General features: G+C 37.8%; 3 protein-coding genes and 2 long non-coding RNA genes across 9 annotated transcripts in view; 3 read left to right on the top strand and 2 right to left on the bottom strand.

Moving 5' to 3' along the window:
* Prcp (prolylcarboxypeptidase) overlaps positions 1 to 76,389 on the bottom strand; it is an 81,113-nt gene extending 4,724 nt beyond the window's left edge. Inside the window, exons 1-8 of one of the 2 annotated variants that reach the window (XM_046439363.2) lie at positions 76,144 to 76,389; positions 32,000 to 32,140; positions 29,352 to 29,453; positions 25,876 to 26,057; positions 25,452 to 25,609; positions 24,334 to 24,503; positions 15,530 to 15,694; positions 7,538 to 7,725 (exon numbers count right to left, since the gene is read on the bottom strand). In XM_046439363.2, coding sequence (XP_046295319.1) covers positions 7,538 to 7,725; positions 15,530 to 15,694; positions 24,334 to 24,503; positions 25,452 to 25,609; positions 25,876 to 26,057; positions 29,352 to 29,453; positions 32,000 to 32,140; positions 76,144 to 76,149 — 1,112 coding nt within the window. In that variant the 5' untranslated portion in view covers positions 76,150 to 76,389. Of the gene's footprint in view, positions 1 to 7,537; positions 7,726 to 15,529; positions 15,695 to 24,333; positions 24,504 to 25,451; positions 25,610 to 25,875; positions 26,058 to 29,351; positions 29,454 to 31,999; positions 32,141 to 75,331; positions 75,561 to 76,143 lie in introns of those variants that run through there. The other variant, XM_046439362.2, reaches the window with a different exon arrangement.
* Positions 76,390 to 76,604: 215 nt separating this feature from the next.
* Positions 76,605 to 94,100, top strand: Ddias (DNA damage induced apoptosis suppressor). 3 transcript variants are annotated; one of them, XM_046439396.2, is made up of 8 exons: positions 76,605 to 76,808; positions 76,922 to 77,047; positions 78,148 to 78,204; positions 81,970 to 82,071; positions 82,233 to 82,361; positions 88,870 to 89,031; positions 90,156 to 90,273; positions 91,201 to 94,100. In XM_046439396.2, the coding sequence occupies exons 5-8, from the start codon at positions 82,249 to 82,251 to the stop codon at positions 93,724 to 93,726; spliced, it is 2,919 nt and encodes a 972-aa protein (XP_046295352.1). In that variant the 5' UTR covers positions 76,605 to 76,808; positions 76,922 to 77,047; positions 78,148 to 78,204; positions 81,970 to 82,071; positions 82,233 to 82,248; the 3' UTR covers positions 93,727 to 94,100. The 3 variants fall into 3 exon arrangements, with proteins under 3 accessions (XP_046295352.1, XP_046295353.1, XP_046295354.1); XM_046439397.2 differs by lacking the exon at positions 78,148 to 78,204; XM_046439398.2 differs by lacking the exons at positions 76,922 to 77,047; positions 78,148 to 78,204.
* A 35,398-nt stretch (positions 94,101 to 129,498) lies between these two features.
* Rab30 (RAB30, member RAS oncogene family) lies at positions 129,499 to 215,848 on the bottom strand. 2 transcript variants are annotated; one of them, XM_058577348.1, is made up of 6 exons: positions 215,644 to 215,848; positions 173,710 to 173,809; positions 152,530 to 152,630; positions 149,183 to 149,266; positions 143,296 to 143,479; positions 129,499 to 138,940 (listed from the first exon to the last, which is right to left on the bottom strand). In XM_058577348.1, exons 3-6 carry the CDS (start codon positions 152,620 to 152,622, stop codon positions 138,690 to 138,692), a joined length of 612 nt encoding a protein of 203 aa, XP_058433331.1. In that variant the 5' UTR covers positions 152,623 to 152,630; positions 173,710 to 173,809; positions 215,644 to 215,848; the 3' UTR covers positions 129,499 to 138,689. The 2 variants fall into 2 exon arrangements, with proteins under 2 accessions (XP_058433331.1, XP_046295339.1); XM_046439383.2 differs by lacking the exon at positions 173,710 to 173,809 and having other exon boundaries at positions 215,644 to 215,847.
* A 159-nt stretch (positions 215,849 to 216,007) lies between these two features.
* Positions 216,008 to 223,657, top strand: LOC131423972 (uncharacterized). Its single transcript, XR_009226255.1, has 3 exons — positions 216,008 to 216,134; positions 216,507 to 216,576; positions 216,955 to 223,657. It is a non-coding gene; the product is annotated as an uncharacterized LOC131423972 (long non-coding RNA).
* A 10,272-nt stretch (positions 223,658 to 233,929) lies between these two features.
* On the top strand, positions 233,930 to 237,353 carry LOC131423973 (uncharacterized). The gene is made up of 2 exons (XR_009226256.1): positions 233,930 to 235,057; positions 235,983 to 237,353. It is a non-coding gene; the product is annotated as an uncharacterized LOC131423973 (long non-coding RNA).
* The last annotated feature ends 51,005 nt before the right edge of the window (positions 237,354 to 288,358 follow it).

Raw genomic sequence — 288,358 nt, 5'->3', positions numbered from 1 at the left:
TGCCCCGAGAGGTTAAAAGCCTTGTCCAAATCATTCAGCTTGTTAAATTAGAGACTCAAAATTCAGATCTTATAACCCTAGTCCATTGCTCAGTTTTATATTATGCTACATTTCATAGACATATGATTGATTCTGGAAGTAGCACCCATCCTCTTAACTTGTATGGTCAGAGCAAAAAGAACTTGAGCTTTGGGGTCACACCACCTAGGTTCCTGTCCCAGGTCTTCCTCTCACTTACCTAATTTCATTGAAACTCAGATTCCTTAGGATAAAACTGGCACTAAAATACCTAGATCTAAGTACCCAGTCCATGGCAAGTTCCCTTTTCATGGCACCTCTTGGCATACCTTCACATATCACTTGAGATCACCTAAACAACATTTTGTGTGTGTGTTTTGATATCTGTTTAATACATGCTCTTCTTTTCTTGTATTATTTACAAAGCCTGAAATTTTAAAAAAAATTGTCATGGCCACATTATCAAATGTATTAAATTATTCCCATAATGTACATAATCATTAAAAAAAAACCTCTTGTAAAAAGAAACACTTTTATACTGTTGGTGGGACTATAAATTAATATAACCACTATGGAAATCAATATGGAGGCTCCTCAAAAGACGAGGCATAGAACCACCCTAAAAACCAGCTGTACCAACTCCTCTGCAGAATTAAAGTCATCAAACTACAGTGATATATATACACCCATGTTTAGGTATAGAAGCGCAATTCATTATAGCAGAACTGTGGAACCACCCTAGGTGTTCATCAACAAATGAATGGATAAAGAAAATGTGGGGGGCTGGGGATGTGGCTCAAGCGGCAACGCACTCGCCTGGCATGCATGGGGCACTGGGTTCGATCCTCAGCACCACATACAAATAAAATAAAAATGTTGTGTCCACCGAAAACTGAAAAAGAAATATTAAAAAAAAAAAAGTTAAAAGAAAATGTGGAATATATACACAATGGAGTTTTATTCAGCCATAATCAAAAATAAAATTATGTCATTTGCAGGAAAATGGATGGAACCAGAAACCATTATGTTAAGTGAAATAAGCCAAATCAGAAGGTCAAGGTTCACACATTTTCTCTCAGATGTGGAAGCCAGAGAGCAAAAAGGAAAAGAAAGGTGGTGCGGGGAGGGACAGGGAATCTCATGAAAATCAAAGGAAGATCAGTAGAGGAAAGGGGCCAAGGGTTAGGAGGTGAGGAGGGATGGGGAAATTGCTGGGGGTGATATTGGTAAAATTTTTTTTTTAATATTTATTTTTTAGTTTTCGGCGGACACAACATCTTTGTACATGGTGCTAAGGATCGAACCCGGGCCGCACGCATGCCAGGTGAGCGTACTACCGCTTGAGCCACATCCCCAGCCCCAATATTGGTCAAATTTTATTGTTATATTGTGTGCAAGTATGAATATAATGCACCAATAAAAAAAGTCGAATGCCCCCACCCCCAGGACAAAACTCTTGGCTGTAAGTACAACCTATACACAAATGACAACTGCTATAGCATAGATCTTAAAAGTCCCTCAAAGGCCTATGTGTTAGGTTCCCAGCTTGACACTATTGGGAGGTGGAGGAAACCTAAAAGGTAGGGTACAGTGAGGCTTTAGGCCTCAGGGTGTGTCCTCAGAGGGGATTATGGAACCTGGCCACTTCCTCTTTCATTTCACTTCTCAGCCACCATTCAATGAGCAGCTTGCTCAGCCATATGCTCCTGTTATGATATACTGTCTTGCTACAGGCCCCAAAACAATGGGACCAACTGAACATGGACTAAGGTTTCCAAAACTATGAGTCAAAATAAATCTTCCTTTTTTTCAGTTGACTATCTCAGTTATTTTGTTATAATAATGGAAAGCTGATTGACACAATTACGAAATATTATCTCTACCCAAGACCATTCCTGTACACTTCAGAAACCAAAATTGCCAACTTGACACTTTTACTTGGAAATCTAAGCAGAATCTCAAATATACCAAGTCCAAAAGTGAGCTCCTGATGCTCCCCAACTCTCAACCATCTTCCTAATCTGTTAGTGGCAACTCTATCCTTTTAGTTGCTCAGTTCAAAACATTCATTTAATCTAATCTTTAACTACCAATCTGTCAATAAATCCTGTCAGCTACATCTTCAAATATATATACCACCTCCACTGTCACCATCCTGATCCCAGTCACTAATTATCTCTAGCCTGAATTACTTAAAGAGCCTTTTAACTGGCCTTCCTGCTTCCACTTAGGTCCCCCTACAATCTAATATCAATAATACAGCAAACTTGAAACTATAAATCGGAATCAGATTGTGTGACTCCTCTGCTCAAAAGAGTCAGCTTTCCTATCTCATTCAGCATAAAAAACAAAGTTCATACTAGAACTTGCAAGTCTCTATGTGATCTGGGTCCTCTTGTGCCTCTGATTTCATCTACTATTCATCTACTCCCTCCCTCACCTGACTTCACTTCAGCCACACTGACCTCCTTACTCCCCCTGAAGAAGAATATGCAGGGACGGTCACCTCTCAAGGGTTCTGCTAATTCTCCTACCCCAAAAATCTCATGGCTAGCTCCTGCACTTCCTCCAGATTGTTTTTGCAAAAGCCATCCCTTGGTGAGGTCTTCCTAGTAACTCTCATAAAAATTTCAACACTTTTTACCTCTTTCTGACATTTTATTGCTCTTCCCTGACTTATTTTTCTCCTTAGCACTTACATCCTTCTAGCATGTTTATAGATGCTACCTTGTTTCATTATCTGCAAAACTACAACTCTCCTAGGTCAGGGATTTCAGTCTGTTTTGTTTATTACTGTATTGTCAATTCCTAGGATTGGCCCACAGTAGGAGCCAAGCAAATATTTATTGAATGAACAAGAAAAGAATTTAAATGTCTAATTACTTGTGGCCTACATATAGAGTTATAAATACATGTGTGTAAGTTCATGAGCATATAAGTCTCTTCAGTACTTTCTAAGTTAGCAGATCAAAGGTTTATATCCTGCCTGGCTTTGGATAAGTTACCTCACTTCTGTGAACCTCAATTCCCATATGCACTAGAGAAAAGAAAAATTTTTAAAGAAACATAGTGCCCCTCTCTTACAGAATCATCATGAGGCCCAAATTAAACAATATATGTGGAAATAAGGTATAAGCTATAAAATGTTATGCAAATAAACAATAATATAATTATTGCCATATTATATAGCATGAGAAGTGTTAACACCCCGAGAAATAAAATGAATCATGAAAGTTGTATGTGAGTGTTTCTCATAAAAATTTAATAAAAATAGTCAGAATACTAAATCAACCTTTTTTAAGTAAATATGCAAATTAAATAAGCAAATAAGCATTTTAGATACATTAAGAATATGTGTTTGAAATACAATTTTAAAATCCTTATTCCATTTTCACATACTTCTCTTTTTAAAATAATAATAATTGTAACTTAGTAGTACCAATTTTGAAAAAAAAAATACTCCAAAAATACCCTTTTTTGTTCTATTAAAAACAAAAGGGAAACCCCTATGCAAAACAGAAGTCATAGTTTTCAACTATCAGATAAATATTTAAAATAAACTAAACAGAGGTTGAATTCTCTTAAATGAGCAAATAGCCTTCATCATTATTCCAATTGACAGGCCCAACCCAGATAGGAAACACTCCATTATTTGCAAAACAAAAAAGCCATCCCAACAGCTGCATAATAGGCAAACTGCATTTGATTTAAAAGGTCATCTGAAACAGCCTAGCGGCTTAGCAACAGTGTTTGGAGTTGCTGAGAGACCTAAGATGCACATGGACTTGAATTTCTTGGTCTTAGACATGTGAAAGCTAAACTAATCATTGGGAAATCTACCAAAAAGAAAAAAAAAAAAAAAATGGCTTTGGCTTTCAAGAGAGAATCTAGATGCCCAAGGAAAATTCCCAAAGAGTGGTCTCATTTGATCACTGACAACATTGCCTGAGAAAAGAAGCTAAACTAACCAACTTCTCAAGGACTCCCATCTTAACATATATTTAAATAACTGAGAATGAGCATTGATAAAACAACCTACCAATTTTGAAGGAAAAAATAAATCCTAACAAAACCACTGTGCAATTTCAAAAATGCTGAAATGAGACTATTAACGGGCACTATTTATTAAGGCCTCATTCATCTAACAAATGTTTCTTAAGTGCCTAGTATGTGTTGGGCACTCACTGGGCATGAGTTCACCAGAGAACATAACAGACAAAAGCTCTGCCTTCATGGTATTTACTTCTATGACAATCCATTTATTCCTTAAATGACTCTATTAGGTAGACTTTATTATTTCTAAATTATATAAATTGGCAATTTGCCCAAGGCCATGCAGCTAATTCAGGAAAGAAACAGAAAGACACTAAGGTCTACATGACTTTAAAGCCTCAATTGGCAAATCTCCAATCCAATAATTACAGATTGAACTTTCCAATCAAAATAGTAGTCATACTTGGATTTGTCTGAGGCAAGTTGAGAAGAGACATCTGAATACAAAGATAACTTTCCATATGGTTCCTTGGACATTTTCTTACTCAAAGTACACAGCACACAGACACTTGAGACTGATCTTTTACTTAAGAGAATGTATTTTCTTCAGAATAGCAGGGGAAAAAATTTAATTTTTTAATCTTATTATAATTATAATGCACCACTAAAAATATGGGGGAAATATCTTTAAATTTTTACATTGGATTTTTCATATCTAGCAGCTGGTTGTAAACAATTTCTTTGAAAAAGCAGACTTGCTACTGCAGAAAGATAAGCTAGCATCTTCACCCAGCCTGACTTTAAACTTTTACACACTTCCAAAGACTTCCCACATTGTGCTATTGCATTCCTTGTTCAGTTTGTAGCAACACACATTTACTGGCCATCCAGTGTATGCTAGTCAGGTGGGAGGTTCCAAAAGCACAGAGATGATTAAGATGAAGTTCCTGCCTCTGAGAAGTTCACAATCTGGGACAGATAGCTACACAAGCAGATAATCTCCACACCAAATGGTAGGAGGTATTCACAGGTCCTAAAGGAGCTATGGGGTGACGGAAACCTACTCTTCTTGGAGAGGCTGAAAATATTTCTTGGAGAAGGTCTGAATCTTAAGAAAAAGGGTGGGGGGAAGGAATAAAAAGAACAAAGACAAATATTTTGTTTTCTGTGGCTAAAAGATAAAGTGCAAGAAAGAAATTGTACTTCCGTTTATTCATTTGTTCAACAAATGTTTTGAGTATATATATTTGCCAGGTCTGAGCCAAGTGCTTTGCTGAGCTAACTCATTAAAGCATTCCAACAATACTATGAGTGATATTACAATTCTCATTTTACAGAAGATGAAAGTATAGCTCAAAGAACATCACTGTTTTTAAGACAGCTCATTCTACCTTTGTCCAATCCTCTTAGAAAAAAGTCCATTCTTACACTGTGCTATAACTTCCACCTGCTGATCTCTGTTCTATTCCCAAGACTTTTCTCACAAAATCAGACCTTTTCTCCAGTGAAGATTATGATAACAATCATGATGATAATTTGACAACCTAAGTAAAAACACTATAAAAGGCAAAAGGATAAGTACTTATCTGAAATGGTTGAATCAATATAAAAGGAGATTGTATTAGATTAAAAGACCCTACTTGAAAAGCAGCTGAACTCAAAAGTTCAGAATGTTAGAAAAATCCAAATAAGTGTTCCATGGAGACAAGTTCCTAAAGAAAAACAACAAATAGCAAAGTACTTCCTCCTCTAATAGAACAAAGATAACTGCTGTGGTCTGTACCCTCAAGTTCATGTTGAAACTTGAATCCCTTATTACTGTGAAGTAATAAGAAGTGGCCTTTGGACAGTGACTAACTTAAGAGGGCTCCACCTAATGAAAGGATTAGTGCCTTGTGAAAGTGCTAGAAGAAACTAGCTTAGGCCCTTCTTTGCTCTTTGACCTTCTGCTAAATAAGGATGCCAACTTCAAGGTGCCATCCTTGAAGCAAGACCATGCTCTCCAAGCCACAGACCCCGCCAGCATTTGATCCCACCTACACAACTATGACAAGTACAAATTACTCAGTCTCAGGTTTTTGTGATAATAGCACTAACAGATCCAGGGCTTACATATAAACCTTTTTCATTTTCTTAGTCCTTAAAGTTTTCCTGACTTCAAACACCATTGAATTGGCACAGTTTCCTAACACACCCTAAATAGATTTCTTTGCTCAACTGTCACTTTGTGAATGATCTGAAAAGTATACTTTGGAAGAATCCTATTGAGGATTTAAGGAAATTAAACAAAGAAAAACTCACTTTCCCAAAGGTGTCTCACCTTCTATTTGGAAACAAGTATCTGCCAGGTTTGAAAATAGAATGAGTCCAGTAAGTCAGAGGGTTTTTGCAAAGTGGGTAACCACCAGCCTATACTCAGTCAACTTCCAGGCAAAACAATCCTCACTCCAAAAGCTATTGAACATATACAAAAGGCCAAATTTGACTTTTGTTTAATCGAACGTGAAAGAATGACATTTACAATTTAACAATGTTTCTGGTTAAGAGGTACCTACTTGTATCTATCATATTTGTATCCATCCTATTTCCATATATATAATAAATATGTATATATTTATACATATAAATATACTTATATATGCATATAAATATATTTTTATATGCATATATAATACATTTGTATATAATGTATATATGCATATGTGTATATAACGTATATATGTATATAATATATGTATATGTATAAATATGTATATAAACATAATAATAAAAAATTAGGGAAATTTTTTATTAACTGATTGCCATTAGCTGACAACATAATTTTTATGCCAAAACACAAAAAATTTAAATCTCAGACACCTCCAGAATCAATACTATTAACTCTAACATGAACTAATATTATGTACGTCACTTCTTAAAGGAGTCATGTGATGCAGAGCAAACATGGCTTTTCTAATTAGGTCAAGGTAGAAAGGTCAAAGTCTAGTTAGACAGGTCAAGGTCTAGTTAGACAGGTCAAGATATCTGTGTTTATCACCTACCTGGCTGGGCTTTGGTAAAGTGACTGAATGTGTGACCTTCAGTTTCCTCTTCAGTAAAATAAATGAGGGGGAACTATAACAACTACTCCATAGGGCAGCTATGAGAATTTATCTAAAGTGCCTCATACAATACTTGAAACAGAACAGAGTTTTGAGTTAAAAGATTTGAGTAAAATACTGAATTTTTTTTCCTTATCAGCAATAATAGTAACAAAAATAACATAAACTGAGAATAACAGACAATGCTTCATTTGGGCTATAGAGTTTTTCCCCCCAGTGTTTTGATTTTGCTGCTGTTGTGCACATTAATAATACAAAACTATCTCTTCTAGCCTCCTCTGTCTTTCAAGGAGTAGAAGAACCTGATGGTTATTGCTGTTATATTCTGCATTGTTTTATTGTCCAGCATTTTCTGTTCTATTTTCTCAGCTATCCTCCAAGTGTCTTAACCAACTAAATTTCCTCTCTGAATTATCAAAGCTCACCTGAAAATGATGTTCGAGTGTGATTTGATGTTTTCCCCTCCATACATGGTAATGATCCAGGAGGGCCTTGGTCTCACACCCCATTGTTTAAAACATTCATCAGAATATTTCTTCAAGTTCCATTGGTGAGGTTCAAACATGTCATCAATACCACTGGTACAAAAGGGCATGACCATTTCCGTGCAAGCCTAAAGGCAAACCAGGAGAGGATCCAAAGAGAAAATGAGGAAAAAAAAAAAAGATAAAATAAATTTCCCAAGGTCATTCAACTAGAAAGCAGCAAAGCCAGGGCATGAGCTCAAGAAATCAGCTTCAGGGCTAGTGCTCTTTATTTTTATATCAAAGATATCAAAGATTGCTCCAACCCTGGGATCACAGATTCCTAGTTGCTGTTTCTGAAAGATTAAGGCATTTTGCCTGGCCTGAATAATTATAATATACATTCAGTGATAAATGGGCAGTACTTATGAACAACCTCTTACTATTCTGGTAAGGCTTGGCTGAGAAGCCACAGGGGTTAGGACTATGTGCTCCTTCTTTGCAAACTGCCTTTTTCATATCTATTGTTATATTTAACCTTCAAGACAGCTCTGGAAAGAAAACATTATTATCACTATTGGTCTTCATATGAAGAGAAGGGATGGAGACTCAGAGTCAAATTAGACTCCCCTTCTTTTATGCATCCATTAAATGCTTGCTCTATAGGATGTATTGAGATCTATGACTGCTGGGAGCCATTAGCCAAGTAGGTATGACAATTTCCTTGCCAGCGTACCCCATGTTGCAGTGACATTGAATGTACGTGACCTTGCTCAAGGACCAAGGCAGATTAGGGTGTTCCCGGTTTTAAGATAATCTTGTTTAGGGCGTTCCCAGTTTAGGTTCCAGGTTTAAGGTTTAAGATTATTCCTGCTGGGAATAGGGCGTATCCTGCTGCCTGAGTTCCCCTTGAGTTCTCACGGGATTCAGACAGTATATTTTGGAGATAGAAGCCCAGTGGAGGGGATTTGGGCAGAGAAGGTGGATTTGGGAGAGAACATGGATTTCCCCAGAACGTGATTGTAGACGGCTGGTGTGAGTTTGGGAATAAAGAGTTGCTGTTTGAATCTACAAGCTGTGTGGTGGCTCGTGATTGTGTGCCCAGCCATACTGCGGCATTTGGTGGCCCGTGCGGGGAACTTCTGAAGCTTGGAGGTAAGTGAAATTGCTTGCCCCTGAGGAAGAGCGAAAGAATGGGTGACCAATTCAAAAAACAATGTGTTATTGTTTTGATTTATCTTGTTTTTGTTTCAAGCTGCCTATCCCTAGAAATTTCTCAGGCAAACTGGAAAAAATGGTTGACTAAAGGTTTGAAGTTTGTCGGCCCTGAGGAAGAGAAAATTGATACAACGATTTTTTATTCCGTTTTTGTTTCATTCAGTTTCGGCTTTGTTTTGTGCTATCTTATTGGGTTGCGTTATCTTTATAGTAGATTAGAAATTAGTAAAAAACAAACCGAAAAGATGTTAAGTAAATTGTTAGAGGTTCAGACCATGGAGAAAGACATTTTAGATCAAGCAAAAGAGAAGGTCTCTCGAGCTAGTCAGACAGAGGAAGAAAATTTAAAGGAAAAGGGGTTGTTAGGAAAAAGGCCACAACAGGAGGCTTTTAGTAACTCCGTTTTATCACAAGAGGGCGTAATTCAACCAACAGCCCCACCGATGGAGACAGCTGAGTGGCCCTCAAACCCCGTAGTTGATAAATGGGATCCTGAGACAGGACCTCAAAGATTAGCATGCCCTGTACTTGAACAGGCAGGAGGGCAGCGAATTCACCGTGCTTTAGATTTTAAAACAGTGAAGCAGTTGAAGGAGGCTGTAACAACCTACGGGCCACAAGCTCCCTTCACGGTAAGCATGGTTGAGTCCATTACTAACTTGGACATGACGCCAGCAGATTGGGCTAGCATGTGTAAATCTGTACTAAATGGAGGACAATATTTGTTATGGAAGGTTGCCAATGAGGAATTTTGCACGGAGACAGCTAGGCGAAATGCAGCAGCCGGTTACCCTCAAAGAAATCTAGATATGTTGTTAGGAAAAGGACCTTATGAGGGTCAACGGCAACAAATTGAATATGATCCTGCTATATATGCACAAATTGCTGCAGACGCAGTTAGGGCATGGAAGACTTTACAAGGACATGGAGATTTACAAGGTCAGCTATCTAAGGTAATACAGAGAGTTAATGAACCTTACGCTGACTTTGTAGATAGGCTAATTCAAACGGCTGCCAAAATTTTTGGGGATACAGAACAAGCAATGCCATTAATAAAACAACTGGCTTATGACCAAGCAAATCGTTGCTGCAGAGAGGTTATTAGACCATGGAGACATGAAGATTTAAACACATATATTAAATTATGTAGAGATATTAATGAACAAGGGCAAGTCTTGGCAGCTGCAGTACAACAGGCTTTAGATGCCAGGCCAAAAACATGCTATGATTGTGAACAAACAGGACATTTTAAAAGGAATTGCCCCATAGGAGGAGGGTTTAACAAAAGTAGGTATCAAAGGAATAGAATACCAGGTATTTGCCCACGATGCCGTAGAGGGAGACATTGGGCTAATGAATGCCGTTCTCAAACCACCATAGAAGGTACTCCCTTATCAAAAAACGGACAAAGACCAGGTATTTATCCAAGATATCGTGGAGAAAGGCATCAGGCTCCATTGCCAAAAAACGGACAGGGGGGCCCAATGCTCCGGGGCCCACAACCACAAATATACGGGGCAGTGGAGGATCCCAGCAACACCATCAGGGTAGTGCCCAGGACACATTGTCCATTAAATCCCTCATCAGACAAACCCGAGGGAGCGCAGGGTTGGACATCTGTGCCTCTGCCAGAGCAGTATTAACTCCAGAGATGGGAGTTCAAATCATTCCCACAGGAGTAAAAGGACCTCTTCCCCAAGGAACAGTAGGCTTATTATTGGGACGTAGTTCATCTACATTAAAAGGACTTATGATAAGTCCTGGGGTAATTGATCCTGATTATGTAGGTGAAATAAAAATTATAGCTAGTTCTCCAAGAGGTATATCAGTAATTTCACCTGGAGATAGAATAGCACAGTTGTTAATAATACCCAGCCTACATAATAAATTTCCTAGTCATAGTGTAGAAAGAGGTTCCAGGGGATTAGGCTCCACAGGTGTAGATTGGGCTATGTTGTCTTTAAATTTAGATTCTCGCCCAATGCTAAAACTAAATATTCAAGGTCATGAGTTCAATGGGCTACTGGACACAGGAGCTGACCTTAGCATCATATCTCGTCAAGAATGGCCAAAACATTGGCCATTACAACAAGCCACTCAAACGCTTCGAGGCCTAGGAGTGGCGACTAATCCCCATAGAAGTGCAATGGTATTAGATTGGAAGGATCCTGAAGGATGTGAAGGAACTATACAGCCATATGTATTGGATCATCTTCCTATAAATTTGTGGGGACGAGATGTCCTAGATCAATTAGGTTTGACGTTAACAAATAATATCAATCCTAATGTGCCCACTACTAGAGCTAGACAAGGCTTTAGGAAAGAAAAAAGATTAGGAAAACAAGGGCAAGGTATAGCAGCACCAGTACAAATAGATCAAGGAACAGACAGACATGGGTTGGATTTTCAGAAAGGGCCACTGAGACAATCAAAATTACTTGGAAATCAGAAAGACCAGTGTGGGTTCCTCAGTGGCCCCTGACTAAAGAAAAGATACAAGTAGCCCATGATCTGGTCAAACAACAATTAACGGAAGGACATATACAACCTTCCATATCTCCCCATAATACTCCCATTTTTGTCATCAAAAAGAAATCTGGTAAATGGAGATTATTGCAAGATTTAAGAGCCATTAATAATGAGATGGTTGTTATGGGACCTGCTCAATCAGGGATTCCTCAATTGTCTGCTTTGCCAAAAACCTGGCATGTTTTAGCTATAGATATTAAAGATTGTTTTTTTTCAATTCCAATTCATCCCGAGGATAGTCCACGTTTTGCATTTACTATCCCTGCATTAAATCATGAAGGTCCTGATCAGAGATATGAATGGAAAGTACTCCCTCAAGGGATGGCTAACAGTCCAACTATGTGTCAAATATATGTTAACAAAGCAATCCAGCCACTTAGAAATCAAAATCCTGAACTACAAATATTTCACTATATGGATGATGTATTATTGGCACATAAAGATAAAAACATATTGCTGGAATGTTATGCCACACTTACAAACTTATTAAAAAATTATAATCTAGAGATAGCAATAGATAAAGTACAATTAAATTTTCCAATTAATTATTTAGGAGTTCTACTATCCTCAACCATGGTCCGTCCACCAAAAATTCAAATACGAGTAGATCAACTCAAATCACTTAACGACTTTCAAAAGTTATTGGGAGACATAAATTGGATAAGGCCTTATCTAGGTATACCAACAGGAGAATTGGGACCTTTATTTGATATTCTAAAAGGTCCATCAGATCCAAATTCACCCCGCATGTTAACTCCTAAAGCGAGAAAGGCATTAAAAATTATTGAAACATATATGGAAAACATACATTTGGATAGAATTGATATAAGTTTGCCTTTATTATTTATTGTACTACCAACAAAAAATATTCCTACAGGAGTATTTTGGCAAGAAGGTCCATTATTGTGGATACATTTATCTTATTCTCCTAACACTATTCTTACTAGGTATCCTGAGGCTGTAGGACAATTAATACTCAAAGGAATAAAAGCAGCGAAGGCAGTGTTTGGAATTTCTCCCAATAAAATTATTACTCCATATACTATGGATCAAATTGATGAGTTAGCTAATGAGTTAAATACTTGGGCAATAATCATGTGTAAATCTAATGTTTCATTTGATAATCATTTACCATCTAATCCTTTGTTGTCTTTTTGGTCTAAGCATCCTGTAGTTTTTCCTAAAATGACAAGAAAAACACCTATCATGAATGCTCCAAATATATTCACTGATGGGTCAAATAATGGTACAGCAGCAGTAGTTACCCCTGATCAAACTTTTACATTTTTAGTACCCAAACAATCAGCTCAAAAGGTAGAGCTTAATGCAGTTTTACAAGCTTTTGTGATGTTTAAAGTTTCTGTATTTAATTTATTTTCTGATAGTCAGTATGTAGTTAATGCTATAGTATCTCTTGAAGATGCTGGTAGAATTTCCCCTTCTTCTACTGTTTTCTCTTTGTTTTCCACTATACAAAGTCTAATCTGGGACAGAAAAGATCCATTCTTTATAGGACATATTAGGGCACATACAGGATTGCCTGGAGCCCTTAGTTTAGGCAATGATTTAGCAGATAAAACTACACATGACATACATATTTTCTCTACATTTGAAGAAGCTACAAATTTTCATAAAAGGTTTCATGTTAATGCTAATACTTTACAAAAGCGTTTTAAAATAACTAAGGAACAAGCCAGACATATAATAAAACAATGTCAAAATTGTGTGACATTTTTACCACAAGTTAATCTTGGAGTCAATCCTAGAGGACTGATACCTAACCATATTTGGCAGATGGACGTCACACACTTGCCAGAATTTGGAAAATTAAAATATTTACATGTTACAGTCGATACTTCTTCTGGATTTTTGATGGGCTCCCTTCATGCCGGAGAAAAAACTAAAGATGTTATAGCTCATTGCTTACAAAATTTTACCACTGTGGGCGTTCCTAAACAGTTAAAAACCGATAATGGTCCTGGCTATACCTCTACCTCTTTTAAACAATTTTGCTCATCATTTGGTATTACTCATATAACAGGAATCCCATACAATCCACAGGGACAAGGCATAGTTGAAAGAGCTCATCAAACTATTAAAACATACTTATTAAAGCAAAAAGAGGGAATTGGAAGGGGGTATATATCCCCCAAAGATAAACTTAAAATAACGCTTTTTACTCTAAACTTTTTAAATTTGGATTCATCAGGACTTAGTGCTGCGGAAAGGCATATGTATCCAAAAAATGTACATAAGCCTAAAGTACTTTGGAAAGATATTCTAACAGGACAATGGAAAGGTCCTGACCCAGTGATTGTCTGGAGTCGGGGGTCTGTTTGTGTTTTTCCACAGGGAGAACAGCAGCCCATTTGGATTCCAGAGAGATTAACTAAAACAGTTTCTACAGATCGAAAAGAAGATGATTTGACTCAAATCCATAACAGTTGATATCCAGAACTCCAGCTTGGCCATTCTTACATCTGCGACAGTGATTAACCAGGATGCTTTTTTCAATAGCTATTTTATTATTGCATTTTTCCACATCATAAGGTTCTATTTTTATTTTTTGAGCTCATACAAACCTAGGTTAATGTTTTTCTGATCAGTTTTATTTTTTGACTGTGGAGTTTTTAAACATTGCAATGGAGATTTCACCCAGGATAATGTCTCTTTAGCATCATTGCCAGAATTCCTATCTCCATCCCAGTGCCAGTGAAGAACTCAACAAGTAATGCTCAATCAAAGAGTCAACTTACTTTGGGAGGAAACGGATTTTGGGAGGAAATGGACATATTGATAGATTCCTCTGCTTTGAACTGCTTGCAGAACTTGCCTGGACTATGTAACTATCGTTTGGTGCAGCGAATTGTGGTAATGGTGGCATATCTTTGCTGATGGTGTCACCAGTGATGCAATTTTTCCCAAGGAGCCGTCAATTGGCTTGGTGTCGTGGCATTTCTGTATCCTCCTCCCTTCTGCTAGTGATGGTCTAAAATTTGGGGGCCAATGGCTTATGCTGGACCGGTAGTCAGTGACGGGTGTGATCCAATTGCAGTGGTATCAACCTAAGACAGGAGGCTGACGCCTAAAGGTCAGTTTTCCGATGACGGGTAAGAACCATATGTTGAATTGGACAACCTACCAGGCACGGTCCATAAGCCACATTAACCTCACTCCCCCACTGGCACCAAGGCCAAATTTGGGGGCCAACAGAGGTGAGGCAAAGAACCTCACCCCCCCACTGGTGCATAGACCTATCCACAAGTATGGCTGTATGCTGGACCGGTAGTCAGTGACGGGTATGATTCAATTGCAGTGGTATCAACCTAAGACAGGAGGCTGACGCCTAAAGGTCAGTTTTCCGATGACGGGTAAGAACCATATGTTGAATTGGACAACCTACCAGGCACGGTCCTTAAGCCACATTGCTTGTTGTTTAATTAATCAGAAGGGGGGAGATGCTGGGAGCCATTAGCCAAGTAGGTATGACAATTTCCTTGCCAGCGTACCCCATGTTGCAGTGACATTGAATGTACGTGACCTTGCTCAAGGACCAAGGCAGATTAGGGTGTTCCCGGTTTTAAGATAATCTTGTTTAGGGCGTTCCCAGTTTAGGTTCCAGGTTTAAGGTTTAAGATTATTCCTGCTGGGAATAGGGCGTATCCTGCTGCCTGAGTTCCCCTTGAGTTCTCACGGGATTCAGACAGTATATTTTGGAGATAGAAGCCCAGTGGAGGGGATTTGGGCAGAGAAGGTGGATTTGGGAGAGAACATGGATTTCCCCAGAACGTGATTGTAGACGGCTGGTGTGAGTTTGGGAATAAAGAGTTGCTGTTTGAATCTACAAGCTGTGTGGTGGCTCGTGATTGTGTGCCCAGCCAGACTGCGGCATATGACAATATTAATTTAGATTACCTGTCTTTCTCACAAGGCTATATTTGATGGTGAGATTATGTGTTATTTATCTTTATATCTTTGCAGACTAGGCAGTGCCTGACACATGGTAAGCACTCACTATGTATTTGGTAATGATTAAGTACATGAATGAATGCATGAATGAGTGAATAAGGAAACTGGTCTCACAGTGTAAAGTAACAGAGTCCAGATTTGGATTCAGGTTGAGTGAAAAAATCTTGTATAGTCTTTATTACAGTACTACTATATCAATGAAAGGTAAATATGCTTGGGGATATCACATAAACTTACCTGATAGCTCCAACCCAGGGATCCCAAATTCTTAGTTGCTGTTTCTGAAATATTTAGGCATTTTGCCTGGCCTGAATAATTATAATATACATTCAGAGCTTGGAAAATATTCTGTATCAACATTGAATCCGGTACACTAGGATTTATCAAATACTGGCACACCACCTGTCATTGTAGATAAATAATAAAGAAGAATCAGAATATGAATATAAAACTACAATTTGTTTTGTTTTGTTTTTGTTTTTTGGTACCAGGGATTGAACCCAGGGATGCTTAAACACTGAACCACATTCTCACCCCTTTTTATTTTTTATTTAGAGACAGGGTCTCACTAAGTTGCTTAGGGCCTCACCAAGTTGCTGAGGCTGGCTTTAAATTTGTGATCCTCCTGCCTCAGCCTGCTGAGCCACTGAGATTGCAGTGTACCACCATGCCCAGCTAAAACTACAGTTTGATAATACAAAGAAGAAATAAATATTGATTTGATCATAAAGTATTCTTAAATATCAAACTGTATTGCTTGAAAATTTCTATCTCTTGAGTATAATCCCTTCAAAAAATAATTAACCTTTTAAAATTTCCCATGGGGAGTGATACTGACCAAATTACATTGTTATAACTTATGCATGTACAAATATGTAATAATGAATCCCACTATTATGTATAATTATAGTAAACCAATAAAATATGGAAAAATAAGCTTTTCCAAGACTACAGAAATAAAACAGTTATTTGTACAGTATGCAAAGTCCTCTGCACCTGCCTCTAGTTTCAACTTTGCAGCCTTTGCTCCAGCCTAATAAAACCATTCTCCCCTCCAACAAGCTTTTTCCTTCCTCTTTGCCCTTGCTCATCCTGAAACCCTCTTCCCCTCTCACTCCACTAATGCCTGGTCAGCTCATGTTTTACAATACTCAGCTCAAATATCACTGCTTTTCTGAGGCCATCCTTACCTCTGTTTCCAAGTCAAGAAGAAATCAACTATTCCCTTCTTGGTGCTTCCACTACCCCCTATACTTATTTCTATCAGAGCCTCTGTAATGCTCAACATTCCCTCGTTTAGTTCCAGAATATCTCCCTCAGCACTTAGAAAGGTCTCTGTTATCTAAATATTTGCTGAAGAAGTGAGTATATTTTTACATAAATGCAAAATTCATAATTTTTTTCACGGAAAAACTATACTAAGCTCCAACATTCATGTTATGATAAGAAGCATATTCTGCAACTCCCCAACTCCCAAATGTTCCTGTCACTGGTCTGTGCCTAAAATTCTAGCTCTATAAACACAGGCAATTCTCAGGAGTGTGGAGACTAACTAGAAAAGGCCTGGGAAGCTTTCTGGGGTACAGAAACATTTTGTATATTCATAGGGGTCTGGGTTACACAACAAATGGTACACATAACTTATGCATTTCACTGTATGTAGATTTTATTTCCCCCCCAAAAAAGAAAAATTATAAACAAATATTGAATTCTAGTTAATGATATTAAAACTTAATTATTTAGGGGGAAGATATCAATAGCTTACTTGGAAATGCATTAAAAATAAGATGGAAAAAGAGATAGATGAATAGGTAAATATTTATATGTGATAAATAAAATATAGCAAAAAATTATTCATAGAATTTAGGTGGTACATGTATGGGTGTTCACTGTTCAATTAGTTCCTTTTTTCTGGATGTTAGAAATGTTTCATAATAAACTGTTAGGGAAAAAATTACAAGCAATAGAATCATGGCTAAAAAAATAACGATAATAGTCACTGATTATTAAGCCCTGAGCTTACAACCATTACATCATTTAATCCTCAGAAAGACCTATCAGATGGATGATTGTCCAGTATTATAAGAAGAAACTGATTCTTAGGTTCAATCACTTTTTTTTTAAGAGAGAGAGAATTTTTTTAGATATTTCTTTTTCAGTTTTCGGTGGACACAACATCTTTATTTTATTTTTGGGGGGTGCTGAGGATCTAACCCAGCGCCACTTGCATGCCAGGCGAGCGCGTTACTGCTTGAGCCACATCCCCAGCCCCAGGTTCAATCACTTTAATAAAGGCTACCAAAGTAGTAAATGGTAGGAAATAGATATTTCCCAGGTGTCTCTGCTTATGAAATCCATATCTTATCTTTTAGTTTAGAAAGTCAACCTTTGTAAACCGGGGGCGGTGGCACACGTCTTTAATTCCAGCACCTCAGGAGGCTGCGGCAGGAGGATCCCGAGTTCAAAGCCAGCCTCAGCAATAGCGAGGCGCTAAGCAACTCAGTGAGACCCTTTATCTAAATAAAATACAAAATAAGGCTAGGGACGTGGCTCAGTGGTTGAGTGCCCCTGAGTTCAATGCCCGTTACCACCCATCCCCCAAAAGTTGATCTTTGTAAAACTGCAAACAGCACAATGGCAAAGAAAACACATAAAGTTTGCATTTTGTAATCAAAACTTTAACATGAATTCAGTGATCTGGTCTTTTCCAATTTCATATGGAAAAAATATAATACATAGGCAGTTTCTGGCAAAAAGGAAACAAGTCCAGAGAAAGAAACAGAGAGAGAGGAGTCCATCTCACAAATTGAGAGAGCAGCAGGAGCAAGGTCTGGGCTGGGTACATATCCCCAGTCAGGGAAGGAGGGCATAGAGAAAGGAAGTAGAAATAACAAGCCACAAGCAAACCCAGCCCCTCATCACAATTCTGTTTAGGACCAGCTCCCAGAAACACTCCCATTAAAAAAAAAAAAAAACTTAAAAAGACTGAGAAAATGAGTTGTACACAATCATATTCTATGAATTGTTAACTGGTACTTTGTGGGGAAAAAAACTTCTTAGTCAAATAATTTTAAGGAATATTGTATTAGAAGGAATATTGTATTAGCAAATGTGAACAGCTTTCTTGAATGTAGGATTCAGAGAATTTAATATGTTCAACTGCAATATGAATTTCCAAAATGAAGATAGTATGCATCAATAAGTTTTTGGAAATGCCAAGTGTGAGAAAAGCCAGGAAATAAGATGCCCAAACAAAGGATATACTTTTTAAGAGTAATATGACGTCAAAAGCATAAGGTACACCAGTATGCAGGATGCACATGAAGAAACAGAATCGAGCTAAACTGAGAGCTTCATAAACCTAGAGTAATAAGGAAATGCCAGTTGAAGAATACTTAAAGTCAAAACAGTGTTTTCCTATGTTGACAGCTCTTAATTTTTTTGTGGCAAGATGATCATTATTATCCAAAGTACATGTATGAAGACAAGAATTGGTGTGAATATACAACCAGAGATATGAAAAACTGTGCTGTATATATGTAATAAGAATTGTAATGCATTCCACTGTTAGATATAAATTTTAAAAAATTATCCAACATTTGTATGGCAATTGTCAGAAAATGTTCATAAATATGGCAATATATCTCAGTATTCAAGACAGAAATACTCAAGACGATATAGATATTAAGTAAAGAACCAAACACAGCTATTGCCAATAGTTGATCAGTATTCCTTCCTATATCTTGATACCAGCAGCAGACTGCTTTTTCAAAATGCAGCACAATACTACAGAGGAGCTACGTGGAATGGGGAGAAGATCATTATGTTCAAGCACATCGTGGTAGATAAGACAGGGTGATGGTGCAAGCTGGACAGAGGGAAAAAGGTACTGGTGTACAAGAACTGGCCTAAAACTCTGCAAAGACCAGGAGCAAGTGAGTGTGACTCACATGCTGGCATTAGAGTCCTACTTAGAGCTAGAACACTGGGCCTCTGTTGGGCAAAGAAAAGGAGTTCCCATGAATAGCCATATTTGCAAAGAACAGTTACTGTCACTCCTTAAAAGACACAAGCGTGGCTGGAGACCAGCATCAGCTGACAATACTTGTGTTTTGTCAGCCCCAGAACATCATGGTCAGAAACTTGGCCTCTGCTGATAGAAATTCTATGCCCAGATTCAGGGCAATCCTGGGCCCACTTTCCTCTGTGAAGTCAGAGGACAACTGAGTCCAGTTCTGGGCACTACACCTTAAGGAGGACACCAACCAAACATGAGAAAATCCAGAGGGGAACTGGTGAGATGGGGAATTGAAGAATAGTTGAAGCAACCCTAAAATTGGTCATGTGAATCATTCCCAACCTTTCATTAATACAAATAAAGCTTAAAAAATATACCTATGACTAAATTTATTTTTAGTTTTCTTGAGACAAATTCTTAAAGGAATTACTCATTCAAAAAACTAAACATTTTTAAGGCCTTAGGTATATTCCATCATATCTATTCACTTCCATAACAATTTTGGTAGTAAAGTAAATGAAGTTTCAAAAAGTACCAAAGTAATACCAATAAGACCTTAGCATTATTCCCATGCTTATTCAAAGACTATGATAGTTAAAAAACAGAGATTCACATACTTTTTTCAGATTTGTAGGATGCATATAACATGTAAATATTAAGTTGAACCATATAAAATTGCCACATTTATAGGTGAAACATAGTCAAATACTGGCAAGTTTGGTACAATCTTGTATAAAATTCAGCTTAATCCTGACAATTTACATATATTACCCACTTAATAAGAGCAAGTCCTTGACTTGTTGGTTGTTTGCTGAAGGACTACAATCTAATCAGGTTAGACAACCACCTCTGTCCACACACTTAACACCCATCTGTAGCTCCTGTAATATATTATATATTTTGTGTTTCTTGTGAACAATCTCAAAGCCATAAATGTACTAAAACAGGGCCAGGTAAAGCTGGGGTTGCTGGTATAACTACTTAAGTTCCTTAAGGCCAGGCACTTTCCCGACAATGACCTAGGAAGCAACAGATAATGACCACCCGCATTTCACAGAGGAAAAAACAAGCTCACAGAGGTTTGGCTCCAGACACACAATTGAGAAACTGTGAGTATACAGGTTCTGAACTCAGACTGCAGCAATGAACTACTTGCATAATAATACTCTCTTCCTGATATTATATAACTAATTATTAACTAGCATCAATTTAGTGCTTACTACACAACAGATCCTATGAAATACAACAACCCACATAAGTATGGCAATTGTAATTATCCCCATTTGCAAGTGATGAAACTAAAGCACAGAGAGGTTATAAAAGTTGTTTAAAGCTACACAGGAAGGAAGTACCAGAGTTGAGATTCAAACACAGACTTACTCTGGAGCTTCCATTTGTCATCATTAACCACACATACTCACTGTAAGAGAAATCACAACACAGTGCCTAAATATACCTATAGTATCATGGTGACTTTTTTGTAACATTTTTTTTTTAAATTCTTAGATTGTTTTTATATGTTTCTATGATTATTAGTTTTAAGTAAAACCTTAGGAGGGGTTTTGTGGCACTATAAAATCACAAAATTTTAAAAATATGCAAGAGTAAAAAGGAACTGCAAAATAGCAGAGCAATAGGAAGCTCAAGAACCAACACTTGAAATAGACTTAATTCACTTTCTATTTCCTCGTGTAAAAGTGTGCATTTGTGGAAACACTTAAAAAAATTTAAAGGTCCACTTTCCTAATTCTAGCTTTAAGTACAGAAATAGTATAAGAAATAGAACATTCATGAAAACATTGGAACCAAGCTGTTCAGATATGCACCCAAATATTTAGGTTCTGCCCTTTGACCTCCCCCATATACCAGAAAAAGGAAAGATAATGATTTGTTTAAAAGCTCTACGTGTCCCTACCTATGAGAATAAGCATTTGAATAAAAGAAAGAAAAGGGAAGCAAAGAGAATTTTTTTAAGAGGAAGGAAAGAAGATAGGTTAAAAAAAAAAAAAAAAAAAAAAAGACCAATCTCCTCTCAGAGAGCATGGTCCATCCACATTATAAAAAGGATTAAGCAGATACATTCAGCTTTTCTAACAGATTTTCTTTCTCTAAGGCTTCAATACCCCTCTCACACTCACTCGGATAATCACATTAGTTTTGTCATTAAAAGCTCCCTTTTCAGAGAATGCACCTAAACCGCTTAAACCACCCAGAGAGGTCGCATACATTATCAAACACCAAGACAAACGGAAGAGGTTTTCCATCTTATGTCTTATTACTTCACTCTATCCTTTTGCATGCTCAGGAGTCTAATTAGTTACCAGGTAAAAAATGATTCCAAAATTAACAAACTATACAGTATCCTTTAAAACTGCTCTTCAAGTTAAAAGACCTAGTAGTCTTTATGTGGACAGAACAGTCAAATGACAGAGGGGTTTTCTATTTCCCTTTTCTCTTCTTCCTTGTGTTCCACTGGCCAAGTCTGTGATTATCTCTGCATGAATGTTGCAGCTTCTGTTAACAGTAAACAAAAGTAAATGGAGCCTGAGCCTGCAGAGCCCAAAGACAAATTAAAAAGAATGATCCTTGAATTGACACGGAAAATGGCCTTTAGTTGCTGCCCATGGATCCTTCAGAACTGTACAAGGTTTAGCCTGAATTGGAAATCACCTGCTTTTCTCCATAACCCAATTGCTGCATATTATCTCACCATCCTAAGCCTGAGTCACAGACTCAGAGAAGGACCGCTGTTTGTCAGCCCTTTAAAAAGGAGGAAGTGTATCAGAGGGAGGAGGAGTTCTGGCTAAATGGAACTATCCAAGTGAAAGAGCGGTCCCCAACTGGGTAGTGTTCAGGGATTAGTGGGTTGGGAGAACAGAGAGGGGTCAAGAAAGGAGAAATAGAATGGGCAGTGAAAGAAAGTGACCTGAAGCTAAAAGTTTGGGAGGAAGAAAAATTCTGAAAATCAGACGGGTAACTAACTATAGGAGGAAAAGGAAATAGAGGCAATGCAAGTTTCTCAAGGAAAAGGCAACAGATTATTTTTGATGGGTTATAGGCAGGAAATGGAATCATAAATGTATTTATTGTAAGCAATCAAGAATTCCATAATACCAGGTTGGGGGCACAGCTGGGTGGTATAGTGCTGGGTTCCACTCTCCAAAATAATATGTCCTTAATATGTCAAAGGAAAGAATAACATTGGTAAGATAACTGAAGAAAAGGACAAGAACTAATCCTGCATAAAAGAAGCTAAGGTTATTATGGGGGAAGGACATAAAGTTATCTTGCCAAACAAACAAACAAAAAAGCTTCTATAATGTATATAAACAAAAAGATAAAAGGACTGCACTAAATAGCAATAATAATAAAAGACAACAAAATATTTTAAGTAGACCCTACTGGTTTCAAGTAATTATTAAGAATAGTGAAGGAAAAAAATATTTATTTACATTGAAGACTCAACAGGAAAATGTCTGAAGGAACATTAAAGAAGTGGAGAAAACACCATGTTAGACTGCTCACCATCCCAAATCATGATGAACAACTAATACTAAAGCTGTATTCCTCTGGCTCTTTTCAGATTAAGGGTCAGCAAATTACAACCTCCAGGCCAAATGCAGCCCAACTGCCTGTTTTTTAAAAAATATTATTGGCAATCCTTCTTCATTTACGGATTACCTATGGCTACTTTCATGCTATACCTGCAGAGCTGAGTAACTGTGACAGAAATCACGTGGCCCACAAAGCCTAAGTATAACCCTTTATGGATAAAGTTTGCCTATCCCTGTTCCATCAATAAGGGAATTCCCTGTTGTTTTTATCATCTGACAATTCATTTGTTCTCCAAGAAAGGGTTAAGATGGAAATGTAATTCTCTCTTTGTATACTGAAAGAGTTAAATTTGATGTTTGAATCCAGATTTTATTAACATGAAAGAGATCTCTTTCTAATAAGTTTTTACTGAATTTAATTAAATGCACACAGGTGCAAAACACTTTGTTCATGAAAAAAGAAAAAAAATAACTAATTGCAGATGAATTTGTTTCATTTTAGTTGCAAAGTTTTAAGCAAGATGTATGTTTACTGATTCAAAGGCACAGTAAATTACAAGTGATTTTGAAATCTGGCTCTCATATTACCAATTCCATTTTTATTTCCAGCACCAATTCTAGCTGTAGAGTCAATTATATTCTCAAAACTTAACTATAGAGTTGGCCAGCCTTTATTTTTAAAACTAAAAGGAAAAGTTCCTAACAAACAATATGCTTAAAAAAGAGCATACACAATAAATAATTTGACATGAATAAAAACTTAAAAATCTAAAAGAACCTAAAATTGGTGTAATGTGTCTTTATACTTCTCAAAGTGTTTTCACATCCAATATTTTATTTGGTCCTAAACACAACCCTATGTAACTATTGTCATCCTTTTTTATAGAGGTAGACATGGAAACTCAGGGGGGAAGAACACCTTGGCCAAGATCATGCAGCTGGAAAGCATCAGTTTCTGGCCAGACCTTCATCTTCAGGGACCCAAGTCAGTGTTTTTTCCATTCTGCCATGCTGCATGGGAATCACCCTTCACACATGTGTAGCACTTAGAAAACTTTAGCAGCCGACTGAATCATAATACTATGATAACAACTGCAATTTATTAAGCATCATTAGATCTAGGCATTATACATACACCACAAAAATCAAATATATTATATATTCAAAGGGCATTAGACATGGCACATAGTAAATATTCAAATGACTGCAAATGTTGTTCTTATTTCTACTTCATACAGCTTTACAATTGATGTATTTTGCCCCTATTTTTCATGGGAAAACTGAAATTATGCAACATGTCCAAAGTCACATAATCAAAAAGTGGCTGAACCCAGGATTCCCACCCAGATTTGAGTAACTCCACAGAGCCCTAGATGTCACTGGGATTTCCTCTGATGATGAAAGTCAGAAAATGTATGTGAAAATTAAAGTATGTCATTAAAAAAAATGAGAGGAAATTTTCCTATTACCTTGATAGGCCAAGCAGGCAAAGGCTGCAAAAAGTTAGATGCATAAGGGTAGTTCACCATTGCCAGATTCACCCAAGTTTCCATAATCCATTCTTTCAAATTTGGGATGTCCTCGAATGTCAATGGGCTACATAAGTGAAGGGTTTGAGCAAGCCACTGTAGACCACTGCCTGAGAATAGAATCACAATGCTGGAGTCTAAAAAGTACAAGTCAACACAAGTCTTTACAGAGCATTCATTCTTCACTTAGTATTACAGAAAACTCAATTTTCTATACCAATTTTCCAGAATTTTTTCAACATTCAGTAAAATACTTGTAAAGTTACTAGATACTCCCATGATAGAAGAGCTGCCTATCTTTATGGGGATTACTAGAATTAGTGGTCTGAATTATTTCCCCCTTTTAAGATACTATTGAAACAAATAAATAGAAATACTATACAGGATGGATAATGTATAAATTACAACTAATAAAACAAATTGATACATATAACAAATATACTATTGAACAAAGACAGCAGGCAAAAAAACATATAATATACAATTGCAATTATTTAAAGTTCAAGAACAAGCAAAATTAATCTATGGTTCAAGGAGGGAGGATAGTAATTAGCTGGGTAGGGATGGAGATAATGATTGAGAACGGCACCACGGAATTTCTGAGATGCTGATAATGTTCTTGATCTGGATGCTACTTATTTATACCAAGTACTCAGTTTGTGAAAAATTCATCAAGCTATGCATTTTGATTGTGTAGTTTTATGTACATATATTTTACTTTAATAATCGTTTGCTTAAAATTGGAAGAATCGTTAAACATAGTGATGCATGCATATAGCCCCCACTACCTGGGAGGCTAAGACAGGATGATCATTTAAGCCCATGAGTTTGAGACCAGCCTGGTAACACAGTGAGATCCTGTCTCAAAAAAAAAAAAAAGAAAAAAGAAAGAAAAGAAGTAGGAGGAAGAGGAAGAGAAGGAGGAAGGGGAAAAGGGGAAAGGGAAGAGGAGGAGGAAGAGGAAGAAAAAGAAGAGAGAGAAAGGCAAAAGAAGGAAGAAAGAGGGGAAGTATTGATTTAACCAAAATCTCAAATCCATTCACTTGAATAAAACTTACCTGTACTTGAGAGTCTGTTAATGGCATCCCAGGACCTGAGGATAGTCACTGAACAATTTGAACCACTTTTCTTAAAATCTGTAGTTACAATCTTCATAAACATATCACAAGGAACAAAGTCCTCAAACTGCCAGATAGGGGCAGAAGCTGCAAGGGCTCTAAATGGTAAGCGAAACAAGGGAGGAGAAAACAAATATGAACTCACTTAACTCAAGTTTTAAAATTAAAATTGAGACTGAACAAAATCAATGAGGAAAAATGACACAGTTTTAAAGACACAGAACTAGAAATCTCAAAAATTAAAAAAAAAAAAAAAGAACTAGAAATCTCAGTAATAGAATGGGTCATGTTTTACCCAAAACAGATCTCTAAGTTTGCCTTGACAATTACTAAGAAGTTCTCATGCCAACATAAATGCACTTACCCAACTACTATGTGAGGATATTTCATTCTGAACCAGGCTGCAAGCATACCACCATAAGAGCCCCCTATTGCAATGACAGGCTGATCTTCAGCTCCTGGGATTGTTCTTTTCAAATGTTTGATTAACTCAGCAAAATCAGCTAGAGCTTGTTCTGATGTCAGAAAATTCAAGTGTCTGCCATCCTAAAGAAAAATAATAAAGAACATGGGTATAAATGTGCATGTAATAGCAGTTTAGGTGTTGCCCAGATCCAGAAAAAAAAAAAAAAAAACAAGGCAGAGAAGCTTTTCTCCAAATACAATTTCTAGTCAATTGAGCTAAAATGCCCAGTCAAAGCAATAGCTGTGCTGATTTAAACAACTCATGAAATATGTTTTTAAGTTTGTGGAAGAACACAATGTACTTTGCATTTAGTTATAATTTCTACTAAATGCTAGTGACTGTTGAGGTATAGAAATAACAACAACAAACTCTAAGTAACATTTAAGAACAAATGTGATGAAATATAAAAATTAAGCCTAATAGACAATTGCTATAACTTGTATTTCTAATATTGACATATTAAAAATGTCCACAATGTAGGAAATTAAAAAATAAATCCTGTGGACAAATGAGGTAAAGATCACCAATAAAAACAAAACTCATTCTTCCTCATCAAAAAGATTATATATTATGAGTAAACTAGGCTGCTTATCATAAACAACTGCAAAATTAAAAGAGAAAAATATATTTTCAGGCACCAGAAATATAAGACATCAATCCTAGAGAGGAGGGAATCTCATAAAGTACATCCCATGATTGTCTATATCTCTGCATAGAGACAATTTCCCTCTTCAGTATAGGAAGTTGAGGCACAAATGGAGTCTGGCTGAACTGAGGAGGCTAACAGGATGTTTTAAAACATCAATAATTCCTGACATCCCTTACTTTAAAAGCTGAAGCCTAATCTCCTTTGAACATGGGCTGGACTTAGCTTCTTGGTTTTAATGAATAAAATGTGGCAGAAGTGATAATACATGACTACCAAGGATATATTAAAAAAAAAAAAAAAAAAAGCATGTTAGCTTCTTCCTTGCTCTCTTGTTTGGCCAACTTTGAGGGCAGTTAGCTGCAATGTCATGAATCTACTCAAGTAGGCCCTTCAGGAAGCCTAGAAGGAGAGGAACCAATCTCCAGAGCCAGTTTATCACTCATGTGATAACCTCTGTACTACTGGAAAGAGTCTCCCATGTCTGGTTAAGCCTTTATCTGTCTCAAGCAGTAGCTGACCTCTTGGCTTGAAATAAACTCACCCAGATAAACCACTCCCAATTCCTTACCTAAAACTGTGAGATAATAAAGGCTTATTGCTGTTTTAAGCCATAAAGGTTTAAAACTATAGCAACAGATAACAAACAGCTATAGGGCCTATCCAGCTATCTTGTTTGATCTTTTTGCATGTGTCTCACCACTCTGTTGACTCCTATTATTCGACACATTACTTAGCTACAGAGCTCCCAACTCTCCTCTTTCTATAGATGCCACCTACTCCTTTAGCCTTCCCCCTCATCCAAGATATATGCTTTCTGACTTCTTACCTCCTATCTGTCACTATTCTTTACTTCCAGTTTTTATGGCACTATGTATAGTATAGTTCAATGCAATTCTTTTCCAATCCTTTAATAATATGTGTAACATCCATCATTCTACTGACAAATTCTGTGAGCACAGAAAGGGAAAGAAGCATATGAAAAAAAGAGCCCTTGGCTCCATTTTGTTGACAGAGCATCAATTATAGTGACCTTGGCAAGGGAATTATGTTTCTATCTGCAACAAGCTGATTGCTTCCCAGTGGTATCAGGACCTGTCAACTTTTCGAATCAATTATGTGTGAAAAACACTAAGTTAAAGAATAGATGAGGGCTCAGACAGTGGTTCAATGGTAGAGTGTTTGCCTAGCATGTGTGAGGTACTGGGTTTAATTCTTAGCACCACATATAAATAAATGAATAAAATAAAGGTCCATCAACATAAAAAATATATTTAAAAAAAGAATAGATGGGGCTGCAGTTGTGGCTCAGTGATAGAGTGCTTGCCTACCATGTGTAGGCACTGGGTTTGATCCTTGGCACCACATAAAAATAAATAAACAAAATAAAGGTATGTCCATCTACAACCAAAAATTTTTTTTAAAAAAAATAGAGCATCTCATACAGCCCAACAACTATCTTTCTATTTATAACACAAAAACATTTTACTTATTTTTATTTATTTTATTTATGATACAAAATAATAAAACCTAAGGATAAAAATTAAAAATTCCTTTCAAAACAGACAGCCTAAAAACTATTGACCCCAAGTTCTTCTAGCTGAAATCTCCTCAAAATCATGGTATACGTATACTGATGGTATGCAAAATGATCTTAGGTAGTGCATAGTGTTTTTTAATTTAAGATTGATTATCTTACTGTAACTTGGAAAAAATAACTAGTACATAAAGCCCTTGATTAAGATAATGCTAACATAAAGACTGAGTTCCTTAAAGAAAAATATTAAGAAAATGATATAATTTTTTAAATATATTAATTAATATATTAAGAAAATTAATATAAGCAGAATCACAAAGGTAGAACATAGTGACTCAATTGAGAAAAAAATCATCCAGGTTGATTAGGTGCAGAGCCTGTGGTCAAGACCATAGTCTTTTGTACAAAGAGGAAGGGCTGAGGGAATCCCAGGGACAGTTAGTCTCACTGAATCATACAGCTTATTTTTCTTATTTTATTGACTATCTTGTATTTAAAACACCTTATTAGACAAATGCTTATGTGCTCATTAATGTTTCCAGAGACAGGATTGATAATTAAAGCATATAATTTATAAAGCAGAATTGTTGACCTATACTTTTGAAATAATGAAAAGTCCCCTGCACTGTCTCTGCAGCCATAGAGTAAGATTGAGCGGATTGAAGCTGGCCTGGCACACTGAACTAAACTGGCTAACATCAGAAAGATAATAATATGGCTTTAAAAGCCTCAATCCCAGAGCTGGGGTTGTAGCTCAGTGGTAGAGAACTTGCCTAGCATGTGTGAGGCACTGGGTTCTCAGCACCACATGTAAATAAATAAACTAAAGGTCCATCAACAACTAAAAAAAAAAATTTTTTTAAAGCCACAATCCATTCAAATCGTACTGAAAAAGAAAAGATTAAGCACAAATTCTTTTTTTTTTTTTTTTTTATTTATTTTAGTTTTCGGCGGACACAACATCTTTGTTTGTATGTGGTGCTGAGGATCGAACCCGGGCCGCACGCATGCCAGGCGAGCACGCTACCGCTTGAGCCACATCCCCAGCCCATAAGCACAAATTCTTAAGATTTCAGGCAGCTCAAGTCAAAACCACCTTATTATTATATTAACATATAATGAGCACATAAGTAGGACTTGTAAGTAAAAAATGTTCCCAACTTTAAACTTCAAAGCAAAACATATATTTACCTGGAATGAGTTGTTGCCAAAGGGCAAGGACTCTCCATAATATCGATGTTCAGCAAACACTAACATAGCTTTCATTTCCTCAGCCACATCCCACATGAACCCCTAAGAAAAGTTTACAAATCACAAGATAAAATCAGGACTCACTGAAACTTTTACAAACCCTATGAAATAGATGTTAAACCAGACCAGAAGGAGCTCTCTAAAAAGTTTCATAATTTATGTTTCTTCTACACATAAATGACATAATTGCTGTTTCACTATTGAATGCTATGTTAGAGTGAAACAATTAAAACCAACCCCAGGTTGGTCACCTACTAGTCATTCCAACTTTCCTTATCCTGAACCTCTCATCCTAGAATCAATATTAGGTCTCAAATAATCTTCAAATTGCAGTAGGCACCATATATTCTGGGAAAGAACTCATGGTATCAAAGTCAGACACTAATCACAGTCATTTATACCATATAAGAGAAAATAGGACAAATAAGCATACTAATCCCCTAGGGAGTATTATATTAATTTGATTTATTGGAAAATAAATACTAGATAACAATAGCTGATATTAACTGAGTAAGTTTATATTTCAGGCCCTGTTCTAAACATTTTCTATGTATTCACTTAATTGTCAAAATGAACAAGAAACAGACACTTTGATTTTACAGACAATACAGAGATACAAGACTAGAAATAAGCCTTGATATTGACACAGCTAGTAAGTGTCAGAAACCAGATTCAAATATAGGCTGCCTGGCTGCAGAACATCATAATTAGGTGCTGTTAGACATCCTGCCTCAGCGTCTATGGCTACTCATTTATCCCTCACTGCCTTTTTTCACTAGCCTCAGTGGTAGCCTCAGAATCCTTCTCAACAAAGCATTCCAGGCAGGCATAGATGGACTCCATTAAACATGATTAAAATGAATTGTCATCCCTAATGCACAGTGTTACTTTTTAATGAGTTGCCACTCCCTAATAAGAACTAAGAACTTCGTCTTCGGTTGTTTTGATCAATAAGCAAACAATTAAAAGAGCTGCATGTATGTGAGTATGGAGAACTTAATGAAACACCTGGGATGGTGTCAGTAGCCCCACCACTCTCTTTGAAGGACCCACTCATTCCATGCCTTATGTCTATAGATCCTGCCCACATACAACTTGTGCATACTCCCCCGCTGCCTGTCCCAACTTGTCAATACTCTCCTTCCACACTGCTGGGCTAGGCCTAGATCTCTATTACTGTGCTGCAAGATTTGCTTATGTGAGTCTTACTCTCAAGACTGTGTCTTAAGAGTAAGAACCAGAGATGGGGTTATGGCTCAGTGGTAGAGCGCTTACCTAGCATGTGTAAGGTGCTGGGTTCGATCCCCGGCACCACATAAAAAATAAAATAAAGGTATTAAAAAAAAAAGAGTAAGAACCATCTATCAGAATACCCAGATTTCTGTGGAGTTGACCTTGGGCTTCAAGAGGAAACAATTTACTTGAACTGATTCACAATGTAATAAGCATTTCTCTGCATCTGCATCAGAGGTATATTTTTCAAATGAGGTGCATATACTTTATTAACATTATGTGCCTACAAATTTTATCTTATTTAGTCTTCATAACTCTATGCCCTAGATATTTTTATTGTACCCATTTAATAGATGAAAAAAATTGAAGCACAAAATAAGAAACTTTCCCAAAAAAAAATAGTAAAGTGACAAAATCAGAATTCAAATCTTGTCAATCTGGTTGAAGGTTTCACTCTCTATCACTATACTATACTGCCTATTGAAAAAGGAACATCTAAAAGTGAGGAAGATGTCTGGGACTAGGAAATTTAGGGTATGCCCTTCCAAGAGCTGCCTCTAGTCAGTTCTCCAGAACTGTTCTTGGCACTTCTGAGGATAGGAATCCCCAAGCAAACCTCAGGTTCTGCTCTAGTTTCTAACAAGCAGTAGAGTCTGGTGGAGGAAGCAATAGCTACCTGCCTACAATACAGGAGAACAGGAGCTAGGAAAATCTGAATGAAAGTTGCCCTGTGGCCTTGGCACAAAAAGGGCAGTCACAGATAAGAAAAAGAGACAAGGCAGCAGCCACTGTTCCACAGAATCTGATGGAAAGGAAGTCCTGCTCTCATTGATCATTCGTCTGAAAAAAAAAAAAAAAGTCATTCCAGGATCTCATTTCTCAGGGAATTATTTCATTTTAAACTAACATATTTAGATTCTTATTCCTAAGGAAATAGTCATCAATGAGGAATGCAGTAGCAGTATAATTGGTTCTATATCTTTACTTTAAATTCAATGCAATTTATTTCAACGAACATTTACTGGGATCTTCTGAGTACCAGGAACCATGCCAAATACTGGAATTGGAAACGATAAGGATTATTACACTACTTTGTAATAAAAAAAGTATTTCATTGTTTTCATTTGTAATTCTTTAAACCTAAGCATGAAGCCTTCTTGGATATCTATAGTTATTTTTTTGTGAACTGCCTGTCCATGTATTTTTGCTATTTTTCCATTATGTTATTGTTAAAAAGAACTTTACAGTTAAGAAAGGTAGTCCTTGGTCATCTATACTGCAAAACAATTTTTTGTAGTTTATCATAATAAAAGGCAAATTGTTTGAGCAGAGGAATTTTACAAATCTGCACATACCGTGTTATTACAAAACCAAACAATGTCCCCTTCGTTACCAGTGTAGAAAAGTATCGATCCACCATCTTTATCCCAGTGTTTGTCAGCTAGCAGGTACCGCTGTTTAAAAGTTTTCATGTTACTGAATCCAAAATGATCAACCTATGATAAAAACAAAGCAGACACAGACATATTTCAAAGGAAAGTAATTAAATATCGATATAACAGTAATTAATTTTTCCATTTAAATAAAACTAGACTACAAAAATAATAAAACCTTAAACTTACTTGGTTTATTATTAATGGTAATATTGATGTTGCTATTTTGAGATTCTTTTCTCAAAACAAAACAATATTTATTATTGGTGGTCATGATTTTCAGTGTAAAAGAAAAGATAAAATTATAAAATCAAGTAGTTACTTTAAAAAACAAAATAATGTTGAGCTGGAGCTGGAGTTCAGTAGCAAAACACTTGCATGCACAAGGTCCTGAGTTCAGTCCCCAGCACCACAAAATAATAATATTAAAATTGAAATAGAAACATAAGCCCACTATTTTTCTTTTACTGAATTTTTAATTGACAAAACATATTTATAGTGTACAACATGATGTTTTGAAATATGTGTACATTGTAGAATGGCTAGACTGAGATAATTAACATAAGCATTATGTTACATACTTATTTTCTGTGGTGAGAATACTTAAAATCTACTCTCTGAACATTTTCAAGCATACAATATATACCATTATTTTTCAAAATACACATATTCCTTACTATCTGAATTTTCATTATCCAAACTTTCAATATCAAAATTCAAGCACTACATAGACCATTGAAAAGGTCTATAAATACTATCACTCTAGTATTAATAGACATTCCAAGTGCCAGGACTTTGGTGTCTAATACCATTCTCAGTAAAAGGAACTAGAGCTTATTAGTACTGTGACTGATTGACATCTGGAAAAGGAATTTACAAGATAAGCCTACACATCTTGCTGGGCAAATAAACAAAGAAGTGCTCAAAAATTAATAGAGTTGCATTAACAGACATAGGAGCTAATTATAAGAGACTATCACCGGATAACATTTTAATAAATTGAACATAAAACAAACTGAACATTAAAAAAAAAGTTGATTGAAACATTCAATTCAAGAAAATCCATTAGTAGTGCATACCAATATTAAAAAAAGAATCAAGGAAAAAATTCATTTGCCACCATTTAAAGTAAAGTGTTCAGTAAATCAATCCTTTACTTTTAAATAGGGAATTAATAAAGAAAATATTCAACATTTAATCTTCCTTTGTAAAATAATTATATTTCAGGGTACCAAAAAGTCCCAGTTGGTGGAGAAGAGCTGTTTAATCAAATTTCACTTAGTGTAGAAGGAATGACAAAATTCGAAAAATGACACTTCTGCAAAGTTACTGATTCAGGTAAGAATTATCAATTGGTGTTAAAAGCATTAGGAGAATGAGTAATAGGAAAATGAATATTCATACAGTGTCAAAGTACTACCACCTTGTTACGAGGGGAAAATGTAACTTTACAAGGATCAGGCTGTCAACCTTAATCTGGAAATGGATGTTAGCAGCACTAATGTTGGGCAGGCAAGAGTTAAGTAACTCCTCATGTACACAACAGGAAACACATATCAACCATGATATACATTCTTGCCAAAAATATTCAGTTTGTTTTTTAATCTAAACTTGGGATCTAATGACCAGGTTCCAGGAAATGTAGAGGGTAGAAGAGTTAAAATCTGAAATCTGACAAATCCCAAAGTGGAACATTTTACAGGACAATGGCAAGGCAATATGGAAAAGAAACAGTTTTAGATTAAGTGAATTTTTAGGAGCATAATAACCAGATGCAATGCACTATCCTTGATTGGATACTAATTTGAACAAATAAGATATAAATGATAATGTAAAGAAAATTGTGTTGATTTATATATGTACAACGTATTAGATCATTCTAAAGACTTTTTAGGAGTGATCATATTATTTTGGTTACATAAGAAAATGTTTTTATTTTTTACAGTTGTACACTGATAGATTTAAAGGTAGAATGTCAAACTCTGTTTACTGGAAAATATTTCAACATAAAAAAGTAAAGTGAACTTAAAGGAATTAAAGTTTATTCCAAAAGAGGAAAAAAAAAACATACAGGATACTGAGACTTTATAGGACACATAATACAAAATGTGTTGAAAAGATAAAATAATTATAAACTTAAGTTGAACTGCAGATATATTTTGTGAAATTTTTCTTACCTTTTGAGATTTTTATTAACTGGCTATTTTATATCTAATTATCAAATCCTATAACATGCTAAGACTGGTGGTGCAGCTATTTGAATTTATGGAATTACCCTGAGCCACTGAGCCTTAGCATCTTGGAGGCTGAACTCCTCAGTGCTATGAAGGGGCCTCAGTGAGAATGCAAGCCCTTGTCTGGAGCTCGTGAAGGCTGCTGTTGCAGCACTGCTCCAGCCTTCCTGGAGCAAGGACTGGTTCTGACCTACACTAGACCCTGCAAGACATCTCTAGATCATTCTAAAACAGATGAGGCTCCCTGCACACACACACACACACACACACACTTCACATATCACAGGTCCCAAAATATAAATATCTCAAATCTACACCAAACTCTGCTTACTTACTGATCTCTATGATCTGATCACCATACATTGTCCTAAGGTACAAGTTATTCTAATCTCAAGATGCCTACTTCTTAAGATCTAAAATCAATAAATGGGATGGTATCAAACTAAAAAGCTGCTTCACAGCAAAGGAAACAATCAAGAACATGAAGACAGAGCATTTAATATGGGAGAAAATCTTCACCACCTGCACCTTAGATAGTGCATTAATGTACATTAATCTCCAGGATATATAAAAAAACTTAACACCAAATAAATAAATAAATAACCGAATCAATAAATAAGCAAAGAAATTCAACAGACACTTCACAGAGGAAATATGAATGATCAACAAATATATGAAAAAATGTTCAACATTTCTAGCGATTAGAGAAATGCAAATTAAAACTACACTGAGATTTCATCCTACTCCAGTCAGAATGGCAATTATCGAGAACACAAGTACAATAAATATTGGCGAGGATATGGGGGGGAAAGGTACACTCATATATTGCTGGTGGAATTGCAAATTGGTGCAATCGTTTTAGAAAGCAGAATGGAGATTCCTCAGAAAATTTAGAATGGAACCACCAATTAACCCAGTCATCCCATTCATGAGCATATACATGAAGGACTTAAAATCAGCATACTATAGTGACACAGCCACATAAAAATCTTCATAGCAGCTCAATTCACAATAGCTAAAATACATAACCAAGCTAGGTGCCATTCAAAAGATGAATGGAATGGATAAAGAAAATGTAGTATATATACACAATGGAACTATTACTCAGCCACAAAGAAGAATGGCATTTGCCAGTAAATGGATGGAATTGGAGACTATCATGCTAAATGAAATAAGCCAATCCCCCCCAAAAAACAAAGGCCAAATGTTCTCTCTGATATGCAGATGCAAACACACAATAAGGAGTTGGGGAAGAATAGAAGTTCATTGGATTAGACAAAAGGAAATGAAGGGAAGGGAGAGAAAATGGGAATAGGAAGGACAGAATGAATAGGACTTTCCTATGTTCATATATAAATATACAATCAGTGTAACTCCACATCATGTATGGCCACAAGAATGGGAAGTTATACTCCATGTATGTATAATATGTCATAAGATACTCTGCTGTCATATATATCTAAAAAGAACAAATAAAAAATTTTTGAAAGATGACTACTTCTCAGGAAAATAAGCAATTCATATGGACTAGGTATATAATAATGATGCCCATGTCCTATATATCCCCCCCATTACATCCTTTAATTTACTTAATCACTCATTCAACCAGCATGTATTAACCTTCTTTCTGGGACAAGGGATGGGATAAAGAATGAGACAAACAGGTTGAACCATAATCCCTGCATTTCACTTAAACTAATTCAACTACACCCTCTCAAAAATAAAAGAGAACAAAAGAACCAGTGAAGGGAAAGGCATACAAGTGATTCCACAGGCTTCCACTAAAGTAGTGTAGTGGTTCTCATCTGAGGTTCTAGGGCAGGCAGCATCTGAATCACCTGGGAACTTGCTAGAACTGCAATGTCTATGGCTGAATCTCAGACCTACTGAATCTGAAACTGTGAGGGTAGAACCCAGTGAGCTGTGCTTTAACAAGCTCTGCAAATGTTTCTGATAATACAGGTGAAATTTAGAAAATCACCAGATTAGAATAAGCACCAAAATAAGACATGAATTTGCTATCCCTTTCCTGGATCTAGATTCTAGTTATCAGAATAACTGTAATGCTGGAAGCATTTCGCTGTGCTGAATGAGTCTCTGATGCTTAAAGATTTCAATTACCCCTCCAAATACCTCCAATACAAGCCAACCGCATCATATGAACCTCAACAACAACAAAACACAAACACAAACACACACACACACAATCTATTTCAATAAGGAAGAAAAGATGGGCTATGTTAGATGTAAAGAAAAGAGGTATGTACAAGGCTCTCTAACAAGAGGCCTTCCCTTGGGATAGCCAAAAGTAATTTTGCCATAGTGACTTTCAAACCTAGCCTCCTCATAAAATAAGATATTGTTATAACCTTTAAAACCAGCCTACAAAGAATAACATTTGAATAATCCAGTCTAAAGATTTAGAATTTGAAAATGTGGTATGTATTTGTATATGTCATGTTTAATATAAATAGTAGAAAGTTCCTGCCAGAGAAAAATCTTCCACCTAGAATTACAGGGACCACAGGAACTTCAGAACCAGTAAGCCAAGTTCCTTTGTATGATCATAACTAAGGCACTCCTGCTCCTAGGAATCAGTCTTAATCTTTAAGACTGGGAAAAAGAGGGAGGAATCTTCTTATGCTAGAAAGAAAGCAAGTTTGGGAGTTAACAGACCCAACCCCGAATCTCTATCAGCTATAAGGCCAGGCAAACCACTTAACCCTCCAAGCCCTGATGTCCTCCTAGATAAAATAAAGATAATAACCTAATTGAAAGAATTGCTGTGATAGAGAAAATGTACCTAAAATACCAAGTATAATTCTTGACATATAATAATTTCTCAATAAATGTTTGTTCTCCTTTCCAATGCATTTGTACACTAATCCTAAAATGAATTACTTAGACAGTAAAGGGTAGTGATATTCTCTAGAGAATTACAGATGGTATTCTTAGAATGTCAAAATCTCCTATTTTCTGAGTGTTTCACCTAAATATTAAACAACTGGAAATATACAGTGAAATGTCCTTTACACAACATGAATTTATGGAATTTTCTTGGCTCCCTCCCACCTTCGGGGCTACCAACTTCCAGCTATATTAACTCTAGTTTTCAATACCTAATGGTCAGGCACACAAGGGGCAGTGTGCCCTCTGCTGTTCAGAACTGAGACCCACATGACACTTACAGTTCTGGGCTCCTGAATAGAGACTGTATAAATCACAACAGGACAGAGTTTTAGAAACTGTTTGGTCTGTGTTGCTCAACTGAGGAAACTGGGCTCAAAGCAATCATGACTTGCCAAGGTCAAAGCAGAGCAGGAATTTTAAATTACTTTTGTAATTGTGTTTATTGAAATAATCAAAATATATAATAGAGCTACAAAAGCAATATAAACATGACCTCAGAAAGGAAGTACACCTCTAGTTATGCACAGCTGTTTTTTCTAGAATATGGTCTAAGAAATTTTAAATTTTAAAAGATGCTTCCCTCATTCACCATATGTAGGAGAAATGGATCTGTGAAATTGGGTAGGCAAGAAGGAAAAAAGAGAACATCTCTTAAATAAAATGTAGCATGGCAAAAATAATTTGGATTTTTAAACTGCAAAAGAATAAAGATCACACCCAGAAAAGCTATCAGCCTATCAGCCAGTCTGGGTGAAAATTTGGGGGCAGTGAGGGTAAGAGAGAATAACACAGAATACCCACTACATGCTGGCACTGCTTGATGCAGATTACTTGGCCAGCCCATCACTGAGGGACATTTTCATAACATCAGTGTTAAAATAAGGATGTTGACAACAGAGAGGTCAGATAATTTGTTTAAAGTAACATAACTAATAATAACATGCTCTTCACATCAACCCAATCCTGCTTCTGACAAAACTCAAATCTGAAGCCAGGCACAATGGTGCATGCCTATAATCCCAGCTCTTGGAGACTGAGGCAGAAAGATCACAAGTGCAAGGCCAACCTGGGCACCTAGTGAGACCCTGACTCAAAATAAAATAAGAAGGACTGAGGATGTAGCTCAGTGGTAGAGCTTCCCTGGGTTCAATCCCAGTATGGTGAAAAAGAGAAAAAAAAATACTGCTCTTCACTACAACATGCTGTTGCAGATCAGGCTGACAACCAACTTCAGCCTTCAGCAGGAGACATGAGAGTATCTTTCTCCTAAATTTGCAATATGATGGTCACAACCATCAGCCACTTACTAACAGTTACACTACAAAATAACGTGGCATACTGGTGTTTTCACTGACCTGGCTCAATAATCACTACTATACTACTATTTTTAACTCATTTAATTAGACCACTGATAAAAACCAAGCCACACTGAGATAGTGCATGCCTGTAATCCCAGCGGCTTGATAGCTGAGGCAGGAGGATCACAAGTTCAAGGCCAGCCTCAGCAATTTAGTGAGGCTCTAAGCAACTTAGTGAGACCCTGTCTTAAATAGAAAATAAAAGGGCTAGAGATATGAACCTCAGTGGTTAAGCACCCCTGGGGTTCAATACCTGGTACAAAAAAAAAAATACCCTCACTCTACAGTTGGTTATTTAGGCACCCAGATAAATAATAACAGAATAATAATTAGCTAAGAGAAATTTTACTATATATATGAAAAGTATACTCAAAAGATATGGAGGACAAAAACCTGCAACCATCATCCTGAGATGCTGAAATGAAACAAGAGCATCTCACATCCATTTGATGTGTATTCCCAAATATAGAGCAATAATGTTTCTGGACAAGTTCCATCTCCCCTGAAGGTGAGGACACATTATGTTGGAAGGATACAAGTTCTCAAAGAAGGAATCAAAACCTAGAAGGATAAGGAGGATGGACAGGCTTTAGGGTCATACATGGAGAATGGTGGGAGTGGAGAAGTGGATCTTGCTAAGTTCTCCCTTACACAAAGACAGCATCCTAGCTAAAACAAGATCAGAGAGAAATACCATATCTTATGAGTCAAATCCTTGGCTGCTTGGGTGACCCCCTGTTATTTTCAATTTATTATATCAAAAACCTGCCCAAATGTTTTACCTTTATTCATCTGTACAATGAGGATACAGGAAGTTTTGGAGACTAAACTTGAATTACAGAGGAAACTGTATCCCTTGATGATAATCTGGTGGTGGCAAGGATAGTGATTACAAGTCTCTCTAAGAGGAAGATGAGTCCAAAAAACAGGAATTGTCCTTCCCTTTTCTTCATTGCCAGCCCTACAAGTTTAATTCTTGTTTGTTTGTTTTGGTGCTAGAGATTGAACCCAAGGCCTCATGCATACTAAGCACATGCTCTACCACTGAGCTACACCCCCAGCCCTATTTTCTACTTTAAAAGTAAGGCAGAAGTTTCCTCAGAAATGCTCTTCCAATGAAACCATTTTTCTATGTAATGAGACATATTCTTGTATTTCTGTGGGAGACCAACCTTACACGTGACTGAGTCACACTCCCCGGCTGGGTGCTGAGGCGCTCAGTCACAGAAATGTGGCAGAGCTTTCCCCACCCTCGTGCATGGGTGTGTCTTGCTACAGCCCCATGGGTGAAGCTATGCTCACCTGTTCCTTTGTAATATAACCCCTTGCCCTGTGTAAGATAGAATCTTCCATGGAAGTGCCTTGTATGTGTCCCCTTCTCTTACTGTGCCCTTGGGTGTGGCCTACCCAGGTGTCAGTCAATCTGCTGACAGTGGACATCATAAAGATGGACTCAGCCCCCTTAAACCTGACCCCTTGCCTCATTTGAATAACTTCTCCTCAATAAAAGGGGTCAGCACATGTGCTCTCTCTCTCTCTCTCTCTCTCTCTCTCTCTCTCTGGACTCTTAAGGTCAGAGAAGCCACCACAGCGATCCCAAAGAAAAAGGTATTTGTGTCTCTTCTGTGGTTATTTTGTGCAGCCCAGTCAGCCCAGTTTTACTGGAGTGACCCCTGAGCCTTTTAGTCACGAGAACAGAAACCTGACATATTCCCTTTCTCCTATACCATATTCTAGTAACATGCCCAAATCTTAAAAAGGAGACAAATAGAAATAAAATATTTGTTGAGAATGGAAATGGCAAAAGTGGGGGGCAGGGGTATTGAGGGAGAGTCCATCATGGAAAATTTAGCAATCCAGCCTCCTATACTTGTAAATGGATAAAAGCCAAGATGACAATAGTTACCACAGTGCCCTTGTACATGACAGATATGTCATAAATGATTATTGAAAAACTAAAGTTCTAAATCAATGGTATGAGGTCCCCTTTTTAATGTTAAAATTTCATAGGCATGTTATATTTTAGAAGCTTGTGCTTGATAAAATATGAGAAGCCATTATAAATTCTACAGTGGTATAAATAGCATCTAATTACATTTTTAAAACAGTATCTTACTTGGTAGGAAAATGGATTCAAACATCATCTCCAATAACTGCAGTGCTCAGTAACCTCCCTTTGATCAGTTACTGTGGGACCCAGATGGGGAATCACTTCTAAATTTCCAAAATGCTATGAGATCAAAATACCCTCTGTTCTACTGCTAAAACAGAGATTCCCTTGGAAATGACTAAAACATTCCAGTAAGGTAAGAAATAACAAGTTTCATCAAACATCAGTTAGGAGTTTCATCAGAAGATTCTGACATCATCTGGTAGCTGAACACCACGTGGTCAAAAACAGCCCACAGTTCAGGAAGCTTTGCCCCACTAGAATTACCTGACCACAGCTTACCATAAGCTCTGGCCTTGAAGTTCTGCCGTGATGATAAAATACATCAATTTTAGGAAATATGATGCCATCAGAGGGCGCTCTTGTATAAATAAGTAGTGAAGTGGGTGGGCCCGTTAAGTTTTAAATTAGATCACAAAATTTAGGACAGCATGGAAATGTAGATGACAGAGTCAAACTCTTGAATAAAAGAAAGGAACGCAGAAATGCCAGTTATTTTAAACATTTCCTAAATATACATTCCCATCACTGAAATATGGCAGTCATTTCCCTTCTTTTTAAATTAAGGGTTCAAGATGTATGTGAACGTTAGAAGTCAGAACAATGGTTACCAGTGCAGCAGGAAAGTGATTCTAAAGAGAAGGAGAGGATTCGGGAGTTAGGATGGAACATTTCCCTATATTACAATAAAATAGTTCATAAAGAGATTTATAGACATTCAAAATTTCAATTAAGAGACTTTTATAACATACATGTTTACATTCTATTTAACTATACAATCACACATAAATTATATTGTACTGAAACATGCCAGTATTATTTTTTTATTTAAAAATATTTATTCAGCACTCACTAAATGGTGGGCAACTTAGTAAGAAACAGTTCCATCAAGTTCTGAACAAAAATCACATAAGGGTTCAGGAGGTATATAGTTTAGCAGGGAAAGAGATGGGAGATAAAATTATTCATCAGGCTTCCAACAGACTTAAATGAATTTTTTTCTGTAAAGAGAAACCTAACTGAAACTGAAACTGTTTCTCTAAACCAATAGTGAATGCAACAGGATGACCAGAAACAGACTTAACAAGGAAAGGACTTCTGTCCGTCTGTCCACTGCTAAGTCATCAATGCCAGAAATATAGAAGACTAATGAACAAGTAGAGAATGAATGCATGCACGCATTCTGGCTCTGCAACTGACAAAGAGACCCAACACAACTTCAGAGCCCACCATGAGCCGAAACAATGAGAACAGAGAGCAAAATTCCCAGGATCAAGTTTGTGCAGGTTGGTTTATTCTGTGGGTCTGTTACTGGCTTTGGAAGAGTTGCAGAATAGTAACTGGATGTGGCTTTTGCAAACTAGTAGATCACATGCCTTAAGGAAAAACCAAACCTAAAATCTAAGGCCAACCCATAATTGTCAGTGTTCCCAGACTGCTGAAGAAGTAGGAACTGCATGCTCTGTGCTACAGGTAGAAACAGGGAAATGAATAAATAACTACAAATAATACACACAGAATGCCAGCTTGTGGGCAGGGAAGAGGACCAATCCAAACTTTAGTAAAGTATGTTACCCAAAAATATACTTGACCTTGTGACAGGATTAAAGTCAAAGATTTTAAGGCTGGAAATTATTTAAATTCTAGCTCTCAGTCACAGCAGAGTAATTTTACCTGAAGAACAGTGTCCTTTAATATGTACATCATATCATAATGGTTCATTAGCAGCTTAATAGTGCTTAGTGAACCCAAATATGCTGTAAAATATTGATATGACATATATATATTTTATATTCTCCTATTTTATTAAATATGAATGTTTCTGATGATTTTATGATCAATTGCTCTGAATTTTTTTTTAATTTTTTTAGGTGTAGTTGGACACAATACCTTTATTTTATCTATTTATTTTTATGTGGTGCTGAGGATCGAACTCAGTGCCTCGCACGTGCTAGGCGAGCACTCTACTGCTGAGCCACAACCCCCAACCCCCTGAATGTTTCTATACATGCAAAATATTCTCCATATACCACATCTTCTGAGAGATGAAGGCTGGTACGTGTCAGAATGAAAAAAGATAAAGACACCTCCATACACACCCCAAAGCCCACAGCAGATTTCTCATATATAGGAGCTCAGACCTGTGATACATGTAACTTTCAATCCAAACTTGCATACATATCTTCCTTCTCCTGCAGAGAGCTATGATAACTTCCCCAAACTTCTCCTTTCCATCTGAGCAATCCCATCTAATACTATGTTTCCTATTTAACACTATTTCTAAGATCCTCATATCCCTGCATATGCCCTGATTCAATCCCCTCTTATGGATGGTGTGTTCAGAATTGAGAACAATATATAACATATGGTCTGATGAAATGTCTTGTTCACTATTTACCAGGAATAAAAAGGTAGTAAATATGTTTATAGACAAAGTTCCACAACAGCAATTCCTTTATATTGAGTCAGGGAAAGTGGAAAGGGTTGAAGAACATTCCCCCCAAAATTTGTATCTTTCATGGACTGCCAAATGGAACCTTATTTAGAAATAGAGTTACTGCAGATATAATTAGTTAAGATGAGGTCATGCTAAAGTAGGGCCCTTAATCCAATATGACTGGTGTTCTTATAAAAAAAAAAAAAAGAGAGAGAGAGAGAGAGAGAGAAGAGACATAGAGACAAGCATAGAAAGGAAAATGTCATATGAAGACATAATGTGCAAAAGGAAGATGTTTGCGTGACAATGGAAGGAAAGGCTGGAGTCATGTGATACAAGTCAAGAAATGCCAAGAACTACCAGTGGCCACCAGAAGCTTCAAGAGAAACACGAAACAGATTCTCCCTCCAAATTCCCAAGAAGGAAACAATCCTGCTGACACCTTGATTTTGGGCTTGTGGCCCCCCCAAACTGAAAGAATAAATTTGTTGTTTTAAATGACATAGCTTGTAGTTCTTTGTTACAGAGCCCTAAGAAACTAATAAAGAAGTTATCTCCACGGAGGTAGCATTGGAGCTAAAGCCTGAAGGAGCCAGCCAAGGAAAGAAGACTAAAATGAAGAAACTGAAACATAAAAGCCCATGCCAAGCATGGTGGTGCATATCTGTAATCCCAGAGCCTTGGGAAGCTGAAGCAGGAGGATGGCAAGTTTGAAGCCAACCTCAGCAACTTAGCAAGATTCTGTCTCAAAATAAAAAGAGCTGAGGATACAGTTCAGTGGTAGAGTGCCCCCCATGTTCAATCCCCATTACTGAAGGAATAAAGAAAGGGAGAAGGGCAGGACAGGGAAGGGAAGGGGAGGGAAGGGGAGGAAGGGGTTGGGAAAGGATGTGCCCAGATGCTAGAAAGGGTTTGACATGTTTTAGAAACAGAAATGAGACCAAAGTGTCTAGAATGTGATAAACAAAAAGACTGATATGGAATGAGGTTGAGAGCTAAGCAATATATAATAGGGAATTTGAATTTAATCTTAATGACAATGGGAATGAGTTTTAAGACTTATTCTGATCAGTTTCAAGAAGATACCTTTCGCAATTTCTGTGGAAGATGACTTGTAGGAATTTTAAAAACAGAGAGAAAAAAAGAGAAAGAAAGGAAAAGAGGAAAAGAAAGGGAGAAGAATAAATGCAATATTATAGAAAGGCCCAGGAGGAAGATAATTAAAAGAATAATAAGCCAGCTAGGTGCGATGGTGCACACCTGTAATCCCAGCAGCTCAGGAGGCTGAGGCAGGAATCTCACAAGTTCAAAGCCAGCCTCAGCAACTTAGGCCCTAAGCAACTTAGCAAGATATTTCCACTAAATAAAAATATAAAAAAGGGCTGGGGATGTGGCTTGGTGGTAAAGTATCTCTGGGTTTAATCCCAGGTACCAAAAAAGAAGAAGCAACAGCCAGTTTCAAATAAAGGCTTCCTCAATTTCTATATAGAAAGCAATGTTTATTATCCAAAATCAAAATACACCCAATAAATAACACAATGAAAAAGGACCCAGTGTATGACATCACCAGTATTCATTTAACAGCAATCAACAGAAGGATGTCTTTTGAGCAGTGGTAGCCAACACTATCACCCATTCATAAGTGATCATACAAGGCCCTGACTGTGGGCATTCTAAACAGAAAAGGCCAAGGCCTTCAGGCCTTCAGGCTCCCCCTAACATTTCACAGAAGTTTTGTTTTTGTTTGGTTTTGGCAGTACTGGTGATTGAAACCAGGGGTGCTCTATCACTGAGCTACATCCCCAACCCTTTTTACTTTCTGTTTTGAGACAGGTTCTTGCTAAATTTCCTAGGCTGGCTTCAAATGTGCGATTCCCTTCTCTCAGCCTCTAGAGATTACAGGCATGCTCCATGTATCCAGCTTGATAGAAGTTAATAAAGTATATTCTTCTTTCATTCTTCTCCAAAACTGTTTTAAAAAATTGATAGAAAGTGATAACCTAATTGTTCTCAAACTTTTTGGTTCCTGTTCCATTCTGGTGAGACAAAAGACACAGGGGTCACAGTCTTCACCTGGTTACTCTAATGAATTAATAAACTACTTTAAAAGAGAGAGTAGCATATCTGTTTTAGTCAGATCTTTCACCATTTTGACCAAGAGACATGACAAGAACAATTTTAGAGGATAGGAAGTTCATTTGGGGCTCACGGTTTTAGAGGTCTCAGTCCATAGACAACCAGCTCCATTGTTCCGTGCCTGATGTACAGAACATCATGGCAGATGGGTGTGGTGGAGGAAAACTATTCAGGACATGGCACCAGGAAGCAGAAAGAGACTTCTGCACTCAGCAACGATAAAATATAAGTTTCCAAGACATACACAATGACCCACTTCCTCCAGCCACAACCAACCTGCTTACAGTTACCATCCAGTTAATCTCTATCACAGGATTAATATACTGATCAGGTTAAGACTTTCATAAACCAATCATTTCATCTCTAAACTTTCTTGCATTGTCTCACATATGAGCTTTTGGGGGACACTTCACATCTAAACCATAACAACATCCAAGCATAATACTAAATCATAATGCTAAACACAAATCAGCCTCCTCCAGAGAGGACCTTCTGTCAGTCACGCCACAAAAACCACTGAAACAGAAAACCTACAATGTTCTCTTTTTAGAGACTACTTTAAGATGAATGGTTTTTATTAGTTGAAAAATACATGATTTTAAAGTACTCTGAAAAAGTAAACTTTACAAAATCCACACATGAATAGCATCCACAAAAGGAAGCAACTGAAGAAAGTAATGCCTAAGCTTTTTCCTCCTGGGAAACTCCAGCATGAAATTTTCAATTCTGATTTCACTATTTAAAATGGCCTCTAGGGATTTTTTATCATCATCTTAAAAACACAAACTACTCATTGTTTTGAGCACTGTAAAAAAGATAAAGGAAGGGAAAAGGATATCCTCAGCTGAAACCAAAAAGCTCAGAACAATAACAGCAAGTTCAAAGGAGACCAAGTTGCTTCCTTTGATTACTTTCAGGTGCTGTTGCCTCTGCATTGCTGTAACTCACCAGAGCTAATGGGATGTGCAAAGAAATGAGTCAGTGGTTACATGCACTCAATGAAGGAGTATTGCTTGAGTACCCACCATGGCTGCAGTGCTAGAGATATGGCAGTGAGCAAGCCCTCGCAGTGCACACAGTGAAGGAACACAAGGAGTAGACAACAATTAGCAAACACACAAATACTTAAGAAATACAATTGGGTACATTTTATTCTGATAAAAAAATAATAGAGGCAGACCTAATTTTAACAGGGTGGTAAGAGAAAGGATTTTAGAAAAAGCAATAGTTATTTAAGTTTTTAATCCTTCCAGCTCTCTCTCAGTGTAAAAAGCCCCCAGGAAGATTCTATTCAATGTCACTTCCTACTGAAGCATCCCTGACTTTTTTGTGCCCCCAAGGTAATTTGAGCTTTTCAAATGTAGCCTTGCACTGTAGTTATTTACATATGCATGTCTTGTATCTGCTACACTGTCACAAGATTCAAGACAGAAAGAGCCTTGTAAAAAATAAATTAGATTCTACAGATCACACCATGTGCATTATTCCTGCCTGCCCCTGGGTTTAGTGTAAGGACTACACTAGGGCCTATGCATATTACCTCATCTATTCTTCACAGGAACTCTCTGAAGCGCACAGGCTGTTTTTGCTCACCATGCCATACTGCCTCCCCCTTTCTTGTTCATCTCTGTACCCCACAACACAAAACACCATGTACCCAGACCTTGCTCCAAAACCAGTGACTATTGATCTATACTGAGGAAAAATGATAAGTCTATGTGATACCAGAAGACCAAGCAACCTCGGCTGGATGTAAGCTACACAGGCTAAGTCTGCTCCAGGACCCTGAGGCCACCAGAGAGACACTGTCACTTCAGGATGTATGAACAGATCCTGAAATTATCAAGTTAAAATTCAACTCAACTTTGAAAGGGCAGAAGAGCAGTAAACACTCTGACTAAAACTGGTCTTCCTCAGCAAGGACAGGGCCCTTTCCTCCTCCCAGCATGTCCCAAGTGCCTATTCTGTGTGCCTGGCTATGTTAGAAAAAAAGGATTAAAGGCACGTTCTTTTTTTTCTTTTCCCCAAGACACTTTGTTATTCTTAGATATACGTGTAGAATATATTTTGACATATTTATACAAATATGGAGTATATCTTATTCTAATTGGTATCCCTGTCTTGTGGTTGTACATGATGTGGAGGCTCACTGTGACATATTCACATATGTACATAGGAAAGTTGTGTCAGATTCATCCCACTGTCTTTCCTAATCCAGGGTTGTTTTTTTTTAATATTTATTTTTTAGTTCTTGGCGGACACAACATCTTTGCTTGTATGTGGTGCTGAGGACCGAACCCGGGCCGCACGCATGCCAGGGGAGCGCGCTACCGCTTGAGCCACATCCCCGGCCCTTTCCTAATCCTATCCTCCCTCCCTTCCCTTCATTCCGCTTTGTCTAAAGCCACATTTTTAGTCTCAAGGAAACCATGGTCTTGTGGAGGAGACAAGTAAGCAAAGAAATTCCTCTGTACAAGGAATACATATTATGAATGAAAGAACAAGGTATTTGTTAGGGCAGCATTTGTTAGGAGACATGACCCAAGCATCTGGTGGTACAGGAGGCTGTAATGCCTGTCCTAGGATCCAACCCATGTCCTCCCCAACCTTATCTTCTATATAACTCGCCCCTCTCCCACTTTGTATTTCAGAAATCCTCTGCAATAATGTGCTTTCTCAAGTCTCCAGCCTTCCTTTCATGAATTTCCTCCTGCATCATCCTCCAGAAGTTTGCTCAAGTGTTGACCCCGCTAGAAAAACTTCCTAAACACCCCAAGCCCACAGTAGATTGCTCCTTCTCTCATCCCATCACAGCTCCCGTCACATATTCATCACACTGTGTTACCATTAGTTTTAAAATTGGCTCAGTATACAGGAAAAAGCCCAGCTTTGTAGCCTGAAAGTCCTATGTCAAAATGCTAATTGTGCCATTTTTCCTACTAGATCACTTCCAGAAGCTTTCTCACATCCCTCAACTGCACACCCTTAATTCAGAAACCAGTGAGGAGCAGTGGGAGGTTAGAAAAGACAAACTGACACATAGAGAAAGCCAAGACCACGTTTATTATATAAGTTTTAACATAAAAAGGATTTTTTGTAAGAAAGTTTCTTCAAAGCATGCAGGCTGAAGAACAAAGATCTGGGCAGCCCAATTATAATCATCAATTTGCACTCATGATTCTTTACACCCAGCAGCTGTTGTCTGAACACAGGGTTCAGACTGATAGTCCAGAGGCATGCACAGACCCTCCTTTGAGCAGGGTGTCACCATAGCAACTGGGCAGTCTCAATGCAGGCCTTTGCCCCAAGGAGTTCCCAGCGCAGGCGCCTCCGGTCGCCTGACAGTCAGAGACCTTGATTCAAATCACCACTCCTGACACTCAACCTCAGTCTCCTCATCTACAAAAGGGGTTATGAATGCCTTCCTTACCAGGTTGCAAAAATTTGTTGAATTATAAACAATAACCTAATGATTGATAGCAACCAATAATTTTATATCTTGGTATTAATAAAACACACACACAAAAGTATATTACAATCATGTTTATTTTCACATTTGGCATGTGATCCTGGAGAATCTAAAAAGCACTTTGATGATACATTTTCCCCAGGTACAATTTTGTCCTCATTAAGACAATAAAAATAATGTAACATAACCTTTAACAACAGGAGAAAAGCATTGCCACAAAGAATATAACCAAGCCAAACATGATGGTGCACTCCTGTAATCCCAGCCAAATCCTAGCAATTTGGGGGACTGAGGCAAGAGGATTGAAAGTCCAATGTAACTTGGCATCCTGAGTAACTTAGAAAGATCCTGAACAACTTAGTGGGACCCTGTCTCAAAATTAAAAAATAAAGGGTCAGGGATGTAGCTCAATGGTAAAACACCCCTGGGTTCAAACCCCACTACCAAAAAAATAAAAATACAACCAAGAAAATATTCACCACAAAAGCTTATTTCACTAAAAAAAAAAAAAAAAAAAAATCAACGGACAACAAAACAGCACATTCTGAGGCAAAATGACTCAGGGACAATACTTAAAGTTTGCTGCCATTACTTCCTACAGGACATTCCCTTTCTTTAAAGCTAATTCTACCAGCCAACAATGAGACAATAATTATAATCACTTGCAACTGGTGGTGTTTTCATCCCAAAAGGCTCAGACATCAGTTTTCGTATTTAAAGTGGTTCTTCTAGTCATCCACAAAATAGATGAGTATTAAACAAGAGGTAAACTTTCCTGTGGCATCCTGCTTTGCTCTTAGAAACACAGCTGGGCACAGTGGTGCACACCTGTAATCTCAGTGACAGGGGGCTGAAACAGGAGGATTGCAAATTCAAGGCCAGCCTCAGAAACTTAGCATTTTCACTGTACCTTCTCAAAATAAACAATAAAAAGGGCTAGAGAGGTGGCTCAGTGGTAGACCATGCCTGGGTTCAATTCCTAGTACTTGGGGAGGAGGAGACAAATCAGAAAACTTTAACAAGCCCTGCAATTGTATAAGCACATAAAAACTAGAAGGGAAAACAAAATGGTGAAGAGATAAAAAGCCTATGGGAAACTACAGAGGAAGAAATCAATATGTATTACACCCATCTGCCCTTTCGAGTAGGGGGACCTTTCAGGGAATGATTTAATAATCAAGGGAAAATCTGTGAACTGCTAGGATACACTCGGGTTCTTTCTCCCCAAACAAAATCATCTTCTACAATAGGAAGTCATCTTCACCATGCCATTTTCTCTCCTCTGAACTCTTGCTATGAACTTCTTTGCAATACTATATACTCATCCTATAGTAAATACTTACTTCCAGGCCTGACCTTTCCATTATGAGAAAAACACTCATTTTGTAAGGCCTGTATAATCTAGATTGGTGTTTCATAAAATGAAGATTGTGATCCAAAGTGAGTCATAATATTTTTTTACAAAATTGCACACTACTGAGCAATCAAGTTATAGAATGTGAAATTATTCCTACCCCCCCCCTCAAATCTAAGTAGCCTGAACCCCCTGTGATTGTAAATAATTCTACTTGAAGAACTACTACCTGTGAAGTCACATTTCAAGATGTCATGTCATTACAGTTGAAGTACTCTTACAGAGTAAAGCATCATTGACAACTAAATGAATGCTACAGACAGTAAATACTGGGAAAGCCAGCAGAAGGACAGTTCATAACAGGCTGGAGCAGTTGGAGGTTTCCCTGAATAACTGGGTTTTAAGAATAGTCCAGTAAGGCTGGATTGGAAAAGAGAAGAGGCAAAAACTACAATTCCAGCTGGCATAGACAGAAGCTAAAAGAACAGAGAGTGAAGAGGCTATGGTAACAATGTAGCCCCTAGCAGAGGGCTTTTGCATTATTGTGAATTAGTTCCAGAGGTCTGGAGCTCTGAAGGGAACTGAGCAGTAGGCCAGGTGTGTGTGCATGCAAGTGTTGGGAGGGCAGGGGTGTGTGTGTGGGTGGGGGGTGCTGGAGGGGTTGTGCATAAGACTCAAGGTACTCAGGTAGTTACTTGCCAACTGATAGGAAAGTATTTCAGTGTTTTTTTGATTAATATTTTTTATTTACAAATGTTACATTTTTGTGGTCAACTTTTTTAGGTTACAAAGTATTTTGTTTTTGTAATAATATTTGAGTACTTAAGAACTGGTTGGGCATTAACTTTGGTTCTCCCAGGTAGTGAGTGCCTTAAGAATGGAATGCTACTTATACTGCTTTAACATCCTTCCTATGAGTAACTCAAATAAAATAAAAGTCCATTAACAACTAAAAAATATTTTTTTAAAAAAAGTCTTTTGCTATATGACCAACTTCTAACTAGGCAGTGTCAGTGCCATGTTGGTAGAACTAGGCAAAATGTGATAAAACCAAGTGTCAGTGCTTTCAGAAGAGGGAGTATTCACTTCAGCTTGAGCTAGTTATTCATTCAAACAGCTGTGAGGGTCTATGTTGACAATGTTGGATATGGTCCCGGCACTCAGTGTACTCAGTCTCATGGTAACTTCAACCCACATACAAAGCATTTCAATTCAAGGTAGGATATCAGAAGTATCTATAAAGTACAGTGAGAGGCACAATGCAGAGAGCAGTCAATACCCAACCGCCGGGGGAGGCGGGGAGCAAAGCAGTTCCACAGTTTCAAAGAGGTGATACCAGACCTGAGCAGCAGCTGGGCACTGTGATGCATACCTATATCCCAGCTACTTCACATCTGCAATCCCAGCACCTCGGAAGGCTGAGAGAGAAAGATCACTAGTTTGAGGCCAGCTTGGGCAACTGACTTGAGACCCTGTCTCAAAAATAAAACAGGGCTGGAGGTATAGTTCAGTAGTAGAGTGCTTTTCTAGCATGCATGGAGGTCGTGGGTTTGATCCCCAGAATCAAAGAGAGGGGGGAAAAAAGACCTGAGCAGTGAAGAATGAACACGAATTTTCTAGGCAGAGAAACAAGGACAAACCATTTCAAGCAGAGAAATACCACCATTATATAAGCCACACCCCAGAATAGTGTACACCTAACAATGAGCTAACCAATGAGTAATGCCTGGTACACAGTATTAATAATGAATATAAACTTTAGAATTTTTTTGTCTCTGATTATGATTTTAAAGGTTGATCTTAGGGCTAGGTCATAAGAAAGTTGTGCCAAATGTCTTACCATGTGCCTAAGTTCCATTGCAGGGTTACAAAAAGCAGGACACAGCCTGCTTGATTTGAGTCATTTGACCCACAAGCATATATATATGACTAAACCCTGACTCATGATTCTCCATAGCCTGTCACCAATCAATAAAAATAGTGTAGTATTTCAGGCCATTTTCAAATTAGAAACTATGGCTCTTTAATATTCATTTAAAACTACATGTTTTCTTGCCCCTACCCCTATCCCTGGGAGAAAAAAAAAATGAAAATATTTTACAGAAGAGGTTTAAACTTAGTTTTCCTTAAGGTTCAGCCCTAGCATGACTTTCAATCAAAAATGGGTTAAACTGGAAGGTGTTCATTTCTTTTTTTTTTTTCTTTTTTATTTATTTATTTATTTAGGTGTTCATTTCTTAAATAGATCATCCCAAGAGATTGTTTCCATATCACCAAAAATAAAAAATAAAGGTTGATCTTAAAATCCATTTGCATTACCTATACCTATACTAGCTAAGCAAGAAATGGGCAGTCAAGACTTCTTCGGAGGCAGGGGTCAGTCTATGTGGAACTTAAAAATGAAGCGCATGGAATCCTTGACATCAGCTAGAGTTGCCTGCATTTGTGAGACATGTGGAAGCAAACGATGATGCTTGGTGCTGCGGCAGGCCTTCCAGATCCGTAGACCAGCACAATCCAAGTTTGCTGCCCCTGCAATCATGGAGAGGAGCCAGTAGGCATGAATGCCCTTCCCTTTTAAAGGGTGCTTATTTTTTAGAAATTAGACCACACAAAAAGGCAAACAAAAGCACATTTTAGTCTCTACTGGCTGCACTAGTCATTGTCATTTAAAGCCAATTGTTCAAGGGAAAGGAAGTGTTCAGCGCCAAGGAAAAGAGAGTCATCACCACTGCTCTTCAATATTGTTGCATGAGCTGCTCCCTGAAAGGAAGAGGCCATCAGTGCTAAGGAAGTGGCAGAGGCTTCCGACAGTTTTAAAGGACAGTGTCTGCAGCATGACCCATGGTTCAAACTGCATAAAAATAAAAATTCACTAACAAAAAAGAACAAGTACTTCCTTACTTTCCTATCAGATGAATCAGAGCCATTGTTTGGTTTGTAGTTCCTTGTTTAAATTAGGTTATTAAATCACAATGACGCTAGCCAAACATAACTACCATAGTCATATGCTACCAGGAAAAGTTTCCAAACATGCCAGTTGTTTGAGCATTAAACACACACACACACACACACACAGCACCAATGGTAGTTTTTAAAACTTAATAGTGCCTTTAAATGTTTTTTTTTAATTTTTGAAAAAAAAAAAAAAAAAAAAACCTTTTCTCCATTATAAGACCACAAATGTTCTGTGACCTAATGGGAACAGAAACGAAATGGAACACAGAACTGAGTCTGAGTGCCAACTCTGCCATTTATTAACTATTTGAACTTCATGTCTCTTCATTACTTCATGTCTCTGGGCTTGTTTTCTCATGTGTTACATGAAAATATTCTACCTATCTGTAATGATCATTAAATTGAATAATATAAGTGTCTAAATGCCCAGCAAGGGTCTTCAAGAAGTGGAAGTTAGATGGATTACTCATATATTTTGTAAAAGTATCATTACCATACACTTCCAAAGTCTAAAACCACAACAAACACATGCACAAACATACACAACAATATATATTATCTGTGTCTAATATTGCCTCTTAATAGTGAGACATTTTGATATAAAACTTTAGCAATTTGATCACATCTAAAATATGACTTGCAATGTAAATTGTTTAAAAAAGCAATTGCAGCTGTCTTGAAACTGACTGTCATCACCAAGGCAGTGTCTTTGTGGCAGTGAAATCTTCTTACATATCAAATATGATATGGCCTGGCATGGGATATGTTTTTTCTTCTGATTTTCTGATCTATTACCAGTCATCAATGCCGTGACAGCTCTAGTATACTTTAGTACACATTCATCACTGTATATAATTAATGGATCTCTCAGTAATGACACAAACTGCAGAAATAAAACATGAGTGCTTTTCCAAATAATTTGTGATACACCTTTAACGCTTCATATGCTAGAGATTCAAATCCACATCTCAAGAAACTATTTCCTCTTAGGTGGCATAAAAACATAATTATAACCATGGTCCAAATAATCAGACATCTCATAAAGGTAGTTATTAAGGAGACAAGTTAAATTTTCAATATAACATCCTTTTAATTCTAATATTTCATTAAAGAGAAAAATAGTACAATTATTCTAAAAATCATGTTTAATGATGAGATCCAATATCCAGACCACTAAAAAACACAAAATATCTATCTACAGTTAATTGAACTTGACGCCCTAAGCTTTTAGCTGGTAGACTTCCAAAAGCAGAATGCAAGAGGGGACATGTAAGGATCTCTCTAAGCAGAGTGAAAAATGAAAACATGGCAAAGAATACTTCACACAGCACAGATTAAGTACACCTACATGAACTTATATTAACTTATTTGAAACTTTTTTTTTTACAGAAACTATTAAGAAAGAAAACTTTAAATGGAAGATTCATTAATGGAATTAAGGTAAGCTACCTTGAGCACCAAACTTAAGAAGATAAAATCCTATAAGAGTGACTTTACTTCTACCTTACCAATTCGGTCTCTTTATTATTCTCTTGCATAGTACCTTTTTGTGATCATCATTGGAAATCTCCTAACACTTTTTATTCTGCAAGTGTACAGAGCTACTCAAAATACTTCAGTCAGGTTTATCTTAGAAGGTTTCATAGTCACCTGCTGCTACTCACATAGTTTCCATTAATTTAATTTTTTTCTTTCTGTAACGCAAAGTCAAACCAGAAAAAAAAAAGTTTTATATTATTGAAACCTCCATTATGATTTCCTTTCTTTCTTCTTTCTATCTTCCTTCCTTCTACCCAAAATTATCCAATGTGTTAGTCAGTTATTTGTCACTGTGACCAAAAGAGAAGGTAAAGTTTATTTTGGCTCATGGTTTCAGAGCTCTTAGCCTATGGTCAGCCAACTCCATTACTCTGGACCCAAGGTGATGGCAGAACATCATGGTGGAAGGGCATGGCTGAGGAAAGCTGCTCACTGTCAGGAAACAGAGAGAACAAGTCATCAGGGACAAAATATAAACTCCCAAAGCACACCCCCCAGTGGCCTACTTTCTCCAGTCACACTCTACCTGCCTACAGTTATCACTCAGTGTGGTAATTCTTTCAAATTATTAATCTATCAAATCACTGATTAGGTTATGGCTCTCATAATTGAATCATGAACTTTTCAGGGACAGCTCATATCCACACCATAACATTCTGTCCCTGGTCCCCATCTCACAAGGCAGAATACATTTAATCCATTTCCAAGAGTCCCCACAGTCTTGGTTCCAGCATTGCCCCAAAATCCAAGTCCAAAGACTCCTCTGAGATTCAAAGCAAATTCCTGCCCTGTAAAAATCAAAAAATGACATATGTACAATATATAGCATCCCAGAGTAAATATTCCAAATCTAAAAGGGAGGAATAAGGACATAGAAAGAAGCAATGGAACTAAGATGAAACTGAAATCCAACTGGGCAAACAAGTCCTATAGTTTCATATCCAGCATCTGGGGCACATGGTGGGGAGGCTGACTGCCTCTCTGGCCTTGCTGGTTGCAGCCCACATGGCCTCTCTCTTAAGCTGGCTCTGTTCACAGCCTGCAGCTTTCTTCAGCAGACTGTCCACCTTGCTGGCATCTCTTAATCCTGGGGTGTCCATTCCAATTTTGGCTTCATCTGCACAGCTTCATGCATCACCCTCTCATGGGCTTCCCCTGCAACACTTTGCCTGGCCTTCTAGGCATTCCTTTGAAATCTTGGTGGAAGCCTCAATTATCCCTTAACTTCAGCATCCTGCATTCTTGGAGAACCAGCACCATATAGATATTACAAAGTCTGCTACCAGCTTGAGCAGCAGCTAGGCCCCAGTGGGCCATTGCTGCAGTGACCTCTGAGTGTCTGAGCAGCTGGGCAATAGTGAAATGAATCCTAGAGAAACAACTTCCTAGGCTCCCCTGTGCAAGCACTGTGACTCCATGGTCTCTTCTCAAAGGAGTTTTCACTTTTTCACACCCCTGAGCCTGCAATGGGTGTGGTCTTGCTAATTCCTGAGATGCCCTCAAGGAATCTGCCTTATTGTCCTTGTGCAAAATACTTAGCTTCTCTTTGGTGGCAGTAATCTCTTCAGCAATCACACTTTCCTTGGCCCAAATTTTACATGTACTTTTCCGGCCAAACTGCAAGCTTTTAAACTTCCACTCTGCTTTCTGCTCCTGGTTATCACAGCAAATTTGGCTAAAAGCCACCAGGAACATCCATCTGAATAGTGTGTTGACTTGAATTTTCCTCCATCTGAACAATCTGCCCATCACCTTTAAATTCAGCCTCATAGAAAGTCTCAGAATATGGGGGACATGTAGACAAATTCTTTACCAAAATGAAACAATAATGACCTCACATCCAATCCCACTCCCCCTGAAACCCCCCTGAAACCACAGTCTTTTACTGTTCACAACCTTGTCAGCATTCTAGTCTTCTGAGCACCCACAAGAATTTCCCATAAAGCTCTGCTATAACATTCTGATTTCTTCAGCCTGCATCTCCAAATTTCAGTTCTAAACTCCTCTTGCAAACCAGCTCCAAAGGATACCAAACCACATGATCAGGTTAGTCACAGAAATGAACCCACCCTGATACCAATTTCTGTGCTAGTTACAATTTCTGTGTGTCACAGTGACCAAAATAACTGACAAAAACAACTTAAAGGAGGGAAAGTTTATTTTGGCTCATCATTTTGGAGGTCTCAGCCCACAATCGACTGACTATCGCTCTAGGGCCAAGGCAATAGCAGAACTTCATGATAGAGGGATGTGGCATATGAAAGCTGATCACTGCATGACAGTCAGGAAGCCGAGATATAGAGGCATCAGGGACAAAGTATAAATTCTGCAAACATATCCCCATACTTCCTCCAGCCATACCTTCTTGTCTACATATATCACTCAATATGGTAGTTCTTGCAAATTATTGCTCTATCACATGGAATAACACATTGATTAGGTTATAGCTCTCATAAGCTAATCATGAGCTTTTGGAGGACACCTCATATCCAAACCATAATGCCCAATGGTGTTAAAGGAAAATTAAAATTCTTCTTATTTTTTGACTTTATTACTGTATAATTTAGATTATTGCTTTAAGTCAGCCATGTACTATATGAATCACATGTAAGGTATAAATTACAAAACGTCTGTCCATTTGAGAAATACAGTCAGCCCAGTCTGGAGCAGTGGCACATACCTATAATCCCAGCAACTCATGAGGCTGAAGCAGGAGCACCTCAAATTCAAAGCCTGCTTCAACAACATAGCAAAACTCTCAGCCACTTTGTGAGACCCTCTTTTTAAATAAAAAGTAAAAAGAACTGGACACTCACTGGAAAAGTGCCCCAAGCTCAATGCACAGTACAAAAAAAAAAGGAAAAAAGAAAAATAAAAGAAAGAAATACAACCAGTCTAGAGACAACATAATACAGCAGTTCTAATGCCAACAGAGCTGGGTTAAATCCCAACTCTACCATTTATCAGCTATAAGATTATGCAAAAATTACCTCACCTTTGAAACATTTATTCCTCCATAAAATATAAGTACTACCTCCCTGCAGGGTGAGAGATAAATATATTAAGAACAATTATGAAATGTCTGCATTAAGATAAATGCAAAACCACCACACCCTGATTAATACTGTTCTGCTCCATGCCATTTCAACATCAAGTTATATGGAAGCTACAGAAGAGGTGTACCCACACAATATGTGTGTAAATGGAAACATTTCAATACTGGCATCCACTGGCCTCATCCTCTCTGACCCTTGTCCCAGTTTCACTGTTCTCTTTTCCGTTCCTCCAATATGAATTTCTCTTTCCTAGCATAGGATCTTGTATATGATATACCTTCTGCCTGAGCAAAAATCTCTATCACCTCACTTCTCCTAGCTCTCGTTCATCCTTCAATGTCTGCTTTAACATCATTACTGCGACAGTTCGGGATCACCACGAGCCCTGGAGTAATGCCTATTAGTCTACAGTCATTACCCTAAACCTACAGTCAGCCTGGATTCTAGGAAGAGTAGTTTCACAGACAGATCAACCCATGATGAGATCACCCCATCCTCTTAAGTGTGAGCAATTGTCCTATGAGGACATCTCCCACAAGCAGGAGCAATCATTTCATGGGAACCAGATTGCACTTCAAGTATAAGGAATTCACCAGAGCCACCAAAACATGACAATGGTCAAGGAGACTCTATCCCACCCCAGAAACCTGATAAAAGGCTTGTCCCTTCCTTTGTTTAGGGAACAACCAGATATAGCCAGCTTGCACCACAAAAGCTCTCTTTCACTTTTTCTCCTTTCTTCTCTCTCTCTCTCTCTCTCTCTCTCTCTCTCTCTCTCTCTCTCTCTCTCCCTCCCTCTCTCTCCTCTCTCCTAAGTGCCATCTGCCCTCTCCTTGAGGTAACCTCCACCAAGCAAACCTTTTCCTGTATTGGAACTCTGGCATGGTTTTGTTTTTATGGTCACTATATCAGAAGTCCTGTTTCTAGAACCATTACCACCTAGAGGATTCTCTAATATTCCAGCCTGAGGACTCCATGTGGGTCCTTTAACATCCTGTACTTCATTAAAGCACATGTTATACTTCTGATTATTTGTCATTGTCTTCTTTCCCACTAATCTATAAAGTTGAGGAGATCCTGCTTTGCTTTCAACTTATCCTCAACTATTAACAATATATGGCACATCAGAAGAGCTCAATGTTTGTGAAATGGATGTATGATTGTGCTGTTTTACAATATAATGATTAGATTCTATAGATACTATAATTCACTGCATCTGAAGGAGCCCAAGGAATTTGCCTCAAAATATGGCACCTTGGTACACTGATTACTTGAAACTAGAGGCCCTTAAAGAGGCTTTACTCTGACATTTCCTTAACTGCTAAGACAAGATTCTCCAAAGAAAATACAATTGCCTTCCATCCCCACCTTGAATTCTCGTTATCTATCACAGAAGACACGTGAGGAATGTAAACAGTTCTGGACAGACTTTGTCACAAGATACTGTCTGCCCCTTGGGCTCACTCCAATTCCAAAGATAATCATTTTACAAGCAAATTTCTCTCTCCTAGTCCATTGATTCCCCTAATAACCATTTAGGACCCCTCCAAATTTCCTACATTACTTCTTCCCTTTTCCCCAAGGAGGAAGGATATGTAAGATTTTGAAAGTTATTGAATTATTAGGAAATCACACTCATGATTCTACCCTGTGCATATTGATAAATTTGTGTCTCTTTTCTCGGTTCATTCCAGGGGACTTTCAGAGGGCAAAGGGAAAGTTTTCTTTTTGCCCCCACAGGTTTTGTAACCCAACTGCAAGTCACAGAAAGTTCCTAAAGAAAACCTGTTTTTTCTTAACCCATTTGCGCCTTCCACACAATATGAGCTGCAATAAAGATAACACCCTGGGCTTGTCAGAGTTGCACAGCTGCTTATTTTCAGCTGCAGCACTGCAAGGCAACTTGAACTAACTGACATATATTCAAGGAGAAGTAAATATTTACAAATATATAATTATTGGTTTCTGTTTACAAATTAAAACCACAATCATAAGATGCTTACTTCAGCTCTCTAATAAATATGGAAAGTACACAAGTAACAGCTTCTTTTTAAACTTTTCAATTACTTATTTTTTTCTGGTGCTGGGGATTGAATCCAGTGCCTCCTGCATGCTAAGCATGAACTCTACCACTGTGCTACACTCCCTGCCTGACACAGGCTTTAAGGAGATACTTTTTCTCGATTTCTTCATTCTTCACTCTTCCCCCAGCCCTCACCTATAGACAAAACAAAGAAAAAACAGGGACTGCATCATTCCCTTCCATAACACTTATCTGTAAATATGCTGGGAGAAGGGTCAGCACCAACTTCCATGCACAGCTTCCAGACCGCCAAAACAAGAGTATGAAAACCAATAGGTCTTTTTGTCTCACATTCTACCTTGCTGTCTAAAAGGGTGTGAAATAGTTGGGTTTTAAGTTTCCATACTATCCCACCACCACCCCACATACATACACCTTCCTTAGAAAAGTGAACAAGAGGGAGGAAAAAAATACAGATTCATCAAATTTGTGAAGTAATATTTATCTAAAACAATGTACAGTCTGCTGTGGAGAAGTATGGATGTTTGCAAGGCAAGCTTCCTTCTTTAAAAGGGGATTTATAGAAGGGTACAAAAAATGATAACACAGACTACAATAAGACACAGCCATAAGAAGTATAAAGAGAGATGTGACCACTCACACACTCTCCAGGAGATTAGGAAACTGGTCTTTGGAGGTGGCAGAGAGCAGGATGCGGCTTAAGAGATGGTTGAGACTGATAAAAAGGGAAGGGCCAATAGAGAAACATTCCAGACAATGAGAACAATGTGGGATAAGGATAAAGACAGGAAAGAAATAAGCATGTGTGGAGAATAGATTAGCAAAAGGGAATGATAGGTTGTGGGCATAAAGTGAAAAGCCTTAAATGCTATAGTATTTTGTTTTTAATAAAGCAAACAATAAGGAATTGTTACAGAGTCTAAGCAGGAGAGTATCAGAATGAAGGAGAGGTGATTAATGTGACAGCCGTGGTGCCAACAGCAGAGGGGAGAACTGGAGGAAGCTGGGAGGACAGGATGAATTGGTATACTCTTCCCCTAGTGGGGGTGTAGAGAGCAACAGGGGTGAAGGGCCCAGGAGTAAAAATAGGATAGAATCAGCCTAACTTAGGAGAGGTGAAAGAGCCCAAAATAACTGCCATCTCAAGCTTTGGGAATTTGTCTTCCTGCTTCCTCTCAGGTTCAAAATCCCTTCCTCAGAGAAACCTTGACATATAGACATTTCCATCCTCTGTCCCCACATTTATACACAGATTATCCTGCTTATTTCTTTCAAGGCAGCCATTATAATTTGTAATCTTACTTATTTAATGTTCATTTGCTTACTAACTTTTTATTTCCCAGCCCTGTGGGAAACCATGGAAGTAAATATATGAGCTTCTTTCCACTACAAGAAAGCAGAAGGGACTAAATGAAACAGATAGGAGGGGCTAGAGAGTTAGAGAAATACATGCTCGGGTCCTACTTGGGGAACTTTGGTTTTTCCTCCCTCTCTTTCACATAGACAAAAAATCCTCTTGAAAACCTTTCCTTTCTTTTCTATCCTTCTCTTATATTCAGTAAAACCTTAGGTTGAAATAAGGTAGAAAAGAACATTGCTCTTTCTCTCCCCCTCCACTCAAATGAGTTCTTCATCCCGTCCAAGCTGTGTATACAAGACAAAGATGTAAGATGCTGTGAAGAAAAGAGATCAAAGCAGTTGCAGCTGAGCAGTGAAGGAGAACTGGAAGAGCCCTTCAACCCAGAGACATGATGCTAGTGGGTCGGAGTCCCATACGGCCTATGTCAGCCAGGAGAGATCAACTGCTTTTTTTCTCTTCAATAACACTTTTGGTTTAATGGATTATGAAATGACACAGGTTCATGATAAATAATTTGAAAAAAAAAAAACCAAGAGAAATAAAGAGTAGAAAATAAAACATCACCCTTTCACCGCTGTTAATATTTTAGTTTATGTTCTTCCTCTTTTTCTCTGGGCAGCTATAAACATACTTGTAAACGTACCTCTCTCAAGGAGGGGTTGATCTTTCCCAAATAATTCCTAACACTGGGCATGGAGGTGGGGGTAGGTATTCTTGGTTTGGAATTCTCCCTCCCTTCTCCCTAATCCCTTCCTTACCTTAAAATATCACCATCAGGGCTTGGGGTGTAGCTCAGTGATAAGAGTGTGTGCTAACATGTGCAAGGCCCTGGATTAAATGCCCAATGACAAAAAAAACAAAACAAAACAAAAAACTGCCATCAAAGTAGACCACCTAACACCTCTCTTGCTATAATCATTAAGTGATGTACTAACCCCGGTTTACTTAAAAATTTTTTCTTAACAATATTTGCTTCTTACTCAACTATCACTTCAATATAACTCCTTTCAAAATCCTTGATGACTTCATTATTCTGGTCCTTTGGTTCCTTTTTTTCCTTTCCTTCAATAAGCTCATCCTCCATCTACCTTACCTAGTCATTAACCCATAGTCAAACTCTAGATTTTGGCATTCCACTTACTTATTCCCACCATACTCCCAATGTCAAGAACTCCACATCCTCTATCTTTCTAGTTCAGTCCCTCTATTATGATTCCCCAAATCCTTCAACCTTTTCTGTGACTCATAATCCACCCTTTCACTATTCCTTCTCTCCTCACATCCTCACTTTCTTCTCATTTCACTTACATCCCCTGGCCAATGAGTACAATCAATCACTCCCTTACAATGTCCCTTACTCACTAGGTCTCTCTTTCACTTTGTTGTACTCATTTGGTTAAAGGGAAGTCAACCTTTTCAAAATTGAAAAGAACTCTCCACCAATTCTACAGTCATATCCAAGAAACCAAATGCAGTCAGAGAACATACAGCCATGCTAATTGGACTTCAAAACTGTTCTGCATCCAAATTCTTTTTTCCCTAGTCCATTTACTTTCCCTCTTTACTAGAGGAGCATTTGTGTTCTTTCTCCTGCTCACTCTTGCCTAATGATTTTCCATTTTATTTCACTGAAAAAACAGACACATTCTGAAAAACAGTGCCCAAACTCTAACCACACTCCTTCTTACCTTCATCTGTGCCTGTATAATGTACCTTTCCCCAGCATTACTATAGTCAAATTACTCATTCTTGTTTTTTCACTAGATCCTCTTGCCTATGCAAGGATATTTCACTAGCAATTCTATTTCTTTTTTGCACGATTACTTTATCATTCTCTGGGGATCCTTTCCTTTTTAGCATACATTCTTTCTCCCATCTTTAAAATGAGACCCCACTTCTCCTTCCATCTGTCACATCATATCTCTACATCACTTTTACAGCAAAATTCCTCAAAAGATTACCTGCCCTCACAGCCTCAACTCAGCTCCCTCCATTCTCTCTTGCATCTACTTCAATTAGGTTTTTCATCACCCACAGAAACTGATCGTCACCCTCAACTCTATATGGCTAAATCTAGTCTCCACCGTGAAATGCCCTCTTGCAGGGCATCACAGTCTCCTGGTTTTCCTCCTCCGACTATTCCTTCTCAGTCCCTTTAATTGGTCATTTCCTTGACTTCTAAATACCACAATATTGAGAAGACCATCTTTAAAAGAAAAGAACATTTTACCAACGTTTTTGACCTCTTCCAGACTCATGGTTTTACAGACCATCTGCAAACCGACAGCTTTAAATGTTTATTTCCTGCTCCACCTTTCTTCTGAACTCCTGACTCAGATATATCTGGAGGCAAGTTCCTCATCTCCTACCTTTCCCAAACTAACTCTCTTTCAGCCTTCCGAATCTTAGTAAATGACAACTCCATCCTTCCAGCTACTCAGGACAAAAACATTGAAGTCATCTTCACCTCCTCATCTCACACCACAGATCCAACTCATCAACTATATCTCTCAGCATTACCTTCAATAGTATCCAGAACTCACACTTTCATTGCTACTACATAATCTAAGCTACCATTGCACCATGGTCTCTAATCTGAATTTTTGCAATAGACTAGTCTTCCCATATCTATCCTACTTTGTCTATTCTCAACACAAAAATCAGAGAATATCTATTAAAATATTGGTCAGATGCCACTCTTCTGCCCCAGAAGCTCCAAAGACTTTTCATCTCATTCTAAATAAAGGCTAAATTCCTAACAATAGCCCATATGTCCCACCACAATCTGGCCCCTTTATCTCTTCTCTGCCCTCTTCCCTTTCTATTCCCTCCTTGGACACTGCCTACCAGCTGCACTGGCCTAATAGTTGCTCCTGCTAGGCACATACTTCTTACCTCAGGGTTTTTTGTACTTGATTTTCTCTGTGCCTCATGCCTAGAATAGTGTCTAGCACACTAGGCCCTCAATTAAAACACATTTTTCTTTTTTTTTTAAGTGAACCTGGCTTGTTAGTGCACACCTGTAATCCCAGCTATCAAAGAGGCTAGGATTAGAGGATTCCAAATTCAAGGCCAGCCTGAGACCTATCTCAAAATAAAATGAAAAGGGCAGGGCCTACAACTCGCTGATAGAGTACTTGCCTAGCATGCACAAGACCCTGGTTTCAATTCCCTGTTACACAATACAGGAAAACTAACTAAGTGAATTTGGAGACATTTGCTATAGTTTGGATGCAGTTTGTCCCCCCAAGGGAAGCTTGGTTCTCCTCAGAGGTAGAAACTTTAAGAAGTAGAGCCTAGTGGGAAGCAATTCGGTTATCTGGGGATATTGCCCTCAGAAGGGATTAATTCATGGAGTGAGCTTTCATGACAATGGCTGTTATAGAAGAAAAAGACTGGCCCCTCCATGCTCTCTGCTTCCTGTTTCACCAAGTGATCTCTCCCTCTCACACATGCTCCTGCAGTGATGTGATTTAGCCAGAGGTGACCTTGCCAGCATCATGCTGCTTGGACTTTCATCCTTCATTGCTGTGAGATAAATAAACCTTTTCTCTTTATCAAATACTTAACCTCAGGTATTTTGTTATAGCAACCAAAAATAATAATACAACATCGTACATTCAGATTTCTATTTTTTTCATTTATCATTAATGAATGAAAAATTTCCTCCATTGTCAAACATACCTAAAGACAATAATTTTTAATTATCAATAATATCTTATTTAATAGCTAAACCATTAATTATTTAAATTTTGGATTGAAAAACCAGGAGATTTTACAAATAGTATTTTTGGACATTTCCTCCTTTTGATCTTTCTGAAGTTCAGTTGTTTCACTTCTAAAAATTAGGGTATCTACTTTACAAGGTTGTTGTAAAGACAATGTGGAAAGAGAAACAGAGAAATGAGTTTTGCTACTACTTCTTAAAACAGGAGGCATTGTGATGTCAATGAAAAATCATGGATCTCGGAAGCAACAGATTAAAATGTGACTCACAATACTGTCCTTTAAAAGCCTCATGAACCTCAATTAAATGATCTATTAATCATTTATTTCAAAATATTATAATAATTATAAACAGATATTTAAAAGAGTTTAGTAAAATACTTGGCCAAGAGTACATAATCAATAAATGTTCATTCATTCATTGTTAGTAAAACAAAAATACCTGAGAATTTTTTTAACACTCTACCATTGAGTTATACCCCCAGCCCTTATTATTTTTATTATTTTGAGATAGGGTCTCACTAAGTTGCCCAGACTGGCCTTGAATTTAAAACTGTCCCGCCTTAGCCTCCCATGTAACTGGAATTACAGGCATGTGATACCATGCCTGGCTTAACTAGGATTTTTTCTACTACAACTTTTTTTTTTTTTTAAGACATGTCTTACTATGTAGATCAAGATGATCTCAAATACATGGGCTCAAGTTATTCTCCCATCTCAGCCTCCTGAGTGCTGGGATTACAGGCTCATGCCACCATGCCCAGCTTAGTAACTAGGATTTTTAAACTTATGAATAAAAATGAAAAAAGATTTTTATATTCTCCAATCACATACATATTTTTAAATACATAATAAAAAATACCAATGAAGAAAGTTCTTTTCAAACAATTTCCCACCATTTAACAAAGCACACTTAAAATTTTTATATAAATCTCTAAATCAATTTTTTCATTATAAAAAGGCAAATCAATTGTTTTTAATTATTGAATGGATAATATATATATGAATAATATATATAATATACATGCATATATATGACAATGACAAGTTTAATAAGAAAAAGAGATTTGCCTCACTTAGGAATATTTTTTGAAGTAATCTGAGTTGTAGCCATATGAATACTAAGAAATAACAAAAGTTTCAGTGTTTTTCCATGTTTTTCAGAGATAAATTTGAGTATTGAAATGGTCAACAAGTATAATTTAAGGTCCTTCTGAACGTAATCATCTCTATGTTCCCAGGATTGAGCCCAGTGCCTGAATTATAAAAGGTATTAGATATAAGTACAGAGGTGGAAGGTGAGTGGGTGGTTAAGTGACTTGTGTATAACAGTCATCATAGTCAGGAGTGCTGTATTTCCTTCTAGGCACTCAAAGTCAATACTTTTTGTCTCCCACCCTGTACTTAAGTGCATTTAACAGTGCTGAACAAGGAATTCTGAAAGGAAATGATATATGTCATTTACAGGTTGGAGCATTTACATTAGACCTACCATGTTCTTTATCCACTGCTTCGGTTATCATGAAAGCATACATTGAGATGAGGCTTCCATCAACTACTCAATCTCTGAGTGAATGAATAAAGTCCCTTGATCACTCCACTGAAAATATATGAAAACTCATATTTTTCTTGGATTAAGTCACTAAAATTTTGGAGTTTTGTATAGCAGCATAACTAGCCTATCCTGACCAGTAAAACAAACAAGGTCATGACATTCATTTTAAAAGTAGAAACTCTTCCACTTATATTCAGAAAAAACAAAATGGATAAGCAGTATAGCTTGAGGATGTAATTTCTCTGTAACACCCTTCCCTAGTCTATAAAGTGTGATAATAATAGCATCTACTTCATAGGACAGTTATAGAGATTAGATAAGCAAATGTCAATCAAGTTTGTAGCATGGGACCTAGGGCATATAAAGTTCCCATATGGTACCATAAGTAGTAGCAAGCAGATCATCATTACTAGTGTATTACACACCTATGTAATGCATGTTTCATTACTATTACTCTATTTTAATCTATGGTCACTTTTTGAAATTCAGAATATCCTTGTAATGATCTACCCCTGGATACACTGAGCACACCTGTAATCCCAGCAATTTGGGAGGCTAAGGTAAGAGGATTGTTAAGTTCAAAGCCAGCAACAGCAATTTATCGAGGCCTTACCTCAAAATAAATACTAAAAAAGGCTGAGAATGTGGTTCAGTAGTTAAACACCCCTGGTTCAATCCCTGATACAAAAAAAAAAAAAAAAGAACTACTATACTTACTATTATATATAATTATAATGTACATTTAAAAATTATAAAACAAAGAACTACCATGTAAGGCACTAGAATGAAGACAAATAGGAAATACCATTAAGGTTTTAGAATCATAGGATTCTCCTTCGTTTCTCCATTCACCCATAACCAAATAAACTTTAAAATCACAGAAAATACTCTTGTCATAAATATTATACCAGTAATAGAAGCAACTAATTTTTAATTTACAAACACTTTATATGACATGGGTCTGTATCTTAATTTAGATGAAAAAACTGTTTAGGTTCAATTCACCAAGGGTAATTAGTGTTAGGGCAAAATCCAGAATTGTGCCATATCCCCACTACTCCTATGCAGTACCTATAGGAGGCACTCGGTGAACAGAAATATAGGTGAATCAGAAATCATCAGATCCAATCCTCCTATCTTACAAATCAGTACAATTAAAATCTAAAGAGAGAAACAACTTGCCCAAGATCATCACATGAATTAGTGGCAAAATACTAGAACCAAAACTGAAAATGTTTTAAGCATCTAAATCTTCAAAAACACAAAGTCCCAGCAAAATGCTGACAGGAAAATATAACAAAGATTGTGAAAAACCTAATCTTTACTGAAATTATACTTTAGCACTAGCTGCAACATTAAAAACTCAGCTATCAGAAAGATGGTATCAGATATACTACTGTTGTCAAGAAGAGAAGAATATGGGCTGGGGATGTGGCTCAAGCGGTAGCGCGCTCGCCTGGCATGCTTGCGGCCCAGGTTCGATCCTCAGCACCACATACAAACAAAGATGTTGTGTCCACTGAGAACTAAAAAAAAAATAAATAAATATTAAAAAATTCTCTCTCACTGTCACTCTCTCTTAAAAAAAAAAAAAAAAGAATGTCCCAAAATCCTAAAAGGATATTCATTACCATATTTTCCCTCCACACTTTACCAGAACTCAAAATAGCATAAAAATAAGAGATATAGTTTGATATGTTTCTTTTGATGTCAAAGTTGATATGTTGGAAAACTATTTCAAACAAGAAAAAATGCTAATTCCTGTGCCATAAGTCTATTAAATTATCTCCCATTGATAAAGTCACATATGTAGTATTTATGTAAAAGAATAGTTCTCACAGATTTTCATATTTTCCACAATATTATATTTATATTAATATATCATTTCTATTTAGCTATAAGAAATGATTTAAATATTTTGAGTGAAGAGGGATTAAAGCATTAAGAAACTGCAAGATTAAAAAAAAACACTTTACTGTTTACTAAGTGATATGCACTGTGCTAAATAAGTACTTTAAACATACTACCTCATTTTACAACATACCCATGAGATAGTAGTGTAATTATGCACCTTTTGCTGATTATGAAAATATGGGCTGCCTCAGAGAAACACGTCAAGTTCACTGAGAAAATGGCAAAACAGAATTCATTCTCAAACCTATTTGTCCCTAAAGGCAGTAGTCTTAACTACTGTCATATTCAATCTCTATCAGTTCCCCACCTTCCATAATTTAGATCAAGATCAATCCATCATATTTAAGGGGTGGTTTACATGATCTCTAAGGCCTCTTCCAAAAATGATTTTGTATCACCAAACACAGAAATCAGTTCAGAATTCACCCAATATTTGGGATAACTCCAGGCTTCAGAGAAAGGTTGTCAGTAGAAGCCAAAATTAGAGGATGATATAGTTTGGATCTACAATGTCCCCTAAGGCCTGTGTGCTAAAGACTTGGTCTCTAGCTGATGGTACTATTGGAAAGTGATGGGAACTTTAGAAGAGGGGACTAGCTGGAGGAAAAAGGTTACTGGGCAGATGACCTTGAAGGGTATATTGGTTCCTAGGTCCTACCCACCCTTCTCTGTTTCTTGGCTACCATGAGGTGAGCACTTTGCTCCACCATATACTCCCCACCATTTTTGCCTTGCCACAGGCCCAAAAGCAATGGAGCCTGCCAACCATGATCTAAAACCTCTGAAACCACGAGCCAAAATTAATCTTTCCTCCTCTAAGTTATTCAACTCAGATATTCTGTCACAGTGACAGAGAGTTGACTAACACAAAAAGAGAAAAAAGAGAGAGAGTGAGGATAAGGAAAAAGATCAGTATTGATATGTCTTTCCAAGGGACCCAATACATTTTACTAGGCATTGGGGCCATTATGGCAAAGTTGAAAAGCAGAACCTAGAACAGGAACTGAAAGCAAAACCACGAGGGATGTACATAAATCAAAAGTTTAGCCCAGTGATATGATCATCTCACCAACAATTAAGAAATGAGTTATAGAAGACTGTACAAGAGTTAGCGGCCATGAGTCTAATGCTGGGCCAAAACAGAATTCTAACAGGGACCATGATCACTAATTAAATAGGAATGGTCAGGAACCACTGGTTGACCTCCAGTTTCAAGAAAAGGCATTTCACCATGGTCCTGCTTTTGGATTAGTCTAAAATGTATAAAACTATGAAGAGTTCCTTAAATTCTTATGTTCCCAGAATTATACATGTGCTTTTCATGTTTTACCACATTTAACCCTGACAAAAACTTTGGTAGATATGATGGTTAAGTTTTATATGTCAACTTGGCCATGCCACAGTGCCCAGATATTGGATCAAAGGTTTATTCTGGATGTTTCTGTGAAGGTATTTTTATGGGTGAGATTAACATTCAAATTAGTCAAGCTGATTACCCTCCCCAACTAGAATAGTTTTCATTTAATCAGTTGAAGGCCTAATGGAAAAAGAAAGACATTTCCTCAGCAAGAAGGAATTCTGGCTTTCGCCAACAGGCTACCTACCATCTATGGGTCCAAACTAAAACTCTTCCCTGGGTCACCAGCCTGCCAACCTACCAGACTGCCTAGCAGATTTTGGATTTACTATGCCTCCACAATTGCATTAGCCAATTCCTTAGTATAAATCTCTCAAGATCAGTATCTCTTTCTCTGACTCTCTCTCTCTCTCTCTCTCTCTCTCTCTCTCTCTCTCTCTCTCTCTCACACACACACACACACACACACACACACACAATTATAAGAAACCAAAATTAATACAGTAAATTTTGTTCCCTATTTTGCTACTGAGGAAAAAGACTGACAGGATCCATTCCTCCTGCCCACTACATTACATAGTGAAATGACCTCAGAACTCATATTATAGCCTGAGAGGTTTGGATGGGAGAGAAAATCAATAGTGGTAAAAATTGTAATGACAAGTCAAGAATCTCAGAGTCCTTTATGACAATGGCATTACACACATACCCAGAGCCATCATGTACCTAAGTGATGTGGGCATGTCATTCCTCTGATCTCCTGATTCAGTTATTTCAGGTAAAAGAAATTAAATATTCCTACTCAATCAACATTTGAAGACTTTGGAAAAGAAGGAAAAATAATTAGCAAAAAAATGGAAGAGTAAGATATAAAAATAAAAATTGTTTGTGGTTATACATTTGTTTATGCTCTCTTTAGTCAGTCATTCACTCCCTTAATTATTACTGTCAACTTTTTTTATTTGTTTTAATTCGTTACACATGACAGTATACTATGTTAACTTAAAAATTATTTTGTGCTTTATAAATACATGTACTTTTTTTTAAACAAAAGTTTATTCTCCCCCCTCCCCAGTACTGGGGATTAAACTCAGGGGTGCTCTACCACTGAGCTACATCCCCAGCTCTTTTTTATTTTTTATTTTTAGACAGGGTCTAAGTTGCCCAGGCTTCCCTCAAATTTGTGCCTCCTGCCTCAGCCTCCTGAGTCCCTGGGATTACAGGCATGCACCACCACTTCCAGCACAAAAGTTTACTCTTAAATGTACACAAAACTCCAAGAAAACAACTCATTTTAGCCATAAGTGGCAAAAGATATTATAGCAAAGAATCCATATATCTAGGAATGGATTCAAGTGTCATCATTTTCTTGCTAGATTTATTAAGTCCACCTGTGGCCAGATCCCCCACCCCCACCCCAACTTTCAATGGGGTGGGGGGTGAGGGAAATTCTCCTTAAATTTCTTCATTTCCTTTTTTTTTTAAATTTTTTATTGTTGGTTGTTCAAAACATTACATAGTTCTTGATATATCATATTTCACACTTTGATTCAAGTGGGTTATGAACTCCCATTTTTACCCTATATACAGATTGTAGAATCACATCAGTTACACATCCATTGATTTACATATTGCCATACTAGTGTCTGTTGTGTTCTGCTGCCTTTCCTATCCTCTACTATCCCCCCTCCCCTCCCCTCCCCTCTTCTCTCTCTACCCCCTCTACTGTCATTCATTTCTCCCCCTTGTATTATTTTTCCCTTTCCCCTCACTTCCTCTTCTATGTACTTTTGTATAACCCTGAGGGTCTCCTTCCATTTCCATGCAATTTCCCTTCTCTCTCCCTTTCCCTCCCACCTCTCATCCCTGTTTAATGTTAATCTTCTTCTCATGCTCTTCATCCCTACTCTGTTCTTAGTTACTCTCCTTATATCAAAGAAGACATTTGGCATTTGTTTTTTAGGGATTGGCTAGCTTCACTTAGCATAATCTGCTCTAATGCCATCCATTTCCCCGCAAATTCTATGATTTTGTCATTTTTTAATGCAGAGTAATACTCCATTGTGTATAAATGCCACATTTTTTTTATCCATTCGTCTATTGAAGGGCATCTAGGTTGGTTCCACAGTCTTGCTATTATGAATTGTGCTGCTATGAACATCGATGTAGCAGTGTCCCTGTAGCATGCTCTTTTTAGGTCTTTAGGGAATAGACCGAGAAGGGGAATAGCTGGGTCAAATGATGGCTCCATTCCCAGCTTTCCAAGAAATCTCCATACTGCTTTCCAAATTGGCTGCACCAATTTGCAGTCCCACCAGCAATGTACAAGTGTACCCTTTTCCCCACATCCTCGCCAGCACTTGTTGTTGTTTGACTTCATAATGGCTGCCAATCTTACTGGAGTGAGATGGTATCTTAGGGTGGTTTTGATTTGCATTTCTCTGACTGCTAGAGATGGTGAGCATTTTTTCATGTACTTGTTGATTGACTGTATGTCCTCCTCTGAGAAGTGTCTGTTCAGGTCCTTGGCCCATTTGTTGATTGGGTTGTTTGTTCTCTTATTGTCTAACTTTTTGAGTTCTTTGTATACTCTGGATATTAGGGCTCTATCTGAAGTGTGAGGAGTAAAGATTTGTTCCCAGGGTGTAGGCTCCCTATTTACCTCTCTTATTGTTTCTTTTGCTGAGAAAAAACTTTTTAGTTTGAGTAGGTCCCATTCGTTGATTCTAGTTATTAACTTTTGTGCTATGGGTGTCCTATTGAGGAATTTGGAGCCCGACCCAACCGAATGTAGATCGTAGCCAACTTTTTCTTCTATCAGATGGCGTGTCTCTGATTTGATATCATGCTAAGCAGGAAATGTGAATCAGGCGGTATAGCGATACCAGACTTCAAACTATACTTCAGAGCAATAGTAACAAAAACAGCATGGTACTGGTACCAAAACAGGATGGTGGACCAATGGTACAGAATAGAGGACACAGAAACCAATCCACAAAACTACAACTATCTTATATTTGATAAAGGGGCTAAAAGCATGCAATGGAGGAAGGATAGCATCTTCAACAAATGGTGCTGGGAAAACTGGAAATCCATTTCCTCTTTTTATTTCTGCTTGAAAGCCTCCTCATCCATCTCCTTGGTCTGCTGCTTGGGCTGTTTAAGGGACTCTTCTTGGCACCTTTGTGACTAAACATGGCATCTCTGCCCCTTCCCCAAACACTCCTCCTAAACCAGAAACAGAAAAAGCTTACACTTTTGATAGGCTCTTGTAGGTCCTGAAGAGTGCTATCTAGCAGGAAGGACATGTATAAAACACTAAGTGTGCAGGATTAAAATAAGATGATCTAAACTGGCCTAAAGAAGTCATGGTTTGACAGAAAAGGTAACATTTCCTCTGGGATAGAAGGATAAGTTTAACTAGTGGAAAAGAAGTGTGGAATTCCAGACAGAATTTCTAAACAGTAAAATTCACTGAAGCCTGTGTTCTATGTTACTGAAAGAGTAAATGTGTTTGCAAGTAGAAGCAGGAGACTATGGCAGGACAGAAAGCTGGAAAGGCCAGAGAGGTTATATGGTGAGAAACAATGGAATCCATGCCAAGGAATTTGGCCTTTATCCTGCAAGCATTCAAAGATATGAAGGATTTCTAAGGAGGAGAGAAACAAAGCTATTAGCTAAGCCTTTTTACAGAGACCATTCCATAAAACCACATCCTTTATGTGTATATAAGGACTTCTGGGACTAGCATGGTCACCTAGATGAGATAATTATAGATAAAGGAAACATTATAAAGTTTGAAAAAGTTAAACCCTAAATGAAAATTGAGGCTTATACGTTTATTATTAAAAGATATAAAAGTATATGTGCTTTACTAAAAAAAATTGAAGTTGAATTTACACAGTCCCATATAAAAATCTATGATCCTGAAATTGACAACTATTATACGTGCAATTATGCAATAAATATGTATGGAATTTTTTTCTCAAAAATAAAAAGCTCAATTGGAGTTGATATAAGGATACTTATTATTATGGTAATAAATACATGTGTGGGATCTTTGCCCTAATGTATAAACTAAATATAAACTAGTGAGCAAAGTTTGGCTGGGTAAAGAGCCCTGTGCTGGGATCTAACTAGTGAGTGACATGGCCAGGTGCTTGAAATGTGAGGGGATTAGCCAATTGAAGATGAATGAAGATTATCATGAGTGATAATGTTAATGAAACACATAAAACAGAGAGCTCCAGATAAAAGAGTCAGGGGAGGCCACCCTGGAGTACCTAACATGGCTTCTTCTTCATGTCCTGAAATGACAAGCTTCACCCAACTAGTTTCCCTCTAAGCTAGTTCCCCCAAGGAGCTCTTAACTTTCCTCAGTAAAGTATTAGACACAGTGGTCCTTGTCAATTTGCAAATGAGGAAGCTATGTCAGAGACAGTTAAAGGCATTACCCAAGAAAAACACTCTTGTTTCCTGGTATCTCTGCTAAAATTAAAACACTTTCTCTTCCTAAATCCAAATTCAATTTTCTGTGTTAAAATTTTTTGCTTATAAATTATTCTACAAATTCATGCCATTCCTTTATTTTAAATTCCTATGCAATTCAGATGGGTCAGTAACCATACATTTATTAAGTGCCTGCTTCAGACTTGCTACTCTGCTAGGGATATGTCATCTGCTCCCATTTAACCATTACCATAACCCCAGAAAATCAAGAAAATAAGTTCAGCAACAAACTGTAACCTGCCAAGATCACAGAGCTACCAGGGTAGAATCCTGGTCTGACTCCTAATGCCAAGATCAGACCCTTGCACTCCTTCTAATCCCTATCTTTAGGCTCCTGGAAATGTAGAATCATTAGAATTCCCTGTCATTTCACATAGGATGTACTTTTCCATTTAGACTTGTGGGGTAATACCAAATGCCATAAGCCAACCATAAAAGCACTCATAAATCCTGTCTTAGAACTGTAAACTCAAGTCACAGATTAGAGTCAGTGACCCCAAAACCCACCTCAAATCCTGCCATATGCCTATAACTTCTTTTACAGGCACAGGCCTTGTGTTCAGTCTGATAGGGAACAGGGACAGCCAAAAACTCTTAATGAAAGGCCCACAAAATCATCTTTGAGATGATCCTGAAATGACAAGCTATCATTTTAGATTGCATTAATATTCTATATTATCTAATAGGTACAGACATTAGAACTTGTATTTAGGGACTGCCTTGGGGCAAAAGATGACAGTCACCAAAGACTAAGGACCAGGGTTGGCATTCAATAATTTGAATTTAGAAGTCAAAGGAGTTTAGATTGAGGAACCCTCTAAGAGCTAGGGGAATTTAAGTGACTGCTGTGGCCAATTACAGAGAGACTGAATGAAAAGGATGGTGCACTTGGACTTCAGACTGTGAGAGAATAAGTTTCCGTTGTTTCAAAGACAGAAAAATAAGGATGCCAGGAATGGTATTAAATTATTGGTAGTGGGAGGAGAAATTTTAAATTTGGGGACTTGAGCCCATCCTCTGGAATGTGTAAACCAAAGACTGGACAGTCCTAGGTATCAGGGAGTCTGAAGTTCAGAGTGAGCTCCAATGCCCGGACTCTACCGGACCGAGGTCCCAGCGGTTGGGACTCGGGAACTCGAAGCTTCCCCGCCCCCTCCCACCCCCTTACCTTCTGTTGGAAATAAAAAACTGAGTAATTCTTGGCTACAGAGGACCGGGATGCGGGGTTGGTTGGCAAGTGCAGGCTGCTGAGGGTCCTTAGTACCCGCCGGGAGTCTATACAGGTCCCGGGTGCCAAGAAAACCAGGAGCAAGAGCAGGAGGGCTGGGCAACCCATGGCTCAGGTTGGCGGCAGCAGCGCGGGTGTGAAGGCGAGAGGGACACGGGCAGCCGCGCTTAGCCTAAGCCCGGCCCCAGCCCGCAGCTCCGCCCGCTGCAGACCGGCTCCTCCCCCGGGAAACCCAAAGCCTGCCAGCTTCTCAGCCTCGCCACCACTTGTCCCCGAGGGCGCCGCCTCCACCCCACTTCCCTCTCGTGCCATCCTCTCCTTGGAGCCCACCTTCACTGAGGTCACACCACCAGTCGGCCCTTATCAGGCCAGGGTCTGTACCCCATCCCAATCTGCAGTGCCCCCCAAGCCCACCTCTTCTCCAGGTCACGCTGTAACCTCTGCCTTTATTGTCACCGCCAAACCCTGCCCCGGCCACCTTAGTTCCTCTGCAACACTCCCAGTCCTCCTCCGCAAATCCCACTAATGTTTAAAGATAGCTACCATAACAATTTACGGACGGCTGACTGCATGCCAGTATGTCACTAGACATGATGGCACGCATCTAACTCAACCACCACAGCAATTCCTTGTCTAGTGTACGACTCTTATTCCCACTCATAGATGAAGAAACTGGGTCACTCAGGTAGCAGGAAGTAAAGCACTGCTTCGGACCGCTCAGGCCTCCAAAGACTGCGCTCCTAGCATCTCACCTTCATTATGCCCGCCTAACGGGACCCTCTGTTCTAGGGTCTCCCCAGACCTCCGTATTGTCCGCAACCCCATGCCTTAGCGAGCCAGGTTTCGGTCCCTCCTTGCTGGTTACGCCCCCCTTTCTTCTCTCAGCTCCAGGAAACCCACTCCAGGCTGCGCCTCCCGCCGCTGTAGTCTCCCTTCCTCCGCCGGAGGTCCTGCTACGCTTCCGAACAGCGCCCCCTCCTGTCTTCCCGGCAGCGCCAACCCCATCCACTCGGCTTCAATTCCCTCTTCCTCACCAGGCCAGACCCCAATCCGAGGGCGCTCCCACCCACTCCCTCCCGTTTCCGGCGTCCCTACGACAAGCTAGTTCAGTCTCCCCGGAAGCTAATTTTGCAGGCTGTACTACTACTTCACCAGTCGGGGTAGAGCATCCTTCAAACCTTATCTCTACCCCAGTTTGACAAAAAATGGTCGCTTCCAAATGCCCCCAGGATTTCGCGGTTAATCGTGACCCTCGGCGCAGCCTTTTCTGATTGGCTCTGAGGAACCACTGATCAAACGTCACTTCCGGCGGAAGAGGACGCGGGAGATTCGAGTAGAAGGTGTTTGGCGAGTTGTTGGGTCTATCTGGACTGCGGCCTTTCGGCGTCGCCCTGGCTGTCTCCCAGTCTTGAATTAGGTGAGGAGCTGGAGAAAGAGGTTCTTGGGGAAGCACTCCAAGGTCTCCCGAGACTCTTAAAGTCATTGTCGATGAGACCAGGAGGCTTGCATTTTATGTTGTTTGTTTTTCAGGAGTCCTGTCTGTAAAGGGAAGCTTTGACAGTACAAGAGTAAAAGGGTCAGTGACTTTAGACCGTGCCGCTGGGATCACTATGTGAACGTTTGTTGCGAACACTGGGCTGTCGAACTAGACACAGGGTGAGCTCAAACTGGAGATAACCGAGACAAAGTCTCGACTTTTTAAAAGTTTTCTAGATTTCTTCCCTATCTCTCACTTCCAGCCAATAATAACAGCTTCATGAATATCTCAAAGCTCTGTTCTTTTCTCCACATTCACTGGTATTTGGGTCGACCCCTTATGCTATGTAGTTATAACAATAACCTCCCAAGTATTTCTTTTGCGTTCAGTCTTGGTACCTTTTAATCCAGTCTCCACATTGCCAGACCTTAATACCCGCCAGAGGGCTACAGAGATCCCGGGTGCCAGGAAAGCCAGGAGCAGGAGAGCTGCAAGTTTGACCATTTAAAACCTTTCTGCCGCTCCTATTTGCCTGCAGTTTTTAATCCAAACTCCTTAAGTATCAAACTCTTTGATGTTTTTGTGTTCCTTAACATAGATTACAAGCCCCTTCTTGTCTTATCGTTGCCTCCCTCTCCAGCCCCAGTGATTTTCCAACTCTGGCCCTAGGCATCAGCCATACAAAATGCTTTTATTTATTTATTTTCACTGTTGTTGGATATCAAGCCCAGGGCTTCATCCAGCCTAGGCAAGTGCTATCATTGAGCTACTCCCTAATCCTAGAGTGTCATATGTTCATCAGAGGCACAGCCCTCCCTCTTATTTCCAAACCTAAACCCATCCCCAACTGGCATGTTCTTACTCATTCCTTATTTCTCAGTTTGCAAGGACTTTTTTTTTTTTTTAAGGCAGGCAGGCTTTCCTAACTCTGCAAAACTGGATCACAGAGTGCCCAGTCATTATTTTCTCATGCTGAAGATAGTTTTATCTATCTCCCTCTGTGCCAAGAACTGCTAGATATTGGGTTACAATGGTGAACAGGATGGATTCCTTCCCAATGAAATATACCTTTTATCCATGGATTTAAGAAAGGAAACAACAGGGGAACTATGGGTTTTTAAATGGTCTGGGAAGTCCTTTCTAAGGAGTTGATATTTCAGTGGAGACCTTAAAGATGAGAATTATCTAGCCTTGAAAGAGAGGAAGATTAAAAATGAAATGAATAAGATACACAACAGCCCTGCAGCAAAAAAAAAAAACTTGATATTTTTGTGTTCAGGAACCTAAGAAAAGATCTGTGTTGCTGGAACTTATTCAGGAAGGACTCTTGAATAAGGTGAGTCTGGAAGATTGGGTAGAAAGCAGATAATGCAGTTAGATGACTAATGCAGCAGCATAAGCAGGAGATGATGGTGGTTTGGATTAAGGTGGTGGCAGAATACATGGTGGAAGTGAATGATGATTTCTAATATGGAAATAGATTCTAAGACTACTGATGGTTTGATTTGGCACATGAGGAAAAGAATGAAAGATTACTCCTAGCTATCTGGCCTTACTGGCTTGTTAGAAAGTACTACCATTTACTGAGATTGAGAAAATTTCATGGAAAAAGGTTTGAGAAGAAAATTAAAAATTCAGTTGTTACCTATTAAACTTTGAGATGTCTGTGAGATATCAAAACACAGTTGGCTCTCAGGTAAGCAGTTGCAGTATGGAAATCTGAAACTTGCATATATTGTTTTTACCTTTGTATCATTTCATTGATAGTTATCCATTGAGCAAATAGATTTTAAATTCCTTGAACAAAAGAGCTTGTGTTTTCTGTCTCCAACTCTGTCCCCTCTCCATCCCTGTTATAAATGTCTGTTATAAATGTTATAAATGGTGGAATGAATGGACACACTATGTTGTACTTCTTAAGATTTTCCTGGTTAGTGTTTTAAAAAATATTTTACCTTTCACTGGAGGTTTTGTTTCTTTACTTTTTGTGTATTTTATTGTTGATCTCCTGTCTTCCCTTTCTAGAATCTTCATGTTATTGTCCATAAAATATTTCTTAGAGAATTGTTATGACTTCTTTTAAAAATTAAAACATAGTATATGCCCTTGAAAAAGATCATTAGATAGTGTTAAGAAAAATATTCTAAGTAGCCACCCTTCCCATAATGAGGCATCTTGACTTGTAAAAGGGGAAATCTGAGAGGAAGAAGGTGACAAAGGTTTTCTTGTAAAGCATGAACAGTTTCTGATTTATTATGTTTTTTGGTTTGTTTTGTTTTTTAGTACTAGGGATCAAACCTAGGGCATCAGGCACTCTAGGCAAATGATCTGCACTAAGCCACACCCCTTTCCAGCTATTTGGGGAGAAATGAAGGGAAGAAAAATTAGTCTTTGTGTCATTAGATCTGGGAACTAGTTTTCTAAAAGAATAACTTTATCTTTGGGGCAGCCTTAAAACAAATAGTTAAGTGTGATGCTTGAGCACACAGTACAGTGAACCAGAAAGACTGCTGCATTAATTGTTAGAGATGTGAGTTCCAGACCTGATTCCACCTGCATCCTAATCTTTAATTAGCTACTTAAATTCTCTGATTAGATCAAATAATGAGATAAAAGCACTGTGCACACTGTAAAGCTGTTTGTCTCTTGTCCTGGACTATAACTAACTAGTAACTAGGAAAGCTGTCTGTTTGTCCCTCACTAATGCTATCAACAGTTGGCATTTACCAGCTGCACAACAAATAACTGATAAGTAAATATATTGAGCTTACTAAATTGGAAAATGGTTTGCTGACTGTGATGGAGCTGAGAGAAATGTACTACTATATCATTCTTCCCAATAAAATTGAGAAAAAAGATAAATTATAGGATATACCACATATGAAATTGTTCCCAAGTCTATCATAATGTTTTCTTAACTTTAATACTTTCATTCCTGTCACTTCGTTCAGTTATCTATCAAATATGCGTTCACCATACTGCAAGTCAGACAGTAAAGACAGAGAGAAATTAAGTGACAAATAACATGAAGGAAATAAGAAAATAACTAACAGTTAACTCCTTAAACAGTATTGTATTACTGTCCACTATACAATGAATGGGAAGTCTTTGCCATTGCTGTGGTTTGCCAAATGAAACACAAATAGTAAAAATAATGAATTGACCTTTTTCACTTTAGTCAAATTTTGCCAATAATGTATGGGTTTTTATGGACATACTTATTTCATCCACTAGAGGACAATAAATGCTTAAATAAAGACAATTTAACCAACTTTTCTTTAAAAAAATGTAACAGTTGGTGCTTATATAATGAATTTAGAAGTTAATCCCAAAGCGGGCTGGGGATGTGGCTCAAGCGGTATCGCGCTCGCCTGGCATGCGTGAGGCCCGGGTTCGATCCTCAGCACCACATACAAACAAAGATGTTGTGTCCACCAATAACTAAAAGAAATAAATATTTTAAAAAATTCTCTCTCTCTCTCTCTCTCTCTCTCTCTCTCTCTCTCTCCTCTCTCTTAAAAAAAAAAAAGAAGTTAATCCCAAAATTTCATGTTTATTTAAGTTTTGCATGTATTGGCAAATCGTCTGCCTAACTATATAGTAAACTTTTTAGGACAGAGATTATTATTTCTAATTGTTTAAATCCACAGCCCTTAACACTGTGTCTTAATAAGTTTAATCCATTTCCTGAAGTTTGGATTTGATAGCAATTGTATAAGAATATTGTCTGGTAAATATCCACATAGGGGTGGCACAATATAAAATTCTGTTGTAAAGCCCTAAAGAAAATATTCTGTGGTCACAATATGGCCACAATTTTTTAAAAAATTAGAAGTGACAGTAAATTTAAATAATAATTAAAATAAATACTAAGGTACAATAATGTAAAACTATTGTGTATATTTCACATACAAATAGGGTATCTAATATATGTATGACTTTTAATAATTTCTTATAATTTAATATGTATATAGGATTTTTAAAAATAATTTTATAATTTGGAAAATTTTTATTTTATATTTAAATGATATATGTCACTGAGGAATAGGAAAGCTGAGAATTGAAAGAATGTTAATAACTAAAATTCATTGACAATTTTTGAACTTAGTATTGGATATCTAAAAAGATGATCCTTATGGTTCTGGAAAAGAACATATGAAACAGATCAATTTACTGTGATGTAGTGAGTGATATATATTAAAAAAAAAAAAGTAGGATCTCTTAATCAGGGAAAGCTTCCTGGAGAAGAAAACCACTGAGAAGAATCTCAAAAGGTAGCATTAAACAGGAAAATGAAAGACCTTTTTAGGTTTTAGGCAGAGAGAAGAGTAAAAAACACAAAGGCACAGAAATAGGAAACATCCCATTGGGGCAAGAGGCAAGGAACACAACTTAAGACTATTTTTTTTGTATAATCTACTAGCACATAAATATTAAGGAAGAAAATCAAGAAAAAAGGCATTAGGGAGATTAGATACCTGTCTTTAACTTTCAGATTAGTGGTAGGTAGAACAAAAGTAAGTAAATGCATATATAGAATAATTATAGAACATGATTGGTACTTTGAAGGATAATATGATATCAGGCTGGGATTGTAGCTCAGTGGTAGAGTGCTTGCCTCACACAAGTGAGGCCCTGGGTTCGATCCTCAGCACCACATAAAAATAAATAAATAAAAATAAAGATATTATATCCATCTACAACTTAAAAAAAAATTTTTTTTTTTTAAAGGGAGGATGGAAACTAAGGGAGGCAGTGGGCAGTGCCTACTTGATATAAGGTAGGGCTCCAGAGGGGATCACATTAAAGTTGAAGCAAAGGAGCTAGCTATGCTAAGTCCTATGGAAGAACATTCTAGACAGAGAACAATAAGCACAAAAGCTTGAGAAGTCAAATTATTTTGTATATATGAGGAACAGAAAGCAGGTCAGCATGGCTTGAAATGCAGTGATTAAGGAGGAGAATGATACAAAGTGAGCTCAGGGAGTTGGGAAAGGGCTAGACAATCTGACTGTTGTAAGGATTTGAAGCTTCATTCTAAATAGCAAGATTTTAAGCAGCATTTTCAGGATAAACATTTGCCCTATTTTATTTCCCTTAGCCCACTGGTGGATGCCATCTGGACCATCTGGATCTGGATTTTGGAGGACATAAGAAAGGAAGATGCCATATTCCATCATTTGTTGCACTGTCAAGGAATCAGGTTTTAAAAATAATGCATTTTTTGTGTGACCTTTTTTCTTCCATTCCCTTATATCGATACCACACACACTACTTTATTCTTAAAGAGATTGTCATGTGCCTAAGAAAATAATGAAACCAAGGAATACCTATCTTCATCCCTGTGGCTATTTTGTTTTGTAGGCCACAGTGTGAACGCATGAATAGAAGAAGAAAATTTCTTCTTGGCTCAGTACTTGCTCTTCAGAATTCGAGTTTTATATATCCATCATGTCAAATGTGCTTCTCTCGGATAATCTTTGTCTCCAAAAGGTAAAAATAAAGCCTCTAAGCACGAGAGAAGAAATATATCAGTACACAATATAAACCTTCTTCTATGGTGCAAGGATAAATAAAAACTAAATTCATCATATGAGGACATTAGATTCTCTCAGGGATTCTCAGAGTTTGGTTCTGCTGTAAATCCCAGAATAGAACTGGCCAGTAATCCACTTTCTAGAGAGAAATTTCAAGTCACTTTGAAGTCTTTACTAAGTACCTACCTCAGGGGGAAGAAAAATAACTTCTCAGGAAGCAAGTAACAATCCTGGTATAAAAGCCTACTTCTTAGAATATCCCTGGGTATTAAGTAAGAGGTTTTTTTGTTTGTTTTTGTATGACTCTTAAATTATTTAATACATATATGTAAAAACCTTGAAAATAGACACTATGTTATACATGTTAAGTGTCCTTTATCTGAAATGCTTGGAACCTGAAGTATTTCAGATTTTGGAGTGTCTTAGATTTGAGGATATTTACATAGACTTTACTAGTTGAGTATCCTAATCCAAAAATCTGAAATCCAAAATGCTCCAAAATCCAGAACTTTGTGAATGCCATGTCAGTACTCAAAAATTTCAGCTTTTGGAGAATTTTGGATTTCAGATTTACAGATTAGGAATGTTCAACCTGTAGTGATTTTTATTATTTAGCACTAGAATGGTGTTTGGCACAAAAAGTCTTTATCATATTCAACTGCAGACCAAGTATAGCTGAGAATCTAAGATCCTCCTCTGATCTTTATAAAGTAGAATTGACAAGTTAGGTTTGGAGGGGCTGGGATTATAGCTCAGCGGTAGAGCACTTGCCTAGCACATGTGAGGCACTGGGTTTGATCCTCAGTGCCACATATATAAATAAAGATATTGTGTCCATCTTTAAAAAAGAAAAGTTAGGTTTGGAGTTCTTCAAAAATACTCTCTCTGACTGGAGAAAAGATTAATATATCTAGTAAGTATTTAGTAGTATATAAGTACAAATAGTGTGTCAACAACATTCTTTTTTTAATTAATTTTTCTTGGTTCATATTAGCTATAAGCAACATTAGATTAATTTTGATATGATTATAAATATGTGGACTCTGATTTGCTTCACTTCATTCCTCAGTACTTGCCCTTACCTCCCTGCCTCATTTTAGTCAGATTTTTTTGCTGCTATGATCAAAAGACCTGACTAGAAAAATTAGAGGAGGAAAAGTTTATTTGGGGGCTCATCGTTATAGAGGTCTTAGTCCAAAGATGGCTGGCTCCATTCTTTGGGGTCTTTAGTGAGGCATACCACCATAACAGAGAAAAGCAACTCAAGGCATGATTCCAGGAAGCACAAAGAAAGAGTTCTCTTCACCACAACAAAATATAAACCCAAAGGCATGCCCCCAGTGACACACCTCCTCAAGCCACACCCTACCTGCTTTCAGTTACCACTAAATTAATCACTATTTGAGAATCAATTCACTGATTGGATTATGGCTCTCATGGCCTGATGATTTTACTTCTAGACCTTCTTACATTATCTCATACATGAGCTTTTGGGAGACACCTGCTGGGACCTGCACGGCCAAACCCTAGAAACTGGCAAGGGGCAATGGAGGATTAAGAAAGATACAAATATTTATAGAGAGAAAGCTGGGACCAGGTGGGACAATAATCTCTGATGGAAGAACGGTGACCCAGAGCTAGCTCAGCGCATTTATTATATAGGGTCTCACAATAAGAAAGTTAATATTCTTTGTGCACTAAAAAGTTACAGAACTAGAAACATTTTTGTAGCTATTCTACTATTGCAGTGCTAGGAACATCCTGTTATTTCCTGCTATACCCATGAAGCCAGTTGTCCAGAGTTTCTGCAAAGCAGACAGGCTTGAAAGTTGTAGCACTTGCAAGATATTGTGGTTATCTTGTTATGCTCAGAATTCTCTATTCCCAGCAGCTGGTGTCTGAGCTCAAAGTCAGACACTATTATTGTTTCATACCTTTGCACATAACTTGCTCAGGCAGGGCTTTACCCTCATTCCTGAGCAATCTGGTCCTGTGTCTTTGCACAGAAAGTTCCCAGAGCAAAGCACAGCCACAATTCTGAGGCAGTCAGAGCTCATGATTCAAGTCACTGCTCTCCATAGACACTTAATATCTAAACCATAATGCCCTCTAATCTCCCCTGTTCCCCTGCCTCTGCTTTACTGATCTTTGTGCCAGCAATATTCTTAACTAGTATTTTTCTCCAGTTAACATCAAACGGGGAAGGGGAGAAGGATTAGCAGTTCTAACTCACATTTAGGATTAAGGTTGTCCTTGCATAGTTACCACTATTCCTTTATTTAACCACGCAAGTTCTCATATGTAAGCTCTGAGAGAAAGACCCTGTTTGTGTGATTCTTCATTAAATCCTTGGCATCCAGCCTGGGGCTTAGTTCATAGAAAATGCTCAACAAATGTTTGTTAAATAAATGAATAAATGGCAGCATAATAGTGCCTACATTATCTTAGGTTCACTCATTTTCAGGTTCCTAACTATCATTTGAAACAACTAAAAGCCATGGGCTATTTGTCTTATCGAGATGGATTAGAAGCAGCATGGTATAATGGAACAATTTCAAGCTTCAGAAAACACAAGTGAGCAGATAGGCTCTGACACTTACTAATTGTATGACTTTGGTCAAAATATTTAACTTCTGTGGATCTAATTATTTATAGAGATAATGCACAGCAATCTCCTATTATATTTCATGACATATTAGGATCTCCAAAATATTAGTCATTATTGTAAAAAGTCCACTGTAAGTATACATTACCTATTGCAGTATATCATGGTGATTAAAAGCATGATTCTGTGGAGCCAGACTGCCTGGATTCAAATCCCAACCTGGCCACTTGAACTGCCATGGCCTTGGGCAAGTCACTTAAATTATCTGAGCCCAAAAATGGGGAAAGTTAACAGCTGTCTTATACGGTTCTTACAAGGATCTAGTAAGATATATACATAACATGCATAGAACATTTGATACATAATTAGTAATATATGTATAATATAATATAAATAATTATATAAAATATGATAATCTTCAAAAATGTAGGTTAAATAATAATGCCATTGTTACCTCTTTAGACTGGTGATAATATATAACATACATGAATGTTTATTATGTGCCAGGCACTGTGCTAGGAGCTTTGGAGACTTTTTAATACAAAAGACTATGAAGTAGATGCTATTGTTAATGCCAGTTTAAAAGGAAACAACTAAAACTTAGAAAAGTTAAGCAGTCTGCCCACACATCCAGCTAGTCAGAAACATTTAAGTCTAAACTATCTGACTGCTGTCTTCACTCATAATCAACATATTACCTCCAGATTAGCAGTGGAATTTTTCTCCAGAATGATACCTCCCCTTCTTTTTCCCAGAGCTGGGAAAAGAGCTCTGACTGAACCATTGAGTTACAACAAACACCACAGCATTTGGTCCTTGCCTGTGGAAATGTAGATGATTATGGAACAATTACTTGTTCTCTATACATATTACATTGGCAATATTACAGAACCAAAGAATCTACTCCCATAATATCTGCTACTTTTTTTTCTTCTCTAATTTTGTTTCTGCCTTTTCTTTTTTCTTTTTTTTCTCACTTGAAGTCAGCCAACATAGGAAACAGAAGAGACTGCTTCCCAAAGATTTTATTTGACCTCAAATTCTTAGTGCTGATAGCCATAATAGGTGTTTTGTGTTTTATGGAGTTAACTTTCTTTTTTCTATTTTAAACTTCCAATATTAAATGGGTTGTAAAACTATTCTTCAGAGACCTGAAGTTCTATGGAGGTGCTTCTTGAAGGAGACAGGGATTAAACTAGCAATGGTGGATAGTATTGAGTACTAGTAGGTTGGGATCTGGAACCTTTACCTTAGTTTCAATAAGACATTCATTTTCATTCTCATTAGGGTTCCAAGTTATATTTTTGTTGGAAAAGGATTTCCTGATATAAAAACATAAACATACAAATATAAAAACTATTGGGGCTGGGGAAGGCATAGCTCAGTCATAATGTGTGTGTGTGGGGGGGGGTGTCTTTGTATATGTTGGGGAATTGATAGAGTTTGTGTACTATCCCAAAATTATGAGCAAGGGGAGGGGATTTATCAATATAAGCTATCCATCCAGCCCAAATATGCAAATTGCCTATTGGCTTAAGGGGATGCATAATCCCTTTCGTCTATCTCTATCTATTCTCCTCATCACCATCCCCAACCACCCAAAAAAGTTAGTATTATTTATTTAATTAAGCAAGTCAAATTGAGTTCCACACATAGATCATAGTTTTCTTTGGGGGGATATAGTGTGTAGAAGCCTTAGGGATATTTTTTTTTAACGTGGTACTGAGGATGGAACTCAGTGCTTTACACTTTAGGGATACTTTTTTAAACAATTTTTTTATTACTTTGTAGTATTTAGTGTAGTCTGGATCTATAAGGGACATTGTGTGATAATCGCATAGTCTGGATGTTCTTAACCTGGAATGTAAATAAATTGTAGGTGTGGATGCATCCTTCAGTGTCCAAGATATGTAAAATATTGTGTAATTGACTGTAAATTTTTTTTCTAAGAGAAAAAGTCAATTGCTTTAATCAGATTTTCAGAGGATTTCAAAGCTAAGAAAACAGATTTACCGATCTCATAAATTCTACTTCTGGGCTAAATATAAGTACACTAGGAAAATAATGAAACTTGGTATTTTAGTTTGGACCAAACAAAAAGGATTAAAACTACAGTAGTCATTTCAGATAGATCTGCTCAGAGGCTTCTTCGAGTTCAGAACTATTTTCATAGTAATTCTAAGGCATTATTTGCCTTTTTCACTCTCCTATGTGTACAGTGGAATTTACCAAAGGCCAGGTGACCTGTGATATCACAGGAGATAGAGCAGAGAAGTGGAACATGTGAATCCAGCTACCTTTTTATTAAGCCAGATTTTAAAGAGATTTGCAAAATGTAAAACACTGCCTGTCTCTTCTCACTTTTTTAAATTTGGGAATAGACAGTTATGTATTATGAAAATATGTTCTAACCAACCATGTAGTGGGTTTATTATTTTTAATAGATTAACGAAAAGATATAAGATGAACAAGTTCTGTGGTTTAATGTACAGTATGGATTAGGATGGATGTGTTCATTTGATTGTGGTAATCATATGTATTTCAAATCATCATATTGTATACCTTGAATATATTCAATCTTTGTCAGTTAAGTATTTTAATTAATAAATATAGGTATTATGCATTGTAGTGTAAAACATTATGTTAATTATTCAAAGATTTACTAGGAATTTTACATTAGACCTTAATGCATTATTAATGCATAACCTTTAAAAAATTTTAATGCATATTTGAAACGGTTCATTTCACTAGAGGTTGGTATTAATGAGAAATGGTTTTATCCCCCAAGTGAGTCTGTTTTTTCTATGACCAGCATAGAGCACAAGAGTCCAGAATATTTCAGTATGATTACATGAATTGATTAGTACAGATCTATCCTTGGTATGACAAAAATAATAATTAACACCAATCTATGATAGTATATCCAAAATTCACCTTATGTGACAGCTTTTTGGAAGTTACTTTGAGAAATAAGGATTTTATACTCCCTCTAGTGGCTGACATTACTTTCTTTTTGCACTTTGCCAGTCTATTTTAAAACAGATCACTAGCAACATGAAGAAAAAACAAAGTTGTAGTATTATCCATTACCATAATATGTTTTAAAGGATCAGTTTTCCTAAATTAAGAACATGAAAAATGGAAATCAGAATTATATTATCTTAAACTAGAAAAGAGGGAAATGCTAAGTAGAAGTGACAATAAGCACCACAGTGGGAAAGCAGACCAATACATTAGTTTGGCAAGATTTATACTATGCTCTTTTTTTTTTTAAATTTATCTCATTTTATCTTTCCTCAGGCCTGGATTTTACAAATAAGGTACTCCAGATTTCAGGAATATAATATCCCAAGAACAGACAGCAATACACTTTATGTATACTTTTTGACTAAAAAGTATTTGGCCACAGTTGCACATTGTCTTGAAAACAAGTTAAATCACATGGTTTTTTTATATATAATTTTTGTAATCTGATCAATTCTCAATATATTCCAATGGATTAAAGATAGTAATTTTTATAATGGTAAGAAGAATGTAATTAGCTAAGTACTTTGGGTATAAATATTTAAAGAGTACATGTTAGTCTCATCCTCTCTCATGCATGCACACACAGTTATTCATTACTTTGCTGTGTTTGGCATGCATTTCTGTCAGTTTGGAGATACTTAATTTGAATTAGCAAAGCTAGCTATTAGGAACAGAGAAATTCAAAACAAGTTGATCATAAATAGTTTAAGAAGAATGTAAATTACTAGGAGTATTTCTATGAGAACTATAATTTAAATTTTTACTTTTCTTGGTTTTTGTAATATAAAAAAAATTTAATGAAAATTTCTATACTTTTTTTCCTACTCTTTAGATCTAGTTGTCCAAAATGTGGCTCCACTGGTGAAGCTGAAAATGCCAGCTACAGATATAAACTCTCTTTGAAAGTTGCAGAATCAAATAAATTATTTGCTATTACTGTATTTGGAAGCTGCTTAGACACATTTTTTGGTCTGACTGCCACTGGTTTACACAGGTAAGAATATTTAAAGCATTCTTTTTTCTGACTGCTCCTTTAGTATGCAAATTTGAAGATAAGTGTTTTAAGGTGAGATACATTTAGTAAAAAGATAGCCTGGTGTGGTGGCGCACACCTGTAATCCCAGCAGCTTGGGAGACTGAGGCAGGAGGATCACGAATTCAAAGCCAGCCTCAACAAAAGCAAGGCACTAAGCAACTCAGTGAGACCTGTCTCTAAATAAAATACAAAACAGGGCTTGGAATGTGGCTCACTGGTTGAGTATCCCTGAGTTCAATTCCTAGTACCCCCAAAAAAGATAGTCTTTTAACCTCAGATCTTCAGTTTCCTTAAATGATAATCACGTGAGAAAAGGAAAATACTTATCTCATGAGTATGTATCATGTTAATGTTATACCAAGCTTCTTTCATTCAGGGTAACTAAGCTATAATTATTAAAATATTAAGTTAGAAAACTAATCCAAGATACAGAAACTTAGATAAGAAAGTAAAATCATTTCAAACTGAAAGATGATCCAGACTGAGGTTCACATTCAGGTGTTTGAGGATCCCTGAGGCAAGAGAAACTGTTTAAGGGAGTATCAGAAGTTGAAATTTTGTCATTTCTTTCATTTGCTTTATAATTTCATCTGTATAAATCTAAAAAAAAAAAAACATGAAAATGGCAGATTTGTGTAAGCAATTGAACATTTGACCTTCTGCTTCCCCTCCCCCAAGTCACTTGACAGAAGAAAGCTATTCCATGTTTTGTAGTTGAGGGCAAACTGATTTAGAAAAAGGGACACTACAGGGACGATAGCCAGAATTGTTAGGGAAGAGGAAAGACTGCTACCCCCCCACACACACTGTTGCCTCTATTTTTTCCTAGTATAATTGCTGGGCCTGGTGATTAGACAAGTATGTGTTTTATTCACACTGGATACATTGGAGTTTTGTAGGGTTTTTATTTTGTCTATGTTATGAGAAAACTAGAGGGAATAAAATGCTTAGCTTATAAAGCTACTTTCTTTTTCTGTATGTAACTGAAAAGTTTCCTGCCACATTTTCAAACTAATTATGTCTACTAATGTTATTGCAAATTAGAATTTTCAAGTTCTTCACATTTTTTATTTTCTTTCTAGGTATATTCAGGATCCTAATAAAATCCCAGAAACACTGGGCAGTGATATAACTCAGAACCTATTAACTAAAGCTGTTGAAACTTGTTTTGTCGGACAAAGCTTTATTTTTGGAGTGACGGTAATGGATACTAGTTTTCTTTTTAGAGTTTTGTTAGCATTCCCATTGTAATGAAATGATTTGAATTTTCTAAATAGTTTTTAGAAGTTATATATAAATTTGAAGGCCTGTAGAAGCACTTTATACTGTGTAAATATAGCATATAGAAGATCTGTCTAAACATCATATGTCACAACTTCCTCTTTCAAATGTCAGAAAAGCCCAGTTCAAATGCTTTCTGAACTTTAAAACTAGGAATTTATTATGAATTTTAAAAACTCAGATATTTTATATTTATTTCACTCTCCAAAATTTGCTCAAGTTATATGGTACAACTGTAGTTATAAAAGAACCTGTAGAAGGAATAAAAGAATGTACTGACTCTAAAGGAGTAGTTTACTGTCTTATGTACACTGAAGGGAATAAAGAATTTTGTCCACACGAGAATCAGAATTTTAAAAGAAGGAATAGAGCAGTCCATAGCTGAACAGTGAGAAAAAAAAAAAAAAAAACAGAAAAGTGAAACCAAGTGATACAGAGCTTTACTTTGTTAAAATCTTGGGTTTGGTTCTCTTTTCTTCCTCTTTCTTTCTCTCCCAAATATAATGGCAGCTAACCTTTATTAAGCAACTCATGCTAAACAGCAATTCTCCATTTTTATTCTTGTTTAAAAAATGAGAAAACTAAGGCTCAGGGAGGTTAAATAAATTGCTCAAAGCTCTAACACTACTTAGTAAATACTGGAACCAAGATTTGAAGAAAAGTCTCTCTATTCCAAAGTGTATTTCCTTTTGTATATGCCATTCTGCCTGGAACACTAAAGGAAGTGAAATTAGAGGGGGTAAGGGTTATAGTTGTATCTGCTTTAACCTTTTAAATTCCTGTTTATTTTTTGGATCAAAGGAGCAACATTTTCTTTTCATTTTAATTTATTTACTTCTTTCACAGAATTTTGAAAAACAATATGGAAATGGTTCAGGTTCTAATAACTTCTTACCACATTGCCATGGCCACAGAAGAGAAGTCAGAGCACTAGTAGCTTGTCAGATTCTTCTACCAAACCCCCATGTTGCAGGCTTTACTGTCATTGACTACTTTCAGCAGCTTTTGCAGACTTCCAATTTCAGGAAACTTCACTGTGCCTTCCAGGAACCTAATAGTCACTTACTTGCTTTAGATCATTCAAATAGTGATCTCAGCAGTATAAATGGCTCTGAAAGCACTTCCTGTTTTTCGGAGCTCCACAGCCAAGATGATTTTTCAAGATTCTGGCAGCCATCACTTGAACTCACTTCCATTGTTTCACCACTAATAGATAATGATGATTTGTCAGCTTCAGAACAAACAATGGCCATTAGTTCTCTTCATCAAAACAGAAAGTGCATCTCCTTTGCAAATGTTACTGGTTCTAGCAGTTGCCGTGATCCCGTTCAGGGTTCGTGGAGCCTCATTTCATATATGGATAAAAAGAGTACAACAGAAAAGTTGGATGAGGAACTTGGCTTACAAGCTAATCAACCGAGTACAATTCATAGCAATCATCATGAAATTAGAGTTACTGACTTTAATTTATTTCCTTTGAAAATTCAAGAGCCACTTGAGTCAAATAATGCAGAATCCTTCCATAGTCCAGTGAAAATTAACAATAGTTATTCTCAAAGTGAGATTAAATGTTATCCACATCATGATGTAAATACCACGACCAGCCTTCAAGAAATATCTGCATATTGTCCATCTTTATCATTTAGAACTGGGGAGAGAACTAGCAATTCCCATGATTATGACCCTATGATTTGGGATGATCTGCCATTCTCTGAAAGCCTGAACAAATTTCTAGCAGTTATTGAAACTGAGATTGCTATATCCCAAACAGATGCCAGGAAAAAGAAAAATGATGTAGATAATGACATCAGTAAATTCCTTGCAGACCACAACAGGTTATGTGTGACTCCCCAGAGAACTGCTGAAGCTCTGTATTCACCACCTATAGTTTTAAGATCATCACAAGCTAAAGTCAAAACACACTGTAGCAAAGATAACTTCTTTTCCAGCTGTGAAGCAAATCTAAGTCCTGTTATTCAAAAGGAGTCAAAATCAGATAACACAGCAGAGGTTGTCTCTATAGGCAATAATGGAAGGGATATTTCAGAATATTTTCTCCCAGACCCTTATCTTTCAACTCTGTTTCCATCTTCAAAAGATTTAGAAACAACAGTTAAAAAGACTATCAGGATTCTACCACATAAGGATGAAATTTCACTTAGGCCCAGTACTTCAGAGAATGACCAGTTTTGTCTCAGTGTCAAATATTTTAGTGGAGAAAAGTCACTTTCAGAAATGAATGAAGAGTTGACAGCTCCATGTTCTAGAAAGTACAATGATATTTCTGATGTTTGCATATTAGGAAACAAACAATTTTATAGGTCGCCAAAGAATCAAGGTGACAGTTTTACAATTTGTAAGAAACTAACATATTCTTTAGAAACTCTTTGTAATAGTCCAAGTACAAATACATTGAAAGAAATGCCTTTTGGACATATCGATAATAACTTAACACAAAGCTATTCTGATCATGAAGATAGCTACAATGCTTCTGCTGATCTCTTTGATGATATTGCTAAAGATGTGGCCATTGCAACAGAAATTATCAAAAAACCACAGGATATTTTGTTACAGTGGGAAACATCCTTGACAGAAAATCATCTTGCAGAGCCTGATTTTTCAGTTAGATCACTTTCTGACAATTCCAGCAAAACTTCACAAAAATCATCCTTGCAAAGCCTATCTACCTCTAAGTATCTAAGAACATACTCTCCTCCACCTCATTTTCAGTCAGATTCAGAATGTGACCTTGAAGAGAGCCAAGACTTTGTTCCATGTTCACAGTCAACTCCAATTGCAAGATTCCACCAAAAAATTAATGGGATAGATGAAGCTTTCAAAAAATTGCCTGCCTTTTATTCAGATCTTGATGCTAACCATAAAAAAATAAGGATTTCTCCTGAAAATGACAAACAGCCAGCCAACCCAAGCTGCTCAAAACACATGAAAACACATAGCCAGAAATTCAGAAGCCCGGAGATGTTCAGCAATTGTAGTATTTCTGAGTGTCTTGAAACTGATATTGAGGAATGGGTCCCTCCTACCACAAAAAAAGATTCGCTTGGATTCCAAGTCATAGGTCTAAAGAAGTGCTTTACTGCCCATAATTCTCCTGATCAAAGAGAATTACCAAGAAAGAAACTAAAGCAAGTCAAGCAAAGAACTGATGTATTTTTAGTCAAGAAAAAGTTTAAGAATATGTCTACAGAAATAGTTGCAAAACAGAAAACTCCTAAATATAACTGTAAACAGTCAGGCTGGATTTCCAAAGAGTCAATTCTTGGACTTGATTGTTTTTCAGAAGTCAAATATTGCCTTCCATCTTCAGTTTCTGATACTAAAAGTACTTGGTCACCTGAATTGTTTTCATAAAAAGTCACCTGAACTCAATTCTTCAACTTTTAAGTAAAGGTAAATCTGTTTGGAAACTTCCCTCCAGTGGCATGGGGAGCATTCTTTACATTTTGAACACTCTGACAGAAGTAAATAAGAAAGGGACTGTACTGGGTCTTTTAAAGTGTAAAACCATATCCCCCCCACCCCCCGGATTTTATCCAGAATACTGTTTATTTAGATTATTGAGCACTTTATCTTATGTTGATTACAGATAGTAATATTGTTAAATTTGCTTTTTAAAAGTATTTGTTAAAATCAGAAAATAAAGCCTTTGGAAATCAAACATAAAATCTTAACTGTTCAGCTGAGATCTGGTATTTTCTGATCCAAGATTTGTAATGGGTGTTACACACACAGATGTTGCTATGGGAGCATGAAAGAGAAGTGGTTAACCCAGCAGCTAAGAAGAAATCAATAAAAACTTACATTTTTAGAAGTTATATGCACAATCATTTTTTAATAAATATTCATTGAATGCTTACTATATACCAGGTACTGTGCTTGTTATAGAAACTCAAAAATGAAAGTTAGGCCCCCTTAATTCAAACTCATTGTCTAGTAGAAGTAGAGTGATAAAACAACTGGACTATGTTCTTTTTTTGAGGGCGGCGGGGGGGGGGGGCATATTATGTTCTATGACAGAAGATACACTTGGAATGCTCATAGAAGCCAAAAAAAAAGGAGTAGTTTCCACACTCCAAGCAGCACTTCAGCTGTGTCCTGTGAAATATTTTACAGTATCCCTGGTCAGCTTCTGTTATGTTTTGGATATGTGATATCTTCCAAAATCTCATGTGTGAGACATCGCAAAAAATGTTTAGAGGTAAAACAAATAGATTTGAAAGCCTTAACCTAATCAATGTATTAGTCTGTTTGAATGGATTAACTAGGTGGTAACAATAGGCAGGTAGTATGTGGCTAGAGGAGGTAAGTCATTGGGAGCAAGCCTTTGGAGTATAGATTTTGCCTATGGTGAGTGGTGCTCTCTACTTTCTGGTGCCATGTCCTGAGCCACTTTCTTCCACCACACTCTTCCATCATAATGATCTGCCTCACCTTGGGCCCAGAGCAATGGAGCCTGCTGCATATGGACTGAGACCTCTGAAACTGTGAGCCTTAAATAAACTTTTCCTCCTCTAAAATTGTTCTTATCAGGTCTTTTGATCCCAGCAGAAGAAAAGCTGACTAAAACAGCTTCCTTTGTCATATCTCACAGAAAATGATTCCAACTCTTCACAATCTTTATGCCACCAAGCTATTGCTATTCTTCTTTTCTTACTTCATGAAGAGTATTAAGATCACCTAGTATTCCCTGAACTTCCCACACCCATACTTACTTACTTGTCTATAGTCCCCCATAACTTCTTTCCTACAGTCTAAGAAAATGATGAACACCATGTTGGTGCTAGTCTGTTTGTACTGTTATACCATTACATTCATCTTTGTTGGGATCTTATTCCAGAAAAACAAAATATATACCTATACCTCCTGTATTTTACCTTCTTGCCCATCTCCCCCCAGCTTTTTATTTTTATAATTTGCAAGTACAATGGCTAAAAGAATACTACAGTGATACAGCATCTAATCAATTATGTTTAAATTCTGCCTTTTCTATATGCTTATTTCCCCCTCCCTCTCCCTCTCCCTCCCTCTCTGTGTCTGTGTGTGTACACACATATACATATATGTGTATATGTTTTTGCTGGTCTGTTTAAAGATAAGCTACAGCTCTCCTGGATCACAAGTTTGATCTGATGTATGCCAAATGTGCTTTTGTTCACTGATATGTGGGTGAGGGGATTGAGGAAGGAGAGTTTTCTGAGGCCCATGAGGACATGGCTGCCCTAAAGATAGATTATGAGGAACCTGGCATAGATTCTGTTGAAGGAGAGGATGAAGAAGAAGGAGAATACTAATTACCTGTTCCTTTCAGCTCTGTAGCATGTCATATTTCCAGAACTTCAGCTTCAGGATTAGCTAACAGGCATTAAAGTTTACTGATTAAATTGTTTTCTCTCAATCATGATCATGTCTATCTTTTTTCATATGTACCAGTAAGATCTTTCCATAGTGCCTCAAAGTCTTTAAAGAAAAAGTTTTAAAAAATTAAATAAATAAGCTGCAAATACAACATTTTATCCCCAAATAGTTCTGCATTAATTTCCTTAGAAAAGCTTCTTTCTTTCTTTAGCCCAATATCATTACATTCCTTATTTTAATTTGATCTCTTTGAACTTCCTCTGTTTCTAAGATATATTCTCATGGTTTCTGATTTCTCCTAATTTCTGCTCTTCTTTTATCAGGTTCCACCATAGGGCTTTTTTTTTCCCCCAAAGCCTTGTCTAATTTAATTTAAAATATTTACAAAAGCTATGAGCCCATGTAGAGTGGTTTATCAGTGAAGATTTAGAAAAATGAGTAGAAAAGAGATATATGTTTATTGTCTCATCTGTATATGCAATAATTCTTAATAAACAGACATAATCTCTAAACTAGGAAATAGTCTATGTTCTTTTTGTCACATGCAAATTTCATATCTTCCACTGCAATAAGAATAGTAATGTTGTTAGGATTCACAGTGCAATGACTCTTCGGAACCTATTTGTATTTAACTATATAGATCTTGCTTCTGCAGTTCCCTAATACCATTATTTAATGCTGATTACATTATTTATGATGCTGCATTCATTGTGCCACTATTAATACTGTCTTCCAGTGAATCTCTCAAGGTGAATTAACTACATCAATAATTACAGAAAATGCAAGTTCTACCCAGGAAAAGAATAATTCATTTTCTGGTCATATATTTTTATTTGGGCTTTTGTAACATAAGCATTGGACACATATTCCAACCATAACTTCTCAAGCTTTTTAAGCTATAATTACTGCATTCCCAGACTGATCTCTTTCAGAGTTTGCAAACACCCAGGAAGGACAGGCAAGAGGTCCATGGGTGGAACAAGAAGAATGGTTTCCTTTATGCAAGGAATATCCATTCCTCCATCAGCAAGATTAAGCCCAGACCTGGAGAGCACAATGTCACTATCAGTTGGAAACAAGGACATTGGAAGAACCCACTAGCATTTCGGAACAACAGTCTCAAAGGGCCAGCCTGTTATACAGGGTGCTCAGACCCAAGAAACAGATTCAGGAGCTCTGTGGTTCAATTCATATTTCATTCTGCCCAGTCCCTGTTCACTACAGGACAATCAGATCTTCTCTATGCTCACAGGGAACCCATTCACTGTATCCCAACTCTACACAGAAGTTCATGCTAATAGAACCTTGTCAACCAAGTGTACATGCTGCTCTGTGGCCACAAATCCCTCTTGTCTGACAGGGTTGATCCCTCTTACCTTGCAGAACATCCTGACAACGACACCAATTGTCATGTAAGGCACTCAGATTCAGGGTCCTGGCAGGTGGAAGAAGATGTAAGACACAGTAGGATAGTAGACATGTTTTATTCAGAAGTGGGGATAGCCTGCAGCTTCGCATCTAGCCCCCAACCAGTTCCATTTTTGTCCCCTTTTTAACCCCTAGTATTTTCCATAGGTCCTTTTTATATGTGGGCCAAAGAAGCCACACTGCCAACACATTACATAAGGGGGCGTGTGATCAGAAGTTTACAACCTTGAGTATACTTGCTGAATCAGAGTATTTCTGTTTTTGACTAACCATAATATAGCTGGTTCCTACTCCTGACTACACACTAAAAAACAGCCTGCTGGAAGCCTAAACAAGAGACCTAAAAACTATAGCCATTTGAGGCCTAACCCAACACAGGTACAGTGACGACCTCCTGAAATCCCAACTCTAGAGGCTGAGGCAGAGGATTGCAAATATAAGGTCAGTCTTGACAACTTAGCAAGATCATCTCAAAAATCAAAAGGACTAGAGATATAGTTCAGTGATAGAGTGCTTGCCTAGTATGCCAAGGCCCTGGTTTCAATCCTTAGTACCAACAACAACAACAAAATACCTCAAAGGAAACAGGCATGGTCTGACAAAAGATATAAAACCTGCAGGAAACAGATAGGATAAGGAACTGCCATACCCTCGCAGATCAGAAAGAATCCATGCACAGGTCCCCCAACAACTCAATCCCAACAGTCAAGGTTTCCTGGAATACAATGTGCAAGAAAGTCACCTAAATGTGCCAGCACCATTCTGGTAGCCCAATTATATGCCATATTGTAAAAGAAATAGTGCTTCAGCCAATGGGAGAGATCAACTCTTCAGTTCTAGGGTAATTTCATAGGCACAAGTCCCACAGCTTCTAAGGGTTTTTAGTATATAACCAGGATGGTGTAGAGTGTTGGCAATTATCTCAAATGGGAGAAATTATACTGTCCCAGGTACAACAGTGAGACTTAGAAAATTTCAAGGGGAAGTACTTGTGGTAACCAGATTCCATACAGGACCAGATCTGGCCTTGGTTAAAGAGGAGGATTTAGAAAACATTGAGAAAAGCACTCCAAAACATAAGCCTCCTTTGAAACATGGAGGCCTTGGCAAGACTTGCTTGCCCAAGTCTCCAAGCTACTTTCTGATCATCCCTTCTTATTGCCCTGGACTACCTCTTTATTTGCCTATGTTTTAAAATATGGTACTTCTTAGTGTTCTATTGTTGCTTCTTTTCTACGTGTACTCCCTGGTTGAATTCATCCACTTATCTACAGTTACCACTCATTGACTGTTTAAATCAAAGTCTGTCTTCTATCTAGACTTTCTCTGGAGACCAAACTTGTATGTTAGGTTTCTGTCTTCATTTAGTTGAAAAACTTTATAATTTCCATGTGGTTTCTTTGACTCATGAATTATTTATAAACATCTCCCCCCTGCCCCCCCCACACACACCTCCCCCGCTCCCCTCAGATTGGTTTACTAGAGTTTGAACCTCACTCAGGCTAGCCAAGCACTCTACCACTGAGCTACATCCCCATCCATTTTTATTGTTATTTGGAGACAAGGTCTTGCTAAGTTGCCCAGACTGGCCTTGAATTTACAGACCTACTTCCTCAGCCTCCAGAGTAGCTGGGATTATAGGTGTGTACCAATGTGCCCAGCTTGGCCTGAAATTTTCACTCCTCCTGGCTCAGTCTCCCAAGTAGCTGAAATTACAGGCATCTACCACACCTTACTACAAATGTGCTTCTTAATTTCCATACACAAAAGATTTATTCTGGTTATTTCTTTGTGGATGATTTCTCCCTACTTCTCTACCAATTACTGAAAAGGATGTTAAAATCTCCCTCTGTGACTATAAATGTGCTTCTCCTTTTGGTTCTTTCAGTTTTTATCTTACTTTGAATCTATGTTATTAGTCACAAATTAAATCATGTATCTCCCAGATGTATCATCCTGATTTCATCATGAAAGTCCCTTTTCATCACAATGTTTTTTGCTCTAACATCTAATTGTCATTACTGGACTACATTAGCTTCGTTTAGGTTAGTATTTGCAATAGGTTATTTTCTGCCTCTCTGTATCTTTTTGTCTTAGATGTGATACAAACTCATAGTTGGGTTTGGATTTCTTGTCTAATTTGACCATCTTTGTCCTCTAACTGTATCAATTAGTCCATTAAAAATGTAATCATTAAAATAGACTTGGGCTTATAGCTACCATCTTACTTCGTGTTTTCTATATGTCCTAATTCAATATTTTATATACTTTCTTTTTCAGTCGATTATTTTTATTATTCCTGGGGGGAGTTTTTTTTCTTCTTAGTTTGGAAGTTAAACACCCTTTGTTTTTACCCTAGGAATTACAACATGCAAACTTATCAAAGTATGAAGCTAATAGTCAATGCTTAAAACCCTTTCCCAACGACCTCATATCTTTTTTTATTTCATTTACCCTTCTCTCAAATTATATATTTTTAACTCTTCGAGATATTAGTTTCTATGGTCACTTTTTTGGAGGTTTTTGTTGGTTTGTTTTTTAGATTTGCTCTCATTTTTTATCATATTCTTTATTCTTCATTTGATTTATCTCACATCCCAGACCCTCTGTCACTTTACTTTGGCCTAAAATATATCCTTCAGAGTTTCTTTTGTTGTGGTTCCCTTAATGCCAAACTCAGTTCTTCATTATTTACTTGATTGTGCTGCTTATTCATATAAAACTGTTTTTATTTTGCCCTGGTTTAGTCAGTTTTTTTGTGGCTGTGACTATAAGACCTGAGCAGAACAATTGTAGAGGGAGAAAAGTTTATTTGGGGGAATCACCGTTTCAGAGGTCTCAATTCATAGATAGCAGGATCCATTCCTTAGGCCTCAAGGTAAAGCTGAATATCATGACAGAAGAGTGTGGCAGAAGGAAGCAGCTCACTTGATGATCAGAATATAGAGACTCCACTACAGGATGCAAAATATATACTCCAAAGGCATGCCCCCAGTGACCCACCTCCTCCTACCACACTCTACTCACCTTCAGTTACCATTCAGTTAGTCCCTATCAGGATTAATTCACTGATTGGATTAAAACTTTCACAACCCGATCATTTCTCCTCTAAACCTTCTTGGCATTGTCCCACATGTGAGCTTTTGGAGGATACTTCACATCCAAACCATAACATGCCTCAATCTTAAAACTGTTTTCTCTGGGTGTAGAAGTCCAGATTGGGAGTCATTTTCTTTCAATTCATAATGCCATTTCCATTGTCTTCTGGCTGTCATTGCTGTTGGGACATCAGCCTTCTGTCTAGTTGCATTTTCTTTGAAAGTAATCTGACATTTTTCTTTTTGGATGTTTTTATTCTCCTTGTCTTTAGTGTTCCTTAGTTCTACTAGTGATGTGTTGAAATATGGATATCTTTTTATTAATTGTTCTTGAAATGTATTAAGCTTACTGAATCTGTAGATTGGTACCTTTTATCAATTCTGCTCAACCATAATCTTTTCAAGTATTGCCTCTATCCCATTATGTTCCTCTTCTTATTCTAGAATTCCAATTAAACAATAAATTACAGATTCTCATTATCTTCTGTCTCAATATTTTTCTTATATTTCATCTTTGTTTTCTTTTGAGTTATTCAACTGTGTCTAAACTATTTTTCTACCTATCCATTATTTTCAAAATTATATATCTTATTTCTAAAGCTAAATTTATTCTTTTTCAAATCTGCATCACATTTTAAGGTTTACTACTACTTGTAAATATTTTCAAGTTGTCTGTTAGTGCTTTCAACACAGTAAATATTTCTGGTCTACATTCATTCTTTTTTTTTCTTACATACATGACAATAGTGGAATGCATTACATTCATAATTATCCATTCACAGCACAATTTTTCGTAACTCTATATATGTTCACACCAAATTATGCCATTATACGTGAGTTCTCGTATTTTTTTGCATTACAATTATTAAGACACCTTTATACCACAATTTATCATATCTCTGTTTGTATATAAGGTATATTAACACCAAATTCACATCTTCATACATCTATTTTGTATAATGATGACTGTCTCCTTCCACCATCCTTGCTATTCCCCTTATCCCTCCTTTTCCCTCCCACCCCTATTCCCTATCTAGAGATAATCTTCCTCCCATGCTCTCCCTCCCTACCCCACTTTGAGTCACCTCCCCCCTTATATCAGAGAAAACATTCAGCATTTGTTTTGGGGGGATTGGCTAACTTCACTTAGCATAATCTTCTCTAATGCCATCCATTTCCCTGCAAATGCCATGATCTTATTCTTTTTTATTGCTGAGTAATATTCCACTGTGTATAAATGCCACTTTTTTTTTTAATCCATTCATCCACTGAAGGACATCTAGGTTGGCTCCATAGTTTAGCTATTGTGAATTGTGCTGCCATAAACATTGATGTGGATGTGTCCCTGTAGTATGCTGTTTTTAGGTCCTTTGGGTATAATCTGAGAAGAGGAATTAAACCAGAGACTCTGCATCTAATAGAAGTAGGCCCTAATCTTCATCACGTGGGGCTAGGCCCTAACTTCCTTAATATGACGCCTATAGCATAAGAATTAAAACCAAGAATCAACAAATGGGATGGATTCAAACTAAAAAGTTTTTTCTCAGCAAAAGAAATAATCTGTGAGGTGAACAGGGAGCCCACATCCTGGGAACAAATTTTTACCCCTCACACATCAGATAGAGCTCTAATCTCTAGAGTATATAAAGAGCTAAACAAGATAAGCACCAAAAAAACCAAATAATCCAATCAATAAATGGGCCAAGGACCTGAATAGACACTTCTCAGAATAGGATATACAATCAATCAACAAATATATGAAAAAAATGCTCATCATCTCTAGCAATCAGAGAAATGCAAATCCAAACTACTCTAAGATACCATCTCACTCCAGTAAGAATGGCCGCTATGGGGCTGGGTATGTGACTCAAGCGATATCTCGCTCACCTGGCATGCGCAGGGCACTGGGTTCGATCCTCAGCACCACATAAAAATAAAATAAAGATGTTGTGTCCACCGAAAACTAAAAAATAAATGTTAAAAAAATTCTCTCTAAAAAAGAAAAAAGAATGGTAGCTATTATGAAGACAATAATAAGTGTTGGCAAGGATACAGAGAAAAAGGTACACTCATTCACTGCTGGTGGGACTGCAAATTACTGCAGCCAATTTGGAAAGCAGTATGGAGATTCCTTGGAAAGCTGGGAATGGAACCACCATTTGACCCAGCTATTCCTCTTCTCGGACTATACATTCTTAATAGGCCTACAGTGTCATATTGTTTTCTCCTCATTCTCATTCATGGTGTCACATTTTCTCCTAGACTGAGTTTGGCTGGACTGTGGGAGAATATCCTTGCATGTGACTGAGTTTCCTCCCCAGCTGGGTGTGAGGCGCTCAGACACTTTTAATGTGGCAGAGCTTTCCCCACCCTTCTTGGGTTTGAGAGCTTGTCTGTGTGGAGGCGGGTCTCACCACTGCCCCAAAGATGCAATCATCGCACCTGACCTTGCAACACTGCCCCCTTGACCTTCATTGGATGGGATTTTCCCCAGAATTCTTTGTTCTCCAATAAAAGCCCTCTCCCTAGCGTGCTAGCTCTCTCACTGGCCTCTTCAGTAAAAGTTCCCTGCCCCCCTGGGGAGCTTGAGGCTGAGGATTGGAGAGGCCGTCCTGGAGCTGGTTTAAAGGTAAAATGTTGTCTGTGTCTTTAATTTAAACTCCCTGAGGATTTTACTGCATGACTGAACTGTTCACACCATCTGTGCTGGCTGCAGACTAAACTGGACTATTTTTCTTTGGGAAATAGTTACAAGAATTCTTTGAGGACTCGAAAAGTGTTTTCTGCGGAGGGTTTCCATTTGTTTCTGCCTAGTGCCTGGAAACACTATCAATTTATAATTACCTTAAACTAGGTTCCCAACTTGAGGGGTTTTCAAATCCACCAAACAGGTGAATTTGAAATAGTTTGTATCGCTAAACTATACAGGAGTCTTCTCCATTGCTTTGGGTTTACATCTGATTCGCCCTAAACTGAGGACCCACTGAGGTCCCACCTTAACGAGAATTTCCTAAACATATTAAGTTCCTTACAGAGAGCAAGTTATTCGCTTTATCGGCTGTCCCCAATACCTTACAAGATGATTGGGTTAAGATTATTACCTGAACATTTTGTTCATATTTTATGGCTAAACCATTTGTAAGTAAATCACAGTGTATGGCCTGCCATGAATTATCGTTAAGTAATAAATATCTCAGGATTTATACTCTTTGGGAATGATTCTAAAAATCCACCCCCAAATTTCCAGCTTCTTTTATTAACCTCTTGAAATAATTACTGAATTTGTAAATATTGTACCTCATCAATTCTTAGCATTTTAGAACTGGAGAGACCTTGGAAATCATTTAAAGCAGTGGATCTTATCATGAACTATTCATTTAAATCACTGGGGGAACTTTTGTTTTATTTTGGGGGTTTTGTTTGTTTTGTTTTATTTTTGGTACTGGGGATTGATCCCAAGAGTGCTTTACCACTGAACTAAATCCCAGCCCTTTTTATGGTAAGACAGGTTTTTGTTGCTGAAAGGCCTCAAATTTGCAGTCCTCCTGCCTTAGATTCCCAAGGATTACCAGAGTGCACCACTGCACCTGGCTACCTAGGGAACTTTAAGAGTATAAAGGGGGTGAGGACATGGCTCAGTAATAGAGCACATGTTTAGGATCTTCTATCCTCAGCACCAAAATAACAAGACAAAAAACAATGGTGCCTGGGTGTTATGGTTTAAATATTAGGTATCAGGAGCCGTCCATGGGTTGCATATGGGTCACTGCGCATGGAGCCTTGTGGAGGTCTGGGAATGACCAGTGGATGTTTCCTCTGGTCAACTGCCCAGGGACAGTGTGAGTCTCTATTCCACTCTGCCAGGGTCCACACAGCACCTGAGATGAGTGTGACTTGCCAAGATGACTGCAAGACATCACAAGCAAGACTCTGCCTTTGAAACCTTATTCCTACCTTTGATGTACCACCTTAAATGAACCACTGGAGCCAATTTGCCTTTGTCAAGTTCCAGAACCCATGTGGACTAGATCTATCAGGGGCTTTGCTTTGTGTAAATATATTTCTGAGTATTTGTGTATTGTTATTCACTAATTATTTGAGATTTTAAGTTTTAGTGTGGCTTACACCCTCTGGGCAGGAAGAAGAACCCCTACTGAGACACTGGCCCTTGACCCCCAATAATTAGGTGCCCTCCAAAAGCTGATGTGTGAGACAATGCAAGAAGGTTTAGAATTGAAATTATTGGGTTATGAGAGCCTTAACCTGGTCAGTGAATTAATTCCCTGATAGGGATTAACTGAGTAGTAACTAAAGTCGGGTAGGATGTGGCTTGAGGAGGTCATTGGAAGTATGCATTAAGGATATATTTTTTGTCCCTAGAGAGTGGAGTCTCTCTTTACTTGATCACTATGTCCTGAGCGACTTTCCTCCACCATTCTTCTGCTGTCATGCTTTGCCTCACATTAATTCCAAAGGAATGGAGCCGGCTGTCTGTACTGAGACTTCTGAAACTGTGAGCCCCAAAATAAACTTTCCCTCCTCTAATTGTTCTTGTCAGGTCTTTTGGTCATGGCAGCAAAAAAGCTGACTAACATACTGGATCTCATCCCAAACCACATTTGTCAGAATTTGTGGGACTAGATGCCATGTATCAATAGTTATTCACCAGATGATTTTAATTTTCAGCCAGGGTTAAAAGCACCTGATAAATGCAGAAACAGACCCTGACTGCTGTAAGTATTGTTAAAGGTCACATTTATATAGCACAAAATTGAAGTTAGTAAGTGAATCACTTAAACTCTTAATCCAGCATTCTATTACCCCATTGTCATTAAGGGGGCTCAGACCCAGGAAGCAAGGTTCAAGCTCAATAGGTAGAAGATATAAGAGGAAGTTAGGATATAGACATGTTTATTCAGAGTGGTAACAGCCTCCAGCTTCAGCTTTAGCCCCAAGCCAGTTCCATTTAGCCCCCTTATTATATACAGTCAAAACAAAGAAAGGACACTGCCATCAGGTTACATTAGTGGGTGCATGCTCACAAGCAAATGTTTATGATCTCAAGTACAAACACTGAATCAGAGTGTTTCTGACCTTGACTACACACCAACCATAACATAGCCAATTAATGGCCTTTGTCACACACTAAAAATATAACATACTTCTCTGGAAGCCTCGGGAGGAAGCATATTTCTAGCCATTTGGGGCCTGCCCCAACACCCATTCTGCCTCCTTTTTTATTACATGTTAAACAAAGATTGTCAATGTTTCTTTGAATTCAAGGATCCATACAACAAACATCAAATGTTTTCTGTGTACTTGGGTACTGATAGTAGAATGAGCAGAAAGATATATACTGTGGACACCTGAGATTGGAAGGATAGTTGACAGAAAAATATAATTATTATTAACATTTTTTTCTTTAGAGTTGATGTTAAAGCCACTTCCCAGTTTGAAACTTCTACAAAAGGTACCATAAAATGCTTTATTTAGACTTCAATATAAGGGGGGAATCAATAACTGTCTTTTGTTAAAACTGATAGTTAACTAATAAGAGGAACTACATTATTGACTCTCCTTTTTTTTGCAAGCCAAATATGATACTAAGATAGAGCCATTGAATTAGGCTTTATGATTTGTTTCCTCCTTTACATTGATGTGAATTTTATTTTTAATATAACATAAGGGAATGTTTATTATTAAAAATACAATTTTTAAGTAGAAAATAGATATATATGCATATACATGTGTGTGTGTTTAAAAATCTACTCTTTAGCCTTAGTTCATTAAGAGATTGTTGCCAAGTGTGTTGCCAATTAATTTCAGTTATTCTGGAGGCTAAGGCAAGAAGATGGCAAGCTTGAGCCAGCTTGGACAATTTAGTGAAATACTGTTAAAATAAAATGGACCAGAGATGTAGCTCAGTAGTCCTTAAAGCACTTTTGTATTCAATCCCTAGAACTATAATAAAAAAAGAGAGAGATTGTTATCATTTGAGTAAAAGATATGTAAATTGGGGAATTTTTAAATATCCCTGGTGTTTACCTAGGAAAATATAAAAATATAGGTACCTAAATTTAAGTAGAGAAGAAATGTGACGTATATAGTTTTCTACATCACCATCATTCATTTTATTTTTAGCTGCTGGTCTTTAGAGTCAATAACCATTTATTGAGCATGTAGTTGTGCAATAGGACTTGTGTTTGGTTCTATTTTTTTTATTGGTTGTTCAAAACATTACAAAGCTCATGATATATCATCTTTCATACATTTGAATCAAGTGGGTTATGAACTCCCATTTTTACCCCAAATACAAATTGCAGAATCACATCAGTTACACACACACATTTTTACATAATGGCATATTAGTGACTGTTGTATTCTGCTACCTTTCCTATCCCCTACAATCCCCCCTCCCCTCCCATCTTCCCTCTCTACCTCATCTGCTGTTGTTCAATTCTCTCCCTTGTTTCCCCACCCCCTTTCCCCTCACAACCTCTTATGTGTAATTTTGTGTAACATTGAGGGTCTCCTACCATTTCCATATGATTTCCCTTCTCTCTCCCTTTCTCTCCCCCCACTCGACTCTGTTTAATGTTAATCTTTTCCTCATGCTCTTCCTCCCTGTTCTGTTCTTAGTTGCTCTCTTTATATCAAAGAAGACATTTGGCATTTGTTTTTTAAGGATTGGCTAGCTTCGCTTAGCATAATCTGCTCTAATGCCATCCATTTCCCTGCAAATTCCATGATTTTGTCATTTTTTAGTGCTGCGTAATACTCCATTGTGTATAAATGCCACATTTTTTAATCCATTAATCTATTGAAGGGCATCTAGGTTGGTTTCACAGTCTAGCTATTGTGAATTGTGCTGCTATGATCATTGATGTGGCAGTATCCCTATAGTACGCTCTTTTAAGATCCTCAGGGAATAGTCCGAGAAGGGCGATAGCTGGGTCAAATGGTGGATCCATTCCCAGCTTTCCCAGGAATCTCCATACTGCTTTCCAAATTGGCCTCACCAATTTGCAGTCCCACCAGCAATGTACAAGTGTACCCTTTTCCCCACATCCTCGCCAACACTTATTGTTTGACTTCATAATGGCTGCCAATCTTACTGGAGTGAGATGGTATCTTAGGGTGGTTTTGATTTGCATTTCTCTGACTGCTAGAGATGGTGAGCATTTTTTCATGTATTTGTTGATTGATTGTATGTCCTCCTCTGAGAAGTGTCTGTTCAGGTCCTTGGCCCATTTGTTGATTGGGTTATTTGTTATCTTATTGTTTAATTTTTTGAGTTCTTTGTATATTCTGGACATTAGGGCTCTATATGAAGTGTGAGGGGTAAAAATTTGTTCCCAGGATGTAGGCTCTCTGTTTACCTCTCTTATTGTTTCTCTTGCTGAGAAAAAACTTTTTAGTTTAAGTAGGTCCCATTTATTTATTCTTGTTATTAACTCTTGGGCTATGGGTGTCCTATTAAGGAATTTGGAGCCCGACCCCACAGTATGTAGATAGTAGCCAACTTTTTCTTCTATCAGACGCAGTGTCTCTGATTTGATATCTAGCTCCTTGATCCATTTTGAGTTAACTTTTGTGCATGGCGAGAGAAAGGGATTCCATTTCATTTTGTTGCATATGGATTTCCAATTTTCCCAGCACCATTTGTTGAAGATGCTATCCTTCCTCCATTCCATGCTTTTAGCCCCTTTATCAAATATAAGAAAGTTGTACTTTTGTGGATTGGTCTCTGTGTCCTCTATTCTGTATCATTGGTACACCTGCCTGTTTTCGTACCAGTACCATGCTGTTTTTGTTACTATTCCTCTGTAGTACAGTTTGAGATCTGGTATCGCTATACCTCCAGATTCACACTTCCTGCTTAGAATTGCTTTTGCTATTCTGGGTCTTTTGTTTTTCCATATGAATTTCATGATTGCTTTATCTATTTCTACTAGAAATGCCGTTGGGATTTTGATTGGCATCGCATTAAACCTATAGAGAACTTTGGATATCGCCATTTTGATGATGTCAGTTCTGCCTATCCATGAACAGGGTACATTTTTCCATCTTCTAAGATCTTCTTCTATCTCTCTCTTTAGGGTTCTGTAGTTTTCATTGTATAAATCTTTCACCTCTTTTCTTAGGTTGATTCCCAAGTATCTTATTTTCTTTGAGGATATTGTGAATGGAGTGGTTTTCCTCATTTCCATTTCAGAAGTTTTGTTGCTGATATACAGGAATGCCTTTGATTTATGCGTGTTGATTTTATATCCTGCCACTTTGCTGAATTCATTTATTAACTCTAGCAGTTTCTTTGTAGACCCTTTTGGGTCTGTTAAATATATTATCATGTCATACGCAAATAGCAATAATTTAAGTTCTTCTTTTCCTATTTTTATGCCTTTAATTTCTTTTGTCTGTCTAATTGCTCTGGCTAGTATTTCAAGAACTAAATTGAATAGAAGTGGTGATAGAGGGCATCCCTGTCTTGTTCCAGATTTTAGAGGGAATGCCTTCAGCTTTTCTTCATTTAGGATGATGCTAGCCTGAGGTTTAGCATATATAGCTTTTACAATGTTGAGGTAAGTTCCTGTTATCCCTAGTTTTTCTAGTGTTTTGAACATAAAGGGATGCTGTACTTTGTCGAATGCTTTTTCTACATCTATCGAGATGATCATATGGTTCTTATCTTTAAGTCTATTGATGTGGTGAATAGCATTTATTGATTTCCATATATTGAACCAGCCTTGCATCCCAGGGATGAATCCTACTTGATCATGGTGCACAATTTTTTTGATATGCTTTTGTATTCGATTCGCCAGGATTTTATTGAGAATTTTTGCATCCAAGTTCATTAGAGATATTGGTCTGTAGTTTTCTTTCTTTGAAGTGTCTTTGTCTGGTTTCGGGATCAGGGTGATGTTGGCCTCATAGAATGAATTTGGAAGAGCTCCTTCTTTTTCTATTTCTTGAAATAGCTTGAAAAGTATTGGTATTAATTCTTCTTTGAAGGTTTTGTAGAACTCCGCTGTATACCCATCCGGTCCAGGGCTTTTCTTGGTTGGTAGTCTTTTGATGGCTTCTTCTATTTCTTCCTTTGTTACTGGTCTGTTTAAATTGTGTGTGTCTTCCTGACTCAATCTGGGCAGATCGTATGACTTAAGAAATTTATCGATATCTTCACTATCTTCTATTTTATTGGAATATAGGGTTTCAAAATACTTTCTAATTATCTTCTGTATTTCTGTAGTGTCTGTTGTGATATTGCCTTTTTCATCCTGTAAGTTAGTAATTTGAGTTCTCTCTCTTCTTCTCTTCGTTAGCATGGCTAAGGGCCTATCGATCTTATTTATTTTTTCAAAGAACCAACTTTTAGTTTTATCAATTTTTTCAATGGTTTTTTTTTTTGTTTCAATTTCGTTGATTTCTGCTCTGATTTTAATTATTTCTTGTCTTCTACTACATTTGCTGTTGTTTTGCTCTTCCTTTTCTAGGTTTTTGAGGTGTAGTGTGAGTTCATTTATTTTTTGGTTTTTTCTTTTTTTGAGGAAAGAACTCCAAGAAATAAATTTCCCTCTTAAAACTGCTTTCATTGTGTCCCATAGATTTCGGTATGTTGTGTCTGTATTGTCATTTGTCTCTAAGAATTTTTTTATCTCCTTTATGTCTTCTGTAACCCATTGATCATTCGGTAACATATTGTTCATTTTCCATGTGATGTAGGATTTTTCCTTCCTTCTTTTATCATTGATTTCCAGTTTCATTCCATTATGATCAGATATGGTGCATGGTATTATCTCCACACCTTTATGTTTACTAAGAGTTGCCCTATGGCATAATATATGGTCTATCTTTGAGTAGGATCCATGTGCTGCTGAGAAGAACGTGTATCCACTTGATGAAGGTTGATATATTCTATATATGTCAGTTAAGTCTAGGTTATTGATTGTGCTATTGAGTTTTATAGTTTCTTTATTCAGCTTTTGTCTAGAGTATCTGTCTAATGGCGAGAGCGGTGTGTTGAAGTCACCCATTATTATTGTGTTGTAGTCTATTTGACTCTTGAACTTGAGGAGAGTTTATTTTATGAACGTTGCAGCACCATTGTTTGGTGCATACAAATTGATAATTGTTATGTCTTGTTGGTGGATGGTTCCTTTTAACAGTATATAGTGTCCTTCTTTATCCCTTTTGATTAACTTAGGTTTGAAGTTGATTTTATTAGATACGAGTATGGCCACTCCTGCTTGCTTCCGAGGGCCATGTGAGTGGTATGATTTTTCCCAACCTTTTACCTTTAGCCTGTGTATATCTCTTCCTATCATATGAGTCTCCTGAAGGCAGCATATTGTTGGATTTGTTTTTTTGATCCAGGTTACTAGCCTATGTCTCTTGATTGGTGAATTTAGGCCATTAACATTTAAGGTTACAATTGAAATATGGTTTGTACTTCCAGTCTTGTTTATTTATTTATTTATTTTAGTTTGGCTAGTTTTTACTTTTTGGTTATTTTCCTTCCCCTTTACTGAGATACCTCCTGCTGTTAGTTTTGGGCACTATTTTTCAATTCCTCTTCTTGTAGTATTTTGCTCAAAATGCTTTGCAGTGCTGGTTTTCTGGCTGCGAATTCTTTTAGCTTTTGTTTATCGTGAAAGATTTTAATTTCATTGTCAAATCTGAACCTTAATTTTGCTGGATACAGTATTCTTGGTTGGAATCCATTATTTTTCAGCGTTTGAAATACATTGTTCCAGGATCTTCTCGCTTTCAATGAAAAATCAGTCGTTAACCTAATTGGTTTACCCCTGAATGTAATCTGCCTCCTTTCTCTCGTAGCTTTTAATATTCTCTCCTTGTTCTGTATGTTGGCTGTCTTCATAATTATATGTCTTGGAGTTGGTCTATTACGGTTTTGAATGTTTGGGATCCTGTAGGCTTCCAGGATTTGGCAATCCATTCCATCTTTCATCTCTGGGAAGTTTTCTAGAATTATTTCATTTAATAGGTTGTCCATTCCTTTGGTTTGAATCTCTATGCCTTCTTCTATCCCGATGACTCTCAAATTTGGTTTTTTTATGACATCCCATATCTCTTGAATAGATTGCTAGTGAGATTTAAACATCTTTTCTGTGTTGACTATATTCTTTTCAAGTTGATAAACTTTGTCTTCATTATCTGATGTTCTGACTTCTACTTGATCTAGTCTATTTGTAATATTCTCGTTTGAGTTTTTAATTTGGTTTAGAGTTTCCTGCATATCTAGGATTACTGTTTGATTTTTCTAAGATCTCTATCTCCTGGTAAAGCTCGTTCTTTGCCATTTGAATTTGTTTAATTCATTTTCAAAATATACTTTCATTGCTTGGACTTGCTGTCTCATGTCTTCTCTAATATTCCTTTCCGTCTGAGTTAGGTATGCCTTGAGTTCTTTACCTATCCATGTTTCTGATGCTTCTAGGTCTTCCTGTAGATTTAAGTTGTCCTGCATTGTTTGTACTCCTTTATTCCCTTGTTTTTTCATGTTGTTCATGTTACTTTCCAGCTCTATTTGATTGCTGTATTTCTGCTCTCTCCTATAGATTTGTTTTGGTTTTGTATATCTCTGTTGTCTCTCCTTTGTGTTGGTAGACTATGCCTGCTAAAGTGTATTCCTATGGGAAGGAATTCTGACAGCTGAGCTCCAGTGACGTCACCTCTCTGCTATGGTGGGCCCCAGGCTCCTTGCCGGGGTGTCCAAATGGGGGGGTGGGACTGACTGTCTCTGGTTGGTTTCAGCTCCCGGTCACCAGGGGCGGGCGGTCTCCAGCCGCCCAGTCGTGCAGGCAGTGGGCGGCGATCGGTCGCTGGGGGGCGTGCGGTCTCCAGCTGCCCAGTCGCTGCGGGCAGCGGGTGGGCTGTCGCCAGCGGGCAGGCGATCTCTAGCCGCCCAGTCGTGCGGTTGGTCGCCAGCGGGCGGGCGTTCTCCAGCCGCCCAGTCGCGAGGGCCTGGCCTCTAGTCCCCTGGTTTCTCCTGCTAGTCCTGGCTTCTCCTGCTAGACCAGTCTTCCCCTGAGTGATGCCTCTCGGCAGTTCAAACTGTACTCTGGGCCTGCCGTTTGCTGGGTGTGGAGGGTGGCTATTGGGAACCCCCGGCACTCTATTGTTTTGATTTTTCCCGCTTGCCCCTCCCCCAGCACTGGCAAGACAGGTTTCGTTTTTGCCGCTGATGGGAGGGGGAGTTGGAGGTCAGGTGTCTCTAGCTTTCCCCGTGTCTTTATGCAGGCTCGTTCTGATAATCCCTTCCCCGGAAAGCCTAGGAGAGATTTTATGCGAATTCCCTGCTGTATGGGAGATGGGTTGAGTAACACACACCTGTTTTATTGTTGCAATCTGTCAGAGACTGGCGGTGGTTATGTCAGGTCTCCAAGATGGTGGCCGCTGGCTTCCTTGGTGGAGTTTCCGTTGTGGGGGATAGAACTGGACCGTTTCCTTCCCCGCCTGAAATCCCGAACTCAGCCCGGGGCTCAGTGAGGGCACAGCCAGCAGGATTCCACAGAATCCGTAGCAACGATTCTCTCTGACTGCTGGTCGCTTCTCGGCAGCGCCCCGCTGTCTGTAGCCGTGGGGCGGGCTGCGCAGATCAGTCAGCCTGGATCTCCGATCGCACAGTTGGCTCGTGTTTGAGATTCAATTACCGGACATCGGTGCTGGAAATCCTTCCTCTAGGTTTCGGTGCACCCCCATTTTGCTGTAAATTCCTAACAAGATAGTTTTTTGTCGTTCTAACTCGTTATTCACCTGCGCAGTGACGCAGTATGCGGGGTGTGATGCACTCTATTCGTGGCCATCTTGGAGAGTCCACCTGGTTCTATTTTTCATTAAAAGTATTCAGCAAATTGTGCATTGAATTCCAAATTGTACCTGGCATTATGCAAGTTTTAAAATGATGATGCCCTCAAGAAGTTTAATACACATACCTAACATTATTTAATCCTCATAAAATTTGGTGAAATTGATAATGTTATCCCTATATCCTCTACTTGCTAATTTGTAAAAATAAATAACTCTTCAGGCTGTTCTAAAATTAAATTAAATCAAATTAGATAATGACTGGCCCCTGCTTCCAAATCCACTGTTCTTTCCACACCACCACACTTGTCACTACCAGGACTTTTTATTTGCTTTGATATGCCTCTTTGTTCTTCAGATACCATTTTAAATTAGCATTGCTTAAGAGTTGTAATACCTTTGTCTGTTTCCAGTTTCTTGTCCCCATGGCCTTTCCCCTGTCTTTCTCCTCCTATTAAAATCCAAGTCTTCTTTTCTGTCGTCTCATACCCCCAACCCCCACCCAACCCAAGGTATGTTTTGAAAGGGTACCTTATCACTGATCACATTGTTCACTTGTATTGGCTCATTCAAAATTGAGGTGTTGCCAATATGATAATATTAAGAGGTGGGGCCTTTAAGAAGTCATTAGAGCTCTTCCCTCTTGAATGGGATTAGACCTTATAAAACATGTCCACCACAACTTGGAATGGAACCATCATTTGACCCAGCTATCACACTCCTCGGTTTATGATACAGTTGACACAGCCACATCTATGTTTATAGCAGCACAATTCACAATAGCTAAATTGTGGAAACAACTATATGCCCTTCAATAGATGAATGGATAAAGAAACTGTGGTATATATACACAATGGAATAGTACTCAGCATTAAAAGAGAATAAAATCATGGAATTTGCAGGTAAAAGGACAGAGTTGGAGAATATCATGCTAAGTGAAGAAAGCCAATCCCAAAAAAACAAAGGCTGAATGTTTTTTCTGATAAGTGGATGTTGATCCATAATGGGGGTGGGAAAGGGAAGCATGGGAGGAATAGAGGAACTTTAGTTAGGGCAAAGGGGAGGGAGAGGTAAGGAGGAAAAATGGGGGTAGGAAAGATAGTGGGATGGACATCATTACCCTAGGTACATGTATGAAGACCCGAATGATGTGACCATACTTTCTGTCCTGACATAGTCTCTGTCCTAATTCCTAGGTCTTTGAGAACTTTTGCAAGATTTATTTTTTCTTTTCTATCAAAGTTAAACCTGTAATGCAACACAGGCATGTTTACTGTAACTTAAGTTTCATATATATAATAGCATCATCTTACCTTAGGAAACCATGTGGTCAGAATGGAGCTATTTTTAAAAATTCCCTAATAGGAATCCAATCATATCTGTAGCTATTTTCCATGCCTGTTCCAATTTTTAAAAAAAAATTTTTTAGTTGTCAATGGACCTTTAATTTTTATTTATTTATATGTGGTGCTGAGAATCAAACCCAGTCCCTCACACATGCTAGGCAAGTGCTCTGCCACTGAGCCACAACCCCAGCCCCGCCTGCCCCAATTTTAAATTAGCTAATCATGCATAGATTTTTACCCCCAAACTCTTCCTATCAGAGCTAGGGGAAGTACTTCCTTAAGAATAAATATTGGAGGACTGCCCACCCAGGTGTGCTTGCTTGCTGGATTCCCTTTGGGAGCTCACCCTTCTGCTGAGGTACAGTTTTGCCTTGCCAACCCACTTCTGAGCATGTGTTTGATATATTGCATCGCCTCTGTATTTCTAACACACTTTTGTTCAGGATGAGATAGGGATCTAGTTTCATTCTTCTATATATGTATACTCAATTTTTCCAGCACCATTTGTTTAAAGGGCTATCTTTTCTCTGATGTGTTTTGGACACCTTCATCAAGGATCAGATGATTGTATCTGTGTGGGTTTGTCTCTGTGTCTTCTATTCTATTGGTCTGTCTTTTTTATGCCAGTACCATCCTGTTTTTGTTACTATGGCTCCAGAGTATAATTTGAAATCTGATATTATGATGTCTCCAGCAGTGCTCTTTTTGTTCAGAATTGCTTTGGCTCTTCTGGGTCTTTTTTTTCATAAAAATTTTAATATATAAATTTCATTAGTATTTTGATAGTGATTGCATTAAATCTCTAGCTTGCTTTTCTTAATGTGGCCATTTTAACAATAATAATTTTGCCTATCCAAGAACATGTTTTATCCCATATTTTAGTATCTTCTTAAATTTCTTTCTTCAGTGTTTTAGAATTTTCATTGTAGAGGTATTTCACCTCCTTGGTTACATTTATTTCTTGTCATTTTATTTTCCTTCTTGAATGGAATTGCTTTCATGGTTCCCCCTTCCCACACACACACAGTGGATTCATTATTGATGTATAGAAAAGCTGTTGATTTTTGTATTCTGTACTTTGCTAAATTTTTTTAATCTGTTCTGAAAGTCTTCTGGAGAAGTTTTTTTTTACCTTCTGAGGATAGAATCATATTACCTACAAATAGTAGAAATGATAGTTTGACTTCTTCCTTTCCTATTCATATCCCTTTTATTTCCTTAGCTTGTCTAATTTCTCTGGTTAACACCTAGTACTATATTGAATAGGACAGGTAAGAGTAGATATCCTTGTCTTGTTCCTGATTCATGGAGGAACTGCTTTTAGTTTTTCCCTAATATGATGTTGAAATACTTTTTTTTCACTAGGTTTTCAGAGCATCACTCTTGATTACCATCCCATTTCATTAGCCAATTCTTCTGTCCTTGCTGACTGAATGTTTGGAGTGCCCTCAGATTTCATTTCTCACACCTCTTCTCCACTTATACTCTTTTGATGATGTCAGTGTCAATTTTCAATACCTCTATATGCTGTAAACTCCCAAATTTCTATATCTACCCTAATTTCTTCTGAAATTTCAGACATCTGCCAACATAAAGATTTTTATTTGGATAGCCAATAAACATCTTAAACTCAATTGGTTCTACACCAAATTCTTAATTCACTCCACTAACCAAATCTCCTCCCACAGTGTTCTCTCTATGTGAAGTGTTAATATAAATACTACCAGTTGCTTTAGTCAAAAATTTCAGTCAGTTTTGACTCCTCTATCTTTAAAATACATAATCTGGGAATATTAATTATTTTAAGCATTTTAGATATAATTACAATACTATGGTTGTTTTAAAACTTCTTTTAATGATATATACTGAAATAATTGTGGACTAAGTTATATGATGTATAGATGTTGCTTCAAAATATTACAAAATAGAGAAAATTTGTGGAAATATTGATTAAATGAAATTATTTATTGACAGTTGTTGAAACTGTGTCATATGTACATAGATGTTCATTATCTATTATTTTATCTATGTTTAGCATTTTTCAATAAGAAAGGTAAAATATAACCAGAATATGAGCACTTCTCGCAATCTCCATACCTACTCATATGGCACAGCTCCCCTTCTCTAACCTGGATTATAGCACTAGTCTTCATAGATTATCTCCTTTCTGTCTTTGCCCTTTTCCATCTATCCTCAACAGAGTAGCAGGTTAATTGCTGTTAAAATATGTCAGATCATCTCTCTACACAAGATACTCCAAGGGCTTCTATGTTACTTTGAGTAAATCAAAGTCCTTGCTTTTTCAACCAAGGCATTACAATCTCTGCCATCACTTCCCCTCAACCCTCACCTACCCTTTGCCTCATTCATTTTGTTTTAGCCATACTGGAATCCTTAATGCTCCTGGAGCAACAGAATTCTTTGGCCTTGGAGACTTTACACATTCTATCCTTTCTGCCTAGAGACTTTTCACCAAGTTCTACACATTGTTCCTTTCCTCATTTCCTTCAAGTCTGTTTTCAAATGGCACATTATCAATGAGAGCTTCCCTTGACCATCTAATTAAAAAATAGCAACACCTACCATCATTACATCTCCTTCTTGACATGGTTTGTTTTCTCCATAGTAATTATTACCACTTGTCTTAGAGGTATACATTTCTTTATTTTCTATCCCTCCCATACTATGTTGTAAATTAAATTCCATGAAAGTGATTTTTTAAAATTATCTTTGTTGTTGTAGTTTCAGTAACTAAAACACTACTTGGCACATAGTAAGTGACTGATAAACAAAGACAAGCATTGAGATCCTCATTTTGATCATGAGGAAAATGAAGTAAGCAGAAGTTATGTTACACCAATTGTGCTTTCCATGTTCAAAGCCAGTTCTTAATCATTATCTTCGTCAAACCTGTATGTTTCCTATTCCAGCTGCTGGGACTACTTCATGGGGTTACAATAAAGATTAAATATAATGAGCATCAATAAGCTTTGCAGACTGTTAGTTTCAACAGTTCTTGGGGTTTCCTCTCTAAGATCAAAGTCGGAAAGACACTTGTTTCTCCAAGGTTACTTTTACCTGAATGTGAAAATACAGCTATTCTCTGGAAGCTTGAATAAATTCCAGGTGTGAAGATTTAGATAGGATGTCTTACATTATTAACATGTAGTGTCTGACAAGTAATGGGAATAAAATATTTTAGTTCATGAAATGTACTACAGTTCCTGAAATATTCAGATGTGAGTGCCTGGCCCTGGCCTTAAGCACACCCATGAGATCATTGTTTAAATGTAACTCCATTTAAACAATGAAATGTTTCATCTCTCTGCTGCAGATATGTTTGAGGATATGTAAATATGTCAGGTGTTACATTTGAAAGTGTCCCCCAAAAGTTTCTGTGTTAATGCAGGAACATTCAGAGGTGGAATGATTAGATGATAGCTATAACCTAATCAGTCCATCCAAGTTTGAATGGATAATTAGGTTGTAACTGTAGGCAAGTGGGGGCAAGACTAGAGAAGGTGGGTCATTGGGTGCCTGCCCTGAAAGGGTTCATCTGCCCTGAGGCCCAACCCCATCTGTTTCCTGGCCAATGTGAGCTGAGCAATGATCCTCCACCAAGATGTTCTGCCTCACCTCAGGCCCAACGTGATGGAATGAGCATACCATAGACTAAATCTCTGAAACCAGGAGCTAAAGTAAACTTTACCTTCTCTAAGTTGTTCTTTTCAGTTATTTAGGTCACAAAAAGCTGACTAACACATCAGGTATAGTCTGCAAGTTAGCAAACATTGAATAATTTAATCAACTAATGATAGGATCTTCAAGGTTTTTCATGATACTGTTTTCCAATTTGCCAAAAAAATAGTGGTTTTGGAGCATTACATTACCAAATGAGAAGGACAATGATCTGAACATTTAGATATTTGGGGGATAATCCATGTTTATATCTTCCTTCCAGTGATCTGTAATGATTTATATATGAATGAGCATGTTAAAATTTGACAAAAGTCTGCAATTTGCTCCAGTTAGTAATGGGAAAACCAGTATGCTAGGTGAACTAACCCATCTAAATTCCCTTAGGGGCAATAATGAAACCGAATGATAAAAATTTTTGAACCAAAGTTTCTCCTCCAATTAGTAGTATTTGCCTTCCAGTGTCTGCTACATATAACTTACTAGATCATATTAGAATAATGTGAGATTGCCAATATCTGACTGGTTTTAACCTATAGAAATAGCAACTTCATATGGTTCAAATATTAACAAGAGAACACTTAAAAACCACAATGTACAAAATCAGAACAGAAATTTCTGCAAACTATCTTTTTTTATTTTTTTAGCAATGGGGATTGAGCCCAGATACATTTACATTCTAAGCACACAGTCTACCACAGAGTTACACCCTTGACGTTTTTTTAATGAAGGCAGTGAAATAGCAAAGAACCTCATGTCAACTATAGAGAAGGTGTCATTGTATAATAACACGAAATTATAGCACATGAATTTACAAAGCCTAATACTTTATAAATGCTATATGATGACAGATATGATTACAAATTGCCCATATGCAATTATATAAAAACAAAATGCTAATCCACCATCATAGTTTGATCCCTTCATCACCCTGTTACTGTGCTCCATAACCTACCATATTTTTAAAATTAACAATTAGTTGTAGATATTAATGGGATTCTTTGTAATATTTTCATATATGTAGACAGTATCCATTGATCATACATAATCATCCTTCTTCCACCCTCACCCTCACTCCAAGCATCCTTCCCAGTCCCAGGTAATCACAATTCTACTTTTAGGTTGACTTATTTTTTAAATTTCCACATAAGAGACAACATGTGGTACTTGTCTTTCTGTCTGACTTATTTCATTTAAAATGATATCCTCCAGTTTAATCTATTTTGCTGCAAATTACAGGATTCTACTTTTCTTTATTCTCTCTCCATACACACACACACACACACACACACACCATATTGTATATAATGTTCTACATGTGTATGTATATATATATATATATATATATATATGTATATATATATATATATATATATATACATATACACACACACACACACATATAACCACACCACATATATTTTTTCATCGTTTGTTGATAGGCACCTAGTCTGTAACTATTGGGAATAGTGCTATGATAAACATAGGCAAGCAGGTATCTCTTTTGTATACTGACTTCATTTATTTGAATATACACCCAAGAGTGGTAGAGCTGGATCATATGGTAGTTTATTTTTAGTTTTTTGAGGAACATCCATACTATTTGTCATATGGCTATACTAATTTACATTCCTAGCAACAGTATATGAGTTCCTTTTTCTCCGCATCCTCACCTGAATTTGTTTTGTTGTTGTTGTTGGTTTGTTTTGTTTTTGTTGTTGTTAATAGCCATTCTAAGTGGAGTGAGATCATATCTTATAATTTTGATTTGAATTACCCTCATGGCTAATGATATACAGCATTTTTTTCATATATTGCCATTTTTAATTCTTTTGAGAAGTACCCATTTTAATTTGATTTTTTTAATTAAGTTTGAGTTCTTTACATTTTCTGGATATTAACTCTCAGATAAATATCTGACAAACATTTTCTCACATTCTGTAGATTGTTAACTCTAATGATTACTTCTTTTGCTGTGCAGAGGCTTTTTGGTTTAATGTTATCTTGTTTGTCAATTTTTGCTTCTGTTGCCTGTGCTTTTGGAGTCTTATTCAGAAACTCATTGCCTGTACCAGTATCTTGAAGTGATTCTCCTTTGTTTTCTTCTAGTAGTTTCAGAATTTCAGTTTTTATGTTAAGGTCTTTGGTTCATTTTGAGTTGATTTCTTTTACCAGGTAAGAGATAGTTGTTAAGTTTCAATATTTTGCATGTGGATATCAAGTTTTTCCAACACCTTTTGTTAAAGAGGCTTTCCTCTCTCCAATGTATATTTTTGGCACCTTTGTCAAGAATCAGTTGGCTATAGATGTATGGGTGCCTTTCTGGGTTCTCTATTTGTTCCATTGGTCTATATCTATTTTTATATGATAACATGCTGTTTTGGTTATGATAGCTCAGCTTCATTTTTTTTTTTTTTTTTTTTTTTTTGCTCAAGATTGTTTTGGGCATTTGGGGTCTTCTGTGCTTACAGATGAATTGTAGAAATGTTTTCTCTAGTTTTTCAAGGAATAGCCTTAGTATTTTGATGGGAATTGCATTGAATCTGTAGACCACTTGGATAGTATGGACATTTTAACAATGTTTTACCAATCCATGAACATGGGAGGTCTTTCCATCTTTTAGTATCTTCTTTAGCTTCATTTATCTGTTTAATAATTTTCATTGTAAAGGTCATTTACTTCCTTAGTTAAGTTTACTCAGGGTTGGGGCAGTGTTTGTTTTGTGGTTATTGTAAATTATTAAATTATTTCTTTATCAACAAATGGGTTATTGGTGTATAGAACAGCTACTGATTTTTATATTTTGATTTTTGCATCCTGCTCCTTTTCCAAATTAATTTATCAGTTCTAATAACCTCTGGTAGATTCTTTACACTCTTCTATGTAAGAATCATATCATCTGAAAACAGAATTTAACTTCCTTCTTTCCTACTTGTATGCCTGTTATTTTTTCTCTTACCTAATTGCTCTAAAACTTCTAGTTCTGTACTGAATAATAATGTTGAAAGTAGACAATATTATCTTGTTCCTGATCTTAGAGGAAATATTTTCTGTTTTTCCTCATTCAGTACAATTTTGGCTGTGAGTTTGTCAGATATTTTATGTTGAGGTATAATTCATTGATACTGATTTGTTCGGAGCTTTATTGTGAAAGGATGTTGAATTTAATCAAATGCTTTCTCTTCATCTCTTGAAACAATCATGTGATTTTTATCTTCATTCTGTTCCCATAATGTATTACATTTATTGATCTGAGTATGTTAAACCATCCTTGCATCCCTGGAATGAAACAACTCAATAATGATAGTTTTTTTGTTTGTTTTTGTTTTTGTACTGGAGATCAAACCCAGGTATGCTTAACCACTGAACCACATCCCCAGATCTATCTTTTTATTTTATTTATTTATTTATTTTTAGATAGGGTCTCCCTAAGTTGCTTAGGGCCTCACTAAGTTGCTGAGGCTGACTTAGAACTTGCAGTCCTCCTGCCTCAGTCTCCTGAGCCTCTGGGATTACAGGCAAACACCACTGCACCTGGCTGATATATGATCTTTTTTATGTGCTCTTGAACTTGATTCACTGGTACTTTGTTGAGGATTTTTGCATCTATGTTCATCAAGGATACTGGTCTGTGTGTATGTGTCTTGTTGTGTTTTTGTGGGTAATATTGGACTCACAGAATGAGTTTGGAAGGGTACCCTCCATTTCACTCCATGGAGGATTGAGAAGAAAGGACTTCGGTTCTTCTTTAATAGTTTGGTAGGAATCAGCAATGAAGTCATATGTGGAAATTTCTTTTTTATAGACTTAATGATGATTCAGTATCACTACTTGTTATTGGTCTATTAAGATTTTTTTTATAACCTCTTGGTTCAATTTTACTAGGTCATATATGTTCAAAAATTGTCCATTCCTTTTAGATTTTCCAATTTATTAGCATATAGTTTTAAAAATAATCTCTAATGATTTTTTATATTCCTGTGTTACCAGAAATATAATGACCTGCATGATGTTTACTCAGTTTCCTCAAACTAGGGCAAGTGAGTCAGATTAGAAATATTAAAGGTATGAGAAATTTAAGAAATAAAGACAAGTCACAGAAATAAATGAAAAGTAGGGGGCATAGTGGGATGATCCAGCTCTGATGGGGACTGGATGTAACCACAAAATAGAGCCTGTGCTTTATTTATATGGGTAGGAACAACAGCGGGGTTCAGTGTGAAGAACTTCCTGAGGAAAACAGGATGAAAATGACAAAAACAACTTGGTTGGGCTTAGCAGGTTATAGCCTTCCAGGCTGCTGCGTTTGAACCTAGGGCTGTCTGAGACAATGGGCAGGGTGTCAGCATAAACTGAGCAAGCTCCAATCAGTGGGATTTCACTGAGAGTTCTCAGAAGAGCAACACCCCTGCCTTGAGATGGCTCAAACAAACCCATAATTCATTCACAGCTTCCGACATCGATGTCTCCTCTTTCATCTCTAATTTATTTATTTGGGTCTTCTCTTTTTGTCTTGGTTAGTCTAGCTAAAGGATTATCAATTGTGTTTATCTTTCCAAAGAACCAACTCTTTTGTTTCCTTGAACTTTTGTATAGGTTTTTTACCCCCATTTATTTCTGCCCTGGTTTTTGTTATTTCTTTCCATCCCAAGTTTTGGTATGTCTTGTTTATATTTTTATTTGCTTCAATTTTTAATTTCCCTTTGGAATTCCTCAATGACCCACTATTTATTCAAAATTGTGTTGTTCAGTTTCCATGTATTTGTGATCAGAAAAGATATAGGATATGACTTCAGCTTTGTTAAGACTTGTTAAGACATTTTGTGGACCAGTCTATGGGCTATTCTAGAGAAAGTTGCATGCACTGATAGAAAGCATGCATAATCTGTTTAGAATGTTCTTTAAAATTTTATTAAATCCACTTGGTGTATAGTTTAAATCTGATATTTCTTATTTGTCAGGGAGAGGAGTTTGGACGATCTGTCCATTGATGAGAGTGAACTGTTAAAATCCCAAACTATTATTATATTGGAGCCTATCTCTTCCCTTAAGTTTAATAGCATTTGTTTTATAAAATTGATATTTCAACATTAGGTGCATATTGATTTACAACAATCATACCTTCTTTATGAATAAATCTCTTCATAATTATATAGTGACCGTCTTTGTCTCTTTTTAAAGTTTGTCTAAAAGTCTGTTTTGTTGGTGCATTGTAATTATACATAATAGTAGAATTTTTGATACATATTTGTACTTAACTACAATATAACTATATAGGCTAGTGAATTTTGTCCCCAGCACCTCCCATTTTCAACTCTCCTCCTTCCTCCCCCTGGTCCCCTTCACTGTACTGATCACCCATCTATTTTCATGAGACTACCCTCCATCTTTTTTCCCCTGGGTTTTTATTTTCCTCTCTAGTTTCCATATATAAGAAAAAAAAATATGACCCTTGACTTTCTGAGTTTAGCTTATTTTGCTTCACATAATACCTTCATGTTCCATTCATTTTTCTGCATATGATTTATTCTTCCTTGTGGCTATAGAACTCAATTGTGCATATACATTTTCTTTATCCATTTATCCATTGATGGACACCCAGACTGGTTCCATAACTTGGTTATTGTGAATTGTGCTACAATAAACATGTAGCACAGTAATATAGCATGTATATCACTATGGTATGCTGACCTTAATTCTTTAGGATAAGTACAGAGAGGGATATAACTGGATCATATGGTAATTCTATTCCTAGTCTTTTGAGGAACTTCCAGTCTGATTTCCATAGTGGTTATACTAATGCCTTAAAATCTGTTTTGTCAAATATAGCTGTTTCAATTTGCTTTAGGATTCCATTTGTTTGGAATATAATTTTACATCATTTCACTTTCACTGTGTAAGTCTTTACTGGTAAAGTGAGTTTCTTGTAGGGAGCATATTGTTGGGTCTTATTTTACCCAGTTTGACAGTATCTTTTTTAAAAAATTATTTATTCTAATTTGTTATACATGACAGCATATGTATTTCAATTCATAGTACACATATGGTGCACAATTTTTCATTTCTCTGGTTGTACACAAAGTAGAGTCACACCATTCATGTCTTCATACATGTATCTAGGATAATGATGTCCATCTCATTCCACCATTTTCCTACCCCCATATCCCCTCCCTTCCTTTCCCTCCCCTTTGCCCTGTCCAAAGTTCCTCCATTTCTCCCATGCTCCCCCCTCCCACCCCCATTATGGATCAGCATCCACAGAGAAATATTCGGCCTTTGGTTTTTGAGGATTGGCTTACTTCACTTAGCATGATATTCTCCAACTCCGTCCTTTTACCTGCAAATTCTATAATTTTATTCTCTTTTAATGTGGAGTAATATTCCATTGTGTGTATATACCACAGTTTCTTTATCCATTCATCTATTGAAGGGCATATAGGTTAATTCCACAATTTAGCTATTGTGAATTGTACTGCTATAAACATTGATGTGGCTGTGTCACAGAAGCATGCTGTTTTTAAGTCCTTTGTGTATAGACCAAGGAGTGGGATAGCTGAGTCAAATGGTGATTCCATTCCAAGTTTTCCAAGGAATCTCCATACTGCTTTCCAGATTGGTTACACCAATTTGCAGTCCCACCAGCAGTGTATGAGTGTGCTTTTTTCCCTCACATTCTTGCCAATACTTATTGTTGCTTGTATTCTTAATAACTGGCATTCTGACTGGAATGAGATGAAATCTTAGAGTAGTTTTGATTTGCATTTCTCTAATTGCTAGAGATGTTGAACATTTTTTATATATTTGTTGATCTATTCTATATCAACTTCTGAGAAGTGTCTGTTCAGTTCTTAGCCCATTTATTGATCGGATTATTTGGGGATTTTTTTGGTGTTAAGTTTTTTGAGTTCTTTATATATCTTGGAGATTAGTATGCTATCTGATGTCCGTGTGGTAAAAATTTGCTCTCATTCTGTAGGCTCTCTCTTCACCTAACTGATTGTTTCTTTTGCTGAGAAGAAGCTGTTCAGTTTGAATCATTTCCATTTACAGATTCTTGATTTTATTTCTAAAAGAGTCTTGTTAAGGAAGTTGGAACCCAATCCAACATGATGAAGATTTAGGCCTACTTTTTTTTTTTTCTATTAGGCACAGGGTCTCTGGTCTAATTTCTAGGTCCTTGGTCCACTTTGAGTTGAGTTTTGTGCATGGTGATAGATAGGGGCTTAATTTCATTTTGCTGCATATGGATTTGCAGTTTTCCCAGCATCATTTGTTGAAGAGGCTATCTTTTCACCAATGTATGTTTTTGGCGCCTTTGTCTGGTATGAGATAACTGTTTTTATGTGGGTTTGTCTCTGTGTCCTCTACTCTGTATCATTGGTCTACAAGTCTATTTTGGTGCCAATACCATGCCATTTTTGTTCTATTGCTCTGTTGTATCGTTTAAGTTCTGGTATTGTGATGCCACCTGCTTCACTCTTCTTGTTAAGGATTGCTTTGACTATTCTGGGTCTCTTATTTTTCCAAATAAATTTCATGATTGTTTTTTATATTTCTGAAAGGAATGACATTGGGATTTTAATTGGAATTGCATTGAATCTGTATAGCACTTGGGTAGTATGGCCATTTTGACAAAATTAATTTTGCCTATCCAAAAGCATGGGAGATCTTTCCATTTTCTATGGTCTTCTTCAATTTCTCTTTAGTGTTCTATAATTTTCATTGTAGAGATCTTTCACCTCTTTTGTTAAATTCATTCCCCAATTTTTGTTTGTTTTCTTTTTTTGAGGTTATTGTGAATGGAATAGTTTTCCTAATTTCTCTTTCAGAGGATTCATCACTGATACATAGTAGTGCATTTGACTTATGGGTATTGATTTTATATGCTGCTCTTGGTTTTGATATTCTTTGTTCTTTTCTTCCTTTCTTATTCATGCTTTGCACAGCTTACTGTATTGATGTTTGATTCTTTTTTCTCTTTTGTGTAATTACTCTTCTACTAGGGTTTATACTTTCATATACTATCATGATTCTAGTTGTTTTTCTTTCACTTTTGAGTGCATGATTCTATTAAGCATCTTTTATAAGGCTGATCACATAGTCATAAATTCCCTTAGTTTTTCTTTGTTGTAGAAGATCTTCATTTCTGCTTCATTTCTGAAGGATAGCCTTGCTTGTTATAATATTGTTTGGCATTTTTTTCCTTTCAGAATTTACAATATGTCATCCCATTCCCTCCTGGCCTGATGGTTTCTGCTAAAAACTTTGCTCTTAATCTAATTGGGTTGCCCTTAAATGTGGCAAGGTGCTTTTCTCCTGCAAATTTTAAAATTCTTCCTTTGATCTTCTTTTGATAGTTTTATTATATGTACGATTAAGATCTTTTCTGATAATATCTAATTGGTATTCTCTATGCCTCCATATATAATTGTCCATGGCAATCCCAAATTAAAGATGTTTTCTACTATTATTTCATTGAATATGTTTTCTTAACCTTTATCTCCTAACTTTGAATGTTGCAACAATGCAGATTTTGTGTTTAATAGTTCCCAAAGATCTTTAGTATTCTCTTCATTCTTTTTTCTTTTGTTTTCTTGTTTGAATGGAATATTTCCAAAGAATGTTTTCAATCTCAGATATTTTCTTCCATTATTGTTAAGACTTTCAACTCAATTTTTAAATTTGACTTATTGAGCTCTTTTCCAAGATTTCTGTGCAGTTATTTTTCAGAACCTCTATCTCTTGCTTAATATCTTATTCCTATCCTGCATGTCTTCCTAATCTTATTTATTTATCTATATTTTCTTGGATCTTATTGAGCTTTTTAAGAATCATTATTTTAAATTTTTTGTCAGGCAGTTCATCCATTTTGACTTCTTTGGAATCTGTTACTAGAGAATTATGATATTTTGAAAGTGTAATATTGACTTGTTTTTCCACATTTCTTTTTCTTAATGTAGGGACATTAAGATTTGCACATCTGGTGGATCTAACATCTCTACCACTTATGGGATGGCCTTCAGAATCTTTCTCCTGAAAATGTGTCTTGGGGTATCACTTTGTATGCTTTTTATGCAATGTTAGCTTTATGTCAACTGGGCAGCATAGTGTGGTCTCCCTGAAGCTTCTTTAACTGTAATTAACAAATTTGGGCACAATGTGCACTATGTCACAGCTGGAGAAGCTCCACTATCTCTGTATGCCTTGCAAGAGTGAGGACACTCAAGCAGTTCAGGCAGGTGTGGTGTAGACCGCAGAGAGTGTGAAGTGCACATTGTGTAGCTACTCCTACAATGGGCGTGGTGGTCCCTAGCAGGTGATGGGGGTTTCCTCTGGCACTGTCTTATAAGGGTATGCGGCACTGACTATACCAGTAATAGGAAACAGCCTGAATCTATTTTCCTTTGAGCAGATAGTGGTTGCAAGCCTTGGTGCTTCATGAGGAGAAGTAATGGCAGGAACTATAGCACCTACACTGTGGTGCTCACAGCTGGTCCTAACAGCAGTGTATAGTTGGAAAAGGTGCAGAAGCAGCCTGTAAGGGGAACTGCATAGGTGAGATGGTAGCAGAAATTGCAGTGTCCCTATGTGCTGTTATTGTGGGATTTCCCACCCAGGAGCAGGACTTCAGTCTCTACTCCCCCACCTCCCGGCCCCAGCCATCTGCATCTGGGGGTACCATGACAAATGGGGCTTTTCTCTCCTGACTCCTTTAGTTAAAGTGCCTGACATGGAGCTACTGGGAACAAAATGCGGTTGAAGCTAGGCAAAATTCCTCTTGGGCCTTCCTTGACTGTTCATGCCCATGGGTGTGGAAGACAGGTGGGAAATTTTTCACCAGCTGAAGTGCCTGCAGGAACAAGTGGGGAGAGGGATTGCAGCAGGCACTAAGCCCAGTTGCTCTCCTGACCTTAGGCCAAGCATGCTAGGGGCAGAATGACAGCCCCAAACCCCAGAGCCCAGCCATGCTCAAAACCACCCCAGCATAACTCTGTGTTCAGTAAAGCAGTGAAACTACAGAGCTCTTTCTCTGCCCTGCGAGTGAAAGGCACCCGTGTATGTTGTGCTGAAGGGAAGGGAAGTAAGAACCACAAGAATGGCTGCCTTCAGACAAAGTTCCAGCATGAATCCATCTATAACCTGCCATGCCCTTGATCTCAGAGGGCAAGCTTCCTGATCTCCCACTTCTTAAGTGTAATACCCTTCATTCCCCTCTATGTCACAACTGTCCCCTATAATTTAGATTGCTCAGTGGATTTGAATCACTCTACTTAGCCACATTTTTTCAAAAGGTAGCTACTCATGTGGAATGTATGTGAGGTCCCAGAGATGGTATGTGCAGGGGTTTCTGACCCCTAAAGCAGCCCAAATTCAGACAATAACTCCCTTCTCAACTGCCTATAGCTTCCTAGGGGTTTTCTAGGAGATGTTGTGAAATCCTTTCCCAAAGCAAAACTATCTTGCAGATTTCCAGTTACTTATCTATTACGCTGCAATACTGTGAGGGTTATAAAACTTTACAATAGCTAGGTTTGCCAGCATCCATGCTGATAGTTTGTTGGAACTCTCTGTTTCACACTTACCCCTACAAGGATATTTTGTTTCTCTTACTGTGCTTTTGTAAGAGGCATTCTTTCAAATCAATGTCACAGGCAAAGAGTGAGAGGCAAAGATTGGGATGGAGATGAATTTCAAGAAAAGGGAACTCTAGCAGTGAAGGTAGAGGACATCTGAAAGGCAGATTCCTGTACTTGCCTTATGCTCAATAAATGGTAAATAAATGAATGGATGAATGAATAAATGTCTTACTAGTGAGTAGGTAGTCTTTTTCTGTGAATTATAACATCTTAGGTGATATCTCTAAAAAACATAGAACCATATAATGTGTTTTAACTGGAAGGAGCCTTAAAAGTATGTTATCTGGTGCCCATATTTTGAACTTGTAAAATTTAAGGCTTGAAATAAATTTTTTATCCCACTGTCTAATAGTACTAGGATTTTTAGCTTCTCGGTGTCAGGACTAGGACACTGGTTCACAGTGTAATACTCCTTCAGTTTTATCATAGGTTAAAGCATCTATCCTAGTATCATAAATAGCATAATTCTCACATTCTGAATATAGGAGAGTAGACTCATTTAGTGTTATAGTTGGAAGAGACCTTAAAGGTGATCTAGATTATCCTCTCTTTATTGAAGAGAAAACCATGATATAAAATATTGACTTGTTCCACTAAACCAGTTAGAGAATCAACATTCAAATTCATGTAACCAGATCCCCAAATCTAGTGCACATTCCACAATATGCTGAAGGATATTAGTATATTTAAACCTATTTGCTTTTTGCATATTGACATGGCATATGACCCTCTAAATGTGGACAACAGGAAATGTTTATTTATGTACAAGTACATGGGAAAGCAATTTCCATTCAACTTTTTAAAAAATTCTTACAAATAAAAAGGTTTTGTTAAATACATTCATTCTTTGCACATAAAATACATTCTTTTTACTTTTTCTCTCGGTATGAATTATTTCTTAATAATAAAAACTTAAGCCACAATGAACAGTCAGATGGTTTGGCAATTTCACAATCTTTTTTCAAGAAGGAAAAATTTTAAAGACAACATGTAAAAAAAATTGTATCTCAAAAACGTTTCACTGAATCCTAAAAGATTGAATGAGTATTCCATTCCACCATGATTTACTGCTATCCTTAAAAACAATGCAAAAGACTAGAAATTCTGTGATGACAATGCAATTTCTACAAGACTGAAGCAGTCTTCAAGAAATTGATTATCATATCTACATGACAGGCTCATAGAAAAAAAATTATGGACATATTGGAGAGTTAGCCACTATTCAAGAGTCTCCTAATTGATCAAATGAACTAAGATCATAAGTTGCATTCCCCAAGTAGTAATTTAAGAGTTATTTTAAAATACAGACAAATGACAAGATTTGTTAGGCTAATTGCTCTTAAGAGATGTAAACACATATGCCCACACACAAAAAAATTTTACATAAATGTTCATAGCAGCATTACTTATAATAGCCAAAAAAAATGGAAACAACCCAAATGTCCATGAGCTGATGGACAGATGTTATATATACATGAAATGGAATATTACTTAACCATAAAAAGAAACTATTGATTCATGCTACAACATAGATGAGCCTTGAAAATGTTGAGAAGCCAGTCACAAAAGGCCACATATTTGAGGACTATATTTATATGAAATGTCCAAGATAAGAAAATCCATAGAAACAGAAGGATTATTTGCTGTCAGATGTTGGGGAGGATGAAGAAGGAGTGACTGCTAATGGATATAAGGTTTCTTTTGGGGATGACACAAGTTCTAAAATTAGTGATGATATTGCACAACAACATAGTAAATACACTAAAAAAACATTGAGTTTTTTACTTTGCAAAGGACAAATTAATGGTGTGTATATTTATCTTAATTTTAAAACGAAACATAACTTTATTTTAAAATATTTTGTTCAGGTTTGTTTTTTCTCCCTGTCCCCTTTTTAAAATGTTGAGTGGGGGCTGGGGTTGTGGCTCAATGGTAGAGCGCTTGCCTAGCATGTGTGAGGCACTGGGTTCGATTCTCAGCACCACATATAAATAAATTAATAAACAAAGTAAAGGACCATCAACAATTTATTATTTAAAAAAATGTTGAGTGAATTTGCAATAAATCGTTTTTCTACAGAATGTTTTCAGCTAATTGCACTCAGGTCATCAGTGGCTTATATTTCTAACAGGCTTTTTGTTAAGTAAAAAAAATTAATACATGGACATAAAATATACATTGTACCGTTAATATTTGCATGTTAGCATTATAAACAAGTACTATGTTTATATTGAAGCTTATTAGATTCTATATGCTGATGTATACAGATTTTACTTAGATCCTATGTATAAAACCAATAGCCAAATATTAAGAATTGAGTTCATAAAACTCAATGACTAACCTGTGTTAAAATTGTGTATATTAAAGATCGACATTTTAATGGAAAGATAGAAGGGGGAAATCAAGGAATCTCTAAGTCTTCATAAAGCAGCCTCTCTAAATATTTTTAACTAGCTGCTGAGATCTCCAGAATTGTATTTTTGAATTTTATTTCATCCCTATACTAAAAGTCATGCATTAAAATGTGTGCAACAAAATATAGGGCACACTTTTCCCCTTTAGATTATCAAAACTCTTCTTAATTCTTTATTAGCTGAATTTTTTAGCAGAGTGGATTTTTTTTTAGCTGAAAACAAATTTTACTCATGCACTAGTACAAATACATTTATGCAGCTCCTTTATATACCATCAAGAGCTCCAACCATGTGATATGTCTAGAGGACACTTCAGTGAGTAGAAATTAGAAGCCAGCATTCCAGTCATTTGATTTTTTTTTTCTTTAACAACAGGGACATGAAAACCCCAAAAGACTTAAGGGGATGAGAATTTTTTTAATTGTTTAAAGAAATCATTTGACATTCATTTGTCAAATAACCTACAAGAAATTTCCATTAGCATTCTGTAATTACATAGAACAAGAGAATACTTATTCCTAATGATTACATTCCAGAATGCAATATGATTAGCAGCTGTTTTTCAGAGGGCTTATCAAATTTACTATTGTTATTGAATCAGGCATAATAGTGTAACCTTAAACAAAAGCTGTGCACCATTCAGCCAACTAGTAAATTATGTTATCTGATCAGATTCTTACCTTGTGTTTTTCTGTATATGAATTTTTGCTTTATTAGGCATTTGGTACTCCAACTTTTATTTCAGAACATAGTGCATGCATAGAAAGGGGGTTACCCTTTTGGGTATTGGTAATTACATTCATCAAATATTGTCTCATATGAAATTAACTCTTAAAGCAGATCCCAAAACGGGTATTCATGACTCCATTTTACCAAGGGATGGAAACAAGCCACACAACCAGAATTATTCTTCAGAAGCATACTTTGTTATCAATTATATAACTAAAGAAGAAAAATACATGTATAACAGAAGAGTTGATCAACATAACGATTAAGATCTAAATCTGATATCAATAAGAAGCTAAGAGTTGGGCAGGGGGTGTAGCTTAATGGTAGTGTGCTTTACTATCATGCATGAAGCCCTGGGTTCAATCCCCAATATTGGGGAAAGTGGAAGAAGCAGCTAAGAATTAACAAAAACTTTCCTGACATTGAAGGGAAGAATGATTACCACCTTAATGAGCTTTTACCATTATTTAAGTAAAGTTAGGAAAAAAGAGCAATAATAAGTTGCAAATGTGTCTCCTTAAAAAGAAAGGGATCAACCCATTTTTCTTACCATGGAGAATGGGATCAAAGAGGAAAGAGGTTTAAATTGCACTGTGAGGTATTTCAGTTCTAAGATTAAGTTTCCTGATAAGAAGGAGTTTACAACCCTGCAATTGCCTATTGAAAGAATATATCTTTGCAGAAGTATATAAAGAAACAGTGACAGTAATGCCCAAAAGCAGATCAAATAAGTGATTTTCTTTTAAGGAAATAAAAAATGGAAGTGTTTTCTTTTAAGCCAGGAAGGTTTTTTGGTTTTGTCTCTGAAGGATCTATGCTTGTATCACACCACCCAAAATCTTTTTTGAGTTTCTCCAGATGATCTTAAAGTGAATATCCTGCCTCAGCCTCTCACATAGCTCAGATCACACACACATGCCACCATGCCCAGCTCCAAAATCTTAAGTAAGGAAGACAGAACTAATAGTTGAGTGGTTACTGTTTACTGAGCACTCTGTTCTCAATTTATCTCATCTAATGTTCACAATAATGCTGATAGATCTATCATATATATATTTTTTTTTTCTCAAGATTATGTGCTTTGCCTAAAGTCACAGCTAATTTAGGCATCTTAGAGCCCCTCTCACCTAAATTAGTGTTCCCCTTCTATACATCTCCCTACCTCAGTCTTTAAAATGTCAGAGTCATCACCTACAAAGGATTTAATCAGGAACTAGAACACAGCATCTTCAAAATTCTGCTTTAAGCTAGTGGGAACGTAACATTTTGACTTGTACGTCTCAGTAGGCCAAATTAGTGGGGGCTAGCCTTTGTGTTCTGACCTCTTATCCAAAGGAGTCAGAGGAAGGCTTACCCAAACTCAAGTATGTTTCTCCCCATACTGATTCAAGACCAGTGACTTTTTGGTTTTTAAACCAATGAAAAGCTATTATTCAGCCTAGCAAGAGTACAAGTTATTTTGTAGGAGGAATCATTTGGGTGATAGGCTTTATTAGCAAAAATTGCTTAGAGTTATCTCATTTAAAAGCAAAGGCCTATGCTTTGTTACTTTATACATGGAGCAATTTGGCCTCAGGTTTTTAAAACTCACTTTCAAAAGAATCAAGGAAACCCACCAAATGTTATTTGAGATCCCAAGGACTGCTTTATGCCAATGACTCACCAGTCCATATCACGGAAGCTGAAAAACTTAATGTTGTTTTATTTTGTGGGATCTTAAATGGAAGATTCTGCTCTGTTAAAAATGCCTATCCTAAAATCCTGAAGAGATCATTATCATTACACTGATACAATTTCCATGATTCATATAACTTACAAAAATAATACCTTTTTTAACTCAACAACTAGTTTGTGGTTTCGACACTGGTGAATGGACTGGCAAGCCAATCCCAGCTGCAGATCAGCCTCTTGGCTTAACAACACATAATCAACCTCTTCCCAGAAGGGTGCATATATTTGTGGCAGAAGAACAAAGCCTTTTTAAGAAAAGTATTAGCCATGGGTCAAAAGATACTTAATTAAACATATTATGAGGAGAAAAGTACTGTAATGTAGAATTTTAAGTTAATAGTCATTTAGTCAAACTTCTAATCGATGCTTGAATCTTCTCCACATTCTCTGTGCTCAGTTCTTATCTGTGCTCTGCTTGACAGAAGGTATTGCTTGAAGATATTGTGGCCCCTTTCTCCCTGAAATAAAGCCTAAACCAGTGGCTCTGTAACTTCTATTCTGTGGGCCTTATTCCACCTTTTTGAACTACAGAGCATCTTGCTATAATAGACTAGTTGTATCCACCTCCCCCCAAATCCCTCAATTATTCTTCAAATGTCTTAAATTTTAAGTTCCTTCAGAAGCTGGTTATTCCTTGATTTGTTTTTAATTTCAAAGTATGGCTCCTAGGAATGATTATAACATTTCAACATCATGGGACATCAGAAAGAAGTGCCATTTCTCCTCTTCTAACATTACTATTTTAGTTAGTGGTTTGAAGGTATTTCTTAACTCAGTATGAAGAAATTATCAGAGTGTACAATGTAGCAGAAGGCAGCTTTCCTTTCAAATACAAAAGAGGCTCTTGTCAGAAATGAAATCCAAAGAAAATAGATCCTATATCTTTGCTGTTAAAATTAGTGTTTAACAATACTGCTTAGTCGGAATACATTTGTCAGAAAGATGAGATGCAAAATTTTTTTCAGTGCTTTTCTCTAGTTAATTCTAAAGTCTTACAGTTACATCAAAACACACCTGTCAGAACCATAACTGAGGAAAGTAACCAGTTGCAGTTAAAACAAACAAAAATTCTAGAAAAAAGAAATGGCAAATCCTAAATAAACCTCTTCCAGAAATGAATGAGGAAGTGATCCCTAGGTATATATGACCATGAAATACACAAATTCTATAAGGTTAAGAAATAGAACATGTCTATCTTTAAGGCCATTAATATGATACATGGAGGAAAAGAAGCAGTATTTTTTATTATTATTATAGATGACATCTCATTCTGTGGCTTAGTTTACCAAAAAAAAAAAAAAAAAGTTTAATCACAAGACCAGTTCAAAATCATTTGCAACTGGTTATTTTTGTTTTATTTTTTTTGTTTGTTTGTTTTGTAACGGGGATTGAACTCAGGGGCACTTGCTCACTGAGTCACATCCCCAGCCCTATTTTTTATTTTATTTAGACATAGGGTCTCATTGAGTTGCTTAGCACCTCACTGTTGCCAAGGCTGGCTTTGAACTTGAGATCCTCATGTCTCAGCCTCCCAAACCACTGGGATTACAGGCATGTGCCACCATGCCCAGCTTGCAACTGGTATTCAGAGTGAGTCATTAACTGAAATTTGATGCTGGATCTGGAGGAACTATGGGACAGCTTAAAGGATAGATGAGGCAAATAATTAACCTAGCACTGTGGGGGTCACCAGTGTCCTCCCAAGGCATGTATTCATGAACAGAAGAAGAGAGAGAGATTCCAGTTCTATGTTGAATCTGTTCCTTCCTCCAACAAGTCTAAAATGATCCTAATCCAAATACCTTATTTTGGTCAGTAGCGTCTACCTTTCTTACCAAATCCTAAATCAGAACTTGACATGTTTTCAAATCAATCAAATTGAGTTTCATTTTCAGTTATTTTCTTGCCACTTTACTCAGGGAGAGATTCTAATGAAAATGACCAAAAGATTGGAAAAAGAAAAGCCAGGAAAAACCACTTAACCCAAATAATGTACAGATATTTGGCCTTTTATAATCACAAATTAAATGTTAATATAATTCAACAGATCTAATGGAAGTATACAAAGGAGCAAAAAGTCTTGTGTAGGCAAAGGAAAAGGCATGAAATCCTTTGAGGATTTATTTATACAAAGCCATGTCATTGATAACAGCAAATTATGATTTCATAGATTTTCCCAAGTCTAATTCTATAACATGAAGATGTTTTCATTGGAAGCTAAAAAGAGTTTTGCTATATATTTAAAAACTTTACTAAAAGAAGGAAAAGATCTTACCAACAATGAAAGGCATGGACTCTGGTCTTATTTGTCAGAGTCAAGCCAAACTAAACAACAATAAAGAAACTTTTTTTGTTTTTTGTTTTTTAAATCTACTATTAAATAAGAATTTGATATTTTCCCCCTAAGGAAGGCTCATCTCAGCAAATATTGCCCTAACAATAAGAACAATTAGGCAAACCAGTAAGTTTAGGTCCTGGCCTAAGTTAAGATGACTTCATTTAATTGTATTTTTCTCAAGTTCTACTTGAAGGAGTAGTTATTGAACAACCACAAAAAAGTCCCTCATAGCACTAAATCATTTATTTGATATTTATTGCACCTGTCAGAGCTTATTCTCAAACTTGAGATACATTGGTGGACAAATGTCCATAAGGCCTAATCTGAAATTCACAGAACTAAGAAAAACAAAGCCCCACATTCTCATGTGTCCCTGTTGACAGGCCATGGATGGGTGACTATAAGCTACAGAAGACTAGAAGGTACCAAGAAAGAAAAAAGGCCAAGAAAACACTCTAATCTCATCTGACCAAAGGTATATGGAGAGGGTTAAGCCCTAGGGAATAAGATTTCCATAATACAAATATGGCCCAAGAAGCTGTCATTTTGGAACTAAATTAGTCCAATCCAACAAAGCCCTTTAAGTTTGCAAAGCAACTTTATTTTTAACATACTTGCTACTGTGAGATGAAGCTGGGTCATCATATGCTGGGGACATTGGAATTGTGCCAACAAAAAAGTAATAAATCCAGATTTAGGAACATTATCTTGCAGTTTAAAAAATAGGTTCTGCCCACCTTGATTAACTTATTTTTTGATACTTTAATTGCTGACTTAGTGGAAAAGATGAGGAGGGAAAGGCAATAATTATAAATTATTTAGATTTTTATTAAAGTTTTTTTTTTCTTCTGTAGAGACAGATTCTAAAATAAAGTTCAAGCTTCTGGGATCTGCTTTTCTTTCCCATAGAATCATGAAAAACACAGTGAGGCCAATCAGAAGAATCAGTCTCTTAATGATATATGTAATTCCATGTGCAAGAGATTGGTCATGCTGAAACCTGATACAGAAATGCTAAAAATGCTTTATCAATACTGTGTTCTACATGACTCATTTCTTTATAATTAAATAGCTTTCAAACATCAACATATCAGGACCGAGATTGTCACCATCTCCAGCAACAGCAGAATTACATATAATACCCTTATTCCATTACTTAGCATCAATCAGGTATGCTAAGCATCAAGCTACAGAAACATCTGACAGCATCAATAGCATTCAGGTTTAATTACTTTCCCAATTTGCATTTATATCAGTGAACAAATTGGAAAGTATCAAAGTATGGCACTGAAGAAACAGCAACACAGATTGAGCAGCACATCTTGCATTTTGAGTCCTCTTTTAAAACTGGCTAAGTAAAGGCATATATACCTCCTTTGAATTGGAGGAGTAACACATGCATATCAGGAAGGGAGAAAAAGAGGACCAAAAGGGAGACCAAGACAGAGAGGAAAAGAGAAAGAAACAGGAAGTTTCATGAGTCGGAGAGTAACCTTATTATAAAGAGATGATAAATGACAGCTCAACCTGCTTCCACAGCAGAATTTTTTTAAGGTTATTGAAGATACAAAAATGATTTGTTAGGCTTTTCATCTGTTGCTACTCGTACTTTTGCTAAAAATATCTACAAAAATCCTAAGCCTTGGTTTGTCCAAGAAGGATAGTACCAGAAAGTAAAAGATGTGACCTGTTATCAAGGACTGTGCTCTGCTTGGAATCCTGTTCTGCAGTCCATTAATCCACAGTATTTTGGTCATATCTTGTCTGTTTTCTCACACTATTAGTAATGTCTAAGAACTAATCTTTTATAGTAGAATATCATCAGTCATTTATACTTTTTTAATTTTCAAACTTTTACTTAAAGGGCAGGAAAGATTAGAGAAGAAAATTTAGAGATTTGAAGGGGAACATGAAAGAAAAAGTATTCTCTTCCTAGAAATTCATTCTAGAAAAGATAGTAATGAGACTTTGAAAAAGAGTGCCGATTCATGGAATTCCCCCATTTTTTTTTTTTTTATTTCTGTGTAATACATTTAAGGACATCAATGTACTAAAATGTTTGGTCTGTGAAATAGCAGAATCATTAGCACCAAAAGGAGTCATGGAGCTTATATATAATTAAAACAATGATTGTTTTTGTTGGTCATGGGTAAAGGTTTCATATAATTTTTACATCCGAAAGTTCTTGAAAGTGCCTGTGGACAAAAGAAATAACACTTTTCAGAATCTCCATGGGGTCATCATTATACACCACAGAGAGTACTTGGCCTTCCCAGTTTTGGTTTACCTGGTAGACAAGAAAACCAGGGCCACCAGAATATCATCATTGAAGCCCTAGAGAACAGCCCCCACATGCGCTTACTGATGTGCAGGAGGAATCCCTACAGTATGCTTCCCCCTGGACTGTGTTCAGGAATGCGCTTTTACTTGCTTTTTAAAAAAAAACAAAAGCAACATGCTCTGCAGATCATGGAGCGCCTAGTGCAATTTTCTTCTCACTCTAACTCCAGACTGCAAAAGGATGAAACCATTATGTGTTCTGCTAATGCTGGCCTGTGGACGAGGCCCTTGGCCTGCCATGCTTTGTAAGCTCAGGAGCCCACAGGAGTCAGAGGGTCCCAGAGCAGGAGCCACAGTCATCGTCTGATCTCCCCAGCAACTCGTGGCCCATCGGGGCAGCTGCTGATTCCTTTTGCTTCTCCTTGCCTCAGCTGTTAGTTGAAATTACAACAAGTCAAATAGCTGATGCTTTTCCCTTCTCCAGGGAGGGGTGAAGATACATTGTTCACCAGTGTGTTCTGTCTGGCTTCGCTGATAAGTCGGCATGCTAAGTCAAGGAAGAGTTTCTCCACATTATCAGATTCCTTGGCTGAAGTCTCCAGATAATACATGTCCTGAGCTTCTGAGAATTCTTCTGCTCTCTGCTGGGAGACCTCTCTCCTTTCAGCCAGGTCAATCTTGTTTCCTATAACAGTGGTATGATCAAAGAAAGAATCAACACTTGACTTTCTGCCAGCTCAGAAGCATAAAAATTAACTTCCAGATCTGAAGTCAAGCCAGACAGATGGGCTAGTAAAGCAAAGCAAATGTGACTGTGATTACTGGAATGTTTCGTTTAAAATATTAGCACTATTTATAATGACAAAGAACTGGAAACAACCCCAATGTCCATTAGTAGGGTACTGGCTAAGTAAGACTGTACATCCACACAGTGGAATATCTGCCCCTGTAAAAAGCCATTAGGAATATTTCTATATACTACCATGAAATGAAGACACTAGGATATATTAAGCAAAAAAGGCCGAGCAGAAAAATATAATTTACAACTAAGAAAAAGGGAAGAATATGAATATATATAAAACACACATCTTAATTTAAAAGATAATGGTTACCTATTTAAAAGAAAATAAAAACAGGGTTGAGAGGATAGGAATAGAAGTCAGGCCTCTCTGAATATACTTTGTTTTATAGTTTTGACTTCAGAAACTTACAAATGTTTTTCATATTTACACATTTAAAATTATACAATTAATACAAAGTATAATCCCTAAAATTGAAAGCAAAATTAAACAAAGATGGCTTCCATGTAGTGGTATAACCACACACAACTATTTCAAGTGAGTGTAACATATGGTAATTTAACCATATATCCTTAGGTATACATGCTGAAGACAAAGAATTAAAGGAAAAACTCTCAAACAGTTCCACTAATCATTTTGTCAATGGCAGTGCTGCTACTGTTACTATGAGGCTGCTATATGTATATTACGGGATAAAGCAAATAAGTAATTATTCTAGTATCACTGGGAACTAGAATTTTTGTCACAAGAAGGAAAAAATACAGATATAAGATTAATGAAGTTTAGTAAAATTTCTGCAATCCTGAATTATAAGTGGAAGTTTCAGTATGAATAATTCATGATGTATTTTATCTTTTAAAAGATAACAGATGTTTTCAACACCTACTCTCCAGGAAACCTGATAAAGATGATGTCAACTATTTTACCTGGCAACATCTCTTAAATGACCCAATTGATAAATCACTCTGACCTGGGAATTCTGTGTATGAATTATAAAGACCTACTGGAATGCCATAACTTGGGCTTCCTGAGTGTGCTGATTCTGTCCTAAAAATCAAGCTTGTATCGTTGTTATAAAACAAGATGGCTCCTATGGGGCACTGAGGCTTTTAGGCCAGGCAGATTCCTCACTTGTCTGAATTGAGCCTTGTTTCCTGACACTTGAATTGTCCAGGTGCAGGGAGAGTCCTGGAAAGCTGTGTGGACTACTATGAGAACTCCTTTCACTGAAAAGGTATGCCTAATGCTGACATGCCCGTAAGCCATAATGTAAGTGAATATGATGCCAAATGTAACTTATGAGAGTCTTGTCAGAATATTTAGTAGAGCCTAGTAAGACAACCCTCTTGTGCATGGTACAGAATCCAACATATGCACACACACATATCAGCCCTGCCCACTGAAAAGCCTAAAAAGAATGGCCAACCTACCAATAAGGGGAACTCCTAACATGTAGATTGTGGCCTCTAAATAGAAACTTACCATTAAAAAGAAACTATTTCTTAAACAAATGAGGTCTGGGGCAGAAAAATGCATGGATTTACCTGGAATACTTGTCATTCCAGAAAGCAAAAAAATTATCAAAGAATTCCTAGGGTCATATCAAAAGATTTCAGGAATTCATTTGAAGCAATTTCCACTATCAAAATTCAAACAATCAGTAATAATTGAAGAATCAATAATAATTACAAGGTAGTAGAATACACTAAATATATTAAGTCCACAAGTTCATATTCTATTAAAAATATAAACAAATTTCAATAGTTAATCAAAGGTCCTAGGGAATGAACTTATTACCTTGAAAAGCAGTGAATTTTTTAAAAAATCAGGTGTTCTTCTTTCTTATCCTAGAAGAACTGTACCTGAAATATCATATATGGGGTATTTTTGCTCAAAAAAAATCCCCTAAAACAAATAAATCTCATCAGGCCTCTAGATTTATTTACAAATCTGTGAGAAATGCAGGTGAATAAGGGACATGTCAAATGACACCACAAAGAAAACAACTTATCCTTATTAACTCTATAGGACAAATGCTTTAGTGATAAATTCCAAGAGAAAAAGAAATGGCAATGGAACTTATAGATAAAGGGAGAATTAAAAGACAGCAATAAAGTATAGGGATTTGGATTTGATTTAAACAAACTTACCAAAAAAATTAGGAATATTTGAACATTGAATTTTTGAGGCTACTAAGGGATTGTTAATTGTTTTAGGTGTGAAAATGACATTGTAGCTCAGTTTTTTTTTTTAAATCTTATCAAAGTCACATACTGATATTGTAAGGTAATGCAAAAATTTGAGACTTCTTCAAAATAATCTGGGTGGAAACAATGGACAGAACAGATAGGGAATAGATAAATAAGATTGGCCATGAGTTAGGTGATACTTTCTGAAGTTGAGAGATGTATTCATGGGATTGTGTATACTGTTTTCTCTGATTTGCTTATGTTTGAAATTTCGATACCAAAAATTTTTAAAGCCAATCACTTTCATATTGAACTAACTTATCTCTCCTCAAATTTCCATTTAACTTTTTTGGATAAAATCCTAAGAAGTAATGCTTGAACTTGAGGGCTTTCTCTAGAAAGGGCTTTCTGTGTAACACAGAAAACACAGGTCCAAAGCTACAGGCTTTCAAACACTTCATGGCAAGGGCTCACCACTGTACACAAGTGTTTTCAGTAGTGGGCTTGGAACACTAGCTCATAAAGAGGCAGGTACTTAAATAGCAGCCTGAAGGAAAAGTCCAGCAACTTGTTACAAAGCAACATGGTACACAATGTGACCTTGGACAAAGAATTTCACATCACTGAGCCTTTACTTCCTAACTTACAAATCTGGGATCATGACATGTAAAGTTCCTAATATGATTCCTGGCATCTACCAGTTATAATGCTTGTTATAAAAAGTTTACTTAGTGTACTGTTAGCTATAATTTGTGACTTAATGTTTCAGAAGTTCCTTACGCATTTTTTTTTAAAGTCGGGTCTTGTTAAACTATACAGCAATTCCTTCCCCAAAGGAAAACATTTACAACCATACAATTATTAAAACTTTTCATCACAACTAGGAGTTTTTAGTGATCTGGTTTTTACTGTAATTCCATTTTTAATGAGTATGTTTGTCACCACAGAAAAGCAAGGGTTGGTTTCTGGTTTTCCCCATGCTAGACAGAGGTTGTCTTCCTACAAAATGAAACAAACTGCAGCATTTTTCCCTTAGTGGACTGTTTCTGAAACAGAATTTCTCAAATCGGCAAAAATTTAAGAAAGGAAAAAAATTAATGAAAGTATTTTAGATAATAAATTCATTATTGGAGCAATTGCTTATTATCACCTTAGAAGAGATATTTTAGATGGGTGCGGTGACACATACCTGTAATCCCAACAGCTCAGGAAGCTGAGGCAGGAGGATCACAAGTTCAAAGCCAGCTTATCTTACAATATCAGTATGTGACTTTGATAAGATTAAAAAAAAAACTGAGCTACAATGTCATTTTCACACCTAAAACAATTAACAACCCTTAGTAGCCTCAAAAATTCAATGTTCAGATTTTCCTAATTTATAATTTTTTTGGTAAGTTTGTTCAAATCAAATTGTTCAAAGCAATTTAGCAAGGCCCTAAGCAACTCAGTGAGACCCTGTCTCTAAATAAAAAGTACAAAAACAGGCTGGGGATGTGGCTCAGTGGGCTGGGGATGTGGCTCAGTAGTTAAGTGCACCTGGGTTCAATCCCCAGTACCCCCCCCAAAAAACATTTTTCCCCTTTTTATACTAGCAGTTTCTACCACCTTGTAACTAGGTTTTTAAAAAATGTATAGCAGCCCACATAACTTTTGTGACCACCCAGCTTCTCCCCTAGAGCCCAGAGAAATCAGTAATGTTTTCTACTTTATTTTCCTAAACTATCATGATGAGATAGAACTGATTTTTTTCTCTCTTCAATTGCAGATGAACTAATGTTGGTTGCATGACTTATCTAGCTAGAGACTACATTCTTGTGGGCTGGGGTTGTGGCTCAGTGATAGAGTACTTGCCTAGCATATGTGATGCACTGAGTTCAATTCTCAGCACCATGTATAAACAAACAAATAAATAAAGGTCCATCTCTAACTAATAATTTTTTTAAAAAAAAGAGAGATTACATTCTTGGAAGATAGCAAGGCATAAGCCGTATGTGATTATAAATTTTCTGATGCCCACAAATCACTTTTCCTCCTCATTTATGCTTACTTACCCACTAACACAGTGATGACCTTGTTGCTGGCATATTGTTCTATCTCCCGCAGCCACTCAGGAAGGCAACGGAAGGATTCCTCACAGGTAATGTCATAGGTAAGGATCAAGGCATTAGCGCTTCGGTAATAACTCTGTGTAATAGAACGAAATCTCTCCTGACCTGCAGTGTCCCAGATCTGGAGCTGTAAAGGCATAACAGAAGAAGCAGGTTGGAGAAGTAGAAAATAAGAGAGTATTAGCTTGCTTTACCTTAGAAATGAGGATATCTTCTCCCAGATAATTTCATGGTCATTTTATGCCATAAAGAAAGCACTTACAATTTGTTGTTATTAATGTTGTTAGGTGTTTCTGGTTAGAAAGAGGAGGTTATTTTGTTTGTTTGTTATTGTTTTCTATGCTATTAAGAGTTCCCTCTTTGTTTAAAAAAACTTTATTGAGTATGTTCCAAGCTCTATTTATGCACTTTGTATGCAGTAACTCGATCTTCATGATAATCCTATAAGGTAGGATATGCTTTCTCACAAGAGGAAACATGAACATAGAGTATAATCACTTGCTTGGTGTCTCAAAGCTCAACAAGGCATTATGGTCCCAGGCTCCATGCTGCTATACAGGGTAAGCTGTCATTCTGTGGCTATTGGTATTTCAGTCAGCAGAGATGGGGGAAAAAAATCCAACCTCACCACTCTTTCCAGTTCAAAATTCTAATGAACATATTAATGTATTATCTTTGTTAATGAAAACAGGACCATGCCATGGCAGACAAAAATTTTCCTTCTACCACTTTTAAGCTCTATGACCTTAGGCAAGTCACTTAATTTCTTTGGGTATCTGTTGTTTCTTTGTACAAATGGGTTGAAAATAAACAACCTGCTGGGAGTTCACATTTTCTAAACTCATCTACTAGTTCTAAAACATAATAATGGATGGTTTTAATAACCAAATAAAAAAAGGCCGAATAGTTCCCTTGATTCTCTGCACATAGCAGGCAAGGATTAGAAGAAACCTGTTTTCCAGAGAGACTGCTGAGTATACAGCAAATCACAGGGCCTTGAGAAATAATGTTAACACAACAGTAATCCCTTCTGACTGTATATATTTCACAGGTCACAAGTGTATTTACCACCTTTTTTGTGTGTGTTAATATTTCAATTTTATTTTATTTTTAAAATCTTTTATTGATTTTATTTTTAAAATATATGACAGCAGTGGAATGCATTACAATTCTCACTATACATATAGAGCACAATTTTTCTTATCTCTGTATATAAAGTATGTTCACACCAATTCGTATTTACCACCTTAACACCACTTCAGGGAAGGCCTCTCCAATCTACAGAATAGGTCAGGTACCCCATCCCCCACTCCCATTCTCCCCAGTGGCACCTGACACATTGATTGGATCATCTAATAATTTAGTAGCTCTATTCCCCACTTGACTCAAAACTTCATGACAGGGACCATGCCATCTTTGCCACTGCAGACTAATTTAAATGTACCTCTGTATCCAAAGTCGGTTTTTTGTTTTTTTTTTAAAAAAGAGAGAGAGTGAGAGAGAGAGAATTTTTAATATTTATTTTTTAGTTTTTGGCGGACACAACATCTTTGTTTATATGTGGTGCTGAGGATCCAACCCGGGCCGCACGCATGCCAGGCAAGCGCGCTACCGCTTGAGCCACATCCCCAGCCCCCAAAGTCGGTGAGACAGATGGGTGACTAGCAGTCTCTGTCTAGTAGTAATCTTCAGCACAGACTCTCCTTTGATTTGAAGTGACAGCTACTCTTTGATACACATGAAAATCTGTGTAAGCTAAAGGCAAACATACAGATGGAGTTAGTTTTTGTTGGGACAAAGTTATTTCTCTTCTCTGCCTCAAACCTAGGGACATGGTTCCTTTCTGCTAGGATGTACTTAGAATAGCAGACAATTGTTTTAAAGCCACAATGAGCCTCTAAAACACTTGTGATTGGATTTAGATGCTGTCAGTCTTAAGAAATCAGTATGTTCTCATGACTGGCACATCTTGGGAACAGCTCTGAGCATTTTTCTGGAATAATGATTTTATGACCTTGCCAAGATATATGTTATTTTCTCAAAGGGGGCTCCCTACTTCTAGCCTGATAGTTGATTATTAAGGATGTTCATACTCCACTGTCTTTATCACTCAACTTGGTTTCATTCTCTGCAATCCACTTGCCTTATTTCAGCATTTACAGGACATTAACCTAGGCAGGGCACTGCAGTAGGCACAGGAGGATACAAGATAAAACACAACCCCCATCTCAAATAGCTCAGTCTATAAACAGGCCAAATCCATAGTTAATTAACTAACATACAATGTGATATGTTCCATTATAAAGGTACCAGAAAGATGGTTTCTCCTAATGTTAGTCTCATGCCTGTCAATATATTTTCAGTATTGCAGCCATGGATTTTCTAACCACTCACCTCCAGCATGGGTCTGCTCCACTGTCTACTCTTCCTTGCATACCACTTAACCTCTACTGTCTCACTGTCACAATAATGCAATGTTGTCCTTGGTTTACTAGTCTGTCTCCCTTACTAGACTGAGTTCTTTGAGGACCAAGGGTATTTCCCATTTGACCTCATAACCCAAGTGCTTTCCTAAAACAGTAGAGGGGGACACATTTGAATGAAGATTAACTAAATGAACGAAGGTTTGTGGAATCACAAAGGAGGGATTCATTAATTCTCCTTAAAAGATTGGTGGGATATAAAAGAAAATTCCACAGATAAAATGTTATCAGAGCCAGATGATAGTTAAGTTTTTAGTGGACAAAGATTTACCTACCATAGTGCTAAGCATAAAGCACATACTATAACATGGGTGGATGGGCGAAGAGCTGAAGGAATCAATACTTTTATGAGTTGCCTATCTATGCAACATAGATCTAATTTAAGAGAAATATAGCAAATTTTCTATCATAACTAAGGTTTAAACGTTTTAAACAAAGCTTAGAGTTTTGCTTATTACTCATTAATTTATGATAAGCCAAAAAATTCAATGTATAAGAGAAAACTCTGTATTCCAATTTTTTATTATGCTTAAATATACAAAAGAAAATTTATCATTTTAGCCATTTTTAAGTACCCAGGTCAGTGGGCTACAAATGTTTTAATTCTATTTTCTGCCTGAGGTCACTTTCGTGATGCATTCTACTTTAAAAGAAGGGCCTCTTCCTTAACTTTACCTCCAATGATTTAGCATGTATTCTCAGTAGCTACAAGAATATTTCTAATACCTCCTATTTCCCACTTTCAGTCTGGAAGCCATTCCTGAAAGACTGGTACTAATACGGAGGGACAAGGGGGCTGAAGCAGGAGAGAGAACCTGATTCACGGTCCTGCCACTTGCTGAGTGGGTGATGCTGCACCAACTGATAGTGAATTTTCTTTTCCACTGATTTTACAGGGTTCTGAGAAAGCCTACAAAGTACTAGCAAAAAGACACTAAAACATCACCAAGAAGAGGGACTCAATAAATGTCAACAAGTATGACAATAAGACAGACACTGTTTCCTTCTATTAATAGGTTATTTCTCCTATATCCACACATTAATGAGGCTCTTGAATTAATAAGGACGAATGTAGTGATTTCATATCTTGAGTCAATATACTGGGTTAGAAAAAAATCACAGGAGGATTGATTTGAGGGCTGGGGCTGTAGTCCAGTGGCGGAGTGCTTGCCTTGCATGTGTGAGGCACTGGGTTCGATCCTCAGCACCACATAAAAATAAATAAATAAAATAAAGGTTTTGTGTCCGTTTACAACTAAAAAAATTGTTTTAATTGATTTGACCTGGATTTAGAGGATTAGCCTACTCTCATTTTTTCATAAAGTTACAGAACCCTGAAAGAAGTATTAGGGACAGGAACTGCACTGCAAATACAAAGATGAATAAGACACAAACCTTGTTCTTAGGGAACCTGTGGTCTTGTGGTGGAGTCAGTCACCATAAAATGATGAACTCTAGAAATGTAGTAAGCTCTTAAAAATGAGGCTATGGTTTTCAGAAAGTAGAATAAATGGAATACCTAAGCCTAGAGATGTAGGGGGGACAAAAATAAGCTGCTTCTTTAACCCTAGGGACCATTTCTTATTCACCCTTATTTCTGCCCAGTGTTTGCCATAGGTAGGTACTAACATTTCTGGTCAAACAAATGAACTCACGTATACAATGTATAAATGGGAAACTCAGACATCTGGAAGTAAAATGCATGAAACAGTAGTTATCCTTACCTGACTCCAGTTGGCAACTACCCCATCTCTGCTGGAACAATAGAAAGCAATAAAAGGCTCTTTCCACTAATGCCTCTAGAGCACACTCCTGTCTCCTTCCTGTCCCCCCACCCTAGTTCCTTCTTCTCACCCCAAACACTATTTTCCCGACTTTCTGGTCGGCATTTACATGGATTTCACACCTTCCAGTTATCTTCCAGCACCCTGAGCTCTCCATTCACTATTGTATTTGTAGATGTTTCTGCAGTAAAGCTTCTGTTATCCACTCAGAGGCCTCAGCCTATAACTTATTTGTAATGGAAAGTATCTATGAAATGCAGCAAAAACATTATGGACCTTCTATGCCCTTCCCAAGGCTCTCAAAAGGAGGAGGTGGATGAAAATAACATGGACCCAAATTTGGAATGCTTAGGTTGGGATCTAGCTAGAAGTCTGATGCCAGCTTTCATCATTGAGCTGCTTATGGCTGGATTTATTACTTCCTTCCATGGGACTCACCTCTAAAAAACCTGACAATGGAATTTCGATAAATGAATGGCAGGTAGAACACAGTGCCTAAGATCAATATCTTTATCCTCTTTTCATGTAATTTAGTCTCATTTCATATTTATTTCCATCACCTTCCTTTCCTTGCTCCAAGGTGATGAGCCTTTTGTAGCTTCATTCCCCTCTTATCCCATAACAGGGGAGATGGCAGGGAGGCAGAACAGGTTCAAATCCTCCATTTCCCTTCCTGACTAGACAGCCATGAATAAGTAAGTCACCTATCTTTTTTTGAAGTCTGTAAAACAAGAATGATGCCACTTACCTCACAGAATTTATAGTAAAAATTAAGGTAACTATAAAAACACATGTAAAAGCACCTAGCAAAAGCACTGGCACATAGTAGGTACTCAAGAACACAATCTCTCTTCTCCTGTTACTGGAAATACCATACTTCTTTCAGGTATATCAAGCCACCCAGAAGTCACCAAATACAGAATAGGGTAGAGATCATGGATTCTTTCTTGAACCCCTCTTTTATTATCTATTACTAGGAACAAAGGTACATGGGAGATAGGATAGTTTTTAATAAGTGACTAATATGGCTTCATTACCTAAAATGAAATTTTTCATGGACCTGCTATTATAGGAGGCAGCATAGTTTATTGGCTCAATTCATGAAATCCAAAAAGAAATTTCTTGTTGTTATATCACTTCTGATATGACAGAAGATAGGACAAACTTGCTTTAGCCCTTTTTTTCTGTTCTAATCTGTAAAAATATCATCTAAAATCCCTTCCTCCTCCCACAAAGGGACTAGAAATAAGTGTCATAGTTGAATATACTGTTTTCAATGTCGGTTTCAATCAGATTTTTCCCCCACTGCGGATAAAACCCACAGGTACTTTACCACTGTGCTACATCCCCAGGTTTTTTTTTTTTTTTTTTAAATTTAGAAATAAGGTTTTGCTAAGTTGCTAATCCTCCTGCCTTAGCCTCCCAAGTAGCTGGAATTACAGGCATCTACCATCACACCTGGCTTTTGGGAGATTTAATAAATGTTATGAAAACATGACTACACAACTTCCCCTAAGCTTACACACAGCACACAAAAGACAAGTTGAACATTTAGCTTCTTACCTTTACTTTTTCACCATTAATCTCCACTGTCTTAATCATAAAATCAACTCCAATTGTTGCTCCTTGACCTGGGGGGAAAAGACCCTAAAGAACAAATAATTGAAACAACAGTTATGCCCATCCTTCAGGTAAATGAAATACTTCTTACATTTCATATTACCAGTACCAGGCTCTTCTTTTGGTTGAGCTAATTGGTAGAAAAAAGAATGTCGGCTGGTCTCATGGAAGCCCTGTTTAATTTAACATTGTATGTATGTTTTAAGAGGAAGAGAGAAGGGAGAACTTGGGATACAGAAATCCTGACAGAAGCAGAAACAGAAGGTGGATCAAAGAAATGGGTTGAGAAAGGGTGAAGGGGGAGAATCAGGAAAAGGCAGTGGGGGAAACCTGATTTTAATAAAGAAAAAGAAAAATCCAGGGAGCCACTGGAATGAGACTAGGATTGTTAGAATGGGGAGAAATGAATAGGCAAAATCAAGGAAGCTCAAAACTAGTTATCATGATTGGTCAACAAATATATGAAAAAAATGTTCAACATCTCTAGCAATTAGAGAAATGCAAATTAAAACTACACTGAGATTTCACCTCACTCCAGGCAGAATGGCAATTATCAAGAAAACAAGTAATAATAAATATTGACAAGGATGTGGGGGGAAAACGTACATTCATATATTGCTGGTGGGACTATAAATTGGTGCAACTACTCTGGAAAGGAGTATGGAGATTCCTCAGAAAATTTGATCCAGTTACCCCACTCCTTGCTATATATCCAAAGGACTTAAAATAGCATACTATAGTGATGCAGCCACATCAATGTTTATAGCAGCTCAATTCACAATAGCTAAGCTGTGGAACCAACCCAGATGCCCTTCAACAGATGAATGGACAAAGAAAATATGATATATATAACTGAACATTAGTTAGTCATAAAGAAGAATGAAATTATAGTAAATAGATAGAAGTGGAGACTATCTTGCAAAGTGAAATAAGCCAATCCCAAAAAACCAAGGCCAAATGTTCTTTCTGATATACGGATGCTAACATACAATAAGGTGGGGGAGAAGACTAGAAATGCATTGCATTAGACAAAGGGGAATGAAAGGAAGGGGAATGGAGATAGGAAAGATATAAACCATTAAACCAGGAGGCAGCAGACTTAGGATCTCCAGGTGACCTCAGACTAACCACCCTCCCTCTCTGGGCCTTGAATCTGATGAGCTTTACCTCAAACTGGAAATATAGCAGTTTCCAGAGGATAGGATATTAGCACAATTACATGCATAATGTAATTTACTATTGTATAATATTTCCTGTAAGCTTAGAGAGGAAGTTGTGGGTAGCAAGGAATTCTATCAGGAAAGAACTCTATACCTAGTCTCTCCCCCCCTTATTCATCCATATTCTAGAATGCCCAGAAATTAAAGCAAAATGGACTTTATTAGCTCTGACATCTAAGACTGGGGAATCTCTAATTAAGTCCATTTCCTGACAAGAGCTCCTTAATTAAAGTTTGAACTTAAAAGGCTGAGCTTCAAACCAAAAGAAAATGTTCCATTGCATTTCTGCAAAAAATGTAAATATAAACATTCATAACTTTACTTACAAATATTGAATCAATTTTCTTCTACTTTAGCTTGGCTCAGATACAAGGTTGCCAAGCTTCAAGTTTATAGCTCCAGCTGTTTTGCAGCCTAACAAATGCCAAAAAAATAAAGCCTTCCCAGTGCTTTTCCCCACCACTTTGTTTCCTAACCCTTCATGTCTCAAAAACAGCTGAATCCAATTCATTTTAACTGCTTACTAAATAACAAACAATCTTGTCTATGAAATATGAACTTTGGGGGTAGTTGAGGGACTGGGAGGATAATAAGTAGACAGAAAAGAAAAATGTGCTTGTTGGTAAAAATTATTGTTCAAGAAGGAAAGCATTTTCACCTTCAATGATAGGGTTTGTGTTTTTAAAGAGAATGATCTCAGAGGTTAGAACCCACAGGACATAGAAATATCAGGCTGAGAACTAAGAGACCCAAATTCTAATCCCATTCTTGTCACTAGTATGATGTGAGATCATAAGCATGTCATTCACTCCCTCTACATCTAAGGTTTTCATCTGTAAAATGAGAGGACTGAATTGAATCTCTGACCTTTCAGTAATGAAACAAGGTCAAGGGAACTTTTGATAAAGGGATTGAAAATTTATCTGTATCTTTGCAGTTCCACAGTCTTGTTCTTCTCTTAAAAGCAGAAAAGATTACCAATGTTAGACAGATGTAAAACAAGTTGGAGTTTCAATGTATCTCCAAGGTGGTTAACTGAGCCCCAGATGCCTGTTAGCTTTTTGCTTTTGATTTCACCAGGCCAAGGCTTAGTAAAAAGCATGAGTTATTTTCTGTTTCTTATCATGGGAAAAACCCTGACATTTCCAAAGTGACTCTGAGCCATAAAGCTGTTTGTGTTATCCAATCTGCCTCTCCAGTTTTCCACAGACTTCAGAGCTGAAAGGGGCCTTAGAGTTTATTGGGCTCCCTCATGTGGAGCTGGGAGACCTGGGAAGGGGAGGAACTAGGACAAGGACCTGTGTTTCAGCACGAGCAGTGCTCTTTCCATGGCACCATGTTGCCCTAGACCTTAGAGGAGCTAGTCTTAACTTTCCCAATGTGTACTTTAGCAAAATACAAGCTGAATGCATGATAGCCCAGAAAAAGGCTTCATTCTCCTTTTCATAGGAAAACACAAAAGGCCAACTTTAGAATGATTTCTGATTTTCGAATTTAAAACAGAATGTAATCTTGGCTAGTGAGTTTCAAGAAGGCAGCCCCAAAGGAAACTTGTACTTAGGTCATATGATAAGGCTTCAAACCAGAAAGGACATTCAGTTCAGAGAGTTCTTCACTGTTCTCATCTCATCCCCATTTATAAGGTTTAGAAAAATCAGCATATTTGGTTCTAAACCAAAATGATTCACGCAGTTTCTTGGGAGGAAATGAGGCATAGGCAGGGAGTTTGAGTTTAATTTGCATTAATTTATTTCTACCTTTGGATTATTAAGAACTAATCTATTTTTTATCCAATAAATTTTGAAACTTCATACTGAAAATAAAACCACTTGCTCCTTTCATATAGGGAAACAAAAAGAGGTGTGGGAGGGTTGGTATTGACCCCCACAGCCAAGCTCCCTTGAGGGGATTTAGAAAAAGCCTAGGCTACAAAACTGATACCACTTTCAAAGGGTGTGTTAAGAATGCACAGCCTAGAGGCTGGCCCTGGGACCAGGCACTCAATCCATAAGATTCCTCTAAGGCAGGCTAGACAGATAAAACCCACTCTGGGATTCTGAGTGCTCTTACCTGAGTGAACCGTCGGACTAGGCACGTCTTCCCCACACCAGCGTTGCCAATTAAAACAATTTTGAACAGGAAATCATAATCTTCCATACTCATTTACACAGCTGCAAGGCAAATACAGGCAAGAGTGAGAAAGGCCCAGAGAACCCAAGGTGCACCAGCCCCTTCTCCTCAGGAATAAGAAATCTGACTCATTTGAAGAGCAATTTAATGTTCCCCTCTGGTGACCCTGCCAATGAGAGAGGAACACAGGTGTCTAGTCACAGATAGACTTCATTCCTCCCAGCTACGTCATGCCACAGGAAGTAATGACAGATGTCCTTTCACTTGGTAACCTTTATTCCTCCAAGCAGTCAGGTCACAAGTCCTCAGTGATAAGATCCATTTTCTTTCAGTATAAGAGAAACATCACCAGGCAAGTAGGGAGTGGTGCAGAGAAACAGGGACAAAGGAGAGTCCATCCAGAACTTCAAGGATGTTTATGTATTGTGCATGGCTCTGGAAAAAGTACTAGCAGCTAGGAGACTGAAGGGACTGTAACTATGAAGGACCCTTTTGGTCTCCTTCAAGTCCTGGGGGTCTTACCAGTGGAAGTTATAGTCATCTTGTCCTCCGTTCCCACCTCATTCCTATATACGTTCTCCAACCACACAGATGCTAAAGGGACCCTGAAGTGCCTATCTTTTCATTCTTCTGGGCTTTGGCATTTATGAGTGTCCCCTGTCGGGATGCCTTCCCTTCAACATTATGAAGCCCTTCAAGGCCCAATGCAAATAGCTATTTCTCTCTGAATTTTTTACTAATCTTACTTAAATAAGGCAAACCACTTCCACCAATCTTCTGTCCTAAGACTTCACTTCCTATACACAGTTATTCAAATATCTGTCTCATCCTTGAGGGAAGTGACTATGTCTTTCAATTCTATATTCCCACCCTCTGGGACCGAGTTACCCTTCATAAATTTTTACTCTATAGAAGGAAAAAAATAATGGGCATATTGTTTAAGTATAGGCCTTAGTTTCTCCAACTGTGCTGAAAAGAATACTGTAAACTGTCTACTTGAGAGGACATTTTTTGAAGATTTTAAAAACAACCTCTCAAAGAGCCTTGGTACCCTATCCTGGTGAAAGCAAGTTACTTATTAAGTGTTTCTATAGTACTCTATCACCTGGGAGGTGGGCCACCTCAAAACCAACCAAGGAAAGTTAACAACAAAAAAGTTAAATAAATCATAGAATAGGTCCAGTAGACTCTAGAGGGAGAGGCAATGGATAGACAATGAGCCCCTGGGGTGCTTGAGAGAGTTAGAGAAGCCTCAAGGTCACTCCTACCAGGAACTAAAGCTCAAATGGCTACAGGCAGAGAAAAGAGCCCCAGGGGTTGAACCTGTCAAATACTGCTAGGGAAGTAAATCCACTGCATACAAATGTGGTATCCAGTGGACTTAACTAGCTCTTGATAAGATGACTGGCAACCAAGCCAACACCCAGGTGGCCGCTCATAGGGTTCTCAGTTCACTTAAATTGTGGAGGAAAATCTCTCTTTGTGTAAGAATCTGAGTCCATAAGCAGTGGTTTGTGCTGGCCATATGTCTGGCACTATGTGGCCCTTTATGTATATTTCCATTTGTTTCTGCAGTCCAGAGGCTGAATTCTCAGGTAATATACAGTGTTAAGGTATATTACCTGAGCAAACTGAGATTAAGGAAAACCAAGGGGGCCCGAAATCATAAAACAACCAGACTTCAAGTTCCAAGACCATGTGTGTCACCAAAAAAACTATGGAGCTGAAGAGACCCAGGTTCAAATCCTGCCTGTGCTGCTTTCTAAGTGACCATTTTCCAGAGCTTCAACTTCCCTATTAACAAAATGAAGCTTATATCACTTATAACAGAATAATGATGCGTGAAGAAATGAATGGAAACCTCAAGGACAGGACCAGGCCCTTAGTCATCCAAACTCCTTCTCTTGACTCACAAGTTTTCCATCAGCTGGTTTCCTCCTTCACTGCTGGCCTCATCTCTCACCAGCCTCCTTATAACACACACTTGAAGCTCACTGGATTTCTTCTCTTCCTTAAATACTGTAGGATTGATTTTCTCTTCAGATGTTCACACATACGTCTGCCCAGAACACATGACCTAATTTCCCATCCCCTCACCTAGTCCAGATAACTTTTACTTCCCCTTTAGGTCTCAGCTGAAACATCCCTTTCTCTAGTTACTTCTCTAACTTGACAGGGAGCAGCTTGGGCCCCCTATGAAGGTTCTCCTGACACCCTCTTCATCTCCTATGATAATACCCACCACACTTTACTATTAAATGCTTACCTCATATTTCATCCCCATCCATAAGCACCTCAATACTACTGACACATTCATGACTGTGCAGCATGAGGGTAATGAAGTGAACTGCACCCTGATCCCAACCTATCAGCAGCAGCAGCAGCAGCAGCAGCAGCATCTCACTGGATATAAAGTCATCTAATATCACAACTTTGGGGTAGACACTTGACATTCCTAAATTACAGCACAAGCGAAGCGAAATAAGAAGGCACTGAGGTTCCACAGATGCTAACTAGTAGGGTTGAGATTCAAACCCAGACAACCTGGCTCCAGCACCCACATCTTTGAACCACTAGATAGTGCCTCTCACTATACCTGGCTCAGAGTAAGACCTCAAGAAAGATGTGATGGATTGAATGAGGGAGGACAAGCATTTTTATAAATGTGATTTCCCTTTTCTCCTCCCCTCTAGCTTCAGGCCCAAAATTCTACCACATTATAATAGTTCAAGTAAGAAACAAAGTCAAACTCCTGATAAATTTCAGGGATGTGAGATGTCAGTTAAAACTCACTGTTAAAAAGAAAAAGAAAATAAAACTCAAGGATATGCAAGGTTAGCAGGAAGATGAAGCTGTGTGGATCAGGACTCACTGCTCCCATGAGCAAATGAGAAACAGGAAACACCGGACTGAGCTGCATTCTTTTCCTGTGTTTTGCTTGTTTGATGCACATTTATTTCTACATCTTTGCCTGATGTCAAAAGAACAAAGTAAGAAATACAGAGAATTCCAAAAATAAAGAACTCAGAAACAGTGCTCCTAAGAGAAAGTTATCAGTGCCCAAACTATGTATCTTTATGAAGAAAAGAAAGAGGGGCTCTGTCAATGCTGTGTCATGTGGTTACCACCTGGAGCAAACCACAGAAAAAAAGACATTTCCCCTTTCTAAAAGAAACTTACTTTCATGCTTTGTTGAATATGTTTCAGTTTGGGGTTTTTTGTTTTTGGAGCTGGGGACTGAACCCAGAGGCTCATGCATGCTAATCATGTGTTCTACCACTGAGCTATACTCCTAGCCCAAGTATTTTTTAAATGAACCTCTGAAGAAAATGGTTGTGAGTTTAAAACTGCAGGCTTAAGCTGGACTGTGAACTCCAGATTACCTGCTTTGATTAATGTTCTGTTTCTAACAGAAAACATGTGACTGTATGATTACACGACTGGTGTGATTCTACATCGTGTACAACTAGAAGAGTGAGAAGTTGTACTCCACTTATGTATGATGTGTCAAAATGCATTCTACAGTCATGTATAACTAATTAGAACAACAACAAAAACTTCTCTTAAAAAACAATCATCTTAGCTGGATACAGTGCTGCATGCCTGTAATCCCAGCTACTTGGGAAGCTGAAGTAGGAGGATAACAAGTTCAATGCCAGCCTTGGCTGCTTAGCAAAATCATGTCTCAAAATAAAAAATAAAAAGGCTTGGAATGTAGTTTAGAGGTAGAATATTACTGGGTTCAATCCTCTATACCAAAAAAAAAAAAAAAAAAAAAAAAAGACAAATATTCTAAATAAAGGGAAGAAGAAACTTTTAAAAAGAAAGAAAGAAAACACATCTGAATTAAATGTTCATAGATTCTCTGGAAAAACCAAGCTTTGAGTAAGCTCTTCTGTGTAGTCCATAACATAACAAACAGCCCAGGCATCAAGGAATCATTTTGTGATGAGAAAGTATCGGGAGATACCCATTCAGAAGTATACTAGTTATAACCAACCCTAAACTGACAACAAAAGTCACACCTTGTCTCACATTTAGGAATGCCAAGTGAGGATCAATCAAGCACATTACGAGATGGTCTTCTGCCAAATTCTGGGGATTTCCCACTCTGTTACTGTCAATAATAACAATAATAGCTAACACTTATTCAAAGCTTATTATGTACCAAGTACTGTGTCACATGTAGTTATGCATTTAATCCTCACAACTCTATGATGTAGGTAATCTTTTTAAAATTTTTTTATTCTAATTTGTTATACAGGATAGCAGAATGCACTACAATTCATACTATACATAAAGAGCACAATTTTACATATCTCTGGTTGTATACAAAGTATATTCACAACATTTGTGTCTTCATACATGTACTTTGGATAATGATGTCCATCTCATTCCACCATCATTTCTAGTCCCATGCCCCTCTCTTCCTCTCCCACCCCTCTGCCCTATCTAGAGTTCCTCTATTCCTCCCATGACCCCCTTCCCTACCCCACTTATGAGTCAGCCTCCTTATATCAGAGAAAACATTTGGCATTTGTTTTTTTGTGATTGGCTAACTTCACTTAGCATGATATTCTCCAACTCCATCCATTTACCTGCAAATGCCATGATTTTATTCTCTTTTATTGCTGAGTAATATTCCATTGTGCATATATACCACATTTTCTTTATCCATTCATCTATTGAAGGGCATCTAGGTTGGTTCCACAATTTAGCTGTTTCGAATTGTGGCTATAAATGTTGATGTGGCTGTGTCCCTGTAGTATGCTGTTTTTAAGTCCTTTAGGTATAGACCGAGGAGAGGGATAGCTGGGTCAAATGCTGGTTCCATTTCCAGTTTTCCAAGGAATCTTCATACTGCTTTCCACATTGGCTGTACCAATTTGCAGTCCCACCAGCAATTTATGAGTGTGCCCTTTTCCCCACATCCTCACCAACACTTATTGTTGTTTGTATTCTTAATAGCTGCCATTCTGACTGGAGTGAGATGAAATCTTAGAATAGTTTTGATTTCTCTAATTGCTAGAGATGATGAACATTTTCACATATTTGTTGATTGATTGTTTATCATCTTCTGAGAAGTATGTGTTCAGGTCTTTGGCCCATTTATTGATTGGGTTATTTGTTTTTTGGTGTTTAGCTTTTTGAGTTCTTTATACACCTTAGAGATTAGTGCTCTATCTGATGTGTGAAGGGTAAAAACTTGCTCCCAAACTGTAGGCTCTCTATTCATCTCACTGATTGTTTTATGTGCTGAGAAGAAACTTTTTAGTTTGAATCCATCCCATTTATTGATTCTTGATTTGTAGGTAATCTTTTTATCATCACTAATTTACTACAGAGGAAACTGGTATACCGAGATATTATCCTAGATATAGCTAATTAGTGTTAGGATAGATACAAACCCAAGTCCATCTGACTCCAGAGCTTTACTGCTTCTCAAACAGAATACTGCTGCCTCCTGTCTTGTGATTGACAATATCACTATATCGGTCACTGGGGCTGGAGGCTCAGTTGAACTGATCCCCAGGCTCCTTTGAACTGCAGGATTCTAGAAATCCCCCAGCTCTGAAAGCATCACTCCTACATTGATGGGGATGCACACTGGTTTCACATCACATGATGCTCCTCACTGTGCCCCGCAGTCCAGGTCTCCCATAGGAACTAGAGTTAGACTTCCCTTGAATGCCACTCCCACAATTTAGTCACCAATCATCTGTGTAATTAAGTACCAGGTACAGAGGAATAAACAGGAACACCACTCAGATGAACAGGTAAAATCTCAAATATAATCACCACCATAGTTCTAAATAAATGGATATATGCATGAGATTCAAAAAGGAAAAAAAAATCAATGAGGAAAAGAAAAAAATTAACTTCAAGACGATAACAGGAAATGAAAACTAGTATGAAAAGCTTAAAAGGAAGAAAACCATTCTAAGCAATATAAATTTGGTAACATAAACCAGTTTTTAAAAACGACTACATTCACTGTTGCACATCTATGTATTTCCCCCTTGCCCTCTGGGACTCAGCATAAGTCAGCAGCCAGGTCCCCTCCTCCCACCTCTAACCCCAGACTTTACCCTAAAAACATTGTGAACACTTGTCCCTGGTTCAAAAAACTGTGTGTCTCAGGCACGTTCTTTTCCCTTCCAGAACTTCCACTTGGTCTGTAAATGGAGAGTGTTGACACACAGGTACCATGGGCCCTTCCCATGACAGTATGTGGCACTGTTCTTGCACACCATTGAGGCTGCAGAGATGAAACCAGGAGGCCTGCATCTGCTAGAGAAAAGTTTCTATATTCATAAAATGGAAATAATAAACATTAGAACCGGGACTGGGATTGTGGCTCAGTGGTAGAGTGCTGGCCTAGCACACATGAGGCACTGGGTTCAATCTACAGCACCATATAAAAATAAAAGTATTGTGTCCATCTACAACTAAAAAGTAACTATTTTTAAAAATAAATAAAATAAACATTAAAACATATATTACTGAGTTGTTTGAGAGGCAAATAATATATGGAAAATGTCCCTTTAAAAAATAGAATAAAAATTTTTTAGTCCTTCTGTCAAGTCATCTTTATCAACTGTAGAAAATATAGACAAATATAAAGAAAAATGAAACCATCCATAATCTTTCCCTACCCATACCTCCTCCTGGGTATAAATAACATTTTGCTATACATCCTTCTAGTCTCTTTATTTATATACCCTTATAAGTACGTATATTTTATTATAAATTTTTGGATTTAAAAAAAAAAAACCAGCATCATAGGATCATGTAAAGTTTTTTTTTTATATATAAATTTTGTGTTTTCCAAAACCCCAAATCAGAACTTAGAGTCTGCAAAATAGAACTCATTATCAGACACCCTCAGCATTCTTTCAACATCTGCTTCTATAACCCTAACTACTCAAGAAGGGAGGGTTTGTGGAAGATGACTTCACAGTGACATAACTTTGAGGAATGCTAAATACTATAATCCAATCCTGAAGATTTAAAATGTTCTGGATCACAATTAGAATAACTTATACTCCATTTATATGTGTCAAAATACACTGTGTTTGGTATATCCAAAAAGATTTTTTAAAAAAGCAAATTTTCAACAAAAAATAAAATGCTGTGAAAATTCTCATCATGAATGAAACTGGCTTTGTTTAGTTCATATTTACAAAATACGATTTTAGCTGAGAATTCTTTTCTCATGTAACGCCTTTCAATATCCCTTGCTATATAGGGTTGCATGACACATGAATATGTTAAATGCTATTTTGTATTACTTAAAATCAGGGCTGCCCAGGCTGGGTTGCCAAAGAAAGTCAAGATATCACTTAAGTTTCAGTTTCAGATAGTAATAAGTAAATTTGAATATGTTTGTTCAATATGTTGAATGAGATAAATGAATGACTTTTTAAGATATAAGTGTAGCCAGGCACAGTGGTGCATGCCTGTAATTCCAGGCTCAAAAGGTTGAGGCAGAAGGATCGCAAGATCAAAGTTAGCCTCAGCAACTTAGCTAGGCCCCAAGCAACTCAGCAGAGTCCCTGTCTCTAAATAAAATATTTAAAAAGGGCTGGAGATGTGGCTCAGTGGTTAAGCACCCCTAGGTTCAATCCCTGGTACCAAAAAAAAAAAAAGAAAGAAAAAAGGAAAAAAGATATCAGTGTGATCCAAATATTACATAAGACCTACACACACACACAAAAAAAAATGTTGTTTATTTAAAATTCAAAATTAATTAGGTAGCCTATATTTTATTTGGAAACCCTACCCAGGGAAATTGATTAGCTAGGTCATAGCAGAAACAGAGGCCATAAATACACACCACTCCCATAAAGAACTGTGAAAGGAGATGAGTAGGGCATGAAAAACAAGATATCTCTACCAATCTAAAAGAGAAGCAAACAGGAATAACAAAGGACAATAAACAAAATTTCTAGAAGGCAATACTAGGCTGGGCTTCCTTAGAATCTGAGCCAGACTTCAGGGGCTGGGTTTAGACCAGTATACAGTGAGCTGCTCCATCCTTGACAGTTCTAGAGCACTCTGGACCTTCCTCTGACTACGTTCAGCATGTGCATCTACCTGGTGAAGGGGACTGTGCCCTGCATGTCTATCTTACCCCTACCGTCCTTAAAGGTAAAGACTGTACGCCAACAAGACACTGATCTCTGCTTACTCTATTGCTGTGTTCAATTAGTATACATTGAACTGAAAACATTTGATCCATCTTTCACTCTAACGAGGTTCTGTCCCAGGAAGCTCATTATTGCTTAATTACGAGGAGGCAATTACTAACCATTACTATAATCAACTGCTGCAAGCTCACTTGCTTTACATCAGCTGCTAATTTCATGTTATTGCAAGTTAATTATTCTCCTTGGCCATGGATGTCAAATACCCACCTGCACCATGGCTGCTCCTCATTCACCAGACTATAAACTCCCAACATTTTGTTATATGGCTCTTTATAGTTTACAAATGCTTTCACATGCATGCTCTAATATGGATATCCCAACAACTTCATGAACTACTTCTTATTCACTATACAGGTAAGGAAACAGGGATTAGGTAATGAAGTGACTCACCTTAAGTCACACACAAGTGAGATGCAAGGTGACAATCCTGGCCACCCAGAACTTCTCTTTTCTAGAATACACTATTTTCCCATGTTCCTAGGACCTTGGACCATGATTTGAACACACAGGGTGCCAGAAACAATGCTAAATGTTTTTCATATATCATCTTATGTAATCCTTGCTCTAGCCCTTTACACAGGCATTATTATTCACATTATATAAGTGAAGAAATTGAGGTTCAAAGAGGTAAATTTATTCAGAATCATACAGCTCATGAGTAGAAAGTGCCTTGATTCCAAACCTAGGTCTTTCTGAAAAGAAGTTAATTTGGAATTAAGTGTCCCTCTTTATACTAAAATAAACTCTAAATAGATTCAAGGTTTGAATCTTTAAAAACTGAAAGCATGGGGCTGGGGTTGTGGTTCAGCGGTAGGCGCTCGACAAGCATGTGAGAGGCCCTGGGTTCGATCCTTAGCACCAAATAAATAAATGAAAAATTGGGGCTGGGGTTGTGGCTCAGGGGTAGAGCACTCGCCTAGCACATGTGAGGCCCTGGGTTTGATCCTCAGCACCACATAAAAATAAATAAACAAAATAAGAGTGTTGTGTACAACTGAAAAATAAATATTTTTTTTAAAAACTGAAAGCATGGAAATACTAGAAAAAAATGTGTGCATGTGTGTGTATAAAATCTTGAAGTGGGGAATTACTTAATATCAAGTCTAAATTGCAAAATAAATGATTAATTTTACTAATTTTAAAATAATTCTGCAAAACAGTAAAAATGAACTAAAATATCTGTAACACATGTATTTAAGTCTAATTCCATTAATTGCATAAAGAATTCCTATAAATAAAAAACAATAACCCAATAGAAAAATGGACTAAGGACATGAACAGAAAGTTCACAAGAAATAAAACAGAACTTTAAAAAAAAAGATCAGCCTCACACATTAGTAACTGCAAACTAATTTTTGAGCTATAAATTATAATTAAAAAAAATCAATAAATGGGACAGAATCAAACTAAAAAGTTTCTTCTCAGCAGAAGAAACAGAGAGCCTACATCCTGGGAGCAAATTTCTACCCCTCACACATCAGATAGAGCACTAATCTCTAGAGTATATAAAGAACTCAAAAAGCTAAGCATGGAAAAAACAAATAACCTAATCAACAAATGGGCCAAGGACCTGAACAGACACTTCTCAGAAGAGGATATACAATCAATCAACAAATCATCATCTCTAGCAATCAGAGAAATGCAAATCAAAACTACTCTAAGATATCATCTCACTCCAGTCAGAATGGCAGCTATTATGAAGACAAACAACAATAAGTACTGGCGAGGATGTGGGGAAAAAGGTACACTCATACATGACTGGTAGGACTGCAAATTGGTGCAGTCAATATGGAAAGCAGTATGGAGATTCCTTAGAAATCTTGGAATGGAACCACTATTTGACCCAGCTATCCCTCTCTTCAGACTATACCCAAAGGACTTAAAAACAGCACACTACAGGGACACAGCCACATCAATGTTTATAGCAGCACAATTCACAATAGCTAAACTGTGGAGCCAACCTAGATGCCCTTTAGTGGATGAATGGATAAAAAAAAAAGTGGCATATATACACAATGGAATTTTACTCAACAATAAAAGAGAATAAAATCATGGCATTTGTAGGTAAATGGATGACATGGAGAAGATAATGCTAAGTGAAGTTAGCCAATCCCAAAAAAACAAATGTTGAATGTTTTCTCTGATATAAGGAGGCTGACTCATAGTGGGGTAGGGAGGGGGGAGCATGGCAAGAATAGATGAATTCCAGATAGGGAAGAGGGGTGGGAGGGAAAGGGAGGAGGCAGGGGATTAGCAAGGATGGTGGAATGAGATGGACATCATTATCCGATATACATGTATGAAGACACAAATTGGGTGTTAACCTACTTTATATATAGAGATATGAAAAATTGTGGTATATATGTGTAATAAAAATTATAATGCATTCCACTGTCATGTATTTAAAAAATAAAATCAATTAAATAAAAAAAAAGAAAGGACATTTTTCATCTCAAATTGGGGCAAACTTCATTCTGTACCGGGATACAGAGAAATGAGGCATTTGTGTACTACTGGTAGAAGACAACTCAACTCAAATATGATGCAACAAACCCTTGCTCCAGCAATGCACTTCTAGTAATCTAGCATATATCCATACTCATTGATACACTGATAACTCATACCTACATGTGAACAAAGGAACATGTAGTAGGATGTTCTGCATTTGTAATTACAGTTATAAAAATCAACCTAGAATTCCCTCAGCAAAAAAAAAAAGAAAGAAGAAGAAGGATTATGGCAACGATAAATTATGGCATATATGTCAATGGGCCACACAGTCTGCTTTGGATGTGTGCAAGGTGTATTATGTGAAAGAAACAAGATGGAAACAGAGTGTGTATAATATAGAAAAAGGGTAAGAGCATATAATTCTACATCTGTTGATTCATACGATATTTTTGGAATGAAACCAAAAAAACTAGCAAGAGTGGTTTCCCCCGGGAAGGCTGTAAGATTTAGCTTTTTCTAGGAAAGAAGAGAACCTCTAACTCTTGAATTATATTCTACCCTTCCATTCACTATCCAGTAGTGCTTGAAAGGAAGACAGTTTTCCTAATATAGTAAGAAAGGCCTTTTAAAAAATCAGTTTGGGGAATTCTGTTTCTTATCTTTCTCTTTGTCTGCCCTCTTGGATCCTGGATCCAGGGAAAAAATATTCCGCCAAAACTCCAGTATTGCCTTTCCTAGTTCATTGTGTATACCATTGCTTTCTCTGTTAAAGCATGCCGAAGTACAGCAGCTCCCTAAAAAGGAAGATTCATTCTTGGAGACCAACATCCCTTAAAACCAAGTATCCATTATATAAAAACCAAAACCAATGGATCAAACAATAGTTTATTTGTGACACTAATTTAAAAATACATTTGTACAGATTGGAAATTGCTCTCACTGCCCTTGACATAAAATCTTCCTGAGTAAACATGAGGAGTCCGTCTTTTTCTCCCACTTCACAGAGAAGGCATTTGAAACCAAGAAAGTAACTATAGCCTTAGGCCAGTGGCACATAAGCAATGAACTACACAGGTCCTCTGACTCTGAAGCAGGACTGCTGCCAGTACAAATAAAGTCCACAAATAAAAACCCCTACTATGAAAGACCACGGGCATAACCATCATAGGTGGCTGGCATGGATTCATGCCATGATTAGGGGTGGAATAAGGACAAGGGAACTCAAAAGCAGCCCTTAGAATATTTTTAAGACATGCAAAGAAATAAAAATGAAAAATAATAATACCATATTATTTTTAAAAATCAAGACAATAAAACACTTTATTTTATTCTTGGTATATATTATCTTTTATATTCTCATATTTCCTGGAAACACAAAATAGATTTGGGATTACAAACATGTAAGAAAGATGAAAATTAACCTATGAAACAGCATTTCATCAGCATTAACCAAAGCAAAAATCTGAATTATCTTCCAGTGTTTTCACTTGCTATAGTGAAAACCACACAGATTTGGTTTTCCATAGACAGTTGGCCCCAAAAAAGGGGCTACTGCTTAGGACCCACTTGGGCTCCCACTCAGTTCCCCAGGCAGAACCAATTTGTTTTGTACCACAGCACCTAGGAGCAGGTGCTTGTCAGAGAGACTTGCATGCACCTGGAAATACTGGCATTTTCTTTCCTGGGGAAAGGAAAATGGATACCCTTCCCACTTGCTAATCCCTCTCCAAGTTGGGGAGCTTCTGTCTGTAAAATATGTTTGTTGAACAGATCTAAAAATGGTACTTCCAAATCTAACTTGCTGTTTCCATCTTTTGCACAAGCAGGCAAGGCTCCCTCTGTGGTCCTCCTTCAACAATAACAATACCACTGTAAAGAACTCTGGGGTTTTGCCCCACTGCCCTCCCATCTGTGTTCTCTAAATCAGGGCCTGTGTCTAATCTTTCTTCTGCAGAAGCTTTTCTGTGACTGTTTGGCTGGACCAGAAGGGCCCCCTTATCAGCCTCCTCAGTCTCCTCCCACAGACTGAGCACACAATGCAGCCTGGCCAGGCAGACAGAGGTCAGGGCCAAGACCCAGAACTGGGCTCAAGCATTTCCCCTGATGGTCCTCGCCCCAGCAACCAGAGGCCTATCAAGGACAGAGGTGTCTCCTAGCAAGAAGACTGTCCAGTGAGACTGGATGCTTCCCTCAGCTGTTCAAATACATTCCCATTGGAAGTAGGAGAAAATGTCAAAGCAACATAAGAGTCTACATGCTCTGGCACCCAAATGGATGAAGATAAAATACAGGAATTCTCCCAAGTTTGTGACAGTTCTTAGGACATTCAAAAGAATGACTATTCGTATAAAGCCCAGACTTTACACACACTGGCTCATTTCATCCTTAAAACAGCCCTATTAGGTAGGATTTTGTAGGTACTGTCACTAAGATGTAAGTTTTTACATCTACAGATGTAAAAAACAGAGCACTTGTAGTTTACTAAGGGCTTTCCTGTGCATTATCTTGTTTGTATCCTGGCAAATTCCTGTGGGGAAGGCAGGATACAAATTCTTCCTCAACATGGCCTTCCAATACACACACACACACACACACACACAACGCATGCTCTAAACCACCTGTTGCCAAGGCCTGCAAATTTTTTTTGTCAGAAATATTGCTTGAATGCCCTCTGCCCCCCACCACCGGTTCCTGCTGCACCAACAAGGCTCAGGCCTTCATTGGCTCTCACCCAGCCAGTCTACTAACGACTTCTAACCAGGTTCTCTGTGGTCAAATGTTTTCCCAAAAGTATCTGCTGATTCTCAGTCTTGAGGATGAAGTTTAAATTCCTTAGGGTTAGTATGATAAGGCATTTTTTTTTAAGTTGGACACAATATCTTTATTTATTTATTTTTATGTGGTGCTGAGGATCGAACCCAGGGCCTCGCACATGCTAGGCGAGCGCTCTACCGCTGAGCCACAACCCCAGCTCCCTGATTAGGCTTTTTATAGTCCAACACAATTTACCTTTCTCCAATCCCCACATCCTGTAAGCTCTATTACATAGATTTTTCTCTTTTCTCCAAACACCCCATGTCCTTTCTGGCTTGTAGAGCTCTGCACATGCTCTTCTCCCTCCCTAACCTATCCTTTCTCCTATTAAAAAATTCCTTTTTATCTTTTCAGAAGCTCAGATGCCCTTTCCTCCATAATTTTTTCCAAATCCTACCATGTAGAATGAAGGTCTTCTTTATTTTTTCTTTTTAGTTGTAGATGAACACAATGTCTTTATTTTATTTATTTATTTTTCTATAGTGCTGAGGATGGAACCTAGTACCTCAAACATGGTAGGCAAGTGCTCTACCACTGAGCTACAATACAACCCTAGCGCTGAATGAATGTCTTCTTTCTCTGTTTCCAACTACCCTCTGTAAATAAAATAACCCCAGCACCCATTACACATTGTACTTATCCGTCATCTTTAAACCCTAAATTCCTCAAACTAGAATTCAACAACTATTTATTGAAGAAATAAGTGAGAATGGAAAATTTTTTAAGCAAAAATAGGAATCGTTTTTCGAAGAGCTCTAGATTTCAAAAAGTTGAAGAAATCTAGAATTCATGTAAACATGTACAGGCCACAGTTTAAGAACTGGGTGGAAGATACAGATGAGTTAAATTTACCAACAGATGGAATCTGAGGGAGAGCCTCAATAAAATAAATAAATAAATTCTAGGATTCTTATCCTAGGAACAACATGCCCAGGGACCAAAAAGCAGAGGTCCAAACTTCATTTAAGATAAATAAACGATAAATGGCCACTGATTACCTAGTGAAGGCAGGAATGACATCCAAACATTAACAGGTGAAAAAAAAAAAAGTGAAACATAAAGAGCACAACTTCTCGCAATGGCAAGTTTTAAAAATTCATCAGAAGCCTTAACAAGGTATTGGAGTATGGCTCAGTGGTAGAGTGTTTGCCTAGCATGCACAAAGCCCTGGGTTCAATCCCCAACACCACATAAATAAATAAATAATCCTGAGGTGATTCTTAAAGAAAAAATAAAAAGCCTTAACAAAGTGACCCAGCAATCCTGCTTCTAGAAATTGTCCCAAAAATCATTCCAAAATGTGCACAAGGATTTATTCACAAGAAAGTTAATTCTGATAAAACTCAGACTAGACCCCCAAGATAGAGGAAGGACTAAAACCTCCATCTAAATGTAGATAAGTGGCCATGCCTCTCCACTGAGCCACATGATGTAATATTATGAAATAAGTGCTTGGAAGAAATATATATATATTAGTGCTGGGATTGAACCCAGGGCCTTATACATGCAAGGCAAGCACTCTACCAACTGAGCTATATCCCTAGCCCCAAGAAATACATTTTTAAAAAATCCTTACCTCCGAGTGGTGGGAACTGTGAATAACTTGCCTCATTTATACATTCATATATTTTTTAAATTTCAATAACATAATTTATTCACTAAACTTGACTTATTTAAAAACAAAGCACATTATTAAAATATAATAAATGCTCAACAGCCATGAAAGAAACACAGGGCAGGTACATATGTACCATACTAGTAACCATGAAAATTCAAACAGCCCTTCCAGAATGTAGAACTTACCAAACACCACAACTGAGCTCAGACTTTTCATGCAGTGAATTTACTGTTGAGAATTCACTTTAAGGAAAGAAATTAAGAAACTCAAAATGTTAAATGTACAAAAATTCTCATTACATCTTATCTAAAAGAGTTAAAGAATTGAAAGCAATACAATGTCCAAAGAGGGAGAGGCGAATTCAGCATAGAATATACGCACCATGGAATTCAGGGAAGCTATTAGAAATGCCAATTATGACAACTATGCAGAAATATTAAATAATGTTGACAACAGGCTGTAAAATGAAAAGAATACACAAAACTGCATTTGTTAGGGCTGCAGCTATGGAAAATCAGTGTATATATGAACAAGGGAATTCAAAAGTAAAAACATATGCTGTGTAAGGATTATGGGATTCCAGGGAGCTTTTTATGTTTTAAGTTTTGTCCTCATTTTTCTTTAACAAATGTTTAACATTTTGCATGTACCACAGACACATTTTTTTTTTAATTTGGAAAGGAGAAAATAGATTACCAGTAGGAACACAATCACTGTCAGCATTTTGATGTGTTCCTCCTTTTTCCTATGTACTGGGTGGTTTGGCTTCATTTTTATCATCATTGTAATTATATTAATATTTAAAGTTGTTTCACAATCATTTCTATCTTAAAAATGACAGAACTTGGATTGATGATGTAACTTAACATGAGCTCTATATGAGGACATAGCAGGGGTTTGCTTTAAGGGTCATCAAGAGTACCCACATAATGTCTGAGTTTTTTAGAAAAAAATATATATATGTGTGTGTGTGTGTATATATATTTCTTAGAAAATATGTATTATATATATATATATATATATATACATATATATATATATACTATACATATATAGTAGTTGTACACGACACCTTCATTTTATTTATTTTTTTAATATTTATTTTTTAGGTGTAGATGGACACAACACAATGCCTTTATTTTTATGTGGTGCTGAGTATCGAACCCGGGTCCCGCCTGTGCTACGAAAGGGCTCTACCGCTGAGCCACGATCCCAGCCCCATTTTATTTATTTTTATGTGGTGCTGAGGATCAAACTCAGGGCCTCACACGTGCTAGGCAAGCACTCTACTGCTGAGCCACAACACATTGTAATTATATTAATCATTGTAATTATATAATGTCTGTTTTTAAGCATAGAACAAATAATGTGCTCTTGTGACGAAATAGATGGACTTATCAAAGTTCCTAACATTATAGATGATCCTTAGGTTATATCAGTAAGCATAAGCCAAGAGCTTGGAGAGTACTGTGTCACTAAAGTTGATGTAGTTGAAAATTGAGGATTTTTAAAAATTTATTTATTTACTCTAATTTGTTATACATGACAGCAGAATGCATTTCAATTCATAGTACATATATAGAGCACCATTTTTCATGTCTCTGGTTACACCCATTCGTGTCTTCATATATGAACTTGGGGTAATGATGTCCTTCTCATTCTGGCATCTTTCCTACCTCTGGCGCCCTCCCTTGCCCTCTCTCCCCCTTACCCTATCTAAAGTTGCTCTATTTCCCCCCCAGTTTCCCCCGCCATCCCCATTATGAGTCAGCATCCTCATATCAGGGAAAACATTTGGCATTTGTTTTGGGGGATTGGCTTACTTCACTTATAATATTCATAATTCATAATATTCTCCAACTCCATCCATTTACCTGAAAATGCCATGATTTTATTCTCTTTTAATGCTGAGTAATATTCCATTGTGCATATATATTCACGTTTTCTTTATCCATTTATCTACTGAAGGGCATCCAGGCTGGTTCCACAATTTAGTTATTGTAAATTGTGCTGCTATAAACATTTATGTTACTGTGTCACAGTAGTATGCTGTTTTTAAGTCCTTTGGGTATAAACTGAAGAGTGGGATAGCTAGATCAAATGGTGGTTCCATTCCAAGATTTCCAAGGAATCTCCATACTGCTTTCCATATTGACTGCACCAATTTGCAGTCCCACCAGCAGTGTATGAGTGTGCCTTTTCCCCCACATCCTTGCCAACAGTTATTACTGTTTGTATTCTTGATAGTTGCCATTCTAACTGGAGTGAGATAAAATCTTAGAGTAGTTTTGATTTGCATTTCTTTAATAGCTAGAGATGTTGAACATTTTTTCCACATATTTGTTGATTGACTGGGAAGGATTTTTACTAGACATTGAAAACAGAAAGATACAATGATGTAATAAGTTTCAGACCAGAAAAATGTTAAAGGGAACAAACCTGCTTTCCATCTCTAATGTTCGTTTCTCCTGTTCATCTGCCCTTCACTGAAGCCAAAAGCTCATAGCAGGCAGCAGCTGCTGTGCTCAGCCTGCTCCCCTTATCTCTTCTGGCTCCCCCCTTGCACGGTCCTTACTCCATGCTGTGGCCCAGTGCACTGCAGATTGCCACACACAGACCTAACATGCATCTGTGCCACATGGACTCCTAGAGAAACAAGGATGGGGGGAATAGGGAAAACACTACCTAAGCAATGCACTGCTCTGCTGCCTGTGAAATGAATATGGCCTGAAGAAAGTGAGGAAAAGCTGAGTATTGCCTCCAAGGAGGGGCTCCATGGCTGCAGAAATGTGAATCTGTAGTGCTTTCAAACAATAGGGTTCTTCAACACAAACCGACTATTCATTTATTACGTGCCTGTCTGCCAAGGACTCTGCCTTCTGTTCCAAGAACAGAGGAAAAGCTGTTGTGTTGGAAAAGCTATGACATGGTTTGCCACCACTAAGGGAGCTAACCTCCTTAGAAGTCCAAGAGAAATGGAACTTGGCATTTGTTGCTTTAGATGCTTTTAGACACGAACCTCTGTTCAAGATGCAATGTGACTCCACTGCAACCTTTCTGAAGAACTAATCTGATCGTGTCATTGCCACACTTAAATCTCCTCAGTGGCTCCCAGCTGCTTCCACAGTCATCTCTAAAAAGGAAGCACAGTGCCCTGGTTCAGACGGTGAACTCTGGAGTAAAACTGAGTCAGAATCCTACCTCTGCCCTTTGGGAGCTGAGTGAGACCTTGGGCAAGTTTGATCCTCTTGGAGCCTACGATTCTTTATTTGCACACAGGGATTTTAACAGCTTGTACCTCCTAGGGTAGATCTGTGGATGAAAGGAATACAATGAAGCACAAAAAAGGAGAGCCTGGCATATAAGAGGGGCTCAGTGTTAGATGCTGCTGCTGTGATTGTTACTGTTGGAGAAAGTTCAAATCCCCTAGCAGGGCACACAGAGCACCTGTGACAAGCCCCTGTATGCTCTCCAGCTTTGCTTTTCATGAACTTGTGCCATCACCTCTGCCAAGCTCCCAGAGGGCAGACTGAGATAGGTTTCTCCCATCACGCATTTACTCACAGGGCTCTCCTCTTCTTGACTGGTGTGAAAGGGGTCTCTGAAGACTCTCACCATGTGAGTTAGTCGCTCCTCACTTTGTGTCTCCTGTGTCCCTCAGAGAGTCTTCATAGAAGCTTTATATGCTCCTTGGTTTATGTATCCTGTTTCATCCACTAGGCCTTAAGGACAGAGTCCCTGTGAGTTCCTATCTGCATATCCATTGCCTGGCACTTCAATAGACTCTAAATAAATGTTTATTAAATAAATGCAAAAGAAAAACTGACTAGTACACAGTAAAACTAGGGATGCTTTTCAGAGAACCTGAACACTAGGAAATCAAATCCCCAAACACCCCAAACTGTTACCAAAGGAGAGTTAATTGGCAAAGACCATATAACCAAAGAGAAGAAGAAAGTGATGATTTCCCAAGAGAAAGCTAAGTCTTGTTATAATGCAGTGACTTTGTACTGGGAGAGGGGAAATAGAAGTGACAGTAAAAATAGTTTTAACCTAGCTGATATTGACTATTCATTAAACAGTGCTTTTTAAAACCTTCTTTGGAAAAAAAATCTAGAATCATAGTTGACTGGGAAAAGGAAAAGAGTGCTAGTTATTTAAATATAAAATATAGAGGACCCAGAATGCAAAAAAGAAAGAAAACGAATCTTTGTTCAAAGTCTACAATACTTAAAAATAAATACAGTTTCTACTTATTAAACAATATATGCTAGACACAGACATATTTACTCTATGTGCATTATCAAATTAGTCAATGTAAGTCCTCCACAATTCTGAGACGTAAGAATTAGCTTCCATTTTGCAGATGAGAAGAACACTCTCAGTCACGCTATACCTTTATACTAAGCATTTATTTACTCTGCGCAAGTCACAGACCCAGAAGCAGGGCACAGGATGATGAACAAGCAGACAAGATCCCCGCTCCCATACAGCATAAGAAAGCAGCAATAAATGCCTGGGGAAATGTAAGTATACATAAGTGAACAAGAGAACTATCAGATAGTGACAGGTGCTGGTAGAGAATGAAAATAGGACGCAGGGATTATTTTAGTCTGAGTTGCCAGAGAAGGCCTTTCTGAAGTGGCTATATTAAAGATGAGATTTGAATAAGAAAGCCACACATGCAAAGACTGGAAGAATATCTCAGGCTGAAAGATCAGCTAGTGCAAAGGCCCTCTGGTGAGAATGAACTGGCGTGGTCAAAGAACCAAAAGGAGACACAAGGCTGAGTGCATCATCAAGGAAGAGAGGGCAGAAAGACTGATGTGGGGCAGGTCACGTAGATCAGGAAAAGCCAGCACAAGGAGTTTGGATTTCATTCTGAGTGCAGTAGGAGGCCATGGGGTGGGATGGGACAGAGGGGGGGGGGGTGTTAAGAAATGTGACACAAACCAATTAACATTTAAAAAAGACTTCTCAGATCTCTACAAAGGAGGATATTGTGGAATAGTATAAGTATAAGCAAGGAGACTAGTTAGAAGTCTACTGCAAGTAGTCTAGTTGAGAGAGAGTGTGGCTGGGCCTAGGGTGCTAGTAGTGATGAGGAAAGAAGAGAGAAATTTGGAAAAAGTTTTGAAGACAAGACAGAACTTGCTGAAGGACTAGCTGAGGATGGAGAAGAAAAAAGGAAATGAAAAGCAATGCCTTGGTGTTCGGGCCCAAGTATATTGGGGTTGATGGCACCACTTACTGGAGCAGGGATTAGAAGAACAGAAGTCTGAAGTGGAGGCTGCTTCAGGGGTCCTCTTTTGGCTGTGTTAAGCTTGAAATGCCTCCTTAGACATCTATGTGGACATGAGTCTGAGGCTCCAGAGAGAGACTGAATCATTAGCAAATGGATGTCATTTAAGGCCCCTGGATTAAGAGAGGATATCTACGGAGAGTGAATAGAGAAGAGAGGGGCCCACTTCAGAACCTCAAGTATCCCATCCATTAGAGGCTGAGCAGAGCCTAGAGAGGTGGGAAGGAACCCAGGAAAGTAGAGTATCACCAAAAATAATGATCAGCTTTGTCAAATGCTGCTGAGAAGATAAGTAACAGATAAGTAACCTTAGATTTGACAACTGAAGGTCAATGGTTGACAGAGACAAGGACAGTACTGGTAGGATAATGGGAAATTATTTGAGAGGGAAAAGTCAAAGCCAAAACCATAGACAATTTATAAGTTTTAATCAGAAAAGGAACAGAGAAAGGAGGAGCTAGTGACAGGTGGATACAATGTCAACAGATTTGCAAATTAAAAAATGAATTTATTTTGCAATATTTGGAGAGATGAAATTAGAAAAGATTTGTGAATTTGGAGGAGTTGGTTTGTCCTAGTAAGAAGCACTAGTGCATGAGTATTTACTACTGAGGATTATCCAGTGGTGAGGGTAAATTTAATGATGACAGAGAGATGGAGGTTGTACCGGAGGTTAAAAACAACAACAGCAAAAAAATTGGTAGGCAAGTTTCTGGAATACTTACTAATCCAGGTCTGTTTTGATTCCTAAGTGTATCTTCTTTCTGTCACATCATTAACTTTAATATATACAGCAGCATTTGCAAAAGATCCCCACTCCAGGCTCTGAAGATAATCAGAACAGAGTTGGAAGGAATCTTCAGAGAACTTGAGAGAGCCAACGCAAACACACACCCCCTTCTCACTTCTATGTGAGCAAGCTCTGTTCCTCATACAGACTTCTATTATTGCATTTTCTCTCAAATGTCACTTATGTTTGCACATCTGGCAGGGGTCCTACAGCTAGTAACTACTTAGCTGTAGGACCCTCGATTGTTGCCCTTCTATGTTCAGATTGGGTTTGAAGAAAGGATGGGACACTAAGAAAAATCACAGTGCAATATATGTGATAAAACTATAGGGAATAAACTCTCCAGTACTTAATAAAGCACTAAAATGATTTTTAAAATACCATTTATGTACTTATATTCAGCAAAACTGAAGATGAAAATTATAGTACATGATCATTTTGCTTCTTTCCCCTATGCTTGGCTATCTCAGGTGGCAAGTGGTTGGGAATGTCCTAGGAAATGGACTTCAGTCTCCTCCTCCCCAAGCCTCCTCTGTTCTGCCACAGGGCAGCACAATCCCACCCCCCTCCTTTCCGCAGCCATTCTTTTCCTAGCTTCCCATTTCCTGTCCTAGGTTGCCTCTTCCTTCAGGGCAACAGAGATACCATCTCCCCCTCAAAATTCTTCCTGGCCTCTCCTCTGAAGCTTTATAACATGAGGTTACAGCTTTTGATCATATTAGGTTATAAAACTATTCTGATTCAAATATCAGAGTAGGAGTAAGAATACTTTTCAGTAGGAAATTTAATGTAATGTTGGCCACTGTCACTTTGAGATTTAAAGAAAGATTCAGATGGATTTGATTTGAAATTATGGCTGTGTTCCATCTCTTACAAACTTAATGACTTTGGGACAAGTCACTCTCTGAGCCTTGGTTCCCTCAGCTAGAAAATGGGAATAAGATTACCTACCTTAAGGACTACTTACTATGAGATTTAAATATTTTTGTAAATAATTTGCCACAGTACCTGGGACATTATAAGTGCTCCATAAATATTAATTCCCTTCCTTCTAATGACTTTGTAAATGTCAGTTTTATCTCTTCAATGAGATGTTCTTGGAGACTGATAACAATTTACATATTTCAGTAGATTGTCCACAGTCCCTAGCACACAGTTCAAAACATTGTAGACACTTCTTTTTTTGATCATAAGTAAAATGATGATTGTAGCTACACCTCACAGCACACCAGAATCTTCCCAATGATGATACCTGGTAAATTACATAAAAGTAGCCTAAAGAGTTTCTTAAAAATAAAATTGCTACATCCCTTTCCTAGATACTCTGACTAAGGAAGTCTGTTTTGTTAACTTTCAATAAGTGAGAAAAGGCTTTCCATTTTAATTTAGATATTGTTTACTTTCTCTGTTTTCACTCTTTAAGTTTCTTATAAATATGATTTATTTTGTAATTTTTAAGTAAAAAAAGAAAAACTGGAATCAGAAGTAGAACCTAGACTATTACAAAGAGGTTCTTCCATTAGTAATCAATAATCAAAAATATAAACTAAGTAAAAGCATTCCCTGGTTACAAAACTAGATAAAGATGAAGATGGTCTTATAGTAGATGATCAGTTTGGTTTTTGTATTAGACACAATAATTTTGTTGTCTCAAATATTTCTTGGAAGATAGATGCTTCATTTGGAATTAAGTATAACAATGTCTGCAACTGACTTTCAAATGGTTCAGCATACACACACACACACACACACACACACTTGAGAAATAAGGTGAAAATGTTAAAACTCATCTACTCAAAGATTGTTGAATATTTGGATGTTCATTTTATTACTCAATTTTTAAGTATGAATAAAATTCTTTTTCTTTTACTTTTTGAGGTGCAGGGGCTCAAACCTCTTGCATAGAAGTCAAGCACTCTGCCACATATCTATACCCCCAGACCTGAAATATTTCATAATTACATGTTGGGGGATAAATAGTCTCAGGTGATCTGTGACAATCTGGTTTAGGAACCACTGCTTTTACCTAAGAGATTTATTCCTAGAGTTGTGAAAATAAGAATTCTGATATGTATGATATATTATAAATGTTCTAAAGTCAACAATATTTAAAGGAATCTTATGTCACTATCTCTTCATAAAACATTATCTCCCAATTAATGTTCATAAACCTACAAAAGTAGACTTGAAATGTCAATTAGTGAAAGAAGAGGGACACATAAACAAAAAGCCTGAGAGTTGAATTTGACTCCTCTATGCTTCCTAATACCTGCCAAATATTTATCAAACCAGCCCCTTCTCCCCTCCTGTCTTGCCCTAGCCCAGGGACAGACTTCATCCTATCTCACCTATAGAACCTGTGAGAACTACAGGTGATTGCCCCATCTCTGGCCCTACCCAGCTCAGATTTACTCTCCAACAGGTTGGCACATGCTAGACAGTTCGGTCTTCCGTTAAAAAGCCTACAGTGGCTTTCCATAGTTTTTGAAATCAAGTCCAGAAATCTTCAAACTCCTCTCAACTTCTCCAGCTGTATTTCTTACACATCTCACACTTGAAGCCCCAGTAACACTGAATTACTCACGGTATTTCTTACCCTTATGCTTTAGTTTTCTGTTGTTGCTGTTGTTCTTATATTTGTTTCAGTCCCTTCTGCCCCCAAATGTTTCCTCCACCTTGCTTAGGCACGGCCTTCCTCCTTTCCTGAATTTGCCACCTTCTACCTCTCTCCTCCCACCTGCCACACATAGCTTTTCTATCTGATTCTCCCATAGACCTTGAACATAGTTTCATTACTGCAATTATTCCAGTGTTCATAATTATTTATTTTACAGAACTTTCCACTCTATAAAATGGGGGCTTTGGGAGGAAATGGCTGAGTTTAGTTGATTGATTGATTGATTGAAGCCCCAGAACTTACTTCTACTTTGTCTTTCTGATGCTCTACTTCTTCATTTATAAAATCGGAAGAATATCATCTACTCAAAGGTTAGGATTAAGTTTCAGCATTCAACGCTTACCACAGGCACACAATAGGCCTTAAGCACATTTGATTCGCATTCTCTACATCTCCTGTTTTTGCTTTCTAGTTCCGCCCTTCAGGAGCTGCCTCTTACATGGGCTGGCTACCTGTCCACGTGCCTGAGCAGTGAGAGTCTCAAGCTCCAGACCTCTCTTAGGCTCCCTGTCAGAGCCTCTGGACTCTAGGATGGCTCACCAAGGGAACAGTGCAGGGCTGCAAAACATTTCTTGAACACTTTTGTGCAGGACACAAAAGGGAAGAGTTAGGAAGTGACAAAACACATCCAAAGAACAGGGAGAGACAGGGAGGCAATTAAATGATGCAGGAAGTACAATTCAAAAAAGGAAAAGATTCTGTATCTCTGTAAGTAGATAGGACATCCTTGGGAGGAAGCACCATTTGAACAGGACCACAAAGGATGGATTCAAGCTAAGGAGCCGTTTCCGTAGTTACACTCTTGCTTTTACATCTCACAGATGAAAAAAAAAATCAATTTAGGAAATGCTGCTTAACATACAGCCCTCTCAGAGGTTCACAGTGCATGATAACGAGGCTCTGGGAAGTCTAGAAGTAAGGGAACCCTGTTTCACTGTGTTTATCCAACATGCCAAGTTTGTTTGACCACTACTTCCCTATTTCTTTCCTCCTGAAAGATATGGTTAGCATCTTGAGGAATATACCTGAAGAAACAAAAGGTTAAGTGTTATCCTTTCAATGTTATATATTTGCATTTATACCAGGATCTCACATGGACAATATGTTAACATCAGACTTTTCAAGAACATAATTGGTAATTTCTAAAACTCTCCTGACATTTTGTCCAAAGGGGAAGAGCAGTGGAACACACCGCAGAGCTAAGTAGCTGTCTGAACAGAACACATTCTCTTTCCCTAGTATAAAGCAGAGTGCAGAACACAGGCCTTTCTCTTGGGGAGGGGAACAGCACATGTCCACTGGGTCCATTCTTTCTTTGTTAGGATGTTTACACTCAGAAAGCCGCCCTCCCTCCCTCTCCAACCTGCTGACTGGGTAAAAAACACCAGACTTGAAAGCAAAGGGGACAACGTTGTATAACAAGCCAACAAGGCATATTTTGCTCTAATTTTACCAAATAATTGTTCTTGAAAAAAGACAAGAAGGAAAGGGGCATTGTATGCTTATCTGTCTCCACCCCCAGAAGCACAATGCTGAATTATCCTTTCAGTGAGGTTACAAATGTCCACTGGCAGTGAGGTCCTGTGCTCATGACACAGTGAAAAATAAGTATTCCCAAGCCCTGCTTCACAGGCCAACAGGGTAGATAGATAGGTAAACAGACCGCAATGCAGCAAATGGTGTGCAAGCAAAAAATTCTATACGAAGAAGTGAGGAGAAATATCAGGGAGGCACAAAAGCAGGACTCCTTAACTTTGCCTGGACTTAAGAGTCAGAAGAAGCATCATGTTAAACCAAGAAGACTTCTCTTAGTTCTTAGAAGATTAAAAGGGAGTCTCCAAGGCAAATACATACTCACATATGTACATGCATACATAAAATAGGGTTACAGAGTGGAGTAGAATAGGACAGGATATGGCAAGATTGAAAAATAAAGATAAGTAGCCACCTTCCAGAGAAGCTGGCACACAGAACAACTGCATCTGACTTCACTTATTCCACAAGCCCCACAAAAACTCAGCAAAGTCTTTTATTCCTCACAAACACAAAGATAGATGAGAAAAGAGAATGGTATCAAACTCTGGAAGTATGGGAAGCAGATAAGAAGTAATAAATGACTTAAGAAACGCAACAAATCTGTATCCTAAACCAAATGCAGGGGAAGCTGAGAATTCAGCTGACTGAAACCACTGAATCCTTAAAAAAGCACAGGAACTGGCAGTACCTTGTACTCCTAGGGCAGGAACAAAGGAGGCTACGATAAAGAACGCAAGAAGGAAAACAGCTCAAGAAGTTAGAGCTCTAGATGCCTCCTCCTCACAGAATTCTGCAGGCTCGTCTCTGGAGAGCATAACACAGAAATGTTTAGTATTTGCTTAAAAGAATCTAAGGAAGGCGACTGGTGGATACAGATGAAACAAAAACATCCATGCACTGGTAACTGGTACACATGGATGCTGAATACATGGCAGTTCATTGTACCACAATGAACTCTCTACGTTCGTAAACCTGGGGATTTTCCCCAATAGAAAGTAGAAATGTCTCTGGTCTGGGGGTACCCAACAGAGTTGAAGAGGAAACATACAACAAAGATATGGCATTAAGGTGTACTGAAGTTATAATGCAAAGATCACCCTATTCCTTCTCCTCTTGACCACCAGAGCATCATCAGGTAGAATCTTCCTCTGCAAGGAAAGAGATGCAAGCAAGGAAAAACCTGAAGGTGCAGAACCAGAGCCCACAAAGATCACCCTGCAATGAAGCTGAGCTAATCATCTACGTCCCACATTCAAAGTGTCCTGACAGCATTTTAAAATAATTTTTTTGAAATATAATTCACAAAGTACACAATTACCCTTTTAAAGTACACAATTCAGTGGTTTGTAGTACAGTACAAACATTAACACAATCAATTTTAGAACATTCTCCTCTCCCTATGCCCATTAGCAGTCACTTTGCACCCCACCCCCCTGCCCCAGGCAGCTACTAATCTATTACCTGTCTCTACAGATTTGCCAGTTCTGGACATTTCATATAAATGAAGTCATATTCTATGTGGTCTTTAGTGACTTCTTTCACTTGCCTTAATATCAAGGTCTTAACAGCCTCTTTCCTCCCTTTCTTAATCCGGAGCAACACAGCCAAGGATCACATTCAATGTGACATTTTCTGAAAGTCACTAATGAAGATACAACCACAGAAAGTGCAAGAAAAGCAACTCAAAGGAAACAGATACCATGGGTGGTGGGTGGGGAGAGTACCATTAATGTTCTCACAAAAATGAAATAAAACTACATTCATGAAACAAAATTAGAATACTATTAAAAGGAAATACTAACCAAAAGAGCTCTTAGAAATTGACAACATAATAGCAGATTAAAAAAAAGAAAGAACTCAATGAAAGGATGCCAAGATAAATTTGAGGACATCTTCTAGAGAGCAAAATCAAAAGGCAAAGATATGTAAGGCAGAAGAGAGAAGAATATTCTAGAGCACTACACTAGTACAGGGGACCAATAAATGATTAATTCTCAAGAAAAAATGAACAGAAAAATAAAAGAAAAATCATAACAATATAGTTTAATAAAACTTTGAACTTAAAAATGCAGGTTGCGGCCTGGCGTGGTGGTGCACGCCTGTAATCTCAGCTGCTTAAGAGGCTGAGGCAGGAGAATTGAGAATTTAAAGCCAGCCTTGGCAAAAGGGAGGTGCTAAGCAACTCAATGAGACCATGTCTCTAAATAAAATTAAAAACAGGGGGCTTGAGATGTGGCTCAAGTAGTAGCGTGCTCGCCTGGCATGTGTGAGGCACTGGGTTCAATCCTCAGCACCACATTAAAAATTTAAAAATAAAGATATTTTAAAAAATTAAAAATAGGGCTAGGAATATGGCTCAGTGGTTGAGTGCCCCTGAGTTCAATCCCCAGTATCCAACCCCCCCAAAAGAATGCAGGTTGCTAGGTTGAAATGGCCCTGAACAGTGTGACATTTCCATGAAATTCCAGAAAACTGAAAAAGAAACATCCCATAAGCTGTCAGGAAAAAAGAATCTATATACGAAGAATCAAAAATAGAACCCTTCCAGCTTGTCTACAGTGACAATGAAGCAATGCCATTAAAAGGTAAAGGAGGAGCTGGGGTTGTGGCTCAGGGGAAGAGCGCTCACCTAGCACATGCAAGGCCCTGGGTTTGATCCTCAGCACCACATAAATAAATAAAATAAAGGTATTGTGTCCAACTACAACTAAAAAATAAATATAAAAAAAAAATAAAGGGAAGTGACTTCCAACTACAGTACAATACCCAGGTAAAGCACATCAAGAGTGAGGACAGAACAAAGACAAGTACACAAGCTCTCAGAAAGTCACATCCCAAGCACGTGTTTTAAGATGCTCCTGGAGCATTTCCTTCTTTGGGTGGCATACAAGGAGCAGGGGATCTAAGGCAGACAGGCCAAGGACCCCAACATGACTGCCACTTGGAGAAGCCAAGCAGACTGGAAGCATAATTCAAGGCACACACATGCTGCAGATGGCCATCACCAACAACCCCACTGCTGTTAGATACTCCCTTATGTTGTATTTCTAAATATTTTAAATATATAATTATAAAATTTTCAAACATGCAAATATGGACCCCCATACCCATTAACCAAATTCAACAATTGTCAAGAACTTGGCATATTTACTTACCTTTTACCCCTATTTTTCTATTTAAATGTTTTAAAACAAATTCCACTTCATACTATTTCATCTTTATATACTTCAGAACCCAACTCTATACTGAAGCCCTAACCAGTTCCCAAAACCTCAGAATATGACACTGGTGTTTTAAAGAAGAGGGGATTAGGATGCACACAACATAGACACCAGGTGAGGGGAAAGCAAAAGGGCAACCATCTGCGAGCTCAGGAGAGAGGCCTCAGAGGAAAGCAAACCTTCCGGCATATAGATCTAGGACTTCCCGCCTCCAGAACCCTGAGAAAAACTATGTTGAAGCCAATCAGGGATTTTGTTATGGTAGCCCTAGCAAACTAATAAAACATAGATTATCCAAATCAAAACAAGGTTCATACAGTACATTTGGTTATAATTCTCTCTTTATTCTCCCTTGAGACTGGGTCTATGTTGCTCAGACTGGCTTTGAACTCCTTCCTAGGTTAAAGCCAACCTCCTACCCCAAGCTTCTGAGTAGCTGGGACTACAGGAGTGCATCACCATGCCCAGTTCTGGTTATAATTCTTAAGTCACTTTTACCCCTATTTTTCTATTTAAATGTTTTAAATTGTTTCTATTTAAATGTTTTTAAATTTTTTCATGCCATTGACTTGTTGCAGAAGCAAAGTCAGTGTCCAAAAGAATGTTCCACAGTCTGAACTTACCTGCTTGCTTCCTTGGAGTATAATTCAACTTGCTGTTCCTTCCTCCATCTTTCCAAAAAATCGAAGTTAACTCTAGAGCTTGATTATATCTAGTGGTCAACTTCTAGTTAGAATATTCCACAGGTAGTAATGGATACTCTCTTTTTAACCTGACAAAGAATGCCCAGGTTCTTGGTCCAGAGGCTGTTCTGACTATTTGTTTTGACCACATGTGGCTCACCTCTTCTTGCTGCCTGTCTGGATTGGCTGATACTTTCACTTCACCCTACTGAGGAGTTTTGCTTTGGCCTTCTTCCTGAGAGCTGGAGGTGGGCTACTCTCTGTGACCACATTACAATCAGATGTTGAGCTGAAGCCCTATCAGATACCCTAATAGTGGTAAGCCTTATATTTCCTCGCATTTGCTCACAACTTGCCCACTTACATCCTCTTTAGGACCTTTTGTAACTCCCAGGAAGCAAAAAGCCAGACAAGACACACAGTTTACATCTTATTAATAGTGGCAAGGTTGCCCTTTTCTTTTCTTTTTTTTATATTTATTTTTTAGTTTTAAGTGGACACAATATCTTTATTTTTTATTTTTATGTGGTGCTGAGAATCGAACCCAGTGCCTCGTGCATGCTAGGCGAGCGCGCTACCACTTGAGCCACATCCCCAGCCCTGGTTGCCCTTTTCTTACAAAGCTTGCTAGGTTTGTGCTTGCTTCTGTTGTTAAAAAATTAAACAACATTTGTTTTAGTAATACAAACATGGGTGGCTAAAGCACAAAGAAAATCAGGGAATGACCAACACAAAGGTCAAAGTAAACATCACCTCTGGTAAGGAGGATACATGAGCCGCTTCTGGGTATCCATAATGTGCAGTTTACTAAACTGGAAGGTAGATACATAATTTGCATTTTGACCTTCTTCCTTAAACTGTAAGTGTATATTTAAAACACTCTTGGGTATGTATTGTATATTTCAGGTTAATTATTTTTTCTGTCAGCAGTCTGCAGTGGCAAGGACACAGGATTTGAAGAAAGAGTAACAGCAGAAAAGATTGAAAATGGGAGTTTACTCTGAAGGCAAATAGGTACTTCAGGGACACTGTCTTGGGTGTGTCATCAGGGGACATTTATACCCAAGATCAAATGGCTTCTTCACAATCTATCCATCAGGAATGATAGGGAAAAAGCCCTTCTTTCTACTAAGTCACCTAGTGATGAAATAGCTGATGAATTAAGCCTCTTACTCAGAAACATAATAATATGGTTTTGATGTATTTTTCCAGGGAGAGGAGTTCCAGCTTGCCCGAGGTAACATACTTGCCTTAAATTCACAAATGACACAAAGCTGGGAGGGATGCAGAACAAATGTTTTCGATGACAGAAGCGGGATATATCTTGGTGAGCTAGAATGACAGGTCAAATCTAGCCCAATTTATAATAACATCTCCAATTTGTTGAGAACATATGACATGCCAAGAGCTTTACATAATTTAACTCATTTAATCCTCACAATCACACTGTGAAGCTGAGACCCAGGAACATCACTTGCCCAAGGTCATACAGAAAGTTAATAGCAGAATCATGATTAAACCTAGGTTTTCAGACTCAAGTTTCAATTTCAAGAAAGATTCCTCCTGCAACCAGAAATTAACATTTAAAACTAAGTCTTCTTTAATTCAGTTTGCCATCCTCAGAACTGCCCTCAAATCCAACCCTCTTGGGTATATGAAAGTATCAGCACCTCTGAAGAATGATCAGATCAGGCTAATTTCATTAATATGACACGTGGGAACCCTGTGACAGCTGCCAGGGAGCCTCCATCTGCCCTTAAGAGCAAGCTGTAACAGGATTCTCTCTGCTACACACTCCCAGCTTAGCTATGTCTGCCTCCTAGTCTGAATTTAAGATTTTACACATCTCATGCTCTGCATTTATAGACGGGGGTCCCTCATTGCAAAGATTACTGAGCAAAAAACCCTCAGCCAGGCTGTTCCCCACCTTCAATATTCTCTTGTCCCAGATTTGATGGGTGTGTTTAGCTGGGAGAAGAGCATATAAACAGCTCCCATGCACAGTCATATCCAATGGAGCAATCTCGAAAGACAGCCAGAGAATTTTAATGAAAACCAGAAAACCCCTGGCTGCTAAGTCCAACTGTGATCTGGGCCTGCCAGCCCCTCCCTCTGCATCTCAGAATCCCTGAGCCAGCTTCCTCCCAAAGAGCAGGGAAGAAAATCCATTTTGCATTCAGTAACGCCTTTCACAGTCACCACTTTCCAGGGTTATTTAGGTTAGAGAAGGGTTACATGTTAACTGCAACAGGACCCAGGGACCCTGAGAAGCACAGGGTGTGGCTGCAGCAGATCTGCACCAGCAGATTATGAAACAGTCATAAAAAAAAAAAAAAGGCTCTTTCCTTCTGCCAAAGCTGTCTGCCCACAGCTGCATACAAGGCTAGTGGGGAATCTTAACAAGTTTAAAGGGGCCGTATTTCAAATACTTGAGAACCAAAGGGGAAGAAATGAGTATTTTGAGCACTTACTGTGTATCAGGTGCTCTGGTCTCATCTCACCTTCACTATGAGACTGGAATTCTAAACTGCATGTGCCAGATAAGAACACTAGCTCAGAGAGGTTAGAAAACCTGTCCAAGACACACAGCTGGTAAGTGGAGAAACAAGACTCAAAGTTCAGTATGGATGAGGGTTATCAAAAATACCAAACTCGAAATCCTGACTTGCCTCATCCAATAAAAAGAATGATCATTTACTGAACATTGGCTATGTGCCCAGCACTAAGCTAAGATTTTTACATTCATTATTTAATTTAATCATTAGCAATCAGATAAGATAGGGGTCATTATTATGCTCATTTTAAAATAAGCAAACTAAGCCTTAGGTATTAAGCTCAGCCGGAGGACATGATGTTACCAGATTTGAACCCCGGGTTATCTAATTGAAGAGCCTCTACCTTAAAACACTCAAACAGCCTACAGCAGGAAACTATTTAAGCCATTCCACCAAGCAAGCAAAGTTATCTTGAGATTTCTGCTTCCCTTCTTGGCAGGAAAATCCAAGTTCTAGGCTTACCTTTCAGTTCCTCCTAGCACCCTTGGTGGAGGCACAGAATCTCTGGGATAGCTGATAGCTACATTTCTAGGTTTCTAGGACCCTACATGTGTAAAGGAGAAGGTTACTATCATGATACTGGCTCCCCTGAGCAGAGGCAGACAGCCCCTTTGCAGGCTCTGCTCCACAGGCCCATACAGCCTCACAGCAGCCCCCACCCCAACAGCTCACAGGCCATTTTGTATTCTTAACAGGAGACCACGTGCTGCCTCCTGGAGTAACTGTGATTTCCCAGGGGAAATGACTGTCTAGACAGAGCATCTCAATCCATCTTGGGAAAAAATGGGCAATACGATGTAAGGATTGATCACAGATTTTGGACTCTGTGTTCAGCACCCCAGTGAAGGCTCTGGGCTTATTGCCTCTGGGTTATCAAACTGAGCATCATCGCTTGATGTGGATACCCCAGTTGAGAACAGTCTTTCCAGCTGCACAAGTGTGACCTGAGGGGCATCTAACAACCAGGCTTATGGATGTGCACAAAGGCATATCACACCATTCCATTAATCAGGATGAAACCTGATAGACCAGTTTTATGCATGTTCAGAATTAAGCACTATGCTTTGAGGTGGACTGAGCACCTAATACGTGCCGGATACTATAACATTAATTAATATGTCTTAATTAACCTTCACGACATTCTGTGAAGTAAATAGGATTGCTATTAGGCAAATGAGGCAACTGAAATCCAGAGAAGTAATGTAATTTGCTGAAAGTCACACAGGAAGTGGCAAAGCTCAAATTCATATCCGTTTTTAGCATGACCCCACACACTTTCATTCAGTCAATACTAAGTCCACTCATTTATTCCTCAGATATTTATTGAGTACTTTCTATGAACCAGCTACTGTGCCACTCAGAGAATGTAACTGTTCACATACATGATAGTTCCAGTTACTAAAAATCTTGTTTTCTCATAAGGAACAATGAGCATGTAGATTGGAAGGATAACTAAGATGAGTGATCAGGGCAGGCCTTTCTGAAGAAGTAGTATCTGGGCTGAGACCTGAGACATGAGAATGAGTCAGTCATTTGTAAGCCAGGAAAAGAAAAGTGTAGATAGAAGTAACTAGAAGTACAAGAGCTGGATGCAGGGAAAAAGTTTTGGCATGTCCTAGGAGCATAAAGAAGACTGCTCACCAAGGCTGAGTGAGCAACAGGGAAGATGGAATGGTTCAGATGAGGCAGGGCCTTGACCAAGGAAAAGAGTTTAGATTTTGCCCTAAGGGCAATGAGAAATCAAAGGAGAGTTTTAAGCAGGAGGAAGTGGAGCATGACTGTAGTCCTAGCTACTCCACAGGCTGAGGCAAGAGGATTGCCTGAGCCCAGGAGTTTGAGAGCAGCCTGGACAACTTGGCAAGACCCCATCTCAAAAACAAAACAAAACAAAAAAATTTTTAAATCAGAAAAACGACATGATATAATTTGTGCTTTAAAGGGCTAAAGTTGATTGCTATGTGAAGGAGGGACAATAGGGAGGAGGCAAAAGTTGGAATCAAGGAAGAGATGATGGTGGCTTGGACCAGGGCAATGGCAGTGGAGATGGACTTCATATTGGGGGATAGGACTGAAGAGACTTGCTGCTGGATTGTACGTGTATGGTGAATGGACCAAACTCAGGTTTCTAACTGAACAACTAGGCCAATGGTAGTACCAATGGTAGAGAGAAGTTATGAATTTAGACTTGAAGCTGCTTAACCTAATGAAAAGGAGGTGGTTGGGGGTTAAAACAGAGTAAACTGCAGGGACCTAAAACAGATTCTACCTACTTCATGTGGCTATCGCTGACAAATGGTGGCCTATGTGCAAAAAGCAAACAGAGGAAAGGAGCTCAGGTTGATGTGGGAAGCACTGTCTTATGGTCAAAGCTATGCAAAGAGAAAGCAGTGAGCTGCCTTGGGAGTGGAGGCAGAAGGAGATGAGGACTTAACCTTCTTTGGAAATATTACAGAATAAAGCAGATGACCTTGACTAGTAGATTGAAGTTCGGTATTTGGGTGGGCAGAACACTGCCTAAAATCCTTCTAAACCCTGAAATTCTGTAGTTTTATAGTAAAATTAATTTTATCTTTTGGACTAGAGTTTCTCTAACAGCACAGAACTTCTTTAATATCTCTTACCTCTCAGAAGTCAAATGAACACAAGGTCAGCTAATTTCAGTCACTATAAAGTGATTCCTACTTCACTTCTAAGTGTCACGTGAGATGCTCAGAAGCTTTACGGTGTAAGGGAAAGGCACAGTTATAGAACTGGATATTACATATCTGCAATTTATTAGTTCTGTATCCTCTGGCAAGTTATTTAAATCCTGTGAGTCTCAGTTTCTGTCTTTGAAATATGGGGAAAATCATGCCTTATTCAGGATGTTTGCTGTAAGACTCAAACAGCAATGTCTAATATATTCTGGTAATAATAATTATCATCATAGCTAACATCTATTACTATAGATATAAAACTATATGCCAGGCATATGTTACATGCATATATTTCATCAAATCCTTAAGCAATACACAAAGTAATAATCACTATTATTATCCCTGTTTTGAAAATTACAAAACTGATTTCCAGAGGCTACAATAAGTCATATAACAAGCAGTTATGAAAATTAGGTAAAAAACAAATAAACTTCAATAAAGGTCAAAAGAAAAAGAAAACCATATTTCAGCAATTTGAACAAAATACTATTGAATTTAACAATTCAATTCACTGACTAGATACTTAATAAATATCTATTGAATATATGAATGAATGATTCCAACAAACATTTGTTGAATTTCTACCAGGCACAGCATTAAGAAACTGGCGTTTCAGATCATTTACATCACTTTAATTGAGAGTTGCCATTAAAACCACAATCTTCAAATGGCAGATAAACTGCCAATATAAAAAGTCCTAAGAAATGTCATTCTCATATACAGCCCAAAAGAAGTCAGAATTACTATTGTTCTTTCCCATGGAAGTCTTTCAATTAGAAGATCATTCAGAACAGTAAGCAGCAAACCAAGAGCACACAGAGAATGGAAGCCAAGGGAGCAGATATCTCAAAGACACTCAAAGAGTGATCAAGTTGGAAACACTATTTTTAGCTTAAAATGATATTGATTCTCTTAGATCTTTCATTCAAGGTGTCTTTGAGATATCTTTGGACATAAATGTCCCCCCACAGACCCATGTGTTAGAGGTGTTATTGGGAAATGGCAGACACTTTAAGAGGTGGGGCCTAGGGAAAGGTCTTTAGATCACTGGGGCATACCATTGAGGGAGACTATAGACCCCAGACCTTTTTGATCTGTGGCCATGAAGTGATGAGTTTTGCTCCTGCACACACTCCCTCCGTGATATGCTGCTTTGCCACAGACCCAAAAGCAATGAGTCCAATCAATCATGAACAGAATATCCACAAGAGTGAGCCAAAATAAACCTGCTGTCTTTGTGAGTCTCAGTTTCTGTCTTTGAAATATGGGGAAAATCATGCCTTATCAGGATGACTTTTGTTAAGTGATAAAGTATTCTGTTATAGTGGTAAAAAGCTGACCAATACAGTAAGATTTCCAAAGGAACAGAAATTTAAGAGGACAAAAGCTGAATAAAATGATAGTCTTAGTAAATAGGAGCTTCCTAATGGCTGTCACTGGAATTGGGGGGGGGGGGAAGAAACCAAGTTTCAAAGGGCAATTAGATGGATGGATTAAAGAGGAAGATGAGGCAAGTTTTAAGTTTGGTAATAAAAGGAAGGAGAGGGAAAAAATAATAGCCTGGTGAGAAGCAAAAGGACTGTGGGCAAGGAGCCAAAAGAAGAGGAAAAGCTGAAGACAGAAGACAAGTGGAAAAGATACCGGAAAGAAATAGGAGGCCAGACTCCAGGAAGTGGAAAGACACAAGACAGAATGCATAAGGAAAGTAGAAGTGACCTTCTACTCTGAGACAGCAATAAAAGAGAAGAGACTCTGACATATGGACATTGTAAAAAATTATTCTGAATCAAACTTGGTAAATACAAAGATATTGGGCTAGGGTTCTAGCTCAGTGGTAGAGCACTTGCCTAATACATATGAGGGACTGGGTTCAATCTTCAACACCACATAAAAATAAATAAATAAAATAAAGGTATTTTCATCCATCTACAACTAAAAAAATTCTTAAAAATACAAAGAGTGATCAAGCGGGATAACACTATTTTTAGTTTAAAATGATATTGATTTCTCTTGGATCATTCATAAATTGGCATTGAAAAGAACAATAGTTATTTGGATTTAAGTTCTGTACAGTTCAAAACCAGGCTTACTGAGATATTAGTTATAGTCAGTTTCTTAACCTGGTGCTGGTTATACTGATAATGTTATTTGAAAACTTCATCAAGCTATACACATGATATGTGCAGTTTTCTGTATGTATATGATATTTCAATAAAAAGTATTTATAAATCGATCATTAACTTAGAATTACCATTCCTCTACTATTGTTTAGCATTTAAAAGAATAACTCAAGAAAACTATATGTTCCTTCAGTCAGGCAACATTCATTACCATTCTTGCAAATTCTCTATAATACTAAATGAGATATCTAGATAAGTAGTAGGTATCTAATGAATATATATTCATGTAATTGTAAAAATGTTAACACCAAATGTCCAGACTTAAATCTATCTCCAGGAAATAATATACTTACTGTCGCCAATAATCTGGACTAGCTAATAATAATATATGCCCCCTCTTGTGATGCAATAAGAAATATACAACATTTTGCCCAAAAGTTTTACCTGCATACAATCATGGAGAAATAGACAAATTCAGACTGTGAGATATTAAGAAACTGGGCTTATAAATTTTTAAATATCATAAAACACACACATGCACACACACACACACACACACACACAAAAAAAAAAAACTCCTTATAGACACTTAAGAGATTTAAAGAGAATAAAGAAAAAAAAAGAGTAAAGATAGATAATAACTAGATTTAATGTATAATCCTTAATTGCATTCTGGGAGTAAAACATACCAACAGTTATATTATTAACATTATTATTATTTGGAGAATAGGGATGTGACAGGTTATTTGCAAAAATGGCTTCAGTTATTCATGCTCTTGTATCCATGCCCCTCAGCAATATGACTTTTTAGCTCCTCCCATCAAGAGGAACTTGTGACTTGCTTTGGCTAAAAGACTACTACATAAGTGGTGCTGTGCCAGTTCCAAGTCTAGGCCTCAAAAGGCTTTGCACTCTTCTGCTCGCTCTCTCTTGGAACCTGCATGCAAGCCATGGGAACAAGCCTGGTCCAGCCTGCTAGAGGATGCGAGACCTCTGGAGCAAACATGAGCCATCTGAACTGAGGCCAACAGACACCAGCCAGCCCCTACTTGATCCAGCACTGACTGTAGATGTATGAGGAACCCTAGCCAACCAATTGATCCTGAGCCATCTTAAAGATACACCCAAATGACCCACTGAAGTATGAGCATTAATAAGTGGAGGTTGTTTTAAGCTACTAAGTTTGGGCATGGTTTTTTTACACAGCAAAAATTAGACGATCAGAGATAAAATTTCAAACACAGAAAATTTCAAACATAGACCGTGCATTTGACAATATCACAGAATCAATGTTAAATTCCTAGAGCATGGGAATGGTATCATGGTGATGTAGAAGAAAAAAGAGTTAAAGAGTACCATGATGTTCCCCCCTCCAAAATGTGAATATGCATTTATCTTTCTCTAAAGACAAAGCAAATGTGGTGAAATGCTGACAATCAGTAAATCTAAGTAAAGGGGTTTTGAATGTTCTTTGTACTCATCTGTTTGAAATTTTTCAAAATGAAAAGATAGGAAAAAAACATATGCCTCTTTGCAGAACATGGTGATACAGAATATTTACCTGATATTTACCAGAGGATGTCACCAGGTCGTAAACAGACCCTTCTTATCCTTTCTTGCCAGCCTCCACCTTCTTACTGGAGGCAATGAACTACTGCTACTGAGGGGGAAGGGTAACAGATAAAAACTGCAGTACACAGGAATATACCCTGATACAGTCATGAGAAAAACTCATTAATAATAAAGGAGTTTTTAAAGGTAGGTAATAATAGCAAGCAATCACTAAGTGAGATTTTCTTCCTGACATAATCAGAAAAAAAAATGTGTAAAGTTGAATGAAACATGAAAAGAAAAAAGCTTTGACAAAAAACATGGGTAGCTCTTTGAACTGTTCTGTTAGAAAACAAATATTCATGTTCCTCTATTTAAGGGATTTCTCAATGGCCTACAAATGAGAAGAGTATCTTGTATTACATCTCTTCCCCCTGAAAATCTCTAGAGAATCTTACCAATACAACCTAAATCTGTTTTTTTCACAGCCTAATGAAAGCCTTCTTCATATAACTTGGATTCCCCCCGCAAATAATATGAAGCAATTATTAATGCTGTCTATTGACTTATATGAACAAACTCAGGGGCCTAGGTTCAAAGGATACAACTTTCTGAACTAAAATTCAAGCTTCTTGGTTTTATTATGCCGTATAGAGAATCTCTGCTTACAATGAATGGCAAACAAAGCCCACACCATTCTTTATACAAAAAAAATAGTAACCTGTGCACAGATTTTTTTTTTAAGAACAATCTCTATAAATCTGTTTTTCAAAGTGTTTTACTTCAAGAATCTCCAGTGGAGCAATCCTATGCATTACTATTGTCAGGTGAGAAAAACATTCAACTTACAAAAGAAAGGGAAGAAAATGTGGCAAGATACTATACATTTTATGAGTTGCTTGTTCTCATTTGTCAGAACTAAAACATGAATGCAGCAAGGACAATTGTTCCAGGCATTATTTGACTTGAAGCCAAACCCATTCCTGATTTCTTAAGGAATTCCTCAGTTCTCTGCCTCACAAACTCCAGGATGCATCAGGATATAGTTTGAAACCACAATCTTAAAATGGCTGTGCAAAAGGAAGAAGTTTACCACATGCAGAGAGAACCTTCCAGTTGCCTACCCCAATTTCAACAAATTCAGAGAAACCAACCAGGCTCTCATGTCTTCAAGGAAACTCTGATGTTCAAAGAGAATTCTACTGTCTATTAAGTCTCAAAGTATTCATAGACATGGTTTAAAAAAAAAAAAATCTGCAGAGCAGTAGACTTTCCTGGCCCACATCTACACACGTGCCATTCTGTCTTGTAAGAGGACTAGACATCAGTGGACTTAAACATGGGTCTGGCTCAGTCACTGAGTTCCCATGCACTGGGCATCAGGAGTATCAACTGTTTAGAGAGGTAGACACTTATTGGTTCATTTTTTTTTTTTCATTCTACAAACACTTACGGGCAAATTTTACAATGCCAGGCCCAGAATGAGGAAACAGGTAACGGGGACACAGCCCTAGCCCACAAGTCACTCACAAACGAATGGAAAAGCACCGTCTAAGCACTTAGCCAAGTTGGAATAAAGGGTTACAAACAGGTAAATGGTTAAGCACTTGAACCTGGGCCTGAATCCTGACTCTACCACTAACTGGATGGATGGCCTTGGACAAATTTTACTTAATCTATCCAAGCTTACTTTCCCCAGCTATAAAATGGGGATACATGGAGGTATCATCAGACTTAAATGAGATAATGTTACTATATATATCATACTAAGCTTTAGATAAATGTTAGCTGTGATTATTTATCTTTATTATTATCTAGGTAGTTATACCATGTACTTTTTTCCTTTTTGGTGGGGAAGGGACTGGGGATTGAACCTGGGGGCACTCAACCACTGAGCCAGAGCCCCAGTCCTATTTGTATTTTATTTAGAGATAAAGGACGACTGTGTTGCTTAGTCTCTCACTGTTGCTGAGGCTGGCTTTGAACTCGTGATCCTCCTGCCTCAGCCTCCCGAGCCACTGGGATTACAGGCATGCTCCACTACACTCACCTACTACTATATACCTTTTTAAAATCTAGAATCAACTCTGAGATTCTATAAAGTGGCTGCATAACCCAGAGTTAATATATTAACATCTCTAAGTCTCATGCTTTTTATCTGTTTAACCACAGGTTATAGCTTAGTGATCCTAAAATTCTCTCAAGTCCTACAATATTAAAAGGGTCTATGATCAATCTTGTCTGGTTCCATGTGTATCTCAATGTCACTGCTCACATAAACTTGTGCTACAAAGCTACTGCCAAACAAACCATCTTTCTCTGGTGGCTGCCTGAATCTTTCTCATTTTGGTTCCTTAAATCCTATTACCTATCCATGTATATATGGGATGTACGCAGGCTATTAGTCCCAAAGAAAAGAAACAAGCAACTGCAGGTGAAGCTTGGTACCTGTCCCTCTAGTTTAGGTTGGGCAGTGGCTTCCAAAACATAAGTGGGGAGGGTACAATGAATGAATGGGTTCCTTCATTCACCCACTGAAGAGTCCACCTCCTCAGGTAGCAGTGCCTTCCTGTTCTTTTAATGTATCCACTATTTGTCTCTACATGACACTTTCCACATTGCCATCTTATCAGCCTGCACCAAAGCTGATTGAGAACTGGACCCTATTGTACTGAATTTTGCATCTTCAGTCCTCAACAGAGTACCTGGAATGTGGTAGATACCAATAATGTAACAATTGACTAAGATTCATATCCCTGTGGACCAAACTATACATTTGCAAAGTGCCTACTTATTTTGAGCTGTGGGTCTGGACTTAGGATCCTTTACTAAGGGTCATCAATCCAGCTGTGTCAAGGACTAATTGTGTGACCTGGGGGGATGGGGTCATTTCCCCCTTTGGCCTTCAGTTTCCTTGTTGGTAAAATGAGGGGAATCTAATAAATCAAGGGTTGGCAAACTGTGGCTCATGGCCAAATTCAGCCTATGCCTCCACCCCTGCTTAAATGGTTATAAAGACAAAGTATAGTATCCATCAGAGACAATATGTAGCCTCCAAAGCCTAATATTTTACTTTCTGGCATTTTACAGAAAAAGTTTATTGAACTCTAGGTTCAATTATCTCTATGGTCCTATCAAAGCCTGGCATTTTACCATTCTAATTCTGCTGGGTTTCCTTGAATCACATTCTGATTCTACCTCTCCACACATTAGTATTTCCAAGTCAGAAACAATACCCCAGACACAACAGGAGCTCAACTGCTATTTGTTTAATTGAATAAATGGATTTGCAGAACCAACCCTAAGAACTAAATTCTCCACCAAGACAGTAAGTTGGGTCAATATTTATCAAATGCTCACCTAATAAATGCCCTCAGGATGGATGCCACAGTGATGATATACTGGGCCTCTGGATGACATGACCCGGAGCTCAGATAACCAAGATCAGGACACACCTTGTTTCACCAAATAAAAAATACCTGTAGCCATCCCCTGAACATCTCAGAGTTCTTTCCAGCCTCTTCAATAAACCCTCTGGGCAAATTATAAAGTATCTAGAAGAAGCTATCAGAAACACAGATTATCAGAACAGATTATCTTAAAAGTCATGGACAAGGTAAAGAAATCCTATCCACAATAATGCTCATAGGGTAATTTTGCTCATAACATTGTTTCTCTTTCTGCCTGTTGTTAAGAATATATAATACTAAGACAAGGTATTTATTTTTGTCAGTACAGTAAGCCAAGCAAAGTCTAGAATATATGATCCTATTAACACTAATAGGAGAGCAAGGTAAAAGAGAAAATAAAGCTCCCTGCCTTGACTCACACTACACATTTTTACAAAATAAACAGCTGGCAATTATTCTTTTAATGTTCCTCCTTGGTACACTGATAAATCATTGCTGAGTACAAGCCTTTTGCTGATTTCAAAGGATGGTTTTCTTTCCTTTTCCTTTGCTCCTCCTCATTTTATATGCTCACAAGAAATCCTGAAGAGGGCTCAGGTGCCTTCCCCATGCTTCCATCAAGCTTTACCTTCTACAAGTGCAGTGACCTCCAACCACATACTCTACTCAGGCTGTTTCCTAGAAATCACAAAGTTGATTGGCAGATTCTACCCTTTGCCCTTTTCCCCAAAGAAGATCCTTAGAGCTCTCTTTCTCGGGGGACCAAAGGGAAACCTGCCTCTTTCCATAAGGCCCCTATGCCCAAGGATAAGGTAGATGTACATGACTTACCCACTTCCCAACTACCACCACTGCCAAGTACCCTGCTCTGGACAAACTGGCCCAGAAAGTTAAAAAAAAAAAAAAAAATCCTCAACATCTCAGAGTTCATTTCCAGCCTCTTCAATAAACCAGAAAAAAAAGAGGATAGTTTAATTTTGGATTTTTTCCCCTGATTCATTAGGGAAGCTTTTTCTCATTGCCAGAATAGACATTGGCTCTCTCTGCTGACCTCCCTATGAACCTCAAACAAATCTCTCTGCTTCCCAGAATCTTCTTGTTTTCGTTGTGAGTTTAACCAATAAAAATGGGTTCAACCTTAGCTGGTATCCTTGCTTAAGAGATGAGAATTCCATACTCTCTGAGCTTTGGGACCCTCTGAGGCAGGGTCCTGCCATAGCTATTCTCTGATCCCAGGCCCAAACAGCCTCACCCACATTTTCTCCAAATTCCATTCCTGTAATCTCTGCTGCTGGGATCCAGCATGACCCTGAGTCAGCACACAGCCCTTCTTGGCTGACCCTGCTCTTCTGCCTGCTGGAGCACGTGACCCAGCATACCCACTGGGCCTGAAAGAACAATCACATGGTTAAAAAGAATCCTTTTTAAGGTATATAATTAATATTTAAGATGCAGACCGCCTCCATAATAAAATCTGATTATCTCCTCACTTTGTTTCTATAAAAGTCATCTCAGACTACTCATTAATGTTTGCACCAAGAAAGGAGACCCACATGTGCCTTTTGAAGGTCAAGTTTAATAGGAAGTATGAGGTGATTCAAATAAGCTCTGGAAAACACAGTGGCCTAATTAGTGATTATTATCAGGTATCTTGGGAAACAACTACGTATTAATACTCAAAACAGATGACTGTGTTCTCTTTAAGTAGGGTACAATCATCTTAACTGTAAGCATGGAACAAACATTCTCACTCTTCAAGATCATTCCCCTATTTCAGGAGCCCATGGTAGCCTGTAGACTTTGACAAGAGGACCTGTAACTCTTCATTTACTCACTTGTTTGTGTGATTGTCTCCCCACATCCCACTTCCCTTACAACTCCATGCTATAAGTCCCTTAAGTATTCTTTCTTGAGTATAAGTCCCTATCGTATTCTTTCTTGCGCCCTCAGTTTCCAACAAATTGCCTGTCACACAGTTTGCACTTCATAATACTAGCAGGAGAAAGGGGAAAAGGGGATACTAAATGCTGTGGTTTGAGTATTCTGTCTCTCCAAAGGTCTGTGTGTTGGAAACTCAGTCCTTGGCTGATGGTGTTGGGAGATGGTGTGGCTCTTTAAGAGGTGCAGCCTAGGAGGAGGACGAAGGGGGTACAGTCCTGAGAAGGTATCACTAGTCTCCCAGAGTGAGTTCTTATGAGCACCAGTTGTTATGAGAGCCTGAGCCCTGATAGCTCTTTGACTTAGCTAGCACACCCACCACTTCCATCATCCATGGGGACCATGCCACAGCCTGAGCCATGCTCTTTGGACATTCAGCCTCCAAGACTGTGAGCTAAATAAACATCCTTTTCTTCATAAGTAAGATGCCTCATTAAGTTTTAATTAATGAAAATCAGACTAATACAGTGAGGAGATAAAGGGGAGAGATAGTAAGAGTTAAGCAGTAGAACCTGACTCTGTCTTAGTGACTGTTACCTGGTTTTTGAATTAATGAATGGACTAAAGAAGCAAAATGAGCACTAGTACCAAAGCATGAAAATTCAGATCTTTGTTGTGGAGTAATAATGTCATTTCCATCGATTCTCAAAACTTTTTTTCATTACATGTTGGTAGCTTGGAAATGAAAATTGATGGCATCTTAGCATTGTGTTATAGTTTATTTAGAACCTGAGTTTCTCTTTCTTTGTCAGTGGTGCATCAAATAGTAGCACATGTTAAAAAGAACAGTATCCTAGATACAATGAAATACAATTATCTGGTGTGCCTATGGCAAGGAAGGTTGGAAAGATCATTGTAAAACTGTAATATTTTCCCTAAGAGGAGAAACAGAGAGGTAGACCTGTCTAGAGGGTAGCAAAAGGGATAACTGCATCTCACAATGCCTCTCCCTTGCCTAGGAGCAGTCCAAGTGGGGTTCCAGAGCAAGAGTTGTGGCTCAGTGGTAGAGCGCTTGCCTAGCACATGTGAGGCACTGGGTTCGATCCTCAGCACCACATAAAAATAAATAAATAAAATTATAATACTGTGTCCAAGTGGGGTTCCCACGGGCTACATCTATGCTAAATCACTCAGTCCTTCTGGTTAATAGTGATTGTCTCAGGATGGTCACATGATCTGAATGGAGCCAGTCATTATTCTTTGAGATTTCCTACTTAAGTCAGTTCTTCTCTGGAGTTAACAAGAGTGAGATTTAGAGTTCAAGAGTCAATTGGCAACCATGCTCCCTGCTGTGGTAGGAGAGAAGCAAAAACAGAGACAGAATCTTGGCAGCTTTTTGAGACCCTGTGTAGTTCAACCTGGCTAAATGCTCACCAACCTTTTCTTTTTTCTTTTTTTAATTTCTGGGCAAACAGGCCACATTTCTCAACATCTTTTACTGTTAGGTGGGGCCACACACTGATTATAGTCATAGAATGAGGACAGAACTGAGATAAGCCACTTCCAGACCTGGCCCCTGGAAACTTCCCAAATAAGATCCTCCAAACTCCTTCCTAGACTGCAGGTTAAGAAAAGAAAAATCAGAATGAAGGAGAAGCTACAAGATAGAAGGTTCCTGAAACATTAAAATCAGCCTAATCAGGAACAGCCATGCTGGATGAATAAGAGAAATAAACTTTATTTGTATTAAGCCCCTGAAATTTGGGGGCTGTTTGGGCAGTTTTCTACTCTAATACCTCCTGGTTTCAGCTGATTCATGCCATAGTTACATAAAAATCTCAATATTCATCCCACAAATTCCCTCCTTATCAGTCAGAGTCTTTCATTTACAACTCAGAGTTCTAACTAACATCCAAGAATGAACAGCAGTCATTTGAAGCAGACGTTAGAAGTTTGTAACAAGTATGTAGGGGAGATCTAAAGATATCTCAGAACAAGGTAATAATTTCAACAAACTGATGACAATATACAAAAAAAAAAAAAAAACTTTTCGGTTTCCAGGGCTTCTAGTTTTAAGCTCACAAAACTATGGTAAACTACTCTCTTCCCCATTCTCTGCATTCCCAGAAGCCTGCAGGAAGTCCTAATTGCCCTGCCTTATGCTTTACCTACTAAGATGCCCTCTGGAGTTCTCAGTCATCGAGAATTCCAACAAGCAAGATAAACCTCATCTATCATAAATAGCCAGCCATAAATAGCTGTCCCAGAATTTATTGGGAAATGGATCCACACACAGATCCAAGAATTCAAATTATTACTTTGGAGTAAATAAATAGTTCTGGGAGTGAGTGTACAAGCTTGACCAGAGTTTTCAAAGATGAATATTCATCAAAGGTTCTTAGTAGCATTTACAAGGTTATAAATGAGAAGATTACAGAAATAAACAAAGAATGATGCTATGAAAGTCTCCCTGGGCAATGATGAGATTTGGCAGGAACTGGGACCAGTGATGACAGAGTGGGTGTCCTGCAGTGTCCAGAGAGGCTTCTCATGGAGCCAATCTGGTCTATCACTACAAGCACCAACATTTGTAATATATTCTACAGGCTTATAATAAAGCCCTTTTATTCTACACATTCAATTATTTGACTCTCAGAATAAGAGAAGGAAGCTGGGATCATCATCAGACCTTCATTTATAGCTGCGAAAACAAGCTCAGGCAACTCAATGCTCACAGCCCCAGAACATGTGACTTAGGCCAAGACTCAAGTTCCATCTCCTGAACTCAGATCCTCTGTCCATTTCACTGTACCCCAAACTCTGGAACCCCAGGACAGAGAAACAGCCTGGAAGGAGGAGACTTTCCCCATTTTTGTAATTCATCAACCTATGTTATAGGTTGGTTTTCCATGTTTCATACGTCATATGTGGGAACTCCCTAGAGGGTTAAAAGGCCTGGGACAGATGCATGGCCTCACTCCAAAGCCAGCCAGAAAAACATGCCCACCAGGTACCTTGAGAGGGAAGGAAAGACCCTGAGGCAGACGATTAGAAGTGCTCAGACCTTCATGTGACCCAGTGAGGATCTTACAGGTGAAGGCCTCTGAGAGCCAGGTGACAAGGTCTCTAAGGACCCCAAAGATAGAATCTGGAAGAAATAAGTTGAAACTCTCCTTTGCTGGGGAGAAAGATGGGATCAAACACATATACCCAGCTGGCCTCAATCAGCATTCTCTCAGATATTGATAAGTCACTTCTAAGAGACAAATTACCAAGACCAAATACTATATACTACCTGGGAAAGAAATAAAAGGGGAGGGGTTTCATGCTTTAGTAAGAGCCATGTATCCCTGAGAGTTGGTGCTCTACTACTTCAGACGGATGACCCAGGAAGCTGGAGGAGGTATTTATCCTCCAGTGTGTTAGAAAAATTTGAAGAACTGTCCTTCATGACTAATGTGACCCTCCTGCATGGATGGGGGTTGGGGTGGGACCTCATGCTCTGGCACAGTTCCTTCAGAAATACAAATGTCTAGGATCGCGAAGAAGGCTGGGGTAGAAGAAGGGGCAAAGGTCTTGACTTTGACACACCTGATTTTGAACCAGTCTTTTGCTAGTCCCAATATCTTTGAGCTCAGTTCCTGTATCTGTAAAGCAAGAATAAGAACATCCACCTTACAGGATTATGGAAATGATAAAATAATAGCATGGTGCCTGACTTACTAGCTACTCAATTCCTTAGTATTACAATTCTAATACTCACTAATTCTAATTCCTAGTAATTCCTAGTCCTTAGTAATTAAGAGAAAGATCATACATCTCACCCAGAATCTTGGCCATTTTGCTTGCATCTTTAAAGCATAATAATCTATGACTTTAGTTGTAAATGTCTTAAATAACTCTTGGCCCTTGGGCCTCTTACTAGTCTGCTCCAGGCTTCCTAAACTCCCTTAAACATAATGTAAGCACCAGATCTCTCTTTAACTCCATAATCTTTCTTCAATCTGAAAGAAAATCCAGGGTTGGGCTTGTAGCTCAGTGGTAAAGCACTTGCCAGCATGTGTGAGGCACTGGGTTCGATCCTCAGCACCACATAAAAAATGACTAAAAGTGTTGTGTTCATCTACAGCTAAAAATATTTTTTAAATATTTATTTCTTAGGTGCAGCTGGACACAATGCCTTTATTTTATTTATTTATTTATTTTTATGTGGTGCTGAGAGGATCGAACCCAGGGCCGCACACGAGGTAGGCGAATACTCTACCGCTGAACTACAACCCCAGCCCCCTAAAAATATTTTTAAAAAAAATCCAAATCTTACATTCAGTATATAACTGCACTTAACTGTCAAATTCAATTAAATTTTTCACAAAATGAAAGGGAGTTTTGAGTTCAACAAAATTTTAGTAAACTCAATTATGTAGTATGTTTACAACCACAGGAACAATAGGAAGGATTAGGTTCTTGTGGTCTAAGACATGGTGAGGTGCCCCTCCTCTATGCTCCAGTATCCTCTGTACATACCACTACCAGTGCTATGACCATAATGTCTCTGTTTCCCTCAATAGCCTATAATCTCTATATAGGCAAGAATAGTGTCCCACCAAATCTCAACTGCCAGAACCCAGCAGCAGAATACCTGGTATATAGAAGATACTAAATTAGTGTTTGATGAATGAATGGGATTTTTAAGAATGGAAGAAAGTTTAGAAATAATCTGCTTTAATACAAGTTTTCATTCACAGATGAAGAAGCTGAGCCCCAGAAATGTCAGACAACTCAGACAAAGGACCATTAAAAGAAGCAAGAGGACAAGAGGTGGCAGTCATCTCCAAACTGACTTTGAGTTCAAAACCAGACATCACTCCACACTCACCCACAAAAGGAGGCAGTGTAGCTAAGTTGACATAGCATGGGCTTCAGGTCAAGTCTTGCTTTCTGCCACCTACCAGTCATATGACTTTGGGCAGGTTTCATCTGAGTCACAACTGCCACATCTGTTAATTGAGCTATTAATAACTCCAGAGTTGTTGGGGATATTATATCTGCTGACATAGATAAAGTGCCTAGCATAGCACCTGGAAGTATGTGCTAAATAAATGTTTACTAAATGAATCATAAGTGACTCCCTATCCAGTGTCCCACAATTTCAAGAACTTGATTTAGACTTTGTTCTTAACTCTGCCTACGTAGAATGTGGCTGAGTTACCCACAATTATAGAACCATACACTTGGAGATGTATTTCTTGTGAAGATTAGATCTCAAAACTGCTCTACAACTTCGCTCGCTATTCCCTTCACCTGAGTTGCCCTTCCTACCTTCCTTATTGCCACGAAAATCTTACTGTCTTTTATTTCCTGGCCATACTTACCCTGTCTAGGAAGCCATCTCTAATCCCTGTGACATCACTGGTCATTCCTTGCCTCACTGATCACATTCCAACACATAGTAAAGGGTGTATGTTTTGAATGTTTGTGTCCTCTCCAAAATTCATGTTGAAACTTAATACTCAGTGCTAACAGTAGTAAGAGGTGGGATCGTTAGCTGAAGATTAGACCATGAGGCCTCTGCTCTCATAAATGCCTTATGGAAAGCACTTGGGGCAAGTTCACTCTTCAGCATGTGACAACGCAGCAGCAAGGCACTATCTTGGAGGCAGACAGTAGCTCTCACCCAATACAAAACCTGCTGGCACCTTGACCTTGGCCTTCCCACCCTCCAGAACTATAAGAAATAAATTTCTATTATTTATACTAAGTCTCAGGTGTTTTGTTACGGCAGCACAAACAGACTAAGACAAGGGGTATATCTGTTCAGCTTTTTATAATTGTACAACTAATCTCCAGAATTTTTTCATTTTGTAAAAATAAATCTCTATACTCATTAAAACTTCCCATTTCTTTCTCCTCACAAGCCCTACTCTACTTTGTTTCTATGAGTCTGCTAATCAAGATACCTCATATTAATGAAATCATAAAGTATTTGTTTGTGATTGACTTATTTCATCAGGCATAATATCCTCCAGGTTCATCCATATTAGAACATGTGCCAGAATTTTCCTCCTTTTTAAGGCTGAATGATATTCTATTGTATGTATATATCACATTTTGTTTATGCATGCATTTTGAGCTGCTTCCATCTTTGGCTAAGGTGGATAATGTTGTTATGAATGTAGGGGTGTAGGATGTATCTATCTTACCTCTAACTGAGTATGAAATCCTTAAGGATAAAAACTAAGTCTCAATCATCTCTATAGTTTTCAATGTGCCTGACGTGCTAGGCACTCAGTGAATACCTTTCAAAATAAGATAGGACTCAGTTCTGAAGGTAAAGTGAAAAAATAATCATCTTCCATACAAAATTACAAAATGCACAGCAGAAAACTAACAAAGTCCATCAAGATCGTCTTGATTTCTGGTCCTGAATCTGCCTCTTACTAGTTCAATGATCTAAGGCATGTAACTTAAGCTCTCAGAGATACGTTTCCTCATGTGGTTTTTGTCACGATTTGTCATGTGGTTTTGTCATGATATGACTTATGTAAAGCAGTCAGTACAGCGCTTGCAACATCATAAAATTTTTAAAACTTCAGGATTATTATTATAAAGTTATATAATAAAAGTGATTTATTGTACAAACAGCCATTTCACTTCCTGGCCATAACTTCAAAAGCAAAAAGTATAAAGAATCCTAAGATCAACCAATTTATAATAGTCAAAACAGAAGGATAGTCCTTCAGTAATAACAGTGAATCCAGATGGATTCACTGAATTTCGAATCTTGAGTTACAGTTGCAGCTCCAAGAGTTGGAAGTTTTTGTTATTTCAAAGAGACAAATTTAAATGTCACACTAAGGATCATCTCAGCAAAGTAGCCTGTCCAAGATCTCATAAATGATGTAAATCAAGATTGATGTTATATTTTTTTTTTGCAGTTGGACTAAATCTATTTAGAATTTAATCATTCACATATTGAGGCTTTCGGCAGAAAGATGAAAAATAAATAGATCTTTATTACTATTTCAGACAGAAGTATTTCTTTCAGCCTCTCTCAAAAGAAATTGAACTCTCTATCCCCGTCACAGTTCCTCTAGGACCTGAATTCCTTTTGAGGTTACTACATGAATTTTCCAGAGTAGAAGCACTTCTTTCTTTCCCAAAGTTGCTTTTAGAAAGCAAAATTCTTGAGTATTGAAAGGAAAAGATTATTCAAGTTTCTTTTGTCTGTCAAAATAATTTAAAATTTGACATAGCGAATTAAAATGGCTAAGACAAAATCAGAAATGTGAGTGGGGTGGGGGACAGAGAGAGGAAGAGGAAGAGAAAGTAAGAGGCAGTTACCCAAATGCTAGAACTGGCCTGAATATGGCCCACATGCAAAATGACCATAAACCCTAGCTTTCCTAGTACTATCACAACTTCATGTGAATTACTATACTGAGATGATTTCTTAAATGGATAAGTAACTGTGATTTGATGCATGTGCTTTTGTAAGACTTTGCAACTAAATGAATTTGCAAGTAAAGAAGAAAACTCCTTGTCAGACCTGGAGTCCCAATTATGGATTCAGAGCAGCACTGGCATTATATGCCACAGTGGGTCAATTTTAATTTGCCTCCCACATAATAGCTAAGCATTATTATCAGCCTCACCCATAATAGGATGTCGACCTGTACTTCCAGGAAACAGGTACCATGCTGAGACCTGGGCCTTGTTTAATCCTCACAATCACCTTATGCCCTAAGTATTGGCATCTCCCCTTCTTCTATTTTTATCTTTTTGCTTTTAATTAATTTCAGACTTGCAGAAAGCTGCAAGAAAGTTACTAAGAATTTATATATACCCTTCACCCGCATCACCCAAATGTTAAAATTTCAGATTTTCTTACATTCTCTCCCTCTCTGTATACAGATATTGCTTACCCCTAACTAAATAGTATTTCCTAAAACACAAAGACATTCCCTTATATTTTCACAGCATAATCATCAGAATCAGGAAATTAATATTTACACTAAATTATTCTCCAATTTCAACGCTTATTCAAATCTTACCAACTGAGTAAACAACGTTCTTTATGTCCAAAGAAAAATAAGTTTTCTCTGGCCCAAGAATCAGGACCATGTGATACATTTAGTCTTTATCTGTCTTTTAGTCTCCTTTAATCCAGAAGCACTCCTCCGTATTTGTCTTTCATATGACCTTGACACTTGAAAAATAACAGAAAAAAAAAAAGATAATAGAAAAACAATGTTGGGCTGGGGATGTGGCTCAAGAGGTAGCACGCTTGCCTGGCATGCGTGCGGCCTGGGTTTGATCCTCAGCACCACATACAAACAAAGATGTTGAGTCTGCCGAAAACTAAAAAAATAAATAAATATAAAAAAAAAAAAAAAGAAAGAAAAACAATGTTTGTAGACTGGTTCTCAGTTTGGGTTTGTGAGATGTTTCCTGTGATTAGATTCAGGTTATGCATTTTTAGTAGGAATGCCACAAACTGATATGTTCTTCTCAGGCTTTCTGCCCATTATTGATGTTAATTTCCATCACTGAGTGAAGGCGGTTCTGCCTGCTTCTCTCCCATAAAGGTACTACTTCCCCTTTGTAATTTTTAAGCATCTTATGAGGAGCTACTGTAAGGCTAGACATCCCCCTATTATAGATAAGGAATAGGATCCTTGAGAAATTGTGACTTGTCCAATATCACATAGCTTGTATGCACCAGAACACAAATTCAAACTCCAATTTATGGGCTCCCATACTCGAGCTTCTCAAAGCATCCCTCTGCCTTCTAGACCTGTTACCAGTGGTTGAAGCAGACTTGACTAATGCCCTCACAGTGTTTACTGAAGAAATTAACACGAAGACATCATGGTCCGCAGAATTCTGGTCCTAAGAACAAATATGGTCCTAGTTACAGTCTTTATTGCTGCTACTAAAGCTCAATAAGTCCTGAGGCTAGCACTTATATCTAAGCTGTCTACCCTCTGGGCAATGAAGCTGGGAGCATGCTAGAGGAGGAAAAGTCAGGTGGTACTAAAAAAAAAAAAAATGAATATGTGTGTCCATTAGGACACCAGGCTGAAAGGGGAAAACTTGGAGTTTGTCTATACCCTGGGACTCTCTCTGTGTATCCTGACCCTTCAGCTGGCCACCTGGAAATTTCTTTCTGAGCCCCCATTTCTTTCTAATTTTTAAATGTAATATTATTTTGGAACAGATATATTGTTAATATACTGATATGGTCAAAAACAATCTATGTGACACACCCACTAGAATGGTTGTAATAATAAAAGTAACAGATAATACAGTGTTGTCAAGGAGGCAGAGAAATTTGTAACTCTTACACATTGGTGGTGAAAAACAATTTGGTAATGTCTCAAAAGGTCAGAGTTGACCAAGAAAGTCCACCCAATAATTAAATAATTATATGTCCACCAAGAAAGGTGTATAAAATATTTATAGCAACATTATCCCTAACAGTGGAAAAGCAGAAACGATCCAAATGTCCCCCAAATGCTAAAAGGGCACATAAAATATGGCATGCCTATATAACGGAGTATTATTTGGTAATAAAATGTTAGGAAGCACTGATACATGACACATCATGGATGAACTCTGAAAACATTATGTTAAATGAAAGAAATGTACAGAAGACTATATATGGCATTATTCAGTTCATATGAAATATTCAGAATAGGCAAATTTACAGAGATAGGAAGTAGATTACTGATTGCCTTGGGCTGGGAGGGTGGGAGTGAGGAAAATGGCCACTGATTGCTAGTGGGTCAAAGTTTCTTTTAGTGGTGATTAAAATGTTCTAAAGTTGATTGTGGCTAAGACTGCACAACTCTACGAACACATTAAAAGGCAGTAAATTGCATACTTTCAATAGGGGACTTGTGCACTATATGTGAATCATATCTCAATAAGATCATTTAAAAATCAACACTACATAAAATAATAAATCTTGATATTTCAGTACACATACATATACACACATACACTATCCACCTCTTCCACTCTCTGTTGGAAACCAGTTTTTATATCCTTCCATGGTTTCTTTGTGAAAATTCAAACATATTTATCTATCCCCTACTTCTTTCACAAAGTGTGCACTGTTCTACACTTCCTTCTTTCACTTAATATATCTTTCGAGATTGTATTCCATATCAGTACTTAGAGAACACCCTGATTCGTTTTTATAGTTTCAGAGCTTTTCCTTTTGTAAACATATCCACTTACTTAACTAGTTTCCTATTGTTGCACACTTAGAGGTTGTTTGCAATCATTGCTATTAGCAACAATGATGCAATGATTGTTCTTTTATTTTTTTTAACTTCCTTTCAGCAAGTGACATTCTGTTCCTGGACGCCAGGAGGCAGTGTGGAGTAGCAGGAACCACTTCAGAGTCAGAACTGGATTTGCAACTGGTCTTCTCTGTTAACTAGCCATGTAATCCCTCACATAGGTAGTTTTCTGGGACTTAAGTTTCCTCACTTGTATGAGTAAAATATCATCTACTTTATCTGAAAGCTTTAAGCTAGGCTCCCCTGGCTAAATTTGGGAGAATCTAAATATGAAAAGGCATAAGGGGGAGGAGGGTGTGTGGAGAGGATTGATAATGGATTTTAACACATTGAAGTATAAAGAATACATGAGTCCAAGTGACATTTTTTTTTTTAATTGTGGAGCAGGTGGAGGGTCAGGTGGCAAACACCTGTAGTCCCAGATATTCCCAAGGCTGTGGCAGGATTGCAAGTTTGAAGCCAGACTCGGGAATTTGGCAAGACCCTGTCACAAAATTAAAAATAAAAAAGACCAGAGATATAGTTCATTGATAAAGCAACTGGGGTTCAATCCCTTCTGTGGGTGGAGGAAGGGGGGGAGCCTCAATGATCAGATTATAAATATAAAATGAAAACATTAGAAAATTATCCTTTTATAAATACCAATTGACCTATGCCAGGATTACGAATAGATATTACAACCATTGGACGACTATTCAAATAACTTCAAGATATCACTTGACAAATAATTTTATAATTACAAAGGAGAAAAGGGTGCCTTTTCAATAGAGAGAACTGGCCTCATTTCACCAGTGATATTACAAACAACGTCATGTGTCACCTATCAAGCAAGAAGAGAGATATAGCTAGTAGTGGTGGCACACTCCAGTGTGGAAGGGCATCTAGGTTGGCTCCATAGCTTAGCTATTGTGTACTGAGCCTGGGGTCGCGCCCAGTGCTACACAGACCTGTAATAATCCCAGTGGCTTGGGAGGCTGAGATAGGAGGATCGCAAGTTCAAAGCCAGCCTCAGCAAAAGTGAGGCACTAAGCAACTCAGTGAGACCCTGTCTCTAAATAAAATACAAAATAGGGCTGGGGATGTGAATCAGTGGTTGACTGCCCTTGAGTTCAATCCCCAGTACCTCCCCACCCCACCCCACCCCAAAAAAAGAAGAGGAGGAGGAGGAGGAGGAGAGGATACAACATTGCTAAGAGAATTGTTACCACATGTGGTTAACCTGAATCTGAAGAGAAAAACAATTGGATAATTCCAATTCCAGTCCACAAAACAACGAACTTTAGATCTTCAAAATTTTCAAGATCATAAAAGACAACAACAATAAAAAGCAGAAGTACTATGTTATATTAAAGAAAACTAAAGGACACAAATTGTTTAAGTAATTTTTAAAATTTTTTTAAAGTAATAAAGGATATTAGAAAGACTGGGGTAATCTGAAAAAAATATCATTTCAATGTAATGATGTATAGTTTCATGGAAGAATGTCCTTATTCTTAGGGGATACATGATTAAGAGATAAAGTATGGTGATGTCTGCAACTTAACTTTCAAATGCTTTATTTAAAAAAAAAAGTGTGTGTGTTGATGTGCAGAAAGAGAAAGCAAATGAATTTAGAAAAAAAAAGTGCAGGGCTGGGAATGTGACTCAAGCGGTAGCGTGCTCGCCTGGCATGCGTGGGGCACTGGGTTCAATTCTCAGGACCACATAAAAATAAAATGAAAATGTTGTGTCCACCAAAAACTAAAAAATAAATTTTAAAAATTCTCTCTCTCTCTCTTTAAAAAAAAAAAAAATTGCAGGGGTGTACTACTTTTACAATTTTTCCATAGGTTTAAAAGTTTTCCAAAATAAGTTGGAAAAAAATAATCAAATAAAACATATGAACTACCTCACATCTAGCTAATGCTATGGCAGTGCAGTAATACTTCAGCAAATCCAACAGGTCAGCAGAAAACTCCCTGGGTGCCTGGTGGTAGCACAGAAACAGACCCCCCAGCCAGTCTTGACTTCATGAAGTTATAGCTTCAGTCAGAAGACAAAGCAAAAACAGGAAGCAGCTGGAGAAACAGTATAGTTTTTGGTTTCAGAAAATTTAACTAGGGTCTACATCTGCATTTTACTTATTTCTTTATTTACTGCTAGGTAACCTAAAAAAAAAAAAAACACATTATTAAGCCTGAGAATTGTTTTTTCATTTGCATGTAAAAAACACAGCTAAGATCTACTGCCTACCATTGAGAATGAGACAGCAAACACAATATACCTCCATAAAGCATCTTTTATTGAAGACCCTCATTAAAAGATATCAGTCTCCTAGAATGAAAGTAGGGAAGAATTCCACCTTTGTTTTTGTTTCCCTATCAGAACACCCAGGGCCTTGTGTTTAGCCTGTCATTAATGACCTATGACCCTCATAATTTCTTTCCCAGGTCTGCTGTTAGGGCAGAGTGAGTAGCTGATAGCCACTCCTAAGCTCACACCTACCATTCCATGGGGGGGAAAATGCCAAAATATCTGTTTTATTATTGCTTCTACTGAAATTCACAAAGATGAACATTCAGACTTTAACCGCCTGCCAGATAGTTTTTAAATGGAGATTAAATTCCCCCTTTCCAATGTGGCTGTGTGACTGAATTGCAGAGGAAGTGAGCAGAGCAGGTTATTTTCATCTCAAGTTAGATGATGTCCTCATTTTAGTGAAGTTAACCATAACTGAAAAATAAAAATTTTCTTAAAATTTTTCTGGGGAAACCCCTTGGCTGCTTGTTTCACTTTACTCTTTAAACAGTACGCTATGTTGTAGCAAGAATAATGTATTCTATTTCTCTCTCCCGAAGAATTATTTACACATCAACCTTTATTACAGCCTCAAAAAATCCAACAGAAACTCTGTGATTCCATTTTTGCTCATTCTGTCTACCCTTCACAAGTTTCCTCTCTTAGAGAGTAGGGCCAAAGTGACTAATAGACTTGGCAAAGGTGTATAGAAATAGCACTCCCAAAAATTGCTAATAAGAATTTACATCAGGGGGCAATTCAAGGGAAATTTTGTGCCCTTTACACCTCTAGAAAAGTATCCTACAGAAATATTTCTACAAATTCATAACAAAATGATGGGCACTTAAAGATTCACTGTGGCACAATTTCCAACAATTATTAAAACACCTAAGTTATAGTAGCGTACAAATACCTGGGGGAAATGCCCAAAGCATGTCAGGCAAAGGAGATCAAGCAGAATAATATGTATTATAAATTATTGGCATATATATAGGGGAAATGACTGAATAATACATCAAAACCTGACAGTTGATTTATCTTTGTGGTACACAATTAAAAAGCACTTTTCCAATGTAGTTCATTGAGTATTTCTGCAATCATTTTAATTAATCTTGTGTTATTTATAGAATCAAAACACAAATTTAAAATAGATATAAATGTGTGCCCATTCCCATACTTTCCTCCTCGCTTTGGAAATAGTGAATGTCCTCCAGGCACAGTGGCACACACCTATAATCCCAGTGGCTTGGGAGGCTAAGACAGGACAATCGCAAGTTCAAAGCCAGGCTCAGCGAGGCACCAAGCAACTCAGTGAGACCCTGACTCTAAATAAAATATGAAACAGGGCTGGGAATGTGGCTCAGTAGTCAAGAGCCCCTGTGTTCAATCCCCAGTAATCCCTCTCAAAAAATAAAAAATAGCTAATGTCTCACCTATATTACTACTTCTAGTAATATCAAGGTCAGACAACCAGCTGTAGATGTTTCAGTCTCAGAATGACAAGCTTGTCTCTAGAATGGACATGAAAGGGACATACAATATCCCAACAAATGGTGTCCTAACCCACAGGCTGATTAAATACTTGCTGTGACCAAGAAGATCATTCTCTTCGGAAGCAGTCTGAGCCATCTTCTGGCTTTGCTCTGATGTTCCTGAAGACCACTCAGAAACACAACGGATGTACACACTAATACCCACATATCAGGCTAAAGTGTGAAACTGTCATCACCTCCAAGAAACCTAGCATTGTGACTGACTGTCTCATATGCAGCTCCCATGCCCATTCCTCCACCATCCCCAAACACCCTTTATAATAAGTTTTCCTTTTTCTTTAATTTTTTTTTAAAGCGAGTGAGAGTGAGAGAGAGAGAGAGAGAGAATTTTTTAATATTTATTTTTTAGTTTTCAGCGGACACAACATCTTTGTTTGTATGTGGTGCTGAGGGTCGAACCCGGGCCGTATACATGCCAGGCGAGCGCGCTACCACTTGAGCCACATCCCCAGCCCTCCTTTTTCTTAAAGTTCAGGATCCAATGAAGTTTTACCTGTTGCACTTGGATGTGTTACTTTAATATACATCAGTTCCCGATGTCTTTTTTTGTTTGTGTCATTCATGATATTGACATTTTTTTAAGATCACAGTCCAGCTGTTTTGCATTATGTCTCACAATCAGGATTTGTCTAATTTATTTCCTCATGATTAGATGTAAGCTAAACATTTCTAGCAAAAATTCCATGTTGATGATGTGTACTTCCCCTTGCTTTGGAACGTATCATTACACTGTTATTTTTTCCCTCATTTTCTCACTATGGGTTCTAAACTAGCATCACCCAATAAATAAAATGTTAAAAATCATCAATAAATATAATGTCAGAAATAGCTGCCATGAGCACCAGCTATACCAGGCATAGTGCCAGACATTTACAATACATTCTCATTTAATCCTCACAACAATTTTACAAAGCAACAGAGGTTCAAAGAGGGCAAGTAATTTGCCCAAGGACACACACATAGTGATAGAAAAATGCAGGATGCTCATGTGAATTTTAGCACATGAACACGTACACACACAATTCAATATGTGAACTCATGAGTCATAATCTCCCTGAGAACCTTCCAGGGACCAGTCAGGAACCCCTATGTTAGACTAATCTTGAGGAAGTCTACCTAGTGCTCAAGGGTTAGATTCCTATGAAGAAGAAACTGAAAATAAAGTATCTGTGGACAGGTTTGTTGGCTCCCACCTGTAAACCCAGCAACTCAGGAGGCTAAGGCAGGAGAACTGCAAATGTGAGGCCAGTCTCAGCAACTTAGCAAGACCCAGTCTCAAAATAGAAAAAAAAGAAAAGAAAAAGGGCGGGGTGGGGGTGGGGGTGAGATATAGCTCAGTGGTAAAGCACCTGGCTTCAATGCACAGTACCTCCCCCAATTCTCTGTGTATCAAATAAAACTCCTCTAAACTTGGAAATGTTCTTATTTAATAATGAGCAACATTTCTACCACAGCCAAGAAAATAACTTGTCAACAGCCCACCTAACTTTATTGTATTATTTGTGTGTGATTTTACTTATCTATAAATCTCAAAAAAATGAGATCCACTGATTTAGGGATCTTTATGCAATTAGAAAGCTTTTTGAGAAACTAACTTGAATCAAAGAAGTTAAGCCCCCCCCCCCAAAAAAAAAAACAGAACTGAAATATTTCTGAATTTCCCTAAAAGTAATCCACAAAACAACTCAAAGTCTGCAGGTCTCAGGAACTGATTTGTTAAAAGCACTTTACATTTGACATTTGCATTATTACTAATTGCCCTCTTCCAATGTGTTGATATTTCCTGCTTTTGAAGAGGCCCTTAGAGACTTAGTCGACAAACATTCACAGTCCCTAATTTGTAGAAGACACTCTCTTAGGTGCCTGGGACCACACTGTTTCTTGCCTTCATGTTTAAGGTCAAAAGCTACCTGCCAATTTGTGGACATCCCCATCCATAAGAAAGGACACCTCCTGTGCTCTCTTGGCATTGCCTAAATACTTCCCCATATGTGATTATTTGTTTGTCTTCCTCACTTTGGTGAATCCCTCCAAAAAACGAACACTATCACTATCAATGCCATATTCCTAGCATAGGGCACATACACCTGGGGATCCATATAACTTAGTGGAATAAATACACTTAAAATATATGTGTTTCCACATACTCACTCCAACCAATCCTTTCCTCCAATCTCTTCTTAACAGTCAGGATGACTTTTTACTATTCCACATGTCATTCATCCGGCTAATTAAAGCCCCCATTGCCCTTAAAATAAAGACAAAAATTTACCTGTAGCTCAGAAAACCTCCACTCTACAGCCTCTGTCCACCTCTCCAATCTCATTCTTCCTCATTTTGGTCTCTGTCCCCTTGCTCACCACTATTCCTTTGTACTTTGACCATGCAGTTCCTTCTGCCAGAAACCCTCTTCACTCCATCCTAAGCACCTCTTATGGTCATTCTGAATTACTTCCACTCCCTTTTTAAGTGTTTGGAAGTGTCATTTCCAACAGGATACCATCCCCAGTTGCCCCAGACAAGAGGAACACCACATTATGGATTTTGCCCCATCTTAGCACACATTCTTCTTTGGAAGAAACATTTATCACACCTACAATTGTTCAAGGATTGTCTCTCTTGTTAGAATATAAGCTCTATAAGGACAAGAGAAGCATTTCTTTTCACATTTCATTTCACATTGTGTTGACACAGAATAGCTGCTTAACTACTATGCTGTCAGAATAGTTTGGGGTCAGATCATGGAGGGCTATAACATCAGCCCAAGTAAACCAAACTGCAAAGATCATTATCCCTTTGCGAATATGTAAATTAAAAAGAAATGTGTAGTTGGTCAGGGTGCAAGAGATGTCCTGAATGACAGCTTGAATCTTCCTATCATAATAGTTGCCTTCAAAGAGACAGCAGTTAGACTTGCCAAGCCTTGAAGAAACACTACTGTTAAGCAAAGTAACACAACTACCACCCTTTTCCTACAAGAGGGCTATAAAATAACAAACTTGCCTCCAATAAGGGAAGAAATAACAGGAAGAAAGCTATTGCACTTCCAAGTATCTTCAAATAACAAATGGGCAGTTTGGTCCCTGATTGCTCCTTAATAATCAACAAGAAACAGCAAGGGGGAAAACAGTCTTCCCATTCCCACCACTTACTGAAGCAGGGATAAGAAAATTAAAAAGTGTATCAGTAAGGCAGAAGCTATTTGAAAACCATTCAAAAACTTTGCTAACCCATTGGCAGTTTTTGTTTTTCGTTTCTTGGTACTGAGGACTGAACCCAGGAGCACTGTACTGCTGAGCCACACCCCCAGTCCCTTTAATTTTTTTTTCAATGGCATCTGGCTAAATTGCCCAGGATGATCTCAAATTTGCAATCCTCCTGCCTCAGCTTCTCAAGTTGGATTATATGTGTGTCCCACCTCACCAGTACATTGGCAGTTCTTCACAGGTGCCAGCAAAAGAAAAAGTGGCGTGAACTCAACAGCAACATTTCATTGTCCATAAGCTGCAGGGGCCAGACCATGTCTATCACAGAAACCACAAACCAGGCCAAGGGTCAGGATTGTTGCTGGTCATCCTGCCAAATACAGATTGCAAGAAAAAAGAATAGCTAAAGCCTCTTCAAAAAGGACTCAATAACTATCCACACAGTCTACATTCACCCTGGGGTTCCTGAGTGAAGAGAAGGAGGATCGGGGAGGGTATTCTGAGGTGAAAAAGAGACTTAGAGAAAGGGTGTGATATATTGAGAATAAAGGGGAAAGTCTAAAACAGGGAAAATGTGAAGCGCAAATAGGGAAAGAAACAATTTCAAGAGATGTGGGTGGGGTAGGCTAAGAAGGAAGGTATAGAAGAAAAGGGTAGGTTCTCTGCAAGAGCAGAGTAAGCATCAAGAGATGTGGGAAGAGGCAAAGGCAGACTGTTGGATCTTTTCCCTATTCCAAAAGCTGCTCATTGCATCCCAATAAATCATTCTACTACAAAGTCCATACAATGGATTGTCTTTGTATTCAGTAACACACAGCATTTAACCAAGTATCACCGGTCTGCAACTTTCGAGACCAAAGGGTCTTAATGAAAATATGAACAAAATTGGTTCACTACAGCAGAAAACAGCTAGTAATGACTTTCCCCAATCCCTGACTCAGCTGTGAAAAGGTTTAGCATTTTAGAGTTAAGCAAATATTCTGGCATTTCTCCTTCTTTTGACATTCCAAGAGGGGGTGTGGTTGACCCCAGGTCCATTCATTTCCAAGGTTGTAAATCTCTCTGCTAAGACTGGCCCCATCTGTTCTAGAGTCTGCCAGCTGTTTATCTCAAAGTAACATATTTATTGCACTGATCATCTCTTTACCTCTTAAAAGACAGCCAACATCATACAAGCTCTTATTCCCCTATTAAATGTGTCAGTTTGTTTAAAAACAACCACTACCACCAAACTGAGCACAACACCACTATGCTCCTTGGTTTCCCTGGCCATGATCACTCTTCCTATCAGCAATGGCAAATGAAGGTTGATAACACTAACTTTCCCTTTCCCTAACGCGTTAAAATAAACCCGGGTTTCCCTAATCGATCCAGTCTGCAAACCGTTATTTGTGAGTGGTGACTGTGCATCGGGAAACAGCAGCTCATTATGGTACCATTGTCAGTGGCAAGGAGCCTATTGCAATGTAATTTAAAACACTCACACAAGCACAAATCTGTAGGCTCCACTTCCAAACAATCCCGAATCCTGCAGTCAGGAGAACGGAGAACACTTTAAAATGCTGCTTCCAGCAGCCTAACAGAACCTTCCTCAGACACGTGAAATGTTTCTGACGAGCACGGAGTGCACCATTAAAGGACACTGTCACCTCAAATCAGCAGAAAAGGAGAGACAAACGGCATAGGCATACACACATAAAATAAAGCCCTACGAAACTTAAGCTACTCAAAAAGAAACATACACCTCTTTAAATTGAATAGTGTGTGCTCGTCCAAGCGACATATAAATGTTCTAAAGTAGTGCGACCACATTAAATCACTGTCTCCATTTCTCCCCACGCATCACCCCTTCCCACTCAAACCTCAGGACTCGGGCTGTGACAGGACTGCAGTCCCCCACCTCTGCCCTCCTCTGATTTTCCAAGAGCACTTCCCAACATCCTTCCCAGCCCAGCCCCCTCTGCCAGCCTCAAAAGGTTGAGGGGAGTTGCGACTAGGGAATTGGCAGGCACCGGTCCTCTGGCGGGTGTACGTTACTGGAGTTCTTTGCAGTGACCCAAATTGCACAGAGCTTTTCCCTTAGCAGCGCCCGTGAGAACCTCCAATTCCCCCCGCCCCCATCTTCCCAAAAGAAAGCCTTAAGAACTAAGCGGGAGGAATAACTTGGGAGAACCATTTGAATAAATCACTTTAACTCACCTGGTTTGGGATTTTTCTCCCCACCCCAGGCATAAACAGAAATGATGTGCGAAAGAGTCACGCACGCAAGGGAAGGTACTGCGATGTCCTAAGTCCAAGGGCTGGAGTCGGTCCCTGCCCTAGTGCTGCTGCTACTCTGAGCTCAGCTGGAGCGAGCGGCAATCGCAAGCCCAGCAGCAGTAAGGGGGTGGATAGACCGTAGCACAATGAATGCGGTGGGGTTTTTGCAATGACATCATCCCTCTGTCCACAGAGGCCCCAATAGCCATGCTCGGGAGAGGTGCATTCTGGGAATGGTAGTCTTCTTGCGTCCGGGAGAGACACCGAGTCTACCTCCGGAACTACAATGCCCAAAATGCGCCAAGGTCGGACGCGCCCGAGCGAGGGAGCGGAGGCGACTCGGCCGCCATGTTAGGAGTGCCGGGAGGACTCCGCGGAGCCGCCCGGAGGTTCAGGGAGCGCGGGATCCGAGTGGTGGTGCGGTGGGGACGGTGAGGTGGAGAGCAAGCCGATGGGAGAACCTTGGGCCCCGATCCGGTGGGGAGCCGGGTGGAAGCCGCCCTGGGGGCTGATGTCCTGCGGGTCCAACTGGGGGTGGCATCTGGATGGAGGCCGAGTGAGCCTCCGCCTCACGGTCCTGCAGGGTTGCATGGAGCCCCACGCCCCCCGCCCCATTTTCTAAGGGATTGAGGGAGTTGTTTTACTTCTGGGAGTGGAGGCTCCCTTAGACTGGCTAGCAGGACCGTCGCGGTGGTTGCCTCTGCTGAGGTGCTGCCGGCTTTCACCTAAGGAGTTGGGGGAAACTTTGTCCTTATTTGTGTCTTCTTGCTATTTATTTGCAACAATCATGCCCCCTCTACTAGGTTTGGGCCTTCACTTATTTCTCATACGGAAGTGATTTGCAAAGGTCTTAAAAGAAACCGTTATTGGAAGGTACGGGCTAGAAGGGAACATTGCTTTGGCCTTGAAGATGAGAAAAAAACATGGAGTAGCCTAAAGGAGAAACATCCAGTTGAACGACAACTCACTGACTGGAGAAAGCAGGGAGGTTGAAAGGGCATATTATTTATAGGCTTACCGAGGGCGGGTGAACTGATCCGGAGTAACACTGGTTCTTGGATAAACGAAGCGTATGCTAAGTTGATTAACATGGATTGCCAGTTTATTTTAAAAATTCATTTAGTATGTGGTATTCCATACGTATGACTGCTTTAAGAACTTTTAAGTCATTTTGCCCAGTCTCTTAAATGAACTGTATTTTTTTCCCCAATTGTGTTACTAAAACAGAATTGTATGTTTGTTCTTTTCCAGAGTCTGTCTACACTATGGAAAGATGGGAAATTTCATTTCCTGCTGAGGGTGTCTCAAGGGTTAAAGAAAATGCTGTTATCTGTGCTTCCCCCACCTACTTCTCCCTTTTGCACTTTATTCTGAGAACAGAATTGACTGTGGTTTGGGGGGGTTAGTGGAGGTATGCACTATATCTCTATTAGGACATAATAAAATTAGAGCAGATAGTTTCTCCTATTAAAAAAAAAAAAAGGCTAGTCAGAGTGATTTAAAATGACCAAAACAGGCAGAAACAGTCTTTCAGATGTATGCAGATGATAATTATAAAAACAGAATTTGAAAGACTCAACATATGTCATGTTCCTGGGAACAAGCCACAAGATGAGTCACTTTGTTTCATTCTTACACAAAGGTAAATTGTTGGTGTCATTTATCCATGAATACAACCATGTACAAGGCTCATACAAATAGTATGTTATTCAGAAACACTTTTGCAAATACTGATGGTAAGTAGTTGGAAAGAAGCAAATGCTTACTTTTTTTTTTTCTGACCTCTGGCTTACCTTAGAAATGTTTTGAGCTAATAAATCTTGTGCATTTTATAAGACAGTTATGTAAGCAACAGCCTTAGTTTGAGTTACTGTGAAAGGCCAGTATATAGTGGGGAAAGGAACAGAATGCTCAAAAATCTTACGTGTGAAAAATAAGAGTGATATCTTTTTAAGTTTAAAGTTTTTAAGTTTAAAGTTGTTCATCTGAACATCTGGCCATACGTGAAACGAATGTATTTAGTATCCTTAAAATTGTCCGTGATTTAATTCTTTTTTTTTTTTCTTTTAAACTTTTTTTTTTTTTAGTTGTAGTTGGACACAGTGCCTTTATTTTATTTATTGCTGTGTGATGCTAAGGATCGAACCCAGCGCCTCGCACATGCTAGGTAGCACTCCATTACTGAGCCACAATCCCAGCCCCTCCATGATGTAATTCTTACTTTGATGAGGGGGGAAAAATTCCACACTCCTGTTTAGAAATTTGATTTACAAATTAATATCTGTGGGTCTGTGATGCTAGCTTCTGAAAGAATAGCCTGAGGAAAATATTGAATTAGAAAAACATTTTAAAATTGGAATTAGGAAAGAGATAAACTACATTCAAGTATCATAGGTAGCACATTTAAGAGTATTGAGTCAGTTGCATTTAGAGCAGAGGTTTTTTTCAACAAGGATAAGTGTCAGGATTGCCTATAAAAATCTAAAAATATATTACTACTGCCCATCCATCCCTGTTGAATTGGAACCAACTATTGAGTATTTTTAGAACTTTATAAGTGTGACTACAGGGCTTGGGTGGAGTAGTCTTCTGCATCCTGTATTTGTGTTTTTGTATTATCTAAAGCAAGGAATAACAAAAAGATTTTGGCAAAAACTAGTTAATTGCTGATTTTATCCATGTGATTTCTGAAAGTGTAGATGAGGGATTCACCTGGTGATCAACTTAAACATGGCATTTGGGAAGCAAATGCAGCTGAAATTGGGGAGAAGAAATCAATGTTAACCTTAAAAGTACTGCCATATCATCACTTACCTAGATGTTTCTGAGAGTGAAGGTTTAGCCTAATCCTAACAAAGCCTAATAATAAGAGACACCCAGTAATAGCACAATGCCAGTAAGAGCTCATTGCCATGATAAAATCATGGTAGTTATTCAGAAAGAGGCAACATGATATTTTGGTTTGGGGAATTTTCTGGAAATAACAACCCTTTGCCCTAAATCTAGAATTTTTTTAGATTATTGATATTGTAACGTTCTTGATATTTGAGTATCTAAAGTCATATAGGCCCCTTTTTAGAAATGAGAAATCTTACAGATCGTCTAAGACATGTTCTACAGAAGAGGAAATGGACACAGTAAATTTTAAAATTACTAGTGGTCACACTGCACGCTAGTGGTAAGACGCATAGCTAAAGGTGAAATCCAGTTCCTTCCATCTTTAGTGCTATGCGCATTTTTTTTAAGCTCCAGATTTTTTTCCCCTATGATACTCGAGGGTTTATACATTTCAGTATATATTTGATTTTAGTGTTGGAATCTCAGACAATTTAAAAAATTGTAAAATAGAAGAAATGTTTATTTTTTAGGTTTGTTGTCTTGTGATGGGGTCTTGTTATGTTCCATGCTGACCTGGAACTTCTGGGTTCCAGCCAAGCTATCCTCCCACTTCGATGTCCTAGAGTCACTGGGAATACAGACATGTTCCTGGTGCCTGGCTTCTGCAAATTCTTTGGTTCACTGAATTTGTCTACAGTCTTTACATTCAAAGTCCAGTTACATTCTTTTCATCCATATTTGCTGATGATTAAGATAAGACCTAAGAGAATAAGCAGTTTAAATGTTTAAATTAATCGCAGGATTTAAACAAACTTTAATACATCTTTAGAGGAGGGAGGTACATTTGGAGATACTATTAGCCTGAATTCCTACTGTTTTAGTTTGAAGTCCATTTTTTTATTTTTAGTTGTAGATAGACACAATACTTTTGTTGGGGAGGGGGTTAATTTTTTTTTTTTTATTTTAGATGTTCATGGACCTTTATTTTAATGTGGTGCTGAGAATTGAACCCAGTGCCTCACACATGCTAGGCAAGCACTGTACCCATGTGGTGCTGAAGATCAAACCCAGTCCCTTTCATGTGCTAGGCAAGTGCTCTACCACTGAGCTATAGCCCCAGCCCTTGAAGTCCATTTTTAATGGTTTGCTTTTATCACAAAAAAAAATTTATAACATTCTAGGGCTGGATTTGTGGCACAGTGGTAGAGCACTCGCCTTGCACAGGTGAGGTACTAGGTTCAATCCTCAGCACCACATAAAAATAAATTTTTAAAAATTTCTATAACAAAGCCTTGACAATAGATAATAGCAGGGGTGTTGATGAAAGTTCAGTGAAATAGGACTGGAGTTGTAGCTTGGTGGTAATACGCTTACCTAGCATATGTGAGACACTGGGTTTGATTCTCAGCACCATATATAAATAAATAAAGATCCATTAACAACTAAAAAAATATAAAAAGAAGAAACTTAAGTGAAATAATAAGTCAAATTTGTATGACAAGTTCACATTAAAATATAGCTCCATTTCTTCCTTTGATATAATGACAATATAGGGCAACAATCTTTTAGCCTATAACGGTAAGAAATGTGGCATGCCTATTGCTGGGTTGCGTTACTATGTAACTATGGTTATGCCTGGGATGGCTTAACTTGAAGAAAATTACATAATGATTTTCCCAGTTTACCTGGACAGTTTGAAAAGCCTCACAATTGATTATGAAAATCAGACCCTGTCTTTACTGAAAATCAGTAGTTAATTCCCTAAAAGAATAGTTAGAATGCCTAAATTTATAAAAAAGTATTAGAATTACTTTGTACCTTACCAAGTTTTGAAATAATCCTTTTCATATTCTGACCTATGAAGTTTGGAAAACCTGCCATCTGCTATGTTGCCTACCCTTCCGGTTCAGCAATTGTCTTACCAATTCCAGAAATGCAGTGCCAATAACCCAAAGGTGATAACAGGCCCAGAAGTTACATTAAAACTTACTCTGACCAACAAATAAAAGTAATCAAGACAATAAGCAAACTTAAAGGGAGAAAATAAAAACATTACAAAAATGTCTTTTCAGACCTCCCCTAAGATTGAGTTAAAGGTTTTCAGCCAGTATTTTCATAAGTAGTTACAGATAAGCCTGCCATTTAGGTTTAGTAACTAGAGTTTCTCCAGGGAAGATCTTTAATTCTGTACAGGAAGAAAAAAAATTTCCCCCTTGGTATGGGGGATTGAACCTGAAGTCTACCACTGAGCTTCATCCCTACCCCTTTTTAAGTTTTTTTTTTTTTTTTTTTATTTTGAGGCAATGTCTCACTAGATTTCCCAGGGTGATCTTGAACTTGCAATTCTACCTCAGAATCTTAAGTTGTTGATACTACAGGAATGGGGTGCCACACCCAACAAGAAAAAAGTTATGTTAAGAAGACAGAAGAGTATGTTTTCTACTCTTGGGTAACCCAACCATCGTGTATATAATGGATTGACAAGTTTAGCTGCTGGGTTTAATGTACCACTGAAGATTAATGTTCCAACAGCAAGATTTGAGGTTCACATATCCATAGTTAATGATTAACCAGGAAAGGTGAGCTGTCTTTATCCTATGATTTTTGTTCTCAGTTTTTAGCAGATTTGGGTAATAAGGGAGCCCCAGAAAACATTTCTTTGAGTACATACAGTTGAAGCTATCAATGTAAGTATGTTTTATGAACAGCCATTTTAGGAAATTCAAACATGCAGAGATGCTCAAATTGAAGTAAGTAGATACATAGTCATAAGTCAATTTGCTAGCAAATCTTTGAGGGTGAACTTGCTGTTAAGGTTAATCCTTTTAGTTGTATCTTAAAATCTTTTATAAATGGCTTTCTTGAGATGAAATTCCTCTGTCCAGCCATTTAATGTGTGCAATCCACTGGGTGTTAAATTTGTTCATGGAGTTGTGCAACCATTACTATAAACAAGAAAACAAAAAGTTTTTTCTTTTTTTTTTTTTAATCATGCTGAAATAAAAGTTATCCAAGGATTTTGTTTTTGCCTTAAGGATAGTGGTGCAGGTAATTTGACAAGAATATTTGCATTATAACTTCAATACTGTAAACAGTTATGTTCCATATATGTAAGATATGGTCTTCACTGGTACAGCTTTTACTTGTTTACCTTTGGCAATCTACATACAAGAGAATCTCAGTTCCAACTCTGAATTCTGCACATCTTTAATGTTGCACGTTATATGTCTTTCTTGCCTTCCAGTCCCATGGACGTCTCTCTTCAGTGTTCATGTTTGGGTGTCTTTTCTAAAATTGTTCTGCTTTTTCATTTTGTTTTGTTTTTCTTCTGGGGTCTTCACAACCACTGTTAGAGAAAATAGTTGGTATCCATTTGAACTAGGAAGTTTGACTTAATCAGGACTTGTCTGTTCCTGCTTAGGTACTTTTTTTTTTTTTTTTTTTTTTGGTACCAGAGTTTAAACCCCAGAGGTGCTTAACCTCTGACCCACATCCTCATCCTCAGCCCTTTTTATATTTTATTTAGAGACATGGCCTCACTAAATTTTTGAGGCTGACTTTGAACTTGTGATCCACCTGCCTCAGCCTCCTGAGCCACTGGGATTACAGGCATGTGCCACCATGCCCGGTTAAGCTACACTTATGAACCCTATTACTTAGGGGAGTAGATATCTGATATAGATGAAGAAAAATGCATATGGAGAAAAGCAATTGATAACAAAGCCCTCCTCAAAAAGTAGGGAATCAGTGCTAGGGATATACCTCAGTTGGTATAGTGCTTGCCTTGCATGCACAAGGCCCTAGATTCAGTTCCTAGCACCACCAAAAAAAAAAGTCAATTTTAACATAATTAAGAATTAACTTTTCCACTACTTGAAGTCAGTCTCACCTCATTATTTTCTAAGAGATTTAACTGGCAAAATAAACAGAAGTCAGCAAAAGAAGGGATCAGCTTAGACAAGTTCAATATAATTTTAAAAATATATTAAAGGACATTGCTTGTAACTAGATCCTGGCAGTGTGACCCAGTATGTTCAAATATGATTTCTCAGGAGATACACACAAGGAGGAATACACTGGAGACTTGAAAATGTTTGCCAGTTGAATTGTTCTCTGCTGTAAAATAAGACATTTTGAACTACAATGAAAGCTGCAAGACCTCATATATCTGGAGTAAATTCCCAGATCTCAAAAATTTAAGCTAAAGCCTAACTTTGTCCAGGCTAGCATCTATTCCTGACAAATTTAAGACTGAATCCAGCAGCCCTACCATTTCAACTGTTCAAGAGAAAGGGAAAGGCATGAAAATAATAAATTTAACTGCTTATAGCCATGGGCCCAAAAATACCCAGATTTGGAGAACTATTTCACACCACTATTTCTAAGTTGATTTGAAGGTAATTAGTTCTTATGTTAATTATTAACACCTCCTCAGTAGTTTGAGATAAGAGGTAAGCTTCATATAATTTGTTCTGAATCTAAGTAGAGGCTCAAAAGTCATATATAGTCCACTGTAGCCTTAATTTTTAGGATGTATCAGAGCTATGGTGGAGTTCACTTAAAATGTTATTGAACAGTTTATAAGGGCTGGGAATGTGGCTCAGTGGTAGAGTGCTTCCCTGGCATGCATAAGCCCTGTGCTCAATTCCTCTGGTAACACTGGTAGGGACATGTTATTAAAATATTCATGTACCAGTTGAGGTCAAAATAAAACTACAGGCTACATATACTGTAATCTTAAGATCATCTTCATGTGGTCATGGGAAGTTTTTTTGGTCATTGAATGAGGCTTTGAATCTCAATACTATAAGACTTGGGCATGTCCATTATGAGACTTTAAATCCTATAAGGAGAAAATATGCCTACTTCATTGAGTTTTTTTGAGAGCTAAGGAAATACATGAAAATGCTTAATACTCAAAAGGCAGAATGGTACAGTATATCTTAGAACATAGACTACAGAGCCAGTTGGCCTGGATTGAAATGACATTTCTGTCACTGTTGACTTTGAGCGAATTTTTTATGCCTCAGTTTCATCTAAGTGGAAATACTGATGAATAAATGAGACTATTCTTTTGAGACAAAAATAACTTCATGAGGGTTCACTGAAAAACATTCAGGGCTGGTGTTGTGGCTCAGTGGTACAGCACTTGCCTAGTACATGTGAGGCACTGGGTTCAATCTTCAGCACCACATAAAAATGAACAAAGGTATTGTGTCCATCTACAACTAAAAAAAAAAAAATGTTTTGGTTTTTTCATCATGACACTATCTCTGCCTTAGGTGCTAGAAAGCAGTATCCCCTCAGTTTTAAGGTATCAGCCAGATACCTTGCTTAGTAAAGTATGCTTTATATGTTTTGTGATGTGTGTGTGTGTACACATGATTTACAATTAACTGAAGGATTATACGATTTAGAGACAAATATGGTGAGTATTGATTGACTAATTTTCAGGATCTGATCTGCAGATACCTAAAGTGAATTCAAGCTCTGTGGTCTACTTGAATGTTGGAACTTCGAAGACAAAGCTAAATGAGAACTGCTTTAGAGTCAAAACTGGGTTCTTGATTCCTGCTCAAATGGTTAGCAACTGTAGTGTCATCTCAGGCAAATAAACTTTGAATCAGCTTCTTTAACTTTAAAATATGGTAGCAGTTAATAGAATACCAAATATATAGTAGTTGTCATGTTCTATAGCACGATCTATAGGCTCCAGCATTAGAATCTCCTGGAATATATTATTAATATGTAGATTTTGTTATCTCAACCTACATATGTTGCTTAAAAATCTGAGGGTGAGATTCAGGAATCTGCATTTTTAATAATCTCACCAGGTGATTCTTCTAACCCAATCCCTAATTTTACTTGAAAGCACTAAGGTAAAAAGCTTCCCAAATCAGATCTCTAAATACAGGCACCCTTTTATTTGTGTTTTCCTAATTCAATCTTATTTTTATTGTGCTCCAATATGTCTTATCCTTGCTGCAATACCAAGACATAAATGCCAAAATTTTAAATGTTTCCAAGTGCATAGATATTCAGTGAAGAATATAGTCCAACCACCACATGAATATATAGAAAGATGAAGTTCTTTTAGGGAAATTATAAATTCTGTAGTTTATTCCATGATTCTACTAAAGCATTAAAATGTTTTTTGGGGGCTGGGGATGTGGCTCAAGCAGTAGCGCGCTCGCCTGGCATGCGTGCGGCCCGGGTTCGATCCTCAGCACCACATACAAAGATATTGTGTCCACCGAGAACTAAAATAAATAAATATTTTAAAAAAATGTTTTTTTAATAAGAAGCAGCACTACAGTACTCTATTATAGACATCTAAAGTAGCAATATTTGGGGAGCACAGTTTCAATCAGTTCTAAATCTGTTTGATTCTGTAGCTATGTATTGAGTAAGTACCAAGTACAAGACCCTGGAGGTACAATGATGATTGTGGCCCTCTAAAACCTTTTTAGTGTCATAGATCTCTGTCAATCTAGTGAAGTCAGTGGATATTTTTTAAAAAAGAAAACAATAAAACAGTTTTTAGGGTCTAAGGATGTAGCTCCGAGGTAGAATGCTTGCCTAGCAAGCGTGAGGCCATGAGTTTAATCATCAGTACCACAAAAAAATAGTAACAAGTTTTTAAATGCAGAAAGTACACTGCATTAGATTACAAACGGAGCAAATAATATTGATATAGTTATCAAAAATAAATATGTGCTTTATTAACTCCTTACTTAAAATCTAGCAGTGGCTTAATTATAATTTCAGTAGTGGTGAATGAATTATTTCAAGTTATTTACAACAATCGCAATGATATGAAAATACTCACTGCAATTGTGACGGTCAAAATTGTACTACTCTAAGCTGCTACATTCAAATTTTATTAGTAATTAGTGAAAATAGAGTTATAATTTTCCTCCATACAAGTTCATGGATTCTGAATTATGTCTATGGATCCCTGGTTAAGATTTTTTTTTTAATTTTTTATTGTTGGCTGTTCAAAACATTACATAGTTCTTGATATATCATATTTCACACTTTGATTCAAGTGGGTTATGAGCTCCCATTTTTACCCCATATACAGATTGCAGAATCACATCAGTTACACATCCATTGATTTACATATTGCCATACTAGTGTCTGTTGTGTTCTGCTGCCTTTCCTATCCTCTACTATCCCCCCTCCCCTCCCATCTTCTCTCTCTGCCCCCTCTACTGACATTCATTTGTCCCCCTTGTATTATTTTTCCCTTTCCCCTCACTTCCTCTTGTATGTACTTTTGTATAACTCTGAGGGTCTCCTTCCATTTCCAGGCAATTTCCCTTCTCTCTCCCTTTCCCTCCCACCTCTCATCCTGTTTAATGTTAATCTTCTTCTCATGCTCTTCGACCCTACTCTGTTCTTAGTTACTCTCCTTATATCAAAGAAGACATTTGGCATTTGTTTTTTAGGGATTGGCTAGCTTCACTTAGCATAATCTGCTCTAATGCCATCCATTTCCCTGTAAATTCTATGATTTTGTCATTTTTTAATGCAGAGTAATACTCCATTGTGTATAAATGCCACATTTTTTTTTATCCATTCATCTATTGAAGGGCATCTAGGTTGGTTCCACAGTCTTGCTATTGTGAATTGTGCTGCTATGAACATCGATGTAGCAGTGTCCCTGTAGCATGCTCTTTTTAGGTCTTTAGGGAATAGACCAAGAAGGGGAATAGCTGGGTCAAATGGTGGCTCCATTCCCAGCTTTCCAAGAAATCTCCATACTGCTTTCCAAATTGGCTGCACCAATTTGCAGTCCCACCAGCAATGTACAAGTGTACCCTTTTCCCCACATCCTCGCCAGCACTTGTTGTTGTTTGACTTCCTAATGGCTGCCAATCTAACTGGAGTGAGATGGTATCTTAGGGTGGTTTTGATTTGCATTTCTCTGACTGCTAGAGATGGTGAGCATTTTTTCATGTACTTGTTGATTGACTGTATGTCTTCCTCTGAGAAGTGTCTGTTCAGGTCCTTGGCCCATTTGTTGATTGGGTTGTTTGTTCTCTTATTGTCTAATTTTTTGAGTTTTTGTATACTCTGGATATTAGGGCTCTATCTGAAGTGTGAGGAGTAAAGATTTGTTGCCAGGATGTAGGCTCTGTATTTACCTCTCTTATTGTTTCTTTTGCTGAGAAAAAACTTTTTAGTTTGAGTAAGTCCCATTTGTTGATTCTAGTTATTAACTTTTGTGCTATGGGTGTCCTATTGAGGAATCTGGAGCCCGACCCCACAGTATGTAGATCGTAGCCAACTTTTTCTTGTATCAGACGCCGTGTCTCTTATTTGATATCAAGCTCCTTGATCCATTTTGAATTAACTTTTGTGCATGGCGAGAGAAAGGGATTCAGTTTCATTTTGTTGCGTATGGATTTCCAGTTTTCCCAGAACCATTTGTTGAAGATGCTATCTTTTCTCCATTGCATGCTTTTAGCCCCTTTATCAAATATAAGGTAGTTGTAGTTTTGTGGATTGGTTTCTGTGTCCTCTATTCTGTACCATTGGTCCACCCGCCTGTTTTGGTACCAGTACCATGCTGTTTTTGTTACTATTGCTCTGTAGTATAGTTTGAAGTCTGGTATCGCTATACCGCCTGATTCACACTTCCTGCTTAGCATTGTTTTTGCTATTCTGGGTCGTTTATTTTTCCATATGAATTTCATGATTGCTTTCTCTATTTCTACAAGAAATGCTGTTGGGATTTTGATTGGCATTGCATTAAACCTATAGAGAACTTTTGGTAATATCGCCATTTTGATGATGTTAGTTCTGCCTATCCATGAACAGGGTATATTTTTCCATCTTCTAAGATCTTCTTCTATTTCTCTCTTTAGGGTTCTGTAGTTTTCATTGTATAAGTCTTTCACCTCTTTTGTTAGGTTGATTCCCAAGTATTTTATTTTTTTTGAAGATATTGTGAATGGAGTGGTTGTCCTCATTTCCATTTCAGAGGATTTGTCGCTGATATACAGGAATGCCTTTGATTTATGTGTGTTGATTTTATATCCTGCCACTTTGCTGAATTCATTTATTAGCTCTAATAGTTTCTTTGTAGACCCTTTTGGGTCTGCTAGGTATAGAATCATGTCATCTGCAAATAGTGATAATTTAAGTTCTTCTTTTCCCATTTTGATGCCTTTAATTTCTTTCGTCTGTCTAATTGCTCTGGCCAGTGTTTCGAGAACTATGTTGAACAGAAGTGGAGAGAGAGGGCATCCCTGTCTTGTTCCAGATTTTAGAGGGAATGCCTTCACTTTTTCTCCATTCAGAATGATGCTAGCCTGAGGCTTAGCATAGATTGCTTTTACAATATTGAGGTATGTTCCTGTTATCCCTAGTTTTTCTAGAGTTTTGAACATAAAGGGATGCTGTACTTTGTCGAATGCTTTTTCCACATCTATCGAGATGATCATATGGTTCTTATTTTTAAGTCTATTGATGTGGTGAATAACATTTATTGATTTCCGTATATTGAACCAGCCTTGCATCCCAGGGATGAATCCTACTTGATCATGGTGCACAATTTTTTGATATGTTTTTGTATCCGATTCGCCAGAATTTTATTGAGGATTTTTGCATCTAGGTTCATTAGAGATATTGGTCTGTAGTTTTCTTTCTTTGAAGTGTCTTTGTCTGGTTTAGGTATCAGGGTGATGTTGGCCTCGTAGAATGAATTTGGAAGTTCTCCCTCTTTTTCTATTTCCTGAAGTAGCTTGAAAAGTATTGGTATTAGTTCCTCTTTAAAGGTTTTGTAAAACTCTGCTATATACCCATCCGGTCCTGGGCTTTTCTTAGTTGGTAGTCTTTTGATGGTTTCTTCTATTTCCTCAATTGATATTGGTCTGTTTAGGTTGTCTGTATCCTCCTGACTCAATCTGGGCAGATCATATGACTTAAGAAATTTATCGATGCCTTCACTATCTTCTAATTTATTGGAGTATAAGGATTCAAAATAATTTTTTATTATCTTCTGTATATCTGAAGTGTCTGTTGTGATATTGCCTTTTTCATCCCGTATGCTAGTAATTTGAGTTCTCTCTCTTCTTCTCTTCGCTAGCATCGCTAAGGGTCTATCGATTTTGTTTATTTTTTCAAAGAACCAACTTTTAGTTTTGTCAATTTTTTCAATTGTTTCTTTTGTTTCGATTTCATTAATTTCAGCTCTGATTTTAATTATTTCTTGCCTTCTACTTCTTTTGCTGTTGTTTTGCTCTTCTTTTTCAAGGATTTTGAGATGAAGTATGAGATCATTTATTTGTTGGTTTTTTCTTTTTTTAAGGAATGAACTCCAAGCAATGAATTTTCCTCTTAGAACTGCTTTCAGTGTGTCCCATATATTCCGATATGTTGTGTCTGTGTTTTCATTAATCTCTAAGAATTTTTTAATTTCCTCCTTGATGTCTTCTATAACCCATTGATCATTCAGTAACCTATTGTTCATTCTCCAAGTGATGTATTCTTTTTCCTTCCTTCTTTTATCGTTGATTTTCAGTTCCATTCCATTATGATCAGATAGGATGCATGGTATTATCTCTACTCCTTTATATTGTCTAAGAGTTTCCCTGTGACATAATATATGATCTATTTTTGAGAAGGATCCATGTGCTGCTGAGAAAAAAGTGTAACTGCTTGATGTTGGGTGGTATATTCTATATATGTCCATTAAGTCTAGGTTATTAATTGTGTTATTGAGTTCTATAGTTTCCTTATTCAACTTTTGTTTGGAAGATCTGTCCAGTGGCGAGAGAGGTGTGTTGAAGTCTCCCATGATTATTGTATGGTGGTCTATTAGACTCTTGAACTTGAGAAGAGTTTGTTTGATGAACATAGCTGCACCATTGTTTGGGGCATAAATATTTATGATTGTTATGTCTTGTTGGTGTATGGTTCCCTTAAGCAGTATGTAGTGTCCCTCTTTATCCCTTTTGATTAACTTTGGCTTGAAATCTATTTTATTTGATATGAGTATGGACACTCCTCCTTGTTTCCGAAGTCCATATGAGTGGTATGATTTTTCCCAACCTTTCACCTTCAGCCTATGTATGTCTTTTCCTACCAAATGCGTCTCCTGTAGGCAGCATATTGTTGGGTCTTGTTTTGTGATCCATTCTACTAGCCTGTGTCTCTTGATTGGTGAGTTTAAGCCATTAACATTTAGGGTTATTATTGAGATATGGATTTTTCTTCCAGCCATATTTGTTTATTTATGTTACTAAACATGGTTTGTTTTCCTCTTTGATTATTTTCCCCCCTTTACTGTCCTACCTCCCACTGTTGGTTTTCATTGCTATTTTCCATTTCCTCTTCCTGTAATGTTTTGCCAAGGATGTTTTGAAGAGATGGTTCTCTAGCTGCAAATTCTTTTAACTTTTGTTTATCGTGGAAGGTTTTAATTTCATCTTCCATCCTGAAGGTTAATTTCGCTGGAAACACAATTCTTGGTTGGAACCCATTTTCTTTCAGTGTTTGAAATATGTTATTCCAGGATCTTCTAGCTTTCAGAGTCTGTGTTGAAAGATCAGCTGTTATCCTGATTGGCTTACCCCTAAATGTGATCTGCTTCCTTTCTCTTGTAGCTTTTAAAATTCTCTCCTTATTCTGTATGTTGGGCATCTTCATTATAATGTGTCTAGGTGTGGGTCTCTTATGATTTTGCACATTTGGTGTCCTGTACGCTTCTAGAATTTGGGATTCTGTCTCATTCTTCAAGTCTGGGAAGTTTTCTCGTATTATTTCATTGAATAGATTGCTCATTCCTTTGGTTTGAAACTCTGTCCCTTCCTGTATCCCAATGACTCTTAAATTTGGTCTCTTGATGTTATCCCATATTTCTTGGATGTTCTGCTCATGGTTTCTTAACAGTCTTGCTAAGCTGTCTATATTCTTTTCAAGTTGAAATACTTTATCTTCATTGTCTGATGTTCTATCTTCTAAGTGTTCTACTCTGCTGGTAGTATTCTCAATTGAGTTTTTAAGTTGGTTTATTGCTTCCTGCATTTCTAGGATTTCTGTTTGTTTGTTTTTTATAACCTCTATTTCCCTGTATAGTTGATCTTTTGCTTCTTGGATTTGTTTATGTAATTCATTGTTGAAGTGATCTTTCATTGTCTGATTTTGCTGTCTGATGTCTTCCTTGAGACTCCAGATCATCTGAAGCATGTATATCCTGAATTCTTTATCTGACATTCCATCTGCTGCAGCTATTACCTCTTCTAACGTTGAGTTGACCTGCATTGCTTGTGGTCCTTTCTTTCCTTGTCTCTTCATACTGTTCGAGTTTCTTTCTGCTTGGTGAAACTGTTGTGCTATTGAATTTTCCCCCTATATATTTATATTGGTCTTGTATTGTTGCAAAGTCTCCCTCACAGGCGCGGGCGGCGGCTCTGCCCCTCCTCCAATTGGGGCAATGTGCCTACCACACCGGCAGGCCGCTGGGCCTGCTCTGCCAGTCGGTAGCAGGTCCGCCTACCTTGCAGGCAAGGGCAGCGGCTCTGTCCCTCTGCGGGCCGCTAGGCTTGTTCTGTCGGTGGCCGCAGTTCTGCCTACTTTACAGGCGCAGGCAGCGGCACTGCCCCTTTGCAGGCCTCTGGGGCTGTTCTGCCTGTGGGTCGCAGGTCCGCCTACCTTGCAGGCGCGGGGGGGGGCGGCTCTACCCTTCCTCAGCGAGGGGGCGGCTCTGCCTCTCAGAAGGCCGCTGCTCCTCTTCTGCCGGTGGGTCGCAGGCCCGCCTACCTTGCAGGAGTGATTGGAAGCTCTGTCCCGCCGCGGGCCACTGGGCCTTTTCTGTCTGTGGTCACAGTTCCGCCTACCTGGCAGGCGTGGGGGGTGGGGGGCGGCTCTGCCCCTCAGCAGGCCGCTGGGCCTGCTCTGTGTGTGGTCACAGTTCCGTCTACCTTGCTGGCGCAGGGGGAGGGGGCGGCTCTGCCTCTCAGCAGGCCGCTGCTCCTCTTCTGCCGGTGGGTCGCAGGCCCGCCTACCTTGCAGGAGTGATTGGAAGCTCTGTCCCGCCGCGGGCCACTGGGCCTTTTCTGTTGGTGGTCACAGTTCTGCCTACCTGGCAGGCGCGGGGGGTGGGGGGCGGCTCTGCCTCTCAGCAGGCCGCTGCTCCTCTTCTTCCGGTGGGTCGCAGGCCCGCCTACCTTGCAGGAGTGATTGGAAGCTCTCTGGTTAAGATTTTTAATAAGAGGTCGGGCATGATGGCACATGCCTGTAACCCCAGTGGCTTGGGAGGCTCTGATTAGAGGATTGCAAGTTCAAAGCCAGCATTGGCAACTTACCTACACCCTAAGCAACTTAGTGAGACCCTGTCTCAAGTTTTAAAAAAAAATAAAAAGGCCTGGGGAGGTTGCTCAGAAGTTAAGCACCCCTGGGTTCAATTCCCAGTACCAAAATATATATATATATATATATATATATATATATATATATACACACACACACATACCACACACACATATATGAACATATATGTTCATATAACATATATGAACCTAGCTATCTTCAAGGCCCAATTAAGATCTTTTTTTAAAAAAAAAAAAATTGTAGTTGTGGTTGGACAGAATGCTTTTTTTTTTTTTTTTATGTGGTGCTAAGGATTGACCCCAGTGCCTCACACATGCTGGGCAAGCACCCTGCCACTGAGCTACAGACCCAGCCCCCATTAAGGTCTTTAGAGACCTTGGCACAGAAAATTTGTGGTGCCTTAACCCATATAATTGAAAATCATAATGTGAATTAAAGAAAGTTCTTACTGTCCCATGGTGAAGATTAAGATATTTTTAGAAAATGCTAAATTATCTCCATTTGTTTCTTGGGCAGGAGAATGTAGCTGCTTTGCTGATATCTGAAAGTGTAGGTTTAGAATCCATGCTTGGCTGTGTCCACTGCACTTGGTACATATAAGAGCTTAATAATAGAATGAGTGAAATAGAAAAAGTAATCATGAAATTCATCTGGAAAAATAAGAGACCCAGAATAACTAAAGCAATTCTAAGCAGGAAGAGTGAAACAGGTGGTATTACTAAAGCAGACCTTAAACTATACTACAGAGCAATAGTAACAAAAACAGCATGGTACTGGCACCCAAACAGGCTGGTAGACCAATGGTACAGAATAGAGGACACAGAGACTAACCCACAAAATTCCAACTACCTTATATTAGACAAAGGTGCCAAAAGCATGCACTGGAGAAAGGATAGCATCTTCAACAAATGGTGCTGGGAAAACTGGAAATCCATATGCAACAAAATGAAATTGAATCCCTATCTCTCACTATGCACAAAAGTTCTCAAAATGGATCAAGAATTAGGGATTAAACCAGAGACTCTGTGTCTAATAGAAGAAAAAGTAGGCCCTAATATCCATCACGTGGGGCTAGGCCCCAACTTCCTTAATAAGACGCCTATAACACAAGAATTAAAACTAAGAATCAACAAATGGGATGGATTCAAACTAAAAAGTTTTTTCTCAGCAAAAGAAATATAGGTGGGGCTGGGGATGTGGCTCAAGCGGTAGCACACTCGCCTGGCATGTGTGCGGCCTGGGTTCGATCCTCAGCACCACATACAAAACAAAGATGTTGTGTCTGCCGATAACTAAAAAATAAATATTAAAAAAAGAAATACAGGTAAACAGGGAACCTATATCCTGGGAACAAATTTTTACCCTTCACACATCAGAGCTCTAATCTCTAGGGTATATAAAGAGTTCAACAAGATAAGCACCCAAAAAACAAATAATCCAATCAATAAATAGGCAAGGACCTGAACAGACACTCCCCAGAAGAGGATATACAATCAACAAATATACGAAAAAATGCTCATCATCTCTAGCAGCCAGAGAAATGCAAATTAAAACTACTCTAAGACATCATCTCCAGTAAGAGTGGCAGCCATTATGAAGACAACAAAAAGTGCTGGCGATGATATGGTGAAAAAGATACATTCATACAATGCTGGTGGGACTGCATATTGGTGCAGCCAATTTGGAAAGCAATATGGAGAATCCTTGGACACCTCGGAATGGAACCACCATTTGATCCAGCTATTCCTCTTCTTGGACTATACCCAAAGGACCTAAAAACAGCATACTACAGGGACATAGCCACATTAATGTTTGTAGCAGCACAATTCACATTAGCTAAACTGTGGAGCCAACCTAGATATCCCTCAGTGGATTAATGGATAAAAATAAAAGTGGCATTTATACACAATGGAATATTAGCAATAACAAATAATAACATCATGGCATTTGCCAGAAATGGATGGCATTAGAGAAGATTATGCTAAGTGAAGTTAGCCAATCCCCAAAAAACAAATGCTGAATGTCTTCTCTGATATAAGGGGGGGGGGGGTGACTCAAAATAGGGTTGGGAGGGAGAGCAAGGGAGGAAGATTACCTCTAGATAGGGAATAGAGGTGGGAGGGAAAGGGAGGGAGAAGGGGAATAGCATGGATGGTGGAAGGAGACCCTCATCATTATACAAAATAGATGTATGAAGATGTGAATTTGGTGTCAACATACCTTATATACAAACAGAGATATGATAAATTGTGGTATCAAGGTGATTTTAAGAATTGTAATGCAAAAAAATAATAAGAGAAAAAAATATAGAATGAGTGAATAGCAGTAATTTTAGAGAACATGAAATTCATCAAGGGACAATATGAAAAAATGGAATACAATATTAGGTATTATATGCTCTTTTTGCTCAATCAATTAATGGAATAGAGGGGTTGTTTGTAACCCAAGTAGTATCCATTGCAGGTAGAATTAAAGAATAGGGATACTATCCTCAAATGACCCACTAATGTGTAAGTTCTGTGAGAAAGATATTTGAATGTATCCATGTGTTCCATGTATCCAAAAGCATAGGACAGTGCCATAACACCCAACTAATTTGTCCTGCCTGGACCAGCCTCATTTCTAGGGTATCTCTCTGAGCTCTGCTCAGTTTAGCATTAACCTATCTCCATCTGTGGAAATTAAAAATGCCTCTTACAATTTAATAGGCATTCAGTAAGCTAATGAGAAGAAATGTTTTATTTTCTCCTCAACAGAAAGCAAATAATTACCATAGTATTATATTTAGCTAAGATTTTCATTACTTCAGTGTAGGAATTTCCTCCATTTTAAAAGTAAAAGCACAAATCTGTCCATCGTTACTTAATTAACAAGCAAAGACATTGAGCATAGAACCTAGGATTGTTCAACATTTAAAATTCACTACACAGGAACTGCTACTAGTATCTTTCCTTTTAAGGAAATACAAAATAAAACACTTTTTTTTTGTTTTGTTTTTGTACCAGGAATTGAACCCAGGGGCACTTAACCACTGAGCCACATTCCCAGCCACCACCACCACCTTTTTTTTTTTTTTTTTTTTTAAATTTTTGAGACAGGTTCTCACTAAGTTGTTGAAGCTGCCTTGGAACTTGTGATCCTCCTGCCTCTGTCTCCTGATCCACTAGGATTGCAGGTGTGCACCATCACATGCTGAGAGCCATAGCCAAGTAGGAATGACATTTTGGGTTGAAAGGTGACCCTGCTCAGGGATTAGGGTGGCTCCAGGTTTAGGGTGGATCCTGCTGGGAATAGTGCAGCTCCAGGATTAGGGCAGATCCTGCTGGGATTAGGGCTATCCTGCTGCCTCAGGCACCCGCTCCTTTGGAGTTCTCGCAGGGGTTCTAAGAGACTCGGGGGTTCTGAGAGAATTGGTGCGGGAGCCAGTGGAGGCAGGGTGTTCACGGGAAGTGTGTGTAGAGTGTCGGTGAGAATTCGGGAATAAAGAGTTGCTGTTTGAATCTTCAAGGCTTTGTGGTGGCTCGGTTATTTGGTGCCCAGCCAGACTGCGGCAACCACACCTGGCATAAACAGCATCACTCCCATCCCCACCCTATACTGGGGATTGAACCCAAGGGGGCTTAACCCCTGAGCCACATCCCCAACCCTTTTTATTTTTTACTTTGAGACAGCATCTCGCTAAATTGCTTATGACCTTGCTAAATTGCTGAAGCTGGTCTCGAAATTGCAATTCTCCTGCCTCAGCCTCCCGAGTTCCTGGAATTACAGGCATGTGCCACCATACCTGGCAAAAAAACAGCATTTTTGACCCTAAGTATTTCAGTGCTCAATTTATACAAAAGAAAACCATCACAGCCATGAATACAAATGTGGTTTGTTTTGTTTTATTTTGGTTTTGTTTTTTTGCACATTTCCCAATCAGATGCAACAACCATTGTGAAACTAACACCAGGTGACAAATTTTCTGTAACTATTTAAAACACATCTTTTAAAGCTATTTAAATTAAAAATGCATAATATTTTTAAAAACTTTATATATAAAATCTATGCTGCAATATTATACCTTCACAGTGTAATTAACAGCTCTTTATCTTTTCTAGTCTATGCTCTAAGAAAAACAGTTCAAAGTGAAAAACCAGCCTCTATCTCAGAGCAAAGCCTGTCAAAGGAAGGGACATGACCTTAGTCCTTGGAAAAACCCACAGAGCACTCCTAGGCACATTCCTGTAAGGGTCCGGCGGACGTCATGAAAAAATGGATCCAAGTATTTTTTTTTCATTCACGTGATTTAAATTGTTTAATTTAAATTGGGTAAACAGCTGTTGAGGATTGTTTTAATATGTGAACAAAAAAGGACGTTAACAGATCTGTTTGTTTACTTTCACCAGGAAGAGACCACCAAGATACCGGCTCATGCAACAGCAAAAGGGGATTTATTGAGGATCCAATCCAGCGCGCTGGGGCTCCAGGCTCACTCAACAAGGGAGAGCGGCCCAGAGCCCCGAGCAGAGGTTAAGCAGTGCTTAAGTACACTTTTTGGGGAGGGCAGGGGCTTTGCATACATCAGAACAAATCATCATGAGGCGCGGGAAAATCGAACAACAACTCTCAAACTTGATTAGCACATTCATTGACGGGAACAGGTCGGGCGGGGGTGATAGGTCAGTTCTAAAGCGGGGTACACATTCAAACTGATTGGTTTAGGCCCTGAGATGCCTACGTGCTAAGCTGCACAGGGTCCTAGGTTATTAAACAACTAGATGGTCAGGGGAAATATTTACTGGGCAGTCCTGGGAATTGTCCTAACAGCTACAGGAATTTCAGGTTTTGGGTGTAGCATAGGAACTTAACAATACCTGGTCCTTTACATTTTAACTCAGGCTTTGCAGCTTAGAAACTTTATGATACCCAGTCTTTTACACTTTAACTTCAATTTCTTTTACTCTTACAATTCCCACCCTGCTAAGTTGTTTATCTACAAATAAAGGAGAGATCTGCTGCGCCAGGTGTCCTGACTCAGTCAAGCTAGGTGGGGATCCATAGCAGCCCCCTAGTAGCCACCAATCAGCATGAGACAGGGAAATACCTGGGATACCAGATGACCCTTCCAGTATTTTATGGTGATTGATAACAAGTTGGGAAACCATGTAGTACAGCACGTACACCCCTCTTGGCTCAAACCAATCAGTTCAAACGAATACCCCTTTTGTACTGACCAATCACCCCTACCCAACTTGTTCCCGTCAGTGAATGTGCTAATCATGTTTTAGAGTTGTTATTTGATTTTCCTGTGGTGTGTGATGATTTGCTAAAAGAGGCTATGATGTATGTGAAGTCCCTGCCCTCTCCAAAGAATGTATAAAAATGCTGCAAACCCTGGGCTCGGGGCCTCTCAGTGTCACCAGTTGCTGTGTGTGCGTGCGGAGGACTGAGCTAGCTTGCAATAAACACCTCTTTGCTGCTTGCATTGATCTTGGGTCTCTGGTGGTCTTTGGGGGTCCCGAATTCGAGCATAACATAAGCTGGGTGTGGTGGCACACACCTGTAATCCCAGGGACTGGGGAGGCTGAGGCAGGATGATGGCAAGTTGTAGGCTGGCCTTAGCACCTAGGGAGACTTTCTCAAAATAAAATATAAAAAGGGCTGTGGATGTAGCCCATTCAGTGGTAGAATGCCCCTGGGTTCAATCCCCAGTACCAAAGAACAACAACAAAAGTACACAGTTCAAGATTTCTGGGGTTTGTGTTGGTAATTTACACTATTTGGGTTTTTTAAGCCCTCCCCTAATAAATAATGTTTTCACATAGCTTTTGTAGAAGGAATAAAACAGTTCATATGAAAGCATCATTGTTTAGACTGAGAAAATGCTAATGGAAGTGAAGAGTGATTTCTAAGTCCTCTGATTCACCTGGGAAGCATGAGACCATTATCTCTAAATTAGTGCATGATTTAGATTATTTTAGTTCTGACTCAAGCACTTGTGTTGGTCAACACATAGCCTGAAGAAGTTAAATACAACTTGATTTTACAGATGAGGAAATTAGGTAACTGAAAAGTAAAACCTGGCCTGATCTGAACTGATAGTGAAGCCAGATTTAAAGTTAGGTAGTCAGTGTAGTTAGGTAAATCGGGTCTAATATTGAGTAAGATCTAAAATGGAGGCCATGCTGACAATGATTCCGGGAAACGCAGGACAACTCATGGAATGTTAATGAAGTCCCGGAAAGGCCCTAGGCCAAAGTCCACCCCAAAGAAATGTTAATGGAACCCAGGAAACAGCCCCAGCAGATTTGAAGATAGCCCATCCCAAGAAGTGATAATGAAGTCCTTCCTGCCCAGATTACTTGTTTGGCCCACCTGTGTCCCACCCCTCAGGCCTTCCAACCTACATTCCATCACCAAAACTATAAAAAGGGGAGACAACCACACTTCCACGGATTCCACCTCTTGGGTCCCCTTCTTCCTCCAGGAGAAGTCTTTTCTGCTGTTCTTTAATAAACTTCTAATTTCTACTCTGACCTTGCCTCGGCGTGCTCTCTGGTGTTATTCTTCAACATTGGAGAAGCAAGGACTCATCACCGGTCAACAGCGGTAACAATAGGAAGGTGTCTGCAGGCTGTACTCACCCACAAGTGTGAGCATCATTCACTCCCCAGCAGAAACATTGATCACAGTATCCTGCACAGACCCTTCTGGGTACATTCCATGATACAGTGTGTGGACCTTATTGCCATTCTAAACTCTAAAGACTCATGAATTCTAGATTACACTGACCCTAGGGTTTTAGAAAAAGGATTGTTGACTTATAGTTATTTTCTTTCCAGAGCAATCATCTAGGCCATGTGGTGTTTAAAGAACAAATACAGTTACAATACAGCACAATTTCAATCCTAAATATTCCTTTTTAATGTTCAATCTTCATGCAATTCATATGACCCTAGTAAAGCATTAAGATAACTGGGTTCCATGGTCAGACTATGCTCAATCTTTCCCTTCCTTTGTCTTCTTATTTACCCATATAGATAGTACATGACCACTAAGTCATAGCTTCTTTGCAAGCAAGAGTTATAACACATTTATTTTCACATTTCCTTCTGTGCTTAAAACAGGACTTTTGTTTCTTCAGCAAATATTCATTGGGTATCCACTAGGTGTCAGATAATATACTAGGTAGATCTGGGGATATGAATATAAGTAAACACAGATGTGTTCATACAAGTTTGACAGTCTTACGGGGAAAGGTAGAAAAATAAATCTGCAAGTCCAAAACATTGCAGTGTAATGTAAAGGTTATAATGGCAAAAAAATGCCAGAACTATTAATTTTAGATTTAGTAATCTATCAGTATCAATTAAATGAATCAAATGCATGTGTTAGCATGAGTGATGTATCAAAACATTGGGTAAGAACTACGTAGAAATCAAACGATCAACCAACAATGCATAGGAAAGAGGACTACTTGATCCCAGGTAAGCTATCAAGCAAGATACTTTTTTAATTGGACTTCTGAAGTAAAACCTTTAACTTAAAAACAAATCACTTTTTCATCATTTAATCCAGTTTTTGGTTTTATTTGGAGCTTTTTGGCTTTACTTGTTCTAGATGTTAAAATTCTTTTGTCTTAATTCTCACCTACCTTCTCCAGTCCTCCTAATTGTCCCATTTTCATTTTCCCTAATCAATGCCAACCCTAATCTTGAGTAGAATGGGGATTTTCTGATTTCAGAGAACTAAAAAGTAATTTCCAAACATAGCTCCCCAATAAACCTCCCTCAGTGACTAAATTTCTACCATTAGAATATTTCTCTTTAGAAGCCTAATATTGCATTGTGGTTTCCCCTGGTCATAAAGACTAAGGAGCATCAACAGACCATGAAATTACATTTTTTCCCCTTTTTTCAGATTTTTTAGTTAATTTTTAAATTTACATACAATAAGTTTCTTTTTGGTGTATAATTCCAATTTTAACAAACACATAGTCATATAAACACCACCATAACCAAGATTTAGAAGAGTTTCATTATCCCCAGAGAGTTCTCTTGTGCCACTGCATTTATAATTTTTCTGGTTAAAATTACTTATTTTTCCAAAAATCATTTATGAATGTTTCATGACAAAAAGTATGTCTTTGGGAGTTAAGAGTATCTTTTCTAATACACTTCTATGGAAACATACAAAGAAAGGGTAAATCATTACACCGTTATTAGACATTAGCAACTTTGTAATTTAAACTATTGAAAAGATTTAAGAAAAGGTGAAGGAAGTATACATTGGGTTAGATATTGGTTGGAGTCAAGGGGTTGTAGAGATGATTAGGAACTGACTATGGAGCAGTGTGCATGGAAGGATAGATAAGGGTGGTATGTTTTGAGTAAATAGAAGAATCCTTGATTCTCAGATATAGGGGGCACTAAAGAAAGAGATGAGTCCTGAAGAGGCATAGCCTTCATGTAAAAATTCATGTTTTAATCTGAAGGCATAGCGTGGAATTCTAGTACTGATTCTGTCAGTAACTAATCCTTCAGAATAAATTTCTGGGCCCCAATTTCATTATCTCCAAGATATTAAGTTTGAAATAAGTATATTCTTTCCCCCCACACTTTAAAAATAATTTATTTATATAAAAAACTTACTTGTGTTTTTTTTTGGGGGGGTGGGGGGGTACTGGGGATTGAACTCAGGGACACTTGACCACTGAGCCACATTGCCAGCCCTATATTTTATTTAGAGACAGGGTCTCACTGAGTTGCTTAAAGCCTCACCGTTGATGAGGCTGGCTTTGAACTCATGATCTTCCTGCCTTAGCCTCCTGAACTGCTAGGTTTACAGGCATGTGTCACTGCGCCTGGCAAAAAAAAAAAAAAATTACTTGTTTTTGAAAGAATTAACAAGAGAAAAAGAAAAAAGGTATGGAGCAGATGGACTAAGTATATTCTAAGGTCCATTTCAGTGTTCTCCAACTAGACACAAACCCTTATATGTGTGTGTTGTTTCTTCTCTAAGATTTTTGTACTCTAGTTTTAACTGAAGAGATACATCTATAGATAACAGAAATCAAATTCTAGCAAGCATTATGATTTATTCAAACTGCATGCAGTTTGATATCAGATGCTGCATAGCAGAGTTAGTTCTGATCTAAATTGGGTTTGAGTGAATGTAACTCTGAACTTCAGCCTTCTCATTAATAGAATGGATGTACTCTAAGGTTCCTTATAACTTGTTAAACTTGCCAGTGTTCCTTCTGGTCTCATTTTCTTTGGGTATGAAACTGCTATTTAACCTTTTGTTGTTTATTTTTACGAACTACTACTCATTCAGTGCCTTATATTGTCAGAACTTTTGGCATTTATCTACATTATTTAAAGACTTCTATAGCACTGCCACACTTTATGAGCATAAAAATATGGGGAAAGTCACATCATACCTTCTACTTCTATCTGGGTAACATTCCAACAGCAAGATCTCATTTCAATTAATGATACATGAAGCTCTAGATAAGGAAAGGATAGAAAAAGATATATGTGACATTAAACTGATAAGTAAAGGGAAAGGAGCTAACATTTGAGGGCCTACCATGTGCTAGGCATTTTATACAAGTTATAAAGGTCATTTTCTTAGGTCATTGAGATGAACAGGCAGAGTGACTTCACAAGGCAAGTTTGCTCGTCTTGATAACAAAAAATGTAAAAAATTTTTAAAAAGATTTTAGGCCATAAGTCACTAAAATTATTCAGAATACTTATTTTTCATGTCATTCTCCACCTTGAGGGCAGAGATGACATGAAGCCTCTACATAGTGTTGAACGGATATTTGTTGAATAAGCATTTTTCTTATGTTCTCTAGAAGTGTTAATGTTTTGAGTCCATGGACCTCTAAGAATTTTATAAAAACTATGGAGGGTTTTGGGATGTTACCTCCCCCGCCTCACACAGGAAGAAAGAGCCAAGATCCTCTCCTGGCCCTAACCACTGAATATCTATATTTGTATAAGACCCATTATTTTAGAATGCTAGAAGCTGCTCTAGGATCCATTCATGTACTTTAGATTAAGGACTGGAAATGTGTGGAAATCTACACAGTCTGGAAGCCATTCCTTGATGGTGGTACATAGTGTAGTATAGAGCTGCCTTGCTTTATTGGTCCTTTATAGATGAGAAAATTGCACCATGCCTCCTGACTGTTAACTAATGGGCATGTTCAGTTTTCCTTTTATGAGTAGGAATTATATCCTCAATAGATTTAGATTCATGAATATGTGCTATAACCCAAAGGTCAGCATTACATACTTAATCTTTTTTAGGTTTTTTGAAACACAAATTATGTAATATTACAGATAAAAAAATCAAGATCCGTCCCAAAGTTTATCTCGCAAGGGTAACATATTACTAGCTCTCTAGATAGAATGATTCCTATTTCCTTTTCCTCCACTCCCTATTCAGAACACTTGGAACTCTGTTAGGACAGTGTCTTCATCTGTAAAATCTTATCTGAGTAAAGAAAGAAGACAAAAATCATGTTTCACAGTGGAGCAGAAGGACATGTAAAACAAGTATTTTAAATAATTCCAAACATGGTATGAGAACTGTTCCATGAAGTTTGAGAGTCAAACTTGTTAAACAAAAACAGTGCTGTGTGCGCTAGAAAGTTTTCTACTTACCTATCTGACCGTTGCCTTGCTGCAGAATCTTCAAGGGCTAGTACAGTCTAACCAGAGTAGCTATCTGAATGTTTACCTAATCTCCAAAAGCATTTTCCCTTTTGTACATTACAGCAAGACTGCATCTCTCCTAGGCTTGTGATGGAAGAAATTCAAGTTGTTTACTATTATTATTAAAGTAGAATCAATAGAGCAGAGAAAGAGAGACAGGGGGAAGGAGAAGAGATTAAAGGGAAGTACTGGGGATTGAAATGGAGCAAATTATGTTATATGCATTTATGAATGTCAAATGAGTCTCACTATTATGTATGACCATAATGTACTAATAAAAGTTAAATAAATAAATGTAGGTAACAGAGAGAGAGTTTTGTTGATCAAATGTATTAATGTTATGAACATTCAATATGTGCCAGGAGTTTTTTAATTTTCACATAAATTATTTGGGTAGAGAGTGATAGAATCTTCTAAGTTCACTCGCCCCAGGCCATATAGTTTTGACTAACATTTGAATGCTCGCTGTAAGCAAAGGCACAGTTCCAAGGGCATTATAAGCATTTCATTCATGTTTCTCACTTAATATTTCTGACAACTCTGTACAATTCTGTTAATCTTGTCATCCTGAAACTTAAAGAATTTAGAAATTTAAAGAATTTAGTATTTGCAATATGCACAACATATTGCAAAACTGAGACTCTGAACCCTGGCTGTTCTGACTCCAAAGTCTGTGCTCCATTCCATTAAATTGCCAAATCTTCTGGCATTATCATTAACCTTCACTATAATTTATGAGGTAAGTGTCGCTGTCTGTGTTCAGTAGTCGGGAAGGAATCTTTTGAGGGGGAGTTACTGTGCCACTTCTGAGAGATGTGCTACCTTCCCTCACAAATAGATTTCCTGTGGTGAAATCAAGTCAAAAGGATACAAAAGCTAAAGGAGGTGGAGGTAGTGTGGATGAACCTGTTTAGGAACTGATTATATCTGAGCCTCTGGCTCTTTTGCCTACCAGCTGACTCAGAGCTGGCAGATGGGCCAAAGCCCAGGCAGGTTGATTTCATGGGCTGAATACTTCAAAGGATCTGATTCCTGGCACTGCTATGTACCTTGCTTTTGAGAGGGCACAGACTTGTGAGGGAGGGAACAGGATGGTCTCCATGAGTTATTTGCAAAAGCCCTAGGCAGTGTTTGCTTTGAATCCAAATGTATACAGCTTGTTCTGAGTTTGGCAATAAAACCACAGAACCAGATCTAAGCAGGGCTGAAAATTGGATATATTTAATTTTTTTTTAGTTGTTGATTGACCTTTATTTTATTTATTTATATGTGGTGCTGAGAATCAAACCCAGTGCCTCACACATGCTAGGCAAGCACTCTACCACTGAGCCACAGCTTCAGCCCTGGATATTTAAATTTTAAGCATTCTACAGTACAACAATCCTCAAGTCCTGGATTCCAATCTTGGCTTCAGCATTTAACTGTAGATAAGTTACTAGGCCTCAGTTTTCTTAGGTGTGGAATTGGGATTTTAGCAGTACTTACTTCAAATGGTTGTTGTGAGAATTATACAAAAACGAATAGAAAGCATATACCACAGTTCCTGACATAGGAAACACACTCAAACCATTAGTCATTATTCAATGAAAACTCCTATGTTATAAGAGATCACAGGACATGAATACGATAATTTATTCCTCATTCTTTCAGTTAAGATAAATTCAAAAAGGCAATGATTGTATTGGGAAGGAGGGATGAAGAAAATAGCAATAACTTTCATTGAACACCTAAAATGAGCTAAACATTTTTAAACTACATATTGTCTCATTTAGTGCTCACAACAGCCCTAAGAAGTATTTACCCACTTTATAAATGAGATTGCAGACTGAGAGGCACTTAGTAACATGTCAGAGCCCATACAGTCTACACTGTCTAACTTCAAAGCCTATGAATAAAGTAGCCCTTATCTCCACTGGAGCATGTTATTCAGTAGGTAGTCAGACACATAAACAAGGGTGTACATTCAAACTGTTGAGGTTTATCCCAGATGCTTAGGAGCACAGAGCAGAAAGGGTCAACCCGGAGGGGTAGAGTGAGGGCAGTCTCCTTCACAGAAATCAGTGCTCAGAGTAGGACTTTAGGTGGGAATAAGTTAGGGGCTTTTGCTGGTGGACGGGTTAAGGGAAGTCTTTCTGGTTTTCTTCAAGTCATACTAAAAGAGAAGGATTAGAAGGAGAGCTTTATAGGATTCTTCAAGTCAATATGACTGACTTTTATATCTGGCATTATAATCACAGACAAACTGTCTCCAGAGAGACCAGATTAATGTTGTTTACTTGAAGTGAAATGGTGGGAGTCACATTTAAATGATATCTGTCTGCATCAGAATTGCTGTACTTCCTTGAGCTTTGGGACTAAGCCTAAATATTAATTGTGTAAGTAATTCTTACTGCATGATTATTCTGTACTAATCACCACTGTGTTCATAGGTTAAAACTCTCAGCTGGTGAAAGGTGGAAAGGCTTTGTCTAAATCAGTACATTTAATTCGAGCACATACTATATATACATATATATATATATATATATTCATAAGTTATACATATTTACTACTATGGTAGTACTAGGATATGCATTATGAAAAGCATACAAAAATTGGAAGTGACAGAGTGAAGTTGAAATTAGTTTATTTCATGGTAAAATATACTTAGATTTCCTTTTTCTTTCTGTTCATTTTAGATATATACTTAGGTTTCTATACCTTGTGGATAGTCAATATAAATTAATGTTTCTGATAAACTTTATAATAGTTTTGGATATTTTTTAAGCATTTTTTGTTGTTTTTGCTATATTTAACTTACAGGGTTTTACCCCCCCAGCAATTTTTTTAAAACAATAGTCCACCATGTGATTTGATTTAATTAAAATTATATTTTAAAATCCAGAAGTATCAAGTTCAAAGCCAGCCTCAGCAATTTAGCAAAGCCTTAGGTATCTTAGTGAGACACTGTCTCAAAAATAAAATGAACTGGAGATGTGGCTCAGTGGTTAAGCGCCCTGGGTTCAATCCCTGGTATGAGAAGAAAGAAAGGAAGGAAGGAAGGAAGGAAGGAAGGGGGGAAGATTCTGGTTTTTAAAAGAGTGGACCTAGATTCCTAGATTTAATCCCAGCTGTACTATTTACTAGCCATGCAACTTGGGAAAGCAACAACTTCTTGGAGCATGTTTTTCATCTAAATGAGAATGATTAATATTATATTATATTATATCCACCTCACTGAGGAGAATATAATGTGATAATATTAAACCCTCACTATGTGCACAAAGATGCCAAGCTAAAATCATTACAAACTTTAATTTAATCTTCAATATGCTAGTGAGTAAAGGCTAACTAGTTCACCAAAGAATTTTCCTTTTCCTCCTAACCACACAGAAAGTCTGCATTTCCTGGCCTCTCTCTTATAGTTAGCATGATCACATTACCATTCTAGCCATTAAAATAGGGGCAGAAGTGATCAGCACTACCTCTAGGCCTGTCCTCTAAGGCATTCCCTTGTCATTCTCCATGCTCTCTTCCCTTGTCTGCCAGAAGACTGAGCAGAACCATTAGGTGGAAGGAGCTCTTTGCTTATCTCTCTACCTCCATCCTGCACTGGACTGTGACATGAGCCGGATATTAACTTTTATTGTGTTACATTATTGAGATGTGGGGATTGTTTGTTACAGCAGGTAGTGTACCAAGACAACAATATTGGCACAAACCTAGAGAAGTGAAAGAGTTATTTACAGTGTCTGCCACATATCTACAATAAAAGGGGTTTGGCCTCATTCACTTTAGACAGATGAAGATTAATTATATGAAATAACTTTTGAGTGAGTATCTGTAAAAGTTCTTTGAATAAAGCGTGAGAAATTGTCAAGAATCACAGATACCACTGGGAACACCTTAAAAAATGAAGATATCACCCATTCAAAATCTCATGGCCTATAGCCTACAACGTCAGTTCAACACATTTTTCAAGTTTTATAAAAATGAGTAGTGAGTTTGAGTACATATTTTATATGACATCAAGAATCCTTCCTCTGTGTTGATGAAGTGTTCTCTTATCTATTCAATTCAAGAGTTGAAATGTGTTTTGGAATTTTTTCCCCTGAAGTTAGCCCATATATAATCAATAGTTTCCTTTACCCTACCAATTTTTCTGGATGTTACATTATGGTATCTGTCTTGATTCATATTTTTAGCTGGAGTAATTGAATTCCTGTCATTTGGATTACCCCTGATCACTGAATGATTTCATATCATATTTTTTTTAAAGAGAGAGAGAGAATTTTTTAATATTTATTTTTTAGTTCTCGGCAGACACAACATCTTTGTTTGTATGTGGTGCTGAGGATCGAACCCAGGCTGTACGCATGCCAGGCGAGCGCGCTACCGCTTGAGCTACATCCCCAGCCCCAAATATCTTATTTTTTAAATAAAACAATATTAACGCACTTTCCCCTTTTTCATGCTTATTTGCAAAACTGATTCCTATAGAATTGCATAGATAACTAACTGGGCTCTGACTTCACATTTTTCTTCTCAGATGCAGATGAATGATTTCTCATTGACTTTGGTGAATGAAAATATCAGCATAGTCTCCTAAGATTATCTGATGTTATCACCCTTATCATAATCCCTCTTCAATCCTATGTTTTAGAAACGTTTAGGAGCTGGGATTGATTTAAGGAACTTGATAAATGTTCATGAAAGCTACGTGACATGAGGAAACAAGCATGCTTTGTGTTCAAACAGACCTGACTTCTAATCCTGACACAGTCACCAATTAGCTATATGTGATTTTGACCAATTATTCTACCTCTTAGGAGTCACAAGTAGAAATGGAGATGGTAAAATCTGCATTGAAAACTTGATGAGAATATTAAATGGGATACACAGATTGATTTCACTTTTGAAAATGGATACAAATTCTTAAGTAAAATACTAGCAAATCAAATCCAAAATATGCAAAATCCAAACTGTATTTGTATCAGAAATACAAATTTTGTTAAAAATTTTAAAAAGTCAAAAATGTAATTTATACCTTAACTGTCAGAAGGGAACAAAACATATGGTCATTTCTATAGGTTCAGAAAACTTTGACAAAACTAGAATCCAGTCATTAAAAAAATAAGACTTTTGGCAAGTTGGGAACCAAAGAAAACTTCTTTAACTAAAAAGAAGTATCTATATAATAAAATTTTAAAAACTTGTAACCTAGCAAAAGCTCTCTTAAATTGGTAATGGATATCTTTTTTTTTTAATATTTATTTTTTAGTTTTCGGCAGACACAACATCTTTGTTTGTATGTGGTGCTGAGGATGGAACCCGGGCCACACGCATGCCAGGCGAGCGCGCTACCTCTTGAGCCACATCCCCAGCCCCGGTAATGGGTATCTTTTAGAAGTATATTATTATTGAGCTGGGAATATAGTTCAGTGGTAGAGCATTTATTTGCCTAGCATGAGCAAGGCCCTGCCCCAGATTTGATGCCCAGCACTACAAAAACAAACAAAAGTATATCATCAAATCTAATAGAGGATGAAAAGTTTCCTTTTGAGTTCAAGAGACTCCAACATATGATTGTCCTTGGAGGACCTAATAAGCTAAGTTAAAGTAATATATATATATATATATATATATATATATATATATTTATTTATTTATATATTTATATATATACACCCACACACACACACACATACACATACATACACACATATATATACATTCTTATATATATATTCTTAAATACCATTCTTATAAACCAGCCACAAATACCTTTTAATTTTTTTTTTTTAGAGAGAGAGAGAGAATTTTAATATTTATTTTTCAGTTTTCGGCAGACACAACATCTTTGTTTGTATGTGGTGCTGAGGATCGAACCCGGGCTGCACGCATGCCAGGCGAGCACGCTACCGCTTGAGCCACATCCCCAGCCCTAAATACCTTTTAATTTTTAAAGATAATTTATGATAGCATTAAAAATTTTAATTACTTGGGAATAATATAACAAAAGATATGCATTTCTCTAGGGAGAAGACTAAATTCAGAGACATTAGAGAAGACATAAATAAATGGAGAAATACACCATGTTCAGATTCATTGTCTCCTCATGCCAGTACATACAATAACCTAACTTATGTGGAAACCAAGTCCTGGTGCCTCAGAAAGCTTCCTGCCTCCAGCTCGTCCATGAGAGGGTCAGTTAGCTATAAACACATATGTATACAGAAATAGCTCCTAATGGTCTCAGCACAGTTGTTTCCACTCCTGGACCCACACTCAGGGGTGTGCCTTTCTCTCAAGTTTTGGAGGATTAAATAAATCAGACATGGAAAGGTCTTGGCCCAGGGCCTACTGCCTAATATGCGCTTCATAAATGTTAGCTATTACTAACAACTATTGATTAGCTGTTGGTAACAACTATACCAGTAGAAGATAATCCTGCATTTTGTATAACCAGAGTGTTCCCCAGATGAGGGCAGGGGAGGCACAACACCAGACTCACTGCGGCCTCCTTTGACTAAGTCTTTTGTGTGATTCTTGAGGTAATATCCTGCCCCTGGAGAACTGATGCAGAGAAAGATGCCCAGGAGCTGTTTTTTGTTTTGTTTTGTTTTGTTTTTAGAGTGTGATTCATAAGAGGAGCCACATTGTTTAAAACATCTCCTTTGCTCATTTGTTCATTCTGTTCTTTAAATTCAGAATGTCCTTACTGGAGAGTCAGCCATGCATCAAGATCTGTGTTAATCACCGAGAATGGAGAGAAATGCACCATGAGAGCATTGCAAAAGGAACTCTGATAATTATCTTCGGCTTCACAGCTCTAGGGGTCCAGGACTGTTCATTTGGAGGAAGAGGGAACAGGATCTCAGTTAAGATGGAAAAAGTATGAGCTTTGGCATTAATGGGATCAGGATTTCAACTTACTTCCTTTGTGAACTTGAATAAAGCCTTCACTTCTCTAAACCTTTCTTCTCTCATCTGTTAAATGGAAATAACATACTTTCTATGAAAGATTATTATTGGGGCCATTTAAACACAGTGCCCAGGCCTTAGTGGCTCCTCCTCAACAAAACAGCATGGCCCTCTGCCTCTACAACTTCTCCACTGCTAGTTGCATTTTTCTCTTTTGTGGCATCTTTCTCCCCTTTAAACTTGACTTTAATTTATTGTGAAAACTGCTCTTATACATATAATGACAATAAAATAAATGGACTAGTGGAGCACAGTGTACTTTGCCCCTAACTAGGAAGCCGCCCTCCCATTCTGCTTCCCACAAAGCCATCATTGTTTTAAGCAGAAATTACTGGGGCTCAAAGGCCAGCCGTCCTTAATGGTCCACGCCAACCATTTCTGATTAGTACAACAAAGGGAGTCCATTTGGTGCAGGTGGACTATTTCCGAATTTGCTCTTTTTTTCCCTGAGTAACTGGTCAGAATATTCAGAGCAGGAAAGGGTCTTGTAAAGAAGTTGACTCAAAAAAATGCTTTTTTTTTTTTTTCATTCTTGGGTTCTTGATGTATCAGGACAAATGTCCTTTTTCCTCTCCTGGATAGTGGTGCATTGGTTCTTTTCTTTTCTTTCTTTTTTTTTTTCCTCCCTAATACTGGGAAGAACCAAGGGGCTCTTTGCCATGGAGTTACTTCCCTATCCCTTTTTATTTTTTATTTTGAGACAGGGTCTTGCTAACCTGCCAAGGGTAGCCTTGACTTTTTAATCCCAAATCGCTGGAATTAGAGGCATGCACACCTAGTTTACAATGGTTCTTTGTAAATATTAGAATCCTACCCTGAGCACCAAAAAACTGCTTTCTTCATTTATTCATTTTAAAATTATATTTACTAATTCAGTAGACACTATTGAACAATAAATATGTGTCAGGCCTGTGCCAGATCTTGGAAATACATCAGCGAGATAGACTGGGCCACCCCCTCATGAAGCTTACGTTTATTGAGGATAGACAGACAAAAAGCAAAACAAATACAATATGTCACCAAATCAATTAACAAGAAAATTGTGATAAATGCTATGAAAGACATAAGCAGGAAAATGTATTAAAAAATAACGGGGGGAGGGTTGGGGGGGCTAGGGTTGTGGCTCAGTGGTAGAGTGCTCGCCTAGTGCATGCGAGGCCCTAGGTTCCATCCTCAGCACCACATAAAAATAAAGGTATTGTATAGAACTACAACTAAAAAATAAATATTAAAAAAAAAAGTAACTGGGGAGCCGGGGTTGTGGCTCAGTGGTACAGTGCTTGCCTAGCATGCATGAGGCACTGGGTTCGATCCCTCGCACCACGTAAAAAATGAACAAATTAAATAAAGGTATTGTGTCCATCTACATCTAAAAAGATGTTTTTTTAAAGTAATTGGGGGGAGGCAATTAGAGTGGTCAGAGTGGACCTTTCTGAGGAGAGGAATGAGGAATGTGAAGAGCTGGAAAAAAACTTTCTCGACAGAGGAGAGAGCAAATGTTCTCTGAATTGAAAAACAGCTTGATATGTTTAGAGAAACGAAAGGGGTGGAAATGAGAGTGGGGAGGCTGGCAGAAGACAAATTAAGCAGGGTTTTTTAGGCCAGGACTATGGATTTTACTCTAAGTACAATTCATTAAGCACTCAGCAAGCACCGATGGAATGTCTACTGTGTCCCTTGCACTGTTCTAAACATGGCACATGCAGCAGTGACAAAATGTGAAACTCCCTCCCTTTTGGAAGTTACCTTCTAGTGAGGGCAAAAGGCAAAAAGTGAGACTACATGAAATAAAGGGTATTTTAGAAATCCTAAAGAGAATATAAAGAGGCTGGGAATACTGTTCTGTGGTAGAGTGCTTGCCAAGCATGTGTGAGGCTCTAGGTTCTATTCCCAGTACTGAAAATAAATAAATAAATACATTCTTTGGCTCAATATGTTGTTGTGGGTTGATTTCTTCATTATATAGTAAAAATACAGCAATATTTATTTATTCACTCTATTGTTTGTGGTGATATTGGTTGTTTCTAGTTTTCTTTCTTTCTTTCCCTCTTATGAAGAATGCTGAATACTAGTATGAACATACTTGTTTGAGTCTTTTGATGCACATGTGCATGCATTTCTAATGGGCATATTTCATGGAGCTGAGTTGTATGTATCTAGTCTGCAAACCTAATACAAGAATTTTCCTCATCAGTTGTACTGACTTTTATTCCCACTGGCAATGTCTGAGAGACTGGAAATAAATTATGGAGGTAAAATATATGGCAGAGAACAAGCTGACCACATTAGGCTAAAGATTTGCAAACTTCTTGGAAACCTTAGAATATAAGAATCAAAGTTAGCTGGATTGGACCATGAATACAATCAAATGTCTTCTTTAACCCCATGATACTCAGGTTCAGTCCAACTTCCTAGCTACTTCCAACAGTAGAGAACCCCCTGTTCTATCCATTTATTCAATTCACTACACCTGTTCTGCTCTGTCAAGTGTCTGTGGAATCCTAGGCAACATGGATAATCAAGGTTCACTCCCTTCTCTGGAGAAACTCTGAGAAAGGGACAACTCTCTTAGAAAGTTGTTTGATTCTGACCTGTTCTCCAGTCTCTTGTCTAAACTTTTTTTTTTTTTTTTGGCACTACTGGGATGGAACACAGGGGTTCATACATGCTAGGCAATTGCTCTACCACTGAGCTGTATCTCCAACCCACTCTTGTCTGAATTCTTAAAATCCTAAGAACTGAATTATTTTATAGGCTATACTCTCTTCCAGTGCTGCTTGCTCCTCAGATTTTTGCAAAGGTGATCAGAGCTTTTGGGGGTTCTTAGCCTGTCTTCCTTCTTGTTCTTATTTGATCTGGCATCAAGTTCCCTCTCTATCCTGGTCCAAATTTGACAAACTTGAAACTCCTACTTTCGTGTTATTTCCTAAAGAGTTATGACGTAATTTCTGTACCTCTACTTCGTAAGCCAATATCTTGGGGAATGAATATTCCTTTATTTATAGTTAGATATTATTGTTAATATTTACATTTTTGGCTTAATGTTCAGTTTTTTTAATGTCTTCTTTAGGGACTTAGTTTATTAAGTGTATAATTAGCTTTGGGAGCAAAATAGCAAGCAGCCATACAATCAAATAGCTTGCTAGGCTCAGCAAACACTAGCTAGTTACAATGATAAAGGCATTTGTACACTGAAAAGGCTGACAATAAAAAATAATAGTATGCGTGGAAGGAAGCTAGCAAGTTGATGAGTGCTAAGAATAAAATATAAATATATGATTTGTCCAAAACAGACAGTGATACAGACTCTACTTTTATACACATACAACTGTAACATCCAGTTCCAAGTAATCAGACTCCTCCCCATCAGCTCATTATTCTTTCAACGTCGTTATGTTAATTATGGATTCACAATCCCAATCCTTTTTTTTTCAATATTTATTTTTTAGTTTTCGGTGGACACAACATCTTTATTTTATTTTTATGTGGTGCTGAGGATCGAACCCAGCGCCCCGCACATGCCAGGCTAGCATGTTACCGCTTGAGCCACATCCCCAGCCCCCCAATCCTTTTTAACAGTCAATATATGTATAATGAAGATGTTAACTTCTTGGTGAGGCATTTTCAGGTAACATTTTGATATGACTATTACATATTTATTGTCATAAATCTTAATAATTTGACATGTTTTTCCAAATGAGTTGCAGAGTGATGACAGAAAGTAAAAGAAAGAACAATGTAGGGGTTTTGTTTGTTTTTATTTTTTTCATTTTTTTTCTATAAAAACAATCCAGAATGGAGACAACTGTGAATTATAATCAGTTCCTCCGAGAATCATGGTAGTTAAACTAAACCAATGATATGGATCACTCAGGGACTAATCCCTAGTGGTTTACACACATTGCAAGCAGTTTCCTTCCCTGCATGATATAAGATAATTTTTTTCCCTGAATGTTTTTTTTAAGCCTAGGTAGCTTAGACAAGTAAAGAACATTGATTTTGCCACCACATATATCAGACTTTGATATGATTCTGATATGAATCCTTCTGAGAAAACCAATAGCTTTTTATTTTGCATATGTTATCTGCCTAATTAGGATTTTTCATGCTTAAATGGATTATAATACTTCTCTATTAGGGCTTCTGTGAAATTAAGTTAGTGCACTATATGTATATATTTTCATTCAATTTTCATGTATGTGCACACACACACACACACACACCAAAAGTCCTTAGTAAGTGCTTAGTAATGTCAGAGATCAAATTCCCTGCCATATATTCCTTTTCTTTTTAACTCATTCATTTGTCTACATAATGTCTTTTTTTCCCTTCGAATTGACATTTATTGGGTCATGGAGTTTTGCTGATTCACTTTCTGAAATGCTTTTCTAATTGATTTCATCATCATCATTGTTTCTGACAAGCTTTAGTTCAGAATTGCAGCAACCTTTTCACTAATTTGTTTTCCTCCTCTCAGTCTTAATACTTCCAATCCATTGAGAAGCACTGTCTAGAGCTTCTCAAAACACAGTTCTAAATGTGAGTCCACTGCTCTTGCTTAAATACTTTTAATGACCCAGCTATATTTCAAAGATCTTGTTTTCTTCATGTTGTATCTCAAATGTCCAATAGGGTATTCCATGCTAACCATTTTATTCTATTAACTTCTTTAAATTTCTGTGATTAGATTAGGTTGTGGCAAATTTCTGAACAAAATGATCTATCATTAACTTTTTAAAATGAAAAAGACGTTCAACTTTACTTAAATTAGGAGATCTACAAATTAAAACTGGATAAGATTTTTTTTCATTAGTTTGGCAAAGATCAAAAAGTTTGAAAATACACTGTTTTGGCCAGAATGCAGGGAAACATTCTCAAATAATGCTGATAGAAGTATAAATTGGTACCATCCTTTCAGGGAAAATTTTGACAATATCTATCAAAAATGCTTATATCTTTGACCCAGTATTTTCATTTATCCCACAGAAAGAATATTCATTGCAACACTGTAAGAGAAATGGGATATATTTTTTATATGGGGGAAATGTCTATCAATAAGGTCATGGTTATATAAATTGCAGTGTATCCATAAAACATAATTCTTCAGTCACTAAAAAGAATGACATAAATCTTTGTCTACTATTATAAAAAACATATCCAGAATAGAGTTAAGAAACAGCTTAAGTACAGAGCAGCACATGTAGTAAGCTATCATTTTTATAAAATTTAAATACATATACACATACGTATTAAGTGTCAAAATATCTTATTAGAGTGATACACAAGGGATTGAAGAGAGCAGTTGCCCCTGAGGAGGTAAACCAGGAACAGGTACTAGGGTTGGTAGAGAGACTTACACTCTATATTCTTCAGTTCTGTTGGAGATTTTTTTCTACAAGGTATATGTATTTTTTTAAAAAATAACAGAGCAATGTTTAAGCAAATTATGGTAGGTCACCTTGATGATTTCTGAATCTGGTCCTGCATTTCAAAGCTGACCTATGAGATGACACTGTTTATATCTGAGAGGGGTGATGATTGATGAGATTGAGTATCTGGTCATTAAGAAGCCATAGGGATATAAGCCGGGCTTACCTGGCACCAGCTCCCTGCAGCCTGTCTTGAAAGTAGATCAGTTGTAAAATATAGCCCATTGTATTCTGAGTAGCACTTGAGTCTGTGCTAGATATTAAGACTGAAAGCTTCTTGAAGGTAGAAGCCAGCCATAACTTTACCATTAGCCACTACCACATGACTGGAATATAATAAGTGTTGACTAACTTTATGAACATGAACAGTTAGATGATTTCCTTTAAGAAATCAGATATTTATTAGATGCAAATGTTAGAGCCTGCTGTCTTTTCTAAAAAGTAGACCATTTGTTTTATAACTTCATCATGCTAAGCAATTTAAGAAGCAAAAATCAGGATGGGGATGGTTAACAACTACAGCCACAGAATTCAAGAGCAAGCCATTTTCTTTGATGTTGTTTGGTTTTTCCATTGCACAAGAGAATAATTTAAAGTGTTCTAAAAACACCTGCTTCTTCACACAGCTGATAGGAGCAATATGAGACTGACTCTGCAATTTATGCTATGAAACATTTCATTAGACACCTCCTGTTTCTAGCTCCATTTGGACTGCTCAAAGCAGGAGTTAGGGCCCTGCCTGTTTGCTCCAGGAGGATTCCTGTCACAAGTCAAAGTAGCATGTGAATCCCATCAATTCAAAAGACTTGCCTCTGTAGTGCACAAACACTGTACTCACTGCAAAGCCTCTAGCTCTGGAAAACTGTAGTATTTAGACTTTCCAGAGCAATCAATTTCTAAGAGGCATTTTTGGAAGCTACTGAGAATTTTCCAGAATAGCACTTAAAGCACTGCTTCGTTTCTTGATTCTGTAAGAAAGACATCCTTTTATTGATCTCCCTAATGCCCCCTTCTCTGAAAACACATGTCAGCCAATGAGAGAACAAGATGTGGGAAGGAGTGAGTCTATCAACTGGGACTTAGCCCTTGGGCATATCAATTTAGAATCTCAGAGAATTCCTTTCCCAGCATTGCCTGAGCAAAGTAGAAAGATGTAATGGAAATAGCACAGACTGAAAGCAGATGGACCTGTGTTGGAAACTAGGTTGTGTCAACAACTGGTCATGTGACCTTGGGCAAATTACTTAACTTCTTTAAGGCTCTGCGTCCTCATTTTGCAATGTTGTGGTGAAATTTTGATGGGTCAGCAGCAGCAGCAGCCAGTTGCACTAACAGATAGGTGCTCAATAAATCTTATACATATCTTTAATGACTGGCATAGAGAGGAGTTGAATAAATATTAATTCTCTTCTCACCTTTAGTTGGGGCTAAGTGTTGCCTTTTGGTGAATTTTTTCTCCTGCAAAGTTTCTCCCAAAGGTGACCGAAGCCTATTTTAAAACAGAGAAAGGAAAACAAAAGTGAATGAAAAGCAAAGAGGAGCAGGCAATGGAAATGTATTTACTTTAGATCCTAAGCCTCCAACGGTTGGTCCCAATTTTCTATTTGATCAAAAATGATCCTGTCCAATGTTGTTTAGCAAAGAAAATTACAAATTTTTATTTTTAAAACTGTTTGTCTATGGTATTGCAAAAAGGATTTAAGACCAAAAACAGAGAGCCGCCATTACCAAAACATGCATTAGAATATTTTTATAGCTTCATTACGAAAACACCATGGATAAGGAGTTGAGTACACAGCTTTAACCCCTGACCAACCTAGATCAGAGTCCAAACTCTATCACTTATTTTCCTTGTGGCCTTGGGCAATTTACTTAACCAGTGTGTACTTCAGTGTGTTGAACTGTGAAATAAGACTAACAAGAGTGCCCACCTTGTGTGTGTGTGTGTGTATTATATATATATATATATTATTATTATTATTATTATATTATTATATAATATATATGTGTGTGTGTGTTGTCAATGGACCTTTATTTTATTTATTTATATGAGGTACTGAGAATCCAACCCAGTGCCTCACACATGCTAGGCAAGCGCTCTACCACTGAACCACAACCCCAGCCCTACCTTGTGGTTTTTATAAGGATTAAATAAAATAATTACCATGTTTACCACGATGCCTGGCACACGGTTGCTCTCAATAAATTAATGACATTGTTATAATCATCTCATATGTTATAACTCCATGAAGTAGCTACCATTGTTGCCTCTATTTCATAGACAAGGAAATAGTCTTAAATGACAAATATAAAAATATTTAGTACATCACCAAGCAAATAATAAAAAGCTCAAAATATATGCATTAAAATAAAAAAGTCAATGGCCCCCAATGTGAAGATCAGGAGTACTGACTTGGTATGCCTGGTAGGCATTTTGTGTAAGAAGAACCTGAAATGGCCTGTTAACTTGTCTGTTTAGCCCAGTGCTAGGCAGGTATGGCCAGAGTCCCCATAAGGCTAACATGTAGCCATTGTAGGTGCTTAGTAAATATTTGTTAATCAAATAAGTGGAGAGGTTGAGCACACAGAGGCTCTGTTCTGGATCTTTTTGGTCAGGAACTGCACCAGCCCCTATTCCTGCCCCCATCTCCCTATCTTCATTGCTACTTCCTTCTTCATCTTAAAGCTTCAGGAAAATCAACACAGGTCTCTCCTCACTGAAAGAGGATGTAAACAAAAAATCTGAACCCTCCTTGAGAGGTCAACCCTGAAAATTTCACCCAAAATTCAAAAAATGGGCCATTCACATCTAATTGAGAAATGGTGGTAGATTGTTTATCAAAGGTAGGCACCAGAAAGACTGTAACATTATTGGGGGTAAGCAGGTCTCATATTGTTTTAGAGGAGAACAGGTTTAAAGCCTGAATAAATCAGTAGTTAAGTTCTGGAGATCTTAGTTTAAACAAATATATTTTTTAAACTACAGCAGAAATATAAACATGAACCTAAAATGAATTTGCAAATGATTGTTCTTGGTCAACTAGTGAAAGAAAGTCTACATTTGAAAGTTCTTTTGGGGTCATAGTTTTTGTTCTCTTTTATGTCTACAATAGGACAAGTAGGAAACAAATTTAAAAAATTTTAAATGAAAGCATGTTTAAATGTTACTTTGTGGATTCCAAAGATAGGAACACAGAGGAAATTAAGGTCTATAATAGTGGCTTTAGAGACAGACTAGGCTAAAATGCTAGAAATCTGGCTCAATCAATTACTAGTATGTGTACTTGAACACACTCATTCTGTCTCTCTGTCACACACACACACACACACACACACACACAAACTATATACACACATACATATATCTACATACACACATATGATTATAGTGATGATTGAATAGCACAATGATACGTTTAGTAAATGATAGTTTTTTTAATTATCCAAGAAAGATGATATGTGTTAGAGGCCATTTTTTTTTTTTTTTTTTTTTTGGTACTGGGGATTGAACCCAGGGGCACTTAGCACTGAGCAACATCCCCAGCCATTTTTTTTGGTATTTTATTTAAAGACAGGGTCTCACTGAGTTGCTTAGGGTATTGCTAGGTTGCTGAGGCTGGCTTTGAACTCGGGATCCTACTGCCTCAACCTCTAAGCCGCTGGGATTACAGACATTCACCACCGTGCCTGGGGAGAGGCCAAATTTTTTGATGATAGTTTCTCATGTCCGAGAGTTCACAGTGATCCCCAGTAGCAAAAATTTATTGGTATGTTTACAAGGAATTGTCAAGGAAAAAAAGTAGCAATTATTTGGGGGAGCGTGGGAGATTTAGGATTAGAAGAACCTAAGCACCAAGTCCTGACTCTAACACCTATAGATGCTGTGAACTTGGACCCATCACCTAGAGTCTCTGAGACTTGGATTCCTCACCAGGAATCTTGGGTCCCTGAGATTTTTCAAAGTAACAAAGAGAATTAATGTGGATTAAAGCCCTTTATAAACTGTGACACACTCTAAAACACTAGCAAGTCCCTTGGAGTCTGGCCATGTAACAGTCATACCCTAAGAAAGGAATATGATGCTATCAGGTGAGGGGCCAGGTTTCCCACCAGATGGGCCACAGAGGTCTCATGACCTCACAGCAGTCAAACTTGTATCAGAGTCCAGGTTGCTGCATTTCAGGATAGAATGGGACAACAAAGAGAGCTTCCACAAAAGGAAGTGCAGGGTTTTCTCAGGTCTGTCAAGCAAGGAACCTTTCACTCTCTCTCACCCTGATCATGAAAACCCACCTGCACTCTTCCTTCTCACAGAAGAAATCCCTCTTACAAGGATTCAAGTGTAAGGGTAAAAGAAATTGAAGTTAAAGTGTAAAAGACCAGGCATTGTAAAGTTTCTAAGCTGCAAGGCCTGAGTTAAAAAGTGAAGGACTAGGTATTGTTAAGTTCCTATGCTACATGCAAAACCTGAAATTCCTGTAGCTGTTAAGACAATACTCGAACTGCCCAGTAGATATTCCCCCTGATCGCCTGGTTGTTTAATAACCCAGGACCCTGTGCGATTTTGCACGTAGGCATCGCAGGGCCTGGACCAATCAGTTTGAATGTGTACCCCGCTTTAGAACTGACCTATCACCCCCGCCCAACCTGTTCCCGCCAATGAATGAACTAATCATGTTTAGGAGTTGTTGTTTAATTTTCCCGCGGTGTATGATGATTTGTTAAAGGAGACTGTGATGTATGTAAAGTCCCCGCCTTCCCCAAGAAGTGTACTTAAGCAGTGCTCAGCCCCTGCTCTGGGCTCTGGGCTGTTCTCCCTTCTTGAGTGAGCACGGAGCCCCAGCATGCTGGAATCTCAATAAACCCCACTTGCTGTTGCATGAGTCGCGGTCCCTTGGTGGTCTCTTCCTCTGACGCTTCGCTGGACCCTTACACAAGAACTTGAAGGAGAAATGGGGGCTGGGGGAAGAACACTCTTGCTCATCACTTTCTTTTCTTTTCTTTTTCTTTCTTTTTTTTTTAAAGAGAGAGTGGGGGGGGAGAGAGAGAGAGAGAGAGAGAATTTTTTTTAATATTTATTTTTTGGCGGACACAACATCTTTGTTTGTATGTGGTGCTGAGGATCAAACCTGGGCCGCACGCCTGCCAGGCGAGCGCGCTACCGCTTGAGCCACATCCCCAGCCCCTTATCACTTTATTTTCAAAAGATACTTTCTGTGATGACAGCAGACATTTTCATTTTCATTTCAATGCAAATAATTTCATGTGAGCTCTCTCACAGCAGCAAAGGAGTGTCAGGGAAAGAGCTATGGAGTGACTCAAGCCTGGCTCAACATGCTCCCGCCACCAGTTCTTTAATTAATATATGACCTTCAGTGGATCACTACTTCCTTTGAACTATGGTTGCTTCTTGAAGCTAATCAAAGTCATGAACATAGAGACACTGCTTCTAGCTCATCCTGTAAGCTTAGAAGCCACTCTTAGTTCCCAATTAGATTCTATCTTGAATTGGTCTCTGATTTTCCTGGGTTTATCTAGTCTTCTCTATGTTTGTGAGCTCCAACACTATCTTTTCACTTGAGGATTTAGTGTTAAGGCCTGAACCCAGCACACAGAATGTTCATAACACATATTTGTTGAATGATTGCTTTAGGAATTAATTTAAAAATCATGTTAAGCTCCTGGAGTGATATCCCCAAAGTACCCAACAGTACAAAACAGGTTCTAAAGGAACACAGGTTGATTAATTCATCTGCACTGTTTTTATCATCTTTTTCTTGCTTGATTTGTATCTTTTTTTTTTGGGAAGTTGAAATTTCCTGCTGTGTTTCATTTCTCAACTGCCACCAACTGTTAGTACAAACTGCCATACTCTTGGAGATTTCTGAAATCTCCCCTTTATAGGTAAGGTTGCCCAATTTAGGAGAAAAAGAAAAAAATAAAAAAGTGGGACACCAAGTGAAATTTGAATTTCAGATACAACAATGAATAAGTTTTTGGCATAAGGAAATCCCCTACAACATTTGGGTCATATTTATACCAACATTATTTCATTTTTTGTTGACATTCAAATGTAACTGAGTGTCTATGTTTGATTTGGCAACCCTACCTACAGGAACTTACTCCAAGCACTGACACCAACATGGAGGTTGTCATTTATCAAAATTACACCTTCGTAGGCTCTGTGCTCATTGATTGGTCAGTTCCCAAACATTCCTAACAGAAAACTGCTTTACCTCCCTTCAGGCACAGGCCTTGCTCAGTCATGTGTTAGGGAAGGGAGAATCAAGATCTGATTTCAAGTTTCCCTCATTTGACTAGTGAACTGCCCTCTCTCCTCTTTTGAGGATATTTGGCTTGTGGATGTTCCATTAACACCAAATATCAGAGTGTCCAAACATTAAGCTTAGATTTCTTCTTTTGTGCCACTCCTGAAACTGGTTTGACCTTCCAAATCTCCCTGTTGCTATCCTTGAAACACAGAAATCTTTCCTTCTTTTCCAAACATCAGAGACATCCTAAACTTTCTCTTTTGTATGCCTGTTAGTGTACTAAGTTACAAAGTAAATGGATTTGTTTTTGATGCATTTATTTATTTTTTGTTGTTTTCGCTACAGAAACATGTCTTGGACCTGTCTGTTCCATTTCACTTCTCCAGCCTGCTCTGCCAATTTGATATGACATCCACCTGGGGCCTAGACTGTAGCAACAGCATCCAAGCTCTTCTGTCTCCCTACATCTGGGCAACTCCTTGCAAACTTATCTTTATATAGTGTCCTTTTCCCACCTGGGATTCCACTTTGGGAGAAGTTGGCATGAATCATTATTTTCTGTTAAACAAGCCAATACAAGGCTTTGTGGCCCAGCCTTCAAGGCCTCCAATGCTATCTATTTTCCTCTCCCTATCTGCTTTTCATAGGCTGATATCCAATATCTATTTTGCTAGTCTCTATGAGCCTCATCGCTGCTTCTGGCTACATCAGCCCCATCATTGCGTTGAATACCAAATCCCTTCCCTCTTCCTCTGAGTCAATTCATATCCCTTCCCTCTTCAAAACCTTCATTAGAAGAGATATTAGCCAATCTTGGGGTGGAGTAGGGCCTGGCGAAAAGGAAGAAATCAAGGAGAAAAAAAAAAAAAGACAACAAAGCAAAAGCTCAGTAGATTTGCTTCCTTAATGAAAAGCTTTATAATATTAAATCACACTATAAACAAAAGAAGAAAAACTAGGAAAAATATTGACTATGTATAAGTGGCAAAGTTAATATTCTTAATATAATTTACAAATCAATAGGAAACAAATATTTCAAAAGAAAATGAAAAGCAGATATCAGAGTGTGACACACATGCACAAAGTAGAAAAGGATCAAAAACATGAAGAACCACAAGACCACAGGAGTACTGGAGAAATAGAAATTAAAATAGCAAGGAGTGCCCATTTTCATTTATCAGATTGGCATTTTTAAAAAATGACACTGAGTATTGATGAAAGTCCAAGAGCAGGGTTCTTTTTTTTTTTTTTTTCTTAAGAAAAGGGTTAAGAGCAGGTTCTTTAAAATATATACTTTAGTAATGAATTTTAAGATGTTCTTCCTTGGACTTATTTAACATAGCATAGACTTGACAAATCATATTTTTTTATCTTAACAATGTTTTCCCATTTTCTATAATAAATATGTATTTTTTTATAATTGAATACACTTATATATATGCATTTTTTAATCCTATGAAAATTGGAGGGAAGATAAGGAGGAAAGGGGAAAGAAAGTCCATTTTCTTAACCAGGTAGACCTGGTTTAGATATCCCTGATTGCTGCATACAAGATGTGGTTAATCTCTCAAACTTGAAATCCTCATCTCAAACGTTGCTAACATTAAAAATAAAAAAAGGCTATAGCTCTGCTGTCGGGTGCTTGCCTCACACATTCGAGGCACTGGGTTTGATCCTCAGCACCACATAAAAGTAAATAAAGATAATGTGTCCATCTACAACTAAAAAATAAATTTAAAAAAAGGTATATGACTTGTTACTAAAGTAACCGGTACTTTGTGAACATCTAGAAAGTTGCTGATTTTTCTATTCTTCTGCATTCTCAGTATGTAGTGCCAGCCTTGTGCAAATTAAAATATCTGATTGATAACCTCACTTTTAAAAAAAATCTGTATATTTAATATGCTTGTCCACTAATTCCATTTTTCTCTTCCCTTTTTCCTTTCCTTCTTCCTATTTCACATCAGTCCTATCTGCCCCATTTTCCCTTCTCATTATACTCTGCTTCTTATGAAATAATCTCACTAGTACTCTAAATAGCAATTTTTTAAAACCTAGTCCCAAAGCCGCTAATTTATCAGACTTACTTGAAAGTCACCACTGGGTCCCAAGTCTTGTTTTCCCTCTTGCTTCTTATTTTATCAATATCTGGCTTGAATATCATGTATCCTTGAGATGCCTCCTATGCTGCACTGAAACTGAGTCTGTTGATGTTGGTCCTGAGAGTCTGTGACATGTTTTTCTGTCAACCTATTTTTTCCTCCAGGCAGAAGCTAATTCTATGTTTCTTAGGATGCTTCCTGCATGTTTGTGTTCATCATTCTTGTAAATTGTTTATAGCATTTTTTAGTAAGCAAAATAGCTTCTCTTCCCTTCCTCTTCTTTTCTCCTTTCATCTTTGCCACTCCTTTGTCTCCCCCCTCCCATGAATATAATTATTAATGATTGTTTTTTTCTTTTTCTCTGACCTAGTTTGTATTTGCTAAAGCTAAGTAGAATGAATGCTTTTACACCTTTTAATCACAGGCACAATACTGAATATATGTTCTCTTATTATCTGGAAAACATATGTTGGTCTGGGTTGTGGCTCGGTGGTACAGCACTTGCCTAGCATGTGTGAGGCACTGGGTTTCATTCTCAGCACCACATAAAAAAAATAAATAAAGATATTGTGTCCATCTACAGCTAAAAAAAATATGCTGGGGGCTGGGGTTGTGGCTCAGCGGGAGAGTGCTCGCCTAGCATGTATGGGGCCCTGGGTTTGATCCTCAGCACCACATAAAAATAAATAAATAAAATAAAGGTATTGTGTACAACTACAACTAAAAAATAAATATTTTTAAAAATATGATGAACACTTTAGGACAACTGAGAAGAGAAATTGACAAGCAGAATATATTCACAAAACAAGTTCTGTATTCTCCCTTCCATGATAATTAAGGTGTATGAGTATGGAATTTTGCATTAGACCAGATTTGAATTCTGTCTCCAATACTATGCAACCTTAGGCAATGCACCTATCTTCTCTGGGCTTTAGCTTCATCATCTGCCGCAGTCTGGCTGGGCACAAAATAACCAAGCCGCAATGACGCCCTTGTAGGTTCAAAACAGGAACCCCTTTATTCTCTGAACTCCCGCGAAGCCACCCACGCAGCCCATCCAGGAACCACCAACCGGAAATCCCTCCTCCAGCACCTCCCCAACCAACGTGAACTCTCCAGGAATCCCCAGGAGAACTCCAAAGTAGTGGGCGGGCGCTTGAGGCGGACAGCAGGGGTCTAATATACAATTGAATACAGGCGCTTGAGGCGGACAGCAGGGGTCTAATATACAATTGAATACACAGCTTAACATAACCATCATCATCTCAATGGCTTGCTGATATCACCTCTCTACCACTCCGTTCTGGCAAAAATGCCATGCTTCATTCCGACTCGGCTGTGGCTCTCAGCAATCATCTATAAAAAAAATAAGATGTTCACATCTATATCCAAAGGTGGAAATTAAATGTGTGAAGTATACTGTTATGCTCGAATTCGGGACCCCCAAAGACCACCAGAGACCCAAGATCGATGTAAGCAGCAAAGAGGTGTTTATTGTGAGCTAGTTTGGTCCTCTACGCACACACACAGCAACTGGTGACGCTGAGAGGCCCGGAGCCCAGGGTTTGCAGCATTTTTATACATTCTTTGGAGAGGGCAGGGACTTCACATACATCATAGCCTCTTTTAGCAAATCATCACACACCGCGGGAAAATCAAATAACAACTCTAAAACATGATTAGCACATTCACTGGCAGGAACAAGTTGGTAGGGGTGATTGGTCAGTACAAAAGGGGTATTCGTTTGAACTGATTGGTTTGAGCCAAGGGGGGTGTACATGCTGAACTACATGGTTTCCCAACTTGTTATCAATCACCATAAAATACTGGAAGGGTCATCTGGCATCCCAGGTATCTCCCTGTCTCATGCTGATTGGTGGCTGCTAGGGGGCTGCTATGGATCCCCACCAAGCCTGACTGAGTCAGGGACACCTGGCGCATCAGATCTCTCCTGTTATTTGTAGATAAACAACTTAGCAGGGTGGGAATGTGCTTAGGAGTGCTCTGTGGGTTTTTCCAAGGACTAAGGTCATGTCCCTTCCTTGGACAGGCTTTGCTCTGAGGTAGAGGCTGGTTTTTCAATACAAGATACTATTTACCACAGAGCAGGGGTATGGACACTAGCCAACATGAAGAGAATGGTTGCTTCCCCCTACCCTTTCCAAGATCCAGTCATCCTTTGGGGGATTTATAATCTAGTGGGCGAGGGACTAAGATCTATATAAATAAAATAAACATTAAACACAATCAAAATAAATTTATCAAACATAGAATTTTGTACATGTCACGTAGTTCTACTAAAGGAACTTTGTAAAGACTATCTCATTTAATCCTTATAACAGGTACTATTATAATCTCAATTTTAACATGGAAACCCTAACATGCCTACAGATCCTGCAGATAGTAAGAGGCAAAATCTACAAAATCACCTACTAGTGTCCATGCTCAGAACTACTGTTCTCACTCATGCCTTGCACATAGTAGGAACTCAATAAATATTTTCAAATATCTCTTTTAATTCCTTTGACCAAAGCACACATTTCCAGAAAAATTCCACTTACCTATTCTTTGATCAAAACAGTTGGTTGCTTTACAGAGAATCTAAAACTCTGATCTATCTGGTGCAAAAGGAGATAGGGGAGGAATTGGGTACTGTTTTTTTTGGTACTAGGAATTGAACCTAGGCATGCTTAACCATTGAGTCACATCCCCAGCCCCCCCCCCCTTTTGTCTTATGACCAATCCCTTTTATTAAAAAATATTTTATTTAGAGACAAAGTCTCACTGAGTTGCTTCTTTGAACTTGGGTTCCTCCTGCCTCAGACTCCAGAGCTGCTGGGATTCCAGGCATGTGCCACTGCACCTGGTGAACTGGGGTACTTTTTACTGTCATAGATCTGGTTTCCCTAAGGCTAGTGACTCTATAATAATCCACACCGAAGAGTATGAGGAGGACAGCTTGTTTTTAAAGGTCCCTCTGAACTACACAATCTCTTTCAGAGAGAGTTCATTTGTGAAGTCTTTTCAATGTTTGTTTTCTCATTTAATTCTCACAACTCTCTTACGAATAAGTATCATTTATAGATCTCATTTATTCCGATGGAGACACTGAGGCCCAAAATTATTCAGTTCCCCGAAGTTAGTCACTCTGGGAAGTGATTTAGGATTTGAATTTTGGACTGTTCAAAGCCAATGTTGTTTTCATTATCCCACTCTCAGAAATGACAGTATGTATAAGGCTGTGCTGGAAATCTTTCCCACCTCACCACTGGGCACAGGCACCTTGCATGTAAACTCAGATTTCTGACTACTTTAGGAACACAGGTGTGCCATAAGAGAGTATGAATCTATCTTTAGAAACATCTTAATCACTATGTTCTTAATCAGTAATAAGGAGTAACTCAAGCAATAACAATTTCTCTTAGAACATTCAGCAAAGTCTTTAGGACACCAAGTTAATAGCTCTGATTTGAGGCTCTGATAAGAGACAGAGAACATTTTGTCCTAGCCAATCTGTAGCTCTATCCATAAAAATTAATGATAACAAAATAATTCAAGATTCAGGCCTTTATAAAAAGATGAATTGTAAAAGTCCCGGACTTTAACTGCATTTAAACTTGCTTCACTATTATTAATATCTTATCCTCCTGGGAAGGTTTTACCTTGAGTGCCCCAACAGGATATTCAAGGATGTGACTAGAAACATGGATGACACCTCTGATGTTGATGTTTCTTACTGAAATCATTAGGGACACTAACTTTTCTTGAAGTAAACAATTCTACAACTTTACATTTTAAATCAGAACTCACACTTTATCCAAAAACAAAAACAAAAGCCCAAACTGATTCCATCTCAAGGCATACTTTTTAATGAGTAAATTATCTAGTTCCAAGGTGAAGATCAAGATAACAAATTGAGTCTAAACTCTCATTAATTTAGATGTCACCTATCTAGATTTAAAGATAATTTTGACTGGGTTCAGGGCAAATTTATCTTCTCTTAGAAAACCCTGTGTTCCCGGGACTTACAACATAGGTCTCCTGTATATCTCAGGGATCTCTCTGAAAGTGATAAAGGAAGTTTCCAAACTGTAACCTCAAGTGGTAACTGCATGGGCTAATTCACATATTCTGCTCCTGTAAGGATCAACTCATGTGGCAGATCTAACTCTTATGGGCAGTCACAGATATTCTTGACTATAAAACAACAAAATGAATACGATGAATTAGTATAGTTTAATTGACAAAATTTTCAAATTTAGGATCTGTGATGGCAAGGATTGTTTGTACCATAAAAAGTTTCCTTTCTTAAAAAAAAAACATTTTTAGTTGTACATTGACACAGTATCTTTATTTTATTTATTTTTTGTGGTGCTGAGGCTCGAACCCAGTGCCTTACATGTGCAAGGCAAATGCTCTACCATTGAGCCCCAGCCCCTATAAAAAAAGTTCTTGATGGTGAAAATTTGGGAATACTGTCCCAGAATATAAATTCATAAAATTGGAAAGAACTCAGCAGGATGTTTAAAATGTAATATGGTTTTCGGAGTGATGTTGGTCAACAAAATGGCAGGATACAAGTTTCTAATGCTTGTTCCCTTGCAGAATATTAAGCAATTATACACATGCAAAAATACTTTCACAAGAGTTAAGGAATCTAGGTGAGATATGATAGTATCTGGGTAGAGCACAGAATTAAGGAAAGGTGCCTTTAAGCAGGTAGGAAGGACAGGGTCCCATTACCCACATCATTCCCTCTAAGCCTTCTTCATGGAGAAGGGGAATTCACTGAGCTCTGAACTTCCTCATAGACCCAGCACCAGGCCCTCCCCAGTGAACTCCAGTTCCCAGCTGGCCCCTGTGGACCCAGGCTTTAGCCTGCCCCTGCAGCCCCAGAATCCAGGCCAGCCCCAGACTCAAGCCTTACTAATCACCAGGCTGGCCCCTAAAGACTCAGGGTTTGGGCTGGCATTCACAGACAAGGCTTTCAGACCAGTCAACACAGACCATGGCTCCAGGCTTTCTCCAGTGCCAGGCCCTAGCCCAAGGCTGGCTGTGCCCCTACACTCTAAGGGACAAGGAATCTGCAAGCCTGCTCCAGTGAACCCAGATTCCAGAATCACCCCCAGAGACTCAAGCATGCAGACTCAGACTACAAGCTTACTCTGGCACAAGGTTAGTCCACATGGATTCAGGACCAGGTCTACCCCATGAACCCCATGATCAGCTCTATTTCTGGCACTAGAACAGCCCCAGTGGATTCAGGCTTCCTGCTGGCCACCATGGACACAGACTATAGATCTAATCCCCGAGACCCAGTCTCTAGGCTTCCCCCTAAGGTCCCAGTTACCAGAGACACATCAGTGAAGCCCAGTGCTCCACTGGCTCCCTTGGACCAGGATTCAGAACCACTCCCAAAAATGCAGGTCTGAGACCCACCTCTGCAGATCCAGGCACTAGGCCAAGCCCACCAAGGACTTCACCATGGATCCCACCAGACAGCCCATCCAGAATCAAGTTTACTCAGGGAACCACCAAGGTACAAAACACTTATAACTGACCCTAAAAAAACCAGAAATCTACATCATCTTAAAGAAACTCAAGAAGTTACAAGAGAACACTGATAGACAAGTAAATGAAATCAGGAAAACAATTCATGAACAAAATTAGAAGTTCTATGAAGTGCTAGAAATCATAAAAAAAAAAAAAAAAAAAAAAAAACTGCCACCACCTTTGCTATCTCTGACCCAGCTTGTCTAAGTCCCACCATGGTCGCTATGCCTCAGGGGACTGCAGTATGTTTACCCAGCCAGCCAGACACCCCCCCACACACTCACACTCTGTCTGCCCACTTGTATACCTACTGTCCATGACTGCCACCCTAGCTCCCACCCTATGGGGCCAGCTGGGTTTCTCAGTACGGATGACATCCACACACACTGGAGTACCCATGAGCTCAGCTGTGCGACATATATATCATAGGCAGCAACTGAAATGAAAGTCTGGAGCCTGCCCAGCTTGCTACCCAGCAGTCCCCTGGCAACCCAACCCCCATAGATGGGGCCCTGCTGTTATGAATATAAGCAATTTGGGATTGCTCCATGATTCAGAGAAGCCTGTCCCTGTGTGAGGATTTCAGCTGGCCTTGAAGCAGGGCAAGTACTTCCAAGGTCTGAGATCCCTTCCTTGGTGAGTCTGGTGCAGACTCAAGGGCCAGCTCTGAGATGGCTCCAGGGCATAGCTCAGCACTCACTCATGCCCTCTCACTGAGAGCCAGACCATGACACCATATTATACCTGTATAGCTGGGATTGGCAGTAAGGAAGGGGCTTCTCACTCCAGAGGTAACTCAAGACACAAATGTGCAATTAAAAGAGTTTTTTTTTTTTTTAAAGAGCACACACATATATACATATGCACAGAACCTGAAAGAACCAAACAGAAACTCAGGGCTGAATATGATAACTGATCTATATATAATTTTTGTTATTACAAAGTTAGATCATAATTTCTTTTTTTAAGTATTTTTTTTTTAGCTTTTGTTTTTAACCTTTATTTATTTGTTTTTATGTGGTGCTAAAGACCAAACCCAGTGTCTCACATGTGCTAGTAAAGTGCTCTGCCACTGAGCCACAAACCCAGCCCCTAGATCATAACTTCTCAGAAAGTATTTTGAAGTCATGCTTACAAAAATATTAATCTTATATGTTTCATGTAATCAAGATTCTTTCCCTTTTTAATCTATTTCAGACTTAATCTTCATAATTTAATGCTTTTAAATTCATGGTGGAATGACCAGTTGGGACCTAGTGTTGGTCTTGGCCTGCAACTTTCAGAAAATTATATCAAATCTGCTAATTAATTGGGACAATCTGGAAGGGAATACTAACAGTGTACCCTAAGACATGTCTACAGATTATTATTTAGAAGTTACTCTAATACTCTAATTATGCTTCAACACCCATGGGATTGAGTCAATTAAACCTCCAAATTATATGCTGGGGACATAACTTAATGTTAGTCTTCCAGAGCATAGCATGGAAAATTGCTCTTTATTTTTTTATTTATTTTTTTAATCACCTTTTTTTTTAAAGAGAGAGAGAATTTTTTAATATTTATTTTTTAGTTATCGGCGGACACAACATCTTTGTTTGTATGTGGTGCTGAGGATCGAACCCGGGCCGCACGCATGCCAGGAGAGCGCGCTACCGCTTGAGCCACATCCCCAGCCCAGAAAATTGATCTTTAATAAAAGTAAAATTTGGTTTCCTTTTCCTTTATATAAATATACGTATATAATATATACTATTATATATAATATAACTATCATATATAATATAGCTATATATATGTGTGTGTATATACATACATATATATATATATAGTTGTAGAAAGGCATGTTACCTTTATTTTATTTTTTATTTTTATGTGGTGCCAGGAATCAAACCCAGTGCCTCATGCATGCTAGGCAAGCGTTCTACCACTGAGCCACAACTCCAATCCTCCTTTTCCATTTCAAAAAGTAATATGTGATTTAAATGGAGAGAAAAAAAAAGAAACACACATTAAAAAAAAAAAAAGTCATGTGTGGTCAATGTAGAAAAACTAAGAAACAGAGCCATAAGTAAAAATAAATTATAGGCTATCCCAGGGAAGTTTTTCTTTATGTTGGGATACTCTAAAAATATAGATTCCAAGATTTTATCCTAAACTAACTATATAAAAATATCTGGATGGAGCCTAGAAATCTGCATTTTTAACCAGAATGCCAGGCAACCTAGTGTTCTAGAAAAGACTACATTATAGTCTACACTGTGCAAAGCACCTATGGAGTGTATCACTGAAGATAAATTGATTGCCAAAAAATATATACCCAAGTTCCTGATGAGTTACTTTGCTGTATAAGTTAATTTAAGTTGACATCTCTTTTTTCATTTTTGTCATGTGGATTTTTATGCTACTTTTTAAATATTTTAGCTCAATAAACCGAAGGAAGCCATCTGAGTAAAAAAATTGAGACATGTATGATAAAGGATTCTATTTATTTTTTAATTTAATTTTTTTTTTAGTTGTAGATGGACACAATACCTTTGTTTTATTTGTTCATTTTTCTGTCGTGCCAGGGATAGAACCAAGTGCCTCAAGCATGCTGGGCAAGTGCTCTACCACTGAGCCACAACCCCAGCCCAGGATTCTATTGTTGTTATTATTATTATTACTATTATTTTATCTGAAAATGCATGTGAAAAGTTTTATAGTGATAAAGAAAAGTTTTATTACCTTCATGGAAAAGAATGACATTGAAACTCTTCTAGAGAATTTTGAACAAACAGTTTCTAACATTGTGCAGTAGGTTGAAGTATCCTTACATAGAATGGAGTCATACAATGAACTTCCTAGTAAGGAAAAGACAAGTACATAAACACCAAGAATAAGAGATAAAACAATATACACACGTCAAAAGAGAAAGCAATGAGAAGATGCTCCACATCATGAGTGAAATGCAATTTAGAAAAAAAGAGATACCACTACCCGTCCAACAGAATGGTTAAAATCCAGAACACCAACAACCCCAAATACTGGCAAAGATGAGGAATTCATTTTTTGTTAATGGGAATGTAAATGTCAGTTTCTTGGGAAAAAAACACTGATGCCCACACTAAAACTTCAACATGGATGTTTATAGCAGCTCTATTCATACTTGCCAAAACTTGGAAGCAACAAAGACATCCTTCAGTAGTTGAATGATAAATAACCAGTGGTACATTCAGACCATGCACTAATAATATTCAGCACCAAAAAGAAGTGTTATTAAGCCATGAAAAGACATGGAGGAAGTTTAAATGCATTTTAGTAAGTGAAAGAAGCCAGTCTGGAAAGGATACATGTTTTACAATTCCAATTTTATGACATTATGGAAAAGGGAAAACCATGTAGACAGCAAAAATATCAGTGGTTTCCAGGAATTATGGGGAGGGAGGATGAATAGGTGAACCAAAGGGGATTTTTAGGAAAGTGAAACTATTTTGTATGGTACATGTCATTTCCTGTTTTTTTTTTTCCAACCACAGAATATATAGCAACAAGAGTGAATCTCAGGGTAAACTGTGGACTTTGCTTGATTTTGGTGAGTCCATGTAAGTTCATCAGTTGTAACAAATGTACCCCTTTGGTAGGAGGATATTGATAAGCCAGGCTATGCAAGGGCCGAGCAGGGAAAATAGGAGAAATCTCTGCCACTTCTGCTCCATTTTCTGCTAACCTAAAAATGTTCTAAAAAATCAACTCTAAAAAATAAAGAGAAACACAAATAATATATAGGGCTTCAAAGAAGAGAAAATTCTGTTAATTATGTATTCATTCAATTAACAGAAACTTCTTGAGTACCTATTATTTTCCAGATACTCTGGTATTAAAGAGAAGGAAAAGCTGAAGGCAATTTTTAACTCAAAATTATTATTTGCCAATAATTTTTTCAAGGATCTCAAAGTCTATCTGTCTAGATCTGATATTAGTGTATGTGTTATAATGATAAATTATTAAATCAAATAAATTTTCATGAAAGATGAATGGAAAAAAAAAACTGCAGACATTTCTTGAGTGCCTACCAAATGTGAAGCATTGTGATACCAATACCTGGTTAAGAGGGAAACTTTAAAAATAAGGTTTCTCATTTTAATTTTTTAAGCTGGATAACATTGAGCCCGCTAAAATGAGCATTCTGTTTCTAAAGAAGGGGAAAATAACAATCTTTTATTTTTTAAATTTACTTATTTATTATAATTTGTTACACATGACAGCAGGATGTATTACAATTCATATTACACACATAGAGCACAATTTTTCATGTCTCTGGTTGTGCACACAATAGAATCACACCATTCGTGTCTTCATACATGTACTTAGGGTAATGATGTCCATCTCATTCCACCATCTTTCCTACCCCCATGATGCCTCCTTTCTCCTCCCTCCCCTTTGCCCTATGTAGAGTTCCTCCATTCCTTCCATGCTCCACCCCACCCTAATTAGGTATCTAAATCTTTATTTTAGTCAATCCTTACAAACTTCAGTGTGGCAGGTGCTTTTATCCCCAATTTTCAGATGAGAAAATCAAGGCTTAGTAATTGAAATAACTTTTCTAAAGTCACACACAAAATGTTCAGGATTGTATTGAAATTAATTCTACTAATTCTGCTGTGAGTAAAAACATATTGATGTTTTGGGTTGAGGATATATCTCAGTGGTAGAGCACTTTCCTAATATGTTCAAGGTCCTGGGTTCAATTCCCAGTACTGCAAAGAAAAAAAAAAGTTTTAATGGTACTTTCTCCACAGAAATCAAATTACTAGGATCTCAGAGATTTGTTAAAATTTAAAAATTTGTTTTATTGTATTTAGGAAAATTAGGTAGATTTGATAGTGAAAACTGTATTTATTAATGGTACAGACTGCCCGCCAAAACAAACCACAAAAGAAGAAACTCATTAATGTTCCATCCTTGCTTGGAATCCAAGATTTTTCTCCTAGGATGTGGTTACTCCATATGCATTGATACTTACCTGATAATGAGCTATGGGTCCAGGTTGACTGCTTTGTTCCTTTACTGATTAAATTCATCATCTGTGTCTTCATCAGGGAATGTCAAGCCAGCAATTGCTAAGCTTGAGGAAGTATTTATGGTTTCTTATTATTAGCTGACACCTAGAATTAAACTGCCTCACAGAAGTAGAATACCAGGACATTAACTAATAGCAAATAGAAGAGCAAAATAATGGTAAGTGAAAAATGGATGACTAAAATTCTGAAATTATCCATATTTTAAGAGTACTGATCCTCAAGGTAAATTTTTATTGTTATTCATGAACGCTCTATATTTAAGATTTGTTGAAGTTTGGACTATCTTGTCCCTGAGATAGAAGGACTGAAGTGGAAGCACACTCCATGGGGACAGTTCCTGAGTAAGGGAGTATTTACTGCTAGACCAAGATGTTGGGGGTGATCAATGAAAAGGCATAACCCAAACCAGGAAGGGTCAGACTAGCACAATTAGGAGAGGGCAAGGAAAAGGTCGTGAAAGAAGAAGCAGAGAGGAAGACGACCTATAAGAGGAAAAGAGCGAGATGAAAACAGGTAGAAAGGAACTGTCCCCGTGGGCGAGACTGCTCTCTCCTCCTGTGCTTGCTGTTTGCCCCGCCCCCACATCCCCTCTTCCCCTCACTCTTCTTCCCTATTCCAGGTCAAGGGCTTCAGTGACTTTCTGCTTCTAGTTAAGTTAGGATGCAGGAAAGCCCTGGCTGGAGAGCAGAGGGAGGCAGAAAGGAAGGTCAAAATATTTATATTCCCTGGACTTCCTCCCTGCAGGGCCACTTCCTACTGACCCAGTCCCTCAACCAAACTCACAGCCTCTCTCAAAACAACCAAATTTATGCATCTCTCTCATCACAAGGCTGTGGGACTCAGAAACACACCTTTCTAATAGTCCCTCTGTCAGTAAGCCTTCCTTAATTTTTAGTGTAGTAACTGTTTCCCATTGGGATCTTGACTATTACGCTTTCTAATGTTTATTTTCCCCTTCTTAGAAACAGAATGCTCATCCTAGCGGGCTCAATGTTAACCAGTTTAAAAAATAAAAATGAGAAACTTTATTTTTAAAGTTTCCGTCTTAACCAGGTAGGACCACAAGTCAGTAAAAATGATATAAGATTGTTTTACACACATGCATATATTTTTATTTATTTATTTTAAAGGGGTCTATCCTTCTCTATTCTTGCATTCTACCATGAGGATGATGATATGATTCCTGGAGCTCCAGCATCTAGATTGAAACCAGAAGATTAAAGCCACATTCCTAAGGATGGTGAAATAGAGAGCTAGAAGGGAACCGGGTCTCTGACAACTTGATGACTGCCTATTTTAAGACTTTTTATGCATGAGAAATAATCTCTATATTGTGTAAGTTTCCATTATATTGTGTTTGTCTGTTACATAGCCAAACTAGTCCTAAATTATGTATTTCCAGAACAAATATTCTATGCCGTGGTATATACCTGTTTACATAACCCTTATCCCCCTACTGGGAATTATTTTCATTTGCTTTATTATTATTAGTGTTGTTGTTGTTGTTGCTTGTTTCCTCCCACTAGACTCCTTAAGGGAAGGAACTTTGCTTGTTTTATTGTATTCCCAGCCCCTAGAACAGAGTTCACCAGATAGTAGAAGCTTAATAAATATTTGCCAAATGAATGAAAAAGTGACTGATTGATACCTTAACTGGGAACTGCAGAGGTGGGCACTGTTAGTTGAAGGAGCCACACCAGGGAGCGTTACCCTTGTACTCATTAGTGTGTAATGATAACACAGACACAATCATGCTGCTTCATACTTCATGCCCACTCTCCAGTGGCCATTCAGTCAAGAATGGTTTTCCCCTGTCCAAAAATCACATTCCTGCTTATAGCTAAGGTTCTAACTTTTTGTTTTTAATAAACCCACTTTATACCTTATAGAAATAATTGGATCAGAAAGCCTTTATATATTTATTTTTTGGGGTGCTGGGGATTGAACGTAGGGCCTCACAAATGCTAGGCAAGAGCCCTAATGCTGAGCTACATGCTCAGCTCCCTAAGGTTCCAACTTAATCATCACCTTCTCTGGGAGACTATCTGTCCCCCGTCACCACAAGCAGAGTTGATCTTCCTCCCTCCATCCTCCATCCTCCCCCACAGGATCTCTTTTTCTTTTTCTAGCCTGGGTCTCAGTATATTGCACAGGCTGGTGGGGAACTCCTGGGCTCCCAGTGGTCCTTCTGCCTTAACTTTCTGAGTACTGGGATTACAGGAGCACACTGACATGCCCAGTTCAAGTTGATCTTTCTTTATTCAACTCTGTATCCAATTCTTGGTTGAATTTTAGCACTAGCTACACTGAATTGCAATAAATTCTTTGTATGTTTTCCTCCTTGACTATATTCTTAGACCTTGAGGATACAGTCTATAACTTATTTATCTCTGTGTTTTCAGGACATAGCCTAATGTCTGGCTCATGGTCAGGCTCACTAAATGTTTGCTGAGTTATTAGCAAGATGACAAATCTAAGGCTGTGATTTGAATCTGCCAGTTGGAAACAACATAAGAAGCACTTTTGGATTACATGTTTAAGTGGAGGAAAGTACTATATTTTATAAGCTATTGCAACTTGGAAGCTGGTGCTGTGGTGCACACCTGAAATCTTAGGTACTTAGAGATGGAGGCAGGAGGATTGAGAGTTTAGGGCCAGCCAAGACAATTTAGCAAGACCCTGACTTACAATAAAAAATGAAAAGGGCTGGGATATAGCTCGGTAGTAGAGTGCCCCTGGGTTCAATACCTAGTATACCCCTCCCATCAAAAAAAAAAAGAAAGACAACCTGGATCCATTTCCAATCTTAAAACTTCCTACTCAGTGTTGAAGTGTCTTTGAACATCTAACCCCTTGTCTATAAACTGGGATTTAATGACCACACAGGGCTGTTGTGAGGATCAAGTCAACAGTTGTGGGCAAAAACTTTTTGTAAACTAAAACTGTTAGGTTTCACACAAGAACAAATTTAAAAACTGCCCCATTTTTTGTTTTTAAGAAAAAGTCTCCTTCCAGTTCTCTCGTCATAAAGACAACTGCTGTGGTTTAGATCTGTCCTCCTGAGACTTGAAAGAGCTGCAACACAAATCGAAATTTGAGGCTCCTCATCTGGAATCAGTCTTCTAGTCTATGAAATAGTTCACCATAGAGATCCATGTGTTTTATTTAGGGTTGATATTTATAAGAAGACCTTTCCTTGCCCCTTGAAAATTCCACACTAAATTGCAGCCCAAATCTGAGGCCTCCTTATACTTGAAACTTGGGCTAAATGGTTCCAGCATGTGGAAAATTCCTCCCCTCAGCTCTCAGACTTGAACACTTTCTTAGTATGGTGAGAAAAACAGTCATTGTGTTCTTCTCTGGTCCTTTGAGTCTCACCTTGATTTACTCCAGTAGGCAGGAGAATGTAGCACCGGAGCCAGTGGGGGAGTCATGATTTAGTGGGAAAGGTGGAAGAAGGGGCAGGGGAAAAGATGGTCATTAAAGAAATACCTTCTAATTGGCTACCCTTAGCACTCAGATGTTTTCTTGGGCCTCATCTAGAGCTATACTTAGGATCAAATGGAATGATGGGATCATTAACTTGGCCCTGGAATGCAGTCTAGCAGCACTGATGGTATGATGGCTGAAGTCTGATTCCTCTGGGCTGGCTACACACAGAGGGTCCAAGAACATTTTGCAAGTTTCTCCAGTGCTCTCAACTGCATCTGTTCTCATGATAATTATGACACCTTTCTTCAACTGCCTTAAGGAGCCTGAAATCTCAGGGCAAGTTTTTAAACTGGCAAGGCTTCCTTTTCAGCTCACAGGTGGCTTTATCCACACTGCAACAACTGAAGCCTTCGGATTTTCAGACTTCTACCTCTGCTCCATCCCTGTCTTCAACCACACACTGCGCTTTTAGTCTTGCTTCCTCGCCTTTTCCTCCACCATTGCCTTCACCTGGAATGCTCTTCTCGTGTTTATATTAAATCATGCTTCTGTATGAGTTTTCAAGTTTTCGTATAGTGCAACTTCTCTCAAACTCCTCCTAATAGGCATTGTGTTAGCTTATGAGGACAGAGGTTAATGATGTGCAAACGTGGTTCCTCATTTCCTTTAGCTTATGTTCTTGGAAGGCAAGAAAACTAACCCAATACAAAGTAATCAGACATCACAAAACATTATGAAAGTATAGATGTCTGGGAGGGTTTAAGGAAATTTACTTATTTTCTATGAAACTATCTTGAACCACCTACACCCTTGTTATGTATATTTCCTGAAAACACTTATTAAGCTTGGAGTCACTTAATGTAGTTCATGTTATTTTTATGTCAAAACCAGATTTAAGCCCTTTGAGATTAAGAACCATGTTCTTTTGTGTCTCATCCACAGCATATAACATTTGATAATACTTAAATGGTTTAATAGTTTATTGCTTGATCTGGAGTAGAATGAGGTTGTAGCAAGAGCTTGGGTAGGGAATCAGGAAATATGGGATTCTAATTTTAGTAATGACATTTGTTAGTGGTCGACTTTGGCCTTACCATTAGCCTCTCTGAATCTCAGTTCTTTTTTCTAAAATGAAGAACATCTTCCTCATGTGTTTTATAATTTCATTAGATTATTTAAGTGAAATGTCTGGTTTTAAAGTAAAATTCTTTTGTCTTCTTCCTCCTCCTCTTTCTGAGAGAAATACTAGGAAATTTGGACTGTCTTAAAATATTCAGAGCAAAATTTCATACTTCTGGTTCCAATCTTAACTGCCTGTGGCACAAACCATGAGCTTAATGGAACTTGATTGGTAGCAGGATTCCATACTGAAAGCAGTAGCCCCCTGACAGCAAAGTGGGCAGCTGCAAGCAGTATAGGGGAAGAAATGGCAGTTTCATACTAAATCTAAAAATGCCTTAAAATATTGAATTTAGAACTGGAAGAATGACACACATCTTAGCTGAAAAAAAGTAAAGTTTTATCCAGTTGGCAGGGGACAGATAGTAGCACGTTGCTTCTATCTTCTAGTTTTCAAACACTTTATACACACCCCATTATTTGATCTCTACAATAAATGTGTAGATTAGTTAATTCAATAACATTTGAGCATCTTGTTCGTTCCAAGCACTGTGCTTAGCCTTATAGGTCATGAATATGAATGCAATTGTTCCTTCTGTGTTTAATAATAGTAATTACCATGTATTGGGCTCTTCTACTCAGGCACTATAATTTCTTTTCTTCTTTCATTTTTACTGTATTATCACATTTAATCCTCAGAAGAAATGTATGAATTTTTGTTCTATTTGCTTGTTTTAGACATTAAAAAATGATGCTTAGAGATGTGAATTATTTGCCAAGGTCACAGAGTTAACAAGTAAGATAGCACATAAATTAAAAAGCAAGATGTGAGACTCTAATCTGAATTACCTGATTCCAAAGCCCTTGTTTTCTTAACAAGTTACTAAAATAAGTTAGTAAATATTTCGGCTAGCAGTTGCTTAGTGCTAGAAACATTTCAAATTCTTCATGAAATAAAATAGGATGTATGTTAAAAAGTTTAGAATTTCAAAGGTCTTTACTAAATAAACAGGCATTCTTTACACTGACTTTTTTTGGCAAGCCACTTGCCATTATACGTCAAAATATAAATTGCTCACCCCTTGAACTGGCATTCTGTTTTAGTAATTATTGAATAACCCTAAGTACTCAAATATAGTGCTTTACTTTGTGTTCTTCCTCAAATGGTCCCTGAGATGAAGCATTGAATGATTTATTTGGCCAGAGACCCCAGAATCACTGGAGTGAATTCAGAGAGGGAGGGGAAGAAAATACAGGGTGGAAAATTAATCAACTCATCACTATTGTGGGCAATGGTGTGTGGAAATGTGGAGGGTTTGTAGATACTCACGGAGATTCTGTAAAATTTGTCTCAGACCTGTCATACCCAAGGAAGCAGGAGTAGTCATCCTCAAATTCCTATCCATCATTAGACAGTGGGCTGATAGAAAGAGGGGGTGTTAATGCCCTGTTCACATGTGGTCTGAGTGTCTCCTCTCATTGAGAAAACCTCAGTAGAGTCACAGATGCTTGAAGAAAAGAGACTCATGCGTTTAAGGAAACAGAAGTGCCAAGGGAGTTTTGGTGGGGCACAAGCAACATCTGTTGTCCCATATTAATGTAAAAAGATGTTAAATGAGTCATGATTTACAATAGTGAAACCTATAGACAACCTAAATATAATTCAGAGGGTATGGTTCAAGGTTGCCTGAACAACTTATGACCAAGAGACATGATGACTGCTAAACTTTTTCAACTACTTAAGACCAGGGGTGCCTGACCTCATCTGGAAGGTCAGGGAAGCATTTTGAGGAAAGAACCATATGTGTTGAGGTGATACAGTATTGGGGAGTACTGTACAAGCAGAAGGAATGGCATTGCTGAAATTCTGAGAAAGGAAGAGGCATGGAACTAGAAGGCTTATGTGGCAGGAATATAGAGTACCAAGGGAAATAGGCTTCCTGAGGCTTCAAGAAGAGGTAAAGACCAAATGGTACCTTGTAAGATTTGGGAATTAACTCTGTGACCTGAGGGTGAGAAAAAGTCATGGAAGGGCTTAAGTTTCTGCAGCAACTAGAATGACAGCTCTGGTTGCAAAGTAAAGAAAGCAGGGGCCCACACTACGCTGCTTGACCCCCATGATTTGTGATAAATTTGAGAGAAGAGCAAGCGGTCAAGAATGCAACCCCAGGTTTCCAGCAGATTGGTTATTGTTGTATGTAAACAAAATATTGATATTATTTATTATAAAGAGTCATAGATGTGGTATATATACTCAATGGAATATTATTCAGCTTTAAAAAAGAATGAGATTATGGCATTTGCCAGTAAATGGTTGGATTTGGAGAATATCATGCTAAGTGAAATAAGCCAATCCCACAAAACCAAAGGCTATTAGTTCACAGTAAGGCGGGGGAGCACTAGGGAAGAATAGCGTTACCTTATATTGGGTAGAGGGAAGTGATGGGAGGGGAGGGGAGGGGATGTGAGGAGAGAAAAGATAGTAGAATGAAACAGACATTATCACTATATGTATATGTGTGACTACGTGACCAATATGATTCTGCAACATGTACACTCAGAAAAATGAGAAATTATATCCCATCTATGTATGATATATCAAAGTGCATAAATGTATTCTACTGTCTTATATAACTAATTAAAACAAATAAAAAATTTAAAAAAAGAATCAGAGATACCTTTAATTTTTGTTACCTAACCTAATATAAAAGGACTTGTTGATGTAAATTTTGTTTTGTTTTGTTTTGTTTTTGGTTCCAAGGATTGAACCCAGAGGGGCTTTACCATTGAGCCACATCCCAGACCCTTTTATTTTGAGACAGGATCTCACTAAGTTGCTTAGGACCTTGCTAAATTGCTGAGACTAACTTAGAACTTTCGATCTCCTGCCTCCTGAGCAGCTGGGCTTACAGGCACGTGCCACCATACTTGGTTAATGTGAAGTTTTTAACTGTCCTAGAGTGACTTTTGTACATAGAAAAGACTTTTCATGAGTTTTTATAAGTTAATATTCAATAAATAAAATGACAATTGAAGAAATTTAGTTTTCATTGTGACTTTGAGTTAAAATAATAAGTTATTCTATTTACTTTATTTATTCATTGGTGCTGGGAAGTGAGGCCAGATATGCTTTACCTAAGTAATATTCCTAACCCTTTTTATTTTTTATTTAGAGGCAAGGTCTCACTAAGTCGCTGAGGCTGGCCTGGAACTTGCCATCCTCCTGCCTCAGCCTCCTGAGTCCGGCTTTTATTTACATACCTAGAAAATATTCAAAATTATCTGATTAATGTTGAATCAACTTTACTTAAGCAAGTTTTCTTCGAACAATTAAACTTATTTCTAACTTAGTTCATTGAATTTCTTTAAACTTTAAACTCACAAATCCAATGCATTCTGTTTCCTTTGAGGCACTTTATTTACTTATTTATTGGTACAATTGAATTCAGGAGCACTTAATCACTGAGCCATACCCCCAGACCTTTTTTGTATTTTATTTAGAGACAGGGTCTCACTGAATTGCTTAGGGCCTGACTAAATTGCTGATGCCGGCTTTGAACTTGTGATCCTCCTGTCCCAAACTAGGATTACAGGTGTGTGCCACCACACCCGGCTAAGTTTGAGGCATTTTAAATGCTTGATCTCATAAGAAAAATGTTTTCAAGTTCTTCTTTTAAATATGGCAATAATATTTATAAATAGTAAAAGTATTTTTTTAAGTCTAAAATCAATTACTACATTACAGTTTCTAATTTTATTTTTTTCAAGAGAGTGTTTTTCTATGTTGCCCAGGGTGGTCCTGAAATCCCGGGCTCAAGCAATGCTCCTGTTTCAGTTTCCCAAGTACTTGGGATCTGGGGTTATAGTGTTCTTCCTATGACATATAGATTTACTCAAGGAAATCACAGTTACCAGCTCACTGAATGAGATAGTTTATGGACCAGAGGGTTTTTATCTTTGGCTGCAGATACGCTTTCTTTTTTTTTGTACCAAGGATTGAACTCAGGGGCACTCAACCACTGAGCCACATCCCTATCCCTATTTTGTATTTTATTTAGAGACAAGGTCTCACTGAATTGCTTAGCAATTCACTTTTTTTTTTTTAATTTTTTATTGTGGGTTGTTCAAAACATTACAAATTTCTTGACATATCATATTCCACACTTTGATTCAAGTGGGTTATGAACTCCCACCTTCACCCCATACACAGATTGCAGAATCACATCAGTTACACATCCATTGATTTACAAATTGCCATACTAGTGTCTGTTGTGCTCCGCAGCAATTCACTTTTGCTGAGGATGGCTTTGAACTCACGATCCTCCTGTCTCAGCCTCCTGAGGCACATACACTGATAACTGGGAATTGTAAGGTTAACTGCTAGATTCTTTTATATTATTAAAACTATAAGTGGTGCTTTTTTAATACTGATTAATATTCAATTTATTTAAATAACAACACTCATCTCAAATACAACTAGTGTTTTTTAAGCATATTATAAAAGGTATAACAGATTATCTAAGGCATGGTGTTAATAATTATGGTTCATAAGTAGCAAATTCTTAGAGACTTTGATTGTTGAGGCCTTGATTTGTAACAGGAAGAGTAAAAAACATTTCAAGAATAGTACAGATAAGACCATAGAAACTTACAATCAAAACAACCTCTTTTTAAAATGAAGTGGAAGATAAGAAATCCAGGCTCTTTTGAGATCATAGGACAGCTGTTTTTTTTTTTTTTTTTTTCTGGATTACAAGACTATTTTTAAGATAAGTGTATGTATTTGTTTATAGAAACCCCTCTGAACTGTTCTAGCTGATGAAGGTGAATAACACGTCACAGTTCTAAAAGAGGATTCATTCATAAACTGTTGGCAAAAAAATAAAATATGCACTGACTGAAAGAAAATGAAACAATAGTTCCTCTGAAGAAAAGATTTACTTAAGAACTAGAATGTATGTGTTGCCTACTCTGGCCAAGAACCCTGACTGGCACTACTATCTTGTTCCTTTCTCCTCCAAATAAGATTCTTAAAACATGAAATATGCACATTTTCTTCCTATACACATATAGATTTACACATTTTCTCCATTAACTAATGCAAGGAATCCATAGTTACCAGCTTCTCGAATGAGGTTCTTTATGGACCAGAGAGTTTTTATCTTTGGCTGCATATACACATAGTCATTATTCTGTTAAAGAACACATTTAGCTCTCTTTAAATGCTGTGAAAGATCAAATCATTGTTACCAATGCTTCATGACCTTCCTGTACTAGAATTCTATATCTTTGTCCTTTTCATATAACTCCCCAGAGGAGGCAGAAGACATTTCCCCTCCTTCCAACTAATGATGTGTTTGGCCTTGTAACTTGTTTTGACCAATGAGATATGGGCCAAACTGGCAAAGGTTCCAGTTCCAGGCCAAGACCTCAAGGGGCATCTTAATTTTCTGCTTACTCCCTTGGACTCTGGTGACCCTTCATGAGAATAACTTGTCCAGGTAGCCACTGGTCCAAGGAGAATGAGGAAATATGTGGAGCACCTTGACCCTAATCACCAGCTGGACTCAAGCCCAACAGATTCCAGCCAAGCCTAGCAGAGCCACAGCCAACCACAGAGCCAGGAGAGATGAAATAAAACTTGTCGCTATAAGCTCCCGGAAGTTTAAAGTTGATAAAGAGCAAAAACTTTTCAAGCCAATAGTTAGCATTAAACATTTTTTAAAGGTTTATGCTGATTTAGCTTTATAAAATCTTGTAATTCACTTCAGATTTCTTCAGTTGACTGTTTAAGTAGCTAATCTACTACAGCCTGATTGAATTAAACATTATTTTTAGATTCATGTTTGCCTATCTTCACAATTGTTATGATCATTTTAATAAAAATATTTGAAGTAACTGCAATAATCGGATGTTTGGATTTTGTGTATTTCATCTTGAGGCAGTTTAATAACAGTGTGTGCATTCAGAATAAAGATTTTTCAGCTTTTTAACATTTTTGTATAGTTAAAAAGCATTTTTAAAATAAAGATTTTTATCTCAGATAGAAAGACCCCATGTATAATTTATTGAACATCTTCCAGGCATGCATATGTGGAAAGCATGCATATATGTGTGTGTTGTAAGTGTGTGTGATACACATACAAAACATATACTTTTTTTAAAAAACAAATTTAATTTGATTAATTAATATTTTCATAAGGTAGAAAGATTCTTTTGTTTTTTGTTTTGGTAGTAGGGATTTATCCCAGGAGCACTTTACCACTGAGCTACATCCCCAGCCCTTTTTATTTTTATTTTGAGAGAGGCTCTGTCTAAGCTGCTTAAGGCCTTGCAAAGTTGCTGAGGCTGGCTTTGAACTTGCAATTCTCCTGCCTCAGCCTCCCAAATCACTGGTATTACAGGTCTGTGCTACTGCAACTGACTTCAAAAGGTAGACAGTTTGAAAGGCAAGAAAGGGAATGAAAATATTTCTTCTTACCTTATTTACAGGTTGCCTGGTCCAGAGTTCATTGTTACCGATTTTTTGGATTTTTTGTTTTATATATTCTTCCAATGATATTATATTTATATAAAAATACATATTTATACATGTATGTAGCCTTTATCCTGATTTTTAAGAAACTAACGTAGTGCTAGAATACTATGTGCAGGGTCTGTACCTTAATTTTATTTTATTTTTTCACTTAATAAATCTTGAAGATTATTCAAGAGCAGCACAAAAAGATCTACCTCATTCTTTCAAAAAAGACACAAATAATACCCTGCTTGCAATACAGTTCTCAAAGTGACAGGGGTTTTGATGTCACAATTATTTTTGTAATAATGCTAAGATTTTATTTTTTTCCTTTTCACTTCTTTCACTGGAGTGGAATTTCCCAGAGGCTATGTGACCTGTGTTGTTGTAGCAGAGTAAACACAGAAGCAGACCTGAGAATCCAGCTGTCTAAGAGGTCAGACAGTAAAGTGGTTTGCAAAAATATAAATAATGTTACTTTTTCACTTATTTTCTTGTGTTTTGGAAAATATAATTATTATTTCAAAAAAGTGTTATTTATATTAACATCTGAAAGATTTGTTTTTTAAATGGATAAGAATTTTTATAATTTCCAAAATAATCAATATTGACAAATGTAGTTCACATAAACTAAGCCTATTAGGATTCTCAATTTTTTTTTTTTTTTAGTGTAAACTGGTCTTGAAACTAGTCTTGATAACTGCTCTTCAATTATATAGATTTGTCATGACTTAATTTGTCATCTACAAATTAACATTTACATTGTTTTCAATTTGTTGTAACTTGAAACCATACTGAAATCAAGAACCTTCTATGCACTTTATTTCCCACATTTGAGTAAACGTGTTTGGTGTTAGAAATGGAGTTGCTTGGTAAGGTCTCTCAAAAGCATATAGCATCATGTTCCATCCTTGAAAAAACCTTACTGGGTAAGAGTTGTCATTATTTCCTTTTTTTTTAAATATTTACTTTTTAGTTGTAGTTGGACACAATATCTTCATTTTATTAATTTTTATGTGGTGCTGAGGATCGAACCCAGGGCCTCACATGTGCTAGGTGAGTGCTCTACCGCTGAGCCACAATCCCAGCCCCTCATTATTTCCTTCTTACATGAGAAAACAGAAGCTTACAGAAGTTAAAATTCCTAAGAGTCATGATGCTAAGCAGTTGCTACAATGACAGAGTGAGATGGTTTATCAAACTCCATGCTTTGAACCACTATTCTGAGTTATGGTTTCTCCCTGCGAGTATATTCTCTTCCGTTTAATTCATTTATCTGATAACAGGCTCTATTCTTGCCTTGGCCTAGCTTATTTTCTGGCATAAAATAGTCCTGGAATAAGGTAGATGAATTGGTCCTCCTGAACAAAAGTCAGAACCAGAAAATAAGACTCTATTTTTATTCTTAAGTAATAATAATAATAATAATAATTATTATTATTATTATTATTTGGTATTGGGGAGTGAACACAGGGGCACTTGATCACTGAGCCACATTCCCAGCCCTTTTTTATGCTTTATTTAGAGATAGGGTCTCACTAAGTTACTTAGGGTCTCACTAATTGCGGAGACTGGCTTTGAATTCACAATCTTCCTGCCTCAGTCTTCCAAGCTGCTGGGATTATAGGCATGCACCATCACACCCAACAATGAACTAATTCTTAATTACTTAAGTAATTAAAAATTAAATTTGTTTTTAAAGAGATTATATATGTATTGTATACATATGTGTGTGTATGTGTATGCTTGCTTGATTTTATATATATATTACATTTATGCTTTCCACATGCCTGGAAGATGCTCAGTAAGTTATATATAGGGCCTTTCTATTCTGAGATGATCTCATTATTTTAAAAACTTTTTTAACAATATAAAAGCATGTAAACTTAGGAAATTCTTAAGTTCTTATTTTGGCTCACAAGAATTTCAGCCACTAAACAATTTGAGAAATGAATTCTAGAATATAATGCAGTTAAACAATTTTCATTTTTCAGAATAAACTTTCTAACCAAATTGTGTGTCAAAATATCACATTTGACAAACAAAAATAATAAAAACAAAAATAACATTCAAACCATGTCAGTCATATAAAATGAACTCAATAACCTTGAAAAAAATAACTAGAAAACAATAAAGTAACATGTTATGATGTATATGCACTTAAAAAAATACTTTTTAGTTATCAATGGGCCTTTATTTTCCATATGTGGTGCTGGGGATTGAACCCAGTGCCTCACACATGCTAGGCAAGTGCTGTACCATTGAGCTTCAACTCTAGCCCTGTATATATACTTTTTTTTTTTAACCCATGAAACTTATACTGCACACTTCTCTTAGCCAAGCAAGGTTAGTTTTCACTTAGGCACACAAAAAAAGACAAACCTAAGTATTTTTCAAGAAATCTAATATAATTTTTACTAAACCTGACATAGTAATAATTTATTTTGATACAAAAATGTGGCCACTACTCCTTAAAAATCTTTCCAAAGACTCCAATCTACTACATGATAAAGCTTTAAAAGAGGTCACTTGTGATAGGCTAATCTCATCCTTTCTCCTACACATCTTTTGATCTGCTTTGAAATACTCGTAGATCTCTGATACCTTCTTTAAATTGGTTTTTTGAATAGGCAGAAACACAGTGAAACCAATGAATGAAACCTCACTTATATGGGTCACATATTTTGTATTTGTAACTTTGTTATCTTTTTCTTAAAGATCTTCTAAATTGTATGTACTTTGGGCCCCCAAAACTCAGGTCCTCCTCTATCTTTGTACCCGGAATTCCCTTTTCTTCTTTTATCTAGTTATTCCTATTCACTACTTTGAAACTTGTGAACTGTCAATTCTTCAAGAAAGGTGTCCTGAACCATACCCAGTCTGATTTAGATGCCTATTTCATGCTCCCAGTCTATACACTGTTATCATGACTCTTGTCACACTGCAGCAATTATTGGTTTAATTGCTTAGCTAACCCATGAGCTCCTCAGAGCATAGTCCAGCTGAATGAATGATAAACAGCAACAGCTTTTTACCCCAAGCACTTTTTTTAGATTCTCTTTCTCTCCAAATACATATTTTTTTCCAGAAAACAATATAAAATAACATGCTTTTTATATAATTTGTTATGAAATATTCTGGAAGTTAGTTCTATTAGTTTGGTTTTTCTATTCCCTATTTCTATGAGGGAGAGAGAAACTGAGCAGATAATATATATTATTATACAATATAAAATGTCTGTTATAAAATTATACTTTGTAATATAATTATGTATTATATTTATATAATTTGTTATATAAATATAATAATAGAGGCTT

The sequence above is a fragment of the Marmota monax genome, unplaced genomic scaffold, assembly GCF_021218885.2.
Source record: "Marmota monax isolate L192 unplaced genomic scaffold, Marmota_monax_Labrador192_F-V1.1 WCK01_AAM20220418_F8-fsc00096, whole genome shotgun sequence".
Lineage (NCBI taxonomy): Eukaryota > Metazoa > Chordata > Mammalia > Rodentia > Sciuridae > Marmota > Marmota monax.
The sequence above is the reverse complement of the archived record's forward strand: the minus strand, read 5'-3'. Positions and strand labels throughout refer to the sequence as shown.

What these genes read in the sequence shown, in the direction of transcription:
- Rab30 (XM_058577348.1), bottom strand. Translation starts at nt 152,622, where the DNA reads ATGAGTATGGAAGATTATGATTTCCTGTTCAAAATTGTTTTAATTGGC. An exon ending in TAGTCCGACGGTTCACTCAG is followed by an intron (nt 149,267 to 152,529) that starts GTAAGAGCACTC and finishes TTTGTTCTTTAG; the next exon opens with GGTCTTTTCCCCCCAGGTCA. An exon ending in TTAATGGTGAAAAAGTAAAG is followed by an intron (nt 143,480 to 149,182) that starts GTAAGAAGCTAA and finishes ATGCCTTTACAG; the next exon opens with CTCCAGATCTGGGACACTGC.
- Ddias (XM_046439398.2), top strand. Translation starts at nt 82,249, where the DNA reads ATGAATAGAAGAAGAAAATTTCTTCTTGGCTCAGTACTTGCTCTTCAG. An exon ending in ACTGCCACTGGTTTACACAG is followed by an intron (nt 89,032 to 90,155) that starts GTAAGAATATTT and finishes TTTTCTTTCTAG; the next exon opens with GTATATTCAGGATCCTAATA. An exon ending in GCTTTATTTTTGGAGTGACG is followed by an intron (nt 90,274 to 91,200) that starts GTAATGGATACT and finishes CTTCTTTCACAG; the next exon opens with AATTTTGAAAAACAATATGG.